At 43.3% G+C, this 281,813-nt stretch overlaps 9 protein-coding genes and 1 long non-coding RNA gene across 67 annotated transcripts in view; 1 reads left to right on the top strand and 9 right to left on the bottom strand.

Moving 5' to 3' along the window:
- klhdc8b (kelch domain containing 8B) overlaps positions 1-29,197 on the bottom strand; it is a 108,046-nt gene extending 78,849 nt beyond the window's left edge. For both annotated transcript variants that reach the window (XR_016483310.1, XM_036988215.2), the window contains exon 1: positions 26,831-29,197. Coding sequence is in view for 1 of the 2 variants with exons in the window: in XM_036988215.2 (XP_036844110.1) it covers positions 26,831-27,221 (391 nt within the window). In the remaining variant the exon portion in view is untranslated. The remainder of the gene's footprint in view (positions 1-26,830) is intronic.
- Positions 29,198-69,178: 39,981 nt separating this feature from the next.
- si:dkey-32e6.3 (uncharacterized) lies at positions 69,179-78,333 on the bottom strand. Its single transcript, XM_021616021.3, has 5 exons — positions 76,605-78,333; positions 75,911-76,305; positions 74,389-74,549; positions 71,977-72,109; positions 69,179-71,843 (listed from the first exon to the last, which is right to left on the bottom strand). The coding sequence occupies exons 1-5, from the start codon at positions 76,918-76,920 to the stop codon at positions 71,646-71,648; spliced, it is 1,203 nt and encodes a 400-aa protein (XP_021471696.1). The 5' UTR covers positions 76,921-78,333; the 3' UTR covers positions 69,179-71,645.
- usp19 (ubiquitin specific peptidase 19) lies at positions 77,477-112,577 on the bottom strand. Of its 50 annotated transcripts, none has more exons than XM_021616015.3 (26): positions 111,941-112,577; positions 107,291-107,591; positions 96,720-96,848; positions 94,761-94,897; positions 94,048-94,572; positions 93,589-93,928; positions 93,205-93,364; positions 93,032-93,103; positions 92,806-92,921; positions 91,813-92,000; positions 91,438-91,633; positions 91,160-91,293; positions 90,823-90,996; positions 90,604-90,714; positions 89,955-90,065; positions 89,605-89,847; positions 89,374-89,492; positions 89,062-89,205; positions 85,623-85,969; positions 85,365-85,475; positions 84,993-85,209; positions 84,640-84,792; positions 83,105-83,271; positions 82,311-82,486; positions 81,000-81,128; positions 77,477-78,999 (listed from the first exon to the last, which is right to left on the bottom strand). In XM_021616015.3, exons 2-26 carry the CDS (start codon positions 107,445-107,447, stop codon positions 78,859-78,861), a joined length of 4,497 nt encoding a protein of 1,498 aa, XP_021471690.3. In that variant the 5' UTR covers positions 107,448-107,591; positions 111,941-112,577; the 3' UTR covers positions 77,477-78,858. The 50 variants fall into 50 exon arrangements, with proteins under 50 accessions (XP_021471690.3, XP_021471686.3, XP_021471691.3 ...); XM_021616011.3 differs by having other exon boundaries at positions 84,993-85,236; positions 85,629-85,969; XM_021616016.3 differs by having other exon boundaries at positions 85,629-85,969.
- A 111-nt stretch (positions 112,578-112,688) lies between these two features.
- lamb2 (laminin, beta 2 (laminin S)) lies at positions 112,689-160,736 on the bottom strand. 3 transcript variants are annotated; one of them, XM_021616006.3, is made up of 35 exons: positions 160,162-160,736; positions 159,842-159,922; positions 136,026-136,195; positions 135,781-135,916; positions 133,280-133,353; positions 132,314-132,502; positions 132,074-132,137; positions 129,076-129,275; positions 128,791-128,911; positions 128,450-128,638; positions 128,020-128,199; positions 127,708-127,820; positions 127,059-127,138; positions 126,826-126,961; positions 126,558-126,716; positions 123,810-123,937; positions 123,516-123,651; positions 122,749-122,941; positions 122,494-122,637; positions 122,004-122,235; positions 121,735-121,904; positions 121,363-121,398; positions 119,151-119,375; positions 118,798-119,015; positions 118,544-118,640; positions 116,550-116,922; positions 116,225-116,409; positions 115,819-116,060; positions 115,484-115,687; positions 115,184-115,328; positions 114,788-114,995; positions 114,100-114,241; positions 113,832-114,008; positions 113,590-113,749; positions 112,689-113,335 (listed from the first exon to the last, which is right to left on the bottom strand). In XM_021616006.3, exons 2-35 carry the CDS (start codon positions 159,870-159,872, stop codon positions 113,199-113,201), a joined length of 5,394 nt encoding a protein of 1,797 aa, XP_021471681.3. In that variant the 5' UTR covers positions 159,873-159,922; positions 160,162-160,736; the 3' UTR covers positions 112,689-113,198. The 3 variants fall into 3 exon arrangements, with proteins under 3 accessions (XP_021471681.3, XP_021471682.3, XP_090040602.1); XM_021616007.3 differs by lacking the exon at positions 121,363-121,398; XM_090184476.1 differs by lacking the exons at positions 112,689-113,335; positions 113,590-113,749; positions 113,832-114,008; ... (8 more) ...; positions 118,798-119,015; positions 119,151-119,375 and adding an exon at positions 120,109-120,570.
- A 983-nt stretch (positions 160,737-161,719) lies between these two features.
- On the bottom strand, positions 161,720-215,223 carry lamb2l (laminin, beta 2-like). 4 transcript variants are annotated; one of them, XM_036988209.2, is made up of 37 exons: positions 215,020-215,204; positions 214,693-214,787; positions 210,732-210,876; positions 200,701-200,772; positions 188,000-188,169; positions 185,131-185,266; positions 184,855-184,928; positions 184,464-184,652; positions 184,280-184,343; positions 183,936-184,138; positions 183,493-183,613; positions 183,145-183,333; positions 182,782-182,961; positions 182,569-182,681; positions 182,343-182,422; positions 181,859-182,015; positions 179,446-179,586; positions 178,724-178,885; positions 176,431-176,552; positions 174,290-174,410; positions 173,824-174,016; positions 172,986-173,129; positions 171,876-172,107; positions 171,187-171,350; positions 170,841-171,065; positions 170,406-170,620; positions 170,217-170,313; positions 169,119-169,491; positions 168,721-168,905; positions 166,947-167,194; positions 165,931-166,146; positions 165,595-165,739; positions 165,287-165,494; positions 164,945-165,086; positions 164,563-164,739; positions 162,974-163,139; positions 161,720-162,630 (listed from the first exon to the last, which is right to left on the bottom strand). In XM_036988209.2, the coding sequence occupies exons 4-37, from the start codon at positions 200,762-200,764 to the stop codon at positions 162,494-162,496; spliced, it is 5,553 nt and encodes a 1,850-aa protein (XP_036844104.1). In that variant the 5' UTR covers positions 200,765-200,772; positions 210,732-210,876; positions 214,693-214,787; positions 215,020-215,204; the 3' UTR covers positions 161,720-162,493. The 4 variants fall into 4 exon arrangements, with proteins under 4 accessions (XP_036844104.1, XP_036844103.1, XP_090040601.1 ...); XM_036988208.2 differs by lacking the exon at positions 210,732-210,876 and having other exon boundaries at positions 215,020-215,223; XM_090184475.1 differs by lacking the exon at positions 215,020-215,204 and having other exon boundaries at positions 214,693-214,981.
- A 1,309-nt stretch (positions 215,224-216,532) lies between these two features.
- LOC149981263 (uncharacterized) lies at positions 216,533-219,892 on the bottom strand. Of its 2 annotated transcripts, XM_090184474.1 has the most exons (6): positions 219,776-219,892; positions 218,958-219,191; positions 218,526-218,645; positions 218,041-218,138; positions 217,385-217,482; positions 216,533-217,203 (listed from the first exon to the last, which is right to left on the bottom strand). In XM_090184474.1, the coding sequence occupies exons 3-6, from the start codon at positions 218,630-218,632 to the stop codon at positions 216,991-216,993; spliced, it is 516 nt and encodes a 171-aa protein (XP_090040600.1). In that variant the 5' UTR covers positions 218,633-218,645; positions 218,958-219,191; positions 219,776-219,892; the 3' UTR covers positions 216,533-216,990. The 2 variants fall into 2 exon arrangements, with proteins under 2 accessions (XP_090040600.1, XP_090040599.1); XM_090184473.1 differs by having other exon boundaries at positions 218,493-218,645; positions 218,958-219,890.
- A 4,174-nt stretch (positions 219,893-224,066) lies between these two features.
- On the bottom strand, positions 224,067-233,827 carry si:rp71-17i16.5 (phosphatidylinositol 4,5-bisphosphate 3-kinase catalytic subunit gamma isoform). Of its 2 annotated transcripts, none has more exons than XM_021616004.3 (11): positions 233,522-233,827; positions 231,313-233,320; positions 230,865-230,930; positions 230,468-230,693; positions 230,173-230,267; positions 227,208-227,354; positions 226,984-227,074; positions 226,766-226,896; positions 226,441-226,552; positions 225,043-225,200; positions 224,067-224,888 (listed from the first exon to the last, which is right to left on the bottom strand). In XM_021616004.3, exons 2-11 carry the CDS (start codon positions 233,305-233,307, stop codon positions 224,631-224,633), a joined length of 3,279 nt encoding a protein of 1,092 aa, XP_021471679.2. In that variant the 5' UTR covers positions 233,308-233,320; positions 233,522-233,827; the 3' UTR covers positions 224,067-224,630. The 2 variants fall into 2 exon arrangements, with proteins under 2 accessions (XP_021471679.2, XP_021471680.2); XM_021616005.3 differs by having other exon boundaries at positions 231,313-233,315; positions 233,522-233,792.
- Positions 233,828-239,879: 6,052 nt separating this feature from the next.
- LOC118966185 (uncharacterized) lies at positions 239,880-241,000 on the bottom strand. The gene is made up of 3 exons (XR_005053451.2): positions 240,749-241,000; positions 240,172-240,247; positions 239,880-240,047 (listed from the first exon to the last, which is right to left on the bottom strand). It is a non-coding gene; the product is annotated as an uncharacterized LOC118966185 (long non-coding RNA).
- Positions 241,001-242,496: 1,496 nt separating this feature from the next.
- On the bottom strand, positions 242,497-244,199 carry LOC110531191 (olfactory receptor 5AN1). Its single transcript, XM_090185629.1, has one exon. It carries the CDS (start codon positions 243,919-243,921, stop codon positions 242,722-242,724), a length of 1,200 nt encoding a protein of 399 aa, XP_090041755.1. The 5' UTR covers positions 243,922-244,199; the 3' UTR covers positions 242,497-242,721.
- Positions 244,200-276,392: 32,193 nt separating this feature from the next.
- On the top strand, positions 276,393-279,478 carry LOC110532266 (troponin C, skeletal muscle). The gene is made up of 6 exons (XM_021616003.3): positions 276,393-276,719; positions 277,465-277,516; positions 277,609-277,752; positions 277,984-278,098; positions 278,209-278,345; positions 278,981-279,478. The coding sequence occupies exons 1-6, from the start codon at positions 276,717-276,719 to the stop codon at positions 279,010-279,012; spliced, it is 483 nt and encodes a 160-aa protein (XP_021471678.1). The 5' UTR covers positions 276,393-276,716; the 3' UTR covers positions 279,013-279,478.
- Positions 279,479-281,813: the final 2,335 nt, after the last annotated feature.

The following is a 281,813-nucleotide window of genomic DNA, read 5'->3' as shown; positions in this document are numbered from 1 at the left end:
GGTTTCAAAAGACAATAAAGCAACACCTCACGACACAACGCCTCTCCCCCATGTGACCTACTTGTTATGTGTATGTACTGACATGTATGTGTAACTGATAGATGTGTGTGCACACACACACACACACACACACACACACACACACACACACACACACGTTCATGTTTTTAAACGTATGTAAATTGTAAAGTCTTTTGTCTGTAATGTATTTTTTGTTGGACCCCAGTGGGACTAGCTCTCACCATTGACGTCAGCTAATGGGGATCCTAATAAATCAAATCAAACAACCTCAGACCACATGTAGGGTATCGTTTGGACGAGCGGTTTGCTGATGTTGTGAACCGAGTGCCCCATGGTGGTGGTGGGGTTATGGTATTGGTAGGCATAAGCTACGGACAATGAACACAATTGTATTTTATCGGATCCTGAGGCCCATTCTCGTGCCATTCATCTGCTGCCATCACCTCATGTTTCAGCATGATCATTTTGATTTTTTTTATTTAATCTTTATTTAACCAGGTAGGCCAGTTGAGAACAAGTTCTCATTTACAACTGCGACCTGGCCAAGATAAAGCAAAGCAGTGCGACAAAAACAACACATAAACAAACGTACAGTCAATAGCACAATAGAAAATAAAAATAGAAAATCTATGTACAGTGTGTACAAATGTAGAAGAGTAGGGAGGTAAGGCAATAAATAGGCCATAGAGGAGAAATAATTACAATAGTGGAGTGATGGATGTGCAGAGGATGATGTGCAAATAGAGATACTGGGGTGCAAAAGAGCAAGAGGGTAAGTAATAATATGGGGATGAGGTCGTTGGGTGGGCTATTTACAGATGGGCTGTGTACAGGTGCAGTGATCGGTAAGCTGCTCTGACAGCTGATGCTTAAAGTTAGAGAGGGAGATATAAGACTCCAGCTTCAGAGATGTTTGCAATTCGTTCCAGTCATTGACAGCAGAGAACTGGAAGGAAAGGCGGCCAAAGGAAATGTTGGCTTTGGGGATGACCAGTGCAATATACCTGCTGGAGCGCATGCTATGGGTGGGTGTTGCTATGGTGACCAGTGAGCTGAGATAAGGCGGGGCTATTGCACAGCACATGTTGCAAGGACCTCTACACAATTTCTGGAAGCTGAAAATGTCCCAGTTCTTCCATGGCCTGCATACTCACCAGACTTTGAACATGTTTGGGATGCTCTGGATTGATGTGTACAACAGCATGTTCCAGTTCCCGCCAATATAAAGCAACTTCTCACAGCCGTTGAAGAGGAGTGGGACAACATACCACAGGCCACAATCAAAAGACGGATCAACTCTATGCGGAGGTGATGTGTCACACTGCATGAGGCAAACGGTGGTCAGACCAGATACTGACTGGTTTTCAGATGAACTTATTTTAAAGTTATCTGTGCCCAGCAGATGCATATATTTTTTTCCAGTCATGTGAAATCCATAGATTAGAAATGAATGATTTTATTTAAATTGACTGAAATTGTTGCATGTTGCGTTTATATTTTTATTCAGTATAGTTTATGAATGCTTCATTTAGTAACTCAATTTAGCAGCATGTCCCAAATGTGCCTTAAATGGTTTGTGTGGTTTGTATTTTACTGTTGGAAAAGCGTTGTTTTCTCTAGACAAACTGTAACATGCTTGAAGTCAATGAGAGGGTCCGCTGAATATCTCTACTCCATGTTAAATCATGTCACAAAATAATCATGGCAAATATGAAAAGTTAACAAGGTAACACTCATAACAATAGCAATTATGCAACACCTTATTCTTCACTTTGCTCATTTGATTGCTGATACTGGATGAAAACGCTCTGCTGTGAAGACAGATTTTAGAAGTCCAGTGGCCTAATGATATGAGCCTAGTGCTTAGATTCCTAGCCTCAATTGATTACTATACACTGCCGTGTATTTCATAATCAAGACATACACTATATTTTATATGCTGTATGCTGTATGCTGTATGCTGTAGCGTTGCTCTTCACTGGAACTAAGGGGCCTAGCCCGAACCATGAAAAACAGCCCCCCACTCATTCCCTCCTTCTTCCATGCCTTCGGTTTATGGTTACACTGCTTCCGCTATAACTTAGGCTCTGAACAGATTGCTTCTGCAGGTGCTCAGGATGGAGGGTAAACTTAAACCTGTTCCCCAATGAAGAGCAAGTCTACCTGTTTCTCCCACCCAGAACAGCAGTACAGCAGGAGGCTGAGTACTGTACTGGCTTAGCTTCAGAGAACATTAAAGGAAGTTTGTAGGCACATTAAAGGGACTGTTTGGTAATAATGATATCCTATTTTAAATTAAGCACATCCTTAGTGTGTTTAGGATCATTAGTGTGTTGTGTTTGTTTATGATGAGAGCTTAGAAGTTGAAGGTAAATATTATGGCCTGTTTGGCTAGAGGTTGTTTGGTTAGATTCTGTCTCATACACTCACACATGCGCATGCAGGCATGCACACACACCATATTAAAGTCTTTGAACTCGCAGAACGTTCCTGGGTGTGTGGTTCCAAATGATCCCCAGTGCATAACGCTATGTACTGCCAGCTAATTAAGGCTATTGTACGTGATGCACATGTGTATTTATATGCCTGTAATTCTGTGTGTCGTCTTTATACTTCAGAATCCAATCTGAGATCAAATAATCCCAAAATATTATCCTGATTTATTTGAAGATGTCTTGCAGATTCTCTTCATAGATGATACACTGCATGCGTCACATTTTCAGAAAGCTGAGAACGGCTGTATTGCTGCTGTCATGTATGTGAATTAGAGATCTTCACTGGTCCAAAAAGTTGTTTATGACCAATAGCCGATGAGCGCCGATACGTTTTATCTATAATTTCTCTTCATGTGACAAGGATTGAAAAGGATTTGCCAGTAGATTGTCGACTTGATTCATGATGATGACTGCAAGCTTGCTAGCTAAGATTTTGAAAGTGTGATGTTGACAGTCCAAGGATGATGATGCAGACTAATTAAAGCTACGGTAGATATTGGTGATTTGATGTAATTTTATCTGTGGCCAATGTACTTGAGCCTATTTGGATGGGCACTTCTAATGTAACTCTATGGCAGCCCCCCAAGGGGCTTGAATTTTTGGGCTCCCCCAGTAGATTTTGCAGTGATATAGTGTCCCCATGAGTGACAGAACATTGAGCCAATCACGGCTCAACTAGAGAACCAACCACTATGATCAGTATTTTCCGCTGGCAGCCCCACCACCACAGAAAGCACTGTCCTTGGCTGAAGCTCCTGCATTTTAGAGCTGCGTTACTTAAGAAAGCAAAAAAAGAGGCCATGTTTGTATGCGGCTTTATTAACTCAATTCATATTTTTGGGGGGGATTGTTTGCAAACTGGTATGTGACATGCAAAACAGGCAAAAAAAACAATATATATATATCTATACTTTTTGTTTAGCTAAACAAGAGGGGCACAAAACAATTGGGGTCCAGATCGGGTCTCGGATATTCAGGTACAGGTGGATCCGTGAAGACCTCTAATGTGAATCCATCTCAGTGACTGTGGATGAATGTGGATCTCTTCTATTGATCCAGATAGGGGTTAATAGGTCCCTGGCCTGTACAGTAGTAGTGTCAGAAAGCTCATGGAAGGGAGTTATTGATGAAGTTGTGACCCTGCCACCCTCCCTGTCTGTCTATGGTCCCTGTGGACATATTCTTTGTATCCCAGATTGTTCTGGCAATTGTCACATATAAACTTTATTGGGAGGAAGTATGCTTTACATGATTTTTACATTTATATCACAAACATATATTTTTTTAAATCATGATGAAAGTGGCCATTTCAAACCCTTTTTAGACCTTCTATCAGTGTTGAAGGGGAGGAGACAGGTTGAAAATCAGATTTTTAAGCCTTAAGACAATTGAGACATGGATTGTGTATGTGTGCCATTGAGAAGGTGAATGGGCAAGACAAAAGATTTCAGTACCTTTGAATGGGGTATGGTAGTAGGTGCCAGGCGCACTGGTTTGTGTCAAGAACTCAAATGCTGCTGGGTTTTTCCACTCTCAACAGTTTCCCCATGTGTATCAAGAATGGCCCACCACCCAAAGGACATTCAGACAACCTGACACAACTGTTGGAAGCATCGGAGTCAATATGGGCCAGCATCCCTGTGGAACACTTTGTAGAGTCCATTCCCTGACGAATTAAGGCTGTTCTGAAGGCAAAAGGTTGTGTGCAACTCAATAGTAGGAGGGTGTTCCTAATATTTGGTATACTCAGTGTATACAGTGCCTTGCGAAAGTATTCGGCCCCCTTGAACTTTGCGACCTTTTGCCACATTTCAGGCTTCAAACATAAAGATATAAAACTGTATTTTTTTGTGAAGAATCACCAACAAAGTGGGACACAATCATGAAGTGGAACGACATTTATTGGATATTTCAAACTTTTTTAACAAATCAAAAACTGAAAAATTGGGCGTGCAAAATTATTCAGCCCCCTTAAGTTAATACTTTGTAGCGCCACCTTTTGCTGTGATTACAGCTGTAAGTCGCTTGGGGTATGTCTCTATCAGTTTTGCACATCGAGAGACTGACATTTTTTCCCATTCCTCCTTGCAAAACAGCTCGAGCTCAGTGAGGTTGGATGGAGAGCATTTGTGAACAGCAGTTTTCAGTTCTTTCCACAGATTCTCGATTGGATTCAGGTCTGGACTTTGACTTGGCCATTCTAACACCTGGATATGTTTATTTTTGAACCATTCCATTGTAGATTTTGCTTTATGTTTTGGATCATTGTCTTGTTGGAAGACAAATCTCCGTCCCAGTCTCAGGTCTTTTGCAGACTCCATCAGGTTGTCTTCCAGAATGGTCCTGTATTTGGCTCCATCCATCTTCCCATCAATTTTAGCCATCTTCCCTGTCCCTGCTGAAGAAAAGCAGGCCCAAACCATGATGCTGCCACCACCATGTTTGACAGTGGGGATGGTGTGTTCAGCTGTGTTGCTTTTACGCCAAACATAACGTTTTGCATTGTTGCCAAAAAGTTACATTTTGGTTTCATCTGACCAGAGCATCTTCTTCCACATGTTTGGTGTGTCTCCCAGGTGGCTTGTGGCAAACTTTAAACAACACTTTTTATGGATATCTTTAAGAAATGTCTTTCTTCTTGCCACTCTTCCATAAAGGCCAGATTTGTGCAATATACGACTGATTGTTGTCCTATGGACAGAGTCTCCCACCTCAGCTGTAGATCTCTGCAGTTCATCCAGAGTGATCATGGGCCTCTTGGCTGCATCTCTGATCAGTCTTCTCCTTGTATGAGCTGAAAGTTTAGAGGGACGGCCAGGTCTTGGTAGATTTGCAGTGGTCTGATACTCCTTCCATTTCAATATTATCGCTTGCACAGTGCTCTTTGGGATGTTTAAAGCTTGGGAAATCTTTTTGTATCCAAATCCGGCTTTAAACTTCTTCACAACAGTATCTCGGACCTGCCAGGTGTGTTCCTTGTTCTTCATGATGCTCTCTGCGCTTTTAACGGACCTCTGAGACTATCACAGTGCAGGTGCATTTATACGGAGACTTGATTACACACAGGTGGATTGTATTTATCATCATTAGTCATTTAGGTCAACATTGGATCATTCAGAGATCCTCACTGAACTTCTGGAGAGAGTTTGCTGCACGGAAAGTAAAGGGGCTGAATAATTTTGCACGCCCAATTTTTCAGTTTTTGATTTGTTAAAAAAGTTTGAAATATCCAATAAATGTCATTCCACTTCATGATTGTGTCCCACTTGTTGTTGATTCTTCACAAAAAAATACAGTTTTATATCTTTATGTTTGAAGCCTGAAATGTGGCAAAAGGTCGCAAAGTTCAAGGGGGCCGAATACTTTCGCAAGGCACTGTATGCCTCCTGTAAGACCCTATGATCTGTGAACAGTACTTGATACATCTTGGTGCCATTATACTCTTTATAGTGTGTTCTAAAATATAGTGTATGTCTTGATTATGAAATACACGGCAGTGTATAGTAATCAATTGAGGCTAGGAATCTAAGCACTAGGCTCATATCATTAGGCCACTGGACTTCTAAAATCTGTCTTCACAGCAGAGCGTTTTCATCCAGTATCAGCAATCAAATGAGCAAAGTGAAGAATAAGGTGTTGCATAATTGCTATTGTTATGAGTGTTACCTTGTTAACTTTTCATATTTGTCATGATTATTTTGTGACATGATTTAACATGGAGTAGAGATATTCAGCGGACCCTCTCATTGACTTCAAGCATGTTACAGTTTGTCTAGAGAAAACAACGCTTTTCCAACAGTAAAATACAAACCACACAAACCATTTAAGGCACATTTGGGACATGCTGCTAAATTGAGTTACTAAATGAAGCATTCATAAACTATACTGAACAAAAATATAAACGCAACATGCAACAATTTCAAAGTTATAGTTCATATAAGGAAATCAGTCAATGTAAATAAATTCATTCGGCCCTTATCTATGGATTTCACATGACTGGAAAAAATATGTGCATCTGCTGGTCACAGATAACTTTAAAAAAAGCTAGGGGCGTGAATCTGAAAACCAGTCAGTATCTGGTCTGACCAACCGTTTGAGTTGATCAGTCTTTTGTTTGTGGCCTGCGGAATGTTGTCTCACTCCTCTTCAACGGCTGTGAGAAGTTGCTTTATATTGGCGGGAACTGGAACATGCTGTTGTACACGTCAATCCAGAGCATCCCAAACATGCTCAATGTCTGGTGAGTATGCAGGCCATGGAAGAACTGGGACATTTTCAGCTTCCAGAAATTTTGTACAGGTCCTTGCGTCATGGGCTGTGCAAAAGCCCCGCCTTATCTCAGCTCACTGGTCACCATAGCAACACCCACCCGTAGCATGCGCTCCAGCAGGTATATTGCACTGGTCATCCCCAAAGCCAACATTTCATTTGGCCACCTTTCCTTCCAGTTCTCTGCTGCCAATGACTGGAACGAATTGCAAAAATCTCTGAAGCTGGAGTCTCATATCTCCCTCTCTAACTTTAAGCATCAGCTGTCAGAGCAGCTTACCGATCACTGCACCTGTACACAGCCTATCTATAAATAGCCCACCCAACTACCCCATATTATTACTTACCCTCTTGCTCTTTTGCACCCCAGTGTGGAAGAACTTGACTGGCCTGCACAGAGCCCTGACCTCAACCCCATCGAAAACCTTTGTGATGAATCGGAACGCAGACTGTGAGCCAGGCCTAATCGCCCAACATCAGTGCCCGACCTCACTAATGCTGTTGTGGCTGAATGGAAGCAAGTCCCCGCAACAATGATACAACATCTAGTGAAAAGCCTTCCCAGAGAGTGGATGCTGTTACAGCAGCAAATGGGGGACCAACTCCATATTAATGCCCATGATTTTGGAATGAGATGTTGGACAAGCAGGTGTCCACATACTTTTGGTCATGTAGAGTAATTCTGTCACAGTGCTTCAGAAACAGAAATGAAAGGGAATATGTTTAGAGAAGAGTCAGGGCTGAGCCAAGGGCAGTGGGGGATCGATGGCGACAGGACACAAAGGGTTCTGTGGGCAGGGCCCTCGGTGTAAAATTGTCTGCTAACTAATGACATGTCACTGTGAGGATCTATGGAGGGAGAAGGAGGGGACGACGAGAAGGGAGAAAGATAGAAATAAGGAGGTAGGGAGAGGGCAGAGAGAAAAGAGGACAACAAAGAGAGAGAGAGAGATAATTGAGAGAACATTGAGAAAGAGAGCAACAGATAGAATGACAGAATAAGAGAGAGATGGGTCAGATGACTCAGGAGTGCTGTCTAATTCACCTCATTAATGAGAATGTTCCCGTCATTCTGCCAATTTGTCTGCCCCTGCTTCAACAGCATAACGACAGCCGTCTCACATTTCCTCTTCCTGCTCACAGCACCACTCCAGACTCTAACAGCCATGGATGCCGCCACTGCTCTCATCTCCTTTCTCCCAGTCTAACAGAGCATCCTCTCACCTCAGAGAAACGAGGCAGACAGAGAAACGAGGCAGACAGAGAAAGAGCAGCCACAGGCAATTTCCTGAGACACACACAGAATAAAAACTACAATACACACCAAACCCAATAGAGCAGATTTCATAAGAGAGCAACAATTCTCCAATTCTCCTAGATAAGCTGAGAGGGCTGTGTGAGAGAGAAAGAGAGAGAGAGAGAGAGAAAGAAAGATCATCCCGACTATCCCAACAAGTGAGCGACACATTCTCTCCTCTCTCTGAAATTAATCAGCTTATAGTTTGGGGTGTCTGGGTGTCATCCTTGACTTCAGGAGGAGAAAAGCAAGGGGTGTTGACAGCTTGTGGGTGGCTCCCATCACTGCCATCCCCCTGCCTCTCTCTGCTGAATTACAGAAAGCAGCTTTCCCTGCCACTCCAGTTGTTTACTTTTCTCATTCCCTCTCCTGACATGGAGATTGCCACCAAGGCACCTTCTGCTCCTGAGGTTTCCGGGGTTGGCTTCCTTCATTTGCAATGCAGATGAGTCTGAGGAGGAGATGAGCACATCTGACACCTATATAGCTAGATCTGAGGCTAACACTAAAGTCTCCTGTGATGCACCACTCAATGTGTGCTCTGGGTGGAGTTTGAATGGGTGGAGAACAGCTATGAAGCTAAAAAGCTCTGATCTAAATGTGAACACTGAAAGATTAGCCCATCAACATCTACAGGTGAAGGGTGTGGGAGTGATTTCATGTATTTTCCACTGCTTTTTAACACTAAAGCCAAGAGATTTTCAGCAAGAGATGAAACTTCATACTTGAGATAAGAGTAGGTAACCCAGACTCAGGATGATAAAGTTAACAGACCAGTCTCCTGCTACCTCTGAGACTCGGTCCCTGATTAAAGCATGTGTGCAGTTTATCAAACAGTTTGGATCAGAGCAGAGGATGTCTACCGCAGCTACTCAGAGTCAGGATCAAAAGAGAGCAGGGAGTTGGAAGGGCTGGGCTCTTTCTGGCTGACTGCCATCAACTTGCTCATGTCCACCAAGGACAAGGTCTCTGAAGTACTGGTCAGTAACGACTAGAGTCTAGACTGGAGTAGTTGGTCAATACTGACTAGTCACTGGAGCACTAATAATCTCTACAGCGCTAGGAGGTGCTAGATTAGATTATTGGTCTAAGGAGGGCCTAGGCAAATTTATTCCATGGAGGACCACATTTGAATATATTTTTGCCACCGCGGGCCATGATCATATTGCAGGATTACACATAATGTGTTGACAGACATACACTACCGTTCAGAAGTTTGGGGTCACTTAGAAATGTCCTTGTTGTTTTAATAAAAGGACATTTTTTGTCAAATTGATCAAATTGATCAGAAATACAGTGTAGACATTGTTAAAGTTGTAAATTACTATTGTAACTGGAAACGGCTGATTGTTAATGGAATATCTACATAGGCATACAGAGGCCCATTGTCAGCAACCATCACTCCTGTGTTCCAATGGTACATTGTGTTAGCTAATCCAAGTTTATCATTTAAAAAGATAATTGATCATGAAAAAATCATTTTGCAATTGTGTTAGCACAGCTGAAAACTGTTGTCCTGATTAAAGAAGCAATAAAACTGGCCAAGTACATTAGACTGTCTACTTTGAGAAACAGACGCCTCACAAGTCCTCAACTGGCAGCTTCATTAAATAGTACCCGCAAAACACCAGTCTCAACGTCAACAGTGAAGAGGTGACTCCGGGATGCTGGCCATCTAGGCAGAGTTCCTCTGTCCTGTGTCTGTGTTCTTTTGCTCATCTAACCAGAAATGTGTGGAGTGGTTGAAAAACGAGTTTTAATGACTCCAACCTATGTGTATGTAAACTTCCGACTTCAACTGTACATAGGTTGACCCAAACAGTACAAACATCTTCTGAGCATGACTCCTAATCTTTGTAAAGTTTTGTTCATCGAGAGATGCATAGAACCTCATCAGTGACATTGTTTTGAATAGTTCTCCAATCACTGCATCAGACTGAAGGTCGATAAGCTCAAGTTGCAGGTCAGTGGGAGCGTTATCCACATTGAAGGTGAAAGGAGAGGAAACCAACAGCATGTCATTTTCCAACACTTTGAAATCCTCAAAATGATGATAAAACTCACAGTTCAAAGCACGCAGCAGCATCATCTGATAAGGAACAGACTAGTAGTGTCGGAAGGTGGGTGAGATTGTTGCCTTTTACTTGGAGGGCCAGGAGGAGTAATTTTCCCTTGAAGGCTTTGACAAGGCTGAACATCTGATGTGCAAAAAGGTACTTCCCTTGTACTTTGGAATTCAGTTCATTCATGAGGGCCATGATGTCCACAGTGAAGGCAAAGTCAGCCAACCATCCTTTATCTTGTAGTTGAGGGAAATCCACATATTTTCCTTTCATTTGCAAAAACTCAGCAATTTTCGACATAAGGTCCCACACCTTTTTAAGCACCTTCCCCAAACTTAGCCATCTCACGTTTGTGTGGTAGGGGAGATCTGCATGACCTGACTCTGTCTCTTCCAACAGTGAGATAAACTACCTGTGGTTTAAAGATTTTGCTCTTATGAGGTTTACCACTTTAGTGACTGTATCCACAACATGGCTCATTTTCAGAACACATTTACAGAGCACCTCCTGTTGAATAATACAATTTTCTGATCTGGGTTCAGCTCTGCTACTTGATCTCGTATCCTTTTCAAAAGGCCAACCGTTTTTTCCTGTCAAGTTTGGGCACCCATCAGTGGTCACACTGAATACCTTTTCAAAACTCAGTCCCAGCTTTGCCACACACTTATTAACCTCCTCCAATAAATATTTCCCTGTGGTTGTGCTCTTCATTGACTGCACTGAAGCAAGCTCATCTGTAATTTCAAAGTCTGGGGTTATGCCTCGTAAGAATATCAACAACTGCGCCATGTCACGTGCATCTCTGCTCTCATCCACGGACAAGGAGAAATAGGCGAAGTCCTTAAATTGTCTTTCAACCGTATTCTCTGCAATGTTCTCAACATCTGTTTCTCTTGACAAGGAAACATTTTCAAACAGCTCTTTCTTTTCGGGGCAAAGTGTTGCTGCAGAGTCAATTAAACATTCTTTAATGAATTCGCCCTCAGCAAATTACTTGCTTTTTTTTTTTTTGCTAAGCAATTTTGTGGAACAGTACATAGCTAGCTCTCGCAATTTCGTTGTTTGCTGAATGCAGTTTTGTGAAAAGTCCTTGCTGATTTTGCAACTGAGAAACTGAGAAACTCTTTCGATGCTCTTGCCCTCTGCCCAGAAGACATATTCCTATATTTCTCTGCATCCTTCATCTGGAAGTGTTGGGACAAGTTGTAGTCTTTCAAGACAGCGAAGCTCTCTTTGCACACTAAGCACAGAGCTTTCCCTGATACCTCAATAAAGAAATATTTCGATGTCCACTCTTGCTGGAACACCCAAAATTCATTTTCTACTTTCCTTACCTTTGAAAAAAAAAATGTTGCTCAAAAAGGGGGAGGCTTGCAAACCGAAGAACACCATCCCAACCGTGAAGCACGGGAGTGGCAGCATCATGTTATGGGGGTGCTATGCTGCAGGAGGGACTGGCGCACTTCACAAAATAGATGGCATCATGAGGAAAGAAAATGATGTGGATATATTGAAGCAACATCTCAAGACATCAGTTAAAGCTTGGTCACAAATGGGTCTTCCAAATGGACAATGACCCCAAGCATACTTCCAAAGTTGTGGCAAAATGGCTTAAGGACAACAATGTCAATGTATTGGAGTGGCCATCACAAAGCCCTGACCTCAATCCTATAGAACATTTGTGGGCAGAACTGAAAAAGTGTGTGCGAGCAAGGAGGCCTACAAACCTGACCTGACCTGTTACACCAGTTCTGCCAGGAGGAATCGGCCAAAATTTACCCAACTTATTGTGGGAAGCTTGTGGAAGGCTACCAGAAACGTTTTACCCAAGTTAAACAATTGAAAGGCAATACTATCAAATACCAATTGAGTGTATGTAAACTTCTGATCCACTGGGAATGTGATGAAAGAAATAAAAGCTGAAATAAATCATTCTCTCTACTCTTATTCTGACATTTCACATTCTTAAAATAAAGTGGTGATCCTAACTGACCTAAGACAGGGAATTTTTACTAGGATTAAATGTCAGGATTTGTGAAAAACTGAGTTTAAATGTATTTGGCTAAGGTGTATGTAAACTTCCGACTTCAACTGTAAATCATTACACAAAGGTGAGTATTCTTTGGGCTTTTAATTTGAATAACAAATACATTTTAGAAAACTTTACTATTGCAAATTCTTTATGTGATCTGAGCATGATGCCGCGGGCCGTATTGAATCAGGTCGCGGGTCTCATACGATCCCCGGGCTGGCCTTTGACCAGGCCTGGTCTAAGGGGTAGAAGAAAAAAAAATCTTATTTGTGTGGAAGCAGCATCACTCTTTTATTGTTCAAATAAAATGTCCCCTCTGGGACAATAAAGTGCCCTAGCTCAATGAATTGGCAGCAACACAAAGAACTTCGGCCATGCCATTACACACTAACTACTCCATTTCAGCGGTGGTCTAAACAAAATAAAGGGAACAAATCAAGTCTGTCTTCACAACAAATGAAGACTTTTACTGTGGAGAGAACATGCTGCTCAGAATTACTTCCCAAAGACAGGAAAATGGTTCAACATATCCATGAGGGACGACACTTTCTTTCTTTCATCTTTCACCACTATTACATTATTCATTTGATGAGCTTCTCTTGGGCAAAACCACTCTCTGTAGATTTCACATAGTCTTGTATTTATTCCATTTACAAAACCTTATCTTCTCAGTGGCCGACTTGTGAGGCAATCTGGCTGCAAGTAACCTTATGTGCTTTAATTAAAAAAATTATACTACATTTTTTTTTACCTTTATTTAACTAGGCAAGTCCGTTAAGAACAAATTCTTATTTACAATGACGGCCTACTGGGGAACCGTGGGGGCAGAACAACATATTTTTACCTTGTCAGCTCAGGGATTCGATCCAGCAACCTTTCAGTTACTGGCCCAACACTCTAACCACGAGGCTACTTGCTGACCCAAGAGTAATAGCCAGCTCGGCACTCCCTCTTGTCAGTTCCAACATATACATTCTAACATACAGGCTGAATATAACTGGCACAGCCAGTAAATGTATACACTTCTGAGATGTCTTCTATGCCTTACTCATATGCCCCCCCACCCCACTAACCTTCCATTAGCAACCGCTTTGCATAGAAACAGACATCGCCATAGTAACTAAAGTAAAAGGAAAAGCTGCCTGTGTTTTGATAAGTGGGTAACTATTAGTGATGGTAGCAAATTATAGTGAGTCAACATGTTTTCAGAACCTTTATGTCCCTGACTGATCAAAACTCGGTTTCTCGTGCTCTCTGCAGCACACATATAGTGAGCAATATGTTTGGGACATTAAATCGCTATCAAATCACAGTATCGAATCGCAATAGATATAGAATAGTGAGAATCACAATACATATCGTATCGACACCTAAGTATTGTAATAATATCGTATTGTGAGGTCACTGGCAATTCCAAGCCCGAGTCACTATGTGATTACAAAGTTAAAAAACAGAAACAAGTTTTTGCTCTATGATATCATATTGTATGGCTCTACATTACTTTGTGACAAAGTCCTTGGAGGATCTGTATAGTCTGTGACATCAGGGAGGACATTAGTTGGAGAAGGTGAAGGACAGATGGCAGGACAGAGGTGACAGAGGGATGGATTCATCTTCGTTTCTCCTTCAGCCTCTCATCACTTAATGGTAGATTTCAGATCGAGTGGTGTGCCAGTGAAGGCATTAGCTGAATTGCTAATGAAACTTTGCCATGTAGGGCCCACCGCAATCCTCCCTCTGCTTCCGAACACCCTTCAGCCAAGTGAAATAAATGAGAGAAACGCAGCTCGGAGGAGTAGAGGGTAGAGGGAGAGAGACACAGAGGGAGAACATGAGAGGGGGTTGAAATGTGTGGGTGAAAATAGATTTTGGAAAGTTATTTTCTGCAGAAGCATGAGGCAGACATAACTAATGAGAAACTACTGTAGCTTTGAAATAACATTTCAAATGTGTTCTGCAATCTTCATGTGCTCAGGAAACAGACACCAACAGGACACTGGACTGCATGCTGGATTGAACTTCCTTTCAGTGTAATTCTGTTGAAATTACAAGCACTATGAACATTTGTGTGTTTTGGGGGGACTTGGTGCTCAGAGAAAGGGATTGAGGAGTGGGGCAGGAGGGTTGGTGACAGGGGCGGGGTGCTGGTCAGAGTGAAACAGATTAAAACAGCAGATGATCTCAATAAGCTGTCTTAATGAGACATTCATCCATATTCATATCCTAGTTGCTAATTCTCAACTCCAGGGGGTATTTGCTTCTTATCATTTTGCGTGTGCGTGTGTGTGTGTGTGTGTGTGTGTGTGTGTGTGTGTGAGCCGCTATGTTGGTTGAAAGGAATACTGGATGGTGATATTGGCTATGCTCTGTGCATCCACATCATAAAGCCCTGTGGCTTTATCTATTCAAGCAGAGAGGAGGAAGAGGAGAGAGAGAACATAGGAAACATCCAACTTTCTTGGACCAGAGCTCCCTCCTGTAGCTGGCCATCAATCTATTATGTAGCTTATAAAGCAGGCATGGATTCTACTTGAAAGCAGTGATCCTCATTCCTACTCCTGGAAAGCTTTAATACTGCATGTTTTGTCCCAGCTCAGCAGTGAAACACCTGATTCAAGTCTTACCTGCTAATATCAGCCTATTAGTAATCATTGCATACAGAATACACTAATAGACAGGAGAATCGGCCTCTGTGAGAAAAGTCGGCCCCTCAGATTTATTTGTGGCTCCCACCCCCATCAATGTTGCCCATGCCTGAACTAGACATTAGGCAGTGGCAGATGAGGACCAACCTGTCTGACTTGACCTTGTTCTGTAACCAGAATATCTAGTGGCATGAAGGTCAAGTATTGACTACATTATCGAACAATAGGTTCATCTTCTGCACTACCGATTGATACACTTGAGTTTACTGTATGTAGGCCTACTTTTAATGAAAGTCGTCTGCCTTGCAAAATGCATTTTGCTTTAATGATTATTACTGTTACTATATGTCCTGTCAGATGAATCACCAGACAGACCCTTTTTGTATCAATAACACAACTACAGTATGCAGATACAGTATATAGAAGTAGGTTCACAGAGAACTAAATCTCTATGCAAATCTATAGAATCTTTCATGACTTGTATGGGTGCTAAAACTGGCATTTCTTGGTAAGCACCCTGTTTTCATAATAGTTTTACTACGGTTGTTGCAACAGTGTCTGATCTCAAGATCTCATAATATGTTAAACAGTTGGCCCTCGAGGACAGGTTTTCCTACGGATACTTCCCATCCCATTTACTTTAGGGGATTTTCAGGCTCAGTAGTCTACAGTTGATTGGTTTACATTACGGATAATTGGTAATTCTATAGCGGGCCTCAACTCACAGGCCTAGAGACTGCATGTTGCACACTAGGCAAATCACATTTCAGGCAACTCATATTAAAATCAGCACAACTCTTCATCCCAACACAACAGTTTTATTCTCAATACTAAGATACCTGCTGCTTCCTATTCTACAGCATATGCTCCCGGCCCCCAGACAAGGCGGTTTCTCTCTGCATTGACGTTTTGGTAAGGCTATCTTCTTACTGTTTTCTTATGGTTTCCTTCAAATGGCGCATTCACAACTCCTATCACTTTTATTCCTTCACGTGATCTAGGTTTTTTCTGATCTGGTCTTTTCACCCCAATCAATCACAACAGCTTCACTCTTAAGCATTCTAAATCGGGTTCCTGGTGTACTATCATAACAGCTCGAACTACCACTCAATCCTTTCTCATGCTTTAGGCTAATATATCTTCACGCTCGACCCTGTTCTGCTCATCATTCTTTTCTCATCTTCAACCCTCATCTGTTTCACTTCTCAAGTAACACAAAGGTGTTTTCTTTCACCTCAACGCCTTCTGCAATATGTCCCTATTGCTTTGTATTACTGCATGCATGACTGGGTTTGAAGCAAAGCAAACGTCCCATTATATCATACAAATCGCATTACAGCGTACATGGTTGGGTTCTACGTAAAAGCATACATAGCATTTTGTCTAAACACATCAGCAAATGTTTGATTCTGGTGCCAGCGTGCCATGCTTTATTTACAAAGTTCATATAATACTTATCCAATTACACTCATGCATATAGTGGTGGCAATCACTCATCATTGCACCTTCTCAAATTGTAACAACGCAAGGGACTCAGCAGATCAACATTGGGCCGGGACTCTTGGCAGGTGCCCATATCTTCCCGCAATTTGCTATGCACTATTGGGGTCAACACTAAGCTAGCATTTGATGTTAATTATATTAGGTACAGTACCAGTCAAAAGTTTGGACACACCTACTCATTCAAGGGTTTTTCTTTATTTTGACTATTTTCAACATTGTAGAATGATAGTGAAGACATCAAAACTATGAAATAACACATGCGGAATCATGTAGTAACCAAAAAAGTGTTTAACAAATCAAAATAGCCACCCTTTGCCTTGATGACAGCTTTGCACACTCTTGGAATTCTCTCAACCAGCTTCATGAGGAATGCTTTTCCAACAGTCTTGAAGGAGTTCCCACATATGCTGAGCACTTGTTGGCTGCTTTTCTTTCACTCTGTGGTCCAACTCATCCCAAACCATCTCAACCGGGTTGATGTCGGGTGATTGTGGAGGCCAGGTCATCTGATACAGCATTCCATCACTCTCCATCTTGCTAAAATAGCCCTTACACAGCCTGTGGTTTGGGTCAATGTTCTGTTGAAAAACAAATTATAGTCCCGCTAAGTGCAACCAGATGGGATGGCGTATCGCTGCAGAGTACTGTGGTCCCCATGCTGGTTTAGTGAGCCTTGAATTTTAAATAAATCACAGACACCAGCAAAGCACCCCCACACCATCACACCTCCATGGTTCACGGTGGGAACCACACATGCGGAGATCATCCGTTCACCTACTCTGCTTCTCACAAAGACACGGTGGTTGGAACCAAAAATATCAAATTTGGACTCATCAGACCAAAGGACAGATTTCCACCAGTCTAACGTCCATTGCTTGTGTTTCTTGGCCCAAGCAAGTCTCTTCTTCTTATTGGTGTCCTTTAGCAGTGGTTTCTTTGCAGAAATTTGACCATGAAGACAGTTGATGTTGAGATGTGTTTGTTACTTGAACTCTGTGGAGCATTTATTTGGTCTGCAATCTGAGGTGCAGTTAACTCTAATGAATGTATCCTGTGCAGCAGAGGTAGCTCTGGGTCTTCCATTCCTGTGGCGGTCATCAGCCAGTTTCATCATAGCACGTGACGGTTTTAGCGACTGCACTTGAAGAACATTTCAAAGTTCTTAAAATTTTCCCCGATTGACTAACATTCATGTCAAACCTCTTAAGGATTGGACCCTTTGTTTCAATTTTCACCTAAAATGACATACCCAAATCTAACTGTCTGTAGCTCATGACCTGAAGCAAGGATATGCATATTCTTGATAGCATTTGAAAGAAAACACTTTGAAGTTTGTGGAAATGTTAAATTAATGTAGGAGAATATAACACATTAGATCTGGTAAAAGATAATACAAAGAAAAAACATGTGTTTTTATTTTTTGTACCATCATCTTTGAAATGCAAGAGAAAGACCATAAAGTATTATTCCAGCCCAGGTGCAATTTAGATTTGGCCACTACATGGCAGCAGTGTATGTGCAAAGTTTTAGACTGATCCAATGAACCATTGCATATCTGTTCAAAATGTTGTATCAAGACTGCCCAAATGTGCCTAATTGGTTTATTAATACATTTTCAAGTTCATAATTGTGCACTCTCCTCAAACAATAGCATGGTATTCTTTCACTGTAATAGCTACTGTAAATTGGACAGTGCAGTTAGATTAAAAATAATGTTAGATTAAAAATAATAGTAAAAATAAAGAAAAATTCTGCAATGAGTAAGTGTGTTCAAACTTTTGACTGGTACTGTATGTTGCATAATGGAATGCGTGGTTGGGTAGATGTACAGTGGGGCAAAAAAGTATTTAGTCAGCCACCAATTGTGCAAGTTCTCCCACTTAAAAAGATGAGAGAGGCCTGTAATTGTCATAATAGGTACACTACAACTATGACAGACAAAATGAGAAATCCAGAAAATCACATTGGAGGATTTTTTATGAATTTATTTGCAAACTATGGTGGAAAATAAGTATTTGGTCACCTACAAACCAGCAAGATTTCTGCTTTGATGCCAGCTGTCCAGCAAAGGGCTATGTGTCATCAGCACTTGGTTCCGAGGAGCATTCCACAGAGACGAGGCCATACCCCAAACTATTTCATAAAATTCCATATTGCATTCTGCCGCTGTTCGTTCAGTTAAGCCTGTACTCGATTGAAGTGTGACTGGAGGGAATAGGTTGTGCAGGATGAAGCTACAATCCTAAAGATGAAACTGCCTATGAGAATGTAATGTTCTATTAGCAAATCAGCATTATCCTATTAGGCTATGATTTCAGTTAATGGTAATACATATCCCTAGAGAAAGGAATAGTGGGTTGTTTAAGTCACTGTGAATATGAAGGTGTGCTGAGAGGTTCAACAAAGTGACGAATAGGGAGGTAATTATACAGTGTGTTCTGGATCTGTCAGCTTGACACTCCTTCCCACCCTGGACAATAGGGTCTCTCTGTCTCCGGCAAAGGCAACCTGTCGGACTCTTGCTGTTTACTCTACAGTACAGAAACACAGCATAGTCATCCCAAAACCCTCTCCTCTCCCGTGGGTGGAGGAAACTTCCTTGTCCGGAAAGTGAAGTGAGCCTGAGAAACTGCTCTACACAGCCTGCTGTCTGCTGCCAGGCTTAAGACACTAAGCTAGCAAACTTTCTCTTTGTGGCGGGTTTATTTAATTGTCTCCCTCCCTGACATCACATCAGCCACAGCAAAGCCCTGGCTTTTCTAATATACTATGAGTGGCTTTACTGTGTGTGAGAGTTTGTCAGGATGGGGCAGCCAGCCGCTAAAGATAAGAGAAAGGGAGAGACTCCATGTTTCATTAAATTTGACCTAATCTATATACAGCACTATCTATTTGCCAAAGTAATGACATTCTACAAGTTTTTAGTCACAGTGGATCAGCTTTCAAACACAGTGCAGTAGCATTCAGAATCTGTGCAACAAACAATTACATCTCATGGGAATGGTGTACTTTGTTTTTTCCCAGAATAGCAGTACAAATAGCTTCAGCAGCATAAATTGAATGTTTTCCTGTGAAGGTACAGTGTACAGACAGACTATCAGACATGGGAGGCTGGTGGGCGGTGGGACAGAGTATAGGCAGGAGGGCTTCACACACAACACACACTACTGGGCACAGGGATAATGAGCTCCGATGTGACTCGTGAAAGAACCTAAACCGACTCCATTACTGCTGCAGGCAGATACGCATTTCTGAAAGCCCGAAAAACACCCCCGTTTGTACACTGCGTTAGTGAGTGTGTGTCTGTGTGTTGCTCTCCTATTCAGCGCAGGTTCCTCTGATCCCCATGGTCAAACAAAAACACTGACGCACACTGGGGTCACACTCGCAAAATAAAATCAAACGGCCATTACACAATAACACTGAGAGAAGGAGACTAATGGCTTGGAGGCCTCAACAGGTTTCATTCAACTGTGTGTGTGTGTGTGTGTGTGTGTGTGTTCCTACATTATCTGGACCCCAAAGTACTAACATTTCACCTGAATATCATGAAAAGGGTAGTCTGGACCTTTATCAGGTCCTGAATTTGTTCAAATGTTTAAGGCATAGATTTAGGGTTTTGGAGTTAATGTTAGGTTTAGGGTTATGTTTAAAGTTAGGTTTAGGGTTTTGGGGGTTAAGTTTAGGTTAAGGTTAGGGTAAGGGTTCAGGAAAATAGGATCTTTAATGGTCAAACATTTTTACACCACAAAAAGTCTTGAAATTTCACAAAAACAAAGTATGTGTTTATGTGTGTGTATATATGACTATGTGCATGCATATTAAGCATGCCTTAAAAGTCCTGCTGTGCTTAAAAACGTAAGTATGAAACAGTGTTTTCAGGCTGAAAGATATAAAGACCATCAAAATGTTAATTCATTACAATCTCTTTTGTATTGTTGAGTGTCCTAGGGGACAGTGCCATAGTGGGTTCATGTCCTGTTGGTTTTGCTTTCTGATTGAGACAGGAGGGTAGCTAATAGCGCTGTAATCTCTGTCTATTTTTTCTTAGAAGAGAAATTCTACCATTTCCTGTCTCACTTCTTTGTGTTTGGATGTTGTTGTTGTTCACATAATAGTGACACTGCAGCTGCAGAACATAGATACAAACAAGTCATGAAAACGTTCGATGTGTTCAGATCAACCCAAAAAAACGGCTATTAGCATATCATACAAAGTGTTTCAGAGACCCTGCTTGCTCTGGAACTATTTTGCATAATACATTATTCTCTAGCAAGACCTGAAGCTTGGTGCGACCAAACGAGGACATAAAAGACTATTTAAGTGAGCCAAGCTCTTGGAAGTAATTGGCAGAGGAAGTTCTGAGACATGGTTGTAATAAAACCTAAGGAGATGACAACACAGTGGAACTGCTTTTTAATCAGGCAAGTAGCAGGTCAGCCAACAGGGAAGGCTTGACAGCCCATCAAAAGACTACAGCCACTATTTGGAATAATCTTAGATATGAAGCACATATTAAGTAGAAAGGGAAATTTACCAGGCTTGTTCCTGCTAAATGTGAAATTAAATGGGGGGCTGTGGTAACGGAGCTGGTTGAACAGGAGGAAAAAACAGGAGGAAAAAACAGGAGAAGACCGATTCAGTTCAGAGGAGGAGAGGAGAAGAAGGCAGGGCCTAACCCCAGCCATGCATGCCATTCACAAAACCGACAGAAACAGCAACAGAAGAGAAGAGGGAATCAAAGGTTGGCACGGTGCTCTCTGGTTTGTGTCACTACAGTTAAAAATGATGCTGTTGTGCTCTCTGGGTTGTGTCACCATGGTTAAAAACGATGCTGTTGTGCTCTCTGGGTTGTGTCACCACAGTTAAAAATGATGCTGTTGTGCTCTCTGGGTTGTGTCACCACGGTTAAAAACAGTGCTGTTGTGCTCTCTGGGTTGTGTCACCACAGTTAAAAATTATGCTGTTGTGCTCTCTGGGTTGTGTCACCACGGTTAAAAACGATGCTGTTGTGCTCTCTGGGTTGCTCTTCGCCCCAACACACACACACTCTCGCTGTCACACATCTAAATACAAACATACACACACACACACACACACTTGTTGCTAAGCAACAGCAATGCTCGCTTGATCAGTTGACTGCACGACCAAGAGTGTGAGTGAAGGAGTGAGAAGGAAAATGGTTAAAGAGAGAAAAACAGAGTTTGATAAGAGGAGTGAGAGATGGGGAAGAGGTGGGTAAGAATACAACTGTCTATTCTGCATGATGTGATGTGCTGAGGGGCTGAGGGGCTAGCCTCAGAGCCAACTGTCACTCAGCTGTCAGAGAGACATCAAGAAGTATCAGTGGAGAAGCTGATAGGTTGGGAAGTTTAGAGCACAAGTCAGAGACCAGAGGGGTACACTACAAAGCAAAATCAATGAGTTAGCCAGCTAATTTTGATAAGCAACCAGAAATAACTACTGATTTTATGGTTAAAATCATAGCTCAACTTAAATATGTAATTCGTTTGTTAAATTAATTAGACCATGCCCATTTCAAGTTTATCTTTCTACAAAATAATATCACAAATATTCTGACGAGTTAGCTCGCTAATCCTGCTTTGTAGTATACCCCTCTGGTTTATCTTACCACACACAGCTTACAGCTGCCAGTCCACACAGCACAGGAAGCCATGACTACCTCACTGACACAGTAGGAGCTCTACTGAGACAGCAAATGAAATAGAGTACTGTTGAAACAGAGCTACTGCTCCGCATAGTTCACCTTTACACTCAATACTTTACAGAATTCAATGATAATCCATTTAGCCATATCCTGTCTCAAAGGTACTTGTTGCCTGATTTGTGAAAACAGCATTAGATGCCATTGAAACGGAAAACTCTACAATTAATTATTTGTACACCGGGATGTTTTAGCTTGCACCTGTAACCAAGACGTTATGTCATGCCAGACAGTCAATTAAACATGCCATGTAATGTCTGTGGATGAAGATAAGGTGTATGTCAAGGCTGATATTGGACATGCTTTGGGACAGAGCAGGAGTCAGGTATGCTCTCTGTCTACTGTCTCAACTGATAACTCATTGGCATCCTCTCACATCACACCCGATGTCAACATCACACTCTAACACACAGAGACTAATTGACATATTCCAGAATGAGGCCATCTCTCAGCCAGCTGTGTGACACCCCTATCAAACACTTGTGATGAATCATTAAAAACAAAACAAACAAGAGGGGGAAGTCAGTCACAAAGGCCTGAAAAGGTAACAGAAGTATATTTCCATAAGCTTTACCAGTGATTATTCACAGAGTTTAAAACCATAATCGCTCCCACTCATAGTACACTGAGAGTGTTTTAACAAAGTTCCACTCTCTCTTGAACCCAGGGATACTTGTGGAACCCAGAGGCCTAAAGTAGAAGCATGTTCACATTCAGACAGCTGTGCATAAACAAACTGAAACCGCCTACAGAAAACACAATGGAAACAACACTTCACCTATGCTGAACAAAGTCACTTGTCTACCTGTGCCGTTTCCTATCTTCAGTATGACTCTATATTATGACCTTGAAAGGTCATAGTGATGCAGCTGTCTGGTAAGTAGTAATGTAAACAGAGAGCAACAGGAAACTGCAGAGGAGCACTTAAAGCTAAACATCCATATATCTTCTCTCTCCAGCAGCTCTTCAAACTGCATAAGCATACAGTACTAGTCAAACGTTTGGACACACCTAGTCATTACACGGTTTTTCTTTATTTGTACTATTTTCTACATTGTAGAATACTAGTGAAGACATCAAAACTATGAAATAACACATATGGGATCATGTAGTAACCAAAAAAGTGTTAAACAAATCAAAATATATTTTGCATTTGAGATTCTTCAAATTAGCCACCCTTTGCCTTGATGACAGCTTTGCACACTCTTGGCATTCTCTCAACCAGCTTCATGAGGTAGTCATGAAGTTGCTGGCAAGTTTAGTAGATGGCTGTACTAGTTGCCATGGTCACCTAACAAACAAGCTTGCTAGCTAGTCAAACCATCAGTCCTCCTAAATATTAGCTTGCTAACTATTCATGAAAATCGATTTCAACAATGGCAATAATGTTTTAACCTTTTCACCTGTGAGCTCTAATGGCGTGAGTCGTTTTATGCAGGTGATGTCAGAATGCACTCACTGTTCCAAAATGTAATCGTTTCGCAACAGGACAGTTAACACGCGCTGTCTGCTACTTATCTATAGGCTATGTTTCAATTTTAAATTATTTTCTAAGAATTTGTATTTTCTAATAACAGTTTGAATTTAGGTGTGTTCCGCCTCCTCATTAATTCACATGGAAATAGACCCTTTCAATCTAGGGTTGCTGACCAAGCCGGCTGGTCGTTCTATCGGTTCCGTTGCCAGAGACAAGACCCAGTCATTCAGTCTTTTTGTTCTGTATCTATGGACGCGACCCAGTCATTAGTTCTAAATGTTCCATTGCCATACTGGCTGGCAATGTTCTTATCCCTTGCTTTCTAGGTAGCCAACTACATCTAACTTACAGTCATGTCAAAAAGTGCAGCCAGAATAACAGCAAAGTAGCTGCACTTGCATTTGTTTAAGCTGTTTTCTAGAGACATTTATTTGTATACATCCATCACAATGAGCTAATGAGGCATGATTTCGCCTGTGATAAATGTGCTCACTCATCAGGACACTGTTGGTCAGAGGATCTAGCCAACAACACAGCTAACACAATCACTTCAAACTGAAGCTGGAAAGGCCGCTAACTAGCTGCACTTCGTTTCCATTGACCTTTTTTCAATTGACATTTCTTTGTATATATCCATACATATGATGCCAGCTGATTCATGATTTCGCTGCCTTTGTCTCGTTCCGACATGTTCATTACTACGAGACAGCTGGAGATTGAATTTGAATATTGAAACAATGTTGCAAATGTCGGAAACAGAAAGCAAGGTATGTACAAATCTCCGCTGTTGAAAACAAAATGTTAGTCTAAAAGAAATGTGAGATAATGTAGTGGAGATCAGGTTTATAAATTACCTGGCTGGGCTGACGAGACAGTGGATTGAGCAGTCAGATGGAACAGAGTATATAGGCATTTTAACATCATAGATTTAGCCGGTGGTAAATGGTGGAATAGACACCATTTACGGTTTTAACTAATCAGCATTCACGATTAGACCCTATAGACCACGATATATCAGCTCTGTAGAATTCATTGGTGATAGTTCATCCTTAAATGTTCTGTTTGAGCTGCTTTTGAAAGCAAAAGTTGAATTGAAAACATTCCTACCAGCAAATTAACACATTTCTAGTGGCAAATGTGCTAAATTATAACCCTGGTATGAAAGGGATAATCAACTCAGGGCTCTATGCGTTTTCTGGAAAATAATGCAACTCAGTGGAAGGTCAGTTCCACTCTGCGTGTCGTGGAACACACCTTCCGGGTCCTTCATTATTTTCCATAGAACGCAGAGCCCCTCATTGATTATCCCTTAGAATGCCCTTCAAGCCAATCAGAAACAAGTATTCAACAACGCCGTGGTATAAAGAATGTTTATGCCTCATATCTGTTCTGACCTTTTCGAAGAAAGTAAAAACATAAGAAATCATGTGTCGTTATTAATGATACCTTCTTATCAAATGTACAAGTTAAAATGACAGTATGCGTATGTGTCTGCTGTCTACCTTTCCTTTTTAAAGATCTATATAGTGTATTTACAGTAACAGTCAACATTTTGGACACACCTACTCATTGCAGGGTTTTTCTTTATTTTTAATATTTTCTACATTGTACAATAATAGTGAAGTCATCAAAACTATGAAATAACACATATGGAATCATGTAGTAACCAAAAAAGTGTTTAGCAAATCAAAATATATTTTGTATTTGAGATTCTTCAAAGTAGCCACCCTTTCCTTGATGACAGCATTGCACACTCTTGGAATTCTCTCAACCAGCTTCATGAGGTAGTCACCTGGAATGCATTTCAATTAACAGGTGTGCCTTAAATTTGTGGAATTTCTTTCCTTCTTAATGCGTTTGAGCCAATCAGCTGTGTTGAGACAAGGTAGGGGTGGTTTACAGAAGATAGCCCTATTTGGTAAAAGACCAGGTCCATATTATGACAAGAACAGCTCAAATAAACGAAGAGAAATGACAGTCCATCATTACTTTAAGACATGAAGGTCAGTCAATGCGGAACATTTCAAAAACGTTGAAGTTTCTTCAGGTGCAGTCACAAAAACCATCAAGCCCTATGATGAAACTGACTGTCATGATGACTGCCACAGGAACGGAAGACCCAGAGTTAACTCTGCTAAAGAGGATAAGTTCATAAGAGTTACCAAGCTCAGAAATTGCCGCCCAAATAAATGCTTCACAGAGTTCAAGTAACAGACACATCTCACCATCAACTATTCAGAGGAGACTGTGCAAATCAGTCCTTCAAGGTTGAATTGCTGCAAAGAAACCACTACTTAAGGACACTAATAAGAAGAAGAGATTTTTGGTTCCAACCACCGAATAGTTGAATGGCTGATCTCCGCGTGTGTGGTTCCCACTGTGAAGCATGGAGGAGGTGGTGTGATGGTGTGGGGGTGCTTTGCTGGTGACACTGTCTGTGATTTATTTAGAATTTAAGGCACACTTAACCAGCATGGCTACCACAGCATTCTGCAGCGATATGCCATCCCATCTGGTTTGCGCATAGTGGAACTATCATTTGTTTTTCAACAGGCCAACGACCTAACACACCTCCAGGCTGTGTAAGGGCTATTTGACCAAGAAGGAGAGTGATGGAGTGCTGTATCAGATGACCTGGCCTCCACAATCACCTGACCTCAACCCAATTGAGATGGTTTGGTATGAGTTGGACCACAGAGTGAAGGAAAAGCAGCCAACAAGTGCTCAGCATATGTGGGAACTCCTTCAAGAACTTCAAGCATTCCAGGTGAAGCTGGTTGAGAGAATGCCAACAGTGTGCAAAGCTGTCATCAAGGCAAAGGGTGGCTATTTTGATTCGTTTAACACTTTTTTGGTTACTACATGATTCCATATGTGTTATTTCATAGTTTTGATGTCTTCACTAGTATTCTACAATGTATAAAATAGTAAAAAATAAAGAAAAACCCTGCAATGAGTAGGTGTGTCCAAACTTTTGACTGGTGCTGTACAAAACTTGAGACAACTCTCAGATGACAGGGAAAGGGGAAATGGTTTACTTAATCAGGATGAGGTATTCTTCTAAACCACAGCTCGAGACAACAACTAAACGCTCCTCAATATGCATAACAGTCTTAAAGGTCTTAGTGACACTAGTTAATTAGAACTAAAGAGAACCTGCTCCTGAGAGAACTTGTCAGGGCGGTGGAAAACCTTTCCCAGTACAATTCACAGTTCAATTATTAAACTGCAGAGTGAGAGGGTTGGAGCTCAACATTATACTATCCTGTTGCAGCAGTAGTACAGTATGAGGTGGACTCTTACCTTTCTCTAATGAGGTGATGCCCATGGAGGGTTGTCCTAGGCTGGCCTTCCTCTCCCACTTGCCCTCGTCAGGGTTGTAGACCTCCACGGAGGACAGGGGGCTCTGCTGGCCATCCATGCCCCCCATTACCATCACCTGACCCCCCAGGGCCACCGCTGATGCCCCCGCACGGGCTGTAGGGAGTGGAGGTAACTGGGTCCATGTCTGGCTCTCTATGTCCAGCACCTCGGCAGTGTCTAGTGGCAGGCCTGTCTCACTGCAGCCCCCGAGCACATAGAGCAGGCCGTCATGGAACACAGGGGTGCAGTAGACCCTGCACGTGGACATGGGGGGGAACACTTCCCAGTACAGGGACTTGACTAGGCTCACTGCCATCTCGAGTATAGGCATCTCTCCTGAGGCTGACGAAGGTGATGGGTCATTACATCCACGGACGGGTGGGGGGACAAACAAAAACACAACAAACAGAGAAGCAAGGGCACTGCGGATCAACCTCCGGTCTTTCTGCTCTGCTACCTGATCCCCTGTCTCAAGTGAGAGAGGGAACGTGACAGAGAAAGAGAGAGGCTACTTCAGCACTTTGCCAAATGCCTCTACCACCCAATGTTGTATTAATGAATTTGTTGATGTTTTAAAGCAGGGTTGCCATCTGCCCTTTTTTCTCATTTTACTCCATTCAAGGGCCTTTATTTTGGTAAAAAAATCACCACAGTTGATTGTTGTGCAGCTGTGCGCTGCTCTCTAGAGAGGAATACACTAAAACAAGGTTTTTTGAAGGCTTCCTATAGCGAACACACGCAGAAGGTGTGCCCGGCTTTATGCACAATCCCTGTGAAGTGTTAGCGTCAAGTGGAAGATGGAGCTGGATCAAACAACGAAGGAGAAAAACCTACAGGGTGTGACCTTCACGGTAATGATAATTCATGATAATCCACTGCAATGACTTGGAAGGAACCTGCATTCACATTCTCAGCCAAAGGCAATTATCCTGGGCTTCAGCTGTTATTTGAATCTGGTGAAGAGGGTAAAAACCAAAACCAAACAAAGGCTTCAAATGAAAACTGCCTCCAAGTATAATAGGAATAAGCTCTTGAGGTCAGACAGAAAGTTTCTAATTAGACCAAAACACTCAATTCCAGAAGGCAGCTGTCAGGGCCCAACTGGGGCTGAGGAGTAACTTTTGTTCCCCTGAGACACAGTGAGGCTCTCACAGAGATTCCTGGCCTGTGGAAAATAAAAGAGCCAGCCCTGTGACCCTGTGGACGATTCAGCCGTGGGCAGCCGGCGCTGTGACATTTACAGCCAAGGCCAATGACAGGGGGTACTGGGGGGTGGGGGGGTGGAGGTCTAGGACAGCACGATCCACACACCAGCAGTACACCAAAGGTCCCTGCTTCCACTGGGGCTCTCAGGGTTCGGGTCGCACCGACTGAATGTCTAATTGGTACACAAGCATTGTTAATTATAAGAACAGAGAGAGCATGTGACAGAAATGGGTGTTGTGGAAAAGGAGAAAAAGAGAATGAATGGGGAGGAGGAGAGAAATTGAGAGAGGGCAAAGTGAAGTAGACAGGTGAAAAAGAAAGATAGAGAGAAAACAGACAGAGATAGACAGATATGGGGAGATGTAGAGCAATCGTTAGAGGCCCGGAGGTGTGACGCTGGCTGAGTGCAGGAAGGGGTTTCTCCACCCAGAGAGAAAAGATGGACAGATATCTATCTTTTACAGTTCAGGAAGGATCAGGTCTTCTTCTGCAGAGCCTCTTATAAGTCCACAGGTGTATCTTCCACTAGCTCTAACACACCACCCACTGGGCACACACTGGTTGAATTAATGTTGCTTCCACGTCATTCCAATGAAATTAGGTTGAACCAACGTGGAAAAGACATTGAATTGACATCTGTGCCCAGTGGGCACACTCCAAGATGGGCCTCTCCTCTTTACCTCTTCTGATAGGGCTTGTTGTTAGGTTACAATGTACCAATGTATCCCTGCAGCAGAGTACTAGATTTGTGTTAGTTCCTGAAAGTGTTCAGTAGAAACACACCAGATGGGCCGAGTCAGCTGAAGGAATGCAGGCTCAAAACTAGAACAGTTCCCACAGGATCGATTCCAAGAGGCCAGAGATGCTAGCAAACGCTTTCCCCCCCCCCTCGTAATCAGAGTAGGTGGATTTGAAATTAAGGATGAAAAGTGTAAAAGGATGCACACTTGTTGGTATTCCAGGGGCAGGAATCTGACTCTCCCGGTAGTCTCCTGAAGCTCTTCCTCAGTGGTAGGTGTAGTCCAGGGGTGATTGGAGGAGAAGCGGGGAGTTGTGTTGTGGCAGAAAAGGTCCTGGAGGAGCTTCCCTAAGCTCTTACTCCTGCAGGAGGGTAAATCAAACAAGACAGAACAAGAGAAAAACAATCAATTAACTTGCAGGTAAACCGTGGAGAGATAAAAAGAGGGAGAGAGATAGAATGAGAGAGAAAGAGAGCACCAGTAATTGAGTGCCTCCTCAGGTGGGACTACCTGTCATGTAATTAAATCAAGCTAAACAAATCCCAACAGAACGAACCACAGTGGAATAAACTCCCTTGACGACAACAGTCAGATGCACTTTTATGATTTCCCCACACAGATTGAAAAAGACATCAAAACACAATAGTAACGGGAAATAGTCTTGACTTTGTTCGTTGGTACATATTTGTTGCAACAATGTTCACGTGCCACTATATTTCCCGGTGGAGTGGGTCCTGGATATCACTGTTGGTTTTTTCACAAACCTTTTGAGCTGCTGTGTGTGACCTACTAGATAGATTGTCTTTGATGTGTCTCAATAGGTGAATTCAAAGCACTTGACTCTGCAGGCTCAGTCAAGGCCACTGATACTGAGATCAGTACCATGACAACAACACTACCATTATGCCTTTTATATCTGCCTGGCTCACTTAACATCTATTTATATGTCAGTTCATTTTACTCTTCAAAAAGAATATGTACTGTATATTATTACCGAAGAAATGTAATGTAAACAGTATCTTTAAAATGGCAGCTATTGCATTAAGAATCCCAGAGACTGTGGCGTGTGGAGTATGTATGGTACATTGGTTTGGATGTGCAAATGCCAAACTTTGAGGGTCTTTAATGTGTAAATTCACCCTTTCAGGACTATACTCCTTTTGTTATCTTCGGAGCCCTTTCCCTCTCTCTTTTCATCCCTTTCTTTCCCTTCCTCCTTGGGCCGGCTGTGAACTCCCCCTCTCTCTTTGAGCAGACAGACAGCAGATAGAGACCCTCTGAAACGGGGAGACAGTGAAAGAGAGACAGTGAAAGAGACAGGGAGAGAGATAGCTAGAGACAGAGGCAGGCTTCAGACCCAGAGAAGTCACACTTCCAACCGCTGAAACCCCATCAGACCCCAGCAGGGCTGCTCAGCTGCATATGATGTCAATGCCACAGTAATAAGCTGCGAGGCGACCCATACGGCGGGCCCATACGACGGGCCCATACGGCGGGCCCATACGACGGGCCCATACGACGGGCCCATACGACAGGCCCAGCATACCCCTGGGCCCCTCCTGAGCATCACATCAAACTCATTCAGTCGCGCATGCAGTTGATATTTTACCACTAGTACGGTTTTGTCAGGAGTACTCGACTCATATTTAGAAGGGAGCTTAGGTATTCACACAAAAGACAATAGTCAATAGCCAGGATTGTGAAACAAATATGCATATTAATCTTGGTTCTGATTAACATTATCAATATGTACATTTGAATTGAGTTAAATGTTGAACTAATGATTAACTAATTGATGTGTATCTGAATTGCAGAGTGACTTGTTAATCAGGGGATCTCTAAGTGAACCAGTATTATGAATCTCTTATTATTACTATTATGAGTCAGAATCTGGTCAACAGTATAAGCCATAATAATGTGCTATTGTTCATGTTGCCTCAGCCCTTGAAACCTCTTGTAGGCTACAGCAGGAGTACAGGTCTTACTAAGTAGCCTCAGGAGGAGGATGTGTTTCACTTCCTGCCATAGCCACAGAAAGTAGGGGTGCTGAGGCAGCTGCAACACCCCCTGAAAAATCAAACAAATATACAGTACCAGTCAAAAGGTTTGGAGACACCTACTCATTCAAGGGTTTTTCTTTATTTTGATTATTTTCTCCATTGTAGAATAAAAGTGAAGACATCAAACCTATGAAATAACACATATGGAATCATGTACTAAGCAAAAAAGTGTTAAACAAATCAAAATATATTTTAGATTTGAGATACTTCAAAGTAGCCACCTTTTGCCTTGATGACAGCTTTGCACACTCTTGGCATTCTCTCAACCAGCTTCACAATGTGGAAAATAGTACAAATAAAGACAAACACACCTCAACATCAACTGTTCAGAGGAGACTGTGTGTATGAGCAATGGACATTAGACTGGTGGAAAGCTGTCCTTTGGTCTGGAGTCCAAATGTGAGATTTTTGGTTCCAGCTGCTGTGTCTTTGTCAGACACACTGTGGGTGAATGGATGATCTCCTCATGTGTAGTTCCCACCGTAAAGCATGGAGGAGGTGGTGTGATGGTGCTTTGCTGGTGACCCAGTCTGTGATTTATTTAGAATTTAAGGCACACTTAACCAGCATGCTACCACAGCATACTGCCGCGATACGGCATCCCATCGGGTTTGGACTTAGTGGGACTATCGTCTGTTTTTCAATAGGATAATGACCCAACTCACCTCCAGGCTGTGTAAGGACTATTTGACCAAGAAGGAGAGTGATGGAGTGCGGCATCAGATGATCTGGCCTCCACGATCACCCGACCTCAACCCAATTGAGATGGTTTGGGATGAGTTGGACCGCAAAGTGAAGGAAAAGCAGCCAACAAGTGCTCAGCATATGTGGGAACTCCTTCAAGACTGTAGGAAAAGCATTCCAGGTGAATCTGGTTGAGAGACTGCCAAGTGTTTAAAGCTGTCATCAAGGAAAAGGGTGGCTACTTATCTCAAATATATGTTGATTTGTTTAACACTTTTTGTTACTACATGATTCCATGTGTGTTATTTCATAGTTTTGATGTCTTCATTATTATTCTACAATTTTAGAAAATAGTAAAAAATAAAATAAAAACTTGAATGAGTAGGTATGTCCAAAGTTTTGTATGTACAGTACCAGTCAAATGGGGCGGCAGATAGCCTAGTGGTTCAAGCATTGGGCCAGTAACCGAAAGGTTGCTGGCTCGAATTCCCGAGCTGAAAAGGTACAAATCTGTCATTCTGCCACCTTAACCCACTGTTCCCCAGGCACCGAAGATGTGGATGTCGATTAAGGCAGCCCCCCGCACCTCTCTGATTGAGAGGGTTTGGGTTAAATACGGAAGACACATTTCAGTTGAAGGCATTCAGTTTTTACAACTAAAAAGTTGTGCACTGGGCCTTTAATCATCCTGTATTAGAGGACCGATATAGCCATCTGCAGCTTGGGAAAACTACTTCCCCCGGCTATGGTTCCTGGGTAGGTTTTGTGAGGGCTTTTCTGTCTTCTCTTCAGAAAATGCACACAGAGACAATTGCATAATTACTACAGCTGGCACCTTTCAAGACTAAAACTCAAAACGGTTAAACATTTTTACAACCACCTCATCATGGTTCTCCTCTGTCCCTCTGTAACAAACACCCCTCTCCCGTCCCTGCTGAGAGTCGTCTTACACAAGCCCCCCCCCCCCTCCTCGTGTCCCAGAGGGACTGAGCACAGCGAGGATCTGAGAGGAAGAAGAGCTTAAAAAAACAGTATCAAGAGAACAAGCCACAGGCAATACCAAGCTCAGAATATATCATATACAGATAAAACCTCAATAGTAATGATAGCCTACATGCAGTAACTTGAAAATTACACACACATTGACAGAGATATGCATGAGGGTTAAGTTCATTATGGAATGGTAGTAGAACACTGAAATGTGTTGCATATTGAAATCATTTGGGGGTAAATTATTTTCCACTGATCAGTGCAAATGAATGCGGAGAGACGGTAAATAGCTTCCTCTTTGAGAATGCATCCCTACAAGCTTGGTAGCACTTCAGTTTCACAGGAGGTCCAAATATTGCAATCAAAGGAAATGTTAATGTTGCCAGCAAAAAAACACTTTATATCAACCCTGAAATGACAAAAAATGTGATGGTATCTCTATAAATAACAAAATGTCTATCTACATTGTCAGAAACCCTTTAACAGTTGGTATTACAGCATGTCCAAGAGCCTTCTGGTTCTCTGGGCTTAGCAACTAACATGCTGATGAGACAATCACAACCACTCTGGTCGATTTGGCTAAATGGAGATGCCCATGGAGGGCTAATGTCTGTCAACTGTCTGGGCAGATCCAGCACATCGTAGAACTAATCAAAGCGTCTTCACAACGATCAGGCTGCCTCTTCCCCAAAGAAAAGAGTGATTAACAAATGGAGGGAACCAGCAGACACACACAAAGAGGATGGAGAATTTCAATTGAGATTAAAGTAGCGTGTGAAAAATAATTTACAGTCTGACAGTACACACACACACATGCATACACACACTAATTTATATTGTGAACGAGAGAAAGAGAGAAAGAGGAATGGAGGAGGGATATATGGAGAGAGACAGAGAGGGAATGAGTACAGGGGGAGGAAGAATGTGAGAGCTAAATACAAAGTGAGAGAATGTGTGAGAGAAAAAGATAGTGAGAGAGAGAGAAAGAAAGAGGAAAAGAGAGTGATATGATGAATGGTGAATTTGCATTTTAATTTGAGATAGAGAGAGGGACAGGGTTGTGACTATAGGAATTACAGCTATGGCCGGAAGTGACTCTTCGTAGAAAGTTAGGAGAGCATTTTAGCTACCTCTAACCTTTTTCCTAACCTGAACCTAATTCTCCTAAACTGCCACAAGAATTATCCTAACCTGCTACGAAAAAGTAACTTCCGGTCGTTACTGTATTCCACCTAATCAGAACCGAGGAAGAGGTGGGAAGAAAGACATAAAAACATTTCTGATCACTGGACTCAGCTGCCACTCTAATGAAACAGCAGGAAAAATGGCCACTGGTACCCCTTAGGTCAACTGTCCAATCAGACGCTCCACTGACCAACACCATGAAGACAGCCCAATCCAGCCTTGGATAATCAGAACTGAAGGCCCTGGTATAACTCGCACCACAGCAGCCACACAACAGACTCATGACCCTCTAGGCTCACATACCGGCTGACAAATACCCATGAGCCAGAATAACACCTACGAGGGTTCACCCACCATCCCCATGATCCTAATCTCATCAGAAGTAAAGTAAAGTTTGCACAGCAATCTACAGTATATCCCAGAATATAACAGTATTTCACTGAAGTCAATCAATCAAATGTATTAATCTATTTTTACACAAGCAGATGTCACAAAGTGCTATACAGAAACCCAGCCTAAAATCCTAAACAGCAAGCAATGCTGTTAGGTGTCAGGAAACAAACTTAGCTGAGAGAGAGATGGTAATTCTAAAAGTGCCCTCCTCTCAGTCCTGTATGTACAGCTGCAAGGGTCCTGATCCAACCCAGGATAACAAGAGGTATTTCCTACTGAGCCACTGAGACAGCCAAGAGATTAATCTCACTAAAAGAGGCTAAGAGAGAAAATGTAACATGTGCCCCAGCAAATATAAACTGTGATAGATACATCAGCAGGTTTGGCCATTTTCAGAGAACGATCCATTTATACAACCATGATATAGACTACAAGCTGTAACGTTAACCCCTCTCCTTCTTCCACCTAATCAGATTTACCTATTGACTTTATATCAAGTCTCATCGATCCCCTATCACTTGCATTGTGCGGTCTTTGTCATATTTGTTGTCATGGCATAGAGTGCAAGACTGATACTTCACTGCTAACTGCATACGTATCAGACAGAGAGACAGGGAGAGAGAGAGGAAATAGGAGCTGTCATGTCTATGATACCACCACAGCTAAATATGTGGCCAACAACAAAACACATTCCCTTCCACTGATCAAAATCTCTCCACAGAGAGCAAGCAGAACAGCACTGGCACTTTCTCTCTCGGCTGCAGCTTTTTGACATGACTGGGTGTCTAGGGACCTCAGATGTATTCCATTCAGATCATCTACTTCTGAACCTTGATATCCTAGAACTCATGTCCTCATTAAATATATACAGGGAGGAAGGGGAGTGAGAAAGGAAGGGAGAGAGGAGAGAGGTGGACAAATAAAAGGAGAGAGATAGAGGGAGGAATGATTTAGAAACAGCTGAAACCAACAGAGAGATACAGTAAGGATGGAATAGGAAAAGCAATGGGAGTCAACAAAATAGATGCATGAATCATCTTCTGTCTCCATAGTGTAGTGGGCTGGGGCTGTTAACCAAACACCACTAACGTTCTACTTTTACTACCCAGGCGAGAACGTACCCCCTCACCCTCTCGCTCACTCACTCTCGGGGCACTTTCTAATGGAACCCTAGGCTCCCAATGGGACTACCAACAAGCTGTCTAAGAGCAGCACAGAAACGCTGTATGCCTCTTGATTAATGAAGTTCCCGGAGTTCCTGAGGGGAGGGGGGATAAAGAGCAAAATAAAGTGATGAAGCAAGCAGTTTTCTAACAACATTAATAATCTCGCTGGGTTGAGCATATGCCCTGACAAACCTCATTTGAGAGGTAAAATATGCTATGGGAGAATTCAGTCCCCTCCTCTTTACAGTGTATCAATTCATTGGATACTGCATAACAATACACCTCACACCATCTGCAGCAGGGCAATTACACATTTCCCCAACAGATTGTACTGATAAACCAACTGAGATGTGTGTGTGTGTGTGTGTGTGTGTGTGAATGTTCATCTAAACCCGAGCAGTGTGTAGTAATTAAAAAGTCATGTTATAGGATTATCTTTTTAGAAACAGGTGTCATTCCTGATCGGGAAGGCAGAAATTACCATCTGCAACAGGCCCCTTTAAACCTTCTTTTAGCGGCTTCAAATAAAATAACATGTATTTGTAAAATACACAGTTTAAATTCAAATCAAAGTTTATTGGTCCTGTACTCAGATTTGCAGATGTTATTGTAGGTACAGCTAAATGCTTATGTTTCTAGCTCCAACAGTGCAGCAATACCTAGCAATACAAACATACAAACATACAAACAAACATAATCCAAAAAAAATTAAAAACTGGAAATTAAGAAACATCAGAATGAGCCATGTCATAGTCTGGAATATAAATATACTGTATATACATATAATGGTGTGTATAGACAGTATGGACAATATATGAATAGAAAAGGTGTGCAAAGCAGTAGTTATTTAGGATGAGCCATGACTAGAATACAGTATATACAGTCGTGGCCAAAAGTTTTGAGAATGACACAAATATTCATTTTCACAAAGTCTGCTGCCTCAGTTTGTATGATGGCAATTTGCATATACTCCAGAATGTTATGAAGAGTGCTCAGATGAATTGCAATTAATTGCAAAGTCCCTCTTTGCCATGCAAATGAACTGAATCCCCAAAAAAACATTTCCACTGCATTTCAGCCACAAAATTACCAGTTGACATCATGTCAGTGATTCTCTAGTTAACACAGGTGTGAGTGTTGACGAGGACAAGGCTGGAGATCACTGTCATGCTGATTGAGTTCGAATAACAGACTGGAAGCTTCAAAAGGAGGGTGGTGTGGAATCATTGTTCTTCCTCTGTTAATCATGGTTACCTGCAAGGAAACACGCACCGTCATCATTGCTTTGCACAAAAAGGGCTTCACAGGCAAGGATATTGCTACCAGTAAGATTGCACCTAAATCAACCATTTAGCGGATCATCAAGAAATTCAAGGAGAGCAGTTCAATTGTTGTGAAGAAGGCTTCAGGGCGCACAAGAAATTCCAGCAAGCGCCAGGACCGTCTCCTAAAGTTGATTCAGCTGCGGAATCGAGGCACCACCAGTACAGAGCTTGCTCAGGAATCGCAGTAGGTAGGTGTGAGTGCATCTGCACGCACAGTGAGGCAAAGACTTTTGGAAGATGGCCTGGTGTCAAGAAGGGCAGCCAAGAAGCCACGACTCTCCAAGAAAACATCAGGGACAGACTGATATTCTGCAAAAGGTACAGGGATTGGACTGCTGTGGACTGGGGTAAAGTCATTTTCTCTGATGAATCCCCTTTCCGATTGTTTGGGGCATCCAGAAAAAAGCTTGTCTGGAGAAGACAAGGTGAGCGCTACCATCAGTCCTGTGTCATGCCAACAGTAAAGCATCCTGAGACCATTCATGTGTGGGGTTGCTTCTCAGCCAAGGGAGTAGGCTCACTCACAATTTTGCCAAAGAACACAGCCTTGAATAAAGAATGGTACCAACACATCCTCCAAGAGCAACGTCTCCCAACCATCCAGGAACAGTTTGGTGATGAACAATGCATTTTCCAGCATGTTGGAGCACCTTGCCATAAGGCAAAAGTAATAACTAAGTGGCTCAGGGAACAAACATCGATATTTTGGGTCCACGGCCAGGAAACTCCTAAGACCTTAATCCCATTGAGAACTTTTGATCAATCCTCAAGAGACGGGTGTGTGTTTATGTGTTGTAGTTTGTGTATTTGCATGTGTTTTATTTCAGGAAATGTCTTCCTGAAATCCCTCAAGCAGCTGATTGGTCGACTCCAGGGCTAATTGGAAAGCTGACCCCGCCCCCTCATCAAGACACAGCTGTCTCCAATTACACATTCATTCTGAAGCTATATAAAAGCCAGTGTTCTGTTCAGGAGAGAGAGATTTTGCTGAGGTCATTGCAGAGCGATTGTTTGTGATAGAGATTTGCTCGAGATATTTTGCTGGGAGGTCATTGCAGAGTGATTGATTGTGATAGAGAGATTTTTGCTAGAGGTTGATTTTGATGGGAGTTCATTGCTGGGAAGTTGGTATGTTTTGTGAGTTTGTTGCTCAGAGCTTATTTGATGTACTTTGTTTCTTAGTTTGTTTGTGAAATTGTTTAATATTCTGTTTCATTTGTTCCCAGGGGGAAAGGGGAAGGCACCTTGGGAGTGTTTAGGCAAGAGGCCCGCGGGCATACATATACCCCGTAGTATATTCACTGTCTAGGCACACTAGGTAAGACCTGGGCGGACCACCCCCTGTATTTTGGTTAGGGCACCAGGTGGTGCTAAATTAGGTAAGTATTGGGTAGGCAGGTAAGATAGGAGAGGGGGCTTTGAGATTTACTTTCTTTGCTTTGGTTCCGTCCAGCCCCTTTTCCCCATATTACCGTGTAAACGGTACCACATTCTGTCTGTTGTCATTCTTACTCGCACCTACAGTCCATACCTTTTTCACTTCACAGAGAGTTTAGTTGTAGCAGGGTGTTGCGTTCCCTCTTCATAGAGGCGTGCGTAACAAGGTGGACAAACAAAAACCCACAATTTCTGACAAACTCCAAGCATTGATTATGCAAGAATGAGCTGCCACCAGTCAGGATGTAGCCCAGAAGTTAATTTACAGCATGTCAGGGCGAATTGCAGAGGTCTTGAAAAAGAAGGGTCAACACTGACTCTTTCCATCAACTTCATGTAATTGTCAATAAAAGCCTTTGACACTTATGAAATGCTTGTAATTATACTTCAGTATTCCATAGTAACATCTGACAAAAATATCTAAAAACACTGAACCAGCAAACTTTGTGGAAATTAATATTTGTAATTCTCAAAACTTTTGGCCATGACTGTACATAGTGGGTAAAACAGTATGTAAACATTATCCAAGTGACCAGTGTGTACAGTGCATTCGGAAAGTATTCAGACCCCTTGACTTTTTTCCACAATTTGTTACGTTACAGCCGTGTTCATATACAAAAACAGGTTTAGAAATGTTAGCAAATGTATAATAAAAATTGAAATATGACATTAACATAAGTATTCAGACACTTTACTCAGTACTTTATTAAAGCACCTTCGGTAGCAATAACAGTATAGAGTCTTCTTGGGTATGATGCTACAAGCTTGGCACACTTTCTCCCATTCTTCTCCGCAGATCCTCTCAAGCTGTGTCAGGTTGGATTGGGAGCGTCGCTGTTTTTTCAAGTCTCCCCAGAGATGTCTGATTGTGTTCAAGTCCAGGCTCTGGCTGTGCCACTCAAGGACATTTAGAGACTTGTGCTGTGTTGTGGAAAATCAGTACTGAGAGAGACTTGGTCTTGGTCATTTCTTCAAACAATCATCTTTATTTAATATCGATTAATTATTGCAATAACGAGACCGTCAGCCCACCAGTCTTGACTGACTGTTAGGCTGAGAGTCTAGCCTTAACAGACGATGCACTGTTTTTATATACCAAGATTGGGAAGGTTAGAAGTGACTGACTAAGCATAAGCCACCTCGGTTATCTACACAGGATGGTATTTTACTTAGTTTCCCAGATGCCAGGAAGATGAGACAATGAGGCATTGTTCTTAACTCTTCCAGGCTCTCTCTATCTCGAGTCACACACACCACATCTTCTCAATAGAATGCTAGCTTTCAGGTTATCACCAACACAAGTCAATTGTCAGCTTCAAGCTATCTCTAGTAGAACCCATGTCCTCAACACCCAGACAAACTGCAGGGTGCTAGAGTGGAGACCATAAAACCCAGAATTAGCAGGACAGAAATGTCTTACTGTTCAAACTTCTTGAGTGTAGGGGGCAGGATTTTCATTTTTGGCAACAACAAAAAAACGTACCCATTTGAAACTGCCTATTTCTCAGGCCCAGAAACTAGAATATGCATATAATATAATGGGATAGATATTTCAGGCGAAAACCTGAGGAAAATCAAACCAGGAAGTGCAGTTTTTCCTGAAAGCTCTCTGTTCCATTGGATACCTTGCCTCCATTTAAAGGGATATCGACCAGATTCCTTTTCCTATGGCTTCCGCAAGGTGTCAACAGTCTTTAGACATAGTTTCAGGCTTTTATTTTGAAAAATGAGTGAGAAAGATAACATCGCATCAGTGGACAGTTGGGTGTTCGCAGAGTTTTGCTTGCGCAACAGAGTGGGGCAGCCATTGTCTCTCCCTCTCCTATTGAAAAAGTGACAGTCCCGGTTGATATATTATCGATTATATATTTTTAAAACAACCTGAGGATTGAGAATAAAAAAACGTTTGACATGTTTCTGTGGACATTACAGATACTATTTGGAATTTTCGTCTGCGATGTCGTGACCGCTCGAGCCTGTGGATTTCTGAACATAACGCGCCAAACAAATGGAGGTATTTTGGATATAAAAATAATCTTTATGGAACAAAAGGAACATTTATTGTGTAACTGGGAGTCTCGTGAGTGCAAACATCTGAAGATCAAAGGTAAGCGATTAAATCTATTGCTTTTCTGACTTTCGTGACCAATCTACTTGGCTGCTAGTGTTTATAATATTTTGTCTACTGAGAGAGATGTTCTTACATAAACGCTTGTTATGCTTTCGCTGAAAAGCTGTACTGAAATCTGACACGCCAGGTGGATTAACAACAAGCTAAGCTGTGTTTTGCTATATTGCACTTGTGATTTCATGAAAATGTAATATTTTTTGTAATTTAATTTGAATTTGGAGCGCTGCAATTCAGCAGGTGTTGATGAAAATGATCCCACTAAAGGGATGGGTGCGTCAAGAATTAAGTAAATAATTGTTAAACAGTCAAGAAATAAAGGTGAATACATCATTTTTCCATCACACCCAAAGCAACTCCTGTTTTGTCTTGGCTGTGTGCTTAGGGTCGTTGTCCTGTTGGAAGGTGAACCTTCGCAACAGACTGAGGTCCTTAGCGCTCTGGAGCAGGTTTTCATAAAGGATCTCTCTGTACTTCGCTTCATTTATCTTTGCCTCTGACTAGTAAGCATGATGCACCATGCTTCACCATAGGGATTGTGCCAGCGTTCCTTCAGATGTGACACTTGGCATTCAGGCCAAAGAATTCAATCTGGGTTTCATCAGACCAGAGAATCTTGTTTCTCATGGTCTGAGAGTCTTTAGGTGCCTTTTGACAAACTCCAAGCGGGCTGTCGTGCCTTTTACTGAGGAGTGGCTTCCAGCTGGCCACTCTACCATAAAGGTCTGATTGGTAGAGTGCTGAAGAGATGGTTGTCCTTCTGGAAGGTTCTCCCATCTCCACAGAAGAACTCTGGAGCTCTGTCAGAGTGACCATCGGGTTCTTGGTCACCTTTTGTTTGAAAAGTTTGTTATTTGAAAGTGTATTGGAAAGCTAGCTAGCTTCTTAGTTTGGATCACACAAAGCAGTTAACAAAAAGAGTCCTACAAGCAGTTGTTTCAACAACAAGAAAATAGCTTCAAGTGTTTGTCCAGTGGATTTTATTTATTAGTGGATTCTACTAATAAAAGCATGGATGACCTGACCAGAGGTACAGGATCTGAAGAACAGTTTGCAGTTCTGTAAGTCATTGAGAAAGGTAAATCGGTTCTGTGTATGAATCCATAATAACAATGACAGATAAATCAGACTAAAGGGACAATCAAGGCAGAACAACATGGTTTTGGACGGAATTGCAGAATCTCCACATGTGACCTGCAGGACAAAGTGAGTCTGAGGACAAGGTGAGGGAAATGATCTCTGAGAAATTGAAGATGGAGCACAGGAAGATTGAGGTGGAGCGTGCCTAAAGGACTGGAAAACCCACCACCAGCCCAGGCCGATAGTGGTCAAGTTCCTGAGGTTCAAGGACAAGGTAGATGTTCTGGAAAGAGCCAAGAACTTGAGAGGAACGCATATCTTCCTCAATGAGTACTATCCTGAAGCTGTGCGCCAGAAGAGGAAAGAACTGATCCCAGCCATGAAAGCTGACAGAGTGCGTGGAGACATTGCTTACATCCGCAATGACAGGCCCAAGCCTATGGGTTCGTAGCTTCAACCCTGCAGCAAACACACACACACACACACACACACACACACACACACACACACACACACACAAATGGATTAATAGACTACTGAATGTATATATTTTTCTCTTGCTTTGTTTGCTCTTTCAGTATTATGTCTATCTCTGATAAGCTACCCAGGAAAGGGTGAAAATAGGCTGAAAAAAGGCTGAAAATAGCCCATAATAAAATATGCAGCCTTAGAAATAAGGTTCATGAAATCAATAACTTGCTAACATCAGGAAACATTCGTATATTAGACATTTCCGAGACTCACTTAGATAATTCATGTGATGATACAGTTGAAGTCGGAAGTTTCCATACACCTTAGCCAAATACATTTAAACTCCGTTTTTTCAAAATTCCTGACATTTAATTCTAGTAAAAATTCCCTGTCTTAGGTCAGTTAGGATTTACCACTTTATTTTAAGAATGTGAAATGTCAGAATAAGAGTAGAGAGAATGATTTCAGCTTTTATTTATTTCAACAAATTCCTACTGGGTCAGAAATGTACATAAACTCAATTGGTATTTGGTAGTATTGCCTTTAAATTATTTAACTCGGGTCAAACGTTTTGGGTAGCCTTCCACAATAAGTTGGGTGCATTTTGGCCCATTCCTCCTGACAGCTGGTGTAACTGAGTCAGGTTTGTAGGCCTCCTTGCTCGCACACGCTTTTTCAGTTCTGCCCACACATTTTCTATAGGATTGAGGTCAGGGCTGTGTGATGGCCACTCCAATACCTTGACATCGTAGTCCTTAAGCCATTTTGCCACAACTTTGGAAGTATGCTTGGGGTCATTGTCCATTTGGAAGACCCATTTGCGACCAAGCTTTAATTTCCTGACTGATGTCTTGAGATGTTGCTTCACAATATCCACATAATTGTCCTTCCTCATGAAGTCATCTATTTTGTGAAGTGCACCAGTCCCTCCTGCAGCGAAGCACCCCCACAACATGATGCTGCCACCCCTGTGCTTCACGGTTGGGATGGTGTTCTTCGGAGCATTCAAGCCTCCCCCTTTTTCCTCCAAACATAACGAGGGTCATTTTGGCCAAACAGTTGTTTTTTTGTGTCATCAGACCAGAGGACATTTCTCCAAAAAATACAATCTTTGTCCCCATATGCAGTTGCAAACCGTAGTCTGGCTTTATTATGGCGGTTTTGGAGCAGTGGCTTCTTCCTTGCTGAGCGGCCTTTCAGGTGATGTCAATATAGGACTCATTTTACTGTGGATATAGATGATTTTGTACCTGTTTCCTCCAGCATCTTCACAAGGTCCTTTTCTGTTGTTTTGGGATTGATTTGCACTTTTTGCACCAAAGTACGTTCATCTCTAGGAGACAGAACAAGTCTCCTTCCTGAGCAGTATGACGGCTGCGTGGTCCCATGGTGTTTATACTTGCACACTATTGTTTGTACAGACAAACGTGGTACCTTCAGGCATTTGGAAATTACTCCCAAGGATCAACCAGACTTGTGGAGGTCAACAATGTTTTTCCTGAGGTCTTGGCAGATTTCTTTGGACTTTCCCATGTCAGGCAAAGAGGCACTGAGTTTGAAGGTAGGCTTTGAAATACATCCACAGGTACACCTCCAATTGACTCAAATTATGTTAATTAGCCTATCAGAAGCTTCTAAAGCCATGACATTATTTTCTGGAATTTTCCAAGCTGTTTTAAGGCACAGTCTATTTAGTTTATGTAAACGTATGACCCGCTGGAATTATGATACAAGTGATTTATACGTGAAATAATCTGTCTGTAAACAATTGTTGTAAAAATTACTTGTGTCATGCACAAAGTATAGGACCTAACTGACTTGCTAAAACTATAGTTTGTTAACAAGAAATTTGTGGATTGGTTGAAAAACAAGTTTTAATATCTCCAACCTAAGTGTATGTAAACTTCCGACTTCAACTGTACATCAGTAGCAATACAAGGATATAACACCTAAAGAAGAGAAAGAAACTCTTATGGGGGAGGTGTTGCCGTATATATTCAGAGCAACATCCCTGTAATGCTTAGAGAAGATATTATGTCAAGTGTTACTGAAGTGTTGTGGTTGCAGGTTCACTTGGCACATCTAAAGCATTTTCTTTTGGGGTGTTGCTATTGGCCACCAAGTGCTAACAGTCAGTATCTAAATAATGTGTGTGAAATGCTTGATAGTGTATGTGATGTAAACAGTGAGGTTGACTTACTTGGGGACCAAAACCATTGGATGGTTTTCATCAAGCTGTCCGCTCGAGAGGAACCTTGCCTGTAATCTGCGCCAATAATCTGAGATGAAGCAGTGCCTGTAATCTGGTTCAGGCTATTAATCAACCTACCAGGGTGTTTATAAACACTACAGGAACAAGATCCACATGTATTGATCACATTTTTATTAATGCTGTAGAACTTTGTTCTCAAGCTGTATCCGTACCCATTGGATGCAGTGATCACAACATTGTGGGTATATCCAGGAAAGCTAAAATTCCAACAGCTGGGCCTAAAATAGTGTATAAGAGATCATACAAAATATTTTGCTGTGACTCTTATGTGGATGTTAAAAATATTTGCTGGTCTGATGTGATTAATGAGGAGCATCCAGATGCTGCACTTGATGAATTTATGAAATGGCTTCTTCCAATTATTTATAAACATGCACCTGTTAAGAAACTGACTGTTAGAACTGTTAAGGCTCCATGGATTGATGAGGAATTGAAAAACTGCATGGTTGAAGGAGAAGGGGCAAAAGGAGTGGCTAATAAGTCTGCTTCACATCTAACTGGCTGATTTACAGCAAATTGAGAAATTATGTGAATAAACTTTATTATGAAGCCATGATCAATATAAAGAATGATGGAAAAATAACCTCCTTTTTAACACTTTAAATTAAATGGGCATAAAGAAACATTGAACTCCATCTTTCATTGAATCAGATGGCTTATTCATCACAAAACCATTTGATGAAAAGCATTGCAAGTTTGAATTTTGTAATGGTAGTGTGGGAGAGGTGGGAAAATGATTGTTATTAATCAATAATGACAAACCTCCTGGCATTGACAACTTAGATTGAAAGCTGCTGAGGATGGTAGCTGACTCTATAGCCATTCCTATCTGTCATATTTTTAATCTGAGCCAGGCCTGTAGAGAAGCCCAAGGATTTCTGCTACCCAAAAGTGATAGTGGCCTTTACTGGTTCTAACAGCAAACCTATAACCTTGCTGCCAGCTCTTAGCAAACTGCGAGAAAAATTGTGTTTGACCAAATACAATGCTATTTCTCTGTAAACAAATTAACAAAAGACTTTCAGCATGCTTATAGAGAAGGGCACTTAACATGTACTGCACTGAAAAAATTTACTGATGATTGGTTGCAAGAAATTGATAATAAGAAGATTGTAGGAGCTGTACTGTTAGATGTCAGTGCATCCTTTGATATTATTGACCATAACCTGTTGTTGAAAAAACGTGGATTCGTATATCGTGGATTTAGAGCTATCTAATAGAACTGAAAGAGTTTCCTTTAATGGAAGCTTCTATAATGTCAAACGTGCAAAGTGTGGTGTACCGCAGGGCAGCTCTCTAGGGCTATTTTCTTTTTTTTTACCAATGACCTGCCACTGGCATTAAACATTTGTCCATGTATGCTGATGATTCAAACATACACACATCAGCAACCACAGCTAATGAAGTCACTGAAACCCTTCAAGAGTTGCTGTCTGTTTTGGAATGGGTGGCCAGTAATAAACTGGTCGTGAACATCTCTAAAACTAAGAGCATTGTATTTGGTACCAATCATTCCTTAAGTGCTGGACCTCAGCTGAATCTGGAAATGAAAGGTGTGGCTGTTGAACAAGTTGAGACTAAATTACTTTGCGTTACATTAGATTGAAAACTGTCATGGTCAAAACATATAGATTCAATGGTTGTAAAGATGGGGAGAGGTCTAGACATAACAAAGAGATGCTCTGCTTTTTTGATACCACACTCCAAAAAGAAAGTTCTGTAGGCTTTAGTTTTGTCTAATCTTGATTATTGTCCAGTCATGTGGTCCAGTGCTGCAAGGTAAGACCCAGTTAAGGTGCAGCTGGGCCAGAACACAGCGGCATGTTTTGCTCTTAATTGTAATCAGAGGGCTGATATAAATACTATGCATGAATGTCTCTCTTGGCTAAGAGTTGAGGAGAAACAATGTTTTAAAAATCCCAATTTACACACAGCTTTGACACACACTTATCCCACCAGACATGCCACCAGGGGTCTTTTCACAGTCCCCAAATCCAGAACAAATTCAAGAAAGTGTACAGTATTATATAAAGCACTTATTGCATGAAACTTCCTTCCATCGCATATTGCTCAAATAAACAGCAAACCTGGTGTCAAAAACCAGATAAAGCAACACCTCGCAGCACAAAGCCTCTCCACTTTTTGACCTAGATAGTTTGTGTGTATGCATTGATATGTTGGCTGTGTGTGCCTGTCCTTGAGAACTACTTTAATGAATATTTTACAGGCAAAGTGGACAAGTTGAGGAATGCTTTGATTCCAACTGATGGCTCTGTGTTATATACCCTTATAAAATAATGTATCATGAAGGAGAGGCAATGCATCTTTGAATTTAATCAAGTAGAAAGGGAAGAGTTAGAAAGGATGCTGTTGTCTCTTTCGGATGGCAAGTCACCTGGTCCAGATAATCTTGATGCCAAATTGCTTAGAGTTACAGCCTATCAAATATCTACCCCAATCTCTCATATTTTTAATAAGTGCTTGATGTATGGGGTGTGCCCAGAAGTCTGGAAAGAGTCAAAGGTTATTTGACTACCTAAGGATAAAAAAAATCTGCATTCACTGGTCCTAATAGTCGTCCTTTAAACTTGCTGCCTGTGTTAAGTAAATTATTGGAAAGAAATGTATCTGTACAAATTAAGGATTATTTCTTATGTAATGGTCTGACAACGGGTTTCCAGCATGCATATAAAGGGCATTCTACGAGTACGGCCTTAGCACAAATGACAGATCCGTGGTTAAAGAGTATGGATGACAGGAAGTTAGTTGGTGCATTGTTGCTAGATTTCAGTGCTGCTTTTGACGTAATTGATCATGAACTGTTACTAGGTAAACTCAAATGTTATGGTTTTAAGTCTGCAGCTCTATCCTGGATGGAAAGCTATTTATCCAGGAGAAGGCAAAAAGTGTTCTTTAATGGTAGCTTTAAAAAAAATGAAGATATACACTGTGGAAGTTGCCTAGGCCCACTTCTCTACACTACCTTCACTAATGATTTACCTTCAGTAATGAACAAAGATGACTCCACAATGTATAGCGCAGCATAAGAATATAATGAGGATGTAACAGATGTAGCAGTGGTGTCTGAGTGGGTTGATTTGAACACATTTCTAAAACTAAATGTTTTGTATTTGGTTCAAGATATACGCTTGCTGATGATCCCCAATTGAATTTGTAGATGAATAGAACACTTTGTTTTACCTTTATTTACCTAGGCAAGTCAGTTAAGAACAAATTCCTAGGAACAGTGGGTTAACTGCCTTGTTCAGGAGCAGAACGACAGATTTTTACCATGTCAGCTCAGGGATTTGATCTAGCAACCTTTTGGTTACTGGCCCAATGCTCTAACCACTAGGCTACCTGCCGCCCCACGCATATAGAGCAAGTGAAAAAAATGAAACTACCAGGCATTGGACACAGCTTTATCATGGTCCGAACACATAGATAATATAGTTATTAAGATGGTTAAGGGAATTGCTGTTACAAGAAAATGTTCAGAGGATGTAACATTCAGCACACTGAATCAGGTGATTCAATCCCTGGTCCTATCACACTTAGAGTACTGTCCAGTTATATGGTCATCTGCAGCAAAGAAAGATATCAAAAAGCTCCAACAGGGCTTCCAGAATATCTCTTCATTGCTCTATCCGCATGAATACTACCCAAATGCATCAGAATCTCTCATGGCGTCACGTTAAAAACAAATTACTATCCAGTCTTCTGATTCTCTTTCGGAATGTTATATTTTAAAAAAAAAAACTATTTCAGTCCAGTTAGTACATACTAGCAACATGCATAACCACCAAACCATACAGGCAAATTCAGGGCAGCTAAGACAACCCAAGTCAAGGACAAATCGGCCTTAAATCTACAGTTTTATATAGAACTATAGCTGAATGGAACTCTTTACCAATCCATATTTCTCATGCAAAAAGTAAATCCACTTTCAAGAAAAACATCTAATGTGATAGACCATATGACCGGACAGCAAATAGAAAGCATCAACTGAATGTTAAATGTGTTTCCTGTCAGGTATTGTATTTTAATTATCTGTACTGTCTACTTGTTGAATGTTTGAAGTCTTGATTGTGGTAGGTTGTAATGTCTTGTTAATTGGTGTTGGACCCCAGGAAGATCAGCTAGCGTTACGGCGTTAGCTAATGGTGATTCTAATGAAAATTACAAATTGTCTATTGATGTTCTGTATTATGTTTCATGTTTTGTGTGGACCCCAGGAAGAGTAGCTGCTGCTTTTACAACAGCTAATGAGGATCCTAATAAAATACCAAATACCAATTCCTCCCTGACCAAGACCCTTCTCCCCCGAATGCTCAGTTTGGCCGGAATGCCAGTCTAGGAAGAGACTTGGTGGTTCGAAACATCTTCCATTTAAGAATGATGGATGACACTTTGTTCTTGGGACCTTCAATGCTGCAGACATTTTTTGGTACCCTTCCCCAGATCTGTGCCTCGACACAGTCCTGTCTCGGAGCTCTACGGACAATTCCTTCGACGTCATGGCTTGGTTTTTGCTCTGACATGCACTGTCAACTGTGGAATTGGTGTGTGCCTTTCCAAATCATGTCCAATCAATTGAATTGACCAAATGTGGACTCCAATCAAGTTGTAGAAACATCTCACGGAAGATCAATAGAAACAGGATGCACCTGAGCTCAATTTTGAGCCTCATAGCAAAGAGTCTGAATACTTATGTAAATAAGGTATTTCTGTTTCGCCAATGCAGCCTTGTCGATGACAGTAGGGGCGTGCTCCCCTGTTTCCTGTAGACCATGATCAGCTCCTTGGTTTTGCTGATGTTAAAGGAGAGGCTGTTTCCCTGGTGCCAGGGATCTGACCTCCCTGTAGGCTGTCTCGTTTTGCATTCAACGATCAGGCCCACCATCGTCTCATCTGCAAACTTAATGACGGTGTCGGAGTCATGTTTGGCCATGCAGTCATGGGTGTACAGGGAGTACTAACCCATTCCTTGGGGATTTCAATCAGGAAATTACAAGATCATCAGGAAATCCCTACAGGGAAAGCCTGGAATGTATCCACAATGGAGGGACATCTAACCATTCCTGTTGCAAACCCTCCAGCTGCTAAAAAGGATATGGTTGGCCACAGATATCCCTTTTAATTGGTTAAGCAATAAATTATGGCTGCATTTACAACCGATACGTCACAGTTTAATGCCACAATCTCAGCTACTATACCCGTTTCCCATGCCATGACTGAGCCTGAACACTATCTGCCCCTGACATCCTTGAAATTGGCATCAAAGCATCAGAGCATGGCTTCTAACAGAACTGTTATTAACGTGATGGGTTTGGGGTTCCGGTGGGTCGCCGAGGGCTGGCAGAGACCAAGGGAGGGCAGGGTGGCAGGGTTAAGTGAGGGATGTGTACAGCCATATACCAGACCTCTCATACAGCCAGGAAGAGGCTTCACTAGAGGAGAGAGTCTGCTGTTCCTCTCTCACACACCACTAGGAATCACTAATTATGGTTCCTGGGTTTGGGCTACTCTCGATAATCAAACCTGTTACTCATGTATTTATCCTAACAAAGAAAAAAGCATTTCCTAAATGGCATATATTATATTATATCTCTATCTGTTGTGAGCAGATTTAGTCACTACATTAATTAAGAGTAAGCAGAAAGTCTCTACTGAAAAACCATTTAGGGAAAAAATGTTTTTACTTAATCAGAAACCAAATTTTTCAACAAACAGGTTTTAAAGTGATTGTGATGCATCTCCATTTAGCAAAGATGTGGTGTACGAAAACGTACATCTCTCTCGCTCTCTCTCAGCGGTACCCACTATTTTTGTTCAAAGTTAGGGAGGAAGGGGACGGAGTTTAGTTTCCTAAAAATCTAATCAAATGACATTTTATTGGTCACATACACGTGTTTAGCTGATGTTATTGCGGGTGTAGCGAAATGCTTGTGTTTCTAGCTCCGACAGTGCAGTAATATCTAAGAAGTAATATCTAACAATGTCAGAACATATACCCAATACACACAAATATAAGTAAAGGAATGGAGTATATAAATATACGGAAGAGCAATGTCAGAGCTGCATAGAGATACAGTAGAATAGTACATACATATGAGATGAGTAATGCAAAATATGTAAACATTATAAAATGACGGGTGTCGACTAGTGTTCCATTTATTAAAGTTGCCAGTGATTTCAAGTCTATGTATATAGGCAGCAGTCTCTAATGTGCTAGTGATGGCTATTTAACAGTCTGATGGCTTTGAGGTAGAAGCTTTTTTGCAGTCTCTCGGTCCCAGCTTTGATGCTGGGACCGAATGGTGTGGTGTGTGCGATGGCTTTGCAGCCTAGCGCGGAGACAACGCTGTCATTACAGCATGGATTCAGGTGTGTTCCTGAGAATGGAGTTAAGGTGGAGGAGGTTCTGCTTGTGGTTGGCGAACAGGTAGGAGCTGAATTTATACATTATGCATCTAGAACGAACAAAACTGTGGTTGTGTTCAAGAAAAGAGTACATTTAGTGGTTAGGCTAATTACTAGTGGAATATTTGTAAGGGACGTGTTGGTGCCAATTTCTCCTCTTTCAACTCCTTCGACAAGAGCGGTAGTTGCCAATCTGCCTCCATTTATTACAGATGTTCAAATCCGGAAAGAGTTGCTGTCGGCAGGTTTTCAGGAGCAGATGCCGTTAAGCATGTTGTTTAGTTCCAGAGGCAAATATTCATGTTTCTGAATAACATTGAGCAACAGTTAAACGTGCATTTTAAAGTGAGACATGGGGAGGGGCTCTACGCGAGGTTTGCTAGCACAGATAGTCTGCAGTGGATTGAGTGTGGGGATTTGGAGCATAAGAGGTTTGTGTGCCCACATAAAGGCCGTAGACAAGGTGAGGGTACAAGCGCCAGTGGGCAATATCGAGGTCAACATGCAGGGGGCCATGAGACGCAGGCAGCAGAGGTTGGGCCTAGTCATGCTATAGATGTTGGTGTAGATGAGGCTGGGTCAGGTCATGCTATCCACAAGTTTCCTGGGGAGGTTACTGGGGAAACGATTATGGGTGGCACTTCCGGCAGAAGTAGCTGTGGTATTTTTGGTTTTAGAAGCTAGCTAACTGGGATAAGCAATAATAAGATATTCACTCGCTGGATGATGAAATGTTACAGAGCTCGGGGACAACGTGGTTGTACATACAAACAGACAAAACTTCATGATTGGCTTAAATTGGAGTGTGTCGACCATAAACTTAAAACTAAATCACAATGTTTCTGTCAGATGGTACAGTTTCCATCACCTCCCAAAAGACGATGAAGCGAAAAGAAATTGGCTCAAAAATGTAAACTTAAAAAAGCCCCCGAAAAATGTGTATGTTTGCTCGTTTCACTTTGTTGATAAGACGCCAACACAGGATAACACATACCCAATGCTCTTTCTGGGTTATGAGAGGCCACCAGAGAAGAGACGCCCCCTTAGCAGGAGAGCTGACAAACATGTCACAAGAATAGGTAGGTCACCTAGTTTTGATCGTGTTTGTCTTCAGTTTTTGTTACTAGAATGTGACTACGGTCAAGGTCCTAAAAGATATCATAACCGCCATTGATAAGAGACATTCCTGTGCAGCCGTATTCATCGACCTGGCCAAGGCTGTCGACTCTGTGAATCACCACATTCTTATCGGCAGATTCAACAGCCATGGTTTCTCAAATGATTGCCTCGCCTGGTTCACCAACTACAGATTCAACAAAGTAAGTAAATATGCTACCGTACGTGACACGAGGACACTTCTTCACGTCATCTTCCCAACCATCACTTATGGAGGGTAAAGGTTGGCTAATATTACCCTTCTTGATCTCTGTCAGGTTGTGTTCCCACATCATTATTAGTTTGGCAAGCTCTTCATGAACGAATGAAGAAACCGTTTACTTCCAGAAATAACACCCATAATTCACGCAAGGCATCATGGGACATGGTAAACTCACGGACAAATGGTGGTGTAGCTGAGTCTGGGTCTAGTCATGCTATAGATGGTGTTCGACAAAATGATAAAACGTGTGGAGATGTTGCAGGAGATATGGTGTGTCGGGGGGGGGGGGGGGGTCTGTATAGCTGGGGAAGATGGTTGGATATACGGTTGTAGAAGTGGTGAGGTTTTGGTTATTGTAATGTGTGGTGGTGTTGGTTATTGTAATGTGTGGAAGTATCATTAAATAAAGACAAAAAGTATCTCTCTCTCAGCATTAGACCATTCCATGGACATGTGTGACAGAAGATTTTGAGTGTCCCAGACTCCATCCTAGTGAATCCAATGATGGATATATAGGCCCAGCTCCATACAAGGGAATACCGTCACTCTTGATAAAAACAACATTTACTACTGGCAATCTTCCATGCATGGAGACTTCCACTGGAGTCTTACATCTAATGTCCATATGAAATAGGTTTGAACAGTCTGAAGACAACATTTAGAACATCTAAAACACCAGAGGGGCTGAATCTTTCTACACCAGTGGAATAAGACTAAAATGTCATCTTTGAGGACACATCGGTTTCTGTCGTTTATCTGACAAGGGTATTTATAAAAACAAGACTAAAGTCTAGACATTAAGGCAGCTGTAGCATTTAAATAATCAACATAACCTAATTATAAAGTTTATCGTCAACATTTCACACACACATATATACACATACATATACAGTACCAGTGAAAAGTTCGGACATACATACTCACTTAAGTTTTTTTTAAATTACTATTTCTACATTGTAGAATATAATAGAGGACATCAAAACTATGAAATAACACATATGGAATCATGTAGTAACCAAAATAATGTTCAACAAATCAACATATATTTAATATTTGAGATTCTTAAAAGTAGCCACCCTTTGCACACTTTTGGCATTCTCTCAACCAGCTTCATGAGGCAGTCACCTGGAATGCATTTCAATTAACAGGTGTGTCTTGTTAAAAGTTAATTTGTGGAATTTCTTTCCTTCCTAATGCCAATCAGTTGTGTTGTGATAAGGTAGGGGAGGTATACAGAACATAGCCCTATTTGGTAAAAGACAAAGTCCATATTATGGCAAGAACCACTAAACCAAGATGGCGTAGCAGTCAGACGTATTTGTCCTTCGTCTTGTCGTCTTGTCGTGTCCCATGTATATATCTTTTAATATATTTTTCTTCGCATATCTTTTTATATTTTTTCTAAACCTCAACTTCAAAAAAACTCTCCTGCAACCCGCCTCACCCAATGTGGTGTGGACCTGTTTTTCCTAAAGTATTTTTATTTACCTTGGAACCGGAATCCCCCAACAGAAGCTAGCCAGCTCACTAGCTACTAGCTAGTAGTCAACTAACCACTGCTAGCGGACATCAGCTAACCTTTAGCTCGTAAAGCTCTCGGCAGTTTGTACAACGCGACTCAAACCAGAGCATTCCCGGACCTATTTTCTCAACATATCCCCGGATTCCTACCACATACTCTGGACCTTCTCTGGATCACCGTAGCTAGCTAGCTGCTATCCGAGTGCCTACTCCTGGCTGACGTCGGTCCCGAAGCAAGCACCAATTAGCCTGGAGCAAGCCCATGCTAGGACCTCTCTCCCGGCTAGCTAAAGAGGCCCATCAGCCACTCCTGGACTACAATACCCGGACCCCTTCTACTGCCGGTACAGGGCATGGGACCCCGCCGATCCGTCACGACTGGACTACGACGTAATCTGCTCGAGGGGGTACTCAACTGGCCCCTACATCGCGACGTCCCACCTCCCACACATGCGGTGACAATGCCTGGTTTAAACGTCTCTAGAGACAATATCTCTCTCATCATTACTCAATGCCTAGGTTTACCTCCAATGTACTCACATCCTACCTTACCTTTGTCTGTACATTATGCCTTGAATCTATTCTATCGCGCCCAGAAACCTGCTCCTTTTACTCTCTGTTCCGAACGCACTAGGCGACTAGCTCCGATAGACTTTAGCCGTACCCTTATCCTACTCCTCCTCTGTTCCTCTGGTGATGTAGAGGTTAATCCAGGCCCTGCAGTGCCTAGCTCCACTCCTACTTCCCAGGTGCTCTCATTTGTTGACTTCTGTAACCGTAAAAACATTGGTTTCATGCATGTTAACATTAGAAGCCTACTTCCTAAGTTTGTTTATTTCACTGCTTTAGCACACTCTGCCAACCCGGATATCCTAGCAGTGTCTGAATCCTGGCTTAGGAAGACCACCAAAAACCCTGAAATTTCCATCCCTAACTATAACATTTATAGGCAAGATAGAACTGCCAACGGGGGCGGTGTTGCAATCTACTGCAGAGATAGCCTGCAGAGTTGTGTCTTGGTATCCAGGTCTGTACACAAACAATTCAAGCTTCTACTTTTAAAAATCCACCTTTCCAGAAACAAGTCTCTCAACGTTGCCGCTTGCTATAGACCATCCTCTGACCCCAGCTGTGCCCCGGACACCATATGTGAATTGATTGCCCCCCATCTATCTTCAGAGCTGCTAGGTGACCTAAACTGGGACATGGTTAACACCCTAGCCATCCTGCAATCTAAGCTTGATGCCCTCAATCTCACACAAATTATCAATGAACCCACCAGGTACAACCCCAAATCCGTAAACATGGGCACCCTCATAGATAACATCCTAACCAACTTCCACTCCAAATACACCACTGTTGTTTTCAACCAAAATCTCAGCGATCACTGCCTCATTGCCAGCATCCATCGTGGGTCTGCGGTCAAATGACCACCCCTCATCACTGTCAAACGCTCCCTAAAAAACGTCCTGTGGCGTTCTGCATTCGCATCGAATAGCCTCCGTGATACGCAACTTTTCAGGGAAGTTAAGAACAAATATACACAGGCAGTTAGGAAAGCTAAGGCTAGCTTTTTAAATCAGAAATTTGCATTCTGTAGCACAAACTCAAAAAAGTTCTGGGACACTGTAAGGTTCATGGAGAATAAGAGCACCTCCTCCCAGCTGCCCACTGCACTGAGGCTAGGAAACACTGTCACCACCAATTAATCCACTATAATTGAGAATGTCAGTTTTTCTATGGCTGGCCATGCTTTCCACCTGGCTACCCCTACACCGATCAACAGCCCTCCACCCCCCACAGCAACTCGCCCAAGCCTCCCCATTTCCCCTTCACCCAAATCCAGATTGCGGATGTTCTGAAAGAGCTGCAAAATCTGGACCCCTACAAATCAGCCGGGCTAGACAATCTGGATCTTATCTTTCTGAAATTATCTGCCGAAATTGTTGCAACCTCTTTTTCGTATTGTCTGAGATTCCCATAGATTGGAAAGCTGCCGTAGTCATCCCCTTCTTCAAAGGGGAGACACTCTAGACCCAAACTGCTACAGACCTATATCTATCCTACCCTGCCTTTCTAAAGTCTTCAAAAAGCCAAGTTAACAAACAGATTACCAACCATTTCGAATCCCACCGTACCTTCTCCCAAGAGCTGGTCATGGGTGCACCTCAGCCACGCTCAAGGTCCTAAACAATATCATAACCTCCATCAATAAGAGACATTACTGTGCAGCCGTATTCATCGACCTGGCCAAGGCTGTTGACTCTGTCAATCACCACATTCTTATCGACAGACTCAACAGCCTTGGTTTCTCAAATGATTGCCTTGCCTGATTGACCAACTACTTCTCTGATAGAGTTCAGTGTGTCAAATCAGAGGACCTGTTGTCCAGACCTCTGGCAGTCTCTATGGGGGTGCCACAGGGTTCAATTCTCGGGCCGACTCTCTTCTCTGTATACATCAATGATATCGCTCTTGCTGCTGGTGATTCTCTGATCCACCTCTACGCAGATGACACCATTCTGTATACTTCTGGCCCTTATTTGGACACTGTGTTAACAACCCTCCAGGCGAGCTTCAATGCCATACAACTCTCCTTCCATGGCCTCCAACTGCTCTTAAATGCAAGTAAAACTAAATGCATGCTCTTCAACCGATTGCTGCCCACACTTGCCTGCCCATCCAGCATCCCTACTCTGGACGGTTCCGACTTAGAATATGTGGACAACTACAAATACCTAGGTGTCTGGTTAGACTATAAACTCTCCTTCCAGACTCACATTAAGCATCTCCAATCCAAAAGTAAATCTAGAATCGGCTTCCTATTTCGCAACAAAGCATCCTTCACTCATGCTGCCAAACATACCCTCGTAAAACTGACCATCCTACCGATCCTCGACTTTGGCGATGTAATTTACAATATAGCCTCCAACACTCTACTCAACAAATTGGATGCAGTCTATCACAGTGCCATCCGTTTTGTCACCCACCCATAGCATGCACTTCAGCAGGAATATCCCACTGGTCACCCCCAAAGCCAATTCTTCCTTTAGCCGCCATTCCTTCCAGTTCTCTGCTGCCAATGACTGAAACTAACTGCAAAAATCCCTGAGATGGAGACTTATCTCCCTCACTAGCTTTAAGCACCAGCTGTCAGAGCAGCTCACAGATCACTGCACCTGTACATAGCCCATCTGTAAATAGCACATCCAAATACCTCATCCCCATACTGTATTTATCTTGCTCCTTTGCACCCCAGTATCTCTAGTTGCACATTAATCTTCTGCACACACTTCTACCATTCCAGTGTTTAATTGCTATATTGTAATTACTTTGCCACCATGGCCTATTTATTGCCTTACCTCCCTTATCTTACCTCATTTACACATGCTGTATATAGACTTTTTCTACTGTATTATTGACTGTATGTTTGTTTATTCCGTGTGTAACTCTGTGTTGTTGTATGTGTCAAACTGCTTTGCTTTATCTTGGCCAGGTCACAGTTGCAAATGATAACTTGTTCTCAACTAGCCTACCTGGTTAAATAAAGGTGAAATAAAATAAAGAAATAAGCAAAGAGAAATTACAATCCAGTATTACTTTAAGATATTAAGGCCAGCCAATATGGAGCATTTCAAGAACTTTGAAGTTTCTTCAAGTGCAGTCGCAAAAACCATCAAGCGCTATGATGAAACTGGCTCTCATGAGGACCGCCACAGGAAAGGAAGACCCAGAGTTACCTTTGCTGCTGAGGATAGGTTCATTGGAGTTAACTGCATCTCCGATTGCAGCCCAAATAAATGCTTCAGAGTTCAAGTAACGGACACATCTCAACAGCGACTATTCAGAAGAGACTGCATGAATCAGGCCTTCATGGTCAAATTGTTGCAAAGGAACCACTACTAAAGGACACCAATAAGAAGAAGAGACTTGCTTGGGCTAAGAAACATGAGCAATGGACATTAGACAGGTGGAAATCTGACCTTTGGTCTGATGAGTCCAAATTTGAGATTTTTGTTTCCAACCGCCCTGTCTTTGTGAGACGCAGAGTATGTGAAAGGATCCTCTCTGCATGTATCGTAACCACCGCCAACAAGTGCTCAGCATATGTGGGAACTCCTTCAAGACTGTTGGAAAATCATTCCAGGAGAAGATGGTTGAGAGAATGCCAAAAGTGTGCAAAGCTGTCATCAAGGAAAAGGGTGACTACTTGGAAGACGATAAAATATAAAATGTAAAATTTAGATTTGCACTTTTTTGGTGAAAAAAAACATGATTCCATGTGTGTTATTTCATAGTGTTGATGTCTTCACTATTATTCTACAATGTAGAAAATAGAACAAATAAAGAAAACCCCTTGAATGAGTAGGAGTGTCCAAACTTGTGACTGGTACTGTATATACAGGCTTTCCAAATACAAATTATACAGCAAAAGGTTCCTTGATTTGGACAATTTCACCATTTGCATTCACTGAATAACATGTATATAGTGTAGGAACTATGAACTTTTTTTTAGAAAGCGTCATGATTGCACTGATTATAAGTACACAACAATGATTCTCCTTTTCTACCACAGAAGCAGTTTGGGACAGAACAGCAGGAACAGGTCCTATTCTGTGGCACACTCAGGCATTGTGCCATCCAGTTCTAGACTGATTGAGGGTGGTATTTAACAGCACAATGGGGACTCAGACACAACAATGCTTCTCTCCTACTATGTAAGACGGGCAGGAAAGCTGCGTGTCAAACTGTAGAAATAATTATGCAAATAAGGACAGTCTGAGCAGGTTATCATTACAGAACAGAACATATGGCAATTATCACAATGCGCTGACACTGTTACAGTAAAAGGTGCAATCTGTAACTGTTGTTGACAAATATTGCAATTGACTGAGTAAAAATAGCAGCGAGTGGCATTGATTGTGCTTACATAATGTAGTAGGAACATTGTCAATAGAAAACAATGGCCGCGTCCGAATACCCATACTAGCGTACTACATACTTAAACTGCATGCTATGTACTCATCATTGCATGCTATTTAGCACGAACCGTTTAGTAAAACGTATGCAGTATGCTACAGCCGCAATGCAGTAGTGACTCCTGACTGGCCGAGTAGGTGGGGCGGGGCTGAGTGCGGGTGGATTTGATCAAATTCAACAGACATGCGTCACATTAACCAGCCTGATAATGGCTCATTTTCAATTTGATTATTATTTTTTACTCTGAATAGAATAGGAATGGAGTTATAGGCCTACTCAGGCTGGTTATAGGCAGACTATCACATTGGACCTAAACCTTAGCCCATAGGGCCCATCTATTATATTTAAAAAGGGCTGAAGATAGAAACCGATCATTTGGTTCCATTTCAACACAATTATTAGTGAAACCAAAGTGCTGTAACATATATAAATGCAATCAAATAGCCTAGTACACACACCAAAACTTTTCAAATGTTCAAATCAAAAGGCTACTGCACAGAAAAAAGTGGACAGTTCGGTGCATCGCAAATTCAGAACTGCTGGACTGGCTGTTTGAGAAGATTTGAATCTGAAGTAAATACCAACATAGTGACTGTAGGTCAAAGCTGTGTGCTGGAAAACCTTGGTAGACATGCAGAAATAGGCATTTTTGTGCTCATGTGAATTTCCTTTTTTTTCCCCAGCTTCAGACCAATACCTATTCTCACTTAAAAAGTTTTTGGGTTCATAATAAACTAAAGCACTCATCATTGGGAACGAGATCATAATCACTGCTAAGGCTTGATCCATAATTTAGATGGTTAAATAGGTAGCGTAGCCTACTAAACTAAAACAATCCATGTATTCAAATCAAAACGCCTGATTAACATGACATCAGTAACACAGCCAGAGTCCCCAGACCCGACACATTCACAAATCAAAAGATGGTTTAGTATTTAGTTTAAAATCTCTGACGAAGGCTAAGAAACACTTTTCAATGAGAAAACACAAGCCCACTTTGGGTTGTGCCACTCATAGGAACTTCAAAAGTAGAGCAGTGCAGGCTGTGCATGAAGGTCAGAGATCATTGGACATTGTTTTTGATCAGATCATTACTGAGCCTGGCTGGGATAAAGATTAAATCACCCACAGCCCTGCTCTGAAACAGAAAATTAAGGATTTCATGTTACAAGTACATCAGCTGAAAGGTCATTTTCCTGTAAAAACCTACCTTTGCAATATTCGTAGACGAGAGAGACTCAAAACTATAAATGGACACGTGTGTGCTGCATAGACTTAAGTCCAGTGGAGTAGACTACTGTATGACAGAGTCATTTACCAATTTGTCAGCATGAAAGAGAGGATGGTGGCATTCCTCTCCAAGTAGGGTGAGTCAACATGTTTTTCTCTTTGCACGCACACACACACTGATTGATTGAACTTAATTGTTTTTGGTGTTTTAACATTTCTATTGTATTAGGCTGGGCATGTAGTTAATGTTTGTGTTGTCATCTTCGCTGTAAGATGATCCATTTCTGTCTGCGTACGATGATATTCATTGTTTTAGCTCGGTTTGTTTCATGTTTGCTTCCATCTTCGCCGCAAGATGGTCATATTTAACTATTTATCTAGCCTGAACTGTTGGCATATATTCCCCACATTTCTTCTAAATTGCACATATTATTTGTATGAGTCAGTGTGAATGTGCTCGTTGAGATGCTGCCTCTGCCAGAGAAGTGCTGTCCAACTGTTGGTGCTGATAGCGGTAGGCCACGCTCTCCAGTAACTCTCCATGGTTCTGAATATATATTTAGAGTGCACTGTTTTTATGCACATCTTGGGGATACCACAGGTTAACATGAGTATTCTGGTGGCTTCTCTATAGTTAGCTTACAACATCTCAAAGTAGAAGGGCATTGCGGTTACATTTCCCATAGGCTATTTTAATCTTGCTGCTTCAGAAACATTTTAGTAATGACATTATTACAACTTGAGCAAACAGGTGGGGAAATGAACTTTCCCAAATAACTAACTTGCATTTGACTGTGCTGTGTAGGTCATGTAACTGTTTGTTACATACAATATTACCTTTGTGGACTTAAATAAGACATATGTTACTCTCCGGTTTTAACTGTGATGAAACACAAAGGTACGAGGTTGATTTATTCCTCCACGGTGTGACGGTTGTCTTTTGGAAATGTTTTTAAACGAGGTAGACTGTGGCTTATCAGCCTTGTATTGGCCATCACAGTGCCCAATACATGCATTTCTAACGGGTTAGAGAGCAAACAACGCAATATCACAACATAGGCTGTAAAAAAAAATCTATATTCTGCTTGGCTTCCCCATTGATTTTACCGACTCACAGCTACTGGAATGGAAAGAGACAAATGTTACAAAACACCCAAAAGTTGAATGACATTCTGAGATTGTCAAGCCAAGCCGTCGATACTGGGTAAACCTACAAGGTAGGGAGGGATGTATGTTCTGTTTGTAGAGATTGTCATAGTCTATTTATTGTGGTGTTGAAAACGCAAACCATGATATACTGCCCTTGGTCAGTATGCTTTGTTTATTGGTTGTGTGGTGCATTGGCACAGAAACCTGTTGGTGGAAAACTTGTTGCATATATTTTATACAATTCTAAATATGGCATCAACATGTAGAACAGCTGACCTCCTTCTAGCTGATCATTGTGTGCAGCCGGCGCTGATCGTAGTGTAATGAAACAGGCAGGGAGAATGAGCTTGTCTGTGCTGGTCGGCGAACCCTCAACCTTCTGGCCTGTAGCCCTGCGTGGCATCGACTGTGCCACAAAAGCATACTGAAGTGGCAATGTCGATATCCACATTTATAAACACAGAGTTACTAGAGTTATTGTTCTATGAGGGGGAGGGTGTGCAATTGATTTTGAAGTACATGGGGAGGGTCATGTGAAAATATTTGTAATGTTGGGGAGGGGGGTGCATTTTATTATGACACCTTGAGTTGTACCAGCCCCCCCCCCGCCCCCCCAGTAAATTTCGATCTGTCCCTAATCAGTGCAGAATCTCAAACAGCATTGATCCCTTTCACCATGTACATTTAATGTAACCTCAACTGCAAACCAGGTCATTTGGTTCTGCTATTAGATCAAGAAGTGATAATACATTAATGTTTTGTATAAATATACCAAATATCTGACATTGTATTCCTATTTGAACTTTGCTCTGCTTTTAAATGGTTTAAAACGCATTGATAGACATTTGACAATTTAACCAAAAATACAACACTGTTTTTCCATTGTAATGTGGATGGGCATTTAGATGGTGGTTGAAAAGACAGCGATAACACGTTGTAAATTCAACTAACTTTTGTCTGTCTTTTTGAGTGGGTGAATAGATGTCTCATTGATCAACGTCTCAACCAAATATTACCCAATTATCAGAGTTGAAATGGCGTGGTGTGCCCAGTGGGCCACGATCCATCAAATCTCTCTAAAGCAGACAACGATGTGTGTATTTCACACCACGATCATTTTTCACAAGGGATGAAAAACACACGCCCAAGTTTTGTATTGTCAAAGTGCCCTAAGAGTGGCGCGGTTGCCAAAAAACGCACACATCGAATGCGTCTGCGCGTGAAATGTGGACAATGCTCATCACCAAATGTATAATGCATTCACGTTGCAGTTATAGCCTACCCTCGCATCAGAAGTCAAGCATAGCCTATTTGCGGCACACATACAATGCAGAGATATATTAGCCATTTAAAACATGCAATTACACTGTGGGCTATAGCAGCTGAGTGTCACCTGAAACCTATTTTCCATTACTAAAGTAACCTAATAAAACACGAACTATAAGAAAAGTAGACAGGAAACAAAAATACAAAAGTTAAAACGCACAATACCGTGTTCGACTGCAAGGATATAAACCCAGTCACTGAGATGGTGAGTCCTCTGGACTCCACACTCGAAGAAGACAGTATGCGCCTGACAGAAATATTGTTCCCGTTTTAGTCTTCAGCAAAGCCGACAGTGAGCAAGTCTTGGGCGCCTTTCCATTGGCTCACTATCGCTCGCTCTGCCCTCCTCCCAACTTCGTGCGCAACAGTATCTGAAAGGCGCTCTCGAGTTAATTAATATAAAACACATTTGTTGGCCCTCTTCAACATTTACTCATTATTTACTTTCTTTATATTATTGTTCTCTCTGCATTGTCGGGAAGAGCCCCTAAGTAAACATTTCACTCACTACACCTGTTGTTTACGAAGCACGTGACAAATAAAATTGGATTTGATCAGTCTGATACTTCAGGTGCAATTTATAGGCTACTCTCACCTAAACGTATTCTTTGGTTGGGAATTCCACATCAATGCGCAAAAGTTCGTGGTTTCCTCATAGTGATTGGTGTTACCTTATAATTTATTTGAAATAGCCAATCAATAACAAAGACCATCGTGCATTGTTCTTTCAATCAATGATTGAATCTGTGAGTACATAACCTGAGCTATAGCGTGGGTCAGCTAACATTGTAGGTTATTGAGTCGCCATGAACATGCACAAACACAATCCATATTGTCATTTCCTTTAGCCTGGGGGTGCATTTTGGAATGTCTACACAACCTTGGAGAGCAACAGTGAGCAATTTCCATTCTTAGAATAATAATAAGCTACAACAAATGTATTCCCTGTGGTGATTCTCTGATGCTCAATAACTTCTACTTCAATCATACATTTTACTAGTTTGAAATCCGTTTTGCACATCTCATTTACAAAGTATACATTCACATGAGATTGATGAAAAGATATATAGCAAAATATCCATAATCTCCACTGCCCTCTTGAGGAAGTTAAAACCATGAGGTGGAGACCGGGGTAGGCTTTATAATGTTTCAGATCAACCCGTGTGTGTCGGAAAGATGGCGGAAGCGGTTGATGAAGTGGACTCAATCTAATGGCGGTGTAATCAAGGAGAATTGGAATAATGTCCAAAAGAAAGGAAAACAGAGCAAAGTAGAGTACAGGGATGAGAATGTCACTTGGAGTGTACAGTCTGTAGATGAGGAGCAGCTGATCGAATTAACAATCTTGAGGAATCCATGAGAGATTTCTAAACTGGTGGAGAAAATGCTGAGTCAAGTGAAGGCTGTGAGGATCAAGAGAGGCGGGCTTGTTTAGATGTTTTGTGCTTCTGAGGATCAGAAGAAATGTGTGTTGCATCTCACCCGATTTGATCAATTTGAAGTGTTGTGTGTGTCTCTTAGGAACAGGGCACCCCTCAAGGGGGTTATATCTGGAGTCTCATGGGAAGTAGATGTTGAAGAGATGAAAACTATTCCTGGTGTGTTTCATGCACATCGGATGAATCGTGTGGTGCATGAAGAAAAAGTCAATCTGTTCTTTAATTTTTTGATATGGAGTCTCTCCCTACTCAAGTGCAGTTAGGATATATTAACTACAGAGTCAGAGCATTTATCCCAAGACCAATGCAGTGGGATCATTGTAAAGCTTTTGGTCATGTTTCAAGTGTTTGCAGAAGGGAGAAGCCGAGATTGTGCAAGTTGATCATGTGTTATAAAAGAGATGAAAATGTGACCTGTTGTGGTGGGAACCATGAAGCCATGTCTAACGTCCGTCCCCCCCCCCCCCCCCCAATGGTGAAAGAGAATGACGTGTCCAAAGTCAGGGCTTTCCAAAGCATATGCAGCAGCTGTTAAAAGGGTTGAAGACGTGAATGTTGCACTTGAAGAGTCCAGGTGGTGGATAGGCTGCAGGGTTTGCCTTTCACCAGCAGGATCCTGACATTTTAAAGGTTAAGAAAGTGGACTTCGTGGCCTTTACAGCTATAGTGATGAATGGCACTGCCAAGGTAGAAAGAAGGTCCAGGAAGATAGAAATCATTGTGGAAGCGGCGGAGCGATTCCTGGGGCACAAGCCAGGCCCTAATGCCTGAGAAGGGAGACAAGGAGATTTAAAAGGAGGAAGAAGTGGGAGTTTTGTATTTGTCAATGTACTATTTTTATTTGGGTGGATTAAGTTATTTTCACTATCACGTATGGATTTTCTTTTTACCTTGTTTTGGTTTCCACCTTTTTGGGTTGTAGTCCGTCGTAAACCCACAGAAGAAGAAGAATGTGTGTGAGATGGAACAGTACTGTGTGGCTTGCGAGCTCTGACCCAACTTTTCTAATTTTGTGATTATTTTGCTGTTTATCTTAACTTTTTTTGCACAAACTGTATCTGCTATTAATTTCTTATGATCAAACAATAACTTTTGAACATCAATTCGGCAGATACTAACCTCAATTAGACTGCCTTGTGTAATTCCAACTCAATTTTCTGTCTACCCAAGAGGAAACACCGGCATTACAGAGGCAGAAGGGGAGTCCTGGTGGGAAAACTAGCCACCTCTTCCCTCCATTCTATTGGCCAATCAGTCACTTGATAATAAGATGAATGACCTCGAATTGCAGATTTGCTATCAACAGGACTCTCGTAACTGAAATATTATTTTATTTTCTGAAACATGGCTTTCGGACAAGATACCCCCATGGCCATCCAACCCCATGTATTCTCCATTCACCGAGCGGACAGGGCATTGCATTCAGGTAAATCGAGAAGAGGAGGGGGTATGCCTCTTCATCAACAGCAAATCGTGCACTGACTAGCGCAGTAGATCTCTCGACCCATTGTTAACCCATCTTGGAATACCCAATGGTTAAACGCCAACCCTTCTACCTCCTGAGAGAGTTTTCAGCTGTTATTGTGACTGCTGTAAATATTCCACCCCAGGACAAGAAAAATAACAAGCTGGCATGTAAACTGTACCAGACTCTAAACAACCAGGAAACCACGCAACCAGGTTAGGGTTTGGCCGGGGTAGGCCGTCATTGTAAATTACAAATTTGTTCTTAACTGACTTGCCTAGTTAAATAAAGGTTAAATGAAAAATAAATACATAAATAAAACCGGAGGTTGCTTTCCTTGCTGCTGGTGATTTGAATTCCGCAGCATTAAGACACCTGAGGCCAAACTTCCATCAATATGTCTCTGCCACTAGGGGCGATAAAGTCCTAGACCACTGTTAATATACCTAGAAGCAAGCATACAAGGACCTCCCTTGTCCCTCCTTCAGCAAATCAGATCATGACTCTATACTCCTGATCCTGTCTACAAGCAGAAGCTTAAAACAGGAAGTACCCATGACGTGCTCCATATAGAGAAATTGTCCTCCATATCAGAGGCTATGCTACAGGACTGCTTTGCTAATGCTGACTGGAATATGTTCCCGGACTCCGCCGATAGCATTGACGAGCTAACCACCTCAGTCACCGGCTTCATTTGAAAATGCATCGCCGACGTTGTCCCCACTGTGAATGTTTGCTGCTTCCCAAGTCAAAAGCCCAGGGCTACCTATGGCTGAGGACACAAACAAGTACAAGAAGTCCCGCTACGACCTCCGCAGAGCCATCAGAAGGACAATATAGGAACAAGATGGAATCCTATTACACATGCTCCACCGCCCGCTGCATGTGGCAAGTGCTACAGTCCATTATGGTTTAAAGGATGACCCAGCCTTGATCTGCCCAACAATGCCTTCCTTACCAGACAAACTCAATGCATTTTATGCATGCTTTGACAAAAACCATCCCCAGCATCTCGCTCTCCAAGGCCGTCGTGAGTAAAGGTTTAAAAATCAGGTCAACAGTCGGAAGGCCGCAGGGCCGGTATTTCAGGGCGTGTTCTCAGTGGGGTAGCCTAGTGGTTAGAGCGTTGGACTAGTAACTGAAAGGTTACAAGATCAAATCCCCAAGCTGGCAAGGTAAAAATCTGTTGTTTTGTCCCTGAACGTGGCAGTTAACCTACTGTTCCTAGGTCGTCATTGAAAATAAGAATTTGTTCTTAACTGACTTGCCTAGTTAAATAAAGATGACAAAAAAGAGCATGCGCAAAACAGCTGGCAGGCATATTCAAAGTTATTTTCAAACTCTACTTGTCCCAGTTTGTAATTCCTGCATGTCTCAAACTGATCACCATCATTCCTGCTCCCAAGGAAAACTGCCACAATGACTACCAACCTGTAGCACACATCTGTAATCATGAAGTGATTTAAAAAGGCTGGTTATGGCACACATCAACACCATCATCCCAGACCAGGGATCATCAACTAGATTTAGCCGCAGGCCAATTTTTTTTGGGGGGCAGAACATAATTACAAAGAATTAGCAAATTGACCGCAAGAGTAGCAAACAGATGTTTGACTAAAACAACATTTCAAACCTTGCTGACGTTATTGTACGATCACCTCTCTATTATGCGTGGGAATACTTGGGCACAGATTTCCAAAATCAAAATCACTTGGAACGGAAGCCCTGGTGTTTTTACAATCTTTTATGTCCAACAATGAAAACTGATTTTTTTTTTTAAATACTTGAAAGAAAAAAAATTGCCCTGGAAACTTGGAGGGACAAATAAAACCACAGCCAGTTGGGGAACCCTACCCAAGACACACTTCAATTTGCACACCGCCCCAACAGATCCATGGACGACACAATCTCAATTGCACTCCACACTGCCCTCACCCACCTGGATAAGAGGAATACCTATGTGAGAATGCTGAAAATCGACTACAGCTCTGCAGTCAACACCATAGTCCCCTTCAAGCTTGTCACCAAGCTTCTGACCCTTGGACTAAAAACTACCCTCTGCAACTTGATTCTGGACTTCCTGACTGGCCGACCCCAGGTGGTGAGGGAAGGCAACATCACTTTTGCCACACTGACCATCAACATGGGGGCCCCACAAGGGTGTGTGCTTAGTCCCCGACTGTACTCCCTGTTCACCCACGACTGCTTGGCCACGCACGACTCCAGCACGATCATCAAGTTTGCTGATGACGCAACAGTGGTAGACCTGATCACCTACGACGGTGAGACAGCCTACAGGGAGGTGGTCAGTGAAATGGCAGTGTGGTGCCAGGACAACAACCTCTCCCTCAACACCAGTAAGACCATGGAGCTGATTGTGGACTACAGGAAACGGGGGTGTGAACATACCCACATGGACCGGGCTACAGTGGAGTGGATCGAGAGCTTCAAGTTCCTCTGTGTCCAAATCACTAAGATTTGGACAGCGCCTCTTCCCCCTCAGGAGGTTGAAAAGACTTGGAATAAGCCCTCAAATCCTCATAAATTCTACAGCTGCACCACAGAGCATGTTAGCTGGCTGCATCACTGCTTGGTATGGCAACTGCACTGCCCTCGATCGCATGGTGCTATAGAGGGTGGTACGGACAGCCCAGTACATCATTTGGGGCTCCCTGCCATCCAGGACCTCTGTATCAGGCGTTGTGAAAGAAAGGCCTGAGAAATTGTTAAAGACTCCAGCCACCCAAACCATAGACTGTTCTCTCTGCTTCCGCATGGCAAGCGGTACTGGAGCAACAAACAAGTCTGACACCAACAGGCTCTTGAACAGCTTCTATCCCCAAGCCAAGTAGCTAACTAAATAGCTAACAAAATGGATACAGACGGTCTGCATTAACCCTTCTATTTTTGCTCTGACTCTATGCACTCACAGATTCCTACACACTCCCACCCACACACAATTTGCTCTCTCACACACACACAACACGCACAAACATTCCTACTGACTCTACACACACTCACATACAATCATAATATATACTGCTGCTACTCTGTTTATCATTTATACTGATGCCTAGTCACCCTACCCCTATACATACAGTAACTACCCCTACCACTCCAGTATCCCTGCACATTGTAAATATGGTATTGGAACTGACCCTGTATATAGCTACTGACCCTGGAACTGACTGTATATAGCTTACTTACTTTCTTGCGTACTTTTTTTTATAATACTACTGATTACTGCATTGTTGGGAAAGAGCTTGCAAGGTTTTTTCACTGTACTTGCACATGACAATAACTTTCAACGTGAACCTAATGACACTCAAATGAAATGCGTCTCTAAATTCTCTTCCACATGGTAGCTTGTGTCAGTTCCAAACATTTTAAATTGCAAAATTTGTACCATTTCAAACCTAGTGCTAAATAAGCCCCTGTGCATTTTTTATTTGGGCCTAAAATAAACAGCATAAAAGGCAAATCTTTCAAAGGGAAAACATGTACTGTAATGTATGTGATAGGCTATCATGCCATTTAGGTTTTATATTTATAAAGTTAATCTGACACAGGCTACAACTCAAATCTAATGATTTCCCTGGAGACCTTTACCTGGGAGTCAGGAGTTAAATGCAACATCGTATTGTGAACAGACCATAAACCACAATGAGCACACTGGACATGCACACTCTACTGTACTCTGAGTGAGGGAGTCTCCCTACTGTACACACTGTTCTGCCCCATTTGGCTTGTAATGAAAGGACATAGCGTTTGCTGCTGCAATCAGGCAACAACAATGTCCATTACATCACATTAGCCAACCCTGTACATATTGTGCTGGAGATCAGAGATGATGATTGGGTAAGCCCAGGCTGAAGAGTCTGCAGAGATAGGACCACAGTATTTCTTTCCAGTAACCAGGCAGTCAACTCCACAATAATGTTCCTTTCAGGTTACAAGTGTCCAGTCACATGTAGTGAGCTAACTATGTATTACAATGCCATTACTAATCTGTCTAAACTATTTTCCAGACTAAAATGCTCTAAGAACTATGTTTCACTGGCCTACACACACTTTGTTACCCAATGTACATTATTCGTGTTCACCATGTAGGCTGTTAATTGATTTTACATGTTCACTTAACTGTATCCAAAAGGCCTGAGGGGAAATCAATAGTGCTTTTAGATGACAGTAATACTCTGATCAATACTTGGTCAGTACACACACACACACACACACACACTTTCTTCCACTCATGAGGTTTATTGAACACCACACAAGCTGATTGTTCAGAATGTTCATCATGAAACACTCAAACATCGTCTTACGTCAGGTGGCGTCACGCATACGCGTTACTCGTCCCCCAACTGACACTCAGTGCAGACGATTAGTCACGCTATCTGACGTAAGACAATGACATACAAAAAGACACTAGGTATATTCAGATTCAAGCATTCAGACTGACTTTGTGAGTGCATGATAAGGTAACAGGTCAGTCGGTCCAACAGACAATCTGGCATCTGAATCGATCTCCCATCAAATGTGACTTTGCCTTAGCAACAATGCCCCATGTCTCTTTTTGTATAATTGCAGTCAAAGGCCTGATTGTGCTTTTAAAAGGCGTCTGCATGCTTCCCAGCCAAAACAGTTTGTGCATATAGAATGACGGCACTGGGGTGTTTTTGTTCGTTTTGGACATCAATTACGTTTTTTTTTCGGCTGTTCGGACACACAAAACAATGTTCTAGAGGCAAGCCAAAGTCAGTAGCTGAAGTCTACGCCTCTTGGTCGGTGATTGGTCAACTATAGGGACTCTAAGTCTTTGTTGTCATTCAACGAGACGACTCGTTTTCATGAAAAAAATTCTCATTGAAAAATACTGCACCAAACAGTTAAATGTAAAATTGCATGACTAAGATCTCCTTGGCAAAAACATAAAAATGAATGAACGATTTTTTTGAGTTATTCTGACCAGTTTGAGGAAGTATATACAACTAGTGTCTCAAAATGGACAAAATACTATTGTTGCTTTTTTCAAGCAAAGGTCTTTTAAGGGAGTATGCGAGCACACTCATTCGGTTCTCCAAGCTGAGTTTGGCTAGGTGCTAGCTGAACTGAAGCATGCTGACGCCTTTATCTTCCACAATTTCCCACATCCTGGTGATTGTGATGTGCTACTTTGAAAAGGTGTCTCAAATTTGCAGTAGTCAAACGCCACACTCCCTTCAAGCTTAAAAATATGCTAATATGAATCATTGATTCAACTTATATACTGAGTAAAAAACATTAAGGACACCTGCTCTTTCCATGAGACTGACCAGGTGAATGCTATGATCCCTTATTGATGTAACTTAGGTTAAAGAAGGATTTTTAAGCCTCGAGACAATTGAGACATGGATTGTGTATGTGTGCCATTCAGAGGGTGGTGAAGTGCCTATGAACGGGGTATGGTATTAGATGCCAGGCGCACCATTTGGGTCAAGAACTGCAACGCTGCTGGGTTTTTCCAAGCTCAACAGTTTCTTGTGAGTATCAAGAATGGTCCACCACCCAAAGGACATCCAGAAAATTTGACAACTGTGGGAAGCATTGGCGTTCACATGGGCCAGCATCCCTGTGGAACACTTTTGACACCTTGTAGAGTCCATGCCCCGAGGGAAGGTGTCCTTAGTGTTTTGTACAGTCGGTGTATAGCGCTTTTCTAGACACCCAAAGAGCTTTACATTGTAACGGGGCCACACACCTCATCCACCACTATGACAAACCTTCAAGAGAAAGCGTGACACACATTCCCTGGATATATACTTTTTATCCACATGAGAGCGCTTCAAAGAAAGTAAAGTCATTTTCAGTGCAAATAAACTCCAAACCACATAAACCCAAATTATATTAGGTCAAACTCATCCATTGTTTTGCCATGATAAATAGTCAAACAGTAATACTAAGTGTGGTTAATATTAAAGTAATTTGTCTGTAGACTAGAGTATGGTTTAAGTTGTAACAGTTAGTCTTACTGCTCAACCACACAGCTCTCTCTCTTTGTAATATTAGAAACATTCAAGTATGACCATTCAAGTCTTTTCTGAACACATTTTGGTATACATAAACAATGCCTTTATATCAATTACCATTTTTTTGTTTAAATATATATTAGAATTTAAAAACAGCAACAAAATAATGCCTTCTACATATGCAATATATTGGTTGCCAGTGTCACACACCCTGAGAATATTGACCTTAGAGGACGAGTTGGAGCAACTGCAGGAGCTCCCCTTTACCTTCCACCTCCAGTCTACAGACCTGAGTTGTCCCAACCCCTTCTCACCCTGGACCTCTAGGCTACAGACCTGAGATGTCCCAACCCCTTCTCACCCTGGACCTCTAGGCTACAGACCTGAGTTGTCCCAACCCCTTCTCACCCTAGACCTCCAGTCTACAGACCTGAGTTGTCCCAACACCTTCTCACCCTGGACCTCTGGGCTACAGACCTGAGTTGTCCCAACACCTTCTCACCCTGGACCTCTGGGCTACAGACCTGAGTTGTCCCAACCCCTTCTCACCCTGGACCTCTGGGCTACAGACCTGAGTTGTCCCAACCCCTTCTCACCCTGGACCTCTGGGCTACAGACCTGAGTTGTCCCAACCCCTTCTCACCCTGGACCTCTAGGCTACAGACCTGAGTTGTCCCAACCCCTTCTCACCCTGGACCTCTAGGCTACAGACAAACCACTGTAGCCTGCCCCCTGCTGAAGGTTCCTGTCATAGTTCTCCTGGCAGATGCTGATGCGCTGGGTGAAGTACTCTGGGTTTGAGATGGCCTTGAGCAGGTCGTTCTGGACCAGACAGAGGTCATACAGCTCTGAGGTGGAGGCTGTGCGGGTCTCTGAGCCGTCTCGGTCTAGAAACACCTTCAGAACCATGGAACAAGAACAGAAACATGATATTTAAGGCAAAAAAATTATCGACAAGGGGAAACTAATCCACATCCATATGAGTATGCATAAACCATCCAAAAGCACATTAACCGAAGCAAAAACACACCTTTGGGTGGACAATGGTGTCTTTGTCATTCTGTCGAATGTTGTCATCGATGAAGATGTGCTGGACATCCTGGTCGAAGGGGTCCACCCACAGAGGTTTCCCTCCCAGGATGGAGTAGGTGTTCCTGGCCCACCTACAGATAGAGAGCCCAGTGTCCTGACTAGAGGTTGACCGATTAATCGGAATGGCCAATTAATTAGGGTCGATTTCAAGTTTTCGTAACAATCGGTAATCTGCATTTTTGAACACCGATCACGGCCGATTACATTGCACTCCACAAGGAGACTGCATGGCAGGCTGACTATGTGTTATGTGAGTGCAGCAAGAAGCTAGCTAGCATTAAACGTATCTTATAAAAACAATCAATCTTAACATAATCACTAGTTAACTACACATGGTTAATGTTGATGATATAACTAGTTTATCTAGCTTGTCCTGCGTTGCATATAATCGATGCGGTGCCTGTTAATTTATCATTGAATCACAGCCTTCTTCGACAAACGGGTGATTTAACAAGCACATTCACGAAAAAAGCACTGTTGTTGCACCAATGTGTACCTAACCATAAACATCAATGCCTTTCTTAAAATCAATACTCAAGTATATATTTTTAAACCTGCATATTTAGTTAATATTGCCTGCTAACATGAATTTCTTTTAACTAGGGAAATTGTCTCTCTTCTCTTGCGTTCTGTGCAATAGAGTCAGGCTATATGCAGCAGTTTGGGCCGCCTGGCTCGTTGCAAACTGTGTGAAGACCAACTTCGCCAAACGGGGGATGATTTAACAAAAGCACATTTGCGCAAAAAGCGCAATCGTTGCACGAATGTACCTAAACATAAACATCAATCCCTTTCTTAAAACCTGCATATTTAGTTAAAAGAAATCCAAGTTAGCAGGCAATATTAAACTAGGGATATTGTGTCACTTCTCTTGCGTTAATTGCAGAGTCAGAGTCAGGGTATATGCAACAGTTTGGGCCGCCTGGCTCGTTGCGAACTAATTTGCCAGAATTGTACGTAATTATGACATAACATTGAAGTTACATCAATAATGGATCATAGCATTCACCTGGTCAGTCTGTTATGGAAAGAGCAGGTGTCCTTAATGTTTTTTACTCAGTATATAAGTCGAATCAATGATTCGTATTAGCATATTTTTAAGCTTGAAGGGAGTGCAATGTAACAGGAATATTCAGACTAATGGATGCCACCCGTTAGATAAAATACGGAACGGTTCCGTATTTCACTGAAAGAATAAACGTTTTGTTTTCAAAATGATAGGTCATTAATATGGTCAAATCCGGAAACTAAGGCTCGTATTTCGGTGTGTTATTATGTTATAATTAAGTCTATGATTTGATATTTGATAGAGCAGTCTGACTGAGCGGTGGTAGGCAGCAGCAGGCTCATAAGCATTCATTCAAACAGCACTCTCGTGCGTTTGCCAGCAGCTCTTCCCTGTGCTTCAAGCATTGAGCTGTTTATGACTTCAAGGCTATCAACTCCCGAGATTAGGCTGGTGTAACCGATGTGAAATGGCTAGCTAGTTAGCGGGGTGCGCGCTAATAGCGTTTCAATCGGTGACGTAACTCGCTCTGAGACCTTGAAGTAGTTGCCGCGGCTTTTGTGGAGCGATGGGTAACGATGCTTCGAGGGTGGCTGTTGTCGATTTGTTCCTGGTTCGAGCCCAGGTAGTGGCGGGGAGAGGGACGGAAGCTATACTGTTACACTGGCAATACTAAAGTGCCTATAAGAACATCCAATAGTCAAAGGTATATGAAAAACAAATGGTATAGAGAGAAATAGTCCTATAATTCCTATAATAACCTCAACCTAAAACTTCTTACCTGGGAATATTGAAGACTCGTGTTAAAAGGAACCACCAGCTTTCATATGTTCTCATGTTCTGAGCAAGGAACTTAAACGTTAGCTGTTTTACATGGCACATTTTGCACTTTTACTTTCTTCTCCAACACTTTGTTTTTGCATTATTTAATTGAACATGTTTCATTATTTATTTGAGGCTAAATTGATTTTATTGATGTATTATATTAAGTTAAAATAAAAGTGTTCATCGTATTGTTGTAATTGTCATTATTACAAATAAATGAATAAATAAATAGTCCGATTAATCGGTATCGGCTATTTTTGGTCCTCCAATAATTGGTATCGGCGTTGAAAAATCCTAATCGGTCGACCTCTAGTCATGACTACATCAACGAGACTGAAACTTTCACTGAGGACAATACAGAAAGAACTTCTCCATTAAAACTCAAACTTGGACTAAATTACTTATTGAAAGATGGATTTATGAGCTTGCCCGAAAACTAGGGCACCTCCAATACTCGAGTGCCTTCATTGGTGTGATTAGGCTAGCCACTAGTCTTTTGGGAAAAAAAAGTCCACCTACCAGTCAAAATGGTCCTGGAAGCCCCCCAGGCACTGGACAGAGCTGAGGTACTGGTACAGGGCTCGCTCCCCGTCACGGGTCGACAGACGCTCCTCTGCCCGGGTCAGGACCGCCCCCTTCTTACTGCAGCGGATCTGGCCTGGCGTCTCATTCACACTCAGCTGGGGAGGGAGCAGAAAGAACACAGCTGGCTTTAGCATCTGTTATCTCTCTCTGACCAGCAGCGTATTAGAGATGTATCAGGTATCAGGTATCTAGCAGAAATGATGGAAATCCTCTAATTCAGCATAGCTATCATTTTAGAATCAGAGGAAACAATTAAGCTTACAGGTCATGCAAGTTCCAAACCTGCTAAATCAAATGATCTTCTTTCACAATCAATCTCTTCACCCTCAATCTCTGTGCCTTACACAAATAGCCCTTGACAGGAGACAGTTTGAATAAGTCATCATCTGGATGCTTCTTTTTTTTATTGCAGCTAACTGTGTGTGCCGTAGCAGCCTTTGAGCCTCCTCCTAGCAGAAATCGATGTGTTCTGCTCCAGTAAACGAACAGGTACAAGATCACACTGAGGGGGCTGAGAAGAGACTGCAGGCACACTCTATACCCAGGGGAGTCGCACCACCCACCCTACATCTTACTGTGAATGACTTTCTGAACAGGGCACTGTTCCAACATCTGGGAACAAGTTTACAGATCAGATTTTTGACCCCTATATCCCACTGCCACAACCTCACAAACACACACACACAAGCCCAGATGCGCACACACACTAACTGTAGTCTTTCAGATGAAACAGACTTGGCCCAAGCTTAAAAATGGGTCTATAATTGTGATTGCGGTTGACCTCTTCAAATCAGGCAGAGGAGGAAGAACATAATTTCTCTCAAAGGACTATGACTCACTCTCAGTAGCACATCCACCTGTAACAGGGTGTCACCCTCTCAATGACAAGCTGCAACAGAGAGCAGCCCACAATGAGTAATGATTGCAAGTACTGGGCTATTGGCAGGTTAGCTAACAGTAGTGATTATGATAAGAGCAATGTGCCCATTTAATATGGTAGCCTGTGAGTAAGAGCTTGGTAAAATGCCAGGACAACAGTCATTATTGCTATTGTCCTAGTGACACCACATCCAGCATCACACCCACAACCCAAAGCACTCATCAAAATGGTCAAAGACTCCAGTCACCCAAGTCACAGATAGACTCTCTGCTACCGCACAGCAAGCGGTACCGGAGCGCCAAGTCTAGGTTCAAAAGGTTCCTTAACAGCTTCTACCCCCAAGCCATAAGAACAATTAATCAAATGGCCACTATTTGCATTGACCCCCCTTTTTGTTTTTTTCACTGATGCTACTTGCTGTTTATTATGCATAGTCACTTTAACCATACCTACATGTACAAATTACCTCAACTACCCTGTACCCCACCACATTGACTCGGTACCGGTATCCCCTGTATATAGCCTCATCATTGTTATTTTATTGTCACTTTTATTTTTTACTTTAATTTGATTTACCTTAAGTGCTGGAAGGTCAGGGAAGAGTGGGTGGGAGCCCTGAGTGAGGGCACGGGACACTGCAGACAGCACGCGGGGAAGGTCAGAGCCAAAAGTGCGGAACAGGATAGCAAAGTCCCTCCCTTCCGTCACCAGGTCTTTCAGTAGCTGGAAGAAGGAGGGCAAGATCCAGTGGTACAGCTGCCCATCCTCCCCCTTCACAGCCAGCTCCTTGTCCCCCTTCAGCTCCTTCGGCCATCGCAGCATCGCCAGGTGCTCATCCAGCACGCCCCGGAACCGCCGACCTGCAGTGGAGCTGGTGAAACCTGCCACCCGGCCAAACTGGGAGTAGTAGCTGACAGCACCCTCACATGGTGGAAGTAGGGAAGGTGAGTCACTCATCCACATCCACTTACCTACAGAGCAGATAAAGAAGCAGGTGTTAAGCAATTGCACACAACAATGACATCACCATGGCAGGTAGGCACAGTAATGACTCCACTTATTGAATTCTCATGTCATTTATAGAAAAAGGATAGAGGTGTGCCACTACATTGTAAGTGGTGCATTTGCTCCTTGAGAAATATGTTGTTTAATTTTCATAGACCACTACTTCAAATAAAAAACTGTCTACATGTAGGAACTAAGTGACCTTTTAGACTGAGGTCGCCTGGCCACTCAGAGGCTTGTTACTTATATTGCAACCTGGTCTTACCTTGTTTACTCATTTGTCCCCATGTCACTGTGGAAATAAAGTAATCCAAAGCTGCAATAGTTCCTTGACTTGTCACAGCATCAGACACCAAGATGGTGTTATTGAGGTCAACGTGAAGGACAAGCTTTTTCTTCTTTACACACAACCCATGAGGGACAGACACTGTTCGGGCTTCTTCAGTGGCACAGCAATCGTTCGCATTTCCTTTGGAGTGTGGAGTCGGGTGCTTATCTGTCGCCGGGTCATGTCCATTACGACTGTCCTCATTGTTTAGAGAAGCTGAGGGATGATCACCTGTCTTATCGCAGTATGCCATTATGTGGCTCCACTCTCGAATTATCGGTTGTGGAAACCTGATTTTCTTTGACTAACGTTGGCTTGCTAACCAAGTTGTCATTGATAATAGCCAGAGGGTTAAGGCAAGTGACTGAAACCAGAACCTCTTCGTCCACAACAGTAGCTGTATTTGTAGCTAACTAGCTACATGGCTATAAGACAGCTATTACACTTGTCAAAACAGGTTCTTTTTGCAAAACATATTTTAAAAGAGCTGTCTAAGTTGGTACAACTAGTCACATATAAATACCACACTCCGGCTTTTCCGTCGACGTCAGAAAATGTTTTTTTACTTCCTTATTCTTTAACGCCGTTTCTTCTTCTCTTACTGTAGTGTGGCGTCTGCAAGTAAATACAGTAAGAAGCGCCATCTAGAGGAGCAGTGCAGGTTGGAGTACCAACAACTTCACAAAACATACACATACTGAGGCTAAAAATAAATATCTGATTTGGTGAAAAATGAAACGTTCCCAAACTATTCTCTGCCAGGAAACTTCATTCACGTTACTACTGAATCAGTGTGTACACAAACAACCTTTTAGCGCTTCTCAAAAAAGGGTTTTATTTATATTAAACCATTTATTATATTCACAGCAGCATTCTCATTAATCCCGACTTTATATATGCAGTCCATTACAAAGGAAGGGAGGAGAGGGGTGTACAAGACAGTCCACTCAAACAGAAATAAAGATATGTAGCAGGAGAGGTAACCGCATTCTATTCTAGTGCTACTGTGTATCAACATGCACATTTCAGTGTATATCAAGCCGGTATCTTGCCAAAAATTGCATCCACAGGATTGGATAATTTACCAAGTAAAAATAAAATAAATCTAAAGGAAAGCAACTAAATCCAGGTGAGTATGAAAGTAGTAAACAGAAAGACAGTAACTTGTTAAAAACTTAAAAAGGTAGACTCTGTGAAATGACGTGGCCATAAGCAGCACCAGAGAGATGAGCGAGATGCAACACTTTAGTATTTATTAGGGACCCCACCATGCAACACTTTGCTCTCACACGGTCACACTGTATCTGCACGGGTTCGCTTCAGGCTGTTCACAGTGTGGTAGCCAAGGCCCCAAAACAGCAGAGAAACTTAGCCTAGTGCGGCCACACTCAGTTTCAGAATTAGACCCACTATGCCATTTACTCTCTGCATCTGTCACACCGCTGAGTCTACCTTAAATTTCTGCACCGTCACACTTTTACATCAATTGCTACAATTTCAACCCAGTTTACAGAATCCAACAGAAATTACAAAACACATCAGACCAGGCAATACCTCAATGAGACGTATCAAATAAAAACAAATGCTTACACACACATCTCCCATCCTCCCACCTCACGGTTTCCCCTCATTCACAACAGGTTGTTGTTCTGGGGGGGAAATTAGTTTGGTGTTGGCGACTTCCCTTTGTGACCTCTGAGCCAAAGCATGATCATGGGATAAATAGGTGTCATTTAAAGTGGCATTTTAGGGGATACCCAAACAAAGGTGCATTCTATCAGCCAACAATGGGCTGCAACCCAGAGGCTCTAGGACAACAGGGGGGTGGAGGCTTTTGTTGTATGTGCAAACATGCCATTTGTATGCGTGTGTGCGCTTAGTATGTGTAAGGAAATACATTGCATGGATATTACTACATATACAGTATGAGTTGGTCTGGATCGGTTGTTGTGTAAATACAGATGAACGTGGAAAATGTGTGAGTCTGTGGGTCTGTCCACCGCATCTGTGGTGACGGGTACATGTGCTGGTCTTTCGGCCACAGAACCAGTTCTTTAATTTCTAGCATTGCACCAGTGAGGGACACCCTAAAGATGCCGAGTTAATTAGTAAGCACTGAAGTGTCTTTTACTGAGGAGAATATTTCCACAACTGGAACTTTACGCCGTGTCGGTGGCGCCTCAGCTATGCCCTAGTCCACCTCCTCCATGTTGCTGTAGGACGGAGTAGCACATTCTCCAGAGTGTGCAAACAGCTCAGAGGTCACTTCTGGGATCAGCGGAGGGGGTCCTTCAGGGTCCAGGTCTGTCCCAAAGAGGGCCTGGCTAGAGGCCTGTAAAATAAACCAGTGTAAATCAATCATGCCTTTTCTGGACCAGCTCCCTGACAGGAAGACCAGACCTGTCTGTAAACAATGCAAAAGCAAAAACACTGGACTGACAGTCTGACCACTCCTTGCAGCAAAAATAAAAGCTGGGAAAACATAATTTCCCTGTTTGAAATAATATCTGAAAGATTCCCGACAGTAACTGATTGAAAAATAATATTAATTAACACAGCATAAGGTTGACAATTTAAGTGCTTGTTTATTGGAGCATCATTGAGATTGAAGTACCTGAACACATTTCTGGGGAAATGCATTTCTTTTTAAATAATAGCAACTATTCCAATGACAGAGCGCTCTTAAAAGGAAAAATCTACCTAAAATCTTTTGGTATTTATTTCATTCGTCCATTGTTGATATAGTCCCAAAATGTTTTGCATGTCAGCGATTACATTTTCAAGATGCATCTTTCAAAATACAGCCAGTATAATTCATTGTAAGAATGAGATGAAATACATACTGCATACCATCACGGTTGCATAAATCAATGTATATGTGCCCGGACACATACTGGGAATTTAAAGCAGATATAGTGACTAGACTCAGCTCTGAAAACACACCTACAAGGGAGAGACATGACAGAATGCACTGTGAAATCCCTAAGACTTGAACATATCACTACAACACTGTTACAGGGCGTAGTCTATATACCAGCAGCACCGATAATCATGAAACGTTGGAGCAACTTATATTGAGAGACGGACAGCCTCTGTCCTAGTGTCATTAAATCCCTGCTAAGCTAGGAACTGTTTAAACTGTACATTAGTGCACTTTAGAGGGTGCTTCTCAAACAGTCATACAGCTCGGACATAGCTAGCTACTTCACCAAAGTGTGATGCAAAGCAGCACATTAAAAAGGTTGCTTCTGCTTTAATGGCTTTCATGAAACAAAGAGAAAACAGTTCCAATACAAGTATGACAGGGATAAGTCAAATTAATGGGCAGAAATAAACAAACCTGCTGAATTAAGAGCTGTTGACTACATAAAATCTAAAATAATCAGCAACGTGACAAACAGGAAAAAGCTAAGGCATTTAATAGCTTAGTGAGTCTATAACACTATTCATTGAGAAGGCAAAAACACAATGTTCACTGTCTTCAGGCTACAGTACAAAGTCATGATTGTTCAAGCAAGCAGATATCGCCAACATACAAATGACCAGGGTGGTGTTAAGGAGGACATTTCTGAGTGCAGTTCTACCCCTTATTATTACAGTAGTACTTCAACGCTATAGCCTTCAAGTCATCTCAGCAGCATTACTTGTGCAAAAGATGGGCCTATCCATTTCTAAATGTGCATTTCATATTTTAGTACAAAAAAAACCTACATGGTGAGAGACTTGGGAGGAACACAAATAAATGGGAGAGTACAGTTGAGACCTGTTTTGGTATGTTGAACTAGAATATAGGGTAGTTTAGAAGGGCCTAAATTATGGACTGCAGTACGCAACAAAAAAAGTCAACTAGGCAAAGCCATGCTGAGCAAAGTAACTATTTTGTTTAATTGAACCTTTATTTAACTAGGCAAGTCAGTTAAGAACAAATTCTAGTAGCAGCTCAGTCGGTTTCTCTTTAACGATGCATAGAATTGATTAAAGGATATCATGTGTATACTTTTGCTTAATTTCAAAGTGTTTAGCAGAATGTTAATTTATAGGCCATCTACAAATACTAAACAATAAAAAAAATATATAAATAATGGCATAGACAATTTAAAGTGCAATAAATTTGACTTAATTTCTCAGTGTATAAGCTTTCATGTGCATCTGTATTGGGGTGTGTATGTAATGGGGTGTGAGACTGGCCACTTAGCCCCAGTTGGCTCAGTAGAGCAGGGGGTAGATCAGGTCCAGGAACAACGCTAGCAGAGCAGCCAAGGTGCCCAGGACCAAATATCGTACGCAGTCATCATCGGAATAATCTGAGATCCTTTGGCGCCGCCGTCGCACCTGCCCCTCCACCCCCTCCTCCTCCCTCCTCCTGGCTGCTCTTCTCCCCAGGCTGGTGCGGAACAGGCCCCGGGGGCCCTCTTCAAGACCCTCTTCTTCCTCCTCCAGTTCCTGCCATATTAGAGAGGCCTGCGATGGCGGAAACCTGTGTCAGCTTCTGGGAAAGGCTTGGTTCTAAAGCACAGTCCCCTCACCACAGCCAGACTTCCAGGGGCAGGGGTCGGCAACAGGTGGTTTCTTTTGGCCACCCAAAGGGGAGGGGGGGAATTCAGCATAATCAATGATTGAAATGATTGTTTGAAAAGAACAATCTCTTTGTGGACTTAGTTGTAGTCAATTTGCTTTGTAAATTATGTTCCGGCCCCCCGACCATCCACTTTGTCAAAAATCGTCCAGCAGCTGAATGGAGTTGCCTACCCCTGCCATAGGGTCAAGGACAAGCCAGACTCTTTCAAGGAATACATTACTGCGGTTCTGACTAATTAACCAAGACGCCCCTCACTCATTCACATGGCATACACAGCATGAGGACAGCTCAGAGCGATGTGAGAGGGGTGCTTTTCTCATAAGAGTTAGCCAATAGATTAATTAAATCACACATATTTAGACAGATTCCAACCCCCCAATATAAACTAATGAGTTCAAGAGAAAATGTACCATACACCCAATCTTTCTCATAGGCATGAACAGACCACTTGCACAAAAGTTTGATTTGATGGTGAATACACACAGCCCCAACTTATTAATTCTGGCAATGAACTTCGTTTTCAGCATTTGGACAGAATACAATACATCTTAAATGCCAATACAGATCGGACCAAAGAGTCAGGAGAAAGCCAATGTCTGTCACTTCAAAATTGTGCATAGGACAATAAGTTGTTAGTGTGAACAGATTTTTCTCCAAGCACCTATTCAACTTAGAAACAGCTGATCTTGTATCAAACACTTTTGATGAACAAACCAATGGCCTTGAGAGCAATGAAATTAGATTAAACCTCTTGCTCTCATCCATAGCTTTAGAAGCAGACACACACATTATCCCCTTGGCATCGGAGATCATTTCTCTAAAAGGACCACAAGCAAGCGATCAAATATCTCCCCATGAAGAGGAATAGATTAACACAGTACTACATTTCTCACTCAAGTGGTGAACATGTAATAAAAAAATGTTGGAAAAAAATGACAATATACCCCAAGAAAGTTTAATTGAATATACTCCTGCTGCACTACACCTTGAAGATGCTTTCCTCCTACCACCATATAATGGATCCTGGGGAGGGGTCTCTGAAAGGTAAAGATGGGCACTCTCACCTGGCTGGCGGTGGCTCCTGCAGCGGTGGGGGACTCGACCCCGAGGGGCCCTAGGAAGCGAGGTGGTCGTTCCACGGGGGAGTTGCGGCGGCGGTAGAACAGCACGTAGGCGTATCGTGTCACCACCTGGTTCTCCTCAACTGTCGTCACTGTGCTGTCATCAAACAGACGCCAGCCTGGGCAAGAGAAAGGACGAGGAGTTTAGTTTAGTTCTCCCCCCCAAGTACATTAGTATGAACAAAACACAAGAAACATATGTTTAAACCAATGTTTGCCATGGACAGAAATACAATATACACCGAGTATACAGTACCAAACATTAGGTACACCTTCCTAGCAGAGTTGCACCCCCCTTTTGCTCTCAGAACAGCCTCAATTCATCAGGGCATGGACTCTAAATGGTGTTCCACAGGGATGCTGGCCCATGTTTACTCCAATACTCCAATTCCCACAGTTGTGTCAAGTTGGCTGGATGTCCTTTGGGTCGTGGACCATTCTTGATACACACGAGAAACTGTTGAGCTTGAAAAAACCCAGCAGCGTTGCAGTTCTTGACACAAACCGGTGCGCCTGGCACCTACCCTGTTCAAAGGCACTTAAATCTTTTCTCTTGCCCCTTCATGTCTCAAGGCTTAAAAATCCTTCTTTAACCTGTCTCCTCCCCTTCATCGACACTGATTTAAGTGGATTTAACAGGTGGTCTGAGTATCCCTCACCTGGTCTGAGTATACACTGAGAATTTGTTGTATCCTCAGTGTATACTAATGTGAAGCCTATTTCAGTCAACCACTCACCGACATCACTGCGCTGGCTGTTCTGGGCACTGGGCAGGCGTGCGTAGGCTGTGTAGTGACCTCCGATCATACCCCCGTAGTGATTAATGACAGCATAGAGGTCATAGATTGGCGGCTGCTGCATGTCATCCTTCTGACCAATACAGAACTTACTGAGGTCCAGGTTCCTGAAAGACAAGAAAACATGCCGTGAAACCTTGTCGTATGAGGGAATTCAACCCAAGTCATCGAGTGGTGTGAAGGGTAGTATAAAGGGTGTGATATATTAAAGGGATAGTTCACCCAAATTACACAATTATATATCGGTTTCTTACCCTGTAATCTATGGACAAGGTATGACAGCAATCCATGCTTTGGTTTAGTTTCCCTGGCACCGTTTCCACGTGCTAAAGTTTTAGCATTTGTGGCACAAATCCCATTCAAGTCATGGGACAGATGAGAGCATTTTTTTATGCATTATCTTCAAATAATCTCTCCACAATCAATGAGACACTTTTGGATGATTTAGACATGAGCAAAAAATGCTAGTAGCAGTCCCACGGCTTGAATGGGATTCGTGCCACAAATGCTAAAACGTTAGCGTGTGGAAACAGTGCCAGAAAACTAAACCAAAGCATGGATTGCTGTAATACCTTGTCCATAGACTGCTTACAGGGAAATTATATAAATATCTTGGAATTTTAATTGATGACGGCCTCTCTTTTAAATTGCATATTCAACAACGTACAAAAAAAATTTAAGCTGAAATTGGGATTTTAATTTAGGAATAAGGCCTATTTTTATTTTGAAGCCAGGAGGCGGCTAGTACCAGCTACATTTATGCCTTTACTAGACTATGGGGATATTTTATATACGAATGCTTCCGCTCAGTGTTTGAGATCAATTGACACTCTTTACCATGGCACTTTGAGATTTATTTTAAACTGCAAGATCCTTACGCACCACCTCACTTCGTATACCAGGGTTGGCTGGCCTTCTCTAGTCACTCGTAGGCTCAGTCACTGGTATACTTTTATTTACAAAGCCATTTTGAATTCACTACCTTATTATTGTCCAGAAATGTGGTGGGTACTCTCTTCGTTCGCTGTACTTTATCCTGCTCACTGTTCCAAATGTCCGAACTGAATTTGGTAAAAGGGCTTTTATGTACTCTGCGCCATCGTATTGGAACACCTTACAAAATACTTTTAAACTGGAAGAACTTGTCCCGATTGGTGTTTTTAAATCACTGATGAAGAATTTTGAGGCTGATTCCCTGACCTGTCAATGTTTTTAATTTGCTGTTTTATACTCTTGTGAATTCAGTGGTTTTTACTAGATTACTTGTAGTTTTTTCATGTTGTCTGTCTGTAATCATTTGTAATGACTTGGTGCTGCCTATCTTGGCCAGGGCGCTCTTGAAAAATAGATTTTAATCTCAATGAGCCCTTCCTGGTTAAATAAAGGTTAAATAAAATAAATAAAAAAGGAAACCAATGAGTAATTTTGTTATTTGGGTGAACTGACACTTTAACGTCTGTGTATGTCATTTTTACCTGACAGGGAAGTCGACCATGTCGTTGATCTTGTCCCTCCAGATGAAGCTGCGGAAGGAGAAGCGCTTGAGCTGGATGATGAGGACGTTGGGCAGACGCCACAGCAGCAGCTGCTTGGAGGCTTCCCTGTGCTGCTGGCACTTTGGACAGTACCTGAGAGAGAGAGAGAGAGAGAGAGAGAGAGAGAGGAGCGGGAGAGTTCCTGTTAGCTTTGTAATCCATCAAAACAATTGCGAAATCAGTAAGAGAACAATGACGATGTTTACTGTGCATCATCGCTTTATGTGACTGTAGGGCCACATTTGAGTATGTGCGCGTGTTAGTGTATGTTGATATGTGTGTGTTGTTCCTACCATGCCTCCTCTGGTGCCAGCACTTCAGGCCTAGTGAAGAGGTTAAGGCACTGCTCCAGGGTGAAGTGTCCAGCCCTGGCCGTCTCACTGACCGACCCAGGGTCCTCCTTAAAGTCCAGCTCCTTGGACCGGACCAGCACATACTCCTTGAGACGCTCGTTGTTCTTCCACACTAGTGCCAGGGTGGATTCGTCAGGGAGGTCCAGAACAGCCTCTTCTGGAGGAGGGACAGACATGACAAACACTGAAAAATACATATTGTAAACGGAATAATGTTGAATAATACACAGCAGATCAATGCATTTCTGCTTTGTCTTACATTAGGAGTAAAGGATGGGTATGGGATAGTGACCTATCAGGCCCTTGTCTTACCCCTTTCCTCCAGTTTCTGCTCCTTGCTGTTGGAGTCGAGGATGGAGATGTAGAACTGAGAAGCGTGGCTGGATGCAGATTCTGATGGTTGCTGGTAGCCTGTCACTGCAGCTAGACACACAAACAGTAGAAAACACAGTCACAAATCACAGAGTGACAGGATCAATGAAAGATATCTATGGTCAGGTGAAAAATCGCATGGAAAAAGTGGAAGTTAAAAACAATATTATCGATAACTCAATGACAGACAATGCTTGCCTTTACCTTCTGGCCTGACAGCCTTCTCACAGGAGGTCTCCTTCTCTCCCTCGGGGTCCTGGGAGCAGGAGGAGGGCTCAGAGAAGCCAGAGTCTATGGTGCGGGTGGAGAGGGCGTCTGGATCTCCGGCTGGGTGTGCTGAAGCCTGGGCTGTTTCTAATGGAGACTCAGGGACCAGAAAGGGGCTCTCCTGATCAGAGTCCCCCACCCCACCGCCCCTAGCTTCATCCCCTGGCCCCACACCATCATGGGTCTCTGCTGGAGGGGTGAGGTCAACACGGCACTGGGTGCCCTCTGGGGACGTTCTGCCAGACTGGAAGGGAGGCTGGAACACGTTCACTGAATACCTACACAGAGAGATGGGGAAAGGGGTGTGAACATAGGAATCAGTGACAGTCCAACAATGACAAAATTAGCATGTTGTATTGACTAGGGATGTGACAAATTTAAAAATGTTAAATGTTTAAACTGCCATTTTTGCATTATCTAACCACCTAGAGTTGACCTCCATGCCCCCGCTGAAATCTAATTAGCATAATAAAAATATGTCTGATTAAGCTAGAGGTATGTTTTTGTATGGGCTCATCTAAAAACGGTACCGCCAATCAACCTGTCTGCAGCATCCGAACAGTTTGGCTACACACTAATAGGACCCCTCTATGGAAATCAGACTGACGAACGCGCGTACATGTCGGTTGTTTTGCTTTAGGACCCCCAAAGTCTCACAAAACTCATCTGTAGGTAGCCCGGTACCACGGATTACAAAGGGAAAACCAGACACGTCGCAGACTCCGACATCTTCCTCCTGGACAAGCTAAACACATTCTTTGCCCGCTTTGATGAAAACACAGTGCCACCGACGCGGCCCGCTCCCGAGGACTGTGGGCTGTCATTCTCCGTGGCCGACTTGACTAAGCCATCGGAGTGTTTAGGGACATATTCAATCTCTTCCTATCCCAGTCTGCTGTCCCCACTTCAAAATGTCCACCACTGTTCCTGTACCCAAGAAAGCAAAGGTAACTCAACTAAATTACTATCGCCCCATAGTACTCACCTCTGTCATCACGAAGTGCTTTGAGAGGCAAGGATCATATCACCTCTACCTTAATCCATAGACCCACTTCAATTTGCATACCGCCCCAATAGATCCAAAGACTACGCAATCGCCATCACACTGCCCAATCCCATCTGGACAAGAATGCTGTTCATGGACTATAGCTTAGCATTCAACACCATACTACCCTCCAAGCTCATCATTAAGCTTGGGGCCCAAGGTCTGAACCCCGCCCTGCACAAATGGGTCCTGGACTTCCTGACAGGGCACCCCTAGGTGGTGAAGGTTGGAAACAACACCTCCACTTCGCTGATCCTCAACACAGGGGCACCCTCCTGTACTCCCTGTTCACCCATTACTGCGTGGCCAAGCACACCTCCAACTCAATCGTCAAGTATGCAGACGACACAACAGTAGCAGGCCTGATTTCCAACAATGACGAGACAGCCTACAGGGAGGTGAGGGCCCTGGGAGTGTAGTGCCAGGAAAATAACCTCTCACTCAACGCCAACAAAACAGCAGAGGGAGTACCCCCCTGTCCACATCGATGGGACCGCAGTGGAAAATGTGGAACGCTTCCGTGGCGTACACATCCCTGACAATCTGAAATGGTCCACTCACACAAACAGTGTGGTAAAGAACGCACAACAGCACCTCTAACCTCTGGAGGCTGAAGAAATTCACCTTAGCCCCTAAGACCCTCACAAACTTTTACAGATGCACCATTGACAGCATCTGTCGGCTGTATCACCACCTGGTTTCTTTTACTTTGAGATGTGTATTGTTAGATACTACTGCCCTGTTGGAGCTTGGAACACAAGCGCTTCGCTATATCTGCAATAAAACCTGCTGAATATGTGTATGTGATCAATAACATTTTATATGGATTTACTAGTTAAAACATTTAATGGAAGTATATATGGAAGTAGTTTGGTGCCAAAACAATTGGTTAAATATGGAGTAGAAAATGAACAATTCCAGACAATTAAAAAATATATATATATTTTTTTATATACACTAGAGTCAAAAGTTTGGACACAACGACTCAAAGGTTTTTCAATATTTTTTCTACATTGTAGAATAATAGTGAAGACATCAAAACAAAGAAATAAAAAATCATGTAGTGACCAAAAAAAGTGTTAGATGTAAATATATTTTATATTTGAGATTCTTCACAGTAGCCACCCTTTGCCTTGATGACAGCTTTGCACACTCTTGGCATTCTCTGAACCAGCATGGCTACCACAGCATTCTGACATCCCATCTGGTTTGCGCTTAGTGAGACTATCATTTGTTTTTCAGCAGGACAATGACCCAATACACATCCAGGCTGTGTAAGGGCTATTTGACCAAGGAGGAGAGTGATGAGTGCTGCATCAGATCACCTGGCCTCCACAATCACCTGACCAAATTGAGATCGTTTGGGATTTTGTCTGTCATATTTGAAGTGTATCTATGATCTATGATGAAAATTACAGGCCTCATCTTTTTAAGTGGGAGAACTTACACAATTGGTGGCTGACTAAATACTTTTTTGCCCCACTGTAGGCAGACTTTACGAGGCTTTAAAAAAATATATAGTGTGTCATTTTGTGTAAATATATGCAAAATATGCATCAGTCATACATACATGAAGGGTTTTTTAAATAATTCCATGAAATGACAATATTTTGATAAAATGATCTGTAAAAGCCTGACCATTGATTGTCTTATCACAAAAGCATTCTGCCTTGAAGCAATGTGTTAAAAACGGATTCCCATAATAAGCAAATTAGCGCATATTTAAGGGAAGTTTGTCTCATTTGCATAAAACTTTGCATAAAACAATAATATATTGTATTTGTGTATACTTTCAACTGGTAAAGATTCAGTCTGATGAGAGTAAAGGAAAAAAAATCCCTATTAGCCTATGGTGCCTGGCCTTAACACTTTTTTGGCTACTACATGATTGCATGTTGATTTATTTCATAGTTTATGTCTTCACTATTATTCTACAATGTATTGCCATACAGAACTTCAATGCTGTCGCTTCACTGTCTAACTCTCTGCCATTCTTCCAACTTAACGATGAAGTGCGGATCGCTTTCTATCCCTGGCAACTATTAACAACGATGGACATGCTTTCTATCCCTGGTAACTCATTTGAAAGATGCATATCTTCTCCTACTAACATACAGCATTGTTGTGTTAGGCATTTCTTACGATGTACATATGATGATAATCGGGACCTGTTAATGGTATTTTGCAATAACTGCACTGTGATTTTATTTTTCTTTCTTTCTTCAAATTAATTTAAATGTCACACCCCCAGTATTGGCATATATATTTGGTTTTATAAAGAGCAGCATTCATATCATCCATCGACTGGGGAGATCCCAGTGGTACCTTGAGTATCCTTCCAGCAGCTGGGACAGACGGGCGTAGGTGAGTCTGGACTCAGGGACGCTGACCAGGAAAGGAAGCCCCACGTTCTCCATGTTGGGGTGACACAGACTCTTGTGGTTGGACCAGTGATTTTTCTGGCAAGCCCTGAAACATGAAGAAAAAAAGTTTGGTTTTTCATGAGTTAGGAATAATTTAGGAGACAAAGGGAAATAGTTGTGAAATAGTTATCCTGTGTCATTGTGTTTTTATTGGTAGAGAAACTCAATTGCCTCGCAACATTAGTGCCAGCTGACATTTAGTGTGTTGACTCACTGATTGCAGTAGCCCACGCGGTAGCAGCGGGTGCAGCGTTTCAGCTTCTCCTCCTCTGAGAGGGGAGGCTTCAGGCAGGCAGCACACTTCGAGATGGGGATACTGGGGACCTGAGGCCTCTGGAGGGGGGACAGACACACAGATGTGACTTAAACACAGATACTAGGTACTTCTGTCATAGTTACGTATGGCTTAAAATAGGAAGGCTAGGGAATTGAAGGTTCCGTTTACCTGCTGGACTCTGAGCACCACCACCCTCTCCTTGGCCAGCTCTTTAGATAGCACCTCAAAGCAGAAGAGCATGTCTGAGGAGGAGACCGTGTCCAGGGAGTGGGAGGGAAGGAAAATCCTGTGGAAGCGACTCTTCACCACCTCTGCCAGTCTCAGGTTCTCTGCCTTGATCCTCACACTCCGAGAGATCGACTCCAAGACCTCGGCTGTGCTCGAGTTCTCTTTACTCACACTCACCAGGAACTGACACACACAAGGTACGAGAATCAGAGTAAAAAGAGAGTAATGAAATAAATCTGTAAAATAAAATAAACTGAAACCATCTGAACAAAACAAACAACTCATCTTACCTTGATGGGTTTCTTATGAGGCTCTTTAGCAAAGTAGAACACGGTGAGGACCTTCTGCTTCTGGGGCAGGGGCACGGGCAGGTAGAGGAAGGGGTCAAAAGTTATGGAAACCTTGAGAGAGGGAAAGGAGAAAGACATCTGACCTTTACAAAACATACAGGTCAGAACAGTAGCACTGTGAATTAGATTACTGAGTTTTAGTGCTCCCTATCGCACCACTGAAGAAATAAGTTAGTTCCACTCTGCCACACAGCCAGCCAGCCATCCACACAGTAAATGCTTCTGATGGGTCCATTTCCTCTATTATTAAATCAGGTTTTCCTGCATCTCAGCCTGATAGCCAGGCCCCCCGAGTCTCTCATTATCTGCATCATATTAAAACTGCCACTATCACGGTGCCTTAGGAGCAGACATGCCTAAAACAACAGTCAGGGTATGTATTCAGGAGTGGACGGTCGCAGCAACAGAGGTACTATAGTATCATCCCTGTGAGTTTGAGTGATGACTAACAAAAAAATATTTGAGTGAAGACTAACAAAAAAAATCCCATCTCCAGCCTCAATACGAAACACACTTCAATACAAACACCTAGATATGTTCAGACAGGTGAGTGTTGCTTGGGAATTGCAATAATTCCTCTGTCTCTTACCTTGGAGCACATAGGGCAGACAAGCTTGGACTTGTACTGGCCCTGGAAGAGGTCCACAATGAACGAATCGTTCCTCATCTTGTGCCTCTGCCACGCCTCCTCCGCCACCACCTATTACGTCACAACCACACCATCATGTCATTTTCCAGGACAATTGAACTCAAGGGAACAGTGACACAGCAGACATCAATGTGGATATGCGAATGGTGCTGCTCGAACCTCTATTTCACCCACCTCGTCCAGCCGTCCGTCTGAGTCCACCGTCTCTGTGTAGGGCTTGTTCTGGATGCGGTTCAGGTCCTCATGGAGACCATCCAGGAGGAAGGCCATGAACTCTTGGGCATCGTGCTGGGCATAGCCTGTGAACTGGCTGGCCTTACTGGCCACGATCGCCTGGGGGATAAAAGATAAAACATCAAGTTGAGAAGACTAAAGGGAGAGGCTGTACTAAACCCGAATACTGCCGGTGTTAATCCATGTAGAAGGCATGATGGTGTGGTGGTTAAAATAACAGGAGGGGGTTAAAGATGGGACTCTCAAAAGAGTGGATTGTCACCTTTAACTTGGAGGGCTGGAAAGCATGGTGGGTACCCTTCCACAGAGCCCGCAGCAGCACAGCGAACCCGATGGCCAGCCGACCACCCGTCCCCAATGGGTTATTACAGTTGATCTCAGTTTCAAACGCCCGGTCTGCACATAGGGGGAAGAGAACACAGTTCATTGTTTAATATCAATCTACAGCAACATATACTATCTCCATATGCACATTACAAGATATATTTCATAAAAGTAAAATGTGATCAACTTAAAGAATGAAGAGTAGGGAAGACTGACCATGAAAGTAGTCCCTGAGTTCACGGGTGTTTGACAGAGACTGGATGACGCTGTTCATGAAGCATGTGTTGCCCAGGTTGACCAGGCCTGTGAAGCCTGGCACACACACCTTCTCCTCCTCCTCCTCCTCAACACTGCGCTCGCTGCCAGCAGGAGGCGCGTGGGTCATGGGCTGGACCATACACGTGGGCTTGGGCTGAGGGGGAGAGGCCGAGAAACAAAGGGATGAAATACCAACCTTCAAGGCTCAAAGGATAGCGTGATAAAGAAAACAAATTCCTTCCCCCTACTCATTTCCAAATCACCACCTCAATCACTTCAAACAGTTTCCCTTTTTGGCCCATTCTCTCACCATCTCGTCCTTGTCCAACTCACCGTGACTGCAGGCTCCTGTTTGATAGGGGCATGGTCTGAGACGGTACGGGCGGACACATTGTCCAGGCCTCCGTCTTCTGCCCGGGGGGGCTCCTCCTTGGCAGGGAGGGTGTGCTGGCTGCTGCCCGGCTGACTAGTCTGAGATGACGGCCCGGAGGGCACAGCAACCTTGGCGCCCCCCACTGCACCTTAAACAGAGGGGGATGGAGCTTGTGGTCAACGACAAACGACTGTCAGGACCAAGAGAAGAACAATTGCATACGGCCGATGAACTGAGTATTCATTCATCGAAGTACAAACATTATATTGTCTGCTTGCTGTGTATAGATAAGACAACTTGTACAAGTACCACCAACTGCATCTAGGCCTACTAGTATTGTAAACTATATCAAAATATACCAGTGCCAGCACAACAACAGATATTAGAAGTTAAGGACATAGAGCAACACTGCAGTGCCTAGGCTAAGACACCCAGAGACCCGTTGGGTTGGGAGAGCAGCAGACGGGACTGAGGCACACATATTGAGTTACTGGATTAGTTTCAGTGCTCAGATTCCTGTCTGGAAGTGCTGTCTTGAGTGTACACACCCACACGCCTGCCTATCACCCTAATGAACACACAGTCAGGCATGGCACACATACCCATATAGACACAAGGTCCACACACAAATCCTGGTATCAACCCTCCCATGTAATTCACATGCTTACAGACATATCAGGATGAGCCTTAATGCTTTACTAGAATATTGGTTCAACTGAAAACGTATCCGTGTGCTTTCCAAAACAGCGATATAAAGTAAGTCAGTGAATACATTTGTGTGGAAGTAATTTTGTAACAACATAAAGTACTGTAAGTCAGTGAATAAATGTGTGTGAAAGTAACGGTGTGTAATGTTTATAAGGGATGCTATATTTCAAACTGTGTGATAGCTAGTGTAATAGATGTGTGTATAGTGGTTGCAGTGTGCAGTAGAAGCCAGGCAGCAGGAAGACCTTGTGTAGCGGGGGCCTCTAGGCCCCCCCAGCGCTGGCTGTGTCTCTTCTTCAGAGTGATGTCTATCCGGGACGGGGTGAAGGAGTACGTAGACTGCTCAGGCTGGATGAGGTTCCTGCAACATTGGATCACCGCTTGTGAAAGTCATGATCTCATTGAGAGCCAAGGGCCCAATTCACATATCAATAGAAACTCCACACACCAAATTCAACTTAAAAGTCTTACCTGAGTTTGACTTGCCACTTAAAAACTGTATTCGCTCCACAGTCCGCATGAAGGCGCAAGAAATTTGCATCGCTGTTAGAAAGGGAAGATAATTCAGTAAACCAGAAATGCCACTAAAATCCCATTAAATTTGCAAAGGCCACAGAGGTGAAAAGTCAGAAGGACCAAGTTACCTGGTCTGGAAGAGTAGGGTGAAGTCCTGTTCTCTGAAGATCACCCTGGCCGTCTCTCTGCAGATGCTCTTCATGTAAACGTTGACCACCATTAGGTCTGTGCCTTTCTCGTACGAGTCGTTCTTCACAAAATTGAGGTTCACCATTGGCTCTGGAACTGCTAAAAGATAACCGCAGGCAGGCTACGTTTCAGATCACTTCGGACCTCAAGCCTCAGTCCAGAATTTATCCTCACTGCAACTGATCTGTCCATTTCACTTACAAACCACAGTTCTATAGTCATCTTCTGCCTAGAGCTATCCTGACGAATGAATGACGTGACAAAAAGCACATTTCAATCATATTTGTGAAATACCAGTTTCCTTTTGACCCCAGTCTACTGACCTTCCAGCTGCTTAATCTCCAGAGGTTCCTCTTTAGACTGGTCCTTCTTCTCCTCCTCTGTACTGCTGGTGAACTCTGCCTGCTTGCTTGGTGTTGCAGTCACAGGCTCCCTTGATCCTGACTGCTGGGTTGGTGTTAGAGTGGCCTGGTCAGCCCCATCCTTGGACTTTCTCACTACAGTAGAGGATTCGGTCCTCTCAGCCTCAGCCTCCCCTTGCCTCTCTGTTCTGTTTGTGGAGTCTAAAGCCTTGTGGCTGCTCACAGCACTGGACACAGTGGCTGACGGTATGCGTTCCTCTCCTGCCCGAGCCTTGAAATCAGACTCTGGGGACTTCTCCAGCTGAAACAAGAATGGGCTTTACAAATCAGATCGAGAGCAGCAGATACTCAAACACATTTGAACCCACACAGTACTCGGTGCCTGGTGAGATGCTACAGTTTAGAGAAACAGGGACTAACCTGAACTTTCATCTCCTGCTGTGTGTGGCAGATGGCTATCTCGGGTGTTGTACACTCATGAACGTTGCCTAGCCTCTCAGCACGATTGTCACCAGCTGTATACGTCTGGGGGTCCCGGCCAGTGGGAGTAGTGGTGTGCGGTTTCCCATTGGCTGTGGACTTGGGGTGTGTATCCCTGGGTGTCTGTGAAGTTGGGTCCTTGGAGGGACAGACGGTGCGCTTGGCACTAGGCTCCTGAAGCAGGTCCCCTTTACTGAGAGGCTTGGTCTCCTCATCTTCTGTAGCCTTCACCCCAGATTCTGGTCTGTCTGCTGCTGGTTTGTTCTTCATGGTGCGTTTGACACCTCGCTCAACTTTGCCACGTCTCTGTTCGCTCTGTGCCGGCGGAGCAGACGGCTGGGTGGACAGTTTGGGCTTATCTGCCATCTCAGGGACAGATTTCTCTGGCTTTACCACAGGTGGTGGTTTCTGCTCTTTGCCGTTCTTGGCTTGCACGTTCACAGGCTCCTTCTCCTTTTTAGTTTGCTACAGGGAGAAGAGACAAAATAGTTTTTTTGTACGCATTTATTTTGAAATTGTGTTGAAACCGTCGCAAGGGATAGGCAATAGGCACATTTAAGGTTGGCAGCTGATGCTTTTCAATGAAAGAACCATAAAGCTAAACGACAGGAAGGAGACAAGAAGGAGGCAGGGAGGGCAGCAGGCAGACTCACCTTAAGGGAGGGCCAGGAGTGAAAGGGGATCTTCTTGTGCATGACCAAAAGCAGGAAGCCGTACTTCTCTTTGTACTGCACTTTGCTGCAGGAGCCCTCAATCTCCTCATGCAGGTGACAGTCCCACTGGCGCCCATCTGAAGAGAGAGCAGTGGGCCATCAGACTTGTGCTAATGCTGCACGTTCACAGTGAAAGACTCAAACACACACACACACACGTAAAAACACTAAAATAATAATTCAAACACCATCTTAGCACACGCAGAAAGGTACACTGCCTTGCACAAGTATTCATCCCCATTCGTGTTTTTCCTATTTTGTTGCATTACAACCTGTAATTTAAACAGATTTTCATTTAGATTTCATGTAATGGACATACACAAAATAGTCCAAATTGGTGAAGTGAAAATGTAAAAAAAATATAACATTTTTAAAAATTAAAAAAAACAATTAAAAAAAAAGTTGTGCGTGCATATGTATTCACCCCTTTGCTATGAAGCCCCTAAATAAGATCTGGTGCAACCAATTACCTTCAGAAGTGACATAATAATTTAAATAAAGTCCACCTGTGTGCAATCTATAGGTCACATGATTTGTCACATGATCTCAGTATATATACACCTGTTCTGAAAGGCCCCAGAGTCTGCAACACCACTAAGAAAGGGCACCACCAAGCAAGTGGACCATGAAGACCAAGGAGCTCTCCAAACTGGTCAGGGACAAAGTTGTGGAGAAGTACAGATCAGGGTTGGGTTATAAAAAAATATCTGAAACTTTGAACATCTCACATCAGCCATTATTTAAAAAATTGAAAGAATATGGCACCACAACACACCTGCCAAGAGAGGGCCGTGCACCAAAACTCACTGACCAGGCAAGGAGGGCATTAATCAGAGAGGCAACAAAGAGCCCAAAGATAACCCTGAAGGAGCTGCAAAGCTCCACAGCGGAGATTGGAGTATCTGTCCATAGGACCACTTTAAGCCGCACACTCCACAGAGCTGGGCTTTACGGAAGAGTGGCCAGACAAAAGCCATTGCTTAAAAATAAGCAAACACGTTTGGTGTTCGCCAAAAGCCATGTGGGAGACTCCCCAAACATATGGAAGAAGGTACTCTGGTCAGATGAGACCAAAATGTATCTTTTTGGCCATCAAGGAAAATGCTTTGTCTGGCACAAACCCAACACCTCTCATCACCCCGAGAACCATATCCCCACAGTGAAGCATGGTGGTGGCAGCGTCATGCTGTGGGGATGTTTTCATCGTCAGGGACTGGGAAACTGGTCAGAATAGAAGGAATGATGGATGACGCTAAATACAGGGAAATTCCTGAGGTAAACCTGTTTCAGTCTTCCACAGATTTGAGACTGGGATGGAGGTTCACCTTCCAGCAGGACAATGACCCAAAGCATACTGCTAAAGCAACACTTGATTGGTTTAAGGGGAAACATTTAAAATGTCTTTGAAGCCCAGACCTCAATCCAATTGAGAATCTGTGCTATGACTTAAAGATGGCTGTACACAAGCGGAACCCATCCAACTTGAAGGAGCTGGAGCAGTTTTGAAGAAGGGGCAAAAATCCCAGTGGCTAGATGTGCCAAGCTCATAGAGACATACCCCAAGAGACTTGTAGCTGTAATTGCTGCAAAATGTGGCTCTACAAAGTATGGACTTTGGGAGGGTGAATAGTTATGCATGCTCAAGTTGTTTGTCTTATTTTGCATCTTCAAAGTGGAAGGCATGTTGTGTGAATCAAATGATGACAAACCCCCCCCCAAAAAAAATAATAATATTTGAATTCCAGGTTGGAAGGGAACAAAATAGGAAAAATGGCAAGGGGGGTGAACACTTTTGCAAGCCACTGTCTTACATGTACAATCGTCACATACACTTAAGCAGAAGACATGTAGGCGGCCTAGTTAGTTTCAGATGTGTGTTTGTATAGCTTGTTATCTCACCTGGGAAGCAGGCCTGACAGTCTGTGTCAGTGAAGGTAGTGGTGACGTCCTCCACACTCTGAACCCCCTCTCCACAGCGCAGCCTCACTGTCACCTCATTCGCATTCTGCTTCCAGTCCACAAACACATCTACACAGCACCGAGCAGACAGAAAAATCTGTCAGAGGAATAATTGCACACTCAGCATATCAGAGAGCACCTTCAAAATAGATTCTGTAAGAAGAACAGCATGTCCTGTGACTGTGCTCGGCAAATAAACAAATCAAAACGCAAGTCAGCCTACAATGGTCTACAACAGATGAACAGACTTTGTTGGAGGACTACATTGATACCTTTACAATTACCACTAGATCAAGATCAAAGTAATTTATTCATCAGAGAAAAGACTCCTAAATATACTGCATCTACACAAGAGACAGATCTACAGAAATGCACACAACACTGAATCAACTTCTTGGGACAATATAGGCCTTAGACAAAGAGGAACCTACTACTAAATAGTAAACTAAGCCTTAAAGATGCTGCCGCCCCCCCGAAATGACAGCTGGTCAAAACACTCAAAATAAGATTTGAATAATCATCTTTCTGGCAACGACAAACCGGAATCAGAAATCACAACAAACATTGGAAATGCCTTGGCTTGTCTACACTGTACCTTTCGTCATAGTGAAGCTAGAGTGCCGTCGGTCATGCATGTGCCATGTATGAGTTCAATTCAGTCCAAGGTGCTCACGTTCACCACTACTACAGACTATGCCTTGTTAATTCTCCCTCTCTATGGCTCTCACACACACACACACACCTCTCTCTCCCTCACGCTCTCTCACACACACAGCTGCTGTAAATAAAAAGGTCACAGGCAACACCAAACCCTCTACAGCTGGGCTCCTAGTCGGGTTGTATTCCATGCGACACCCTCTCCCTAAACTCTGCTACGGTCCACTACGAGATCCCTGTAGCATTGACATTTTTTGTTCTAATTTGAACTGCCAACCCACTTTACCAATTGGCTAGTCTGTGGTGTCATTTGTATTTTCTGTACATTTTTGAATGGCCTGTCACTGATTATCAGGGCCTGTCTACCAGCCACAGTGGTAGCTAGGTTTTTTACCAAGCAAAAAATTATTTTTCAAACTAACTATAAAAAAAATATTTATAGATTTTTTTTAAAGGAGGAGCAGGCTTAGTAACGTTTCTAAAACCAGGAATGTATTACTAATAAGAAGTTATATGGTATATCGCTCAATTTAATATTTTGTGAACCGAGTCTTTTAGCCAAAATATCAGACAAAAAATGTTCAGCCGCCCCTTTAAGGTTACCATGATACCGGGGCCACTCCGGCAGTGTAGGATTATATTTAGAGAGTTTTAGACCCCTCCAGCGACTTTTAACGGTATATGATTCTTGCGACAAATTCAGCTACTTTTCAGCAGACCCGGAGCCAGAACGAATCTACCAATCTGCGTGGCAGTTATGAAGCACTAGCCCCTGCCATTTGAACACACTGATACACTGCGATCCATTCAGTGGTGGCTAAAGAAATTAACATATAACCCAGAGATACGCTTACTGCTGCATTGGCCTATAGGCTATAACTTCTATAATCAACTAAGTAAAATACATAAGCCTGAAAGCCGACTAATAAAAACCGCTAAAAAAATAACCTGAAAAAAAAAAAACAGTCTGCCTCCCTTTCCGTCGGTTCTGACTTAGCTATTGGTAGTGAAGTTCAACATGGTATTAAATCACCACAGGGTCCGGCCCAAAGCGGTGCTAACGAACTTTCAAGATTGTATCAACTAACCTATTCCGGGTCCTCAAAGTTTCTTGCGCCAGTGAGCTCAGGACAGAAAGCTGTTTTATGACATTTCCACTGGATATTGTGATCATCAGATCATGATATTCTTCTATTTACATTTAACATTTTAGTCATTTAGCAGATGCTCTTATCCAGAGCAACTTACATTAATGAAGTCATATGTTTTCATACTTTCTTCATACGTACCCTGTGGGAATCGAACCCACAAACTTGCCGTTGCAAGAGCCATGCTCTACCAACTGAGCAACACACGGCACACCGAAGCTTGGTGATTATCAAGGCCAGAAGTGTTGGCAAGATTTTTCAAATTCTGAGAAATGATTCCATGTGTCATTTCAGTTTTTTATGTCTCCACTAATTATTATACAATGTAGAAAATAGTACAAATAAAGAAAAACCCTTGAATGAGTATGTGTGTCACCAGAGAAAGCATCCGAGCAAGCAGAACAGCGCCCTTCTATACGTAGCCCATGTACCTGATGCGATCACGCCAGAAAGAGCATGACATGCCATACTCTTTTGGTCCGGACAGCATCAAATACATGGTCTACACATACTGAGACAGAGAGGCGCTGTTTAGCTCGCTAGGATGATTTAATTGAGTGATTGGCCTTTGTTGACGAGCGTCTCGGTCAAATAAATAATCAATATTATGTTTGGACTGGCAAGATGGTACGGTAGGGCGGGCCAGGCCCCTTAAGGCGCACCCATAACGCTGGCCCTGCTTTTCAGGCTTTCTTTGGAGAGTTTTAGCAGAGGCTTTCTATGGTTTTGATTGCATTTAGTGACTTTTCCCACTCAAATCTGCTGCAAACGAGAGTGTGAGAAGCTGTCTGTGCAACAGAAGTCACAGCAACGGTGCACACGCAGGCAGAGAAGTACAAGGCGAGGGGGTGTGTGGTGGGAGAGTGGGCAGAAATGATGTTGGAGCAACAAAACCTCATCTAGCGACAAATAAAGGAGCCAATAGCGGATCTCATTGAAAAATAGTTGGTAACACTGCACTTGAGTCATCACATGTGCCTGTGAAAATCTGACTAGTAGATGTCAATGACATCTTCACCAGCAGTGGAAGCAAACTCAAATGCAACCTAACTTGTGATCAAAAAGTAGATATACAAGAACATAAGGATAAAGTCTCACTTGAGTAGTTTTCCAACTTATATGCCTGTGCGCATTGGTTCTAAAAACAAATGGTTTAGCACTTCACTCACAGTGAGCACATCTCCCCAAACAGTCAGTGTTGCTGTGTGAGGTGGGATACAACCATAGGATTCATATTTCTTAGTGCATTTACCAGATATGAAACAAAATGTCAGAAATACTTTGAAAACAGCTACTGCTGCTATAAAATCACAACTCTCACATGTGACCATACTTGACTTTTAAAATGTTATTGAAATGTTATGAAATGCTTGCACTCCAGACCCGTCAACGTGGCTGGTGAATAAGACATTCTTACCCGCCAATGACAAAATCGACCCGTGAGTGGCAGGTGTTCATTTTAGGCCCAGCTTACTATGCACATAGTGCCAGATAGATAGACAGTAATACGTGTGTTACTACAAGAACATGACAGAAATAGGGAATGTGCTTGGTGAGAATCAGTGAATGGCATAGACAGGCTATTCTCAAACGGGGGTACGCGCAATGCCGTACCTTGTCAAATAATTATCACGCAATCACATTAACTGTTACTCTCTCACTCTTGCACAGACGTTTAGAAACGAAACATGACAATTTGAAAAATAAGCCACGGGAGTTTTTTGAGCGAGAATTTAAGACGACTTTCGAGTAGTAAAACAAATCTAATTGTATTGGTCACATACACATGTTTAGCAGATGTTAATGAGTGTAGCTAAATGCTTGTGCTTCTAGTTCTGACTGCGCAGTAAAATCTAACAAGTAATCTAAGAATTTCACAACAACTACCTTATACACACACACATACAAGTGTAAAGGAATGAATAAGAATATGTACATATGTATGTATGTATGTATAAGCGATGGCCGTGCGGCATAGGCAAGATGCAGTAGATGGTAGAGAGTACAGTATATACATATGAGATGAGTAATGTAGGGTATGTATATATTATATAAAGTGGCATTGTTAAAAGTGACTTGTTATACATTTATTACATCCAATTTTGAATTATTAAAGTGTCTAGAGATTTGAGTCAGTATGTCAGCAGCAGCCAATCAATATTAGTGATGGCTGTTTAACAGTCTGATGTTCTTCAGTCTCCCGGTCCCAGCTTTGATGCACCTGTACTGACCTTGCCTTCTGGATGATAGCGGGGTGAACAGGCAGGGACTCGGGTGGTTATTGTCCTTGATTATCTTTTTGGCCTTCCTGTGACATCGGGTGGTGTAGGTGTCCTGGAGGGCAGGTAGTTTGCCCCGGCTGATATGTTGTGCAGACCTCACTACCCTCTGGAGAGCCTTACGGTTGTGGGAGGAGCAGTTGCCGTACCAGGCGATGATACAGCCCGACAGGATGCTCTCGATTGTGCATCTGTAAAAGTGTGTGAGTGTTTTTTGTGACAAGCCAAATTTCTTCAGCCTCCTGAGGTTGAAGAGGTGCTGTTGCGCCTTCACCACACCGTCTGTGTGGGTGGACCATTTCAGTTTGTCTGTGATGTATACGCCGAGGAACTTTCCACCTTCTCCACTACTGTCCCGTAGATGTGGATAGGGTGGTGCTCCCTCAGCTGTTTCCTGAAGTCCACAATCATCTCCTTTGTTTTGTTGACGTTGAGTGTGAGGTTATTTTCATGACACCACACTCCGAGGGCCCTCACCTCCTCCCTGTAAGCCGTCTCATCGTTGTTGATACCAAGCACGCAGTCATGGGTGAACAAGGAGTACAGGAGAGGGCTGAGAACGCACTCTTGTGTGGCCCCAGTGTTGAGGTTGAGCGGGATGGAGATGTTGTTTCCTAGACTCACCACCTGGGGGCGGCCCGTCAGAAAGTCCAGGACCCAGTTGCACGGGGCGGGGTCGAGACTAGAGGTCGTCCGATTAATCGGAAGGCCGATTTCAAGTTTTCATAATCGGAAATCGGTGTTTTTGGACACTGATTTGGCAGATTGTTTATTTTATATCCTTTATTTAACTACGCAAGTGAGTTAACCTCTCTGCGCACGGAACCCGGTAGCGGGATGAAATTTGACAACACACGGTGATCGCTACATAAATAGTCATATTAAACATTCATGAAAATACAAGCGTCTCATGTTTCGAAAGCCTAGAATCTAGCTAATCAGATTTAAAAAAGGATTGACTGCGAAAGAATACGATGCGATTATCCGAGGATAGAGCCCTATAAAAAACAACTATTTCAACCAGCACAGGCGTAACAAAATCAAACTGTTTAAATAAATTAAATAAATTGTTTACCTTTGACGATCTTCCTCTGTTTGCAATCCCAATGCTCATTGTTACACAATGAATGGTCTTTTATTTGATAAAATAATTTTTTATAGCCTAACACGAAGCATTTTGTGAACCGCTTGTGTCGTGAATTCTGTCTCATTCCATTTGACAACAGACTCGAGGTAAATACACACAAAAAACGTGACTTTTCCAGTCATGTTTGGTTTCATTGCAATCAACTGGTTTGTTTGTAACACAACCAAAACTGATGGGTCATTTCGCGGGACGTATTGACTGAAAGAAATCGATTTGAAGACAACAAGTAATGACATCAATGTGCACCAATGATTTGCCCGCTGTTTCGTTGATTGACTGTATTTCAACCCAATGACCACTGATCATCTTGAAATCTAGCTGGGTAAATAGCCAATGAGCTGAGGTAAACGGCAATATGTAATGTTTATGTGTTGGAAGACCAACCCATGTAGTAAACTCCGGCATAAAGAGGGTCATTCGCCATTGAAGTTTCATACCGGAAAGAGCAACACATGTTGCACACAGCATTGTTTTGGTAAAGCGCATATTCAGCTGTTTATATATCAATCAGTAAGGCGACTAAATCAGGGAAAGCTAAATCTAGATATACACACAATTTTAGAAGAAATTGATCGAGGACGATTCATTTAGCGACTCCCAAATGGAGGAATATTTTTTTAACAGAGAGGATATCGTTTTGGACTGGTAAGTTCTTCTCATGCTAATGCCGTTGTTTGAAATTAATAATATAGAATATTATTTGTGAAATGAAATAGCCTATTTGAGGCTGTTGACGGGAGGGCAGGCCCACAACAATGGCCAAAGTGAAATGGAGACAATAGATACAGCTGGTCTGTTGTAATATAATAAAGACAGTAGATCTAGCTGGTCTGTCATAATATAATAGAGACAGTAGATCTAGCTGAAATGTCATAATATAAATGAGACAGTAGATCTAGCAGGTCTATAATAATATATTCAACCTTATGTTCCCTGTACTCTATATATATATATATATATATATATGTTTATTATACCTGTTGATACAGATACATATGTGAAACTATTCTAACTGAACATTTTCTTTCACAGTGACACTGACTCCGAATGGAAGCCCCCAGCTCCTGCCACAAGTGGTGTTCATCTACCCAAATGTATTTCTGCAGGCATGGATGTGCTATGGCACCTGGCATCAGCAGCACAATATTGTTTGGGGGGTGTTAGAAAACTATACACAAAATACCAAAATGGTTATTCCATTCAAAATGCATAACTTCACCAATTTGGCCACTTGGGTACATTTGGGCTACTTGTGTGGGACACCTGGGTGACTTCATGATAAATGTCATGTAGCACACTCATTTTGGAAGTTATCATTCTGAAACTTTGCACAAGTACTGTTGCCCTCTTATGTTTTTCACTGAACTGTCCCCAACTCCTATCTGAATGTTTGTTTTATCTTGTTCATTTTAAAGATGATAATACAATGAAAAAAAACATACGTATTTTTATTGTATTATCTAAACCAGATCTATTGTGTTATATTCTCTTACATTCTATTCACATTGACACAGACTTCAGAGTGTTTTCTTTCAAATGGTACCAAGAATATGCATATCCTTGGTTCTGTGCCTGAGCTACAGGCTGTTAGATTTGGGTATGTCTTCAGGCGGAAATTGAAAAAAGCAGGGGGTAGCTCTAAGATGATTTATCCTCTTGATCCTACTTGAGACGCAGACGTCTCAAGTAGGCACCTGGAAATGCAAATGCGCTACGCTAAATGCTAAATGTACTCGTTAAAACTCAAACGTTCATTAAAATACACATGCAGGGTATTGAATTAAAGCTACACTCGTTGTGAATCTAGCCAACAAGTCAGATGTTTTAAATGCTTTTCGGCGAAAGCATGAGAAGCTATTATCTGATAGCATGCAACACCATAATATACCTGAAGGGGACGTAAACAAAATAATTAGCGTAGCCGGCGCTACACAAAACGCAGAAATAAAATATAAAACATTAATTACCTTTGATGATATTCTTTGTTGGCACTCCTATATGTTCCATAAACATTACAATTGGGTCTTTTTCCCGATTAAATCCGTCCATGTATGCCCAAAATATCCATTTGTATAGCCTGTCTGGTTCAGGAAAAAAGCTCTCTTCCAACACGCAACGTCATTTTTAAAAATTATATAAGTTGCCTATATTCTTTGACAAAACACTTCAACCTACTTTTGTAACCCAACTTTAGGTATTTGTAAACGTTAATAAGCGATCAAATTGATCACTGGGCGATCTGTATTCAATAGCAGCTACTCAAGAAAACAATGTCCATTTTTCTCTCTCCCAAAATCAATTGCTGTAGGCTGGATGGAATGAAGGATCTATTTGTCATGACACACAGGATTTTTGTCAATGAAAATGACGTTTTTGGCTACATCGTGTGGAAGCTGTAGGAATTGCATCCTTGGCCCTATTAATTTTGGTGCCCCTTAAACAATACATGCAAGTGGCGCATGGATATATTTTTCAGTGACCAGTTTTTCTTGCGCTTTTCGATGAAACACACGCTCTGTTATAGTCACAGCCGTGATTTAACCAGTTTTAGAAACTTCAGAGTGTTTTCTATCCACACATACTAATCATATGCATATACTATATTCCTGGCATGAGTAGCAGGACACTGAAATGTTGCGCGATTTTTAACAGAATGTTCGAAAAAGGAGAGGGTAGACTTAACAGGTTAACTCGTCTCTCAAAGCACTTCATGATGACGGAAGTGAGTGCTATGGGGAGATAGTCGTTTAGCTCAGTTACCTTAGCTTTCTTGGGAACATGAACAATGGTGGCCCTCTTGAAGCATGTGGGAACAGCAGACTGGGATAAGGATTGATTGAATATGTCCGTAAACACACCTGCCAGCTGGTCTGCGCATGCTCTTGAGGATGCGGCTAGGGATGCCGTCTGGGCCGGCAGCCTTGCAAGGGTTAACATGTTTAAATGTTTTACTCACGTTACTCATGTTGCGGTGAAGGAGAGCCCTTTGGTTTTGTTTGGGCCGTGTCATTGGCACTGTATTGTCCTCAAAGCGAGCAAAATCGTTTTTTAGTTTGTCTGGGAGCAAAACATAGTGGTCCATGACGGGGCTGGTTTTCTTTTTGTAATCTGTGAGTGACTGTAGACCCTGCCACATACGTCTTGTGTCTGAGCCGTTGAATTGCGATTCTACTTTGTCTCTATACTGACGCTTAGGTTGTTTGATTGCCTTGCGGAGGGAATAGCTACATTGTTTGTATTCAGTCATGTTTCCGGTCGCCTTGCCATGATTAAAAGCAGTAGTTTGCACTTTCAGTTTTACGCGAATGCTGCCATCAATCCACGGTTTCTGGTTGGGTAAGATTTTAATAGTCACCGTGGGTACAACATCACCGATGCACTTGCAAATAAACTCGCTCACCGAATCAGCGTATACATCCGTTGTTGTTGTCGGAGGCTATCCGGAACAAGTCCCATACCACATGATCGAAGCAATCTTGAAGCGTGGAACCAAATTGGTGAGACCAGCGTTGAATAGACCTGAGCACGGGCGTTTCCTGTTTTAGTTTCTGTCTATAAGCTGGGAGCAACAAAATGGAGTAGTGGTCAGATTTGCCGAAAGGGGGGTGAGGGATGGCTTTGTATGCGTCGCGGAAGTTAGAGTAGCAATGATCCAGAATAATGCCAGCCCGGGTAGTGCATTCGATATGCTGATAAAATATAGGGAGCCTTGTTTTCAGATTAGCCTTGTTAAAATCCCCAGCTACAATAAATGCAGCCTCAGGATATGTGGTTTCCAGTTTACATAGAGTCCAATGAAGTTATTTCAGGGCCGACAAGGTGTCTGCTTGGGGGGGGAAAAACACAGCTGTGATTATAATCAAAGACAATGCTCTTGGTAGATAATGCGGTCAGCATTTGAACAAAAAGGACTTGAGTTCCTGTATGTTGTTATGATCACACCACGACTCGTTAATCATAACAGAGATGTTTGTTTCTGTCGGAGCGATGTGTGAAGAAACCGGGTGGCTGTACAGACTCTGATAACGTATCCCGAGTGAACCATGCTTCCGTGAAACAGAGAATGTTGCAATCTCTGATGTGATACAACCTGGAATCGAACCAGGGTCTGTAGTGACGCCTCTAGCACTGAGATGCAGTGTTTAAGACCACTGCGCCACTTGGGAGCCCCAAATGTACTGTGTAAATTGTTCAAAGTAGTAATTGTGCATAGTGTTCTAATGGTTTGTAAAACTTTGAAAACATCTGGGAGTTTTTTGGCATACATTTTCAAGTAAAAAAACTTCAGAGTCTCAGCGTAATACTGTTTCTGTGGAATTGCCTGTAGCTAGATGAGGCAATAGAGGAGGACACTGTGTGGGTAGTTAGAGACTCACACTGGCCGGCCCTCTGAATTGATTGGGCTCATGTTCTGGTTGGAGAGAGCTGACCAGAGAAGCACAGCAGCTCTTGTGACCTTGACAAGGCATGTTTCCCTGTGGCCGGCCTTACACCAGCTAGGATTACAAATCTTCAGCATTAAGAGCAGCAACATAAACGGCCAGTGACCATACATGAGCTCACAACATCAGCACTCACATCTTACTTTCAAACACAATACATAGGCAAAAGCTGTTGTACATTTGTTTCCTCAGCTGTGTGTCTTGTACTAGACATCATTCGTACTCAGTATAATATTTTCACGTTCTTCTTCAAGTGGTTATGTGATAAGTGATAATTCCTGCATTAGCATTTTTACCTCTTAGTAAACAGATGATCTTATAAATATTAAGCATTATATTTTCTACATACATTATATCTGGTTTTAGGCGTTTAAGTTTACACTGAAAACATTTTTTTTGTCCGATTTTGGGAGTGGCAGAAACAATTTAGCTAAATGAATATTGGAGAAACACTGGAAAGTGACACCTTGTAAGACAAAGAAAATACCTCCAAGGCCCATAACACATTATGTTCTGTTCTATATACTACAATAAAAGAGAAGGCTGCAAATGACAAACAACTTACTGGAGGATGCAAAAATATATACATATTTAGCCAAATGTAATGTATCAAAAGTCCTTTAGGAACCACAAACGGGGAACTAAGCAGCACTCCCCATAGATGACACAAAGTAAACCTGAAGTACCCTTCACCACCACTAGTTATCCCCATTGTATAGTCAGGTTTATGCATTGAGGCTCAACACAACAAATAGGCTTGCGCACAGCAAACACTGCACGCATTGCTAATAAAGCAACACCTCCTGCCTTACCACACCCAAAATATCTAATCTCCAACCTTTCTTGTGCTCTGCATTGTCCCCTGCTGCTGCTGCTGCTCGCTTGGCCTCCCTGCTCTCTTGGTTGGCCCTGTCCTTCTGCTTCTTCTTACTGGTGGTGTCATCGGCGCTGCGCTGACCCCCATTCCGCCGGCCTGATTCAGTGCTGCTGGCCATCTTCAGGCACTTAGCGCTCACGGGACGCCCGTCGCCTGCGTCGCTGCTGCTGGGGTCTGGTTCTGAGGTGTGCCGCTTTCTGCCCGGTCCAGCTATCTTGGCGATGTAACAAGTTAGAACTCTCCCAAAACAGAATCAAGGGGCCTGAATAGAGTCAGGAGACCAACACAGTTATCAATGAGTGTTGCAGAGCTACATAAGAGTCATGAATAGAGGTCGACCAACTAAACGGAATGTCAGATTAATTAGGGCAAACTAAGTTTTCATAACAATCGGAAATCTGTATTTTTGGGGCGCGATTTTTTTTATACCTTTATTTAACTAGTCAAGTCAGTTAAGAACACATTCTTATTTTCAATGACAGCCTAGGAACGGTGGGTTACCTGCCTCGTTCAGGGGCAGAACAACAGATTTTCACCTTGTCAGCTCTGGGATTTAATCTTGCAACCTTACCGTTAACTAGTCCAACGCTCTAACCACCTGCCTCTCATCACTCCACGAGGAACCTGCCTGTTAGGCAAATGCAGTAGAAGCCAAGGTAAGTTTCTAGCTAGCATTAAACTTATCTTATAAAAAACAATCAATCATAATCACTAGTTATAACTACACATGGTTGATGAGATACTAGTTTATCGAGCGTGTCTTGCGTTGCATATAATCGATGCAAAACTAATTTAACAAAAGCGCATTTGCGAAAATCGTATCAATCGTTGGACGACTGTACCTAACCATAAACACCAATGCCTTTCTTAAAATCAATACACAGAAGTATATATTTTTGTACCTGCATATTTAGCTAAAATAAATCCAGGTTAGCAGGCAATATTAACCAGGTGAAATTGTTACTTCTCTTGCGTCCATTGCACGCAGAGTCAGTGTATATGCAACAGTTTGGGCAACCTGGCTCATTGCGAACTAATTTGCCAGAATTGTACATAATTATGACATAACATTGAAGGTTGTGCAATGTAACAGGAATATTTAGACTTATGGGTGCCACCCGTTAGATAAAATACCGAACGGTTACGTATTTCACTGAAATAAAATGTTTTTTTCCCCGGAAATGATAGTTTCCGGATTAAACCATATTAATGACCAAAGGCTCGCTCTGAGACTTGGAGTAGTTATTCCCCTTGCTCTGCAAGGGCCGCGGCTTTTGTGGAGCGATGGGTAACGATGTTTCGAGTGTGGCGGTTGTCGATGTGTTCCTGGTTCGAGCCCAGGTAGGGGCGAGGAGAGGGACGGAAGCTATACTGTTACACTGGCAATACTATAGTGCCTATAAGAACATCCAATAGTCAAAGGTATATGAAATACAAATCGTAGAGAGAAATTGTCCTATAATGCCTATAATAACTACAACCTAAAACTTCTTACCTGGGAATATTGAAGACTCCTGTTAAAAAGGAACCACCAGCTTTCATATGTTCTCATGTTCTGAGCAAGTAATTTAAACGTTAGCTGTTTTACATGGCAGATATTGCACTTTTACTTCTCCAACCCTTTGTTTTTGCATTGTTTAAACCAAATTGAACATGTTTCATTATTTATTTGATTTACATTGATGTATTATATTAAGTTAAAATAAGTGTTCATTCAGTATTGTTATAATTGTCATTATTACAAATAAATAAATAAAAAATAAACGTACATTTTTTTTGCCTATTAATAGGTATCAGCCTTTTTTGGCCCTCCAATAATCGGTATCGGTGTTGAAAAATCATAATCGGTCGACCTCTAGTCATGAAGAGTGTCATTTATGCAGTTGGGCCCCAAGTTCAGACCCCGTTTAAAGACATGTTCCAGTACTTTGGCGACTAGTAGGTATTTTTTTACCTCCTGATTTGGGCTGGATGTGTTAACACGTAGTTCATATATGCATAATCTATAAGCAGAATTACAGTCTTACCTCAATTAGCCACAGAATCTGTAGTTTAAAGAGTGTTTTATGGAAGCAGTGAGACGCCGTTTTCCCTACATTTAACCCCACGTGGGCCAGCCCACAAGCAATTGAAGTTTCAGCCTCTTGCCATTTGAGTGACAGCTGCAAGATACACACACAGTAGTGTGAGATATAAAGCAATGACATGGTGCACATATCTGCATATTTGTGATGTAATAGCACAGAGTTTCTAAACCCAGAAGCGCAACATCGTCAATAAGAGAAGTGAAAAATTCTTCATTAGTTGTTCATTTTCTCAAAATCTAAAAGGCACAACCTAGATTCAAGACAATGTCTTAAGTAGTTGGACATGTTAATACTCCAAAAGTGTTAAAGTTACACCTTTTTATTTTCGTCACAAACAACTTTGTATTGAAGGAGTGCCTTTGATTTAACGGCCTGCACATTAAATACAATTTTGTTGGTCAGATACACAGTATAGCGCGAGACGACCATTAGACTCAATGATGCATTTCTGCACATGAGCTTAGGTAACCAATGTCGCCATGACATTGCCTACAAGTGTGATCATGGATTTCTATTGGAGAAGCAATTTCTGCCCATCTTCAATAGTAGGCCATTTTCACAGACCCCCTTTGGCTACTTTCAGAACTACTGGCTAAAAAGTATACAAAAGTACCGGATAATATATTTTAAGTTGAATGCACTAACTGTAGCTAAGTCACTCTGGAGAAGAGCTCCTGCTAAATTACTTAATTTACTGAAGTGTAAAATGAACCCTCACCCCTTTCAGATTAAACTATTTAATTCCAAACATTTCCTTTATATTAATCAGATTGCATTATCTCTGCAAACATTCCTTGCATCCATTATTTTATTTAACTAGGCAAGTCAATTAAGAACAAATTCTTATTTTCAACGACAGCCTACCAAGAGGCAAAACACCTCCTGTGGGGGGGGGACAGAGGCTAGGATTAAAAATGTAAATGTTGGACAAAACACACATCACAACAAGAGGCACCACAAGCGCACAACACTACATAAAGAGAGACCTAAGACAACACCACAACATGGCAGCAGCACAACATGGTACAAACATTGTTAGGCACAGACAAAAGCACAAAGGGCAAAAAGGTAGAGACAACAATACAACTGTCAGTAAAAGTGTCCATAATTGGGTCTTTGAATGTAGAAAGAAATGGTGATAAAACAGTCAATTGTTTGTGTTTCTTGCAGCTTGTTCCAGTCGCTATCTGAAGCGAACTGAAAAGAGGAGCGAAACTGGGATGTGTTCGCTTTGGGGACCTTCACAGAATGTGACTGGCATCACGAGCGCTGTATGTGGAGGATGAGGGTATTAGTAGGTATCTCAGAGGGGAGTGAGGCCAAAGAAGGTTTTTATAAATAAGCATCAACCAGTGGGTCTTGCGCCAGGTATACAGATATGTCCAGTTTACAGAGGAGTGTAGAGTGCAAAGACGAGTCCTATAAGGTGCATTGGTGGAAAATCTGATGTCCCTAATGGTAAAGAACATCTAGTCTCTCAAGCATAGTCACTTTAATAACTCTACCTACATATTACCTCAACTAACCAGTGCCCATTGACTCTTTACCGGTGCCCCCTGTATATAGCCTCGCTATTGTTATTTTACTGCTGCTCTTTAATTATTTGTAACTTTTTTTCTTCTGATTATTATTTTTATTTTTTTACTGCATTTTTGGTTAGGGTGCTTCTAAGTAAGCATTTCACTATATGGCTACACCGGTTGTATTTGGCGCACGTGACATAACATTTGATTTCATCTGTAAATTATGTCTCCGTAATCTAGCATGGGTAAAATTAATCAGGATTAGTTAGTATTATCTAGCTACTAGAAAGTTAACCCGATTGGTGGTGGCTGTCTAAATTTGCTACAAAAAAAACAAACAATGTCACATATCTAGCTAACGTTAAATATCTTGAACGTTTTGCCTTGGCTGTTGCAACCTGGATTGTTAACGTCAGTCAATGTGGCTAGCACATCTCTACCTTTTTGGTACAATGCTGGCTAACTACAATATCTAAAAAGTAACTAGTTATGTTTAACTTTACAAATTGCATTTGGCTATAGCTAGCTCCCTAGTTAACGTTACACCTTGATGTACATTTCTGCCACAGCCTATTTATCCTCAATGTAATGGCGTCATGTTGCTGCGGCAAGTCAGCTAGCTACTGTAGCTACATCACGTTAGCTATCTAGCATACTAAAATAAGTTACTTGGCTGTCAATGATCATTGGCAAATCAAGTTGTTCAATAATCAGATAATTCAACATTAAAATGTGAACATGTGATCTCTCATGTCATTAATGACAGGAATAGCTAAATTGCCAATGTAACGTGAGTCGGCTAACGACGTTACTAGCCAACGTAGCTCGTTAACGTTACTCAACTAACAGTTTAACGTTAGCTAAGCTAACAACAGTTAGCCATCTTTAGTTTGTTGGCCAGCTAACGTTCGTTATGTTGACAAGCTAGACAAACAATGCATATTGACAATATCACCTCATGCCTTGTTATAATAAAATGTAAATTGTGGCGGACTACTTACAAAACGTGTATAATTTGGAGTATGGTCTCCGGGTCTTTGGGCACAATGCCGGTGAGTCCGTAACGTTACTTCTTCAGTCCTCGCTAAGCTTAATGCAACAGCCGCGGGCCTCTGCTCATCCCTGCTTGCAATCGAAACCCCGTACTCCGGTGTTTCTCGAAAATTCTCTTTATCCAGGACCCATTTTTTTATATATATACCGAATATATAAAGCAAATAAATGTGACGTAAATTACAACAAATCTATCAATCGCTTCAACCTACTTTACCGGCCCCCGCGCAATGACTCGCACTTTGTTTAGGAACAAAAACAGTCCAAACCGAAATCCACTCTGAAGACTAGGCACTTCCTGAAGGCAGCACTGTAGCTACCAAACCCTCACCATGTGATCAAGGTTTTCTTGGTTGGTTCTACAGACGGCTATGCAAGCAGGGAATGCGATTACTAACACATTATTCTTCTTCTATCATGGCGGTTCGCAAACAATCGCTTAAATGAATTTCGCCGTAACACAGGATTATTACAGGGATGTTATTATAAGGGGATATTTAATAGGATATGACATTTGTTGACATCTTCTCCTCAGGGGATCAATACCGCTCTCCCCACCATGGCAATGTATGTTGAATATGTGCAGCGATGGTGTTCCGGTCACACAATTTCAGTTTCTCGAATGGAGGGTGGAAAAGTTTTTTCATTGTCTATTTTCAGAACAGTTCTGTCCATTACAAAAAATTATACAAACCATTTAATGTATGTAGGTTTTAATGAGCATATTCATCCATCATTGATCCAGGTGAGATATCAGAAACTATGTCAAAGTGACCTTTCATCCAGTGGGTAGGGTACACAACTTTTATTCCATTTTTTTGTTTATCCAGAACAATGTATTCATACATCATTTTTTGGGCTTCTTTATATTATGAATGTGTCAGGGTTTTGGGGGGTGATCTGAGTTTTGGGCCAAACATGTGCAAAGGTCTGTATTTTGCATGCACACATTAACACATTTTAATTGAAATGTCACGTGGAGGCACTTCTATCCTTCAGTTGAAAGTCACACAGTAATACACAATGTGGCCACACAATGTTATATTAGTTGTGTGAAATCTCACAATCAAAAAGGCACGGTTACACAGTGTAGTCGGACAGGCACCTCCAGGGCGAGGTGCATAGTGTACAGGCTCAGCGGTGTGAAACAGGAGTAGTTTCATATAGTGTCTGTCAGTGTTGGTTTGACCAGCCAGGTCCTGGCTGTTACTGACAGGTGTTGTAGATCTGGATCTGTTTGTTGATGTCGTTGAGGATAGCCTTCATCTTGTCTTCTAGGCCGTCCAGCTGCTGGGCTTTGCCCTCCAACGTTTTCTGGTTCTCTTCATAGTCTTTCTCTAGCTCTGTGGATATAAAGTATTGTCAAGTTTATATTTTAAATGTTTTGTCTTAGAATAACCAGGACTGGCTGACAGACCTACATTTTGGTCTCTGGTCAAAGAACAATCAGACAAATTCAGACAATACAGTGACACTTTTTAACCACAAGAGGGCAATGTTGCCTTCGCTATTCTCCAAGGTTAGAGTGTGAAAATCGAAAGTAATGCTGCTTTAAAACAAAGGCGGCCCAGTTCCCTCCAGGGTCCCTCCTACACACCTGCTAGTCTCTGGAGCTTGTTCTGGGCGTCCTTCAGTAGCTCTTTGGCTTCGTCTCTTAGGCGCTCTGCTTTCTTCTTCGCCTCCTGGACAGTCTTGGCTTTCGTGTCCACCAACTCCTGCACTGTGTGATACTTATCCATCAGCTCGCCATCTAAAATCTGAGAGAAAGAAGACTGCATAATCAGTAACAGACATGGTATTACAGTCACAAATATACACAAATAAACAACACACACACACCTGCTTAGCCTCATTGGCTTTGTCCCGTGCCATAGTGGCTGTCTCCTCAGCTCGAGCTGCTGCCACGCTGTTGTGGGCACGTTTGAGCTTCAGAGCATTAATCTCCCGACCTAGGTTGCCCATGCGGTCCATGGCATCATTCAAGTCATGTTCACTGCTGGAGGTCTCAGACTCAATCTAAAAGCAGGGGAAACATCAGGAATGTATTCTCTTTTGATCCCTTCATCACATCAAACTGCATGCAGATGGTGTCCACACACTTGAGTACCTGTGCTAGTCGAGCTTCCGTTTCCCCAATGTCAGCCCGAGCCCGCTGTATGGCCTTCTCTGCTGTGGCCTGGGCCTTCTTAGCATCCTCAAGTGCCTGTTTTACTGTCTCTGCTGTGGATTTCACCCCCTCTGCCCGATTCCTACATAATGGAAACACATGTCAGAATCAGGAGCGTCTTGCTCTGCTGAAACATTTCCTTTGACATGACACAGCTATAATCTACACAGTGTACAAAACATTAAGAACACCTTCCTAAGATTGAGTTGCACCCCGCCCCTTTTGCCCCCAGAACAGCACAATTTGCCGGGGCATGGACTTTATAAGGTGTCAAAAGCATTTCACAGGGATGTTGGCCCACGTTGGGTGGTGGACCATTCTTGATACACACGTGGAACCGTTGCAGTTGCAGCACTTACTACCGTACCCCGTTCAAAGGCACTTAAATCTTTTGTCTTGCCCATTCACTCTCTGAATGACACACATACACAATCCATGTCTCAAGGTTTAAAAATCCTTCTTGAACCCGTCCCCTTCCATTCATCTGCAATGATTGAAGTGGATTTAACAAGTGACATCAATAAGGGATCATAGCTTTCACCTGGATTCACCTGGTCAGTCTATGTCATGGAAATGTTTTGTACCTTCAGTGTATAACCCTCTACATACAAGGCGCACACACACACACCTGGCCTTCTTGGCCTCCTGCAGCAGCTGCTCTGCTTTGCGCACATCATCCTGTGTCTGTTGCAGAATGGCGTCTACGTTGGAGAGGCTCCGGACCCGGTCCTTGATCTCCTCTGCCAGGTGTCTGATCTGCTGTGGTGAGGCTGGGATGGACAGCTCCAGGACACGGTTGGCAACCGTCTCAATGCTGTCTGGATCCGCACCCTCCTCTGCAAGGAGATGGATAGCCAGATCAGCACAGATATTTTTGATGTTGATTGGGAAGTTAACACTTAGTGATGATGCTGATCATGATGATGATGCCGAGTTTAAGATAAATTGCTTTTATGGTCCCATGTAGACAAGGACCTTACTGCTCCTCGAACATCTGAATTTTCTATCACTTTAGCCAACTCACGCATGAGGAAGTCCCGGATCTGCTTGATGAGGTCCCTCAGGTCATTGTTGGAGCGCTCCACATTGTTCTTGGTGTTGGTGGCCTTGTCCAGAGCTGCCTGGGCTTTACTCTTCGCCTCCTCTGCCTTGGTCTTGGCATCTGCAACCTGAGAAGCCCTCAGAATCAGGGATAACTGTTAACAAGTACCCTTATGCTGTAGGTCATACAGTTGTATGCATTAGTGGCATGCCACAATAGATTTTCCAGGTCTCCATTTCCTGTCAAGACAGTGTTGGTTTAGGTACACTTAGTGTAACTGACCTTGTGGAAGAGCTCTTCTACCTCCCCCATGGCTTTGTTCAGCTCTTTCTCTGCGTGCTTGGACCTCTCCAGGGCGTTATCTGCCATTGCTACGGCACCGTTGCAGTTCAGGCCTCCGCAGTGCCTATTCCCCCCATCGTCACGGCAACCTGCTCCTCCGCAAAGGCTCTCTGCACAGGGGGCATCGCCAGGGGTCCCACAGACCTGATCAAAGGTGGTTGGGGTGGAACATGTATCAGATTACTACATTTGTTTATAACTTTGCCTGAACTCTTCTTCTGATCTTGTGCTGTTTAAGGGGTTTAATCCAATCAGACAGATGATGCATGCTTCACCTTCTCATTGATCTTCTTCATGTCCAGGGTCTGAGCCTTGGCATTGAGGTCCCCCAGGGCTCGCTTGTTGGCAGCGTTCTTACGGTTGAAGTCATCTTGCTTGGCAGAGATGAGGCGTTCTGTCTTGCGGCGTGTGTCTGCTGATTGGCTAACAGTGCTGGGCGTGGTGGTGGTGGACTGGTTGGCTCGCCGCTCTGCATCACGGGACTTGTTATAGGAGCTGTGGATGCTGTCATATGCACCTGGAGGAAAGAGAGTGTCAAATAATAATAACAACACATTTAATACTACATTTAACTAATATTCTTTAAGTATTTCTACAAAAAAAACATTAATAACATCAGTCATTAGGGCATTTTGTATCCCAGAAAACCTATGTTTGAAGGGGGAAATGAAGTCTGCTCACCCAGGAAGTTGGAGTTCTTGAGGATGTCCAGTTGACGGTGGAGCTGATCTGAGGTTAAGTTTAGCTGTTTGGCCTCTCTCTCCAGAGCACTGAGCTCATTACTGGCCTCAACGTTGCTGTTCTGCACACTGGTCAGGTCTCCCTCCAGACGATTCAGTGTGTCTGTGGTCTCACCTATCTGAGACCTGCAGGAGAAAGGGATAGGAAATTACAGTTAAACTCCAAAACTGGAGGAGAGGCATATTTATGGTGAATCTTTAAGTCTATCTATGTATGTGTATTGTTATGTACAGTATAATACAGTGTCTGTGTGTATGTCTTGTACCTGAGGTCTTCAATGAGCTCCATCAGGCTGCTGACTGCCTCTGCGGTGGTGTTGCGGGCGTTGACGATGCCCTGGGCCTGTGCCAGCTTCTTCTCCAGGTCTCTGAAGGCCTTCTCATAGGCTCCAGTCAGGCCCGTGGTCTGGATCTCTTGAGCCCGCTCTGACAGGGTCTTGGTTCGGACAGCCAGGTCCTGCACCACCCGGTCCCAGTCCCCAAAGCACTGATGGCAGGGCTGGCAGTTAGGGAACTGGCCTGAGAAGCCCCTCGCACACTGGTCACAACGCACGCCTGACACCCCCTGCTGACACACACAGTGGCCTGACTTCTGGTCACACTGGGATGTCTCTATGCCCCTGGGGTCACAGTCACAGACTGAGCAAGATAGAGAGAGAGAAAGTGAGGGACTGTTAGTATACAATGCATTTGGAAAGTATTCAGACCCCTTGACTTTTCCACATTTTGTTATGTTACAGCCTAATTCTAAAGTGGATTAAATAAAACATTTTCCTCACCATTCTACACACAATACCCCATAATGAGAAAGCGAAAACAGGTTTTTAGAAAGTTTAGCAAATTTATTAAAAATAATAATAATAATAATACTTATGTAAATAAGATATTCATACTCTTTGCAATGAGACTCAAAATTGAGCTCAGGTGCATCCTGTTTTCATTGGTCATCCTTAAAATTGGAGTCCACCTGTGGTAAATTCAATTGATTGGACATGATTTGGAAAGGCACACACCTATCTATTTAAGGTCCCACAGTTGACAGTGCATGTCAGAGCAAAAGCCAAGCCACGAGGTTGAAGAAATTGTCCGTAGAACTCCGAGACAGGATTGTGTCGAGGCACAGACTTGGGGAAGGGTAACAAAAAATGTCTGCAGCATTGAAGGTCCCCAAGAACACAGTGGCTTCAATCATTCTTAAATGGAAGAAGTTTGGAACCACCAAGACTCTCCCTAGAGCTGGCCGCCCGGCCAAACTGAGCAGTCAGGGGAGAAGGGCTTTGGTCATGGAGGTGACCAAGAACCCGATGGTCACTCTGACAGAGCTCTACAGTTCCTCTGTGGAGATGGGAGAACCTTCCAGAAGGACAACCATCTCTGCAGCACTTCACCAATCACGCCTTTATGGTAGAGTGGCCAGACAGAAGCCACTCCTCAGTAAAAGGCACATGACAGCCCAAGAAGACTTGGGGCTGTAATCGCTGCCAAAGCTGCTTCAACAAAGTACTGAATACTTATGTAAATGTGAAATTTACAGTTTTTATTTTTAATAAATTTGCACAAATTTCTAAAAACCTGATTTTGCTTTGTCCTTATGGAGTATTGTGTGTATAGATTGATGTGGGGGAAAAAAAACAATTGAACACATTTTAGAATAAGGCTGTAACATAACAAATGTGAAAAAAAGTCATGGGGTCTGAATACTTTCCAAATGCACTGTATGTCAACTGCTGATATTTTGATGCCACACTTATAACACGTTCCATGACTCATGAATAACACGTTCCATGACTCATGAATAACACCTTCCATGACTCATGAATAACACCTTCCATGACTCGTGAATAACACCTTCCGTGACTCATGAATAACACCTTCCATGACTCATGAATAACACCTTCCGTGACTCATGAATGACACCTTCCGTGACTCATGAATAACACCTTCCATGACTCATGAATAACACCTTCCATGACTCATGAATAACCCTTCCATGACTCATGAATAACGCCTTCCATGACTCATGAATAACACGTTCCATGACTCATGAATAACACCTTCCATGACTCATGAATAACACCTTCCATGACTCATGAATAACACCTTCCATGACTCATGAATAACACCTTCCATGACTCATGAATAACACCTTCCATGACTCATGAATAACACCTTCCATGACTCATGAATAACACCTTCCATGACTCATGAATAACACCTTCCATGACTCATGAACAACACCTTCCATGACGTTAAAGCTGACCTCTGCACTGGATCCTGGGGTCTCCCCAGTAGTTCTCTTGGCAGTCTGTGCAGGTCTTTCCACCGAATCCATCACGACACTGACACTTTCCAGTGAACTGGGGCACAGGGAGGTCAAACATGAGCATGAGGTCACAGAAGAGGTCTGTCTCATAATTACACTATAATCATTTCGCTACACTCACAATAACATCTGCTAACCATGTGTATGTGACCAATAAAATTTGATTTGATAATGGAACCACACACACACACCTCGTTGCAGGCCGAGTTGACAGCATTGTTGGGGTCACAGCCGCAGGCCTCACAGCCCCGCCCACTAGCCAGGTTCCAGTAGTTGGGCTTACAGTGGTCACATGTCAGGCCGATGGTGTTGGGTAAACACTGGCACTGCCCCGTGGCACGCTGGCAGACACACTCATCCCGCGCTGTACACTGGGTATGCTCTGTGCCCAGGAAGCTACAGGTGCACTCTGGGGAAGCATACAGAAGAAAATAGATTGAACCTTTACTAGGGTGCACAACACATAGTTTCAATGCAACATTCCTAAAATGAATGGTTCTTAGGTTTTCTGGTGTGTGACGAGGATGTGTCAACAGAGACTCACTTCTGCAGTTGCGTCGCGAGGCGTCTCCATAGTAACCGCTCTTGCACACGCCACAGTCCGGTCCCTCTGTGTTGTAGAGACACTTCTTACACTCTCCTGTCCGCCGGTCACACGCATCCAGATCTGACATGTCAATGTTATTACTGCACCTGCACGGCTGGCACCGCCCACCTGGCTGGGAGGGGTTACCGTAGTAACCAGGGGCGCACTCCTCACACCGGGAACCTGTGACCAATAGGAAAAAAGGTTGAGGGAGAAGGTGTGACATTTTTTAAAAGAAAGAGTACTTCAGTGGAATATCTCATGTTGAGATTGAGGTATTTATTGGCTGGGTGATGGATATGAATTACTTCATATTTCCAAGTATTTCCAAACTTTTTTCCAGTGGATTTAAGTGAGACGGTTACAGTGTGACAGCTTCTGCGAACAGAGAGTCATGTGCTGTGTGTGATACCTACCTCAGTGACTATCAGTAAAGTGATTATCAGAATGTTACTCAAACTGTACACATCATGTTATAAACTTAATTCGTTTTGATATTTTATCATTGTGCAATGCTATTATATCTTGGGTTAAAAGGGAGTTGGTTACCCAGGAGATTAACAGTGATTAGTGAGGATCTCTGTGATCACACTGTTGCAAAGTGGATTATGTTCAGTCTTTCGGCAGACATCGTGAACAATTAGCTTTTCTCACAAAGAGCCTGTCAGGATTTGGCCAGGATTGTTCCGGTTTTGGCCACCAGATGCCCCCATTGTGCTTTTTGACCCTTTTGTTTTCCCTTGTTTCCAGTTATTATTTGCACCTGTGCCTCGTTTCCCTTGAATGTATTTAAACCCTCAGTTTTCCTCAGTTCTTTGCTCTGTGTTTGAATGTTAGCACCCAGCCCCAGTGATGCTGTGAACATTTGTTACTCCAGTTGGACTCTCTTGTGGTACTCTGTTTTTGTTCTAGTTGATTTATTTTTGATTATCTTTTGAGGCTTTTTTCTGCTGTACCTACCACCTTGTGGATTTACCTTTTCACTTGGAGGATTACCTTTTTCTCTTGGAATTACTTTTGACGTTGTGGATTTACATTTTTGCCTGAAGAACTTTCCTTTTGACTTAAAACACTGTCTCAAGTACTGCTGTGTCTGCCTCATCTTCTGGGTTCTGCCGACTATTAGTGGCTCAGTTTGCTAAGTGACTGTTTCTCACACCGGAGACCCGAGTTCATAACTGGGTCGTGACAGAGCCCATATCATCTTAAGATGGATTCAGAGGAAGGGAGACATACTTGCCATTTTTGAGTCCAGCTGACGGCTGCAGGGGGCAGAGTACGCTGGTGTGGGAAGGGGCTGACTTTTGGGTCTGACAGACAACTTACAGCTGCTGGTCTTGTGGTCTCTCCAGCATACTCTTCCCCCTGCAGCCATTACCTGGACAAAAAAATGGGAAGTACTGTATTCTAAACCATAGTGGAACAAAACATAGGATTTCCTCATTTAACGGACAAGATTTCCTCAACTGATTGATAAAGGGGCATTGTGATACTATTTTGTTTTTAGGTGATTCATTGTGTCTTTGTTTCTTTGTGTCTTTGCGGAGCCAACTAAATATATTGAATAAAAGGATATGACACAGACGGGGCTGTTGATGGTAAGTAGATTTACAGTAAAGCACATCATATTGAGCTCATTGCAGCAAAGCTGTCTAAAGCAGAGTAGGCAGAATGCTTGTTTGTCTTTCTGTCACAGGCTCACAGTGGATGTGAATGTACAATAGGTTGGCGTAATCTCACAGCTTCAGCTTGTCTACTATGACTGATATACCTGTTACTGTCTTTTGTGTCTGCAACAGAGGCAGAGAATCACAAGGCAAAAGGCAGCGTGGCAGAGATGTTATTAGCTGGTTGACTGTTTGGCTGCTTTAGTGCCTGTGTAAGCCAGCAGGAGTACCAAGCACTGACTGTATGTGCCCAGTATAACATTATAGTTTCTATACACAGGAGACACTGTAGCAGGTGACCCAGACCCAGTGTCGGCCATCCAACTCAAACACAGTTATTTGTGTTATACAATCAGTCAACTTATTCTTGGTCAGTTCTTGGGAGCTCCATATACTCTGAGGCAGGAATGCACTGTGGCACAGCACCATAGGTGGGTGGGGTGCTGAAGCCATGCAGGTGGCAGGGGGGTGGTAAGGAGGGTGGGGTCACCATCACTACTCACGCTTGAAAGAACCCTCGGAGCGCTTAACCATCCCCCCTGTGCCAAGTTGGGTAAGGGAGGAAACAACACACATTATCATTCCACATTTTTCAGGGTAAGATAAACGTTCTACAAGAGAAGTGTCTATTTGTCTCACCAAAAGACCCACCCTGGCGAATAACTTGGAATATCACACCATGGACATTTCCCTGAGTTAAATCACACTAACAGATCCTCTTTCACAGTACATCATCAACCCTAGGAAGCATCTGCTCATTCATGCAGACATGATCAAACTGTTCTTCGTCCACTTGCCTGGCTGACAAAGAGGAGGAAGAACAGTAAGGAGAGGGAGAAGACACCTCAATGGAGAAATGGAGGTGTTGGTTGTACCTGTGTATCCTTGGTTACAGTTGCAGACCACCTGTCTGTTGCGGTTGTCCTGGTAACAGGAGGCAGCGAAGTGGCGTCCGCTGTTTGGGCCATCTGGGCAAGGGCAGGCCCAACATTGGTTACCCATACCTGTGCCCAACACTGGGTTGCCGTAGTAACCGTTGGCACACCTTGAAATACAGCAATAGCAGTATGCTTGTCAATAACATTACATTAGCTACCTTAATACTTATTCAAGATTCCCCACTGTCCCCGTGGTGAAGCCTAACCTGTCACATTTGTCCCCTCCAGTGTTGTCCCTGCAGTTGAGACAGGCTCCGGTCCTCTGGTGGCACTCCTCAGCATGTCCATTACACAGGCATCGCTTACAGTTGGGGAAGCCCCAGTGTCCTGCCTGGCAGCCATCGCACCGCTGGCCGAACGCACCCGGGCGGCACCGGCACTGCCCAGTCAACTGGTCACAGGACCGAGTGACCGCACCTTCCAGATTGCACTCACATGCTAGAGAGAGGGAGGGTGGGAGGAAGGGAGGGAGAGAGAGAGATAGATTTATTGGAAAGTATAAATCAAGAGAGGAGTGGGTCAGTAGGTAATGAGGCAGCAGGGGGCGCCACCAGTACAGCTGTTCACATAAGTGCGATAGACAGACTGTACCGTCCAATGCACCTTTGCAGAATAAACTATTTGTGTACCCTACAGGATAACACCAGGAGTTTTGCCCTTACTCTTTGTGCGGTTGACTGGGGTTACGACACTAACCGTTACATCCTGCAGGTCCAAAGCCGTACGTCCCAGGAGCACACTGGTCACAGCGAAGTCCAATCACGTTTGGCCTACAGCGACACTGACCTCCGTGCGTGTCACACACTGAGCTGACTGAGCCCTGGGGGTCACACAGGCAAGCTGTGAAGAAGAAAGACGTGATGAAAACGTTTTCATTTCATTGTGAAAATAATTACCAGGCATCCTTGATGATAGCAGATCGTGATTATGTGTACCCCTGAAATGACTTACGCAGGGCTCCATGGTTAATGATGGCTGACATGCTGGTGATGAGTTTGGCACAGACGTTGCTGATCTGGGGGCGTGTCACGCTCTTGGCCCCCTCGTGGCAGCGGTAGCGCTCGTAGCTCTGCTTCCTAGCAATGGAGGCGGGGTCACCCCCAATGAACATCTCCAGGGAGGAGTAACGAGGGATCAGGGAGATCTGGAGAGGAAGCAGGGAGGAGTATTAGCTGGATTGCATAATAAGAACGCAATTAGAGAGAGAGGGAGAGAGATAAAGAGAGAGATGTGCAGACAAGCATAATTTATTGAGTACGTTTCTTAAAATGTTATCATTTACTTTGTAATTGTTGCCCTTTTTTAATTGATAGTTACAATCTTGTCTCATCACTGCAACTCCCCAACGGGCTCGGGAGAGGCGAAGGTCAAGTCATGTGTCATTCGAAACATGACCCGCCAAGCCGCGCTGCTTCTTAACACACTGCTCACTTAACCCGGAAGCTAGCTGCACCAATGTGTCAGAGAAAACACTGTTCAACTGACGACCGAAGTCAGCTTGCAGGTGCCCGGGCCGCCACAAGGAGTCACTAGATGAGCCAAGGAAAGCCCCCCCAGCCAAACCTTCACCGAACCCAGACGACAGTGGGCCAATTGTATGTCGCCCTATAGGCTCCCAGTAATGGCCAGCTGTGACACAGCCTGGGATCGAACCCCCGACAGCGCCTTAGACCGCTGCACCACTCAGGAGGCTCAATTTGTTGAGTCTTGATACTCACAGAGTCCACTAAAATGTTGGCAGCGGTTGTACCAAGAATGAGAATACTGTTCCCATCCAGATAGCGACTGAACTCAAAGCGAAGGGTGTAGCTCACTCCTCTCTCCATGCATACAGGTGGAGGCAGCACGACAAACCTGCAGCAAACACACACACCACACAGGAAAATACTAACTTTCGGGAAAAGCAAAATCCACCATGTAGTAACATCCAATTACGCAAGTGTATCACCGTCACCTGAGCCAGACACAAGGGCACTGTATATTCCGTAGTGAGGTGTGTGTGAGTTTCTCACCTGGATCCTGCAGGCAGGGACACAGTGAGCATGTCATCTGCAGGGATGGTGTTTCCACAAGGGCTGCTGGTGGGAATGGGCCCTGGCCGAATGATCGTCACACGGACCTCCCCCCAGTCCCGTGGCATCTAACACAAGACACACACACACCACAATAACAGTCATATACAGTTACACACTGTGCACATCCAGAAAACAGAGGAGTGTGTGTGTGTGCGTGTGTGTGTGTGTGTGTGTGTGTGTGTGTGTGTGTGTGTGTGTGTGTGTGTGTGTGTACACATATGCACAGTTGAAGTCTGAAGTTTACATACACTTAGGTTGGAGTCATTAAAAAAAGTTTTTCAACCACTCCACAAATTTCTTGTTAACAAACTATGGTTTTGGCAAGTTGGTTAGTTCATCTACTTCGTGCATGACACAAGTAATTTTTCCAACGATTGTTTACAGATTATTTCACTGTATCACAATTCCAGTGGGTGAGACGTCTGGTTCATCCTTGGTAGCGATTTCCAAATGCCTGAACGTACCACGTTCAGCTGTACAAACAATAGTACGCAAGCATAAACACCATGGGACGGAACAGCCGTCATACCGCTCAGGAAGGAGACGCGTTCTGTCTCCTAGAGATGAGTGTACTTTGGTGCAAAAAGTGCAAATCAATCCCAGAACAACAGCAAAGGACATTGTGAAGATGTTGGAGGAAACGGGTACAGAAGTATCTATATCCACAGTAAAACAAGTCCTATATCGACATAACGTGAAACGCCGCTCAGCAAGGAAGAAGCCACTGCTCCAAAACCACCATAAAAAAGCCAGACTACGGTTTGCAACTGCACATGGGGACAAAGATCGTACTTTTTGGAGAAATGTCCTCTGGTCTGATGAAACAAAAATAGAACTGTTTGGTCATAATGACCATCGTTATGTTTGCATTTGTTATGTTTGGAGGAAAAAGGGGGAGGCTTGCAAGCCGAAGAACACCATCCCTACTGTGAAGCACGGGGGTGGCAGCACCATGTTGTGGGGGTGGCAGCACCATGTTGTGGGGGTGCTTTGCTGCAGGAGGGACTGGTGCACTTCACAAAATAGATGGCATCATGAGGAAAGAAAATTATTTTGATATATTGAAGCAACATCTCAAGACATCAGTCAGGAAGTTAAAGCTTGGTCGCAAATGCGTCTTCCAAATGGACAATGACCCCAAGCATACTCACAAAGTTGTGGCAAAATGGCTTAAGGACAACAAAGTCAAGGTATTGTAGGAGCCATCACAAAGCCCTGACCTCAATCTTATAAAACATTTGTGGGCAGAACTGAAAAAGCGTGTGCAAGGAGGCCTACAAATCTGACTCAGGTACACAAGCTCTGTCAGGAGGAATGGGACAAAATTCACCCAACTTATTGTGGGAAGCTTGTGGAAGGCTACCAGAAACGTTTGATCCAAGTTAAACAATTTAAAGGCAATGCTACCAAATACTAATTGAGTGTATGTAAACTTCTGACCCACTGGGAATGTGATGAAAGAAATAAAAGCTGAAATAAATCATTATCTCTACTGTTATTCTGACATTTCACATTCTTAAAATAAATTGGTGATCCTAATTGACCTAAGACAGGGAATTTTTACTAGGATTAAATGTCAGGAATTGTGAAAAACTGAGTTTAATTGTATTTGGCTAAGGTGTATGTAAACTTCCGACTTCAACTGTATGTGTGTATGTGTTAGGCTTGGGCGGTATACCATATATTGTCTCCTTGTTTTGTTTTGTTTCACACACCTGTTTTCAATCCCACAATCACCTGTTCATTATTTAACCCTCTGTTCCCCCCCATGGTTTTTGTGAGTGATTGTTTATTTGTATTTTCAGTCTGTCATGGTGTACGTGGATTTGTTACTTTGTATATTTTACCTTTTGAGTAAAGTACGTTTGATTACTAATTTCTGCTGTCCTGCGCCTGACTCTCTACACCAGCTACACCCAGGGCCCATTACATATATACCATATGTTTTTCAATAAAATATTACATTTGCAGCTACTTTTTTTATTTAATATCTGCAGTCAACTTGTGCAATACGGATATAAAGCAGATTGCGTTCTTCATTTCACCTGTCACATTATGTTAAATGATGAAGCTTACCATAGTTCTCCAGAACAGTTGAGCCAGTCCCGTGTTTGTTTGTAAGCAGCACAACGGGAGAAGGTGAGCTGGTGAGTCCACAGCGCTCTCTCGGCGAGTCTCTGTTGTGCAGCGCACATGAGGTGATGAGCAATTCATTACTACATTACATGTTTGCCATCAGTTATCCTATAATGGCTTTCTGACAGAAGTCATTTTTTTCCTACTCGCCTTTTATTCTCCTCCGTTCTTCTCCCATCTGCTCTGTGTACACATGCTGCTCTTCCTTCCGAAAAGCATGCATCACAACTTTTTTCATTTGCAATTTCTCTCGTTCACTTCAGCTTGTAAATGTCCACACTACTACTAGCTATGCTTGTATAACTTTACGAGCTGGATTCGCCTGTCTTTGCAATTAATTTATGTTAGTTTTCGCTATTTCGCTATTCGTTTTGTGCTAATTTTGTTAGCATTCTGGTAATAGAGGCCCAAGGGCTTTTCTTGCGTTTTACCTCCCCCGCGTGTGCTATGCTGGTAACAGCGTAAATCCTGGTATGAGAGAAGGACGGTATGACGATTTGAACATCTGAATACCGCCCAAGCCCAGTATGTGTGTGACTAGGCACTAACCTGTGGCTCATAGCGGATGAGGAGGTCGTACTCCATGGAGTAGGGGATGTTGTTGATGGAGAACTCCAGGCTGCTGCCCTCTGGGACCTTGGCAAACCCAGTGCCAGTCCAGGTGGCAGGGCGCCCAGGCTGGTGCTCCCTCTGTTCCACACTGCAGCCCTGGACACACACAAATACCATCAAGCATTCACACAAAGTCAAACATAGACAGTACAAACAATGCAAATTAGGGTCCACCCCAGTCTTATCTATAACAAGAAGTAGTTACCTGTCCCAATATGGCCAGCTCAGCCTCATAGGTATAGTGGTCCAGAGCCATGAAGTACCACCCAGACTCCACCTGGGTACATTGACGGCCCATCATATGACTACGACAGCGGCACTGGCCATTCTCCATAGAGCAGCTGGGGAAGACGCATAAGAAATCTATGCTGTAAGCATGTAACCCGTCGACAGCACCCCCAACCCAAAACATCTTCCCGCGGCCACTCTGTCACTTACTGGTTATCTGTGGCTCCGCCCACATCACAGTCACAGTCTCTGCAGCCATTCATGTCATGACTCAGTGCCCAGTGTTCTGGCTGTGGGCAGACAGACAGGCAGCTGTTAGCACCAGACAGATGACATTCCTGACGACATCAGCCAGGGTTACTGGACCTTACATCATAGGTAACTACTCAGATACCTCAACCAGGTGTTCCTAGCTCCAAAATGAGATACTGTAGATACATGCTGCCTATAAAAGTACAGGCTGGTAGAGCTTAAGTTATGGGTGCAAAATAGTGGTTGTCTGTTCATGACTTTAAAACAAGCCTTTATGCAGCTTATGAGAGTTTAGGATCCACTTCGTCCGGACTACAGCTGACCATTTTTAGCATGCTGTAACCTACACCAACCGGAGAGGCCTGACATCCCTGGGCTACATTTAGATATGAAGCCCCAAGCAGGGCTTTACATTCCTAGGTATTGTTACTGGCACAGCAAGGAAGTTATGTGAGTGACAGGGGGATGTGAATGACTCAGAAACACCTATGACTCTTCGGGAGGGTGCATGTATGTATGTACGTATGAATGAATGAATGAATGGAAAGAGAGAGAGAGAATCTCTGTGTGTTATGGTTAGGAGAGGGAGGCTCTCCTGGAGCCTTACCAGACACAGGTCACAGCTGCGTCCGGTGACCAGTCGCTTGCAGAAGCAGTCCCCGCTCACAGGGTCACATTTTGGGCTCTCTGACACAGTACCCCTGGGGTCACACTGGCAGGCTGAGGGGGGCAGAGCAGGAATTATAGGGGCATGGGAACACAGAAATGTGGCACATGATTTTATTCAAAGCACTGAGAGAGATTAACAAAAGATTGCTCCAAAATCTCTAACATAACAACCACACAAAATGAGGGTCATTTGGAATACAATCAGTTCAATTTGTTAGAATGATTCATGATTATGCTCCTCTCTACTCACGTTGGCAGCCGCGGGGGTTTGCTGCACTCAGGCCAAAGAAGCCAGACTTGCATTTGTCACAGCGATGCCCTTCCACGTGGTCCTTACAGCGGCACTGCCCAGCGATCATGCCCAGGGATGGCTCGTCATGCCCGTCACAGATGCCCCCATTCAGGGAACCATCAGGATCACAGTCACAGGCTGGTAGAAGGAAGACAACAAACATCCTGTTAAACTTAACAAACATAACCATACAGTAGTACGTACTACCTAGAAAACATGTACACACTCACATCTAATGGACATAAAGTGGTACCAGGGTTTCAAACGTGAAAATAACCTGTACACGTACATACCTATGCCATCACTCATACACAGTATGATATTGTGAGAAATACACACACAGTTCCTGTGCCCCAGTTCTGAGAAGCGGTCGACACCCTCTACTCACCAGTACAGACCCCGGGGTCTCTGATGTCCCTACTGAGGTCCTTGTAGTAAAATGGTTTACACATCTCACAGTTGCGTCCCATGGTGTTGTGGAGACAGTGGTCACAGACGCCACCGCCGGCATTGCCCGTGGCCAAGTAAACCGCCATGTCAAAGTGACAGTGGTTGGAGTGGCCGTTACAGTTGCATTCTAAGAGAGACCAAGGGTACAGAAAACAACATAGTCAAGATTCTCATTCCTTTGATTATGACCTATGACTGGTGTGTTCATAATAATAATCAGTGATGTTAGGAGAGGAGTAAGAGACGTTTCTTGTTATGGTGTGGTACACCACCACTCACTCTTGCAGGCGTTGGTGTTGCGTCCCTCAGCCGGTCTCCAGGGCATGTCACTATGGAAGTCATCACACAGCTCACAATTCAGACCCTTCGTGTTGTGCTTGCAGACACACCTCCCATGGACCTGGGGGACAGGGAGGCTGAATTACACAAATCACAGAGAATTCTAAACAAAACCTCCCATTCTAACTCCCCTCTGCACAGATGCCTCTGCTTTCATACACAGCAATCTATATAGGGCAGTCTTCCTCCATACAACTAAGGGCAGTTCTGTGTCCCCTTACTCACCATGCCCTCCTCATCCTTGATCCCATCGATGGGGGCACACTCGGAGGCGTGGCCATAGCAGAAGCAGTTGCCACGGACGACCAGCTCGTACATGGCATAGTAGTACTTCTCCTTGATCTCCACGCGGGAGTCCAGCAGGTTATCTCCCAGAGTGTGCAGCTTGGTGAAGTTCACACGCAGGTTAGTGATCTTCAGCTGGTCTTCAGGATGCAAGAGGAAGAGAAGAGAGGAAGGGGGGGGCAGAGAGATTAGGAGATATACAACAAGCTATTTGAACATCCAAATGAATACTTCAAAGTCAAAAGGAAAGGTTCCAGATACACCATTAATTATCCCCCAACCCCCACCACAGACATAAGCAGAAACACTCTCCCCCGTAAAAGGAAGAAGTCAAGGCCAGCCGAGCATGACATCGCTGAAAGGGGCATGGAGGGTGTTGTTAGGAGACTTGAGTTGCGTCCCAAATGGTACCCTATTTCCTAAATACTGCACTACTTTTGAACAGAGCCTTATGGGCCCTGGTCAACGGTAGTGCACTAGAAAGAGAATCGGGTGCCATTTGGGACGCACCCTTGATAAACTCTCACAGAGGGGCGGTAGGTTGCTACTGTGCACAGAACATTCCCTGCTGTCAGTCACGTTCCAGCTGTTCACTAGGAAACAATACACAAAATGTATCATTTGACCAAATATTTATGAAGAGGTCATCACTTCATGGAGTCTATGAAGGAAGAAACCACATGGAAGAGTGGAAAGAGTGGCTCATCTTACCCCTACAGACTAGAGAGAGATGCGCTGCAGACAGCATGTGGAATCAATCAGCACTCTCTCTCTCTCCACTTAGTGCTTATCTCTCTCCACACAGTGTTTCAACACAAACAAATGGAGAACAAGTCACACCACTATGCGAAAAAGCGGTGTTTTGGGGGTGGCTACCTTCACTGTACTCCTAAGAAACACTTAGTATTCTTTGTGTTGTTACTTCCATTACCTACCTTCATTTGACTCACATACAGTGCAGGAGTTATTGTTTCATTCGACTAATGTTAGAGAAGAACATGGAAAGAGATTAGTGGAGTTCCTCTGTTATATTCATCTACACTGAAAATGAGAGAGAGGGGAGAGCGGCAGAGCAGCCTCAAATCCGGGCCCTATCAGTACTCCTGGCCTCTGTTATCTGAGCGTATCCTTTCTCACACACAGAAGGGCCCTGTTCTCTAGACCTTGACAGGCAAAACACCACTCCCTTTCTCACAAACCAGTGGGACAATAAGTTCCACTGTTCCACAGGACTTTGGGGAATATCAGGCTGTTGCCAGGGCCACAATATGCCATGTCCAACTCTTATGAGTATCAGTCAAGCCACTGGTAAAGTAATTTCATTGTTATTATTAACATACTAATGTACCTCCTGCTAACAGCTCCCCCAACTTCCCTGACAGGATTACCTCTATCAGGACAGAGCCGTCCGTCTTTAAACTCTCTAGCTGTGGATGAACTCTGCATGGGAAAGTGCTCAAACTAAACCATAGGCATTCTGTAACGGTATACACCCGACATCCAGGCTTCATTTTAACTCCCTCCTCTCAGTCATCCTCCCTCCATGTCGATATTCTGTGGCACACTAGCAGATTAAACTGCCTCCTTTACAGCAGGAACACATCAGGTTTCAGCACTTTAATTACTAAACCCCCTCAAAATGTGTGTCTCTGTCAAACCCGAGCTAAAGCCGATGCAGAGTGAGAGCTCTTTATCTATGCATAGTCACTTTACCTGTAAGGTTCTGCTTTTCTTTTCTTAGTCAACCTTGTGTTCTTTTTCTTTGTGTTCTGGAACGTAGCCCTGTTTCTTTGTGTTCTGGAACGTAGCCCTGTTTCTTTGTGTTCTGGACCGTAGCCTTGTTTCTTTGTGTTCTGGAACGTAGCCCTGTTTCTTTGTGTTCTGGACCGTAGCCCTGTCTTTCATTTTTGTTCATTGATTTCACCTGTGTTCATTTCTCACCTGGTCTCATCAGCTCACCTATTTAGTTCACTTCTTTCTGTTTACATGGTTGTGAATTATTGTTTGTTTTTGACTGCATACCTGTGTTTGACCATTGCCTGCCTGTGGCCACGATTTCTGCTGACGCTTGATAAACATCTGCCGTGCTCTGTGCGTGACTCTACACCTTTTTCTCCCTGAATATTCATTGCATTACCTCTACCTACATGTACATATTACATAAATTACCTCAACTAACCTGTACCCCGGCATATTGACTCTGTACCAGTACCTCCTGTATATAGCCTCCACATTGACTCTGTACCAGTACCTCCTGTATATAGCCTCCACATTGACTCTGTACCAGTACCTCCTGTATATAGCCTCGCTATTGTTATTTTACTGCTGCTCTTTAATTATTTGTTTTTTACTTATCTAAAAAAAAAAAAACTTAACACTTAAAACTGCGTTGTTTGTTACGGGCTTGTAAGTAAGAATTTCACTGTAAGGTCTACTAAACCTGTTGTATTCGGCGCATGTGACAAACATTTTGATTTGAGAGCTCCCATTAGATGTACCTTAAGGGTGCACTAATGAGTGACACAGGTTCCCTTAAACAAGTGCAGGGCAGTAATGAGCATGGCAGTGTGCTAGCTACTCATTCAGAGTGTCTGTCTGGACAACATGGAACATCCAGTTTAAGGGTCAGGGTCAATCCATACCTTGGTTTTATTAAGAACAGAACCTCCCCTGTCACTACTTAGGGAAGGCTGCTCTTACTCCTGGGGAAACAGTGAAGTCATACCAGTCAAAATAGAAGGGGGAGAGAGAGCAGCTGGTTTTCACATCCCGCTAGGCTTCAGAGTGCAGATTGTCATGTGCCATTCTGTTTAGGTGTTGTGCTGTACTGAAATTATACGGTAGGGTGGCAGTCGCTGTATCATGTCAGCGGTGTGAGTTTGGCTTAACATGGGGGGGAAGTGGTTGCTAGTTGTGGTGACTGGTGAGTGTATCTTACTCTGAATGTTGGGGCTGTAGGGGTCCTCAATGTGGATGGCAGGGTCCAGAACTCTGTAGATTGCCTGGAGGAAGAAGAGGGACAGGACAGGTGGTTGAATGCCATTTTAATGTATGTGTACAACTGTAGTAACCTAGTGAGCACAACACATTGAAATTACACATTTTCAATGTCTTTTCAACCAAAAATAAGTATGTGGTCATTGGCTAGGGATAAATCCCTCTTCCCTATCAGACTCACCTCTCCCTCTGTGGACGGCTCGATGTCAGAGTAGCGCGACTCACAGATGACGTTGTCTACTTTGCGTAGGGGTCCCTTAGATACCCCGGGGAAGACCGAGGCACAGTCGTAGGCAAAGTAGCGGTACACCTGCCAGTTACGTCCAAAATCTGCCGATCGCTCAATCACCATGGCTGCTGGGCGAAATGTCTGTGTGCCAGGAGAGGGATGTGATGTGTGTTGTTGCTCATTTGAAGACACAGAACATTTTTATATACTGCATAGATTTGTCACACTGTTTAAGGCAGGGGTCTCCAACAGGTTGATCGTGAGCTACCACATATGAGTAGCTCGCCAAACAATTCTGAAAGTACATGCAATTTTCATGTGTTCCACCACAAACTGTCATAAACAAATCTCACAAGTATCCCGACACCACAAGCTCCAAGCTACTATCTAACTGAACATTGACATTATCCCACCCCTGGTTAGCCACTAATGGCTTAAAAAGACCAACCTAACACTATCTGCCAATTAATTTCCAGCAATATTGCCTCTTTCTGTCTGTGTGGTGCAGGCGTTTGTCCATCACTCCATGTGTAGCCAGTTGATATGATAACCATCTTGTGGGTTGACAGAAATGGGAAAAAAGGGGAATTAGACAAAGTATTCTGATGTGATTTAAGCATTGACATCAACTCAGAACATCCAATTTTGCTGTTTCTCTATGAATAACTGTAATACAAAACAAAACATCATTTGGGAAAATATCAAACATAATTTGGGGAAAAAATAACAGATTTTATAGGGCCCCGTTAGTTGTTTATTAATCATTATTTTACCAGGTATATTGACAGACAATACAGTGCACTACTTTCTCTTGTACACTAAAGACCCAGAGCTCGTGACATGTTTATTAAGTAGCTGTCGTGATAGAAAAAGTTGGAGACCCCTGGTCTAAGGTTTACTAAGTGCTCTATGTCTAACCTTGAAGATCATGATAAGATGAGTAAAATGGAATTCTGCCTCAAGGTCCAGCTGAATGAAGACATCAGGCTTTCCTGAAGACAAAACGAGAGGGAGGGATGGAGGGAGAGAGAGAGAAAGGATGAGAGAGGGCATGTCAAGCTTTATGTTGTTGCTATTACATCTATAATATATGCACTCAATCAACCTGTCAATCTGTCTGTTACAGGAAATGCAAACCCGTGTTTTCACCAGTGATAACTCAACTACCAGCTGTGAGGGATGCCCCTGTCCGTCTCTTGGCTTGAGTAATGGCATCTGAACAGGAAAAAGCATTCTCGTCTTGGCTGGAGATGTGGTCGTCCACATGGGTAATCCCCACACACTTCCTGAGCATGATCCATCCTTAAGAACCACTCGAGTTGGCCCATTATTCACAATGAATTGGTAGAGAAGAAGTCTTAAGTTCCAATAGTAGTGTAGGGGGTTCTGCCTTCTGTCCCCTTCTAGCAGTTGGAACATTTAACTGCTACAGCATATAAATAACATAATAACCACAGTAAATAGTCCCGTCAGAAATGTCTATATGCCACAACGTAGCTCAAAGGGAACACCCTAAACACATGCTCATAAAGCTAAGTGTTTGAGGATCCTTTCCTCATCTCCAAATGTAGTCTGAAGTGAATACAAACAGCAGGAAGACAACAGTAAAAATCGTAACTCTGCACATGAAAAAACGAGAGAGGTAATGACAGAGTACAGCTTCCGGGGTTGGCACCTCAACATTAACATCACTAGCTATCTACCCCTCAGGCAGGCTGTGGTGTGGTGTGGTGTGATGGGAGCCAGGCCTGTGGAAAAGTAACACAATAAAATAAAAAAGACTCTGGAAATAACAGAGAGAGAGTCTCACAAATCTTCTGAAGATTCATGCAATCATAAACTAACCTGACACACACACAGTGTAAATACACACAGGGACACATTGGTGAGTAAGAGGTCAAACTGGATTTCGGCCATTGGGTCTGTGCTGTAGGCTGTGAACCATAACCTGCACTCCTTAATGAAAGGCTAATCAGGAAGGAAACGGAGGCAGGGGAAAGGAGGGGCAGAGGAAAACAGAGGCAGGGTGTGCTAGAGCCAAGGAGTCAAGTTGGAGGAGAGGGAGAGGAAGAATGAGGAGGAGAGAGAAGCAAAGAGAGGGAAAGGGCAAAGGAAGGGAAACAGAGATAGAACTGCAGAGTGGGAGAGGGGTCACAGCAAATAGTTTAACTTGTGTTTCTCCCATCACCGCTGTTGTGAGGCTTGGCTAACGGAGAGCAATTAGTAACTGGTACACTCCACTAACGGAACCAACCCACTCGCACATCCTTCTAGTAGCCTACTTGGTACCACTTCAAACAGAGTAGAAGTGGCACAAGCTGCTCTACAGAACAGTGGATAAGGTACCCACCCAACCTAGCCTTCCACTCCAAGCCCTTAAGGAACTAAGTGAAGGAAGGGGCCTCACACCAGAGGGACACAGGGACAGTGGTCTACACACATGTAGCACAAGCAGCCCACTGTGCTCCATGTCACATACTCTAAAGCCCTGCTAGAAATGCCATGGAGACTGGGAGTAAAAATAGTGACTGTTTCCTGTCCCCCACCTCTCAGTGTTCGACATAGAGTACAGGCAGTGCTATACTGGTCCACAGTAGTCAATCACTCAGAAATAGACCTGAAATGGGGCTTTTGTTTGCAGTGATGTGGGCTCTGTATTAACAATGAAGAAGGAGAATTGCTCAGCTGGTGTCTTGAAATCCATTCTCCAAATCTAATTTTCTATCCCTCCCTCAATGTACACCCTCTCACTCTTTCTCTCACTCTTTCTCTCCGGCTCCCAATCTTCCTCTGACCCCTTCCCTCCCCACCCTCCTTTCCTTTCCTCTCTTCTCTTTCTCATTCCTCCCTTTGTTGACGTGCCAGGGTACAGCCTGCACTGTTATTATCCCCATACAAACAGCTGTGGGCCTGTGGCTGGTCTGGGTCCGGTCCAGGCAGAGTAAAGTAGGCTACTACAGAGAACAGAGGGTGATTTAGTGTGATAGAGGCCATGGACCTCTGGGCTTTGAAGGCCCTTCAGAACAGAGCTACCAGGACTCACTGTAATGACACACTGTGGCTTCCAGGATCGTCGGCCCCATCTCTCTCCCCCATATCTCACCCTCTCACTACTGCTTCCTTTTATGATCCACTCATGATCTCTCCCTCTTCCACTCCCCCCTCTCTTTCTCGGTCTCTGAACAGACCTGTTATTAATAGTAGTAACCAAGATTAGGCCTCTAATAATACAGATGATATGGATTCTGTATGAGTTTATACCACTGACAGCTGCATGTTGGGGGTATGTCATGTAACCGAAGGCAGGGGGCACAAATAGACGACAAATCTGTTTTAACACTGCTTCTCATAAAATCAAAGGTTCACTATTTAAACATGGAAATAATTGCAACCTCTATGAATGCAATCTCAATTCTCACCATTCTCCGACTGCCACCATGACTTCTTGCGGTGTGGTTTGAACGTGGTGATGACGTTCTCAATGCGGTGACTGATGGTGTTGTAGACAGGATCATATGGGCGGCGAGAGTCACACTGGAAACATTTCTTCTCATCCTACAGGGGTCAGAGGTGACACAGGTCAGAGGTCGAACAGAAGCTCAGGACAGAGAGAGGTAGGGGGAGTGAGAGGATGTTGGAGACCCACACACACACACACACACACCTGTAAGTGACTGACGATGCAGTAGGGGTCTTTCTTCCTGGAGCCGCATGTAGATGATGCCTTCAGGCTCTTCTCACGGCCCACCAACAGGTCTCCTGTTGCCGGGTAACAGCTGCCATGGGTACAGCCGTGGGCGTGGTCTGGCTCCCGGGCAGTGGCATATGCCAGGGCTGGAGAAGCGAGGAAGGAGAGGAGGTTAAGGACAGGAAACAACATCACAGCTGGGCGGTGTTATTGCAGTCACTTAGAGTGAAGAAAGAAAGACAATGGTTTCGCTAGACGGATCACTCCTCTGTCTTAGAAAACAAATCACTCTCTCTCTCTCTCTTTCTACGACATTACCACAAACTCTAATCAGTACAGGAAAAGGACATCAAGAGAGGAAGTAAGCCTACGTTTAATCCTGAGACTAAAGCTGAGCCCAACTAAAGCTGCTGCTAGCCCACCTGCAACTCAACAGTCAATGTTTAAATAATAGGAGTAACAATGTTGAAAAAACACTTAAAGAGATTATCTTTTGGGGGAATATGTTAGCAGTGCCTCTCTCTCCTGAAGTCCAAAACGGTTGACCTGACATGGGGCCCTACAGCCGCTAAATCTGGAAGCGAACCCAAAGGTCAACTAGGAGGTCAACGAGGTCAGGTTCTGACAGCACAGCAGGAAAGTATGGGTGTGCGTGTGAGCTTGTGTGTGTCTTTTTGTGTTAGTTTGTGTGGGTGTGTCTGTGCATGCATTTTCGTGTGCGTGTGACTCAATGGATGAACTGTGTGTGGGGTGTTTGAAAATAGCCCAACAGTCGTCAAGCAGTCCAGTCAACATCCTGAAATATATTCCTAGTGAAGCGCCAGTGGGACGGGGAGACACTCAGTCTAAAGAGCAGGGCCAGGGAGGTCTGTCTGTCTGTCTGTCTGTCTGTCTGTCTGTCTGTCTGTCTACAACAGGTGGTTCTTAGGCACTCTATGGATACAAGAAGCAAAAACATGCAACACAAACAGAAATAAATCTGTACACAATGGATCAACATTCTGTATTCTGCTGCATATTACGATTTTAGGACAGCTTTGGATTGTGAGTGTCCTAGGAAAAGTCCTGAGGAGATTTCACAGAGACGATCAACAAAAACATGACACTCTCTAGAGGAAACCTGTGTTTGCCTGGCATACAGACAAGTCTCACACTGGTACCACTGCCAGGCACTGAACACACACACACACACACACACACACACACACACACACACACACACACACACACACACACACACACACACACACACACACACACACTCACAAAAACACACACACACCACAGTGATACACTTGGCATTCAGTCAACACATAATAATGACTGTACCTTCGAAAATGTCTTGGTCATATGTTTCCTATGCCAACAGTGCATTTGTGTACACAGACAATGATGGGAATATGCTAAACACTTTTCTTTGAGTAAGGATATCACCTCAACACGGAGGACATGTTATCTGAATGCTGTAGTAATGTTATCTCAGTTCCCTTTCCTGTTGCCAGGAAACTTCTGTGGTAAATCAAGCTAGGCCTGTGTAATTATGCTGTAACCCCAAAAATCTGCCCTCAACAATTACTTAGCCAATTAACAATAGAAGAACATAGATAAGCAAGGCTTTAAAAAAAAAAAAGCAAAACCAAACTAAATGGCCTGAGACATAACTGCACAGGAAACTTTTCCTTATTTTTCTGAGGGGTATATAGAGAGGAGGGGAGAGAGAGAGAAGAAAGAGTGAAAAGAAAAAGGAAGAGAGAGGGGGGAGAAGGAGAGGGAGAGAGATGGGGGGAGAGAGAGCGAGAGATGGAGAGAAAGCCGATGAGTAAATACAAAGCCTCTGTAGTGACATAGCAACATGATATCTATTTTGGTCGTTGGCACACACTCAAAGGTGTGTGTATAAAGAGAGAGAGGAGATGGAAGGGGGGGAGCAGAGAGGGCTGATGTACAGACTATAATTTCAGGGCCTCTCCTAAACTCTTTTATCTTGTCTCTGTCTTGTCTGTCTGTGTTGGAGAGCTTTCACAGACATCCCATACATCCCATACAACGTGTGAGAAGAGAACCTGTAAGCCTATTTGATGATTAACCACCCTCTTTCTGTCAAGTAAGTCATATGGAAATTGGTTTGAACAAATTAAATTCCCACTTGATGCTTTAATAACGAGCATATTTGGAATGTTCAACCAGAGAGGATGGAAAGGGATGGTTGACTAAGCAGCAGTGTGTCCATCTCATCTCAGCAGCTCTCTCTTACTCTCTGCCATGCTCTCCTCTTACCCATACATGGACAGGCAGTGAGGAATGCAGGCTGATCAGCTGAGAGGGGGGCGTACCTCCGAGCTAATAAAGCCTAGCCTAGCCACAGACAAGGAGAGGTTGTATTAGCCTAGCAACATACCAGGAGAGGTTGTATTAGCCTAGCCACAGACCAGGAGATGTTGTATTAGCCTAGCAACATACCAGGAGAGGTTGTATTAGCCTAGCCACAGACAAGGAGAGGTTGTATTAGCCTAGCAACAGACCAGGATAGGTTGTATTAGCCTAGCCACAGACCAGGAGAGGTTGTATTAGCCTAGCAACAGACCAGGAGAGGTTGTATTAGCCTAGCCACAGACCAGGAGAGGTTGTATTAGCCTAGCCACAGACAAGGAGAGGTTGTATTAGCCTAGCAACAGACCAGGATAGGTTGTATTAGCCTAGCCACAGACCAGGAGAGGTTGTATTAGCCTAGCAACAGACCAGGAGAGGTTGTATTAGCCTAGCAACAGACCAGGAGAGGTTGTATTAGCCTAGCCACAGACCAGGAGAGGTTGTGTTAGCCTAGCCACACACCAGGAGAGGTTGTATTAACCTAGCAACATACCAGGAGAGGTTGTATTAGCCTAGCCACATACCAGGAGATTGCACAAGTGAGCTTAGCCACAAACAATAGATTCTGCTGTACAAGTCAACTGTTGAACGTAATGCTAACAAGAAGAAACATCCTCCCCTTTTGAGCAGAAATAAGGAGATCAAATCCATTAAATGTGCTCTAAACTGACCATCGTTATAAATCTCAGTCAACGTGCTGTTCCATTTTGAGTGATTCTCTCCTCTTCCCTGGGCTATGACTGGAACTCCACTGCACTATGCACTACTAATGTGGTTTATTATGTGTATAATAATAGTTATTTCCATCTCTTCCCAAAACAAGTGTAATGAGTTTGGATTGGACAGCTCCCAGCATCCTCTCTGTTCTGCATTCAGCCTTGCCAAGGCTAATCTCCCTGTAATGGCCTGGACCACTACACAAAGAGAGAGGGATTTTCTCTTACCCCCTCTCTCCCTCACTGCCTCTCTCTCACAATTCTCTTCCTCAATCTCTCGATTCTTCATTCAATCTCCCTCTCCCTTTTTTCTCCCATTGTCTCACTCTCTCATCTTCTCTCTATTTTCTCTGTCTTTCTCTCTCTCTCTGTCTGTCAGTGTGGTATGTACTGTACTATAAGCATCTATGTGAAGCCCCACTGCCTGTCCTGGCACACTCTGGAGATATGGGATTAACACCGCTGTCAGCTTTGTTACACTGCTGTGTCTGTCAGCTTTGTTTACACTCCTGTGTCTGTCAGCTTCGTTCCACTGCTGTGCCTGTCAACGTTGTTACACGGCTGTGCCTGTCAGCTTCGTTCCACTGCTGTGCCTGTCAACGTTGTTCCACTGCTGTGCCTGTCAGCTTTGTTCCACTGCTGTGCCTGTCAGCTTTGTTCCACTGCTGTGCCTGTCAACGTTGTTCCACTGCTGTGCCTGTCAACGTTGTTCCACTGCTGTGCCTGTCAACGTTGTTCCACTGCTGTGCCTGTCAACGTTGTTCCACTGCTGTGCCTGTCAACGTTGTTCCACTGCTGTGCCTGTCAGCTTTGTTCCACTGCTGTGCCTGTCAACGTTGTTCCACTGCTGTGCCTGTCAGCTTCGTTCCACTGCTGTGCCTGTCAACGTTGTTCCACTGCTGTGTCTGTCAGCTTCGTTCCACTGCTGTGCCTGTCAGCTTCGTTCCACTGCTGTGCCTGTCAACGTTGTTACACGGCTGTGCCTGTCAGCTTCGTTCCACTGCTGTGCCTGTCAACGTTGTTCCACTGCTGTGCCTGTCAGCTTTGTTCCACTGCTGTGCCTGTCAACGTTGTTCCACTGCTGTGCCTGTCAGCTTCGTTCCACTGCTGTGCCTGTCAACGTTGTTCCACTGCTGTGCCTGTCAACGTTGTTCCACTGCTGTGCCTGTCAGCTTCGTTCCACTGCTGTGCCTGTCAACGTTGTTCCACTGCTGTGCCTGTCAACGTTGTTCCACTGCTGTGCCTGTCAACGTTGTTCCACTGCTGTGCCTGTCAGCTTTGTTCCACTGCTGTGCCTGTCAACGTTGTTCCACTGCTGTGCCTGTCAGCTTCGTTCCACTGCTGTGCCTGTCAACGTTGTTCCACTGCTGTGCCTGTCAACGTTGTTCCACTCCTGTGTCTGTCAGTTTCGTTCCACTCCTGTGTCTGTCAGCTTCGTTCCACTGCTGTGCCTGTCAACGTTGTTCCACTGCTGTGCCTGTCAACGTTGTTCCACTGCTGTGCCTGTCAACGTTGTTCCACTGCTGTGCCTGTCAACGTTGTTCCACTGCTGTGCCTGTCAGCTTTGTTCCACTGCTGTGCCTGTCAACGTTGTTCCACTGCTGTGCCTGTCAACGTTGTTCCACTGCTGTGCCTGTCAACGTTGTTCCACTGCTGTGCCTGTCAGCTTTGTTCCACTGCTGTGCCTGTCAACGTTGTTCCACTGCTGTGCCTGTCAACGTTGTTCCGCTGCTGTGCCTGTCAACGTTGTTCCACTCCTGTGTCTGTCAGCTTCGTTCCACTGCTGTGCCTGTCAACGTTGTTCCACTGCTGTGCCTGTCAACGTTGTTCCGCTGCTGTGCCTGTCAACGTTGTTCCACTCCTGTGTCTGTCAGCTTCGTTCCACTGCTGTGCCTGTCAACGTTGTTCCACTGCTGTGCCTGTCAACGTTGTTCCACTGCTGTGTCTGTCAGCTTCGTTCCACTGCTGTGCCTGTCAACGTTGTTCCACTGCTGTGCCTGTCAACGTTGTTCCACTGCTGTGTCTGTCAGCTTCGTTCCACTGCTGTGCCTGTCAATGTTGTTACACGGCTGTGCCTGTCCACGTTGTTCCACTGCTGTGCCTGTCAGCTTTGTTACACGGCTGTGCCTGTCAACGTTGTTACACAGCTGTGCCTGTCAACGTTGTTACACGGCTGTGCCTGTCAGTTTTGTTACACAGCTGTGCCTGTCAGCTTTGTTACACAGCTGTGCCTGTCAACTTTGTTACACGGCTGTGCCTGTCAACGTTGTTACACAGCTGTGCCTGTCAACGTTGTTACACGGCTGTGCCTGTCAGCTTTGTTACACGGCTGTGCCTGTCACCGTTGTTACACGGCTGTGCCTGTCAGCTTTGTTACACGGCGGTGCCTGTCAACGTTGTTACACGGCGGTGCCTGTCAGCTTTGTTATACAGCTGTGCCTGTCAGCTTTGTTACACAGCTGTGCCTGTCAGCTTTGTTACACAGCTGTTCCTGTCAACGTTGTTACACAGCTGTGCCTGTCAACGTTGTTACACGGCTGTGCCTGTCAGCTTTGTTACACAGCTGTGCCTGTCAACGTTGTTACACGGCTGTGCCTGTCAGCTTTGTTACACAGCTGTGCCTGTCAGCTTTGTTACACAGCTGTGCCTGTCAACGTTGTTACACAGCTGTGCCTGTCAACGTTGTTACACGGCTGTGCCTGTCAGCTTTGTTACACAGCTGTGCCTGTCAACGTTGTTACACGACTGTCTGCCACCGAGTCACTTTCTTCTGTTTCTTCTACTTTTCCTCAACTTTCAATAAAGATTTTTGACACTTTGTTTTCCTAGGAAGGCTTAACTGGAGGATTGTAAAAAATGAGACCCCCGGTCATTGTCCCCATAGTGAGAGGAACAGGGACTTGACATATCACTGCTTTGTGTTAGGAAAGAGACAGGAGGGATGGCGATGTGACATCAAGACAACACATTCCAATCTGACTGGGTGACAGAGACGAGAAAGAGTCTGCTCTCAGCATCTTCCTAGGAGTAAACACTGGAACCAATCATGAAGACAAACACACTCGCATTCAGTACACAAATACACAGACACTCATAGAAGATTAAAGGGAGATTTTTACCGCCAAAAAAGGAGAGCTTTGGAGATGATGCTACTGTACATCTAGAACACTTGCTTTTAGGATAGTTGATGGTAGCATTTTGAGCTGTTAGAGCACCTTGCATGGGACGTGAGGGAACAGAATCAGAATAGCACTGCAGACAGATAAACGTCCCTGCACCGCATACAGTACCTGACCTGACTGTGAGTGTGTGTTTGAGAACACAGATAAGTATAGAACTGGGCCAGAGCAAACTAGCCTCCACAGGGCAGGAGAAAGTCAACAGACTTTTATTTTTAAACCCTCCTGCTAATTAGTTTACATTTGGTCTATCCTGCTTTCTTTCCCTCCTCTCTCGCTCTCTCTGGTCTCTTCTAATGATCCGTCTACTCCCACATCCAGAGAAGGGTGACTCTCTACTCCTTCTTCTCCTCCCTTCCAGCATGGAATTCTGGATACAACAGGCCTTACAGTGAAATGCTTACTTACAAGCCCTTAACCAACAATGCAGTTTTAAGAAATAACCTAAAAAAAGGCAAGAGATAAGAACAACAAATAATTAAAGAGCAGCAGTAAATAACAATAGCGGGTCTATATACAGGGGGTACCGGTACAGAGTCAATGTGCAGGGGCATTGGTGTCAAGGTAATTGAGGTAATATGTACATGTAGGGAGAGTTATTAAAGTGAATATGCATAGATAATAACAGAGAAGCAACTGCGTAGAATGAGGGGGGCAGTGCAAATAGTCTGGATAGCCACTTGATTAGCTGTTCAGGACTTATGGCTTGAGGGTAGAAGCCTCTTGGACCAAGACTTGGTGCTCCGGAACCGCTTGCCGTGCGGGAGCAGAGAGAACAGTCTATCACTAGGATGGCTGGGCCTTCCTCTGACACTACCTGGTAAAGAGATCCTGGATGGCAGGAAGCTTGGCCACAGTGATGTACTGGGCTGTATGCACTACCCTCTGTAGTGCCTTGCGGTCTGAGGCCGAGCAGTTGCCATACCAGGCGGTGATGCAACCTGTCAGGATACTCTCGATGGTGCAGCTCTAAAACCTTTTTAGGATGAGGACCCATGCCAAATCTTTTCAGTCTCCTGAGGGGGAATAGGTTTTGTCATGCCCTCTTCATGTCTGTCTTGGTGTGCTTGGACCATGTTAGTTTGTTGGTGATGTGGATGCCAAGGAACTTGAAGCTCTCAAACTGCTCCACTACAACCCCCTCAATGAGAATGAGGGCGTGCTTGGTCCTCCTTTTCCTGTAGTCCACAATCATCTCCTTTGTCTTGATCATGTTGAGGGAGAGGTTGATGTCCTGGAACCACACAGTCAGGTCCCTATAGGCTGTGTCATCGTTGTTGGTGATCAGGCCTACCAATGTTGTGTCATCAGCAAACTTAATGATGGTGTTGGAGTCGTGCCTGGCCATGCAGTCAGGGAGTACAGGAGGGAACTGAGCACGCACCTCTGAGGGGCCCCCGTGTTGAGGATCAGCATGGCGGATGTGTTGTTACCTACCCTTACCACCTGGGGGCGGCCCGTCAGGAAGTCCAGGATCCAGTTGCAGAGGGAGGCGTTTAGTCCCAGCGTCTTTAGCTTAGTGATGAGCTTTGAGGGAACTATGGTGTTGAAAGCTGAGCTGTCGTCAATGAATTGCATTCTCACATAGGTGTTCCTTTTGTCCAGGTGTGAAAGGGCAGTGTGGAGTGCAATAGAGATTGCATCATCTGTGGATCTGTTGGTGCGGTATGTAAATTGGAGTGAATCTAGGGTTTCTGGGATAATGGTGTTGATGTGAGCCATGACCAGCCTTTCAAAGCATTTTATGGCTACAGATGTGAGTGCTACAGGTCGGTAGGCATTTAGGCAGGTTACCTTAGTGTTCTTGGGCACAGGGACTATGGTGGTCTGCTTGTAACATGTTGATATTCCGGACTCAGACAGGGAGAGGTCGAAAATGTCAGTGAAGACACTTGCTAGTTGGTCAGCGCATGCTCGGAGTACACGTCCTGGTAATCTGTCTGGCCCTGCGGCCTCGGCTGCGGAGAGCATGATCACACAGTTGTCCAGAACAGCTGATGATCTCATGCATGTTTCAGTGTTACTTGCCTCGAAGCGAGCATATAAGTTATTTAGCTCGTCTGGTAAGCTCGTGTCACTGGGCAGCTCTTGGCTGTGCTTCCCTTTGTACTGTAGTCTGCAATAGTTTGCAAGCCCTGCCACATCCGACGTGCGTCGGAGCCGGTGTATAACGATTCGATCTTAGTCCTATATTGACTCTTTGCCTGTTTGATGGTTCATCGGAGGGCATAGCGGGATTTCTTATAAGCTTCTGGGTTAGAGTCCCGCTCCTTGAAAGCGACAGCTCTACCCTTTAGCTCAAAGCAAATGTTGCCTGTAATCCTTGGCTTCTGGTTGGGGTATGTACGTACGGTCACTGTGGGGATGACGTCCTCGATGCACTTATTGATAAAGCCAGTGACTGATGTGGTGTACTCCTCAATGCTATCTGAAAAATTCCGGAACATATTCCAGCCTGTGCTAGTAAAACAGTCCTGTAGTTTAGCATCTGCTTCACATGACCACATTAATATTTAATTTAATGTGTTATTTAAGTTTCCCTGCATTAAAATCCCTGGCCACTAGGAGCACCGTCTCTGGATGAGCATTTTCCTGTTTGCTTATGGCGGTATACAGTTCATTGAGCGTGGTTTTAGTGCCAGCATCAGTCTGTGGTGGTATGTAGACAGTTTAAAAAAGTACAGATGAAGACTCTCAGTAGATAGGGTGGTCTACAGCTTATCATGAGATACTCTACCTCAGGTGAGCAAAACCTTGAGACTTCCTTAGATATCGTGCACCAGCTGTTGCTTACATATATGCATATGCCTCCGCCCTGTGTTTTACCAGAGGCTGCTGTTCTATACTGCCGATAGTGTATAACCCGCCAGCTGTATGTTCTTAATGTCATCGTTCAGCCACGACTCGGTGAAACATAAGATATTACAGTTTTTAATGTCCCGTTGGTAGGATATATGTGCTTTCAGTTCGTCCCTTTTATTTCCCAGCGATTGAAGGTTAGCTGTCAGGACAGAAGGCAAAGGCAGATTAGCCAAACGTCGCCTGATCCTAACAAGGCACCCTGATCTTTTTCCACAAAATCTCAGTTTCCTTCTCCAGCAAATGACGGGGATCTGGGCCTGGTCAGGTGTCTGTAGTATATCCCTCCCATCCGACTCAATGAAGAAAAACTTTTTGTCCAATTTGAGATGAGTGATCGCAGTTCTGATGTCCAGAAGCTCTTTCGGTCATCAGAGATGGTAGCAGCAACAACATTATGTACAAAATAAGTTACAAACAATGCAGAAAAACAAACAAAATAGCATAGTTGGTTAAAACCTGTTGGGGCTAGGGGGCAGTATTTTCACTTTTGGATGAAAGGCGTGCCCAGAGTAAACTGCCTCCTACTCTTTCCCAGATGGGAATATATGCATATTATTATTACTGGTGGATAGAAAACACTCTGAAGTTTCTAAAACTGTTTGAATTATGTCTGTGAGTATAACAGAACTCATATGGCAGACAAAAACCTGAGAAGAAATCCAAACAGGAAGTGAGACCTCGATTTTGGAAACAGTGCCATTTGAAGTCCAGCTTAGATATGGATGAGAATGCACTTCCTAGGGCTTCCACAAGATGTCACCGTCTTTAGATTCTGGTTGTATGATTCTACTATAAAGGAGGGGCTCATAATAGCTCTTTGAGTGGGTGGTCTGGCAGAAAGCCTCGGTCTCATTGCGCACGGTCACGAGAAAGTGTTCTTCCGTTCCAATGCGTTTCTTCAGACAATGAAATTCTTCGGTTGTCTGATTAATGTTTAAAACATCCTAAATATGGATTGCATACATCATTTGACTTGTTTCTACAACCTGTAACGGAACTTTTTGAGTTTTTGTCTGGAGGAATTGCTTGTGCTTTTTGAGGATTGAATGCTGGGCTGAACAAGCTAACAACAAGTGGCTAAATGATGGGCTTTATGGAACAAATCAGTCATTTATTGTCGAACTGGGATTCTTGGAACTTTCTTCTGATGAAGATATTCAAAGGTAAGTGAATATTTATAGTGTTATTGTAGCTTCTGTTGACACCAAAAATGGCGGCTATTTCTTTGGGTTCTGAGTGCCGTTCTCAGATTTTTCTTTTTCCGTAAAGTTTTTTTGAAATCTGACACAGCGGTTGCATAGAGGATACGTTTATCTTTAATTCTGTGAATAACACTTGCATCTTTTATCAATGTTTATTGTGAGTATTTCTGCAAAATCACCAGATGTTTTGGAATCAAAACATTACTGCATGTAACGCGCCAATGTAAACTGAGATGTTTTATATATATGCATATATATGCATATTATCGAACACAACACACAATACATGTATAACATGATGTCCTATGAGTGTCATCTGATGGAGATAATCAAAGGTTAGTGATTCATTTTATCTATATTTCTGCTTTGTGACTCTATCATTGGCTGTGAAAAATGTCTGTGTGTTTTTGAATTTGGTGGTGATCTAACATAAATATATGTTGTGTTTTCGCTGTAAAACATTCCCGCGCCACCTTTTCAGCTGAATGGGAGGGGGTGTTCCCTTTAGGGGACTCCTTGCCATAACAAGTTTAAGAGTCGATAAGACGGCAGCCATCAACACCAGCGCCATCATCTCACTGCAGATCGTGATTCCCCAGGGGAGGGGAGAGGTGTCACAGGCAGGCAGGCAGATTGGCTGAGCGGGGATGGAAAGCAGAACTCCCGAGTGGCCCACGTTGCCACGGTGCTGCGCTGAAAGAGCCTGCCTCTTTACTTACCCAGCCGTAAGAATAACTACGCCTGCCACTGAGAAGCATCTGCTCCTACTGGGTGTAAAACACTGGTACTTCCACCTCGGGAAAAAGCCGAGGACCATCAGACAGGTGAGCATGAGAGACCAATGCTGGATACACAGCAGTTGCCCATGGTCTGGCTGCCCCGGTTCCGTTACCAGAACCTGACATAACATAAAGCCCAAGCCCCATGTCTCTGACACCAGTCCCCAGAGTCCTATGACTGCCCCAGACCCATGCCATCCCCTATGGTACTCCCAGGTCCCAGACCAACTCCCAGGCACCAGCCCCTGGCCATGTTGCTGAGTCTAACTCTAAGGCGAAGTCCGACATATGTGCAGCAGATGTTGGGTGCAGCCAGCCAGTCAAGTGGCTGTGGGTTTGATTTACATACTGATTACTGCGCTTGGTTTGCCTCCTCACCAGCTGGAGTGACGAACGGAGATTCAGTCAACTTCTCCATTCGCAGATGTGAACATGAGCTAATTACACTCACATAAATGTGTTTCTACTTAGAAAGTACATAGGGGATTTGTCATTTTGTTATACTCCAGTCTCCTGATACATTTTATCAGGGAGACAATCAAAGACTTTTGTGTAAATCTGTCTGGTATTTAAATCGATTTCCTGTACAATCTTTGAATAACTATGTGTGTGTGTGTGTGTGTGTGTGTGTGTGTGTGTGTGTGTGTGTGTGTGTGTGTGTGTGTGTGTGTGTGTGTGTGTACTGTACATCTGAGCCTGAACATAACTCTGTTCATATGTGTAACGGTAGGAAGCCATTTCTCTTTCCCCTTCGGTTGAACCAAGATGAACAGCTGGCCCTTCCTATGCCTTGGAATGCGGCAGGTAGCCTAGTGGTTAGAGCGTTGGACTAGTAACCGAAAGGTTTCAAGATTGAATCCCCGAGCTGACAAGGTAAAAATCTGTGGTTCTGCCTCTGAACAACTGTTCATAGGCCAAAATTGAAAAAAAAGAATTTGTTCCTAACTAACTTGCCTAGTTAAATAAAGATTAAATTAAAAAAACAGAGGAATGACCTGGGTAAGGCAGGTGTCTGACATCCAGAACGCCAGACCATTCCTGCCATTTCTGTCCAGGTAATCCCAGAAACAGTGAGATGAGAAATGGAGCAGAGAAGACCTGAGAGATCTCACTTCCAGACGACTGGAACATACAGTGCCTTCGGAAAGTATTCAGACCCCTTGACTTTTTCCACGTTTTGTTATGTTACAGCCTTATTCTAAAATGGACAAACAAATATATACACTACCGTTCAAAAGTTTGGGGTCACTTAGAAATGTCCTTGTTTTTTTTAAATAAATGCCATTTTTTTTGTCCATTAAAATAACTTCAAATTGATCAGAAATACAGTCTAGACATTAAAGTTGTTTACGACTATTGTAGCTGGAAATGGCAGATTGTTAATGGAATATCTACATAGGTCGTACAGAGGCCCATTATCAGCAACCATCACTCCTGTGTTCCAAAGGCACGTTATGCTAGCTAATCCAAGTTTATCATTTTAAAAGGCTAATTGATCATTAGAAAACCATTTTGCAATTATGTTAGCACAGATGAAAACTTAAATAAATTGAAGAAGCAATAAAATTGGCCTTCTTTAGACTGGTTGAGTGTCTGGTACATAAGCATTTGTGGGTTCGATTACAGGCTCAAAATGGCCAGAAACAAAGAACTTTCTTCTGAAAGTCATCAGTCTATTCCTGTTCTGAGAAATTAACGCTATTCCATGCGAGAAATTGCAAAGAAACTGAAGATCTCGTACAACGCTGTGTACTACTCCCTTCACAGAACAGCGCAAACTGGCTCTGACCAGAATAGAAAGAGGAGTGGGAGGTCCCGGTGCACAACTGAGCAAGAGGACAAGCACATTAGAGTGATTAGTTTGAGAAACAGACGCCTCACAAGTCCTCAACTGGCAGCTTCTTTAAAAAGTATCCGCAAAACACCAGTCTCAATGTCAACAGTGTCATGATGTGCCCTGGGGGGAGGATCATAGCCCCCCCCCCCCCCCCCTCTCTTTCTCTACAGTTTATGACAGTTGTATATACTCTGCTTCTGGGTCTGTAGTATTGAGATTGGAATGTGTGACTGTGGGACACAGATAAATCTACACACAATACCCCATAGAGACAAAGCGAAAACAGATTTTTAGAAAGTACTTAGATCCTTTACTATGAGACTAGAAATTGAGCTCAGGTGCATCCTGTTTCCATTGATCATCCTTGAGATGTTTCTCCAACTTGATTGGAGTCCACCTGTGGTAAATTCAATTGATTGGACATGATTTGGAAAGGCACACACCTGTCTATATAAGGTACCACAATTGACAGTGCATGTCAGATCAAAAACCAAGCCATGAGGTCAAAGGAATTGTCCGTAGAGCTCCGAGGCAGGACTGTGTCGAAGCACAGATCTGTGAAGGGTACAAAAAGCTTTGAAGGTCCCCAAGAACACAATGGCCTCCATCATTCTTAAATTAAAGAAGTTTGGAACCACCAAGACTCTTCCTAGAGCTGGACGCCCAGCCAAACTGAGCAATCGGGGGAGAAGGACCTTGGTCAGGGAGGTGACCAAGAACTCCATGGTCACGCTGACGGAGCAGTTCCTCTGTGGAGATGGGAGAAACTTCCAAACATCTCTGCAGCACTCCACCAATCAGGCCTTTATGGCAGAGTGGCCAGACGGAAGCCACTCCTCAGTAAAAGGCACACGACAGCCCACTTGGAGTTTACCAAAAGGCACCTAAAGAATCTCAGACAATGAGAAACAAGATTATCTGGTTTGATGAAACCAAGATTGAAGCCACGCGTCACTTTGGAGGAAACCTGGCAACATCTCTATGGTGAAGCATGGTGGTGGCAGCATCATGTTGTGGGGATGTTTTTCAGTGGCAGGGACTGGGAGACTAGTCAGGATCAAGGCAAAGATGAAAGGAGCAAAGTGCAGAGAGATCCTTGATGGAAACCTGCTCCAGAGCACTCAGGACCTCAGACTGAAGGTTCACCTTCCAACATGGCAACGACCCTTAGTACACAGCCAAGAAAACACAGGAGTGGCTTCGGAACAAGTCTCTGAATGTCTTTGAGTGGCCCAGCCAGAGCCTGTACTTGAACTCGATCGAGCATCTCTGGATAGACCTGAAAATATCTGTGCAGCAATGCTCCCCATCCAACCTGACATAGAGAGGGTCTGCAGAGAAGAATGGGAGAAACTCCCCAAATACAGGTGTGCCAAGCTTGTAGCGTCATACCCAAGAAGACTCAAGGCTGTAATCGCTGCCAAAGGTGCTTCAACAAAGTACTGAATAAAGGGTCTGAATACATACGTAAATGTGATATCTCAGTTTTTCATTTTGTATAAATTAGCAAACATTTCTAAAAATCTGTAACCAAACAAAAGGTGGAAAAGGTCAAGGGGTCTGAATACTTTCAGAAGGCACTGCACCTTTAGCCAATAGGGGAAGACATTCACCTTCTGGTCCCCTGTTCACAATTTCACATAATCAAAATCCACATGTAATGCCAAAGTAAGCAAGCCAACTCAGCACTCCCTACGGGGGTATCTTGAAATCAGTCAATTACAGGTGAGCACTGACCTGTCTTTTTATAACCACACATAAAGCTCATCTGGGTTTAAAGGTGAGTGGTTTTACGAGGCAACCGTCTGTCCCCATGATTATAACTGGGGCAGTGGAGACTGGAGACTGTGCAGGGAGAGGGAGGGGCATTGTTAGAGGGACATTGGTTGACTGACCATCCTCCTCAGGCACCATGCAATGAACTTCATGGCCTCTCTTAAAGTGGCAATCAGCAGAATATATATAATGTGTGTGTGTGTGTATATATATACATATATATATATATATATATATATATATATATATATATATATATATACAGTGCCTTGCGAAAGTATTTGGCCCCCTTGAACTTTGCGACCTTTTGCCACATTTCAGGCTTCAAACATAAAGATATAAAACTGTATTTTTTTGTGAAGAATCAACAACAAGTGGGACACAATCATGAAGTGGAACGACATTTATTGGATATTTCAAACTTTTTTAACAAATCAAAAACTGAAAAATTGGGCGTGCAAAATTATTCAGCCCCCTTAAGTTAATACTTTGTAGCGCCACCTTTTGCTGTGATTACAGCTGTAAGTCGCTTGGGGTATGTCTCTATCAGTTTTGCACATCGAGAGACTGAAAAGTTTTCCCATTCCTCCTTGCAAAACAGCTCGAGCTAGGTGAGGTTGGATGGAGAGCATTTGTGAACAGCAGTTTTCAGTTCTTTCCACAGATTCTCGATTGGATTCAGGTCTGGACTTTGACTTGGCCATTCTAACACCTGGATATGTTTATTTTTGAACCATTCCATTGTAGATTTTGCTTTATGTTTTGGATCATTGTCTTGTAGGAAGACAAATCTCCGTCCCAGTCTCAGGTCTTTTGCAGACTCCATCAGGTTTTCTTCCAGAATGGTCCTGTATTTGGCTCCATCTATCTTCCCATCAATTTTAACCATCTTCCCTGTCCCTGCTGAAGAAAAGCAGGCCCAAACCATGATGCTGCCACCACCATGTTTGACAGTGGGGATGGTGTGTTCAGGGTGATGAGCTGTGTTGCTTTTACGCCAAACATAACGTTTTGCATTGTTGCCAAAAAGTTCAATTTTGGTTTCATCTGACCAGAGCACCTTCTTCTACATGTTTGGTGTGTCTCCCAGGTGGCTTGTGGCAAACTTTAAATGACACTTTTTATGGATATCTTTAAGAAATGGCTTTCTTCTTGCCACTCTTCCATAAAGGCCAGATTTGTGCAATATACGACTGATTGTTGTCCTATGGACAGAGTCTCCCACCTCAGCTGTAGATCTCTGCAGTTCATCCAGAGTGATCATGGGCCTCTTGGCTGCATCTCCGATCAGTCTTCTCCTTGTATGAGCTGAAAGTTTAGAGGGACGGCCAGGTCTTGGTAGATTTGCAATGGTCTGATACTCCTTCCATTTCAATATTATCGCTTGCACAGTGCTCCTTGGGATGTTTAAAGCTTGGGAAATCTTTTTGTATCCAAATCCGGCTTTAAACTTCTTCACAACAGTATCTCGGACCTGCCTGGTGTGTTCCTTGTTCTTCATGATGCTCTCTGCGCTTTTAACGGACCTCTGAGACTATCACAGTGCAGGTGCATTTATACGGAGACTTGATTACACACAGGTGGATTGTATTTATCATCATTAGTCATTTAGGTCAACATTGGATCATTCAGAGATCCTCACTGAACTTCTGGAGAGAGTTTGCTGCACTGAAAGTAAAGGGGCTGAATAATTTTGCACGCCCAATTTTTCTGTTTTTGATTTGTTAAAAAAGTTTGAAATATCCAATAAATGTCGTTCCACTTCATGATTGTGTCCCACTTGTTGTTGATTCTTCACAAAAAAATACAGTTTTATATCTTTATGTTTGAAGCCTGAAATGTGGCAAAAGGTCGCAAAGTTCAAGGGGGCCGAATACTTTCGCAAGGCACTGTATATAAAGGGAACACTAAAATAACACATCCTAGATCTGAATGAATTAAATATTCCTATTAAATACTTTTTTCTTTACATAGTTGAATGTGCTGACAACAAAATCACACAAAAATGATCAATGGAAATCAAATTTATCAACCCATGGAGGTCTGGATTTGGAGTCACACACAAAATTAAAGTGGAAAACCACACTACAGACTGATCCAACTTTGATGTAATGTCCTTAAAACAAGTCAAAATGAGGCTCAGTAGTGTGTGTGGCCTCCACGTGCCTGTGTGGCCTCCACGTGCCTGTATGACCTCCCTACAACGCCTGGGCATGCTCCTGATTAGGTGGCGGATGGTCTCCTGAGGGATCTCCTCCCAGACCTGGACTAAAGCATCCGCCAACTCCTGGACAGTCTGTGGTGCAACGTGGCGTTGGTGGATGGAGCGTGACATGATGTCCCAGATTCAGGTCTGGGGAACGGGTGGGCCAGTCCATAGCATCAATGCCTTCCTCTCGCAGGAACTGCTGACACACTCCAGCCACATGATGTCTAGCATTGTCTTGCATTAGGAGGAACCCAGGGCCAACCGCACCAGCATATGGTCTCACAAGGGGTCTGAGGATCTCATCTCGGTACCAAATGGCAGTCAGGCTACCTCTGGCAAGCACATGGAGGGCTGTGCGGCCCCCCAAAGAAATGCCACCCCACACCATGACTGACCCAACGCCAAACCGGTCATGCTGGAGGATGTTGCAGGCAGCAGAACGTTCTCCACGGCGTCTCCAGACTCTGTCACGTCTGTCACATTTGCTCAGTGTGAACCTGCTTTCATCTGTGAAGAGCACAGGGCGCCAGTGGCGAATTTGCCAATCTTGGTGTTCTCTGGCAAATGCCAAACGTCCTGCACGGTGTTGGGCTGTAAGCACAACCCCCACCTGTGGACGTCGGACCCTCATACCACCCTCATGGAGTCTGTTTCTGACCGTTTGAGCAGACACATGCACATTTGTGGCCTGCTGGAGGTCATTTTGCAGGGCTCTGGCAGTGCTCCTCCTGCTCCTCCTTGCACAAAGGCGGAGGTAGCAGTCCTGCTGCTGGGTTGTTGCCCTCCTACGGCCTCCTCCACGTCTCCTGATGTACTGGCCTGTCTCCTGGTAGCGCCTCCATGCTCTGGACACTACGCTGACAGCAAACCTTCTTGCCACAGCTCGCATTGATGTGCCATCCTGGATGAGCTGCACTACCTGAGCCACTTGTGTGGGTTGTAGACTCCGTCTCATGCTACCACTAGAGTGAAAGCACCGCCAGCATTCAAAAGTGACCAAAACATCAGCCAGGAAGCATAGGAACTGAGAAGTGGTCTGTGGTTACCACCTGCAGAACCACTCCTTTATTGGGGGTGTCTTGCTAATTGCCTATAATTTCCACCTGTTGTCTATTCCTTTTGCACAACAGCATGTGAAATTTATTGTCAATCAGTGTTGCTTCCTAAGTGGACAGTTTGATTTCACAGAAGTGTGATTGACTTGGAGTTACATTGTGTTGTTTAAGTTTTCCCTTTATTTTTTTGAGCAGTGTGTATATATATATATATATATATATATATATATATATATATATATATACACACACAGTTGAAGTCGGACGTTTACATACACTTAGGTTGGAGTCATTAAAACTTGTTTTTCAACCAATCCACAAATGTGTTGTTAACTATAGTTTTGGCAAGTCGCACAAGTGATTTTCCAACAATTGTTTACAGACAGATTATTTCACTTATAATTCACTGTATCACAATTCCAGTAGGTCTATTTCAGCCCCACCCATTGCTGACAGGTGTATAAAATCGAGCACACAGCCATGCAATCTCCATGGACAAACATTGTCAGTAGAATGACCTTACTAAAGAGCTCAGTGACTTACAACATGGCACCGTCATAGGATGCCACCTTTCCAACAAGTCAGTTCATCAAATGTCTGCCCTGCTAGAGCTGCCCCGGTCAACTGTAAGTGGTGTTGAACTGGAAACGTCTAGGAGCAACAACAGCTTAGCCGTGAAGTGGTAGGCTACACAAACTCAGAAAATGGAACTGCCGGGTTCTGAAGTGCATATGGCATAAAAAATTGTCTGTCCTCGGTTGCAAACACTACCGAGTTCCAAACTGCACCTGGAAGCAACGTCAGCACAAGAACTGTTCGTCGGGAGCTTTATAAAATGGGTTTCCATGGCCAAGTAGCAGCACACAAATCTAAGATCACCATGCACAATGCCAAGCGTCGGTTGGAGTGGTGTAAAGCTCGCTGCCTTTGGACTCTGGAGCAGTGGAAACGAGTTCTCTGGAGTGATGAATCACGCTTCACCATCTGGCAGTCAGACAGATGAATCTGGGTTTGGCGGATGGCTGGAGAACGCCACCTGCCCCAATGCATAGTGCCAACTGTAAAGTTTGGTTCGGGCTAGGCCCCTTAGTTCCAGTGAAGGGAAAACTTAATGCTACTGCACACAATGACATTCCATGCGATTCTGTGTTTCCAACTTTGTGGCAACAGTTTGGGGAAGGCCCTTTCCTGTTTCAGCATGACAATGCCCCGTGCACAAAGCAAAGTCCATACAGAAATGATTTGTCAAGATCGGTGTGGAAGAACTTAACTGGCCTGCAAAGGGCACTTACCTCAACCCCATCGGACACCTTTGGATGATTTGGAACGCCGACTGCGAGCCAGGCCAAAATGGCCCAACATCAGTGCCCGACCTCATTAATGCTCTTGTGGCTGAATGGAAGCAAGTCCCTGCAGCAATGTTACAACTTCTAGTGGAAAGCCTTCCCAGAAGAGTGGAGGCTGTTATTGAAGCAAAGAGGGGACCAACTCCATATTAATGCCAATGATTTGGTAATAAGATGTTCAACGAGCAGGTGTACACATACTTTTGGTCATGTGTGTGTGTATATATAAATAATGATTTTAGTAATAAAAAAAAAAAATATATATATTTTATTTATTAATATTACGAGTTTTTTTTCCCCTTCTGCATTGTTGGGAAGGACTGGTAAGTAAGCATTTCACGGCATTTCACCTGTTAACGAAGCAGGTGACAATTAAAATTAGAATGTTTATTTTAAACAAAAACAAAGTGTCCTCACCACCCATTTCTGTAAAAAGCTGAGGGACGGGGCTGCAGAAATACAACCGCTCAAATGTATAGTCAGAGCTATGGATGCAAGGATTGAGCACCCACGATATCAACACTATAGTTTTAACCATGTTCTGAGGCTATATTGTGTTTTTTTATATGTACTTTGTTTACAAATATTGGAGTAAAACAACCTTATATTTTGGGTTCTGACAGGTTACAACAGTAGAACTAAACTCATGAGGCATTTATAGGTTATATTCTTCAAGAATCAATGAGTACATATCTTATATTTCTAAGTTCAAAAATGGATATACCAACTGCAGATTGCTTTAAATACAGGTGCGTAAGTAACTGCCTGTGAGTGTTTTTTAACAAGACGCACGACAGAACCTGTCATTATGCAAAGAGCTTGGCTGTAGATATATACAGCAGTGAGATGAAGAGGCAGAAGCTGGACAGGCCTGGAGGGGCCACACAGTCCAGGCTTTCTCTTACCCTCCCCAGGGGCCTTGTCTGTTCTGTTTCTTAGAGTAAGATCAGAAGAGAAAGCAGCCCATCAGAGTACGTAGAGGAAGTGCTTCTTTCCTAGAAAAAATGATATTTGCAGAGTAGAGAAACAGCTAATGGGAACACTGTGGGCACTGTGGTTAAAGCTTGAGAAACACACATGATCTTATCAGGTTTCACATGCAAGCCCACAGCAAGACGGGGCTATGGCCAGCGGAGAGAGTAAGGGCAAGGTAGAACATATAGAAATACTAACCTTCAAACATACACCCACTGTTTCAAGTGACAACTGGTAGGAAGCAATCCTAACTTTTACGTGTCGCATTGTGTTTACACTCTTAACTTCAAGTGCACTCATGTTGTACATCTACAAGTCTCTGCTAGGTAAAGCCCCGCCTTATCTCAGCTCACTGGTCACCATAGCAGCACCCACTCGTAGCACGCGCCCCAGCAGGTATATCTCACTGGTCACCCCCAAAGCCAATTCCTCCTTTGGCCGCCTCTCCTTTCAGTTCTCTGCTGCCCATGACTGAAACGAATTGCAAAAATCTCTGAAGCTGGAGACTCACATCTCCCTCACTAGCTTTAAGCACCAGCTGTCAGAGCAGTTTACAGATCACTGCACCTGTACTTAGCCTATCTGTAAACAGCCCATCTACCTACCTCATCCCCATACTGGTATTTATTTATTTATTTTGCTCCTTTGCACCCCAGTATCTCTACCTGCACATTCATCTTCTGCACATCTACCATTCCAGTGTTTAATTGCTACATTGTAATTACTTCGCCACCATGGCCTATTTATTTCCTTAACTTACCTCATTTGCACTTTCTGTATATAGACTTTTTGTTTTCTTTTGTTCTACTGTGTTATTGACTGTATGTTTTGTTTACTCCATGTGTAACTCTGTGTTGTTGTATGTGTCGAATTGCTACGCTTTATCTTGGCCAGGTCGCAGTTGTAAATGAGAACTTGGCCCACCTGGTTAAATAAAGGTGAAAAAAAAAAAGAATTATAATAATAATAAAAAGTACACAACCAGTCATTATCGATGATATACAAGCCCCAAAACACAGTGCACAATAGGCACTGTGGTAATCTAAGATGATAGCCATGACAGATCAGGGGGAAAGCTATGAGCTCTTACTGATGTCACTTGTTAAATCCACTTCAATCATTGTAGATGAAGGGAAGGAGACCGGTTAAAGAAGGATTTTTAAGCCTTGAAACAATTGAGACATGGATTGTGTATGTGTGCCATTCAGAGCGTGAATGGGCAAGACAAAATATTTAAGTGCAACGCTACTGGGTTTTTCCACGCTCAACAGTTTCCCATGTGTATCAAGAATGGTCCACCACCCAAAGGACATTCAGCCAACTTGACACAACTGTGGGAAGCATTTGAGTCAGCATGGGCCAGCATCCCTGTGGAACGCTTTTGACACCTTGTAGAGTCCATGCCCTGATGAATTGAAGCTGTTCTGAGGGAAAAGGGGATGCAACTCAATATTAGGAAGGTGTTCCTAATGTTTGGTACACTCAGTGTATATGAACTACACTGGGGTCAGATTAAACATGTGGATACCAACAATGCCAGTCTCCTCCTCCTCCTCCTTTCACAAAGAAAAGTCATGCCCACAGGAGGGAAACCTAACCACCCCTCTCTCTCTCTCTCTCTCCTTCCCTCTCCCTCTTCCTCTCGCTCTCTCTCATTCCCTCTCTCTCTTCCTCTCTCTCTCCCTCTGGTTGCGGCAGTTGGCTTTTACTGGCCCATTGTTCTGGAATCCACCAAGTTCCGGAGTCTCTGCTCACAGAGGGGCTCAGGATCACACAGCTCCCGGCCCTGGGCGCCAGACCGTGCCTGTCGCTCACCTGCCCGCCTGCCCTCACTCACACTCACACACACACCCACACACGTCTATGGAGAGCAGCGATAGCACACACAAAAAAACACACACCAGTGCTCCAGGAGACTATGAGAATGCTGTGTAAGACAGGATTTAGTTCTATAGTTTAAGCAAAGCTTCTGTCCTTTTTCATGTGAGCCTAATCACTCATCACCAGCGTACAGCCTTTCAGAGGAAGATTTATTTAAAAAAAAAACAGTTTGTTCAGCCTTTTTGGAACCTTATTTTTCTTCTCTCCTTTCTCTCGACAGTAACGAACGTCCCTGTTCAGGGTCTTTCTTAACACTGCTGCTGATAGCTTTTGACAACTCACTAAAATAGGGGCTCACATGTAAAATCACCTGCTAGTCTTTTCACAATGTTTGGGTGGAGACTACAGTGATACAAATGACCCAATGATTATAACCACCATTTCACCACCTGTCATTCACTGGCTGTCAATCAGCAGTGGTCCCACCCACCCATAAGACCTCCAGTTAAATTTAGAGGGTGAGACAGGAGCCTCAGCTGCCAGCAATGACCAATAGAAAATAGATCCCCCCCCCCCCCCCTTTAAAATCTCCAGCCCTCATCATATAGCATCTTCAGAGGAGGAGAAGAAAAGAGGAGACAAGTGAAAGGGAGAGGAGGAGCAGGAGAAGAGCTGAGCCTTGTTGTCTGTGATCAGCCTGGCCCTTTTACCCACTCATGTAGAGCAATTAACCTATGCTGGCCCATGACCTGAGGGGATGGAAATGAACCCTGACCTCCAGGAGGTCACTCTGTATCTCTATAATGACAGGCTGCTGGTTAGACAACACTCATAGAATCCTCTAACAAAGACCTGTCCTCAGCTGAAGGTTTAAATAAGCTTCAACATGTTAGGAAGAGCAACAACAAACTGCATAACCCCTATGGCAAACATGAATCAGCTGATATATGGGCCTATAGATTAAAAACTGTACACAGCCAAATCAATCAGGTACCATTATGATGTGATCTAAATGCGAGGGAATCTATTTTTCTGAGAACTTTGTTGTGACCTAGTTACCTCCAATCCCACCCAATCACCCCTTATAAACACACACACACACACACAGACACACACACACACACACACAGTGATGCTGTCCTAGGGGGGGGGGTATGGATTGTCTCTATTTGCGGATTCAGCTGGGCTCTTTTAAGAGGACCATAAACAGAGTTGATGGTTAGCCTCCCCACAGCGCAGAGTGCCTCCCAGGGACCTCCAACACCACCCAGGAAGGTCCGGAGGGGAATTTAACACCAAGAACAGTTGCTTGGTTGTGAACAGTGAAGAATCCTCCAGAGAAGAGAGGAAGTCCCCCAAAATAAGCAGGCTATCTTGTCCCAGAGCTGGAGACAGTAAACAACCCTCTGCCTCTCTCTTTGTCCCAACCATCAGCCATGTCCAGCATCTGTCCATTTGTTTAAATCATGAATGCTTGAGGTACACACATTTTGCTGTGATTGTAACATATGGAGTCTGCATCACAAGTTCACAACACATCTATTCAACAAAGACACAACCACAGAGCAGTTCTCAACGTATGCCCTTTTCATTGCATGATTAAGCTGTTGATTGTCATACGAATATGTTCATTGCCTTCAAAACACTGTGCACAAGGCTACTTACCACATATGAACATTACCAGTGACGCGTGCATGGTTTTATGTTCATGGGTCAGTCCCCTTTGACTTGTTCAGTAGATTCAGCCTGAAAATGTTACGTAGAAATAGCCTGGTATGAATAATGTCACACGTTAACTCAATCAATACAAAAGACAGAGCTGTTTTGATTCTGCACTTATTTATTAAAAAGAAAAAACTTTTAAAAAACTGAAAAGGCATTAGAATATAAAGTTTGCTGGTTGGAAAGTAGGTTTAATAGCATAGTTAAACTATAATAAACAACGTCAGAGATACAACAAATTAATTAATGAAAAAGACACTTACACTTTAATATTAGTAGGTTTGATCCCCCTGTCTTTTAAATCAACACGAATCCATACGATTCCCCCTGTTTCATTTGAGCGGAGTTGGCAGTATAATCAGAAGCCTGACCACCACTCTCCAAAGTATTTGATATCTGACGACCACTCTCCGAAATTCTGTCCCGAGTCTCGTTATATGGAAACTCCGCTGCGGAGTTTCGTTTCGTAGGAATGGACCCTAGAGCGCTTCTGACTGCTTATTGTAGTGTAATAACATCAAAGCAAAATCCACTATTAAAAGGTTTTAACATTAACTATTAAACGGTTTTAACATTAATTATGACTACGATGCTGCATAAACGTGTGACTTTGATCAAATCAAAAGTGGGCTGAAGATTCAGATAATAATTTCGCCATGATTGATACACATATAATGACAGTAGACTCAGATGGTTCTGGCTGCCGAGTCTGGACCTTGAAGAAGTTAGTGAAGTTAATTCAAGTAGTGTGTAAAGTCCACCACCGGTTTTCAGAAGACCCTAGTGTCAGAGAGAATAGATGTGCGCCTTGGAAACAGGAATGCGCGCTCTGGGGAGAACGGATTAGGTTCCCTTTGATTGCTTCAGTGAACAATCCATGCGGCGCACATAACCACCTACTACACTTACCATCCCACTCTTCGCAGGCTTTAAAAAAAAGCAGATGTTTCCAGTTTTTAGGGATACAGTATTTTCAACCTAACTTGTTTCCCCTGAAAAAACGGAAGTGGGGATTCCACTCAGGTGTCTTGTTAGGTCTACTACGTTAGGTTAACCATCACCAGACCATGCTCCTTCCCAACAACAGGTGGTTGGAAAAAATCCTGTTAATTTGGTTGTAATTCCTACAAGCATTTTAATGAATTTGAACATGTTTTCAGACAGAAAACAACATTGCATCTTATGATTAGATATGTTATAGATCTCTATTAGGCTATTCGATTTTCATAATGGTTAGACAACATACAGTGTGTGTAACAATGTTAGCACATCCTGAAACATGCCTCTGGATATATCGTCAACGTGTGATATTACATACGCTCTCTGTGGACAGTCAAGCTTTTTATTTGACCCCCTAAACCTGGGCCACTATGTAGCGCGTGTCTCTCTCGCTCTCTCTCAGGACTGGGGGAGGGAGAGAATTTTCACTCAATGAGCACAATTAATGCACACTGAACGTTAAGACACACACACACACACACAGTTGAGGTAGGTAGAAGCCTCAATGCATTCTCACAACGTAGCAAGGGAGAAGCAAACTACAAAAAGCCCCAACCAACATATGAGGTTAACTAACACAAAGAATGAAACCAACAAAGGCTGGCCGAAAGGCTTCTGGCCTCATCTCAACAACAAGAAATCCTCCTCTTACAAAGATCCTGATTGCCCACACCTGAGTAAAGCTTTCTGGCTGAGCACATCATCTAAAGCAGTTGCTGCTGCCCCCTGGGGGTGAGGGGTAATACTCATTACACATTAGTATGTTGTCCATCAATGTGCCTAAACTACATATCATAACATGCCCAACAAAAAACTTCAACATTATATCAAATGTATATTTATTTTTCATAGACGTCTTGTTTCAATTATACATCAACGGGGCTGAAATTTGTGTAGAACATGTTTTGTTTGTGTGAGCGACCGTGCGTGTGTTTGTTTTTGTGTGTAATGTATATGTGTGGCTGACGAAAAAGTATTTTCTGAATCAAAATGTAACATCTGTCACTCCGAGGTATCACATATGACTTTTACGATATGTCTGTCATATTGTACATATACTTACTGTAGTCAGAATAATGAAAAATTATTCCTGAAAGGGCATTTAATTGGTCAAAAGAAACATATTCCTCGGTAAAACATTCTCTCTGATCTCTTATCTTCAACTAATTCAAAAATCAATCTACCTTGGAACACGAAACATGTTTCATTGGTCCATATCCAGTTGTCGTGTTCCAGACATAGCGACACAACAAACTTGTGCAGATGGCATCATGTCAAAACCATGAAATGAATGATTGGGAGTTACTGACAGAAGCAGATGACCTATGTAGTGCAGACAGTTCTACTGACAGTTTTACTAGCATATTCACAACATCAGAAGGAGCTCCCTGCTATGTTCCAACAGACTACAGCTGTACAGTACACATGACCCAGTGTTCCTCCCATCACTAACATTTACCTTATTTCTTATTTTTTTGTGATAATATTTTTTATTAAATTCCTTTCAAATTTGACAGACAGAGAATGGGAATGAAGCACCAGTGGTACATTTTCATGAATACAGTTTTTCTCTCCTACATCGTTCAATCCACATGATCAGTTACAGTTGTTGTATGTCTGCACCTGCTTTCGTATGGCCTCCCGTGCTTCCGTGGCGTTCCTCTCCAGCTCTCCTAACTCGCTCTGCTGGTCCAGCATTTTCTGCTCATTATTACGGAACTTCTTCTCAAGCTCTGAAACAACAGAACAACAGAGAACAGATTATAGGAAGACAACAATAGAGTGACATTCTTTGAAAAGCTTAGCTGCTTCTCAAATGGCACACTAGTCCCTATATAATGCCCTACTTTTGAACAGTGCCCTATGGGCCCTAGTCAAAAATAGTGCACGATGTAGAGAACATCCAGTTTCGACCACATCTGCATACAAAACCAAAGACACTATGTTGATATTGTTTAGCCATGGACTACTCTTAACCCTGATTACTCTTCATGGATTCATACTGCTCTATCTACACCTGTTGAGTATGTATTCTGTATCATACGCTTGAGAGGGCAGTACAGTAACGTTACATACTCCGTAGCGTTTCTATGCCCTTGTTGGCCTTAGTGAGCAGGTCTTCAGCCTCCTTCTTGATCTCCTTGGCCCTCTGATTGACGTTCCCCAGGCCCCCCGAGGCCCCGCCCAGAGAGTCCACCTTCATCTGCAGTTCCTTGTACAGATCTTCCGTTTCATTCAGCCTCTGGAGCACAACCAGACACATAGAGCAACAAGTCAACGTGCGGGACCACATGGATATCTATTGTCAAAATGAATAGATTGCCACGGCTGAATTTCTGTAGTTCAATGCTTCCCATGGCTCCCCCTTCTGGCTATTGGGATAAAATTCATAGTGTGGTTTATAAATGTATATGGCAAGGTAAAATAACAAATGAACACACTTACAAATAGAGAAAGACGCAGGAAGACTATCCGTACCAAACTTTAAATTGTATTACAAGGCACTAGCATTTTGTCTCTTCCTAAATCGATTTAGACATGATTCTTCTGTCCCCTGAGTATGGAGAGAAATATGGTGTTTCCTATTGCTCTGGAAGAGGTGATCAACACTGACACTGTATATCCCTTAACCAATGTAAACCACGCTTTGGTCCTATTATTTCTCACAATTTATTTTTGGTGCAAATTGAAAAACAAAGTAACTGGGAATCAAAATGGCATGCCCATACTACAATATTTCACAATAATGCCTTGCGATCTGGAGGGCACCCTTTTACATCCTCCCAACGTTCCGAATGTGGAATCCTTACCCTTGCTGACATCATGGAGAGTAATGGTTGAGAACATTCCAAGATTTGAAAGACACATACACATTACCAGGCAAATCCTTTTTTCTATATTTACAACGTAGGTGAGCTATGCTGGTTTATGGAGTCCCTTGGGGAAACCAACTACCAAACCCTCCAATGATGGGATTTATAAATACATGATCTGGGCTCCCGAAAGGACTGATCTATATAATATATAAACTACTTTTGGAAGCTCATATTCTAAGCTAGCCCTTAAAGAAGTATGGTCCAGGTACAAACTCATACAAACGAACAACAACTAACAGACACACAAACAATGACAGACCTGCATGCTCAACACCTCATCCCTAGTGTCTGCATTATTATTTGTCACTTGGCTTGAAATGGTATCAATGTGTTTTTCTCTGTCGCCCATGCTATTTCGTATATATTCTTTCCAGATGAGTGATCCGAAGATAATCGTCCAGCCCATTGGGTATCTCACTACACCCCCATATAACATGTCTTGAAATATGCAGACAGACGGATTACAAGTTTACATTGTAATACTTCTGACAGAAAACGGTCTAGCTCCGCCCACAACTTCCGGACTTCATAGCATTAAACAAAAGCATGGATTATTGAGTCTTAATTAGTTTTACACTTAGGGATTTCTTTGTATGTATTTCTTTGATTATTTTGGTACCTGTAACCCCCCCCCCCCCCTTTAAAAATAAAGACTAAATCAAATAAAAGGTTGGTCACAAAAAAGCATGGAGGACCACAACCAGGATACACTCATCCAAATACACACTTATGCCAGCACGCAGGCAAGTACACAGTCACGGATGCACACACACACACACACACACACACCTGCTCCAGTCCCGATGCTGCATCAGTGGCATTTTCGGCCTGGTTCTTGGCATCTTTGGCCATCTCCCTGTTCTGATCGGTCTTAGTTTTTAGTGCCTCTACCCCCATCGACAGGTTGGCCAGTCGCATCATAGCATCCATCTGCTTGACCTCCAGATCCAGAAGATTCTCCTCCACCTGCACGGGGACACAACATGATAGATAACAGATTGAAAAACACACACACACACACACACACACACACACACACACACACACACACACACACACACACACACACAGAGACACACACACACACACACACACACACACACACACACACACACACACACACACACACACACACACACACACACACACTGTGGTGTGGACAGTAGTGTACCATTGCGGTGGTGTTCCTGGTGCTGTTCAGGTTGTTCAGGGCATGGTCCAGGGCTTTGGTTGCTTTCTGAATAGCCTTTTCAGACGCATCCAACGCCTGCTTAGTCGTGTTGGCTGTGTCCTTCACTCCTTCTGCTCGTGTCCTTCAAACACACACAGGACATGTGTGAGACCGAGAGCTCTGCTGTTCTACGAAAACACTCTCTGTGCATGTCCAGTGTTCCATGTTCTATCACATAGGCTAATAACAGAGTAACTACTGCTGAACAGACAAAGATCAACATCACTGATGTCGGAGTCTATACGTCTAAGTCTAATAGGCCTCGCTTTGCCTCTGTCTTACTTGGCATCCTTAGCTCGTTTGAGCAGCTCCTTGGCCTGGTGGAGTTGCTGGGAGGTGTGGTTGAAGACCCCTTCTACATCTGTCAGGTTGTTAATGTTGTCTTTAATCTGCTGGACCATGCTGTCCAGAGTGGTTCTGTTGACAGGAAGAGATATGGCCAGCACCTGCTGAGCCACCTTCTCTATACTCTCTGGGTCCGCACCCTCCTCTGTACACAACACACAGTGGAGAAGGACCATGATCAATTTCATATCATAAGACGTGTCCACAGAGAGAAGTTATCTGAAAGGTTACTGGCATTAACAAACCAGTCAGGAAATCTTTGATCTTCTGAATGAATTCCTTTAGTTTTTTATTGGAGTTTTCAAATAAGTCCTTCTTCTTCTGGGCTTTGTCCAGGGTGTCCATGGCTTGATTCTTCACATCCTGGGTCAGCATAGCAATGTCCTGGAGCTGGAAACATAGAACTGGGGATTACGGTATATGCAACACATATACAAAACATGCTAGGCTTACAAGAGCGCTGACAAACACATAATACATCCCCTTTTAGAGAAGTTAAACGGCAGATTTTGCTCAGCGATTCAGCTTACAGTACATGCATGCAGAGGTATAGTACAAGTGAGATATTTAGGCAGACAGACCTTCTTAGCCATACCCTGGAGATCCTCACTGGCAGCAGTCAGGTTGTCTGTGACATCATTGGCATGTTTCAGTCCCTTTAGGGAGGCGCTAACAGTCCCGTCACACCCGTCCCCTCCACACACCCGCCGGCCGTCATTGTCACGACAACCAGCACCCCCACATGGGCTGTCGTGACATGTGCCATTGGAGCTGGCATTGGCATGGCCACCACATACCTGGGGAAAGAAAACCAACACAGGTGGGGTCAGAGTCAGACACAGAGAGCTACAGGGTACATATCTAGGGCAGGGATAGTGTAACAGTTGTCACTAGTGAAATCATGACAGGTCTGACAGTTAGCTCTACGTGACAGGGATGACCGTCCTGCTAAGAAAGGCGACTAGCTTCCCTTTAGGATATAGACCCCACTACATTGTCCCCTACAGGCCCCTACACTCTTAGAAAAAAGGGTTATTTGTTTGTCCCTATAGGATAACAAGAACCTTAGAACCTTTTTGTGTTGAAAGAGTTCCACGTAGAACTTTGTATAAATGAAAGAGTTCCACGTAGAACTTTGTGTTAGTGAAAGAGTTCCACGTAGAACTTTGTCTTAGTGAAAGAATTCCACGTAGAACTTTGTATAAGTGAAAGAGTTCCACGTAGAACTTTGTGTTAGTGAAAGAGTTCCAAGTAGAACTTTGTGTTAGTGTAAGAGTTCCACATAGAACTTTGTATTAGTGAAAGAGTTCCACATAGAACTTTGTATTAGTGAAAGAGTTCCAAGTAGAACTTTGTGTTAGTGTAAGAGTTCCACATAGAACTTTGTATTAGTGAAAGAGTTCCACATAGAACTTTGTATTAGTGAAAAAGTTCCACGTAGAACTTTGTATTAGTGAAAGAGTTCCACGTAGAACTTTGGATTAGTGAAAGTGTTCCACTTTCAACCCCCCAAAAATATTTTGAGAGGGTTCCCCTTTCGGGGTCAATTTTTGAACCCTTATGGCTATAGGTAGCACCTTCTTTTCTAAGAGTGTACCTTGTGGCTCAGGTGGTGGACTTTCTTGTCTACGTCCTGGGCTTTGTTCTGCAGCTCTGACAATGATTTCTTCTGGGCCGCCACCGTGCGCAGGAACTTATCCTGCCTCTTGTTCAGGAGGTCCTCGGTGTGTGCGCGTGTTGCTTTAGACTCCTCCACAGGGCTGAAAGGACCAGACACTGAGGCGTTGCACTTCTGTTGAGCCTTCTGGGACTCACTGTAGTACTTCTTCACATTGTCAAACTGATCTGGGACGGGACAAGAACAAGGCGAAAGACATGAATGAAAGAGACTAACTGAAGAGTAAATAAATGTGTATGTGTGCCAGTGTGGGTACCTTTGTATGTGCACTACATCTTAATGTGTGTGTTTAATTATACTAGAAGTCCCCATAAGAATAGTAAACATACAAAAAGTGGACCAATCCCCTATTGTTAGTCCCCACGATAGGGCTGGGTGATATGGCAAAAATCTCTTATCCCAATATAGGTAATTTCCTATCCCGATAATGATAGATATCACAATATAGCACATTTTCTGTAAATTCAATGAATAAATAGTTTATTTAAAATGACCACATGTAAAGGTGTATTTCCTATTACATTTTGAATTATACTGAAGAAATAAAATGTAACTTACTCATATTTCTCCTTTTATGTAGAACCTTTGTGCACATTTTCAATTAAGCAGGTAACAAAATATAAAATATTAATAAAATATATAAATAATAAATAAAATAAATAAAATCTAAAAAAGTAAATAGTAAACACTTCAACTATAGTTGCAAACAAAATAAATATAGGCCTAGAATATATATATATATATATATACAGTTGAACTCGGAAGTTTACATACACTTAGGTTGGAGTCATTAAAACTCGTTTTTCAACCACTCTACAAATTTCTTAACAAACTATAGTTTTGGCAAGTCGGTAAGGACATCTACTTTGCACGCCCAATTTTTCAGTTTTTGATTTGTTAAAAAAGTTTGAAATATCCAATAAATGTCGTTCCACTTCATGATTGTGTCCCACTTGTTGTTGATTCTTCACACAAAAATACAGTTTTATATCTTTATGTTTGAAGCCTGAAATGTGGCAAAAGGTCGCAAAGTTCAAGGGGGCCGAATACTTTCGCAAGGCACTGTATATATTTTTGGGGGCTTTCCTGTTTTGCATGTTATTTTGGCATTAATATGTTTCACATATCAATTTGCATTTGGTACCTTGGGTCAAGTGTTAGCACCAACTCATGAAACCCCCATTTCTCGGCCATGTAAATTGGGGCCATGTTTTTGCAGATGTAAGTTGTAACAGCAGCTGTTATCTCCTTCCATCTTCGTGATTCTTTGCCATATAGTGTGCCGCGGGCAAAAGCCTCTTGCAACGTCTGAGTCGGGGGTTTGTTTTGAGCACTCAACTGTACTTTTTTGGGTCTCATCTGTACTGTTTCACATGATTCTTGCGTAGGTGGTGAAAGAGGTTAGTGGTGTTTGAGCCTGTTGTCGCGACCGGCCTGGAGCATATTTAGCTGTGGACAGTTTTCTGGTCCGTGTCAGACTTTTCATACCCAAACCACGTCAATTCGACCGTTTTAGGGTTAGGAGCTAGGGTTAGTTTTAGGGTTAGGAGCTAGGGTTAGTTTTAGGGTTAGGAGCTAGGGTTAGTTTTAGGGTTAGGAGCTAGGGTTAGTTTTAGGGTTAGGAGCTAGGGTTAGTTTTAGGGTTAGGGTTAGGTGACTGGGGAAGAAGAGCGGGTCAAGAGGAAGGCATTACCTTGGAAACCAGAGCTGAGGTTGTTCTCCTGTTTTTGGCGGTGGTGCATCAGAGTGGTGTTGAGGTCCCTGAGTTCTCTCTCCATCTGGGTCAGGTTCCGCCTTAGTACCTCGTCCTGCACCGCTGTCCCATTCAGCTCCCGGGCCACACCCATCAAACGTCCGTCAGTCAGAGCTATCTCTGCTCTGGAATGCCACATAGTCGTGTTGGACATCTGACTTCTCATATGACTCAGTCCATAGTCAGTGGGCATTGTCATTTTCACACAGAATCCTGTTTTATGTATGTACTTTCTGTCAGTATGTCATCAGTGGATTGAACTGCTCTATACTGCAAGAGGTCAAAGAGCACTTCCAGTCTAGTGCCACCTACAGTACAGTACAGTATGACGCTGTTACCTGAGGTCATCAATGGACTGGCCAATCAGCTGGTGTAGTCTGTCCCAGTCTCCGTCTCGGATCAGGTCCTGTACCTGGGCCAGTTTGTTCTCCAGCTCGAGGATGCGTTTGTCGCCCACGCCGGGCGTCTCTCCGCTCTCCAGGATCCTCTGGATGTCGTAAAGGATGTGGTCCAGGTCCCGGCGGATCATACACACTGCGTCGTCCCACAGCTCAAAGCAGGGGTGGCACCGGACACACTTAGGGAATACCCCGGTGAACCCGCGGGCACACTCGTCACACCGCCGCCCCACCGCCCCTTCCCTACACTCACACACCCCTGTCACACGGTCACACTGGGCCATCTCCGAGCCCAGAGGGTGACAGTTACACTCTGAGGGAAGAGGGAGAGGGAGTAGAGAGATGGAGAGGGAGTAGAGAGATGGAGAGAGATAGAGTAAGAAGATGGAGAGGGAGTAGAGAGATGGAGAGGGAGTAGAGAGATGGAGAGGGAGTAGAGAGATGGAGAGAGATGGAGAGGGGGAGAGAAATGGAGAGGGAGAGAGATGGAGAGAGAGATGGAGAGGGAGAGAGATGGAGAGGGGGAGAGAGATGGAGGGGGAGAGAGATGGAGAGAGATGGAGAGTGGGAGAGAGATGGAGAGGGAGAGAGAGATGGAGAGGGGAGAGAGATGGAGAGGGGGAGAGAGATGGAGAGGGAGAGAGAGATGGAGAGGGGAGAGAGATGGAGAGGGGGAGAGAGATGGAGAGGGGGAGAGAGATGGAGAGGGGGAGAGAGATGGAGAGGGGGAGAGATATGGAGAGGGAGTGAGATGGAGAGGGGAGAGAGATGGAGAGGGGAGAGAGATGGAGAGGGGGAGAGAGATGGAGAGGGGGAGAGAGATGGAGAGGGGGAGAGATATGGAGAGGGAGTGAGATGGAGAGGGGAGAGAGATGGAGAGGGGAGAGAGATGGAGAGGGGGAGAGAGATGGAGAGAGATGGAGAGGGGAGAGAGATACACATGAATATATACATAGTGAATATGAAGATGGCAGTAATGCTGAATATAGAATTAAAGACAGACTCTGAAAAGCTTATTGAACTGTGTCATGTGATCACCTTCACACTGCACACGTGGGTCTCCCCAATGGAACTGCTCACACTCAGTGCACTGCCTTCCCCCAAAGCCTTGCTGACAGTGACACTGTCCACTAAACTACAGGCAGACAGAGAGAGGGATACCACTGATAAAGTCAAGTACATGAAACAAAAGTATGTAAAACTGCCTTTCCCAACTATAGGGCCTACCATGTTGCAATGTGATCCCATAGCGTGCAGAGGGTGGCAGCCACAGCGCTCACACCCTCTGTCTGTACCATAGTTCCAGTAGTCGGGGGCACACTGGTCACAGTTGTGGCCGACCACGTTGTCCCGACACGGGCATGCTCCTGTCTGTCTGTCACAGTGGCAATGACCGTCAGTGCAGTAGGACTGCTGTGTACCTGCTGTTACACATGTGCAACCTGCAGATGGAATAAGACACAAATGTCAGATGCAATACAACACTCACAGAGCAGAGAAGGTCGTACTCTATACTGTAGCGCATGTGCCCTGCAGACACGTATCATCACCAATGACAATGGTTTGTTTCCAGTGAGCATGACCAGTCCCTTACACAGATAAGAAAACACAGAGACAGAACTCAAAGGAGGTTCAACCATCTATTGTCATGGAGTAACTCACGCCTGCAGTCCTGGGCCAGGGCGTTGCCATAGTAACCAGGTTTACAGTCGGAGCAGGAGGCGCCGTCCGTGTTGTACAGGCACCTCAGGCATTGTCCTGTCCTGGGGTCACATGACTCTGGGTCCTGGGTGTCGATGTTGCCACTGCACTGGCACGGGAGGCACTGCCCGCCTGGGTGCTCAATGTTGCCATAGTAACCAGGGGCACAGCGTTCACAGCGAGGGCCTAGGGTAGGGAAGGGGTTAGGTTAGAATTTAGGGGTTAGGTTTAGGTAAATAAGTGAAATGCCGATAAACCAAGCTGGGATGCATTTTTTCATGAGCTAAACTGTATCATTGGGACTCACCTGTATAGCCCTGTTTACAGTTGCAGAGGATCTGATTGGATGAGATGTCCGTGTGACAGGAGTCTCCATTGGAGTGTCCACTTCCTGGGATCCCAGGACAGGGACATGGTCGACAGTGATCTCCAGACCCCAGCACTGGGTTCCCAAAGAAACCATTCACACACCTGAGCAGGGAGGGACAGAACATGTGCATTTGAGTATTGAGCATTACCCATCATCACAATATTATCTATTGGACTATTACTGATCAAACAACTATCTGATCCAACCACACTACCAATCACTACCCTGTCTATCTCACTCCCACTGCCCACCTTTCACAGTACTGTCCATCAGTGTAGTCTCTGCATGTCTGGCACTACCCTGTCTATCTCACTCCCACTGCCCACCTTTCACAGTACTGTCCATCAGTGTAGTCTCTGCATGTCTGGCACTACCCTGTCTATCTCTCTCCCACTGCCCACCTTTCACAGTACTGTCCATCAGTGTAGTCTCTGCAGGTCTGGCCCTACCCTGTCTATCTCTCTCCCTCTGCCCACCTTTCACAGTACTGTCCATCAGTGTAGTCTCTGCATGTCTGGCACTACCCTGTCTATCTCTCTCCCTCTGCCCACCTTTCACAGTACTGTCCATCAGTGTAGTCTCTGCATGTCTGGCACTACCCTGTCTATCTCTCTCCCTCTGCCCACCTTTCACAGTACTGTCCATCAGTGTAGTCTCTGCAGGTCTGGCACTCCCCTGTCTGCGGGTTGCAGTCATCAGTGTGACCGTTACACTGGCATGGCCTGCAGCTGGGGAAGCCCCACTGGCCAGGCTGGCAGTCTGAACACTGGCGCCCACTGGCCCCCTGTCTGCACGGGCACTGCCCCGTCACCGGGTCACACTGGTGCCCCAGAGAGCCCTGGGAATGGCAGTCACAGGCTGTGAAGGGAGGGGGAGAAAGAGAGGGAGAGGAGGGAGAAAAAGAGGGAGAGGGAGAAAGAGAGAAGGGGAAATAGTATTTTGGATGATGTGTGAGGTTATCCAGTGTTTGACACACACAAGATGTAGCACCTGCCATATATAGTATATAAACTGAGTGTACCAAACATGTACTTTCCATGACATAGACTGACCAGCTGAATTCAGGTGAAAGATATGATCCCTTATGTCACTTGTTAAATCCACTTCAATCAGTGTAGATGAAGAGGAGCCTCTTAAAGAAGAAGTTACAGATCTGTGAGAGCCAGAAATCTTGCTTGTTTGTAGGTGACCAAATACTTATTTTCCACCATAATTTGCAAATTAGAAGAAGCATTTCAAGGTCCTGGAGTGGCCTAGCCAGTCTCCAGATCTCAACCCCAAAGAAAATCTTTGGAGGGAGTTGAAAGTCCGTGTTGCCCAACAACAGCCCCAAAACATCACTGCTCTAGAGGAGATCTGCACGGAGGAATGGGCCAAAATACCAGCAACAGTGTGTGAAAACCTTGTGAAGACTTACAGAAAACGTTTGACCTCTGTCATTGCCAACAAAGGGTATATAACAAAGTATTGAGATAAACTTTTGTTATTGACCAAATACTTATTTTCCACCATAATTTGCAAATAAATTCATTAAAAAGCCTACAATGTGATCAAACAATTTTTCTCATTTTGTCTGTCATAGTTGAAGTGTACCTATGATGAAAATTACAGGCCTCTCTCATATTTTTAAGTAGGAGAACTTGCACAATTGGTGGCTGACTAAATACTTTTTTGCCCCACTGTATATATTAAACAAAGATATGATTCATGACTGAAAGATGCCAGTGCTCACTCACCAGTACAGCCATATGGTCCAAAGCCATAGGTGCCAGGTGCACATTGGTCACACCGTTGTCCAATCACGTTGGGTTTACAGCGACACTGACCTCCGACCCTGTCACACTCAGCACTGAGAGACCCCTGGGGGTCGCACTGACATTCTGTAAGGAACATGAGAGGAGAAGAAAAGTGTTTAGTCAAACAAGCCATGGGTGATGGCATACGGAGACCATATCAAATGGTGTTACAACAGAGTTACATTCAGTGTTGCCAATTTAGCAACTTGGTCGCTATGTTTAGTAAGTTTTTACGCCCCTCCAGCTACTTTTATTGGTAAAAGAGGCTAGTGACAAATGCACTACTTTTCAGGCTTCTTTTGAGGAGTTTTGCCACCGAAAATGCCTATGGTTTTGATAGAATTTAGTGACTTTGAGTGGGAGAAGCTGCAACAGAAGTCACAGCAATGGTGCACACACAGGCAGAGAAGCACAAGGGGAGGGGGTGCGTGGCGGGAGAGGGGGGCGAAAACGCTACGTCGGGGACCGCAGCAAATTGATGCTGTGACGTCGTCGCAAAACGCAATCTAGCGACTTCTAGCGACAAATCAAGGAGCCAACAGCGATTCTTACTGAAAAATTGTTGGCAACCCTGGTTACATTGTGTTACTGATCACAGTGCAGCTTGTAGTAGTAGATTGGTAAGTAAAGTGATTCAATAGTTGGACCGGAGAAGTATTTGATACCCAGTATTCGATAAGAAGGCATTAATGGAGGCGTTGCCTAATGTTCCCTTTCCTTTGATATTTGACCCCTGACCCCCCGGTTCAGTGTGCGGCTGTGCTGAGTGTCCACTCACGCAGAGCTCCGTCATGCAGGATGGCAGAGATGCTGCAGATGAGCTTGGTGCACATCTCTGCCAGCATGGGCATGGGCATGGCCATGAAGGAGTCCAGACACATGTAGCGCACCATCTCATCACGGCGCTCCTCCGCCGCAGGGTCGTTACCCTGGAAACCAAGCAGCTCCGTGTACTTGGGGATCAGCACCAGCTGGGGAGGAATGGAGGGATGAAAGGTAGTAAAGAAGGTGAGTGAGAGGTGAAAGGAGGTGAAATGTAAAGTGAATTTGGAACCTATTGCGGTCTTACGCTTAATGTAAGTGCACTTTTGTATTCAGACCACTAGGTTGCGGTATCTGGTCAACAGTCATTATCACATCACTGCTGATTGTTCCCTCACACACATAAAACGGTCATTTTGCTTCCTGTTTTACATGAGCTCCATCTAATGCGGGGCTGTCACGCCAGAGTCTGACTGACTCACTGAATCAACAAGGATGAAAGCGGTCAGGTGTCTCTGGGACACTCCGTGGCGCTGGAATCTGATGGCCACGACATAACGGTTACTGGGCTCAAAGCAGAAAGGCCTGGGCATCTGGACATACCTGTTGGGTCACACAAAGAGATTCTCTTAGCTGACACTCTGATATGACATTGTTCTCGTGTGAGTTGTGACACAGCCGTATGGCCCTTTAAAGATGAAAAGAAATACAGCCAGAAATAAAGAAGTGAAAGAAATCAAAGCTAGCCTTGTCACCAGATGACGCACAGACCTTGGCAGCAGCTAATGGAGATCCATAATACAAAAACACATTCACGCCCACAAACACTATACAAACACAAATACTCACCCACAGACACTATACAAACACACATACTCACCCACAGACACTATACAAACACACATACTCAAGCACAGACACTGTACAAACACACATACTCACCCACAAACACTATACAAACACACATACTCACCCACAAACACACATACTCACCCACAAACACTATACAAACACACATACTCACCCACAGACACTATACAAACACACATACTCACCCACAGACACTATACAAACACACATACTCACCCACAGACACTATACAAACAAATATACAGTAGGGACAGTGACAGGATGAAACAGGGAGGTCTGGGACCCCTTGATTGAAAGAGACAGATGAACAGTCTCTGTCAGAGGGCCTTTCTCCTCCTGCTCTTCAACACTGGTAAACAGACGACAGAAGGAGACACAGACGGGGTAACAAAAAACCTATCCATTGTGTGTTTTTTAGATGTGCTGCATTCCACAGAAACTAATTGCACACAAATAATTGAGAACGGGTCTTTGAGTTCATAAAGAGGAGGAGTTTATACCCCACCACCCCTTTAATCGCTCTACTCTCAACAAAGACTGTGTGATCCAGTCTACCAGTCACTGTATGCCTAGTGCCCTCCTTGTTTGCCCTCTCTGCCCTCGCATCCTGTCTGACTTCTGACTCGCTGTCTGTGTTTTGGGTCACTTCGCTAATTGGTTCTGCCTGAGGCGCCAATCATAGAGCAGAACAGCAGGGGGAGCCACGGTCCAGTGAGCCAGTAAGATCCGGGCGAGGGAACGAACTCTTCGTTACACTGAAGTTAATTCTAAGGGAAGTTTCTCAACATGTATAGGTTGGTTGACCAGAGAATAGCCGGGGTAGAGACCATACTAGGCAGGTAAAAACAGAGAGGTAGACCGTCAGAGAGTCTTTATTAGATGGGGTGGAGAAGGAGAGGAAGAATTGGACTGGCCTGTCTCCATGGTGATGGTTGACAGAGTGTGAGAGAATGAGTGTGGACAAAGAGCATGCTGCAGGACAGGCGAGTCCATATACAGAGGAATGTGGTGGCAGGACTATTTCCCAAAGCAAAGTTCAGAGGAACGGAACACAACAAGGTCTATATCTTTATTGCTGATAGCAGTGTACTGTATATTACCTGTAATCAAGTACATGTTCTCCTATTCACTGTCATTGTGAACAGCCATACACACAGGGAACATTTTCTCTGCACAAATCATTCATGCGTTATCTTCTGGCAAGCTTTTATCTTAACCATCTGCAATCTCAAGGATGCGCTCAGCTAAATACATGTAAAAGGAACTCAGTGAACCGACAGCGACTTGCTCTCACCTAGACTGGGCGTTTTCACGGTTACTCAATCTCAATACACTATCAATTTACTTTAACAGAAGAATGTGCTCGCACGCCCATGTGTTTGGCCAGAACGAAGTTACAGGAGACAGTATATTGGCTCCTCTGTATCCTAACAGTGAAATATCCAAAATACCCCTTCAGGAATGTTGTGAAATCCTTAGTTACCAGATGATCAGCTGGATAGTAACCATTGCTAGAGGTTTAGATAATATAATAGGAGTCACTGTTAGATTTATACCTGGGTAATAAGCAAAAGACCACACGCACACTGACATACAGGTTGGCACACGTTAATGACACATATATGGGAAACATACACAACAATTAAAACCTCTACTAAAACTCTCTCTCTCTCTCACCCTAAAACTCTCTCTCTCTCTCATGCACATGCACGCACACACACGTACACACACATGCTGTTGGTATCAGTAGTACCTCCTGTTGTGCGGCAGGGTGACAGTGTAGAGCTGTTCAGTGGGAAGCAGGTTGCCACAGCGGGAGCTGGTGGGCAGCAGCAGGGAGGTAACACTCACTATGGCCTCCCAGTCCTCAGTAGACTACACACACACATAACAGACAGTGTTTTAAAGGTAGGAAGCATCATTTGTTTTACACTGTTCCATTGTTACACTGTTGCAATGTTCCTGCACTGACACCCTTGTCTTTTCTTACCAGCACCGGCTTTGATGGTGTCTGCTTTATTGAGGAACGGTTTGACTTACTTTGACTGTGATACGTGGTTGTCCCACCTAGCTATCTTAAGATGAATGCACTAAGTTGCTCTGGAGAAGAGCCTCTGCTAAATGACTCAAATGTAAATGTCAAATGTAATCACAATGATCAATACCGACTACCCCCTGTGGGGTAATAAAATGAGGGAGACGACATTCAGACATTTTATTTCAGATAGTGTAATCTTGTCATACTGTAATATTGTACGTTGGGCTTGAATTAAGGTGCCATTCTGAAAGTATACAGACCCCTTCACTTTTTCCACATTTTGTTTCGTTACAGCCTTATTCTAAAACGGATTAAAAAAATATATATAAATGCATCTATCTATACACAATAACCCATAATGACAAAGCAAAAACAGGTTTATCACATTTATATAAGTATTGACCCTTTACTCAGTACTTTGTTGAAACACCTTTGGCAGCTATTACAGCCTCGAGACTTCTTGGGTATGACGCTACAAGCTTGGCACACCTGTATTTGGAAAATTTCGCCCATTCTTCTCTGCAGATCCTCTCAAGCTCTGTCAGGTTGGATGTTTCTGTGTTTCTGTCAAGCTCTGTCAGGTTGGATGTCAGCCGCTGCACGGCTGGTTTTAGGTTTCTCCAGAGATGTTCGATCGGGTTGCTTAGGGTCGTTGTCCTGTTGGAATGTGAACCTTCGCCCCATTCTGAAGTCCTGAGCGCCCTGGAGCAGGTTTTCATCAAGGCTCTGTTCATCTTTCCCTCGATCCAGTCCCTGCCACTGAAAACATCCCCACAGCATGATGCTGCCACCACCATGCTTCACCGTAAGGATGGTGCTGTGTTTCCTCCAGACATAATGCTGCCACCACCATGCTTCACCGTAAGGATGGTGCCGGGTTTTCTCCAGACATTATGCTGCCACCACCATGCTTCACCGTAAGGATGTTGTCGAGTTTCCTCCAGACATGATGCTGCCACCACCATGCTTCACCGTAAGGATGTTGTCGGGTTTCCTCCAGACATGATGCTGCCACCACCATGCTTCACCGTAAGGATGTTGTCGGGTTTCCTCCAGACGTCATGCTTGGCATTCAGGCCGCCAAAGAGTTCAATCATGGTTTCATCAGACCAGAGAATCTTGTTTCTCATGGTCTGAGAGTCCTTTAGGTGCCTTTTGGCAAACTCCAAGCGGGCTGTCATGTGCCTTTTACTGAGAGGTGGCTTCGGTCTGGCCACCATTAAGGCCTGATTGGTGGAGTGCTGCAGCGATGGTTGTCCTTCTGTAAGGTTCTCCCATCTCCACAGAGGAACTCTAGAGCTCTGTCAGACTGACCATTGGGTTCTTGGTCACATCCCTGGCCAAGTCCCTTCTCCCCTGATTGCTCAGTTTGGCCGGGTAACCAGCTCTAGGAAGAGTCTTGGTGGTTCCAAACTTCTTCCATTATTCTTCCAAGAATAATGGAGGCCACTGTCTTCTTGGGGACCTTCAATGCTGCAGAAATATTTTTGTACCCTTCCCCAGATCTGTGCCTCGACACAATCCTGTCTCGGGGCTCTACGGGCAATTCCTTCGACCACATGGCTTGGTTTTTGCTCTGACATTTACTGTCAACTGTGGGACCTTATATAGACAGGTGTGTGCCTTTCCAAATCATGTCCAATCAATTGATTTTACCACAGGTAGACTCCAATCAAGTTGTAGAAACATCTCAAGGATGATCAATGGAAACAGGATGCACCTGAGCTCAATTTCGAGTCTCATAGCAAAGGGTCTGAATACTTATGTAAGTAAGTTATTTCTGTGTTTTATTTGTAATACATTTGCAAGCATTTCTAAAAGCCTTTTTTAACTTTTTCATTATGGGGTACTGTGTGTAGATTGATGAGGAAAACAATTAATTTAATCATTTTCAAAATATGTCTGTAACGTAACAAAATGTGAAAAAATTCAAGGGGTCTGAATCATTTCTGAATACACCGTATATGGTTAATTGTGGGGAAGACATGGAGGAACTCTGAGAGTGTACCTCTGGCTCATAGCGGATCATGATGTCATACTCCATGGCATGGGGGATGTTGTCTATTGTGAAGACCAGTCCAGCGCCATCCTTGACCCGGGCAAAACCAAGCCCAGTCCAGGTGACCATGTGACCCTGAGATCTCTCCCTGTGAACACTCCTTACATCAGGCTGGAACACACACATAGAAGATGACCCGTGAACAAACCCGATTAACTGGACCCTCACAGTCAACAGGTGTACATTCCTGCCTGCATACTGAACTATGCCAACAAGAGGAGTCAAATGAACAGCATCTAAAACAGCCCTGTTTCGTCATCCTTGACAGGTAATCTAGTCTGTGGTGGAGGAGAGAGACTATCCAGGGAGCAGGTTAAACAAACACATACCTGTATGGACCGTATGGTTGGACTCAGATTCCTGCTGTCAAGCCCTGGTTGCCTGCGCCCACAGCCCCATAACCACCTGACTGGTCTATGGAATATGTCTTTGTGGAGACATTCTCCACTATCTCTACCATGCGCGGGCCACTTTCACTGAGATATATCAGCAGAGCTCTTTAAAGTGCATTGAAAAACCTAAACATCCCAATCGCTCTGTATGTGATAATGTAATCATTCAACCGATATGAAAGCGCTTTGACGTGGTTCAAGGCAAAGGGAAATCAGAGGGAACCATTGAGGTCAGTAGTAGTATTTATTTATATGAAGGGAACAGACAGTGAGTGTTACCGTTTGCTGCAGCTGGCGGATGCGTCTCAGTGCTGCCCTCTGCTGCTGGGTGGTGGCGATGCGTCTGTGGCGTCTGTGTCTCCTCAGCTGGTTGTTGAGGTGCTCCACACAGTCAACCTCAGCCTGGGGCCTGGCCTTGCCCTGGGGAGAGGAAAGGTGGAGGAGAGGATTAGTTCAACTGATTTACTGACTACCGACTTTATAGACTTATCATACATGCCTTGCTAGGAGCAGAATAGCTGTACCATGGCTAGGCTGAAACGAGTGACCATGAGGATATTAAATGGAAACTTTTACATTCATTCCAACAGAGAGAGAGAGAGAGAGAGAGAGAGAAAGACAGAAAGAAAGACAGAAAGAAAGAAAGAAAGAAAGAAAGAAAGAAAGAAAGAAAGAAAGAAAGAAAGAAAGAAAGAAAGAAAGAAAGAAAGAAAGAGAGAGAGAGAGAGAGGGTGCATGTATGTGGGAGAGAGAGAAAGAGGCAGAGAGCTGTGGCTTTGTGTGTGTGTATGTGTGTGGCAGGCAGCACTAACTCTCTGTGACAGGCTGGCATCTCCTCTACCGTCTGATCTTTTTCCGGGTCACTTCAGCTCTGGGCTAGTGTCATAGCTCTGAGTGTCTGTCTATGAGCTACTGTGCTCCGCTCTGTCTGCAGGCCCACTGCACACTACTACTGTAGCTAACAGACAAAACATACGCCAGCCAACACTCGCTGATCTGACCTCTGATATACACAACATACTGCCACCCTCATCTAATGCAAGGTCGCCCTCAAAAGAGTACAGTTTGAATGACGCTACGAAATCTGAGAAAACCTGATCAATCAATCAAATGTATTTTATAAAGCCCTTTTTACATCAGCAGTTGTCACGAAGTGCTTTACAGAAACCCGGCCTAAACAGCAAGCGATGCTGAAGCACAAGCACAATGGCTAGGAAAAACTGCCTGATCTAGGAAGAAACCTAGAGAGGAACCAGGCTTAGAGCGGATGCTAAGCATGAACGGATGACATGTCAGTAAAAAGAGACACCAGGAAATTAAAACATATAATCAGTATCATGTTAGCTAGAGAGAGAGGGGATGTGGTGCAAGAGAGAATCATGTTTATTATCACATGACCACCCCTGACCCCTGATCCCTGACACCACATTATAATAAATCAAGTTTTCAAAAGTGACAACACACTAACCCCTGAGTCCAGCTACTGCATGACCCACAATCCCCTGGTCCTGCACTCTATTGTACTCTAAAAACAGATTCCTACATAGTATATCTCATTCTTTCACATTCCTTATTTAAATTTATCTTTTGTTGGGGATGTTGAGGCTTGTCCTGGGGGAAGTGAGGAGACGACAGGAGGTATGATATGAGATAATATAACAGAGGCCTGCTGCCTGCAGCCGTTGTCTGTCTGTCTGTCTGTCTGTCTGTCTGTCTGATGTGTTCTGTTCTGTTCCAGCAACTGTCTGGGTGAGTAGGGAGGGGGCCTGTACACGCAGCAGGTAATCTGATTGAGCAATCTTACTCTCACATGGGTTGGAGTACAGAGAGGAGTGCAAACCCCTTTACCTGTGGGAGCCAGACTATCAGTACCTTCCATAGTCCACAAACACACGCACGCACGCACGCACGCACGCACGCACGCACGCACGCACGCACACACACACACACACACACACACACACACACACACACACACACACACACACACACACACACACACACACACACACACACACACACACACACACACACACACACACACACACACACACACACACACACACACACACACTCCTGAGCCGTGGGTCTGCCCACACAGAGACACATTCTCCTGGTCTGATACCCATCTCTCTGGCTCTGCCTGTACCTGCCAGGCACAGCTAAACGCAGTCAAACATCACAACAGGACCCAGATACAGATACAGACATCAGATAGTGTTCCACACAGAGACTTAGCAGAACCGACACAGACATACAGTTTCTAATCCACTACGAACGACCTTGAATATGAAATAATACAGTGAAATCTCCTTATGTTAACAACTTGTGACCAAGACCAAACATGGAAAAGTTGAGTCTGAAAACCACATCGCACTGATATAGAATCACAAGGCCGGAGAGTATATCAGTGAAAGGTGCTTACACACACTATTTAAAGCTCAAGAGAAAGTACCAAATCCACAGAAAGACCTTTCACTTCCTAACAGTCCTACAAATAAAGACTTAACATATTCCAAGGCAAGGACATAATATTCAAAGTTTGGACATTTAGCAGTGAAGCAGGCGAGAGCTGTGAACAGCAAACACTGGTATGCTTTTAAGAACTAAATTCACACTAGACTATACTCAATTTACATCTATCAATAGTGCCCTATTGTACAGTTGTTCTGTTTGCACTGTGTGTGCTCACCGGGAGGTTGTGGTCACTAGGGGAGTGGCCAACGGCGTCCTCTGCCTCGTATTTGTAGTAGTCCAGCGGGGCACAGAAGTACCCAGGCTGCACGTCAGAACACTGACGACCAATCAGGTGCCTCCTACAGTCACACTGGCCATTTTCAACCATACACCTGTGTACAGACAGACATACAGTACACACAGACATCATAGCCTGGTTCATTCACAACTCACCAGTCAAGAAACAGTAAGAAAGATAGGCACGTCCGATTATTCCATTTAACACCTAATAATGAAGACTTGTACCACACTAAGTGCTAAGTCCCGTTCAGTGTTATTAATCACACACACACACACACACACACACACACACACACACACACACACACACACACACACACACACACACACACACACACACACACACACAGTGAGCGAGAGAGAGAGAGAGAGAGAGAGAGAGAGAGAGATAAGCAATTCTCCTGAAACGTCAGACGTACCTGTTGCTGTAGGCTCCACCAAAGTCACAGTCACAGGCTCGGCAGCCTGCTAGGTCATTACCGAGACCCCAGTACTCCGGCTAAAGGAGAGGACACACACAACATGGCGACCGCATCCTCAGAACCGAAACGCAATCCTTACAAGATGGTAGACGAGGCATCAGAATAGGCACGGCGTGTGAGATGGTAGACGATGGGTCTATAAAGAGCACAGGGCCAGTCTTACCAGACACTGGTTGCAGTAGCGGCCTGTGACGTATCTCTTACAGGAGCAGTCCCCACTGATCTGGTCACATGGTGCTCCCAGCATTATGGTCCCACGAGGGTCACAGTTACACGCTGAGAGAAACAAACAGTAGACACATATATGGTTTACACTGTCTGTGGCAACACACACACACACAGAGATGCATACACAGGTTAAGGTATACACACTCACGTTGGCAGCCATGTGGATCGTTGTGGGCCAGGCCGTAGTAACCCTCCTTGCAGTAGTCACAGCGGGTGGCCTTAACGTTGAGCTTACAGCGGCACTGCCCGGCGATCATGCCCATGTCCAGGTCTGTGTGGCTGTCACACACACCTCCCTCCATGGAGCCCACAGGATCACAGTCACACGCTGCGGAGAGGGAGAGTGTGAATAGGACGATATAGAGAGACAGAGAAACAGTCACACAATGAGAGTGGTGTGCAGAGAGACCACGATGGGTCAAAAGTGAGTCGCCCATCTACACTGTATTACCATAAACACATGGTATGTGGTATACATTAAATTGAAGTATTCTACTCCAGGTTTGCTCACCAGTACAAGCGGCGGGGTCTCTGATGTCCCTGCTGGGGTCCTTGTAGTAAAATGGTTTACACATCTCACAGTTGCGTCCCATGGTGTTGTGGAGACAGTGGTCACAGACGCCACCGCCGGCATTGCCCGTGGCCAAGTAAACCGCCATGTCAAAGTGACAGTGGTTGGAGTGGCCGTTACAGTTACATTCTAAGTAAAGAAGCCAAAAAACATCACAAACATCAGAAATGGTGCAGCATGTTGTTTCTGCGGCTGTGTGTATCCTGTAGTGTTACTTCTACGTCTACTGTAGGGTTGGACAACATTGACAGATTCCTCCCACTCCAAGTGAGTAAAGTTTAGTCTCACCTCTGCATGTGTGAGGGTCGTTGGCCTCGGCTGGGCTCCAGGCCAGGTCGTTGTGGAAGTCTCTGCAGCGTTCACAGTTTAACCCCTCAGTGTTGTGTTTACACACACATCGCCCATGGATCTGACCAATCACAAAAAGAAAACATGACAGCTGCCATTGTCTCTTGGACATTTACCACAGTCATCGGCATATGCAATGACCAAGAGTTCCCACACAGAGACAACATATGACATTTTCATTTTGTCATTTAGCAGACGCTCTTATCCAGACAGATTTACAGGAGCAATTAGGGTTAAGTACCTGGCTCAGGGGCACATCGGCAGATTTACCAGCGACATTTGAGTTACTGGCCCAAAGCTATTAACCGCTAGGCTAGCTGACACAAACCGAGGTGTAAAAAGAGTTGGAGACTGGATATTTTCTATGCCTCGGTCCTACCCACCATGCCACTGTCCCTGGCATCAACCCCTGGCACGGGGGCACACTCTGAGGCGTGTCCGTAGCAGAAGCAGCTGCCCCTCACCACCAGCTCATACAGGGAGTAGTAGTACTTCTGCAGAACGTCAGAGCGCCGGTCCAGCAGGTTATCTCCCAGGGTGTGCAGCTTGGTGAAGTTGATCCGCAGGTTGGTGATCCGCAACAGCTCTGCCGAAAAAAGGGATGTTCACACAAATTTTTCATTATGTCAATTAATGGAGTCCAAATAAATGGATCGTTTTTAGGTTACTTCCAGTAGTCCTCAGATTGTCCTCTTAATTGATCTAATTTCCCAAGTATTTGCCTCACCTTGAATCTCCAGACTGTATGGGTCTTTCACATGTATGGCAGGGTCGAGGACTTTATAAATGACCTGCAAGAGAAAAGAGAGTAAACGAGAGTCATCTCACAGCTCAGATAATCAGCAAATGCACATTTCTTAATCTACAGAAGGAAACTCCATCGTTGTCCCTAACTCGCTTCATGGCCTCACCTCTCCTTCCGTGGAGGGCTCGATGTCAGAGTATCTCTCCTCACAGATCACATCATTGATGTAGTGGAGGGCGTGGCCGGGCACACGTGGGAACGTCTTGGTGCAGTTGTAGGCAAAATAGCGGTACGGTCTCCAGGAGCGACCAAAATCAGCCGAACGCTCGATCAGCATGGCTGCCGGGCGGAATGTCTTGGGAGAAAGAGGTGGAACAGTCGGAACAGAATTCAGGAACGGCTGGGACTTATTCAGAATGATTTATGTGACAGTTATTACAAGTCTGTTATATTGGTAGTAATATGTTTGGAGATAGTTTGGATTCCTGTCTCTTGGATATTACTCATCAAATTCCTGAGCTGGCATCAGACAGCAGCACACACACACATACTCTCACCTTAAACTTCATGATGAGGTGAGTGAAGTGGAATTCTGCCTCCAGATTAAGTCTGATACTGACACCCTCCTCTCCTGTAGGGAATAAATCACACAAAACATAATGAGAGATTATTACAGCTGAGACACACACACAGACACACAGACACACACACACTCTCTCTCTCTCTCTCTCTCTCTCTCTCTCTCTCTCTCTCTCTCTCTCTCTCATACACACACACACACACACACACACACACACACACACACACACACACACACACACACACACACACACCGTTGACGGACTGCCACCATGTGAGGTCTTCGTTGCTGTCCTTGAGTTGGATGACGTTCTCCACGCGGTGACTGTTTTTGTGGTAGTACGGGTCATAAGGCCGCTGAGAGTTACACGCAAAACACTTGTCCAATTCCTACAGGGAGACATAATCAGAAGGTGTAACAGTATGTTTACACCAGATGACCCCAATTGGGATTTGTTTACTTGTGTGTGATACAGTAACACTGACTTAAATAGACATGTTCCTTAAATTACGACATTCGGTTGACGTGTGTATCTAGGAGTTTGACACCACCAACAGGAAAACCCTGGTTGCCTATGGAAACTCGAAATGTAGGTCGGCCACCCATTTGCAAGTCACAATGGCAGCTAACGGGACCGGAGCCAGGCAGTGATAACATGGTCCCCTGGATCATAGTCTTAATTACTGTGGAGCGGATTGGGTGGATAGTGACCAGGCAGAGAGGACGTGAGGGGGGCATAGAAAACAGCCAGAGCCGGGTCTCTTAACTAGGTTGTTGTTAAGGGAGATTACGCCTCTAACAACACTTATGTGAAAGGATTGCGGGGAGAAATCAATAGGAAAGCATAAAGTGTGTATAAGTAGGTGGGTTCCCCAACACATGCGCATGACTGTCCCACCAGCTTTAAACCCTAAATCTCCTTTTCACACCCTCATTTAGGACCTCGTCTTATAAAAGTATTCCTCTCTTCAAGCTAAGGCTACCATCTTACACTGATCCTCCATCGCCAAACCTCTCTGCCTCTCCTCACATCTTAGACGTATTGACCTCCCATTAGTCAAGCTCGGCGGACACTCAAATTATAACTAGCACTCATCAGCACTCATCTAAGACGTTGATTTGACTGATCTTCATTGACACAGGAAGATGGTGGTTTATGAGTGTCTCAGCCTACTGGCTCTTTCCTCCTCCCCCATGCTCCCCCATCCTCGATCCAGTTGAAGCTGGGCAAGCGTTAAAGCTTTAGTTCCAGTCCATAAGGTGGGTCGTGGGGCCAGACGGGAGCCCCTCTGATGGAGAGTAACAACAAACAGCCCATAGGAAGATTACTGCAGATCAGTCCCCAGGCTTGGACTTGGCCCAGACACTACACTGACATCATCAGATTACTGTAGGACCAGCCACTACACTGACCTCATCAGATTACTGTAGGACCAGCCACTACACTGACATCATCAGATTACTGTAGGACCAGCCACTACACTGACATCATCAGATTACTGTAGGACCAGCCACTACACTGACCTCATCAGTTTACTGTAGGACCAGCCACTCCACTGACATCATCAGATTACTGTAGGACCAGCCACTCCACTGACATCATCAGATTACTGTAGGACCAGCCACTACACTGACATCATCAGATTACTGTAGGACCAGCCACTACACCGGCATCATCAGATTACTGTAGGACCAGCCACTACACTGACATCATCAGATTACTGTAGGACCAGCCACTACACTGACATCATCAGATTACTGTAGGACCAGCCACTACACTGACATCATCAGATTACTGTAGGACCAGCCACTCCACTGACATCATCAGATTACTGTAGGACCAGCCACTCCACTGACATCATCAGATTACTGTAGGACCAGCCACTCCACCGGCATCATCAGATTACTGTAGAACCAGCCACTACACCGACATCATCAGATTACTGTAGGACCAGCCACTACACCGGCATCATCAGATTACTGTAGGACCAGCCACTACACTGACATCATCAGATTACTGTAGGACCAGCCACTCCACCGGCATCATCAGATTACTGTAGGACCAGCCACTCCACCGGCATCATCAGATTACTGTAGGACCAGCCACTACACTGACATCATCAGATTACTGTAGGACCAGCCACTACACTGACATCATCAGATTACTGTAGGACCAGCCACTACACCGACATCATCAGATTACTGTAGGACCAGCCACTACACTGACATCATCAGATTACTGTAGGACCAGCCACTACACCGACATCATCAGATTACTGTAGGACCAGCCACTCCACTGACATCATCAGATTACTGTAGGACCAGCCACTACACCAACATCATCAGATTACTGTAGGACCAGCCACTACACTGACATCATCAGATTACTGTAGGACCAGCCACTACACCGACATCATCAGATTACTGTAGGAAGATACAGGAAGTGACCAGTAGCTGCATTTGTTACAAAATGAATTGAACAGGCAAACATTTTTTTTAATCATACTTTCTGTGCACATATCACTACAGTTGTTATAAAAAGAAAACCAGGACAAAATGAGTACAACAACTGAAAAATAAGAAAAAACGCAGTGGAATGTTTAGAACTGATTGAGACAGGGGTATTTGGTGTGGGCCGGTGAAGTAGCAGTTGAGTGATTTGACTGACAGATGATAGTTCCCACCTGGAGCTACAGTATGAGGGGCTGTCACTATGTCCCGCCCTGCGCTAAGAGCCATTCCACAGTCACCACCTGTCAATCATGTAACCCTATAACACTCCACAATGTGTTGCCGTATCTGCTGCCCACAATGAGGTAGAACACACACATGCAGACTTCAAGTCAACATGTGTCAAGGATGGAGGGATGTAGGGAGGGGTGGGAGGAGGGAGGGAGGCAGGATGCCCTGTACACCTGGGACATTGAGACATTGGGAGGCTTGGCAGTCAAGGGGGACACACTTAGAGATGGAAACAGACAAGCCCCTCACCCCACTGGATATCCTGACTTCTACTGAGAGACATGACCAATTGTGGGGTGGGGTAAGACAGATAATGGGGTCTTATTTCCAACACAGGTTTAGGTTCAAGTCCAGGTGTGTGTGCGTGTGTGTGTTCTCACCTGCAGGTGGCTGACTATGCAGTAGTGTTCAGGCCCATGAAGACCACAAGTGGAGGTGGCGCTGAGATTAATGGCTCGGCCAATCAACAGGTTGCCTGTTGCCGGGTAACAGCTGCCCTCCATGCAGCCATGCGGGCTGGAGGGGAGCTGCTGTCCCACAACACTCAGAGCTGAGGGGGGATTGAGGACAAGGGAAGAGGAAGGAAAATAACACAAAACACCTCCAGATTAGTTCCTATATCATTTATAAAGCATATGGATTGAAGAGTTCAATATTATGGAGATCGGAGACATAAAGAAATGACATATACACAGTTATACTCAGGTATCATGTTATATTTGCGGTCTGTAAAGAGAACTTAAGGGTAATGACTTCATGCTTCGTGACTGGAGACAATGGGCTTGTCTTTCCACAGGAGTGATATCTGTATCACTAAGAGCATAGTGTTTACAGTGTTCAGTCAGCAGGCAGGACCAGAGGATGAGCTCACTCTGCATACAGCCACTCCTGTACGCTACGCTAGGTGCGTTACAGTCCCACCCTGCCTGGGAAATCACAGGAAAACATCTCTGTTTTCCATCATAGACAATTCTACAGTGGTTACTGGGTTACTACTAGCGTTGGGGAGTAACAAAATACATGTAACAGGATGACATATTTTCTATGTAAACGCAGTAACTGTTTTCCGTTGCAGATCTGTAGTAATTGTCATGACAGACAGGGCAGATAGAGTCCGTGTCAAATTAACTAATGTAAATTGTAAAGGTTGTGCGCTACTGGTACGAAGTCAGGTGCAGGAGAGCAGTGAGTTGTGATCAGGCGCACTTTTATTTGGCAACAGCACAAAAGACAGACACAACTGCGTCCAAAATCCTCCAGCCACAGGTAAAAGTCAATAAGTGCGACAACACTCACAAATATACAAATTTTTGACAAATACATACAACGGGTCGAAATACGATACCCGGGGAAAAAAACAGTCTGGCGCATCACACTAAACACATAACAAAACAATTTCACACAAAGACATGGGGGGAAACAGAGGAATAAATGCATGCAGTGTGACTAGGGAATGTAAACCAGGTGTGCAGGGAACAAGACAAAACAAATGGAACAATGAGAAAATGGAGCGGCGATGTCTAGAAAGCCGGTGACGTCGACCGCCGAACGCCGCCTGAACAAGGAGAGGAGCCGACTTCGGCGGAGGTCGTGACAGTAAATAATGGTATCACATCAGGTTACATAGGGGTCGTTCCATTTCCATCCCTTTTTGAGCACCCCTTTTGTTTTGAACAAAACTTTATACATATTTGCCCACGGTAGAAATGGTCAGAAAGTCACTTTTTGGACCTGAATACCAAAACATTTAGGAGATATAGATGCTCAAAGTTGACCTTTTTCTACATACCCCACCCTTAGCCTGCCTGACACGACTCACATGGTGAGCGAGGAAGACCTGACGCACTGGTCTGGACAGGAGGCCATTGTAAATGCAGTATTCGGTCAGAGTTGTGCTTATTTCTGGCTGAGCTTTGATCAGTTCTCTGAGATGTAAAATGTTTTCCTGGGGGGTTGAGACCTCACGGTTTTTGGATTTCAAAATCAAACAGTTGTATTGGAAGGGGGTGGCACTTAGGCGAGTGCGGCTGCCCATGTGGGTGTTTGAGTGAGATAGACACAAAGGAGAACCAATCAGTAAAAAAGCACAGCCCCCTTCATTATCCATGCATCATGCTAACAACGTCAAAACAGCCTTTCCGGACTCTGAGGTCAGGAGACCTACCATGAGAAATCCAATGTCTTCATCCCTGGAAAAGTCTGATACCATTTAAAGCTTACAAACTATTTAACATTTTCTTGAAACAAATGTTATTTTTAATACAAATAATATCATTGTTTTACCTTTAACATCAATCATGTAAAAACGCATAAACTACCATATTCTTCATTTTCGCAAATGTTGTAGCTTAGACTATGCTACAGTTGTTAGTGTTTTTCCCACCATCGGTTGAGACACAGCATGCTCTTGAATACAGGATGGAAGTCCACACATGTTGACTTGAATGGGAATATCAGTTGTTTTAAATTATAATTTCAATCTTCCATAGGAAATCTAATGAAATCGTAGAAGAGATTCCTATTTAAGTTGACGGTTGGGGGACCGTATTCAAGAGCATGCATGTGTCTCAACCATTTATCTTTTCCAGTGATGAAGACATGGATGCTTTATGGTAGGGTGGGGTATGCAAAATGGGTCAACTTTGAGCACCTCTATCCTAAATGTTTTGGCAGTCAGGTCCAGAAAGTAACGTTCTGACCACTTCTACCATCAGCAAATATGTCTGGAAAGTTGTGTTCAAATCAAAAGGGGTGTGGTCAAAAAGGGATTGAAATCTAATGGACAAGGGTCAAATTGCTTTACTGCCCTTAAGCCAGGAGTCTGAGGTGAACATTGAAGAGAGGTAAATAAATCACTGATTCCCCTAAGCTGTCTCTAGGACACTGGTTGGACTCTCTCACATACTACTGCTAGTGCTGCTTCGGGCTCCTCACAGCTGAATGGTGACAATAAATGTTGTTGTTGTCGTTATTGCGACCTCATCTTTAACGCACTGCCATAACCTGTGAACTATGAACTGCACAGCTCCTTCTGCACCTGGAGGAGACCCTTGTGTTCAAGGTAGCTGCTGTTCAGAAGGGGCCAGGGCCACTGCAGAATTACCCTATTATTACACCCTGTTGTCCCTCTCACCCACATAAATGTTGTCTACACGTCACGGACTGTGAAAACCCACTCTCATCATGGTTGAGAGCAACAAGAGAGGAAGTGAGAGTGATTGGGTGAGGGGAATTTAAAAAAAGGCCAAGAGAGAAAGAGTGAAGAGGTAGGAAGGGGGTGACAGAGAAAAGAAAGGGGGGGATGGATGACTTTCTACAGAGCGGGAGAAATAGAGAGGTAGCTAGAGATGTGTAAAGAGATACAGAGATTGCTGGGGCCCCTTTCAACATCAGAGGCCCAGGTGACATCAAACACACAGCATGTTGGGACACGACGGAGGTGGAAGGTGTGATGTGGAATTAAAACATCCTGTGTTACCCATGAGAAATGAAGTATATCATATTTCCCATAGGCACCCAGTCATTAGGGCTTGATAAGGAGAACCAAGTAAACATAGGGCTGAGTCTGAAATGTCTAAGTGGAAATTACAAGCTTCAGAAACCTTCTCCTGCAACAGGGTGATCAAATGAAGATCCTTTACCTGTGCCATGAGTTGGTCCCTGTTGAAGTCAAATATTTAACTGAAGCAGATTCCCTGAATTCCAGTAAAGGAGAAGTAAAGCATTCACACAAGGCAATATGCCACTGGGCCTTGATTAACCTGAGACATTCAGCTACTCGCACACATGTACAGGTACAGTAAAGCTGCACTTAAATCAAAGTGTGACCTTTGGAATGTTGATATCTGCACATATCCGACTCTCCCTGGGCAAACAGAAAAGTCTGTTTAGGAGTGCTGTACATTAGCCCACAGAGAATACCTGAAGCTCACCAGAGATGTAGGACAAAGATAGCGGGGGGTGGGAGTGACTGTGACGCCCAGGACCCCTCCCTGGCTGTGACAAGATATCTCTGACCGTGATGCAGAGTCTAATGGTTCTCTAAGCTGCAATGTGGGCATGTCGCATGACTGGACATTTGAAGGGGCAATCTTCTGTATCTCAGTGTGTTGAATTGTCCACCTCACTTTGATGACAGTATGTGGTGTTGGAGTTATATCTTCCCTTATGACTTTTCTATTTTCTCACCGATGTTGAAATATATAGTGCACCTAGTCTGGGTTTTGGCTGATAATTACAAGACACCACTGCAAACGGGTGCTCTGTTTGCAGACAACACACAAATATCATTTTTCTAAATAGCTCTGACTTCTTAGACTTGACAGTGATGTCAAGCCCCCTCCTCTCTGGTGGGTGATACAATATCTGTAATATATCCTTTACCTTGTGTTCTCCTGCACCGACTAGCAAAGAGAACGTGTGTGCATGTATGTATGTGTGTGTGTGTGTGTGTGTGCATGTGTTGTGTAAGAGTGTACTTGGGGAGGGCCCTGGTAAAGCCACCCCAGGGTCTGCTTTCACCTACTCTGTTATTGCATTCATCTGTCTTTTCCCCCCCAAAAAATGACAGCAATAACAAAAACATACACTTCAAAGACCATTTGAAATCCGACCTAAGCACCCATTGTTTAATACACAGCAGACCAGTGTAGACACTGTTGTCCCTTCTGCTCAACGCCTCTTCATGTTTTATTCTTAAAACTCAAGGTACAGCCGCTCACGAAAATCACTGAGGAAATAGACACATATAAAGTAAAACTACCATTTACATCACGGGGTCTCAAGTAGCACCTCTTTAGCTCATTCCCGACGACATGTGTGAGAACGTTACTGTTAGATCGGGTCCTAATGCTAACGTATTGGAGCGTGCAGAGAAAAACACAGGGCTTTCGTAGGTTTCAAAACTGCTGTTGACAACAGCTGGTTTCTCAGTCTGATTAGAGCGTTGGTCAAGCACGTGTCTGTACACCGCCCGCCACGTAGCTACACACACACGCATGCCGAAGAAGGAAGGCGTAGGCAGACACACACTTGCCCAACATCCCATATCCCTTCTGTCCCGGGCGCTACAGTAAAAATGCAGGGAGACTGCGAGAGGGGAAACGTGTATTTATTAAGAAAAACATTCCAGGTGTCAGACACAGACTGTTCCAAACACTCCGCCCCATCCCACAATGCCCCTGTGCAGAGGTAGAACATGTGTGTTGGAGTGTGGAGGGCCCGTCCAACATGCTCTGTGGTGCTTATCTCTATACGGGCTGGGACAGGGGACCAGGGAGGGCAGAGGAACCAGGCTTAGGCAGTCAGGCTGACAGCATATGGATCCTCCACGCTACTGGGCTTCAGTAGTATAGCTGTCTTTCCTCTGGGAGTCCAGGCTTAATCCACACACTACCTCTCAGCCACTGGAATGGAGCACTGAGCTGAGCAGTGAATCCATTGTCTGTCAGAGCTGCTATGGCCAGGACCTATCAACCTCTGTTTCCTCTACTGGATCTAACACTGTTAACTGTGCTCAGAGATCATTACTCCATAGGCTATTCATCAGTTGGTCCACTGCTCTCATAACTGTCATTGTTGCCCCATATCCAATAACAGCAGCTCCTACAAGCTGTCTCTGAATCCTCACTCCCAATTTTTAATTTTTAATTGTATTTAACTAGACAAATCAGTTAAGAACAAATTCTTATTTTACAATGACGGCCTACCCCAAACCATTCCCCTAACCCGGACGACGCTGGGCCAATTGTGCGCCACCTTATGGGACTCTCGATCACCGCCGGTTGTGATACAGCCCAGGATCGAACTAGGGTCTGTAGGGATGCCTCCAGCACTGAGATGCAGTGCCTCAGACCGCTGCGCCACTCAGGAGCCCAAGTGTACTGGTCAAGCATACAGTATCAGAGCTCCAGTGATCTGTTGGATTTGAATCCAGTCCCTTCAGGTCCCTCTCTTCTCTGTCACCATATTCCAGTCAGTGGAATGGCCTCCCAGCACTAAAGCCCAGTGTGTCACTCACGATACTGTCATCATTAGACAATCCCATGAATGATGGATTGTGAGTCAGATAACTATAGGGCTCCGTGCTGTGATTGGAAGATTTGTACACATTCTCACTGATGGTTAATTTAACATTGAACAGGACCAGTGGGGGCTGCTGAGGGGAGAATGGCTCATAATAATGCCTGGAATAGATTAAATGGAATGGTATCCAAAACATGGCTTTCATGTTTTTGATACCATTCTATCCATTAAACTCCATTCCAGCCATTATTATGAGCCGTCCTCCCCTCAGCAACCTCCACTGAACAGGACACAGTCTAGAAAAAATCCTGTTCTGTATTGATTGTACAGTAGGGCAGAACATAGCAAAGCACCAACTGATACAGATTGAAGGTAAGAGGTAACACTTTCACACACTTCCAATACATGTTTCCCAGTTACAGTCATTAACAGAGAATATGACCCAGATTCCTGACTGCAGGGGAGTGAGGAGAAAAGGGCACATATCCCAGAATACCTAGCAGTCTGAACTTTGTGCCAGTGCCACCCAGGGAAGGAGGGAGAGGGAGGGTTTAAGAAAATCACAAGACCCGGTAATCTGTCTTTAACTGGATTAGAGCTGAGTTCCTGGGAAAAAAAGATGACGCCCAGGTGGAAGAGAAGAGGAGTGTTGAACGGCTGTCTGGCTCCTGGGCTGGGAGGACAGAGAGACAGTAGTCACCGGAACACACTTCATACCTCACTGGCTGCATATACTGTATGTGTGTGTGGACCGGGCTCCTCTGTCAAAACACACCTCAGTCACCAATGAACCCTGAAGAGGCCCATTCTGACAACCATACAGAGACAAGAGCTGCTGCTAGTAATCATTTGCCAGACATTCCAGAAATGCCCCAAATTCTGTTGGATTTAAATAACAGAATCTTAACCTATGAGATTACTGAATATTGTACCTTTATTTAACTAGGCAAGTCAGTTAAGAACAAATTCTTATTTTCAATGACAACCTAGGAACAGTGCGTTAACTGCCTGTTCAGGGGCAGAACGGCAGATTTGTACCTTGTCAGCTCAGGGGTTTGAACTTCCAACCTTCCGGTTACTAGTCCAACGCTCTAACCACTAGGCCTAGGTTGTGTTACATGACCAGAGAAGTTGAAAAATAATCATTCAGAGCATCAAAGCTTTCAGTGCTCACTGTCCTGGCATCTTAAGTTATGGTGGTGAAACCCTGTCATACAGAGGGAACCCCTGAATTCTGTCATTCTCAGGTTCCATCCATTCAACCCTGGTTGTCAAGATATTTTACAGAGAACTCCAATACCTTTTGTGTGTTGTATAGCAATTACCTCATACATTACGTAAACAACGGGTGGAGCTGCAAGTGCAAAGCTATACAGAACCATTACTGCATCAGATCTCGCCTGAACAGCTGTCTGAGGAGTGGCTCCCCTTTTGTAGTAAGAGACTGGTGAAAGTCAGCAGAACAATGGCAGCAACACAGTAAAGCAGAGCTACATAAAACTCAACCTGCGCTGTGCTGCGCTGCTCTGGAGGAAACACCATACCCACCTGCGGTTTAGCGCCCTGCGCTACAATAAAATAGTTCCAGTACATCACGTCAGACATTCTTTGAATCTTTTAGTACCTGTGTTTCTAAAATGTGTCAAGACATCACATTACATGAATGGCTGTCTATAGTCCATCTCTCTGTAATAAACTTTTGTCTCCTTAATAACATATGAATATGTAAACAACTCATGAAACATCAACTCATTTTCTGTCGACTAAACATTCCCTTGTTTCTTCAATGTTAACTAATCTAACCTAAGGTGATAGACTGTCAGTCACCTTCATAGCTGCAGCGGGATTATTCTGCCACATTATGCAGGCTATGTGTTAATTACTGCACATACTCTCCATATCTGTCCGGTGGTTTGACCAATCTGCCACGAGAAGTCATTGGCACTGGAGTCTGTGGTGCTGTGACAGGAGGGGTGTCAGCATCTGAAACAAGTAAGTGCAACTCTGTGTCACACTCTGGGTGTTCCTCTCCACCTTTTGGAGAAGTCTCTGGAGCAGGGAGTACAGGAGGGGACTAAGCACACATCCTGGAGGGGCCCCCGTGTTAAGGCTCAGCGTGGCGGAAGTGTTATTTCCTACCCTCACCGGCTGGGGCCGTCCCGTCAGGAAGGTCCTAGCAAGATTTATTCTATGTGTCCATGTCTGTGTCCCATTTCTTGGAAGCGGTAACTCTAGCCTCCAAGACAGCTTCTACCCCCAAGCCATACAACTTTTAAATAGCCATAAGGCTGCTAAATAGTTCATTAATGGTTACCTGAACTATCTGCACTGACTCTATGCACACTCACAAGACTATATATACACACCATATACACAGTCACACACACACGAGACTGACACTCTCACACAAAACCCACACTCACATAACACACACACGCATACCAACAACACAAACACACATACACACACACTTTAACACTCATCATATGCTGCTGCTCTTTATTTTACTCTTATTATTATCTACCCTGATGCCTAGTCACTTTACTCTGCCTGCATGTACATATCTACCTCAAATTCCTCATTCACCTACCTGCACATTGATCTGGTACTGGTATTACCTGTTTATAGCTCAATTTTTGTGTTTTTTACTCCTCTTGTGTTACTATTTTTGTTTATTTTGTATATATATATTAATCTGCATCGTTGGGAAGGGCTTATTAGCAAGCATTTCACAGTTAAAGCTGCAATACGTAACTTTTTGGGAGACCCAACCAAATTCACATAGAAATGAGAGTTATAGATCTGTCATTCTCATTGAAAACAAGTCTACGTTAGATCTGTTCTACTTGTGCTATTTCTATGCTTCCCGGTCTTAAGTTAGTTTTTTTTAACGTATTTTAGTTTCAGTTTTGTACACCAACTTCAAACAGCTGAAAATACAATTATTTTTGGTTATGGAAAAAATATTTCACAGCGGTTTGATTATAATGATTATCTACACAATACTAGCTTGTTTTGTCACATAAACTGAAATTAGGCAAACGATTCGAATTTTAGCAACCAGGAAATATCTTTAAGTCGCCACCCTTTGTATTTGGTGCATGTGACAAATCAAATTTGATTTATTGATTTGGGGAAAGTGGTGCATCAGTCTGTATGTACAACTGCTGCAGGGCACAGAGACTGGGCTTTCTCTGCTTTCTCACACTGCTGGTAATGAAGTTGTGCTCTAATAGCCCTCCCTTTCTCTATCACCCCTTTCTTTCGAATATGGACACTAATGAGCTTTTCTTACTCTCACACCCTTGCTGTGCTCTCTCTTTTCTCTATGTAGTATACAACCACCAATTACTGACCTCTGTCTTCCTTCTCCTCCTCTTCTCCCTGTTATACCCTCCTCGCCTAGTCTCTCTTACTTCCACTTCCTTATAGCCTTGATTTTTGGCTGCATAAATATGGGATATGTTAAATAATATGTTAAATAATCTAACTTTAATTTCAGTGTGCTGTGCAATAGGATTCTCCAGGCCCCAGGGCTAAACTGTCTGATCTAATTCTTATCCAACCCACCCCTGGAGAGAGGCAACAAAAAAGCAGTGGTTCTGTTTGAGAAATAGAAGCTTGCCAGCTCACCTTGGCAAGCTTCTATTTCTCAAACAGAACCACTGGTTGGAAGGAAGGGAAAGTAGGAGAGACTAGGCAAGGAGGGTATAACAGGCGAGGAATTTACCACATTAGTCTCCGGCTTCATTAATAAGTGCATCGACGACGTAGTCCCCACAGTGACCGTACGTACATATCCTAACCAGAAGCCATGGATTAAAGGCAAAATCCACATTGAGCTAAAGGCTAGAGTGAAGCTTTCAAGGAGCGAGACACAAATCTGGAAGCTTATAAGAAATTCCGCAACGCCCTCTGAAGAACCATCATTTTTCAAGTAGACCACTTGAGTTCCTGTACCCAAGAACACCAAGGTAACCTTTCTAAGTGACTATCGCCCCGTAACACTAACATCTGTATCCCTGAAATGCATTGAAAGGCTGGTCATGGCTCACATCAACACCATCATCCCAGACACCCTGGACCCACTCCAATTTGCATACCGTCCCAACAGATCCACATATGATGCAATCACTATTGCACTCCACAATGCTCTTTCCCACCTGGACAAAAGGAACACCTAAGTGAGAATGCTGTTCATTGACTACAGCTCAGTGTTCAAAACCATAGTGCCCTACAAGCTCATCACTAAACTAAGTATCTGGGATTAATCACCTCCCTCTGCAATTGGGTACTGGACTTTCTGTTGGGCCGCCCCCAGGTGGTGAGGGTATGCAACAACACATTCACCACGCTGACACTCAACACAGGTGCTCTTCAGGGGGTGCGTGCTTAGCCCCTTCCTGTACTCCCTGTTCACCCACAACTGTGTGATCGCACACGACTCCAACACCATCATTAAGTTTTCTGACAAAACGACAGTGAAAGGCCTGATCACCGACAACAATGAGACAGCCTACAGGGAATCGATGGGGCTGTAGTGGGCACGATCGAGAGCTTCAAGTTCCTCGGTGTCCACATCACTAAGGACCTTTCATGGTTCAAACACACCAACACAGTTGTGAAGAGGGCACAACCATGCCTCTTCCCCCTCAGGAGGCTGAAAAAATTTGCCATGGGCCCTCAGATCCTGAAAAACTTATACAGCTGCACCATCGAGAGCATCTTGAATGGTTGCATCACCGCTTGGTATGGCAACTGACTGGCATCCGACCACAAGGCGCTACAGAGGGTAGTGCGTACGGCCAATTACATCACTGAGGCCGAGCTCCCTGTCATCCAGGACCTTCATAACAGGCAGTGTCAAAGGAAGGCCCTAAAAATTGTCAAAGACTCTAGCCACCCAAGTCGGTCTGTTCCCTGTGCTACCGCACGGTAATTGGTACCAGAGAGCCAAGTCTGGGACAAAAAGGCTTCTGAACAGCTTCTACCCCAAAGCCATAACACTGCTGAACAGTTAATTAAACGGCTACCCAGAATTTCTGCTTTTCTCCCCCACCTACATGTACATAGTACTTCAATCAATCACCTAATCAAACCTACATGTACATATTACCTCAATTAATCACCCAACTACCTCGTAACCCAGTACACTGACTTGGTACCAGTACTCCTTGTATATAGCCTGTATATAGCCTTGTTATTGTTATTTTATTGTGTTACTATTTTCTGTTTATCTATTTGTAAATCTTCTACTTTTTAACTGCATTTTTGGGAAAGGGCTCGTAAGTAAGCATTTCACGTTAAAGTCTATACTTGTTGTATTCGGCGCATGTGACAAATAAAAGTGTCTTTGATTTGATTTGAAAGAACCACAAACACAGGGTTCTGAGCAAAGTAAGTTCAGACATTACACTGCAAAAATATACTGGGCTAAAAACAACCCAACCTTAACATGTGATAACCTGGGATGACATTTACTCTCCCGGGAAGCCAAAAAGGACTATCTTAATGGCTTACACAAGTGTACTAAGCCACGCCTCCATAACCCAGCATCAAAAACCCAGCATCAATATCCCAGCAGTTTTGTAAAGAAAACAACCCATAAGCGACCCAATGCCTGCAACCCAGCAACACAGAATTTCTTTGAGTGTAGTGTGACTGGAGGAGTGGAGACAACAGTGAGTTGTTGTGGCCTGTGGGACTCTTATGTATAGTACAAGGTCATCAAGGCCTGTTTCCAAAACCAGATGCCTCAAACTATTGTTGTCCTCCAGTGTGGGAGTCTACGGCATAATATGCCCATAGCTGATTCAGGTAAGTAAGCGTTGGAAAATGAGTATTTTCAATGGTCAATAAACTCATGAAATACAACATTCATCCTGGTGTTCAGGGTAAGCAGCTGATTCTGAGTGACAAACATCAACAATACATATTTCAACACTGAGAGTATTTGTGTACTCAGAGCGCTGTGGTTCTGGATGAGGGTGATGAGAGGACTGTAGTCAAGTAGCCCCTCTCTCTGGTGGACAGTTTCCCCTGTCTTTTGTGTGTACCTTTCGTCGGTGAGTAGAAAGCAGAGCCGCTCACACACAATACTGTTAATTGAACGTCTTCAGAGAGGGCGCAGCCATGTGTGTCAACAGTTAATGACAGAGGAGGGAAAACACGAGTGTGGATAATAAAAGAGTCAGGAGAGAGAAAGGGGAGCCATGTCTGTCTGTTGACAGGACCAATAATAACACAATGTCTGAGGGGCTGTTTAGAATCAAGGTCTATAGAGTTAATACACAGACATACAGGTGTAGAATCTTAATTTGATCACCCTGTTGCAGGGGAACTTTCCTGCAATGGAAAAACATTTTTATTTTGTTTATTTTGTAATGTTTTTTTTTTTTTTTTTTGGGGGGGGGGGACATTTAAATGTGTAGTGTATTTTAGGTTGAACTTTTTAATGCAGTGGGCTAAATCAGGGTCACACTGAGTGTGTCTTGGTAGTCTTAAACAAATCTACTTTGAAACAAAAGTATTCACCTCACACACATGGTTATGTGTATAAGACACCTGTACCCCATCAGATATAGATAGAGTTGAAATGTATTACATTTTGAGTTTGCATCTCAATATTACACTTCATATAGATCACATAAGACTGAAATAACAAAACCGTTTGACAAAGAAAAAAGATTATGTTTAATAATTATTTAATTATGAAAAATATTAATAAGATTCCTCCCATGAAGCCACTGGGTCATTTGACTGCAGGAAAGGGCAACAAAGGCTTCTGAAGTTGTTAATTTCCACTTTGAAATAACGACAAACGTACCAACCCTTACATAAATGTCCATAATGTCCATAATCCACATAATAATTGACATTTCCCGTTGCTGCAGGATTATTTTCCTGCTGTAGCAAACTGGCTCAAACTAAGATCCTACATCTATATTGTCTGCGATGTGTTGCTCATCTGCCACCAAGATAGATAATACATCACCTTAGAGACCTACTGTAATACAGTGTTTACAGAGAGCAGGATCAAACTGAAACTTCCACTCACCTAAAATAAATATGCCCAGATATGCAGCCATGGCGGATGTCAGTCGAATTTGACAGAAGGCCATCCGGAAGGCTGAAACACAGAGTAGGAGAGAGTATGTGTGAATAAGACAAAATAGACCTGGTCTTTTTGGTCTTCAATGTCATAATATCATAATTTTGCATCATAATACACAATGATCATCTATTGAAACGCTGGAGGGCCCAACAATTTATACCAATAAATCCATTAGGAAATGTGTGTATGTGCTGCTGACCCTAACACACTGGACCTCAGGGGGTCAGGGGTGCCTCTGTGACCGTGTCATGACACTGTGGAGAGAAAGGAGTTGTGTGTGCACAGTCTCCACAAACACAGCTCTAAGGACTGAATGTGACCGAGCATGTTCCCTACAGATCTGCGCGTGGGAACACAGATTACAGATGTCCAACTATTCTAATCTGACTTGGCTCAAACAAATTAAAGTTGTTGTCAAATAGTACTACATCCTACCAAGTGACAATAGTACAATTTCTAATACTTTTTTCAATATGCGTTAACATGGCAAATATTTTTTAAACATAATCCCACCAGCAATCCTTCAAACAAACCTTCAATACAGAACACTGTACATTTGCATCTGTAACAGATTAACATGTACTAGTAGTAAGGCCGAGGGATGCCGGTACCACACAGTGATGTCATATCCATTGTACAGGGATAGCTAACTCCCCGTGCTGCTGTTCTCATATGGCCAATGACCAAACCTGCATGACTCCTCTATAATGCAGAATAACAAGAGGAAAATGTTACAATCCCAATAAAATAAAAAACTCTGCAGTGTTACAATCCCAATAAACTCAGCAAGCTGAGTATTGACAAGTAGAGCGGGGAAAAGTCAAAGAAAACAACAAGCGGCTATTGCACTGCGGAGTTCCCTATCACTGCTTGGTTCCCTACCTACTGCAGCCTGGGGACAGAGGGGCTGGGGGCTGGCTGGCTGGTGGGTCTCTCTGTGGGTATAAACCCTTGAGAGGATCAGGGCCCCTCACTGCAGCCACTCCACTCTGCTGAAGAGTGTCCAACACTGGGACAGGACAGCTCTGCATCATAATGCCACTACCACAGTTTCCCACCAACATAAAACAACCACAGGGAGAACAGTTAAAAGCAAATTAAGTGATTTTAACACAGCAGACAGTTTTCCACAGAAACAAGACAACATGCCACAGAAACCTGCCAGTTTACCACAGAAACAAGACAACATGCCACAGAAACCTGACAGTTTACCACAGAAACAAGACAACATGCCACAGAAACCTGACAGTTTACCACAGAAACAAGACAACATGCCACAGAAACCTGACAGTTTACCACAGAAACAAGACAACATGCCACAGAAACCGGACAGTTTACCACAGAAACAAGACAACATGCCACAGAAACCTGACAGTTTACCACAGAAACAAGACAACATGCCACAGAAACCTGACAGTTTACCACAGAAACAAGACAACATGCCACAGAAACCTGACAGTTTACCACAGAAACAAGACAACATGCCACAGAAACCTGACAGTTTACCACAGAAACAAGACAACATGCCACAGAAACCTGACAGTTTACCACAGAAACAAGACAACATGCCACAGAAACCGGACAGTTTACCACAGAAACAAGACAACATGCCACAGAAACCTGACAGTTTACCACAGAAACAAGACAACATGCCACAGAAACCTGACAGTTTACCACAGAAACAGGACAACATGCCACAGAAACCTGACAGTTTACCACAGAAACAAGACAACATGCCACAGAAACCGGACAGTTTACCACAGAAACAAGACAACATGCCACAGAAACCTGACAGTTTACCAGACACACTTATCTACCGCAGAATGCCAATTCAGTATCTCACAAAGTTACATCTACCATAAAGTACAACAAATTCACCATAATGAAAATATAATAACATAAATCTCTGATATTATGTGTTTACAAAAATGGAGTGCCTGTATGCAAAAAAGACTCAAATATACTTTTTAAAAAAAAGTGCAACACACTAGCAGACCTGACAAAGTTCTCAAACCTTACTTCTGGGAATTACCAGGGACCTCACGAAACCATATTATCACGATACAGAGGTGCCGATACGATATGTATTGCGATTCGATACTGCGATTTTATTGAAATTTGATGTTCCAAGCATATTGCTCACTATATGCCTGCTGCAGAGAGACAAGAGAGACCATGAGAAAGTGTGTTTTGATTGATCGGTCCTGGAAATAAAAGAGCAAAAAATATTGTCTCACTATTTAAAAAAAGATGGAGAGCAAGCTATAGGATGAAAAATACAGCAGGTACAGCCGCGTAGCGCTACCTAGCAAAAACAAATTGGAGTCAAAGTATCAATATAATATCATCCAAAATAATATTGCGATATGTAACTGTGTCGATTTATTCCCCCATCACTATCAAACCTGTTCAGACAAACAATCCGACACAACATCTGTTAGGTCCAACTTCTGAAAAGTGTCTATACAGAGTAATAGCATAAATAAGATCTAAGTACTCACACAGCCACGCAAGTAAACTCAGTCCTCTCTGTGGTGAGAAGCTTTCTGCAGGCTGGTTCACTTTTAGTGTGCGTGTGTGTGTGTGTGTGTGTCTGTGCGCGCAGTGTGGACAGCGATTCTTATTCAAATTCAGCTGTCACTCTGAGAGCCACTGTGTGAAAGGGGAAATGGTCTCTAGGCAGGCGGAATGCACTGCCCCACTTTTTTGTGTGTGTGTGTGGGGTGGGGGGGGGGGGGGGTGGGGGGGGTTGAGTTGGGATGGAGGGGAGGAAGGAGGGAAGGAGAGAGGGAGGGGTTGGGGCGCTGTGTTGGCTGTCCCTGGGCCGTCGGTGCAGGGACACCCCCTCCCATCCAAACTGACCACCAGAGAGACGACACAGGACCTCGGGTCCAGGGAAAAATAACCTGCTGAGTTTGTGGCATAAGTACTTCCTGTTGCAGACAGGGTTGTCCCTGTGCACTACACGACATAGGAATTACAGCTTAACTAACTAAGAAGTTGAAATGAGGAGAGAAAATAAAAACATGCTCTATATTTTCATTGGATGAAATAAGAAGATACCCCACAACCTTGAAGGTTGAACTGTGTTACTTTAGCACAATGTGGCACAACAACTTTAAGTTGATACAGTAAGTCTCGATCAATAGGACATACAGTAGTTGACTAAACTCTGACAAAGTCAGAGAAACTGTGGTTTCAATATAATGAAATCCTAGTTCCAGGTGGGAGGGACTCTCATATACCATGCCTAACCCTTTAACTGTCTCTTCTTCATAAACATGTTGGACATTAAATTACTATTACTAACAACTCAAATAAGAACTTCCAATATTTTTGTTAAACTTTATGTTTATTTGGGGACTAACAGAGCTCTACCAGGCTGTTGAGAAGTCAAAAGAGGGTCATACCAGCAATGCCATATTAGAATGGCAATTTGCATTATATTTTTGTTCTTCTCAATAATACTACAAAAATGACTTTAGGTCTGCTTCAGTGGCTTTTTTAGGTAGGTAAGCATCATTAAATGAGTAATTATGATAATTGTGCACATCCAAACATGAATATTCAATTACATTGAAATTAATATGTTTAGAGTATAGAGTGCAATGTCTATCAAAATGGTTTTCTTACATTTCAAATTATCCAGATTCTTCCACCATCTTTCCCACATATTCCGACTGCATTTTTAGATACTAAATTACAAAGTGCCGTCTTTAATTACTGTTATAGGCGTTCTTCTATAGGCAAACTTAAAGGCCCTTCTGAATATTGATTAAATGACTCCATGGGTCAATTTATGTCACCTAATATAGTGTGGTTTCAACAATTCAATCCTATTTTTCACCAAAATTATTTTTTATAGAAAATATACATACCATATTAGTTCACCATACTTGTCACTGACATATCAACCCCCCGGATGAGCACATTTAAAATATATATTTCTTTTAGCCTTTTTACATTTTAAATATTTATTTTCATATTTCTACTCTTCAAGGTCTCTACTAACAGGAAATGTGCAATATTTATCCATCACCAACTGAATTCCTGCCGTTTATCCAATATCTTTGGTGACTGATTTGGAGTTTTCTTACAGACCTCTGAGTGGGCAAAGTCAGAGTGCCACAACTCTGAACTGCAGCAAACCAAAACGATGGATACAAATTATGTTAATTGCTGCAGGAGGGCTGGGGGAGTTGACCAATCAATTTAAGGTGAAGATTTTTTTTCATATCTACTTCTAACTCCATTGCCAAACATGCTCTACCAGCCGGTTGAGGGCTAAAGCAGTGGTCACCAACCTTTTCTGAGTCAAGATCACTTTCTGAGTCCAAATGCAAGCTGAGATCAACCGCTCAGATTTGGTATTTTATATGAGTTAAAAAACATAAGTCTGTGCAAAATTACCCTTTTAAAAACAGTTCTGTGGCAATGAGGTTTGTGCAGTAGGCTAGGCTATAGGCCCAATACATTATCACCGCATATTAGCTTTACTTGAATTGCTCTGCCAATCCATTGTTGTTCGGACCATTAAAAAAATATACAGTGCCTTGCGAAAGTATTCGGCCCCCTTGAACTTTGCGACCTTTTGCCACATTTCAGGCTTCAAACATAAAAATATAAAACTGTATTTTTTTGTGAAGAATCAACAACAAGTGGGACACAATCATGAAGTGGAACGACATTTATTGGATATTTCAAACTTTTTTAACAAATCAAAAACTGAAAAATTGGGCGTGCAAAATTATTCAGCCCCCTTAAGTTAATACTTTGTAGCGCCACCTTTTGCTGCGATTACAGCTGTAAGTCGCTTGGGGTATGTCTCCATCAGTTTTGCACATTGAGAGACTGAAATGTTTTCCCATTCCTTCTTGCAAAACAGCTCGAGCTCAGTGAGGTTGGATGGAGAGCATTTGTGAACAGCAGTTTTCAGTTCTTTCCACAGATTCTCGATTGGATTCAGGTCTGGACTTTGACTTGGCCATTCTAACACCTGGATATGTTTATTTTTGAACCATTCCATTGTAGATTTTGCTTTATGTTTTGGATCATTGTCTTGTTGGAAGACAAATCTCCGTCCCAGTCTCAAGTCTTTTGCAGACTCCATCAGGTCTTCTTCCAGAATGGTCCTGTATTTGGCTCCATCCATCTTCCCATCAATTTTAACCATCTTCCCTGTCCCTGCTGAAGAAAAGCAGGCCCAAACCATGATGCTGCCACCACCATGTTTGACAGTGGGGATGGTGTGTTGCTTTTACGCCAAACATAACGTCTTGCATTGTTGCCAAAAAGTTCAATTTTGGTTTCATCTGACCAGAGCACCTTCTTCCACATATTTGGTGTGTCTCCCAGGTGGCTTGTGGCAAACTTTAAACAACACTTTTTATGGATATCTTTAAGAAATGGCTTTCTTCTTGCCACTCTTCCATAAAGGCCAGATTTGTGCAATATACAACTGATTGTTGTCCTATGGACAGAGTCTCCCACCTCAGCTGTAGATCTCTGCAGTTCATCCAGAGTGATCATGGGTCTGGGTAGATTTGCAAGACCACTGCAAATCTACCAAGACCTGGCCGTTCCTCTAAACTTTCAGCTCATACAAGGAGAAGACTGATCAGAGATGCAGCCAAAAGGCCCATGATCACTCTGGATGAACTGCAGAGATCTACAGCTGAGGTGGGAGACTGATGGAGTCTGCAAAAGACCTGAGACTGGGACGGAGATTTGTCTTCCAACAAGACAATGATCCAAAACATAAAGCAAAATCTACAATGGAATGGTTCAAAAATAAACATATCCAGGTGTTAGAATGGCCAAGTCAAAGTCCAGACCTGAATCCAATCGAGAATCTGTGGAAAGAACTGAAAACTGCTGTTCACAAATGCTCTCCATCCAACCTCACTGAGCTCGAGCTGTTTTGCAAGGAGGAATGGGAAAAAATGTCAGTCTCTCGATGTGCAAAACTGATAGAGACATACCCCAAGCGACTTACAGCTGTAATCGCAGCAAAAGGTGGCGCTACAAAGTATTAACTTAAGGGGGCTGAATAATTTTGCACGCCCAATTTTTCAGTTTTTGATTTGTTAAAAAAGTTTGAAATATCCGATAAATGTCGTTCCACTTCATGATTGTGTCCCACTTGTTGTTGATTCTTCACAAAAAAATACAGTTTTATATCTTTATGTTTGAAGCCTGAAATGTGGCAAAAGGTCGCAAAGTTCAAGGGGGCCGAATACTTTCGCAAGGCACTGTATAAACATTTTGAGGTAGACGATATGATCACACCGGTAATAGATCAGTTGTTGTATTACTTGTGAGGCACAGCTGAGTGAGCATACATTTAAAAAAAAAATGCTTTTTATTTGTATTTTACTGAGCTGATGGATGCCTGCGCATCTGATGGTCAGTCTCAGCGGAGGGTTAGAGCAGCAGACTGAGGGTCCGCCTCTCAACGTCCTCTGCTGACGCTGAGCAAAAAGGGACACTGTCTTCCAGCTGATGGCGAAACTGTAGTCGCACCGCACAAATCCATGTTGTTACTCCTATGAACAGAGAAGGTGAAATATTCCTCTGCTAATAATAACGGAGCAAGCCTATCGATACACTTTCCTACTCATTCATTACAGCTGAAGTGCTGGTTGCAGCACGAGTGGAAGTAGGGAAGAACAAACATGTTCATGACTTATAAAAGTGTTGAATAAAAAGTGCGGACAGCGCTGAGTAAGCACTTAAACATGAACTCACTGAGAACAACAGCAGCACATGGCTGTATTCATTGACAGTTGATCTCAAGTCATGGTTTTAAAAGTTTTGAAATCTCACAGTATCAACTTTGCTGCGATCAACTTTGATCGCGATCAACCTGTTGGTGACCACTGGGTTAAAGGGTTAAACCTTTGTATGAGATGGCAGTAAGGTTGTGTGTCAACCAGCCAAACCACAGAAACCACACAACGGAACAAAGCCGCCCTCACATTCACTGCTCTGTGGTTACATGACCTTTGACCCTCGCTATGAAAGGGCACTGAGATGGAGTCCAATGCGGGGCAACCGCAGCAGATTCAGAACCTGAGGAAAAGTGATTTTATAAGCATGTCGCTATGGTCTGATCTTGATCTTGCATGTGTTTTTTTTGTGCCAAAAAGTGGATGTGTGTGTGTGTTGACATTGAGAACATAATGGTAACCCGATCGAGTCCCAATCAAGACAGAGATGTCTATAGCTCACCTGTTTACAGACTAGTGGGGAGAGGATAACATAGCCAACTACATCCTCTCTGTGAATCAAAATGCCAATTCAATGGCTCCACAGAGGACCTCTCCACTTTGAATAAAAGAGCAATACATTACCTCATTCATCCTTCCGTCAAAATAGGTATTGAAAGACATCCATCCTAAGGGTGGTGGTGGTACGGTAAAGCACAGCGAACACACAGGTCAAAACCCCCTCAACACTATATTCTTTCTGCTAGCCTTTTATCCTGAACTTCCAAGAACATGTCCAGGCCTCTGGCCTAGACTACAGTAGAGTGAAAAACACGGAGGGTCTTAAAGTAACTGTCCAATTTTTCCAGATTTCTATGAAATATTGTCTATAATTAACTGCAATATGAGTGAAATAGTTTTCCTTCCAATTTTTTGTATTTTTTATGAAGTATGTTAAAAGGCAGCTCTTCTGTGTTAGCATGGTGTGGGCGTACCCCAACAACAGAATCCTGTGAGTCATTAAAAATATTCATGCGAGTAGACTGATTGGCCAGCTCGTCCTCCTCAGTTTTTAAGTGTTTTTTTTCTCAAATGTATGCTTTGAACAAAAATATGAGTCAACAGCATTATTTGGGTATGTTAACAGAATATGAACTTTAAAAAGTGACATTTTCACTGGACAGTTACTTTAAAACAAATCCAGATAATACTGTCATACTTCAGTTCAGTTCAGTATACTCAGTGCACGCGCACACACACACTGACACACACACATATTTTAATAGGAGGGAGACATGCGGTTGGAACAGTGCTCACCGCTATGCCTCCCCAGTAAAAGTCAGATGAAAGATAAAGTAACCTGGGGACACTAGACAAAATAATCCCTGGCTTTCATATCCTAGAACACAATAATGATAAGCCTTGCCGTGTGTGTGTGTGTGTGTGTGTGTGTGTGTGTGTGTGTGTGTGTGTGTGTGTGTGTGTGTGTGTGTGTGTGTGTGTGTGTGTGTGTGTGTGTGTGTGTGTGTGTGTGTGTGTGTGTGTGTGTGTGTGTCATGTAGACGGAATACCAGCTGTGTTTTCATGGACAAATAGTGCTTCAGAACAGTACTGAATGAAATGTACACATCATAATGAACTCGTTTCGATTGCAGCGGTGCATAGGCAACCATTCAATAACACATTTCTTTAAAGTTGCACTAAGCAGAAATCGCTCAGCCATTTCCTGGTTGCTAAAACCATAATAGTTATGTGACAAAATAAGCTAGAATCATTGTACCATCTAAACCGCTGTTAAATATATTTTCCATAAGCAAAAATATTGCATTTTCAGCTGTTTGAAGCTGTTGTACAAAACCAAAAGTAAAAAATGCAAAAACTAAACTTAAGAACAAGCGTAGAAATAGCGCACATAGAACAGATCTACTGCTTCAAATACTTGCTTTCAAGTAGAATGACAGACCTATAACTCACATTTCAGTGTGAATTTGGTCAGGTCGCCCAAAAAGTTACATTTTGCCACTTTAACTGTCCTGAGTCAATGTTCACTGCGACATAATTCAAAGAAAGGTTAACACCTAAAATAACTAATTATGTCAGTCGGACTTATTTCTTATTAACTGACCATCTCGATAAATGTGAAAGATGATCCATTCTGTATACGGCCATCAGATCAAAAGTAAAAGGACAGGCAGAGGCAAAAGGAGTGACAGCAGGCCAAGTACGACAGAGCTTGGCAACATCAGGTTGCTGCTCACTCACTTTAGGTCATGATGGAAGAGTCTCTCTCTTTATAAAGGCACGTGACTCAGCGTGGCAACCTTCACAGACAACATGGTCCAAATTCAACGCTGAAACAACGTCAATGAAACATTAACAGTAAAGGAGTAAAATGGTAAGTGATTTGGATCAGTGTTTAGTCTCTGGATGACCCTCACGACATTTAAACCCCTTTCCAGAGCTGACCTGAGACCTGCTATCTATCACTAACCCAAATATACTGCTGTGAGTCCTTGAACAAACTAGTAGCCTACAGATTGTATGTCATTGTTAACCTGTTTGTACTTAATGCACTTTGACTCTTTGTACTGTAAGTAAAACTATGACCAATAACCTGTCTAGATTTTCCCTGATCAAATAGACCTCTCCATACAGTACGGCTGGGAAGGAGACAGACCACCCAAAAGAGACATCCCCAACAGAAGGAATCAGTATAGCTATGTAATGATTAAAACCCCACTTCAAATACTTTATAATCCCCTGAGAACTTCAAACATACACTACTGGAAACACAGGAGCCTCTTCCCTGACAAACTACATGACATAATCATATACCGTCTGCATGGCAACTTCTGTTGTGTCTTCAACAGGGTTACGATTAGAGCTGCGATTGATATATGACGATTTTCCTTCCAGAAATAAAATAAAATCTCCAGGTTTAAATCCAGGATCATCTGAAATTGTCACGCTCTGACCATAGAGAGCCTTTGTTTCTCTATGGTATAGTAGGTCAGGGCGTGACTGGGGGGGTATTCTAGTTTATATTTTCTATGTGGGGTTCTAGTTTAGTCTTTCTATGTTGGTGATTTGTATGACTCCCAATTAAAATCATTGTTGATAATCGTTGTCTCTAACTGGGGATCATATTTAAGTAGCATTTTTCCCACCTGTGTTTGTGGGATATTGTTTATGTGTAGTTGCATGTTAGCACTCCATTGTCGTCACATTTTGTTTATTCTTTATTGATTTGTTGTGTGGTTCACTTACTTTAAATAAAAAAGATGTGGAACCCAGATCACGCTGCACGTTGGTCCGAGTATGCTTCCAACGATCGTGACAGAAATATCTTTGTCTGCCGATCTCCGCAGTAGCCAAATGGTCCCAAGTCTTCAATGATGCAGACAGAGTGTATCTGTATGACAGACATACAACAACTTGTTTGTGTCCTTCCATTCCCCTTAACGGTAATGATCTGTATCAGATCCAGCGTCTCAATGCAAGCTAACTAAGCCGCTGCAGGTAAAGACAAAACCACCACTACCACATACAGAATAAGTAATACAATATACAGGTAACTGCCAAAATAAAGGAAACACCAACATAAAGTGTCTTAAAAGGGTGTTGGTTCACCACAAGGCAGAACAGCTTCAATGCACCTTGGCATAGATTCTACAAGTGTCTGAGACTCTATTGGAGAGCAGCGACACCGTTCTTCCACGAGAAATTCCATAATTTGGTGTATTGTTGATAGTGGTGGAAAACACTGTCTCAGGCACCACTCCAGAATCTCCCATAAGTGTTCAATTGGGTTGAGATCTGGTTACTGAGACGGCCATGGCATATGGTTTACATTGTTTTCATGCTCATCAAGCCATTCAGTGACCACTCGTGTCCTGCGGATGGGGGTATTGTCATCCTATGGGGGCATAGCCATTGTCCGGCCTTCGAGATCTCCACTTGGTCATTTTGTAAATTTTTATTAGATTATGTAACATGTGCCCATCTCATTGATATGAAAGGATTAAAGGTACACAAGTTGTTTATGAAATAGGTCACTGGAATTATTTATACGGCAACCGCGCGTCCTGTGTGTAATGGTCACATGGGCACGTGTTCCAACAGTTTCCAACATGTTTTTTTTAAATATTTTTTTTACTGTTGCCTAGGTTTTACCTTGAACCCATTTGTACGTACATCATCCTTTATGACCACATGTACCTCTGGGATTAATTCAAAAGTGAATTGATTAGTTTCCACACCCAATGGTCATGTGAGGTGAAATGTGTGCATTCTGGGACGTGAGCACTCATTCTGTTCGACCTGACGAAGATCCGTTTTGGATCGAAACGTGGTCAGTAAAGCAGTGAATTGGGAGCTTTAAACAGTATGCGGCCCTTCCTGATCTTTACAGGCGGCATAGCCACGGTAGACAAAATAATGGCCTGCCCAGCATTTTCATACATGACCCTAAGCATGATGGGATGTTAATTGCTTAATTAACTCAGGAACCACACCTGTGTGGAAGCACTTGCTTTCAATATACTTTGTATCCCTCATTTACTCAAGTGTTTCCGATAGTTTTGCCGTTACCTGTACATTCTCCTATCTCTTTGTAATAATTTGTTGAGCTATGGCTCATTACAATGATAAATATTCAAGACATTTTCAAAGATGTGCTCTGTGTCTGGGCTGAAGTTGAGGGCACTTTGGGGACATGTAGCTTAAAGACTACTGCCTCTGACTTTCTGTCAAATGGATTATAACCGAAGTTGGTGAATTCTAAGTGTATGCACAACGCCATGATGCATATCAGTTGTTCAGTCACCAAGAGAGAAGATAGTGAGACTTCATTTCCAGAACATCAGGGTGAGCATATGTGTATTATTCTATTCATTTGTCTTTATTCAGAGTTACCAGGAGAAGACAACGGCTTGGACAGCTTACATGGGAGACAGGCAGTGTATTTTGACAGCTCCTTCACAAAGGGGTGTGGCCGCAAGTTTGAATGGTTTCCTGTTATTAGTGAGATATATTTCAGACGCAATCAGCCATTTCCCTGGAGATTAGAATCAGCTCAGATCATCAGAGGATGTGCATGTGCGTGCGTCTGTGCGAGCATGTGTGTGGGTGCGAGTGTGACTTTACTGATAATTAAATGGATTTCCTAAAGATCCCTTTATCAAAGAGTTAAGATGACATCTTCTGTGAAGACAGACTAGGCCTCAACTGTGAGTCATGTATTATTCCATCAGACAGCTTTAATCACATGGTTTTGCCAAGGGTACATTACATTATTTGACAGACAGGGGCTTATCTTCAATTATCTCTTTACATTGTAGCTGAACAGCTGTCTGGAGTCACACTGTAAGCCGAATCAAAGCCAGATGTAATTGAGAGACTAATCACTAATACAAGTCCCAAGTCCCATGTCAGGAGGAAACAAGGGGGTGATTTCAGTCAAGGAACATGATTAAGTTTGAATCACAACCCCAGAGAGAATCTCAAATATCAAAGACATATTGATACAGTGTTTTTGGGCTTTGGAAGGGGCCCCTCTCCAGACACTAGCTCCTCAGAGCAGAACAGGGCAACGGCTGAGGCAGCAGGTGCTGACGGGCTGGGATGAGAGATGAGGCTGACGCCCTCCCAGGGCTGCTTGGGGCCAAGACTTGCAGATCTCTTGAACCCCTTAGGTTAGTGACACACACAGCAGTGGAGCTAAATAACAACCAGGAGCTGATTAAACTTATACTAACTAAGCCCACAGACAGAGGCCATGGAAACCTTTCAGATGCTTAAACAGTTGCCTGGCTACCCAAACTCCTTGCTCCAACCAAACGCTACGCCACACCCATGGACGTTAGTGGCTTCTCTGCAACGAGTCTGTATCTGAGTACCTATCTGAAGATTTCCAGACGGGAAATTAATTTTAGACCGTATGATTGGTCCCAGAAACCGGGTTGAACCAGAGCCAGAACACACGTGGGTAAAGCAGCGTTTGAAAATTTGTCATTGGCTTTGATATTCTGATTGGTTAGAGATGATCCAATCGCTGATGACTTTGTTTTGTACAACACACCTCCTTTTGACATCACCACAAATGACTTCAATGATGGCTGTCTCGGACTGAAGTCTATAGCGAACGGTAGAGCTGCGGAACAATTCAGTTGGAGTCGTGAGGCAATCCAAACAGTGCCATTGATTGGGAACATTTGCAAATAAGTGCCAGCAGGGTCCACAAATCTAAGAGTGATGGTCAATTTTGTCCAACTCATGTTACAGTTAACAGACAAAAAAAAGTAAGAAGAATGTATAAGGGCTATTTTCCAGCTAAAGCCTCATGTCATAGAATAGTCCTACATATACATGGGGGATTCCCTAATCAATCTAAAAATCTTTACTGTGACTGAAAGTGATTGAACAGGAGGTCCCCCTTTCAATGTTCATTTGAGTAGCTTCCTAATCCCAGTGGAATGTGTGAAATGGTGTCCGTAATCTGCTCGCCCTGACCCTGTGGCCAGTGGAGTGGCAGAGGGCCATGCACAGCACAGAGCAGAGCTGCTCTGGTGTCAAGCAGTAATAAAACAGGACCAAGGTATGGTGTGAACCGAACAGCAAATATAAGGAAGAAGTTAGAAATGGGTATAGAGAAAGACCAAACTCCTGGAAAATTGTATACTTCAGTGAATGTTCATGAATGTCATTATTTGCATAACTACTGTAATTTTCCTTCCATTTTTATCTCAACTTGCCTTGTTCCCTGTACTAAAATCTCAGTCAGCAGACCAGGGGTTAGGACTGGGAGCTGGAGTGTTGGCCTATGATCTTCCTCCCTACCATATCTTTCGGTGACAATATTTGACCACAGATGATGAGATACCTCTGCAGCTCCTGATTGTCAATATCTGATTATCCATAGCAAGCTGAATCACTTTATGTGTTATGCTCTAAATTACAGGCTACCTAATATCCATCTGCATGAAAACTAGATGCAAACTATGGAAGTTATTACATTGATTATAATGAGTAGGATACAGTACCTCCCATAAATCAATAGCCTATTCTGTAAACTTCCTCAGGGTTCTACAAACACAGGTTCAGGATAAAAGGTCGCATAACAGCAGTTATTTATTACCGTCAACGACCGATAAGTGTTTGAGAAATAAAGAGGGCAGTGAGGTTTAATTCTACAGCTAAAACGAAAGGTAAAAATGTGCAGTAGTCTCACCTGCTCACCACTTTCTCTGATCCACTGTCTCTGCTTCCTAGCCCGCCTCGACCACCTGTATGAGTCCTGTGTACAGTTTGGTCTGCAGTCCAGTACTGCACAGAAAGGAGGAGGAGTAGAAACCAGCGTTTATCAAAGTGAATATATATATATATATGTAGGCCTACCCTACTGTACAAACAAGGTAGGTTTCTGTTAGGTATGGGCGCCACCCTGACGCTATACTGACTGGGCTACAGTACTACACCGTTCAACCCCCGACATCGACGTCTTTCAGTCAGGTATCAGGTAGGTTAAAGGCTGACGTTAAGACGACAGAAATGTTACCTTATCGTGCAGGACATCAAAGTTAAACTTGGACGAAGAAGAACAAAGGCTCGGTTTGTTTGATACACATTGCAATGCCCTAAACCTAGTTCATTATAATTTCCCGTAATAGTCACTTGCTCCTTTTCCCACCTGCCTCTCTCTGTCTGTAATCTTTCTACAAATATTAATTTCCCGCTCCTCCCCAATAACTCTGACCAGGACAGGTATCTGCCCAGTCGTTACAAATGTAGAATCAGAAATGGAAATAAGAGGGGGGGGTTGAACATGTTTCATTTCTTCATTTCCCGTGATAATTCTTAATAGTTAGGTTATGGGTCATTTCCTTTGTCAGAAATAATTTTGTATTTGCTTTTTTAGTGCCTCCATGTAAGCCTGTTGTAGGTACTGCAGCTGGGTATTTTGTTATGAGGAATATAAACATCTTTATAGAATGATGATGACAAAAGCCATCAACAAGCTCATTATCTGGTGCCAGCCAAATCTGACTGGGAGATAAACCTCAGAAAACAGACTTCTGCAGAGCACAGGAACAAGAGAGCAGTCTGTTGTTCAAGGGGCAGATGGGGGTGATATTGTGTGGGGATGGGTAGTGTGGTAAATCTGTTATGTAGTTTGCTGTTCATTACTGTATTGATTTATTGTATTAGGTTTGGAGTTGTCCCCATCACAGACAAATACAACTTAGGATCCATAACCAAGTCCTGCCCCAGCATACCTCACATTCCCTCCCACTTAAGAATTCCCTCATCATAACACCAACACGGTAGAGAGAGCTGTTAGAGCTAGCTGGACCAGGGATTGTTATAAATATACCTCCTCCTCCATTCCCCTCCACCCTAGGTGTAAAAATATGTTAATGTGACAGGTGAGGGCAAAGAATGGATTTATTGGTTTGGTTTGTGAGGGTCTATTAATTCATTGTTTTTTGAGGGTCAAATTGCTATTTTGGAGTAACGTGCATAACTCAGCTCCGTACATACAGTAGTCCGTAGGACTGCAAAATGTATTATATTTTGTATTATGTAGTGTATTTTTAGGATTTATGGGCACAGGGCTATATAGGTCTGAATTCCACACTTCCGTGAAGTCAGTGGCAGTATTGGCACAGTTAATAAATGATGGACGGACACCATCACACGCGCCCCTCTCCCACCACCCATCTTCCTTCCTGCTTCAGGGATGTCAAATTGTGGGGTTTGGGGCTGTAATTTCACAGAGCTGTACTCTTCCAGGTGATTGATGCATGGCAATGGTTAGGGAAAATTGACCACTGTAAAATCTAAAGTACCTTCTTGCTTTCATACTCATCGTGTTTGGCTGCAATCAGACGTTTATGTTTAGTGTGTTTATCATTTGGGCCTGCATACCACCAATCAGGAGCCTGGTATGGAGGCTCGTTGCCCTGAGAACCGGAGCAGTGAGTAGTAGGATTCAATGATGTGTCTATAACAGATGATTTGATTGATTGATAATACTTATTATTATTTTGGACATTGAATGATTCAATCAATTACACTTGCCACTTGTCACTTTTAATTACAAACTCACAAAATTATACACAGTTTCACAAATAAAATAATGACTATTTGTTGAAAACTATGAGTGGAAATTATAGAAATGCAATTTTTAAAGTACAGCTTGTCATATTAAAGTGAAAACTACCAGCATAAATTCAACTAAACATTCATCCTCTTAATCTGGGACTGCCCTCTTGTGGAAGATTTGTCCCAGCATTACACACAAATTCAAATTTCACTGACACAAATGGATTTTTGTTACAATACGAATAACACAGCATAAGCACATTTAATAGCACAAATATAAAAAGATACATGATACTCTGACCCAAGATTGGTCTCTACATCTGATTTAAATGATTTTCAATTCGCAAGGCTTTTGGAAGTACTTATAGTAGTTATATTACCAATAGTAATAGCTAATGCTTATTTAATAATGCTAGGTTTCCCTTCACCTGTTTATTTGTGAGATAGGTAGGTAACTATGTGGTCCCTCAAGCTCCTCCAGGTCATCTAGGAGCAGAGCTGGATGGTTGAGGGAGAGAACATGGGCAGAGTAAGCCTGGTGGAGCTGGGCCAGGTTGAACATATACCTGACCCCTGCCAGGTGCTGTAGGTGACCTCGCTCTCTCTGTACATCCTGGTTCACAGAGGCTTTCACCAACTGTGGACAAAGGGACAGGAAAGTGAAGTCATAGCTGTCTATGAGAAATATCAACCTCAAACATATTTTGTTCTGCATTTTTATCCCTGACTTTTGCTGACAATGTGACCCTGACCAGGAACCGCTCAGGGGCATTACTCATTAGTACTTATTAGCCAGTGTAATGAATAATTAGCCTGACCTGAAGAGACTCAGATTCCTCCTCCTCCTCAAGGTCTCTGAGTCGTCTGGTGGAGTGTTCTCTCAAGGTGTCCCACAGGGCCTCAGCACTCACCTCATCTGACACACAATCAATCAATCAAATGTATTTTAGAAAGCCCTTTTTATAGCTCTTTTTACATCAGAGCTTTAACGATCCCCAGCCTAAAACCCTAAAGTCCAAGCAATGCAGAGACAGAAGCACAGCGGCTAGCAAAAACTCCCTAGAAGCCAGGAACCTAGGAAGAAACCTAGAGAGGAACCAGGCTCTGAGGGTTGGTTCTTCTGGCTACACAACACAATAAATACATAACACAGAGGCACACTGGTCACATGAAAAGCTACATACAACACACTGCAAGACACTAGATGGCAATTAATACATTAGCAGTGGGAATTAGTCTGTTGAAACACTAGGCTGGATAATGGGACTTTTCAGAAAGGTGAAATGGTGGACCTCACAGTGCATGCTTAGCTGGGCTGTACCACTTCCTCCCGCTCCAGTTAGAACACACTTGAATGCCTTCTGGAAATGTTCCAACCAGTTGCACCACCAAAAAAGGGGACATTTGCACACATCATTTGCATACAACATTGTCACCTAAAAGGGAAGATGTACTTTTGTATTATAACAGTTACCTCCCATGTTCTTCATCAGTAGTGTGTACCAGGTGGGTGAGGAAGTGTGGACAGGAGATGGGTTGAGGAAGTACTCAGCTGTCTCCTTCCCGAACAGCCTACCGAGAGACAGCAGCTGATCAAACAAACACACACACAGTACATACACACACACACCATGCCCTCAGTATATCAACCCATACTTGCATCACACAAACAAACACTTCCGTCCAATTATATTGCCCACATTATATAAAAGAGCAGTGTTGTGGGGATTGTATGATACCCACAGAGATTAATTAATGCATTCTGAAAAAATACCCTGAGAAGACATACAATTCACACCCATAAACACTAATTCACTAATAATTATCTGTAAGTAAACAGATATAATTGGTACATTTAACATCCACACAGTATGCATATGGTTCCAATATACTGTATGTGCAGCATACAGATCTACACTCACTTACTTTAACCCAAAGAAACACACGAACATCCAGTACCTGTGCAGGTAGAGGCAGTAGTCCTGTTCAGTTCCAGCCCCAGTGTTTGGTTCAGATAGGCTGTGACTGCTCCCCAGAACATCTGTCTCAATACCCTCTGTGCTCATATCGACAGGGAAGCTGAACAGGCACAGGGATGGAGTCCTCAGTCAACACCATATTATTTGGTTGAAGGTATTAGTTATTTTCTGTCATTTCCAACTCATCTGTCTTCTATAATCTATACCCAGCGTAACAGCAACAAAGATAAACATCAAAGTCATCACACATCAGAGATCGTGCACTCCCTCATCTCTCCCGTCTACAGGAAGAATTACACAATCAAATCCCTAGCTGTTCTGTCCTCATTTAAGACTGTGCTCATTATCACATGAAATAGAGAGGTGACAGGACCTCACCAATTCAAACAGATAGCTAATATGTAAAACCTACCTCTGTATTAGGTGATGAAAGCTGCTGTGCGGGGCCGTGTGTGTGTGTGCGCAGTTTCCTGCTGGGCTGTTTTCAACTAAACAGAGAAACGCCTCTGTTTCACATCAGTGGTCAGTGTAGAGACACTGCATCTCTCAGCAGCTCCACAGGGCCCTGTTACTCTAGGGGCAGCGGGGTGTTGTTACGCCCACAGAGAGGTGATGGTTGCCAGGCTGCGGGGAGCACCTAATTCCCCTTGTTGGAAGAGAATACAAAAGCTCTCCTGACTCTCAATCACTCTCTCACTGTCTCACATCCTGTCAGATGGAGAGACCTCCATCTGACAGGATGTGTGTGTGTGTGTGTGTGTGTGTGTGTGTGTGTGTGTGTGTGTGTGTGTGTGTGTGTGTGTGTGTGTGTCTGTTCCAGTCTAATTATTAACCAAGACTGCGCGCCCAAACTCGCCCTGTTAATCCCAAACCAATCACTAGTCAAAAGGTAACAGAATAGATACATTAGTGAGAGACGACAAGAGAGGGGGTGAGAAAGTCATCTTACATTACGGGCTGAGTAAGACAGAAAGCCTGATTGGAAGAAAAACACGACAAGCAGTGAATACCATAATTAAATAAATTCAGAAACAGAAAGAAAGTAAGAAACCACTAGTCAGATTTGTCACACAAGTAGCATACAGACTATCACATGCAAACACTCTGCTTTGATCCACTCCATTTTCCCCATGCCAAAATTGTTGTGGCATTAAATGTAACCGTTTCAACTAAATGTTAGACCAGTAATGACATATCTCTGCCCCTCTATAAATAAATTAAAACATCTACCTAGCCCTAGGCAGTGTTGCCATAAAATGAGATTCTGGAGATAGCTGGAACAGTTTGATGGCTGAGGTCTCCCTTTCTCTCTGTGTTGACTAAGAGGTGCCATGCCCCTTCAACATAACTGATTTAAAATGGTGCTAGAAAGCCCCAGTCCACTCTGAACACCAGAGGAAATCAGTCATGCTGGAAAACGGCAAAGGTCGCAGATCCCAGGCAGCATCTGTCACATCCCTGGAAAGTGGAAACAGAAGGCCAAATAAAGGCCAGCAATAGTCTAAACAAAAATGTGACTATATAGTCGGTAAAGAAACGTATGCCCATATAATAGTGTCTTACAATGAACTGTGTAGATGTTTGATGATCATGATGTTTGTATTACCAATAGAGAGGATTTAGGCAAATGAGGATACCTAGTTAGTCGTACAACTAAACGCATTCAACTGAAATGTGTCTTCCGCATTTAACCCAAACCCTTTGAATCAGAGAGGTGCTGGCAGATGCATTTCTCTCAATGTTATGTCCTATAATTAACGATACTTTCCTCATTAATATTAAGTCATTTTGGCTTGGCTAATCTATCAGTGGCATTTCCCTCCAAAATATAGGCTGATTGTGGGGCCTTCCGTACCCCTGCAGTAGCCCCCCGTCATGGGGGGGTCAGAGGACGCTGCACCATGTCATAACAGGTTAGCCACGGGCTGCTGCAGCTCAAAGCAGGGACCCTGCAAGAGAACACGACCGTGAAGAGGAACACACACACCATCACATACAGTATATATTCATTATCTTTCCCTCTGGTAATGACATGTAGAAACCAAGGGTATCCATGTAGGTGAACAAGGAGGATTCATTCCGGAAGGATGCAAACAATGAGAGATCTGAGGCTGGAGAAAATCTAAAGAAATCTATGGGGCTCATTATTCTCACATAAAATATAATTATGTCTTGATCAATCACTCAACTAGTTCATTCTGATTTCATTCTCAATCTTCACCTGTGCTCATATTAATGGGTATTCACAGGCAGTGTCTCGCCCCCTAATAACATGCCCCACCACTGCCCCACCCTGCGGAGCGTTCTCATCTCCACGTGGTGACAAAGACAGGTTGTGATGGGGGAGGGCAGGAGATCTAGGGCAGTGGTCTCAAATTATAACGCCCTGGCTATCAGCATGTCTAGCATAGCATAGTGCACAGTATATCATTAGGACAAACCCATTTAAAGTGACCATCAAGACTTGATTATTACTGTTATTTAGCCAGTAGCTATCACATATTTAACAAAATGATGCAAAAGTAGGCTACATTTTTCATAATAATTGCACATAGATTGAAGGCTGCTAGGACAAAACAACTGAGAAAATTCTGACAACCTAGTAATTACACACCATAGATATTTCAGTCAAAACAGATCTCTCCTCTTATGCTGTCAGAAATAATGGCACGAGCAGGGCCTGTAATGGTTATTTAGTCTTTTTAATCCTTCATACAGGGTATATTGGTCTACATCCTGTTCTGTGCTATTTAATCATTGAAAAGAAAAAATGTTACTTCGGTTACTCTAGGTCCATTAAAAAAAACTATTTGATTTGCACCCAAATGCTGTTGTTATACATTAGAAAAGTGAGTAATTGGACCGTGACGCTCGTCATTCTATCCTTGTTTCATATATCTATAGATGGAACATCATTTGTGAAACAGGGAGGGAGATCAATTTCAATTTGGCCTCCGTAACTTGTCCATCACACCTGTCCATCTCTCACAAGGAGCAGTGACCACCATGTGAGACCTTAGAGGACCTTCACTAAACACACCCCAGCCTTGGTTACTCTGATTAGTTTCATATATCTATAGTTATAATCATACCTTTAAGGTTCATCTCTCACAATAACCACCATGTGAGAATCCTCTAGAGGCCATGACTATAATCAAACAAACAAACCCTTGTAAGGAAGACAGTGGAGGAGTATTGATTCAAGGAAAGCAATCAACTCTAAAACAACAACACCCAGCTTCAGTTTCTCTCAGACAGCCACCTCCTGCCCAGTACAGAGTCCAACACCCTGCACAAAGCCGCAGCATGCCATGGCAACACACACTGTGCCACCCCTGTGACTCACACCCATTTCTTGCTGGCACACCGCTGGTATTGTTCTGAGAAAAGCCCCTGAATGGTGACCTAAAACTGAACTATCTAATGAACGGCACCTCTGTTTTAATATCCAGCTCACTGTAACTCTGTCAACGTGCTATGGCGAGAGGATATAGTCCTTGCCCATACTGTTACTCTTCTACATGGATGGACACCCATAGACTTCAATTACTAAATACAACCCCATTTTCATATTTCGCTAGAACTGGACATCCTAGAAGAGAGACATGTACTTACCCCTTGATGCAGTAGGCAGAGTGGTGGCGGTGGTGTCTGAGCTTTGTCTGGTGGCGTGGGCAGGGGGCACCCAGTGCTCCAGAACAGGGCCAATGCCAGGTCAAACCACTAAGCAGCTCTGACACAGTGACACAGAAACACTACACTAAAGGGAGAGGGAGGAGGGGGGGGGGGAGAGTTAACGAGAGGGACAATATAGAAAAGGACAGTAGAGAACATAGAAGAGATGAGGAAAACTAAAAACTAGTATTTGTGGGAAATTGTTTCAAAGGAGACAGATAGATGGATGAAAAAGGCGATGAAGGAGCGAGCTAAGCGACCAGGATCGTTAAAAGAGAGCATCAAATAGAGGGAGGAGAGTGAGTAGAGGAGGCAGGTCCATGCTGCCCCCCTTCACCTCACCACTGTACCCCTAAGTGCCCTAGTCCTACTATCACATGCAGGCTCTCTGTGAGGCTCCACCCACACAGCTTTAATTAACTCTCAAAATGAGGGTTTCTGAGAAACAATCCCTGTCTGCATCATGATGCCATGCTGCCATATTGCCTGTCACTACAGTAGGCCTACACATACAAGTGACGGACAAACATGTACACAAATAGATTAGACCCCCTCACACACACTACATTGTATATCTGTACTAATATACATGCATAACCTCACTATCTCTCACTTCCTTTAGTCACTTTCTTTACTAACACTCACCGTCAATGGTACATAATATATTGTGTCATTCCGGAGTCACTTTTATTGTAAATAAGAATAGAATATGTTTCTAAACACTTCTACATTCATGTGGATTCTACACTGAATAAAAATATAAATGCAACATGTAAAGTGTTGGTCCCATGTTCCATGAGCTGAAATAAAAGATCCCAGAAATGTTCCATATGCACAAGAAGCTTATTTCTCTTAAATTTAGTGCACACATTTGTTTACATCCCTGTTAGTAAACATCTCTCCTTTGCCAAGATTATCCATCCACCTGACAGGTGTGGCATATCAACAAGCAGATTAAACAGCATGATCATTACACAGGTGCACCTTGTGCTGAGGACAATAAAAGGCCACTCTAAAACATGCCGTTTTTTCACACAACACAATGCCACAGATGTCTCAAGTTTTGAGGGAGAGTGTAATTGGCATGCTCACTGCAGGAATGTCCACCAGAGCCCATTGCCAGATAATTGAATGTTCATTTCTCTATCATAAGCTGACTCCATTGTTGTTCTAGAGAATTTGGCAGTACGTCCAACCGGCATCACAACCGTAGACCACGTGTAACCACGCCAGCCCAGGACCTCCACATTTGGCTTCTTCACCTGCGGGATTGTCTGAGGGAGCTGTGGTCCTGAGGAGTATTTCTGTCTATAATAAAGCCCTTTTGTGGTGAAAACTAATTCTGATTGGCTATGACTGGCTGCCAAGTGAGTGGGTCTATGCCCTCCCAGCTCCACCCATGGCTGCACCCCTGTCTAGTCATGTGAAATCCATAGATTAGGGCCTAATTAGTTTATTTCAATTGACTTATTTCCTTAAAAGAACTGTAACTGAGTAAAATCTTTGAAATTGTTGAATTTTTATATTTTTGTTCAGTATACCATGATTACGGAGTCTTGAATTAATTGTGAATAATGATGAGAGAGAAAGTTATTTGTGTGAGACAGACACACAAATATCAAGCCCCCAAGACATGCTAACCTCTCACCATTACAATAACAGGGGAGGTAGGCATTTTGGGGGGCTATGTTATTTGCGTGTCTATGACTTTCTCCCTTATCATTATTCACGATTCATTCAGGATTATCTGTAATCATGGTAGCATCCACATGAATGTAGAAGTGTTCAGAAACATATTCTATTCTTATTTACAATAGAACTGACTCCAAAATGACACAATACATGATTTACCATTCATTTCTATTGGGCATAAAATAATCAGAAACACAACCAAAACAAACAGCAAATGCACCCAACAACTTTTTAGAGTCACATGCTTGATGTAATCATTGTGTGCTGGGAATACGGGACCCAATACTAAACTTTAGACTACTTTAATACACATAAGTACATTTTTTCCAATAATTTGGTCCCCTAAAATGGGCGTACCATGTACAAAAAGTTCTGTAATTTCTAAATAGTTCCCCCGATATATTAAAGCTGACAGTCTGCACTTTAACCTCATAGTCATTGTATCATTTCAAATCAGATATCATTAAGGACATACATTGTCCGCATGCTATCATACCAATTTATTCGAATCAACACAATTTATTCTAGTCAGCTGGAGCATATCGCACAGGTGGAGAACAGCAACCCTCCCTCATGCAGGATTTGAATTTGGCCTGACACTTGAGTACTACATCCTGTCAATGCCAGTTTGTTGTGTAACACCTGATTCTGTTGGGTTTAAAAACAAATGACAAAATCACATGAATCTCAGGCATAAATGGGCTTCTGGAAGTTGGTTCTACTTAATGCCAGCCAACATGTGGATCCACCAGTTGGCTTGAACTGTCCAGCCCAGTTCCTCGCACTTTGCTATCTGCTGGTGGAAGTGGTCCCGTGCGTTGTCCTCCCCCTTGTCGTCCTGCAGTGCGTCCCGGAGGTAGCGCATGTCCTCTGCAGCACTGAGCTCAGGGATCCCCGTCAAGAGCATGAGGGAGAAGAGGGTCACCAGCAGGCGAGAGTGGGAGCGCAGGGACAGGTAGGCCTGGGTACATGTGTCCTGCAAGTGGGGAGAGAATAACCACTCGTTTGACACAACCACACAAACATACACAAACTCAGAAGACAAGGTTAGACAAAATAATAAATAACTTCAGCAGTTATTTAGTCTTCACATTTAAAAGAAAGTGAGGAGCTTCAGATAGGCCGCTTACCCTGAACTTCTGGAAGTAGAGACTGGGTTGACCTTTGATCCTGCCCATGACATAGAGGAAGTCAGGAGTGAGGACAAAGGGGACCCTCTCCCTGCTAACCCCCAGGAACCGTTTGGTGTTCCCCAGGATGTGGCCAAAGTCAATGTGAAACAGATTCCCTTTGGAGCAGAAAAACATGCTTTACATTTATAACACTCCACTCACCATATCAAGAGGACAGGGAATCAATCAACAAAATGTATTCTATAAAGCGCTTTTTACATCAGTCGTTTGTCACAAAGTGCTTTACAGATACCCAGCCTAAAACCACAAACAGCAAGCAATGCAGATTCAGAAGGGACAGGATATGAAAAAGGACAGGATATGAAAAAGGACAGGCTGTTTCATTGAGACTGATGACCTTGCCTTGATTTTTTTTTTTACATTGCAGGTACTGCATGTAAAACGTTTTATATAAAAAACAGTTGCCACTGGCAACTAAATGTACATGCTTCAGTCTGCTTAGAATACATACAAATGCTCATCTTTATTTTGGTCTTTGAATACTGAGCACAAAATAGATTTTGTCAAACAAAAAAACAGATAATGCAGAAAAGGTGAACCTGACATGAGTGAAAAGGTCACCAAAGACGTATATCTAGTGCTGTGTTACTCAACCATGTTCCCTTAAGGCCCACTGTGAATGTTTGAGCAGCTTGGCAAAATGAACTGCTGTTAGTACATCTAATTGGTGCACTAATTAGTCACACAACACACAAATGGTTAATGACAAATCAACAACAAATGTACATATTTTGAACCATTATAATTATTTATATTGGTACATTTTTCACATTTATGTTAAGGATTCTTGTTAATGGAAGTTATTTGCCAAAATGAAAACATGCATAGTGCAATTCATTGGATTCAATTAGGTTGTCAGTACCGGACTAGGCTCTAGGGCTGCTAAAACGAAATAAAAACACTGGAGAATATTGAACCAATGGATGCGTCTATTTTTTCCCAATCCATATGTGTGATGGGTCGGTCTGCACTCAGGCTACAATGGAAGGTTACTGTTGCGTGGGAGAATGAATATGTTTAGGCTTCTATGCCTTCATCAGTGCTCTACAAGCACTGGAACGGACTGATGAAGCCATATAAGCCGAAATATGTGCTGTTTTCTGTTTAGAATGTTTTTGTGCTTTGCACTAGCACCTTTTGCTATTCTTTCGAGCGTGGATCAAATTAGGTTTATTTTTTAATCTCCGCCTCCTTTGTATTCCTTTTCATGGTTTGAGTGCGAGTACCTAGAATGCATTCATCACATATTGGGGGGACAAAATAACACTCTTTTATGCAGTGTCTTCCATTCTTCTTTTCTGTTAGTGAAATGTAAAACACTATTCTCATTCTTACCTTGGTCTGTAATCATGATGTTGTCATTGTGGCGGTCCCCTATCCCCATCACATACGTGGCCACGCAGTATCCAGCACAAGAGTTAACAAACCTCTCCATAGCCTGATAGTGCTGAGATTAGGTGGGAGAAGGTCAGGGATTTGTAAAAGCATGAGCATAAAATGTCACAATGTCACTGGGCAAAAGCGAAATGACTTCTGCACAGCCTCTCATAAACTACTGTATCATGTCTAAGATTGAAAAGGGATTCGTGGAGATAGGAGGTATAGCTATTGATCCATATTGAAATTAGGGAAGAAATTGTGATATGTATGTGTTATTTACAATCTCTTGGAGTGGACACTTCCCCCTGAGCCACTCAAACAGGGCATCGTTCTTGAAGGCTCCTGTTGTGCCTCCTTGGATCCTCTGCAGGGCAGCAATGGTGACGGCATCTCTCACAATCTCTATCATGCCTGAAAACAGATAAGTAAGTGGTTATCAATGATTGTGACACAGTGCATTTTCAATTAGAGACTGAATATTGAACTATTGTTAATTACCTATATTGTATCCTGTAGAGATGCAACCATAGGGCACAAGATTCAGATCCAGTGATTTCTCCTGCCATATAGAATCCATCACCACCAGTGTCTGGAAACATCATACAAATTGATCAATCAAATATAATCAAACATTACCTAACAATTAAATAAAAATACGTTTTAAGTTATATAATCACTTTTTAAATGCCGTATTTTCCACCGATCATTGAGTCTTTACTCACCTGAATCACCAGCATGTCCTGTCGGAGGTCATCCCCCTGTTTGAAGATGATGCCTACAGGGGGACCAGAGGGGCATGGAGAGTCCATGGAGGAAAACTCAAGCCACAGAGGCTTCTTCTTGGAGGCCATAACCTTGCACCTGTCCAGCTAGAGTTGTGGGGATTGGAGGATTGGGAATGGGATTGGCCAGAGGGAAGTGACTGTTAACATATCATAATATGAAATGACAACCAACAACACTATTTATTAAAGGTCATGAACAGTCAAAATCATGTTTTTCATGAACCAACATCGGAGAAGGCCAACACCGGAGAAGGCCAACATCGGAGAAGGCCAACATCGGAGAAGGCCAACACCAGAGAAGGCCAACACCAGAGAAGGCCAACACCGGAGAAGGCCAACATCGGAGAAGGCCAACATCGGAGAAGGCCAACATCGGAGAAGGCCAACACCGGAGAAGGCCAACATCGGAGAAGGCCAACATCGGAGAAGGCCAACATCGGAGAAGGCCAATACCGGAGAAGGCCAACACCAGAGAAGGCCAACACCGGAGAAGGCCAACATCGGAGAAGGCCAACATCGGAGAAGGCCAACACCAGAGAAGGCCAACACCAGAGAAGGCCAACACCGGAGAAGGCCAACATCGGAGAAGGCCAACACCGGAGAAGGCCAACATCGGAGAAGGCCAACATCGGAGGTGTGTTTGCAGAGGGGCGTGGTTTACATAGCTAGTTAGCTACTCTACTGGTGCCAAAATTTGACTGTAGGGTGTCAGCAAATATAATTAAATTGTTACACTTCATCTATGGCAAAGATACTAATGTTTTCCTTTTGATTTGTGTCTAGTGTTTGCTAGTTACTGGCTAGCTAGGTCTTTAGCCAGCATGGAACAAAATAGGAGGGAAGGATCGTTCAAAATTTAACGCAGTTGTCATGTCAACATATCCATCACTGCATCACAAGAGACATGTCAAATTGGAGATACAGTGCCTTGCGAAAGTATTCGGCCCCCTGGAACTTTGCGACCTTTTGCCACATTTCAGGCTTCAAACATAAAGATATAAAACTGTATTTTTTTGTGAAGAATCAACAACAAGTGGGACACAATCATGAAGTGGAACGACATTTATTGGATATTTCAAACTTTTTTAACAAATCAAAAACTGAAAAATTGGGCGTGCAAAATTATTCAGCCCCCTTAAGTTAATACTTTGTAGCGCCACCTTTTGCTGTGATTACAGCTGTAAGTCGCTTGGGGTATGTCTCTATCAGTTTTGCACATCGAGAGACTGACATTTTTTCCCATTCCTCCTTGCAAAACAGCTCGAGCTCAGTGAGGTTGGATGGAGAGCATTTGTGAACAGCAGTTTTCAGTTCTTTCCACAGATTCTCGATTGGATTCAGGTCTGGACTTTGACTTGGCCATTCTAACACCTGGATTTGTTTATTTTTGAACCATTCCATTGTAGATTTTGCTTTATGTTTTGGATCATTGTCTTGTTGGAAGACAAATCTCCATCCCAGTCTCAGGTCTTTTGCAGACTCCATCAGGTTGTCTTCCAGAATGGTCCTGTATTTGGCTCCATCCATCTTCCCATCAATTTTAACCATCTTCCCTGTCCCTGCTGAAGAAAAGCAGGCCCAAACCATGATGCTGCCACCACCATGTTTGACAGTGGGGATGGTGTGTTCAGCTGTGTTGCTTTTACGCCAAACATAACATTTTGCATTGTTGCCAAAAAGTTCAATTTTCGTTTCATCTGACATAAGCACCTTCTTCCACATGTTTGGTGTGTCTCCCAGGTGGCTTGTGGCAAACTTTAAAAGACACTTTTTATGGATATCTTTAAGAAATGGCTTTCTTCTTGCCACTCTTCCATAAAGGCCAGATTTGTGCAATATACGACTGATTGTTGTCCTATGGACAGAGTCTCCCACCTCAGCTGTAGATCTCTGCAGTTCATCCAGAGTGATCATGGGCCTCTTGGCTGCATCTCTGATCAGTCTTCTCCTTGTATGAGCTGAAAGTTTAGAGGGACGGTCTTGGTAGATTTGCAGTGGTCTGATACTCCTTCCATTTCAATATTATCGCTTGCACAGTGCTCCTTGGGATGTTTAAAGCTTGGGAAATATTTTTGTATCCAAATCCGGCTTTAAACTTCTTCACAACAGTATCTCGGACCTGCCTGGTGTGTTCCCTGTTCTTCATGATGCTCTCTGCGCTTTTAACGGACCTCTGAGACTATCACAGTGCAGGTGCATTTATACGGAGACTTGATTACACACAGGTGGATTGTATTTATCATCATTAGTCATTTAGGTCAACATTGGATCATTCAGAGATCCTCACTGAACTTCTGGAGAGAGTTTGCTGCACTGAAAGTAAAGGGGCTGAATAATTTTGCACGCCCAATTTTTCAGTTTTTGATTTGTTAAAAAAGTTTGAAATATCCAATAAATGTCGTTCCACTTCATGATTGTGTCCCACTTGTTGTTGATTCTTCACAAAAAAATACAGTTTTATATCTTTATGTTTGAAGCCTGAAATCTGGCAAAAGGTCGCAAAGTTCAAGGGGGCCGAATACTTTCGCAAGGCACTGTATACATTTTTTTACACAATTGATGCAATTTCAATGTTGTTTGAGTTTATTTGTTAATAACCAAATTTGAATGACATAATTTTACTGCAACATTACTCACTACACTATATCCAAGTTTCTTGACATAGGCGTTTCAAAGAGCTGTCAGTCAATGCGAGCTCATGAATATAAGCTCCACACCCACTCAACCTGTTTCAAACTTCCTGGTACATCAAGTTCAATTTCACCTGAGAACTCATTGAAGTTAGAGTGTAAAATACATGGGGGGTTAGAATCACAGTAAGTTGTTTTTGTGACCCTGACAGCAACAACACATTCTGGCTAAAATGTCCCTTCCTGCCATACAGAAACTGAATTAACCTTACCAGGATTCTGCCTGCTCTGATGCGTGGGTCAAAGGGCACTTGGAAGTCTGATGGGAGATTACATGTCCTCAGGAGCTCCTGAAGCTTCTGGGCAGCTGGGGAACAAACAATCTGTTACCAGCTTTATATGATTCGATCAAATTTGATTTTATAACACTCCAAAGGCAAGTGTATGAACATTCCAATGTTCACAGCAATATATTTATTCCACTCTGACCCAATGGAATTTGTTCTATTTATATTCTATGACATGTTCTATGTTCTACATCCCAGTGGAGCCAGGCCAGAACCCCACCTGTGGATGGGAGGTCCGTCTTGTCAGGGTAGAGTCTCTTGACCACACTGGCCACCTCATGTAGTGCCTCCACAGCCTGCACCTGGTTGATGAAACTGCTCAGCATGGCCTGGCCACAGCCCAGCAGGTAGGCCTCTAGCACCACAGCCATACGCTGACGGAAGAACGGGCAGCCCTCCACCTCACTGCGCAGGTACCAGAAGAAGAAGTGGCCAATCCTCTTGCTCTGTACGCCAGAGGAAAGTTAATTGAAGTATATCTTACTATAGATAATGTATGTTATTTATGCATTACAAGCATAGCAGGGTACAGGTTCACTCCCGTGACCCCAATAAATCACAGTCAATAAATTCCTTGGAAACTAAAACATAGAAGTTCACACACACATGTCACATACTCTGAGAGCCCTTTGGATGAGGAATCTAGCCAGGAAGCTGTCATGGTAAGGCTCCACTTTGAGAGTCTATGAAAAGAGAGAAATAATAACACAATACTGTAAACAAACATCCCAGTGTGCACAGTGAAAACTATGTCAATGTTTGCTGAGCAACATGAATGAGTGACTTCTTGGTAACAATTGTTACTCCTTTGTATTCTACCAAACAAAATGTTATGCTACGTGCACCAAATACAATGGATGTAGACTTAACAGAGAAATGTTTGCTTACAATACAATTGTCCAGTTCTAAGAAATGCCAGGTAATAACCAGGCTGTAAAATAACATGTTATCCATAGATATCCGATAATTAAAGACTTATTTCAAATCGCTTTTTTTTCAATGTACAGAAGGACAAATCAATCATTTGATTCCATCTATTACATATTTGTCCCCTATTCAACGTACCTGCACCAGCTGCAGCAGATATTTCAGCATCTCATCATTAGACAAGCTCTCCAGTCTCTGGACAGCCAGCTTCCTGACCCTCTCATCAGCAAAGTCCACACTGAGCAGCTCCAGGGCCACGGAGACATCCAGGTCTGGGGGTTCCCAGTGACTCAGCAGCCAGTGGACATCCTGCACAGAGCTGGGTCTTAGCCAGTCTACGCTGCGCAGGAACTGGGGGAGGTTAGAGGCATACTGGACACTCTCCTCCCTGAACCTTCTCAGACGGGCCCTGTCTGTGGTCACTGGGGACGAGGAGGATCTGGCAAACGTGTCGCTCGCGATGGGAGACAGGCTTTTATCAGATAAGCTGGAGTTGGGTGAGGATGAGGGGAAAGACTGACCAAGAGGGGAGCAGGATCCAGGGGAGGTTGTGCTGTGAGGGAGAACCACAGGGAAACTGTAGCGGTCCAGGAGGAAGGTGATAGCCATGGATTCTGCCACGTCTGGGTTGGTGGCAGAGGAAAGCTTATCCGCCTTATAGGTAAAAGCCTCTTCCTCCAGCTCGGGATAGGCCCACATGTGAAGGGTGTGTGGCCCTTGGCTGAGGACGGACCTGTGGTCTATCAGAAGGAGATTCACAAAGTACAGCAGCTTTCCCTTCCCTCTCTGGTAGTCTGGAGCTTTAAGACCAGAGGCTGGGGATTTGAATTCCTTTGTTGCGGCGCTATCATGGGTGCAAGCATTGATGGTCAGGCCCAGCTTAGCTCCACGGGGAAGATCCCTGAGGAGGATATCAAACTCCAACCACTCGTTCCACAGAACTTCATCAGCAAAGGCCTTGGGTGTGGAACAAACAGAGGTTACCACCTTGCTCCCGTAGAGGATAGAGGCCTCCACGTGGATGAACTGAGGAGGCTTGCCAGGGGGTTGGGGTATGTCGAAGCCCAGGAGCTTCACTCTGAACTTGCGGTTGCAGTCCCAGAGTGAAATCATGAGGATGTCGTCCACATCCTTTCCCTCCAGGGCCAGCTCCTCATGGGAGCTGGAAAGCCCAGTGAAGCTGTCCACAAGGGGCCAGTCTTCAGCCCTCACAGTGTCCTCATCAAGCTGCGCCATGGGGACCACAGACAGATGAAGCGCCTGCATGGACTTCAGACACTGCCGTACCCACAGGGAGTCAGAGAAAGGGAAGTCTCCAGAGAGGAACTCCTCCCTGCCACAGACCTTGAGAACCATGTCACCAGACTCACATTCCAGAGCATGGTCTACCATGATTTCTCGGAAGACCTTTATGAGACCTTCAGGTGTTATATTAAAATCCACCTTTACACTGAAGCACACGTCATTGTGATGCATGGTGACTGATATCTTTCGGCTGAGCTGTTCCTCCTGGACTTTTGGGAAGGGGGCTGAGGTGGTCCATGGCTCTGTTGCATAGGCCCTGGCATCCCGCCTTCTTAGCTCTTCCTGGCGTGGAGAAGCCAGCTTCCTGCGTGTGAAGCTGAGCTCGCCGAGCCTATTTGCTGCTACTGTATCCAGGTCATGGCCAATCAGGTTGACCAGGGTACGGTGGTGGCTCTGCCTCTCCTCTGTGTCATCTGGCTGAGGCGACACCACTATGCAAGCTACCTGCCGTCCCCGGGAGTCACGTGACCATGGTACATCCAGAGTCCGGAGAACCTGGCAGTCGTCAAAGATCTCATACCAGTCCTCTCCCTTGGGGTAAAGCAGTATGAACTTTTCAGGGTCCAACAGGCTTAATGGATCGGGATGGCAGTTCAGCTCTTGAGTTTGCATGCAGATACGAAGACGTAGCTGATGTACACTGCATTGTGCTGGTAGCCTCGCCACTACCAGGACTTTCTCTTGCCTCTCCCCAGCCTGGAGGCCCTTACCTGGGCGTAACTCACAGATGAACTCCAGGCTGTTCTCAGAGCAGCTGGCTCCAGACGTATCTGTTGCAAAATCTGCATATTCCCTGATGCCTTGACCAGAGTTTGATTCAGTCGCCATTCAATCTCCTAGACTAACAAGAAAAACAATGATCTAGAATTAAAAGCTTTTCTCGTTTTGATACTGTGCATAGACTGCACGCTCACAGACACACAATGGCCTACACATAATTCCCACCTTTCAATGAGACAGTTAATCTGAAATTGTAGATTAGAATGACATCTTACTTGATGATAGAAAGCTTTACTTTCAGATGAACTATAAAAAATCTCACCTGAACAGATTTGTCCTTCCTAGTTCCTTTACCACAGCAACAATGAATGACTGACTCCGTGTGTACGTAGTTAAATAAAACATTCCCCTTCTGTAATTCTTGGATACTTCCTCATTCCTTTTTGAGTTGCTACCCATAAGTCAAGTCAAAGAGAAATAAATCCTTGTAATGGCCTGATAAGGAGTTCCTCTATTGTGGTGTGATAAGAGTTTACTGTAAACTGATAGGTAACCTAACAGAGGAAGCATTACCAGTAAGGTCCCTGTGGATTGAAACATGCACGCATGAAAGTACAGAGACGATAACAAAGCATTTGTACATTTGTGCAAACCTGTTTAGCTTGTTGTTACTCATAGCTCAAATGCTTTCCATCCTGGCATGCAAAAGATTTTTTAGTTAGTGTATTTTCATACTTGGTCCCTTTCAGCCAATTTGTGTGAACTCGGCGCAGTTCTCTTAATTTTTTGTGCAGTGTGACCACTCCAAAGGAACTCTGACTACTCAAAAGAGCCCCCGAAGCGAACCGAAGTGAGACCACCAGTTCGGTTCCGAGTTCAGTTCGCTTGAATTCCTCGGTTCGGTTCCCTTTTTTAGGGCAATGTGAACACAAAGCTCATCAGATTCACTTGTCATTGTTCCCGTACCCAGAGTGTGAATTACGGGAGAGTTAGGTTCCTGAATTTAGACATGAGCTCCTCTAAAGGCAACAAAAGTCAAACTTTGTGGAGGTCTCTTTGAGTTGCACCCCACCCATTCTTCTGCCCTCAGAACAGCCTCAATACATCAGGGCATGGACTCTACCAGGTGTCTAAAGCATTCCACAGGGATGCTGGCCTATGTTGACTCCAATGCAGTTTGGGTGGTGGACCACTCTTGATACACACGGGAAACTGTTGAGAGTGAGAAACCCAGCAGCATTGCAGTTCTTGACACAAACCGGTGCGCCTGGCACCTACTACCATACCACTGCCCATTCTCACTCTGAATGGCACACATACACAATCCATGTCTCAATTGTCTCAAGGCTTAAAAATCCTTCTTTAATCTGTCTCCTCCCCTTCATCTACAATGATAGAAGTGGATTTAGCAAGTGACATCAATAAGAGATAATAGCTTTCACCTGGTTAGACTATGTAATGGAAAGAGCAGGTGTTCTTAATGTTTTGTATACTCAATGTAATTTGTACTCTGCCTGCACTACACTAGACTACTGCAACACCTTTCCCCTTGCCATAACCCCTCACATTGGTGCCATAAAAGAGAGAACATGATGATGTGCTCTTTTTGGCTGTTGATTAGTGATTGTCAAGGATGAACAGATATTCCAAAATCTATGCGGAGCTTTAGTTCAAGATTACTTGTTTGCAATATGTGATCAATAGGCTACGAGAGCTTCATACGCTGTTTATTGATTGTGGGGTTTGAATAGTGTGAGAAGACAACAGCATATTTGGTGAGAATCACAACAAAGGGTGCAACGTCAACTCTTGCTCTTAAAGGGGCAGTAGCCTACATTGGGAGTACAATTTTCAATAACAGCATTATGTAATATGCAGTTATGATTCTTCTATTTGTTCTGAGATTGATTATTTTAAAGAGGACTACAGTATATGTGAAAACACCCTCTGTGAGCAGCGACCACACTATCACCTGATCGTACAAGGAAATGAATGAAAAGGAAAACAGCCACAGTGAGAATGCCTTACAAATGGTTACATTGTAGCTAACAATTGCAGCTGTCAATGTACATTTAGATTTCTAATGTATTCATCTTATCTTTTTTACATGTTGTCATAGTGCTCCTGACGTAATCACTTCAACTTCTAACATATCCTGATAATAGTGGTTGAGAATCCACTATTAACTTACTTTATGGCTTCAGGAGATTAATTAGAGTACCATGGTAACAACACAATACAGCCCCTGGCTTATACACTGTATAGGCAGATGAGGCAGATCTGAAATGACCTGGGGTCTGTTCTTGTCTTGGCTCTCATTTCTCACATTGTTCTCAGATGACTATAGCATTAAATCAAGGTAAGTCTTAAGTTCATCGTCAAATGTTAGCCGAGTCTTGTTTGGCCAGCTTTATGTGAGCCAGTTTGAGACTACAGAGGCTGGCTCACAAGGCTAATGCAATGATACTGGCTAAACGGGTAATAAAACTCTTAAAGATCGGAAACTTAAAAAAAAAAAATTACGCCTAAAATGACATACCCAAATCTAACTGCCTGTAGCTCAGGACCTGAAGCAAGGATATGCATATTTTTGATACCATTTGAAATGAAACACTTTGAAGTTTGTGGAAATCTGAAATTATGTAGGAAAATATAACACATTAGATCTGGTAAAAGATAAAACAAACAAAAAAACTGCCGTTTTCTGTTTTAATTTCTTCCATCATCTTTGAAATGCAAGAGAAAGGACATACAATAAGATGGGCAGAAAGGTTAAATTCTTGATAATCTAACTGCACTGCCCAATTTACACTAGCTATTACAGTGAAAGAATATGCTATTGTTAGAGGAGAGTGCACAATTTTGAACATGAAAAGTTATTCATAAACAAATTAGGAACATTTGGGCAGTCTTGATACAACATTTTGAACAGAAATACAATAGTTCATTGGATCAGTCTAAAACTTTTCACATACATTTTAAATTGCACCTGGGCTGGAATAATACATTATGGCCTTTCTCTTGCATTTCAAAGATGAGGGTACAAAAAGATACAAAAGAACGGTTGGTTGTTTCTTTGTATCATCTTTTAGCAGATCTATTGTGTTATATTCTACAACATTCCTTTTACATTTACATAAACTTCAAAGTGTTTCCTTTCAAATGGTGCCAATAATATGCAGAACCTTGCTTCAGAGCCTGAGCTACAGGAAGTTAGATTTGGGTATGACATTTTAGGCGAAAATTGGAAAAAAAGGGGCGAATCCCATTAAGTAAAAAAATAAATCTCAAAAAGATAGGTGTCAAAATTATTGGCACCCCTAAAGATTATTATAAATAAAAACAAGTTAATTAAATCTGCATTAACATTCTACTTTTTAAAATTAATCCCAATTTAAGGAACTGTATTGTGGGGTATAAAAATGAGGTAAAACACATGTAAAAATCCCTTTTACATGTGGCAAAGAACTTACAAACTAAAAGAGACAAATGGGTGTTGACCTTCATAAATCAAGCAATGGGTACAAAAAAAATACTAAAAAAACAAATATACCACTTACCACTATTAAGGGAAGAATTACTGGAACAGTGGTAACCTTGCCTGGTATTGGATGCATGAGGGTTCGGGAGGCAAAGAAAAATCTAAGGGCCAAAGTTGGAGAATTATAGAACTTGGTCTCATCTTCGGGTCACTAAGTCTCCAAATCTACAGTTAGACACCACCTCCATGCCAATAAGCTCTTTGGAAGTGTTGCCAGAAAAAAATAACTTTATTGAGAGAAACTAAGAAATGGAAAGGCCTAGAGTTAGCTACACGGCATTGGTGCTTGAATTGGAACCACTACTATGGTCAGATGACATGAAAATAGAGCTTTTGGCCCTAAGCACACATCAAAATTCACAAAGAAATGGTTCATTGACCACAAAATCAACATCAACAGTTTCCGGACCTGAACCCCATTGGAAACCTGTGGTTTGAATTGAAGGGGACAGTCCATATCAGCAGACAAAGGATATCAAGGACCTGGAAAGGTTCTGAAAGGAGGAATGGTCTAAGTATTCCAATGTATTCTTCAATCTCATGAAACATTTTAGAAAAAGTCTCAGTGCCATTAATCTCGCAAGGTGAGGGTGCCAGAGTATTGTAAACAGTTGTGTAAGTATAAAATAATAGAATTAAAATATATATAATTTGGAGCATGCAATATAGCTCAGTATTTGTATTATTTATTTTATTACGTTTTTTTTGCTCATCTTTATCAGTTGCCAATCATTTTGCACCTAACTGCAGTTAATTTACAACACTACATTATAGAAATCTACTAAGAAGATCCTGTTGATAGACATTTTAATTATACTTGTGCTTTATTGTTGTTATTCGTATAACATCATTGTCGGTGTCGGTATCTTTATGTTAAGGTTAGGTTTCGGGGAAGGGTTAGCTAACATGCTAATTAGCTAAAATAATAAAGTTGTCCATAATGAGTGTCCATAATGAGAGTCAAACATGCAACCTTTGGGTTGATAGACGTTTGCATTATATGCCCACCCATTTACCCAGGTGGCTAGACATTTGTTATATGCCCACCCATCCACCCAGCACGACTTTCGTTTTTTTGCCATAAGTAATCTTCTGGCTTATGTAACCATACCAAACGTAATTTATGTTTACTGTGGATGTATGTTTACTGTGTTATATCTAGTCTATGAGACTAGGCTGAACACACAAACGACACACACACACACACACTCAGATTTTGATGCCAGCAGGGTCTTCCCACCAATTTAGAGCCTTTTGAGAAGTATAACTTGGTAAAACATGGCTCACTCCCACCATATTTTTTCCCTTCAGCCCTGACATTCAAACTGCACTTCTCTAGACCCGAGGTTATCACATCCATCCAGTTGATCCAGCTGGAATGACTGTTTTAGCATTTGGGCATAGTTGTTGGTGGAGCAGTGTCCATGTTTATGCGATAACGGGCATGTAACACTAGGGGGTCCAAGAGAGTTTCAATGGCTCTGCAGAAGAAGAGAGGACATTTGTAAAATAGCAGCAGGTCAAATTATTCCTAAATTCTACCAAGCAACAGGGTAGTGATTGCAATGAGAACCACTACAACCCATTTGTAAATAGACAATGATCAATTATCATGCAATATCCACTGACACTCTCATCTGCATGAAAATAATAAAATAAAATTCAAAAATTTAACAAGGCAAGTCAGTTAAGAACACATTCTTATTTACAATGACAGCCGAGGAACAGTGGGTTAACTGCCTGTTCAGGGGAAGAACGACAGATCTTCACCTTTTCAGCTTGGGTATTTGATCTAGCAACCTTTCAGTTTTTAGCCCAACGCTCTAACCACGAGCATACCTGCGGCCCCACAATATATCTTGCAAATTAGGGTTCAAATCAGGGTTCTGGCCACCCGCGGGACAAATCCGGCCCACCAGCAATATTAGTTGGCCCCCCAAATTAATTATTTTCTTCATACAAAAAAAAACATTTAAAAAAATATCGGAACCGAGATGCAAAAACTCCCAAATGCGATTTCCCAATAAGGAAGTTACACAACCTAAATAATGCAAAAGTTAGATTTTAACTTAACCCTTATGCTTCGCTGAAAACAATTTTACATCCATTGTGGTATGGGTCAGATTGACTCGCACAGTTTAAACACACTCAAGACAGTAAAAGAGGAAGTAAACACATCCAAAACTTTATTTAGAAAGAAATACAAGAACATTTGATTTCAAAAACTCTATATTTAAGAACTATTTGTTAAACATATTTCCTTTCTCACAAACAAGCATTTTCTGTTTGGAGCTCTTTGAGTGTTTGTGTCAGAGATCTGCTGCTCTCGCACAGAGAAGGAGAAGCTTGGGAATGCTCCTTTTCACACTAACATAATTATAAAAGTGCAACCAGAACCAGTCAAAACAAAGTACGTCAGACACTTGTTAATTTTGTACCTGTGCAAATATCGATACACATGAAAGCCTCCGGTTCAAAATGACCCACCACATATTTGTATACAAAAACTACACACACACTCCACAACACATCAGTGTCCACATTTTGAAGTTAGGTTCATGACCCTGAATGAGGAAAAGTAATTTAATGGAGAAAAAGACGCTAACTAGTAATTTAGACAAGTCAAAGGTGGAAATGCATCAAATTGAACCGCAACATAAGGGTTAATTCACAAGGAGAGAGAATGCAGGACACTATTAAAGCATATTGTGGTGCTGTAACGTACACCTGCAACCGCAGAGCAATCCATAGGAGGTGAACAGAGCCTGGTGCTGAAAATATAGCTAACTTGCTATGCAAGTGTTGCACAGCAACAGATGGAGAAATCCTACATCAGTCGAGTAATTCATTTCAACAATAATCTTGACTTTACAAATAACAAGAGGGCTTAATTGGAGTCTTTCTTCCGAACCTAGACCTTTATAAAAATAACTTAACAGGCTGAGGTATGAGGCGTAACAGCACCTTTTTACAATACATTTTTTTAAATTACGTGTGATTTTTTTTATTAGGCTTATTTACAATTGCAACTGGCCAAAAACACAGCATCCTACATAAAACAATCAATTAAAGAAAAAAGCAAATGTCTGTATCAAGGCACAAGAGGAGACCCAGATGCACACACAGGAGGCAGATGGTAGGAGTCTTAGAATGTTTATTTATCCAAAGGGGTAGGCAACAGAAAAGTCAAGGACAGGAAAAAGGTCAAAACCAGATCAGAATCCAATAGGTACCGAAGGGCAGGCAGGATGATCAGGCAGGCAGGAAAGTAGTGCAGAGTCAGGTGGGGGTCAGAACCAGGAGAACTCTAAACCGAGAATAGCACAGGAGTACGCGAAAAACACACTGTTAACTTGACTAACATACAAGACGAACTGACACAGAGAGACAGGGAACACCAGGTTAAATACACTGGGGAAAATAAGTGACACCTGGAGGGGGTGGAGACAATCACAGGAACAGGTGAAACAGATCAGGGCGTGACAACTGTATCGGGATAGCTTGTTCCTGTAACGACAGAACAAACAGAAAATAATGTCACTTTGATGCCTAAATATCTGTGGATAAGCATTCATAATGTTAGTATTTACTAATTACAGTCATATAGGCACTAAGTTAGTTACATTTCCCCTTGGACACGATCTTGTGGATGTCGCGTGAGATGGATGTGATTTTGATACATAGGCAGTCCTCGATTGATTTATGAGAAAGCAAGTTCCTGTCGTTAATCTATACTGCGTTCAAATAGGAAAATTAGGACTCGCAGGCGTAAATCGATCCAAACATTGTTAGCAAATCAAATGCACGTCTCTTTGTGCTGTATTCCTCTGAGTATACCACCCAAAACGCTAACAAAGACACTGCACTCCTGAGTACACCCCTGAGATGGCTCGATGTCTGGAATTCAATTAGTTCATTTTGAATTGCGGCCTCATTCAGCGAGGGTATCGTTTTCTTAGCACGGGAGGATAATTATCCACCTGGGCAGACTTTGAAAGCATCACGTACAAACGCAATGATATCCTTGGGCATGCTGTAGTCATCAAATCTGGTGGAGAAGTTGTCTGGTCCCTCTGCCTGGCGTTCTTCATTGTGCTTAAGTGCAATAGCCTAACAAATAAAAATCAAACAACTCAAGCTTCCTAGTAAAGGTCTCACGCTTTTCCCTCTTCCTTATAACTGCAGATTTAACCCGTTTAAGTGACAGAATTGGTCAGCCATAAAAGCCATGTGTGTAGCTTGCAGTTAACGCTTCTGTCTGGAGCGGGAGGCCACTTTTAAAGTTCCATGTTTAGATTCATAATGACGTCTGATATTTAATTATTCGCAAACGGCGTCATTTTCATTGTAAATAAGACAGTGGCTTGGCATTGGGAAAATACGGTAAGATGAACACATATCTCTGTACATCCTTCCCTGAAACTTCGATTTTCATTGTCCACCTTTCTTTTGATACTTTTTGAGAACACATTTTCCCCTGCTATCAATCTAATTGTTCTGAACGAATGTTGACGTTAAAAATAATGGTGTAACATACAGTAGCCTACGTATACCTGTTTTCCCCACCAATCAATGCACAGAGAAATAGACAAAGATAATAATTGAATAGAGACATGGAGCTTTTATGACCGTATTCAGATCGAAATTATTATATTATTGTCACTGAGTTTATTTATATGTACTAATCCGATGTGTTTAACATTTTGTTTCATTTGTAGTGTAGGCCTATTCATTGTGCTAATTACTAATTATGTTCTGGCCCGACGACTATTAGCTCAGAAACAATTTGGACCGAGGCCAAACCTAGTTGATGAACACTGCAGTAGATTATTATGTTTGAAAATGTGGCAGGACAATCAGTTGATGAATAAACCCTGACAACAATCATTTATACTACAGATTGTGTATTAATCAGAAGTGCATAAAACAATATGGGTTCATTATGTGGTCTTTCAATGAAACTGAAATAGAATATAAATATATAAAATCTATTCCCAATTATGCCAACAGATTAGTTTTAAAACATGTTTAATGTTATTCAAAGTATAAACGTAAATTGGATGTTGAATTTGAATAATTCAGATGTGATCATCTGAAAATCACCTGACCTTGTGTAATTTGAGCAAAAATAACTATAAACAGCAAGTGAGTATGTATCAAGGCTGATGGAACATGCTATGACAGTTTCTATCCATTTCTATCCAGGAAATCCCACAAAGAGAAATCAATAAATGAAATACCTGGACAAGAAGGCAGCTGCTCCTGTAATAAAATGAAAACAATCATACTCTCAGAACATTAAATAAAATATACAACAAAACGGTCATCTAGGACTTTAAACATGTACCCACATCACTGTTATTGTCTCATCCTCACTGCTCCTAATAATGGCTGGAACGAAGCACATGGAATGGCACCAAAAACATGGAAACCATGTGTTTGATGTATTTGATACATTTGCACTTATTCTGCTCCAGCCATTACCACAAGCCCGTCCTCCCCAATGAAGGTGCCACCAACCTCCTGTGAAGTCAGTATTTGTGTTTAGTGAGTCTGCCAGATCAAGGGCAGTAGGGATGACAACGCATTGTATTGATAGGTGCATCAATTGGACCATATTTCTGTCCTGCCTGAGCAATCGAAAGGTAATTTTTGGGTGTCAGCGAAATGTATGGGAGTAAAAGGTACATATTTTATTTAGGAATGTAGTGGAATAAAAGTAGTCAGAAATAGTAAAGTACAGATACAACAAGTGATTTGACTTAAGTTTGATTTAGTTACCTTACCACACTATTGAGAGCCACTCATGATGAGATATTGAAAGAGCATACAGCAAAAGAATGAGAACCTTGTCAATGAAAATAAATTATTAAAATACAATATCAAGTGCCTCAGTTTACACTACACAAACAATATACCAATAACAGTCGGTATAATATTATAAAACTGGTCATTTTGGTCCCTACTGCACTCTGTCCTTACTATGTATCCTTGATAACCATTGTACATTTCCTTCCCAGGTTTTTATCTCTCCTCCCAACTTCAATGCTCCTCATCGTACCTCTCCTCAGTTGCCATATCTGGGAGACACAAGTCCTGTCCATGTCTAGCTCAGGGCGTTCACCCTTCCACCAGAAGAGTCTGGGCAACGCCTGACGCACCTCCCAGTTGCGGAGGCCATAGATGAGGGGGTTGATGCAGGGAGGCACCAGGATGAGAGCCAGGAGGGAAATGTGCAGGGTGCCGGCCGACAGCGAGGTCCCAGCCCCAGAGAGAGTCGTCAGGGGAGCCATCATGGCCCCTGTGCCCTCCAGCTCCCACAGAGCATCTGAGGTGATCTTGAGGAACATAGGGAGCAGCTGCAAGAACAACATCCCACAGTAGAAAAGCACAGTGTTGCGCGCCCGCGTGTTCACCGTGTTGAAGGGCACCACAGCGTTGCGGGCGTCCTGGTACATCCGCACATAGGCAAAGAAGTAGCTGAGGAGGCAGAGCAGGGTGATGATGAAGCCCACCAGCTTGCGGGTGATAGCCGCTGCCCTGGGGAAACCCATGTGGCGTTCCACTGTGTCAGGCTCACATATGAGTCCAGAGGTTGCTGTGCCATATCCCCCCTCCCCCAGGTGTAGTAGGGTGATGTTAATGCAGCCAACGCTGATGGACAAGACCCAGGTGAGGCTGATAGTGAGGCGAAGGCGCAGTGGGGTGAGGATGGACAGGTAGTGGATGGCATGGCACACATACAGGTATCGCTCAATGGCCATGCAGGTGATGGTGATGAGTGTGCAGAAGATACAGGTGCTGCCTGTGAAATACTGGATGAGGCACCAGGTGTCGAAGTTCATTGTCCTTCTCTGCCATAAGCAGTGAGTCACAAACGGGCCCAAATTGATGGTTTGCACAATGTCACTCAGAATCAGGTTCTTCAACAGGGCATAGCGTGGCTCCCAAGACAGGTCCTCTGAGCGTCCAAGTCCCAACAAAGTGAATCCGTTAAGAGCCAAAGAGAGGATGGTGAGCATCAAGAACACACAAATCAGCACATTTACTTCAGTATCAAATGGCATCATGGACAAAAAGAGGCATCCACCGAGGTCGAAGATGTGATTGCCATCCGTCCTGTTCTCGAAAGGTTGCGCAATGCATGGACCGGTACGGTTGAACACCTGACTGGAATTCATGATTTAGGAACTCATGTGCCATGGCCTAGCTGAGCGCATTGTTTTATTCTCTCTCTCTCTATCTGTATCGATCACCCGCTTGCGCGCTGGAGAAGGATGCTAAGGCTGTGCGTTACACAAAATCCACCTGTAGAATCAGTGGTCGCAGACTTTCATGTTATCTGTTGCTAATTTAGCTACAGTCCCTTGTAGGCTACATGTTTAAATGTATATTTTATTTAGTGTATTTTTATTACTCATTAGGTTTCTTTTTGTCTTATTTATTTATTGCACTATTAGGCTATAAGCTACAGTTACACCTTCTACTCAAATTGTAAAGACATATCGATGGCTCCATAATCAATTGATCTTTGTGGGTTTGATAATACATTATAACAACAGCATCATCATCACCATCCTTGTAATTATCATTGTCATTATCTACTAGCCTTCTATATACAAATGGATTTGCTTGATTTTACAATGGCTTAAGTAATTGTATTGAATATATTCTCGTTTGGTTCTAAATAGTGCATTTTCTATCTTAAAAAAGCTGTATCTCATCTGTGGCAGCTGTGTGCATATAATTACTTACTTATTACTATGTAATTCGAAATGATGCGTCAGAGTTTGTGTGTAACTCGTTTTCAAAACAATTTATTTGATAATGAAAATCATTATCAAAGGTTTATCTTATTTGTAGGCCTAGTTCAAATCTATACTCTCAGCAATCCTACACATCAATTGGGTCAATGCACCAAAAGAGTGCATTTTGGGTAGTCTAACTTGCTAACAAAACACAAATTGTGTTGACCATATCAGGGTTGATGATTTAATCTTAAATAACCATAAATTCCCTTGCAAGTTTAAATTTCTAGCCTATGTATGGGTAACACAGTTGACTTGTTATGCTCGATTCACACTTTTCCACCACAAAACGCCCAAAAAGAGTAGAACCAGCTCACCTGCTTTTACTCTATGATTTGACTATTAGATATTTCTTCTGAATAAAAAATGTAAAAGGAGTAGTAATATTAAAACAAGTGTTCAGTTCACATAATAAGTTTGACCTTAAAATGAGGGATAAATGTAAATGAATCACCAATCACATATTTTTTTTATTTTTTATTTAACCTTTATTTAACCAGGTAGGCAAGTTGAGAACAAGTTCTCATTTACAACTGCGACGTGGCCAAGATAAAGCAAAGCAGTTCGACACATACAACAACACAGAGTTACACATGGAGTAAACAAACATACAGTCAATAATACAGTAGAAAAACAAGTCTATATACAGTGTGTGTAAATGAAGTAGGGTAAGGGAGGTAAGGCAAAAAATAGGCCATGGTGGCGAAGTAAATACAATATAGCAACTAAACACTGGAATGGTAGATGTGCAGTAGATGAATGTGCAAAGTAGAAATACTGGGGTGCAAAGGAGCATGATAAATAAATAAATACAGTAGGGGATGAGTTAGTTGTTTGGGCTATTTACAGATGGGTTATGTACAGGTGAAGTGATCTGTGAGCTGCTCTGACAGCTGGTGCTTAAAGCTAGTGAGGGAGATAAGTGTCTCCAGTTTCAGTGATTTTTGTAGTTCGTTCCAGTCATTGCCAGCAGAGAACTGGAAGGAGAGGCGGCCAAAGGAGGAATTGGCTTTGGGGGTGACCAGTGAGATATACCTGCTGGAGCGCGTGCTACGGGTGGGTGCTGCTATGGTGACCAGCGAGCTGAGATAAGGCAGGGCTTTACCTAGCCAAGACTTAGAGATGACCTGGAGCCAGTGGGTCTGGGAACGAGTATGAAGCGAGGGCCAGCCAACAAGAGCGTACAGGTCGCAGTGGTGGGTAGTATATGGGGCTTTGGTGACAAAACGGATGGCACTGTGATCCAATTTGTTGAGTAGAGTGTTGGAGGCTATTTTGTAAATGACATCGCCGAAATCGAGGATCGGTAGGATGGTCAGTTTTACAAGGGTATGTTTGGCAGCATGAGTGAAGGATGCTTTGTTGCGAAATAGGAAGCCAATTCTAGATTTAATTTTGGATTAGAGATGTTAGATGTGAGTCTGGAAGGAGAGTTTACAGTCTAACCAGACACCTAGGTATTTGTAGTTGTCCACATATTCTAAGTCAGAACCGTCCAGAGTAGTGATGCTGGACGGGCGGGCAGGTGCAGGCAGCAATTGGTTGAAGAACATGCATTTAGTTTTACTTGTATTTAAGAGCAGATGGAGGCCATGGAAGGAGAGTTGTATGGCACTGAAGCTCGTCTGGAGGGTAGTTAACACAGTGTCCAAAGAGTAATAAACTAGCAAAGTTGTGGGGCTTGCTATAGCTCTGTAAAAATATTTTTGTGGTAGTGGAAGAAGGTTAAAAAGTTGCACTTTAAATAAATGATTAGAATAGTGAAACTATTTCAATTGCTTATCCCTTGTAATTGTGGTCCGTAGTTGTTTGGTTCAGTTTTTGTGTTGTAAATAGTTTTGTGGTTGTGGTCAGTAGTTGTGTGCACACCAATTAGTATAACATGTTACAAATCTTATGGTATTAATTTGTGGATGTCCATCATACATTTCATGTGATGTTACAAATTAGAATTCATATGAAATTTTTATGAATTTTCAAAAGTTAGGTTATGAATTTGCTAAACGTATTTTATGTTACGAATTCCAATCTAATGTTAGCAAGTTAAGGTTATTAGTTAGGTTAAATGGTTAAGGTTAGGGAAGGGTTAGCTAAGTAGCTGCAAAGTAGCTCAAAAGCAGTAAGTAGTTGATAAGTTGCTAATTATCTAAAATGCTAAAGTCCGTGATGAGATTTGAACACACGCTCGACATCCGCATAACACGGCTACACATCCACCCTGACCAACCACCCCCTTTCGTTTTTGCCTTAAGTAACCTTCTGTCTTATGTAACCATACCAGACGTAACATATCATACTAATTTCAGTGTCTCAGATATACATTTTACTATGTTATGTCGAGTCTACGAGAGCAGGCTGCCTACCCAGGCCCAATTGCTTCTGCCAAATTTAAGAGCCCGGCCCTGCCTGAAACCCAAAATCAGAAATAACTTCCTCCACTAATAAATCCATTAGCTGCTCCTCTCTGTCTCGATTTCTCCCTGCATGCAAGCAGTCCACTCTGCATACACTCTGCTCATGGTGGCTCACAGTGTGTAGGTTTCCATAACAACAGCTTCACTTGGGATGCTCTGCTCAATGATGAGATGTGAGAGCTGTTGGCTACTTCTCATCCCTCTAAATTCCGGCAAAACTCAAGGAACATTATTATTTAAAAAAAAAAAATCTCTCATGCTTTATATTTTTGACGAGGTTGAAGCACTTCTGACACCATGTTGTGATCTTAGTCAGATATGAGTGTGCTGTGCAGAAGAGCACAAGTAAATGACTAACAAAATGTTAGTGATCAATTTAGTGATACTCGAGTCCTACCTGTACCCTAGCCCGATGTATAATGTTGGGGCCCGTCGGGCTCGGGTCGGGTAGCAGAGCTCTACTAGTGAGCATTAGAAATCTTAGCGCTAGCTGTTTGGTCCAAAACAGATTCACAGATCATGGGAATTTGTCAAGCAATGAAGATGTTCTCTCCCTCCAAGTTAAGTGTTGCTAGGCAACAGTAGCCTTGGCAACACTGCTAAAGCCATTGTGAAAAACATGCTAGCAAACGACAAAGTTTTTGTTTTAAACTAAATAAATACTGCACTATGACCTAGATTCATGATAGAGTTTTTTAAATTTTTTATTTCACCTTTATTTAACCAGGTAGGCTAGTTGAGAACAAGTTCTCATTTGCAACTGCAACCTGGCCAAGATAAAGCACAGCAGTGTGAACAGACAACACAGAGTTACACATGGAGTAAACAATTAACAAGTCAATAACACAGTAGAAAAAAAGGAGAGTCTATATACATTGTGTGCAAAAGGCATGAGGAGGTAGGCGAATAATTACAATTTTGCAGATTAACACTGGAGTGATAAATGATCAGATGGTCATGTACAGGTAGAGATATTGGTGTACAAAAGAGCAGAAAAGTAAATAAATATAAACAGTATGGGGAAGAGGTAGGTAAAATTGGGTGGGCTATTTACCGATAGACTATGTACAGCTGCAGCGATCGGTTAGCTGCTCAGATAGCAGATGTTTGAAGTTGGTGAGGGAGGTAAAAGTCTCCAACTTCAGCGATTTTTGCAATTCGTTCCAGTCACAAACAAAGTGACTGGAAGGAAAGTCAACTTCAAAATGTGATGTAGTTTTATTGGAATCTGCAGCTGTTGTTGGTAAGTAATGCAGTTGATGGGTTACTAAAACAGCTCGTTCTATTGATTGGTCGAAGCTATTCCTAGAAGTGGAAGATTTGTGTCTGACTGTTTGGGGGGAGTGGTCAAAACGGCAGTTGTTTGCCAAAAGTTACAGGAAATGTTGTTGATGCAGTTATTAAAACAGCTGTAACTTATTATCAGAATAATATATTTTTGTTAAAACGCCAGATGAGTAGCAGAGAAGTTAACAAAGACTGTCTAAGTTGTTGCAAAGCAGTCAAAGTAGCTGATTTGTGTCAAAAGTTGCATTATTGCATTTACAGTGAATGGAATATTGGAAGTAATTCATTAGAATGTTGAGGAAATGCCATTAAAGTGAACAAAGATTGACAAAAAGAATGGCAAACAAAAAACAAGTAACTCAGTCCTGACCAGTCTACAAGTTTTAACTTTTGAACTGCGTTTCTATCTTAAACGGTGTAGGAGTTGAGTGCTAAAGAATAACTACATAATAGTTATTATTATGTCGATGATTTAAGTTGGGGCTTTTGCTTCGCAAGCCCCACAATAAGAATCTTCACACATGACTGTGAAAGCTACAAAATAACAAGGACTTTACATTTATGTATATTTAGGTGGTTAACGCTAGAAAATCCAGGCCTTGAGGGACCACCCTTTGAGCCAACGAGGAGTAATTTTGACTCAAACATTGTAACAGTCTAATAAATACATTTCATATATGCTATTGGGAAAAATAAACCTTTGGTTGTATTTATGAAGGTCTTGGGTAACATCAGAATACAAAAATATATATTATTTCAAAGAACACTAGCATTTCCATTATTTTATGTTACTGTAGGCTATCTGTTGCCATGTGCTTCATGGAAAAAGTCATATTTTGAAATAGAGCTCATATCTTCAATTTTGAGAATTATTTGGCAATGGTAAGGGTTTTCTAAACCTCATAATCTGCTCTTTCTGATACTACAGTTGAAGTCGGAAGTTTACATACACCTTAGCCAAATACATTTAAACTCAGTTTTCCACAATTCCTGACATTTAATCCTAGTAAAAATTCCCTGTCTTAGGTCAGTTAGGATCACCACCTTACTTTAAGAATGTGAAATGTCAGAATAATAGTGGAGAGAATGATTTATTTCATCTTTTATTTCTTTCATCACAATCCCAGTGGGTCAGAAGTTTACATACACTCAATTAGTATTTGGTAGCATTGCCTTTAAATTGTTTAACTTGGGTCAAGAGTTTCTGGTAGCCTTCCACAAGCTTCCCACAATAAGTTGGGTGAATTTTGGCCCATTCCTCCTGACAGAGCTGGTGTAACTGAGTCAGGTTTGTTGGCTTCCTTGCTCGCACACGCTTTTTCAGTTCTGCCCACAAATTTTCTTTGACTTTGTTGTCCTTAAGCCATTTTGCCACAACTTTGGAAGTATGCTTGGGGTTATTGTCCATTTGGAAGAGTCATTTGCGACCAAGTTTAAACTTCCTGACTGATGTCTTGAGATGTTGCTTCAATATATCCACATAATTTTCCATTCTCATGAAGCCATCTATCTTGTGAAGTGCACCAGTCACTCCTGCAGCAAAGCGCCCTCACAACATGATGCTGCCACCCATGTGTTTCACGGTTGGAATGGTGTTCTTCGGCTAGCAGGCCTCCCCCTTTTTCCTCCAAACATAACGATGGTCATTATGACCAAACAGTTCTATTTTTGTTTCATCAGACCAGAGGACATTTCTCCAAAAAGTACGATCTTTGTCCCCATGTGCAGTTGCAAACCGTAGTCTGGCTTTTTTATGGTGGTTTTGGAGCAGTGGCTTCTTCCTTGCTGAGCGGCCTTTCAGGTTATGTTTTACTCTCGATATAGATACTTTTGCACCTGTTTCCTCCAGCATCTTCAAGGGTCCTTTGCTGTTGCTCTGGGATTGATTTGCACTTTTTGCAGCAAAGTACATTCATCACTAGGTGACAGAACGCGTCTCCTTCCTGAGCGGTATGACAGCTGGTCCCACAGTGTTTATTATCGCGTACTATTGTTTGTACAGATACCTTCAGGCATTTGGAAATTGCTCCCGAGGATGAACCAGACTTGTGGAGGTCTACAATTTTTTTCTGCGGTCTATGTACACTTCTGACCCACTGGTATTGTGAAACAGTGAATTAATTATAAGTGAAATAATCTGTCTGTAAACAATTGTTGGAAAAATTACTTGTGTCATGCACAAAGTGGATGTCCTAACCGACTTTCCAAAACTATAGTTTGTTAACAAGAAATTTGTGGAGTGGTTGAAAAATTATTTTTAATGACTCCAACCTAAGTGTATGTAAACTTCCTACTTCAACTGTATATAGAAACCAAAACGTCTTTCCTGCATGTGACTGCGATTTGAAAATGTCACTTTTTGGCGCTCTGGAAAAAAATGACGTCCTCTTAACACTGCTTATAACCCAATTCTGTTTGTGATATCAACATTCTTACAACATACACAAAAGTTTGTGGACACCCGTGACTTTCAACATGGCATCATCATAGGATACCACCAGTTCGTCAAATTTCTGCCCTGCTAGAGCTGCCCCGGTCAACTGTAAGTGCTGTTATTGTGAAGTGGAGACATCTAGGAGCAACAACCGCTCCGCTGCGAAGTGGTAGGTCACACAAGCTCACAGAACGGGACCGTCGAATGCTGAAGCATGTAGCGTGTACAAAATCGTCTGTCCTCAGTCGCAACACTCACTACCGAGTTCCAAACTGCCTCTGGAAGCAACGTCAGCACAATAACTGTTCGTCGGGAGCTTCATGAAATGGGTTTCCATGGTGGAGCAGCTGCATACAAGTCTAAGATCGCCATGCGCAATGCCAAGCGTCAGCTGGACTGGTGTAAAGCTCTCCCCCATTGGACTATGGAGCTGTGGAAACAAGTTCTCTGGAGTGATGAATCATGCTTCACAATCTGGCAGTCCGACGGACGAATCTGGGTCTGGCGGACGCCAGGAGGACACTACCTGCCCCAATGCATAGTGCCAACTGTAAAGTTTGGTGGAGGAGGAATAATGGTCTGGGGCTGTTTTTCATTGTTTGGGCTCGGCCCCTTAGTTCCAGTGAAGGGAAATCTTAACACTACAGCATAAAATGACATTGTAGACAATTCTGTGCTTCCAACTTTGTGGTAACAATTTGGGGAAGGCCCTTTCCTGTTTCTTGTTTCAGCATGACAATTCCCCCCGTGCACAAAGCGAGGTCCATACAGAAACGGTTTGTTGAGATCGGAGTGGAAGAACTTGACTGGCCTGCACAGAGCCCTGACCGCAACCCAATCGAACACCTTTGGGATGAATTGGAACACAACAGAAAAACAGAAAAGCCCATAGATGTAGCTAGCTATATGCTCTATTGGGTAAATAAATTAAACAAGCTCCAGTAGGCTAATCTTTTTGAGTGTGAACTGTATTACTGTACTATATTCTATTATACTGTATGATATGGACTGGAATTATGCACAACTTTCAAACCATGATAAATCAGGGAGAAAACATGCAATTCTGGTGCAGCACATGTGGCATACAAAGTTACAGGTATAGGCTTGTGAATTTAATTGGAATTTTGAAATACAAAAGCCCTATTTGTATAATCAGTAATAGGCTGATGCATAAAGTATTTACCGTTCATAATATTTCCCCTAATGTTATTAGCCTACCTCCTCTTTCTCTCTATTGTTGCTTCATTCCTTCCTCGCTTTCAACAGTTAAATGAAATAATTTTCTTAGTCATTATCTTCATCATTCTAATGACATCCTTGAATAATATAGGACTAGAATTAGATGTAAAAGGCTTTCACTTCACTACACAAAGATTGAATGGTTATGGATCTGAATAAATAACTGCTATAGCCTACCGCCATCGCGCGTTCGCTCTTCTTTCAAACACCCCATGAGTTCGATTGGCTGTTGTATATAACATTCAGTAAACAAGAGCTTGCTTCCCCTCTTCGAATAGTCTATTGGTATCAGCAATTCAAAAAAATAATGTTCAGCAAGCTGTTCTAGTCTAGCTTTTCCTGCACGGGACTCCAAGAGCATGGGACTCCAAGAGCATGGGACTCCAAGAGCATGGGACTCCAAGAGCATGGGACTCCAAGAGCATGGGACTCCAAGTAATGTTTTTTTGACCTCTATGGGATCGGTGTACCCCCCGCGGGACAGTTAAGCTAACATAGCCTAATGTGATTAGCATGAGGTTGTAAGTAACAAAAATAATCCCAGGACATAGACATATCTGATATGGGCAGAAAGCTTAAATTCTTGTTAATCTAACTGCACTGTCCAATTTACAGTAGCTATTACAGTGAAATAATACCATGCTGTTGTTTGAGGAGAGTGCACAATTATGAACTTGAAAATGTATTAATAAACCAATTAGGCACATTTGGGCAGTCTTCATACAACATTTTGAACAGATATGCAATGGTTCATTGGATCATTCTAAAGCTTTGCACATACACTGCTGCCATCTAGTGGCCAAAATCTAAATTGCACCTGGGCTGGAATAATACATTATGGTCTTCCTCTGGCATTTCAAAAATGATTGTACAAAAAAAATAAAAAAATGTTTTCTTTGTGTTATCTTTTACAAGATCTAATGTGTAATTGTCTCCTATATAATTAGACTATGCTGCAGCAAATGTAGGCCTACCTGTCACAATGCTGAGATGGGCAGTCTGTCCCCACCCTCATCCATCATGCAGAGGCCGTAGAGAAGGCAGATTTAGACATTGCATATAGTTTAATAATTTAATTTCATGACATGCTGTTCATATAAATAATTTATTATAATTTACCGGTTTCTCGCAGTAATTTATCCCGGGAAAAGGGAGTGGTAAATCTCGGTAACCGGGTTCCCGCCATTCAACCCTCATTTACACAGCGTTTCCAACTGGACATTAAAACCAGCGTTCATTTACGGACAGTGTTGAATATAGGCAAAATGAGAATAGGCTAAATTGAAATGTCCCTTGCCTCAAATATCCTGTTTTGCCATTTTAGTATTGTGCACAAGTTGCTAGGCAGAAATGTTAGGCATAAATGCAAAAGATCTTGCCTATGTTTGAGCAGTCTTTCCCAACTCCAGTCCTGGAGTACCCCTTGGCAGCACACCTTTTTGTTGTAGCCCCTGGCTAATTTGTATAAATAAAATGTCATATGAACATATTCAAACCCCCAGTTTTTGGGAAACATAGAAAAGGGGTGGCCAACCCTCTTGGAGAGCTCCCTCTAGGCAGCATATTCTACAGTCCTACAGTATTTTAAAGGGATAGTTCACCCCAAATAATTACATATTCACATGTTTGTTTCTTATGGACAAGGAGAGACTGCAATCTATCCTATGGTTAGCCACTGCCACCAACCGTTGATATTAGCATTTTCTAACCAAAAACCAATGTAATTCCATGTCCCCCAGTTAGCAAACTCTAAATGTCACGCCCCAATAATCTCAAAGTATCTTCAAATCAAGTCATGACATTTTTAAGTGGGGGTTCAACTGTAAAATGATCCTGAATACACCCGACCTGTGATTTCTAAACATGTTTATTCCAAATGAACCACCGGATTCTTCCTTCCACTTGATGGAGAGGCATTTACAGCTTATTGTTTCATTATGGACAATGTGGGCGTCATGACAGCAAAGAAACCCAGCTGTCTCCATGACAACAATAAGGTTAGCTGCTTATTTAATTAACACACTTAATCAAAGTAGGCACAGAAAATATATACTGTACTTCACACAATATAATAATGGATTTGATACAGTATATTGCCTCTTCTAGTCCTACTCTTTGTCCTCCTGCTTATAAATACAACATTGACTCCTGTGGGAGGCAACTAACTGTCAGTCCACAAAGCTGTCTCCTAGGACTGGGAAGTGTGAAAGGGACAGAGGGGAGGAATACACATGCCTCCCCTAGCCTTATTTAGTTTGGAACGTCATGTGGTAGGTCTCGAGCTTCCAGCTGCTTTACTTGGAAATGTCCAAGAATAGAGTGAGAAAAAGAGGAGGATGGGGAGGGGTTTAGAGAAGGGGAGAGAGAGTGAAGATGAGGCAGGGTGAAGGCATCGGGATCAGCTGGTTCCGTCTGTCAAGGATAGATAAGACACTTGGACTAGCAGAGGTGATATCAGTGGTCCCAGGAATGGAGGCAGCAGAGGAAGGAGAGAGGAAGGAGAGAGAGAGGAGAGAGGGAGGATAGAGGAGGGGATGTGTTAACTGAGCCCTCTCCTTGGTATGAGGGAAGGAGGAGAAAGATAGACTCCGACTGCTATTTACGAGGTAGGTTGGATGATTAGAAGCCAAACAGACAGGTGTGTTGTTACAATATGGGTAGCTCAAAATCCGTGATGATAGGTCACTGAATCTGCACCTGGTACACAAAGACCTTGTTTTCCTAACCATGTCACACAGTAGTATACTGCATACTTGTGAACCACATTGCACAAGGGAAACGTAGATAAAGACTTCATATGTGGACTTCATCATTTGACATTCACTTTCACGCACCGATTAAGATCATTGCCCCAACAGTAGCCCTTTCCTGCAGTCAGATGACCCAGTGGCCTCATGGGTGGAATGTTATTAATATTTTTCATAATTTCCTAATTAATAAACTTTTTTTTTTTTTTTTTCATGGAGAAAATCTGGTATTTCTGGTGTGTCTATGTCAAGCAGCTTTGTAATATTTTATTGGGATGTGAATTCAAAATGTATACATTTCAACTCTATATCTAACATGTACAGGTGTCCTGTTTTTTTAAGGCCATAACCATGTGTGTGAGTTGTATACTTTCTGTGTCACAGTAGATTTTTTTTTAAGGCTACCAAGAAACACTGTGCGACCCTGATTTTGCACACTGCAGTAAAAAGTTAAGGACAGCCTTTGTGCCTTAAAAAGTTAAGGCACAAAGGCTGTGTTTACAGAGCCACCCTAAGAACCCAATTCTGATGAATCATTTTTTTCTGTCCACACTTAGTTTTGAATGTGACCCATATCAAATTTGATGCACACTGATGCAGTCTCTGAAGTAGGACACAGATGCAATACTAATTTCCTGTCATTGTTCCTTTAAATCTGGGGGTAGTTGTCTTGGTACTGGCAGAACATGTGGAAAAAGCAACAAAAAAAAGCCACAAAAAAAATCCATCTGGACTGAGGTCGCATATGGAGCTTCAGAATTGTTTCAGGTTTCAGATCCACATATGGATGTGGTATAAATCTGAACTGAAAAGATCAGATTCCATGAGGTTGTTTATTTTTTACACATTAGTGAAATGATAAGATAGGTATCAAATATGCCAAATAATTAGCAAAAGATCTGAACTGGGTTGCCTGTGTTAACGCAGCCAAAGTATTGTTGGACAAATTGTCTGTGACAAATTGACTAGTGATGATTCCTATTGTAATTTTGAGGCTGTTTAAATATCTAAATGTATTCAGCTAGGGACTCTGTTGTTGCTGTGTCTGTACAAAACCCTCTGACTAAAGCAATGAAGGAGATTAAATAGAGTGGTTTCATTTACTGTAATATGCAATGAGTGTAAAAAACATGAGGAACACCTGCTCTTTCCATGACATAGACTGACTAGGTGAATCCAGGTGAAAGCTATGATTCCTTATTAAGGTCACTTGTTAAATCCACTTCAATCAGTGTCGATGAAGGGAAGGAGACAGGTTAAAGACAGATGTTTAAGCCTTGATACATGGAGTGTGTATGTGTGTCATCCTGAGTGAATGGGCAAGACAAAATATTTAAGTGCCTTTGAACAGGGTATGGTAGTAAGTGACAGGCGCACCGGTTTGTGTGTGTCAAGAACTGTCACACTGCTGGGTTCTTCACACACAACAGTTTCCCGTGTGTATCAAGAATAGTCCACCACCCAAAGGGCATTCGGCCAACTTGACACAACTGTGGGAAGCATTGGAGTCAACATGGGCCAGCATCCCTGTGGAACGCTTTCGACACCTTGTAGTCCAAGCCCCGGCGATTTGAGTGGTTGCAACTCAATATTAGGAAGGTGTTCCTAATGTTTTGTACACTCAGTGTGTGTCTCTGTGGTCAAATCATGTCATGTCACTCTAAGGATATTATACCTATTTACGGCATGTGCAAACTGACTTCTCTTTGTAATATACAGTCATATACAGGTACCTGCCAAAATAAAGTGTCTTAAAAGGGCACTGGGCCACCAGAACATAGATTCTATAAGTGTCTGGAACTTTATTGGAGGGATACCTTTGGTGTTTTATTGATGGTGGTGGAAAACAAAGTCTCAGGCACCGCTACAGAATCTCCGATAAGTGTTAAAATGGGTTGAGATCTGGTGACTGAGACACACACACCCTTTAAACCCATAATGCTCCTTTGAGACCTCTCTTTCAAAGTCACTGAGATCTCTTCCAGCCATGGTAGACAAAATAATGGGAAACTGGTCAACCTAAGCATGATGGGATATTAATTGCTTAATTAACTCAGGAACCACACCTGTGTGGAAGCACCTGCTTTCTGTTTTATATATATATATATATATATATATATATATATATATATATATATATATATATATATATATATATATATATATTTAAATTTCATTTTACCCTTTTTTCTCCCCAATTTCGTGGTTTCCAATTGTTAGTAGTTACTATCTTGTCTCATCGCTACAACTCCCGTACGGGCTCGGGAGAGACAAAGGTCGAAAGCCATGCATCCTCCGAAACACAACCCAACCAAGCCGCACTGCTTCTTAACAGAGCTTCCAACCCAGACGCCAGCCGCACCAATGCGTCGGAGGAAACACCGTGCACCTGGCGATCTGGTTAGTGTGCACTGCGCCCGGCCCATCACAGGAGTCGCTAGTGCGCGATGAGACAAGGATATCCCTACCGGCCAAACCCTCTCTAACCCGGACGACGCTAGGCCATTTGTGCGTCGCCCCATGGACCTCCCGGTTTGGCAGCTACCTGTACGGTACATTCGGAAAGTATTCAGACCCCTTGACTTTATCCACATTTTGCTATGTTTTTAAATTTAAAAAAATCCTCATCAATCTACACACAATACCCCACAATGACAATTCAAAAACAGGTTTTTAGAAATTTTAGCACATGTATTACAACCTTACTTACATAAGTATTCAAACCCTTTGATATGAGACTTGAAATTGAGCTCAGGTGCCTCCTGTTTCCATTGATCATCCTTGAGATGTTTCTACAACTTGATTGGAGTCCACCTGTGGTAAATTCAATTGATTGGACATGATTTGGAAAGGCACACACCTGTCTATATAAAGGTCCCACAGTTGAAAGTGCAGGTCAGAGCAAAAACCAAGCTATGAGGTCGAAGGAATTGTCCGTAGAGCTCCGAGACAGGATTGTGTCAAGGCACAGATTTGGGGAAGGGTACCTGAAAATGTCTGCAGCATTGAAGGTCCCCAAGAACACAGTGACCTCCATCATTCTTAAATGGAAGAAGTTTGGAACCACCAAGACTCTTCCTAGACTGGCCACCCAGCTAAACTGAGCAATTGGGGGAGAAGGGCCTTGGTCAGGGAGATGACCAAGAACCCGATGATCACTGACAGAGCTCCAGAGTTCATCTGTGGAGATGGGAGAACCTTCCAGAAGGTCAACCATCTCAGCAGCACTCCACCAACCAGGCTTTTATGGTAGAGTGGCCAGACGGAAGCCACATTCATCAGATTCTCTGGTCTGATGTAACCAAGATTTAACTATTTGATCTGAATGCTAAGTGTCACATCTGGAGGACACCTGGTGAAGTATGGTGGTGGCAGCATCATTCTGTGGGATGTTTTTCAGCGACAGGAACTGGGAGACTAGTCGGAATTTGAGGTAAAGACGAAAGGAGCAAAGTACAGAGAGATCCTTGATGAAAACCTGCTTCAGAGCGCTCATGACCTCAGACTGGGGTGAAGGTTCACCTTCCAACAGGACAATGACCCTAAGCACACAGCCAAGACAACGCAGGAGTGGCTTTGGGACAAATTTCTGAATGTCTTTGGGTGGCCCAGCCAGAGCCTGGACTTGAACCCGATTGAACATCTCTGGAGAGACCTGAAAATAGCTGTGCAATGATGCTCCCCATCCAACCTGACAGAGCTTGAGAGGATCTGCAGAGAATGGGAGAAACTCCCCAAATACAGGTGTGCCAAGCGTGTAACGTCATACCCAAGAAGATTCCAGGCTGTAATCGCTGCCAAAGGTGCTTCAACAAAGTACTGAGTAAAGGGTCTGAATACTTATGTAAATTTGATATTTGAGTTTTATTTTAATACAATTTATAAAAATATTTTTTTGCTTTGTCATTGTGGGGTATTGTGTGTAGATTGAGAGGGGTAAAAACAATGTAACCCACTTTAGAATAAGGCTGTAACGTAACAAAATTAGGAAAAAGTCAAGGGGTCTGAATACTTTCCCGAATGCACTGTATATTTCAGCGTTTCCCAAAGGGTTGCACGTTTTGGTTTTTGCCCTAGCACTACACAGCTGATTGAAATAATGAACTCATATTCAAGTTTGTTGCTAGGGCAACAACCAAAATGTGCACCCCTGGGGTAGCCAGAACCACATTTTTTTTACGCCAAACCCACCACTGGTGGGCCAGAGCTTTATTTTCATGTAATCTGACCATAGCTCTGCCTGGAGTTTGATAAACGGCATTGGCACTTGGATTGGAACTGGTGCTATGGTCAGATTACATGAAAAATGTTGCTCTTTGGCCAAGCACACTAGTGGTGGGTTTGGCATTGAAAAACAGAAACATATACAGAAAAGTATCTCATACCTACAGTATAATATGGTGGTGGATCTTTGATGTTATGGGGATATTTGACTTGGTCCACTGGTCCTGGGGTCCTTGCCCTCAATGGCTTCATGAACTTTACCAAGTACCAGGTAATTTTTGCCAAAAACCTGGTTGCCTCTGCTAGGAGGCTGACACTTGGCCGCCCTTGGGTCTTCCAAGTACTAATCAAAATCAACAAATAAATGGTTCATTGACCACAAAATCAACATTTTACAATGGCCATATCAGTCCCGGACTTGAACTCCATTGAAAACCTGTGGTTTGAATTGAAGAGGGAAGTCCATAAGCACAGACGAAGGATGTCAAGGATCTGGATATATTCTGTATGGAGGAATGGTCTAAGATCCCTCCCAAAGTGTTCTCCAATCTCATTAAACATTTTAGAAAAAGGCTCAGTGCCATTATCCTCACAAGGGAAGGGTGCTAGAGTATAGAAAACAGGGGTGCCAATAATTCTACTTGTTAAACAAAATCTCTTGCTCTGACCAATATTATTAGTATAAACTAATATAATTTCCCCCTAAAAAATGTGCAATTAATATAGCTCAGTATTTGTATTATTTATTTTATATTTTATGTAATATGCTCATATTTATCAAGGCTGCCAATACCTATCGATCTGACTGTAAATAGGACTCGATCACGTTTTAGGGAAGACCCAGATGCAGACAGTGTCGAAGTAACCAAAGTTTATTACTAGAACAGGGGCAGGCATAACTGTCATGTACTGTCATGTTGTCTTGTCTCTGTCCTTTCCCTTCACCCTGTCTCCCTCTGCTGGTCGTGTTAGGTTACCTTTTCTCCCCCGCTTTCCCCCAGCTGTCCCTTGTCTCCTCTAACTACCCATTCACCCCGTTCCCCACCTGTTCCCTTTTTCCCTCTGATTAGGTCCCTATATCTCTCTCTGTTTCTGCTCCTGTCCTTGTCGGATTCTTGTTTGTTTGTGTCATTCATGCCTGAACCAGACTGCCGTCATGTTTGCTGTAACCTTGTCCTGTCCTGTCGGAATCTGCCGGTCCATCTGAGCCTACCTATGTTTGGTAATTAAAGAAGCTCTGTTTAAGTTGATTCGCTTTTGGGTCCTCATTCACGCACCGTAACAGAAGAATCCGACCAAGAATGGACCCAGCGACTTCGGATCCTCTCCACTCAGCCGTCGAGATCCAGGGAGCGATGCTAGGCAGACACAAGCAGGAATTGTCTGCTGCTCGACATGCCGTTGAGACCCTGGCCACCCAAGTCTCCAACCTCACAGAACAGGTTCACCATCTCCGCCTCGATCCACCGGCCACTTCCAGGGCTTTCGAATCTCCGGAGCCCAGAATCAATAACCCGCCGTGTTACTCTGGGGAGCCCACTGAATGCCGCTCGTTCCTCACCCAGTGTGATATTGTGTTTTCTCTCCAGCCCAACACTTACTCCAGGAGCACTGCTCGTGTCGCCTACGTCATATCTCTCCTTATTGGACGGGCTCGTGAGTGGGGCACGGCAATCTGGGAGGCAAGGGCTGAGTGTACTAACCAGTATCAAGACTTTAAGGAGGAGATGATACGGGTTTTTGATCGATCTGTTTTTGGGGAGGAGGCTTCCAGGGCCCTGTCTTCCCTATGTCAAGGCAATCGATCCATAACAGACTACTCTATTGAGTTTCGCACTCTTGCTGTCTCCAGTGGCTGGAACGAGCCGGCCTTGCTCGCTCGTCTTCTGGAGGGTTTCCGCGCAGAGGTAAAGGATGAGATTCTCTCCCGGGAGGTTCCTTCCAGCGTGGATTCCTTGATTGAACTCGCTATTCGCATTGAGCGACGGGTTGATCTTCGTCACCGAGCTCGTGGAAAGGAGCTCGCGCTCTCCGTCGCCTCCCTCTCCGCATCACTACCATCTTCCTCTGCCGGCTCGGGTGCTGAGCCCATGCAGCTGGGAGGTATCCGCATCTCGACTAAGGAGAGGGAACGGAGAATCACCAACCGCCTCTGTCTCTATTGCGGTGCCGCTGGTCATTTTGTCACTTCATGTCCAGTAAAAGGCCAGAGCTCGTCAGTAAGCGGAGGGCTACTGGTGAGCGCTACTACTCCTGTCTCTCCTTCAAGATCCTGCACTACCTTGTCGGTCCATCTACGCTGGACCGGTTCGTCAGCTTCCTGCAGTGCCTTAATAGACTCTGGGGCGGAGGGCTGTTTTATGGACGAGACCTGGGCTCGGGAACATGACATTCCTCTCAGACAGTTAAAGGAGCCCACGGCCTTGTTCGCCCTGGATGGTAGTCCTCTCCCCAGGATTCAGCGTGAGACGCTACCTTTAACCCTCACTGTTTCTGGTAATCATAGTGAAACCATTTCTTTTTAAATTTTTCGTTCACCTTTTACACCTGTTGTTTTGGGCCATCCCTGGCTAGTTTGTCATAATCCTTCCATTAATTGGTCTAGTAATTCTATCCTCTCCTGGAACGTCTCTTGTCATGTGAAATGTTTAATGTCTGCTATCCCTCCTGTTTCCTCTGTCTCTTCTTCACAGGAGGAGCCTGGTGATTTGACAGGGGTGCCGGAGGAATATCACGATCTGCGCACGGTGTTCAGTCGGTCCAGGGCCACCTCTCTTCCTCCACACCGGTCGTATGATTGTAGTATTGATCTCCTTCCGGGAACCACCCCCCCCCGGGGTAGACTATACTCTCTGTCGGCTCCCGAACGTAAGGCTCTCGAGGATTATTTGTCTGTAGCTCTTGACGCCGGTACCATAGTCCCCTCCTCCTCTCCCGCCGGAGCGGGGTTTTTTTTTGTCAAGAAGAAGGACGGGTCTCTGCGCCCCTGCATAGATTATCGAGGGCTGAATGACATAACAGTGAAGAATCGTTATCCGCTTCCTCTTATGTCTTCAGCCTTCGAGATCCTGCAGGGAGCCAGGTTTTTCACTAAGTTGGACCTTCGTAACGCTTACCATCTCGTGCGCATCAGGGAGGGGGACGAGTGGAAGACGGCGTTTAACACTCCGTTAGGGCACTTTGAATACCGGGTTCTTCCTTTCGGCCTCGCTAACGCTCCAGCTGTCTTTCAGGCATTAGTCAATGATGTCCTGAGAGACATGCTGAACATCTTTGTTTTCGTTTACCTTGACGATATCCTGATTTTTTCACCGTCACTCCAGATTCATGTTCAGCACGTTCGACGTGTCCTCCAGCGCCTTTTAGAGAATTGTCTTTTTGTGAAGGCTGAGAAGTGCACTTTTCATGCCTCCTCCGTCACATTTCTCGGTTCTGTTATTTCCGCTGAAGGCATTAAGATGGACCCCGCTAAGGTCCAAGCTGTCATTGATTGGCCCGTCCCTAAGTCACGCGTCGAGCTGCAGCGCTTTCTCGGCTTCGCGAACTTCTATCGTCGTTTCATCCGTAATTTCGGTCAGGTGGCAGCTCCTCTCACAGCCCTTACTTCTGTCAAGACGTGCTTTAAGTGGTCCGTTTCCGCCCAGGGAGCTTTTGATCTCCTCAAGAATCGTTTTACATCCGCTCCTATCCTTGTTACACCTGACGTCTCTAGACAGTTCGTTGTCGAGGTTGACGCGTCAGAGGTGGGAGTGGGAGCCATCCTTTCTCAGCGCTCCCTCTCTGACGACAAGGTCCACCCATGCGCGTATTTTTCTCATCGCCTGTCGCCGTCGGAACGTAACTATGATGTGGGTAACCGCGAACTGCTCGCCATCCGGTTAGCCCTAGGCGAATGGCGACAGTGGTTGGAGGGGGCGACCGTTCCTTTTGTCGTTTGGACTGACCATAGGAACCTTGAGTACATCCGTTCTGCCAAACGACTTAATGCGCGTCAGGCGCGTTGGGCGCTGTTTTTCGCTCGTTTCGAGTTCGTGATTTCTTATCGTCCGGGCTCTAAGAACACCAAGCCTGATGCTTTGTCTCGTCTCTTCAGTTCTTCAGTAGCCTCCACTGACCCCGAGGGGATTCTCCCTGAGGGGCGTGTTGTCGGGTTGACTGTCTGGGGAATTGAGAGGCAGGTAAAGCAAGCACTCACTCAAACTCCGTCGCCGCGCGCTTGTCCTAGGAACCTTCTTTTCGTTCCCGTTCCTACTCGTCTGGCCGTTCTTCAGTGGGCTCACTCTGCCAAGTTAGCCGGCCACCCTGGCGTTCGGGGTACGCTTGCTTCCATTCGCCAGCGTTTCTGGTGGCCCACCCGGGAGCATGACACGCGTCGTTTCGTGGCTGCTTGTTCGGTCTGCGCGCAGACTAAGTCCGGTAACTCTCCTCCTGCCGGCCGTCTCAGGCCGCTTCCTATTCCCTCTCGACCGTGGTCTCACATCGCCTTAGATTTTGTCACCGGACTGCCTTCGTCAGCGGGGAAGACTGTTATTCTTACGGTTGTCGATAGGTTCTCTAAGGCGGCTCATTTCATTCCCCTTGCTAAGCTTCCTTCTGCTAAAGAGACGGCACAAATCATCATCGAGAATGTTTTCAGAATTCATGGCCTTCCGTCAGACGTCGTTTCGGACAGAGGTCCGCAATTCACGTCTCAATTTTGGAGGGAGTTTTGCCGTTTGATTGGGGCTTCCGTCAGTCTCTCTTCCGGCTTTCACCCCCAGTCTAACGGTCAAGCAGAACGGGCCAATCAGACTATTGGTCGCATCTTACGCAGTCTTTCTTTTCGCAACCCTGCGTCTTGGTCAGAACAGCTCCCCTGGGCAGAATACGCCCACATCTCGCTTCCTTCGTCTGCGACCGGGCTATCTCCTTTTCAGAGTAGCCTCGGGTACCAGCCTCCGTTGTTCTCATCTCAGTTCGCCGAGTCCAGCGTCCCCTCCGCTCAGGCTTTTGTCCAACGTTGCGAGCGCACCTGGAAGAGGGTCAGGTCTGCACTTTGCCGTTATAGGGCGCAGACTGTGAGAGCTGCTAATAAGCGTAGAACGAAGAGCCCTAGATATTGTCGCGGTCAGAGAGTTTGGCTCTCCACTCAGAACCTTCCCCTTAAGACGGCTTCTCGCAAGTTGACCCCGCGGTTCATTGGTCCATTCCGTATCTCTCAGGTCATTAATCCCGTCGCAGTGCGACTTCTTCTTCCGCGATATCTTCGTCGCGTCCACCCGGTCTTCCATGTCTCCTGTGTTAAGCCCGTTCTTCGCGCCCCCGCTCGTCTTCCCCCCCCCCCCCCCATCCTTGTCGAGGGCGCACCTATCTACAGGGTCCGTAAGATCTTGGACATGCGTCCTCGGGGCCGTGGTCATCAGTACCTAGTTGACTGGGAGGGGTACGGTCCTGAGGAGAGGAGTTGGGTTCCCTCTCGGGACGTGCTGGACCGTGCGCTGATTGATGATTTCCTCCGTTGCCGCCAGGTTTCCTCCTCGAGTGCGCCAGGAGGCGCTCGGTGAGTGGGGGGGTACTGTCATGTACTGTCATGTTGTCTTGTCTCTGTCCTTTCCCTTCACCCTGTCTCCCTCTGCTGGTCGTGTTAGGTTACCTTTTCTCCCCCGCTTTCCCCCAGCTGTCCCTTGTCTCCTCTAACTACCCATTCACCCCGTTCCCCACCTGTTCCCTTTTTCCCTCTGATTAGGTCCCTATATCTCTCTCTGTTTCTGCTCCTGTCCTTGTCGGATTCTTGTTTGTTTGTGTCATTCATGCCTGAACCAGACTGCCGTCATGTTTGCTGTAACCTTGTCCTGTCCTGTCGGAATCTGCCGGTCCATCTGAGCCTACCTATGTTTGGTAATTAAAGAAGCTCTGTTTAAGTTGATTCGCTTTTGGGTCCTCATTCACGCACCGTAACATAACGACAGGTCAGGGGCTGGCAGAGGTCAGTAATCCAGATCAGAGTCAAAAGGTACAGAACGGCAGGCAGTCTCAGGGTAGGCAGAGGTTAATAATCCAGGGCGGTGTGACAAGGTACAGAACGGCAGGCAGGGTCAGGGCAGGCAGAATAGTTAAAACCGGGAACACTAGAAAACAGGAACTGTAGAAAAAGACAGGAGTAAAGGGAAAACAGCTGGTAGGCTTGACGGACAAAACAAACTGGCAACAGACAAACAGAGCACACAGGTATAAATACACTGGGGATAATGGGGATAATGGGCAACACCTGGAGGGGGGTGGAGACAAGCACAAAGACAGGGGAAACAGATCAGGGTGTGACGCTCTCAGATTTAAGTTTGGGCTAAAGTCCTTATTTTAAATTATTAGATTTGGTCTGGAATTTGATTGTTGCAGTTTGTGCTCTCTCTGTGTTGCGCTTTCATTTGCACTGCAGAATGTTTCAGTGTAGGATGAGTAGTATCATATCCTCACCATCAAAAGGTTTTCCTTTAGTTATCTATTTATCTGATCATTAACTTAATAACTACATAAAACCTGATTTGTTTTTGAATGAATGATAATTTGGTAGTGGTTCCTAAGTCCTGGTCTTTGTCACTGTACGGCTGTGTTTACACAGGCAGCCCAATTCTGATCTGCTGTCCAGTTATTGGCAAAAGAGCTGATCTGAATGGTAAAAAGTTTTTTTTTTAATCAGAATTGGGCTACCTGAGTAAAGGCAGCCTAAGTTACATGTAATCAATGACATATCGACTTGATAGGTGGATCTGATTTGTTTTTCACTTCACACTGTGAATTAGTGTTTCTCTTTGACAGTATGGTCGGTTCACTGTAATCATCTAAAGATACAGTGATAGATGCCTGTTAGTATGTGTGTGTTTGTATCTTTGTGCACTGGAGTCCATGTGAGTTATTTGTAATAAATACATCACATAAGCAGAGGGTGGTACGCTCAGCCGAACGCACCATTACAGCCTGCCCTCCAGATTTTAGCATGTAAATCTTGGTGGGGCAAAAAAAATAAAAAAGTGGGATGCATGCCAGCAAAGCCACTACACAACACAACACTAATACATTAATTGCACTATAACGGTGACAAACAGTGCCCACAAACTGTTAGGGCCTACATAAAGCTGTCCAAACAGCGGTACAAACATCTTACCACTGCTACACCTGGGTATCAGCGGAGCCTTGTCTGGCAGCGAAACAGTTAATTCAGGCTCATTTACTGCATTTAAAAAAAACATAGCTGGTATGGCTGACTTGCTTAAACAAATGTGGTTTCTAATGTCAATTGAGATGTACAAAATTGGCATAAGGAGACGACAAGTGGATAAGAGGCAACCCAGAATTTCGATTAAGACATTAATGAGCGAGCTAGAACGGACGTAGTCAATATAACTCTATGTTCAGCACTTTTGAAATGTAAAGCTACAGAATTCAGAACATGGGCCATTACAGTTTTCTCCTTGTACACCAAGTCAGAACCGTAGGATAAATAAAGGGTGCATATAAGCAGACAATGAAAGATCTTACAATATTCGATGATTACATTTCTCAAAAACAGGTTATAGGCTACATGTGTACCACCAAGTCAGAACAGTTGGCTAAATTAAGATAAATAAATATACCAAATTATTAGGGTGAGGCACATGGGCTATTAACATCTTACTACACAACATACAATTAGTATTACTTTCTTAGCTACAGCATACATATCTCCCTGGCATTTTACATAATTTTTGCAGCAGCATACATTACATTTTTGGACTCACCGTGGTGTGCTGTGCTCACTTGAACAGGAAGGTGGCACAGCATTTTGTCATCAAAGTCTGTCATTCTCTGGTGTTATGGTGCTTTCAAAACAACTGGGAACTCTGAAAAAAAAAACAAGGTCGCATCATGATGACATCATTGATCTTCAGGTCATGGCTCTAGAAAGAGGCCGGATTTACAATTCCGAGTTGGATTACCGTTCAAAATGTATTTTCCCAACCGGAGCTCGTTTATTCCCAACTTCCCAATTGTCTTCAACTCACTCACTGAAGTCAAGTTCTCAAGTCCGAGTTAACAGTTGTTTTGAGCGCAGCACAAATCATGCTTCATTGACAGCCCCAAGAATAAATTTTTTTTATAATAATAAATCAATTCTGCTAAGAATGTGGTCTCAAAACAGGTGGGCTCTGCCTCACCTGCCCTGAATGACGAGTTGCCACTGCCTCCAAGACACCTACAACACCTGGTGTCACAGGAAGGCCAAGAAGACCTCTGCCACCCGAGTCACGGCCTGTTTACCTCGCTCAGACGCGGGTAGTACGGGAGCATGGCTCAAATGAACAGACTGGTCAATAGCTTCTACCCCCAGACCATCAGGCTGCGGAAAAGCCACCACTAGTCATTACATTTATCATTGTCACAGTTTTGTATTATTGTTTCATTCACACCTGCACTGTTGGAGATCGGAGCTTAAGTGTTTCACTGTACACCTGTGACCCTGTGCAAATGACTAAATAACAAATGAATTTCATCTAAGTATGTGTCAATGTGCTTTAAGGCATCTCAATGTGCAAGTGGATTTGTTTGTGGAAACTTTAGTAATGTATTTTGTATGAGTACCTTAGCTTATGACTGAATTTAGGACTGTACATTTAGCACTGTGTGTGCGTGTGTGGGGAGGGGTGGTTGTTGACTTTGATCACTTGGTTAACAGACAGAGCTGGTAGCCCACATGCATGTAAGGGAGATGGTACAAATCCCTCCCGCATCATGCCCAGCCCATTCCACATAGAACACTATCCTAATGTGTGTGTGTGTGTGTGTGTGTGTGTGTGTGTGTGTGTGTGTGTGTGCGTGCGTGTTAGATCTACTGTTAAGATTCTCAGTTGAACCCTTGCCATAATAAAATGTCATTGAGACTTCTACTCTTGTCCTTTAGTTAAACATGGGGGATAGGAGGGAACTTAAGGAGGAAAGGGATAGGCGGTATGACTGAGGTGGAGGTTGTGAGGGATTGAAGTAAGCAGCAAGTGCTTCATGCTCAATCCGGATCATATTCAGACAAAGAGTAGCTAGATGAGGGGGTACTTATTGCGTACTCATAAAGCTGTGTATCAACCATGTATCAGAAAGCCACTCTTCCCTGCAATTCCATTAACCTGTCTGTTGTCTGTTGCAGTGGAGCCAGCCAACATACTGTAGGGAGAGTCCGTAGAGGGTGAAACAAAGAGGGAAAGAAGATCATTATATTTTAATGAGCAGATGTCTTGTTTCACTCATTCTGATTTTTCACAGATGTGATCGAATTATTTTCTGATATTTTTTCATTGTGGGAAATGGAGTGGAATTGTCGACTGAAGCTGGACTAATGGATACCTGGTTTGGATTTTGATGTTTAAGGCTCATATTATGTTGTTGTGGCCCACACACAAACACTTGTCTTTTTTCAAATCCCTTTTTTGGATTGGCTTTTATGAGAGTGATATTAGGTTGCATTTACCATATACCAAACATCATGCAGTATTATATGTACTGTACGCATTTCAATTCACGTTGTCGTTGTGTTCGATGTTGGTTAGGTTTTTCAAAGCCACCATGGTCACCAAATGTTACTGAGACAGTGGTGCTGGCTAGACAGAAGATGGTGACAAAGTGATTGAAAGTGACAAAGTGAGTAATTGATAGGTGGAATGCCTGCATATTTATATCCGTGTCACGGGGTAACTAGTCATGACATTGGGAGGATCTTTACCATAGCGGCCAGAGGGGGTCAGTACAAGGAGTTGTTGAATCAGTATTGGGGCAGAGTGGTGGGACATGGCTGTGATTGACTATCAACTCCCCCTGGAGGTGTTTTAAATCTCTGTCATATTGTTCCTGTTGAACCAATGGTTCAATGAGCAAAGACAAAAAGAAATAGACCCATCTTCCTTCATGACTTGCTGGAAATAATCTATATTTTTATAAATCACATGTAAAGACATTAAATAACGTTGTTTGATTTTGATTATCTATCATGGACCGTTTCAATGCTGTGCATCCTGTTTATGGATAATTGGTTCTAGACTGAAATGCTAAATGAAAATAAGGTGCTAAAAATTGAACATTTGAGAATCAGGGGACGAGACACGGCTTCCCTTGTAACCCACCACACAGAGTTAGGGTTCAAGATCAACCAGAAAGAAAGCTGTTTGGTACCCACACAGAGAATAGAATACCTAGGTGTCAATCTGGGTTCTCTCTCTTATCGGGCTACACTATCAGACCACCGCATCACATCGTTCCTGACAGTGCCTCCCTGTTCCACATGGGACACTCGGTCACGCTTAGAACGCGTCTCTTGAGTGCTGGGGTTGTGGCATCCACCATCTCCACCACTGGGACTACTGAGACTTCCAGCGTTGGGTATCTGACCAATGTCTGTGTACATGTCACCTCAATCAAAAGATAATGGTAACCTCATAATGTCCCTTGGTTCTCTGTCACTGGAAGAGCCCCTCGATATTTGTTTCATGCACGCCCCTAGGGTTAGTATCAAGGTGGTGACGGCAGACACCACTCACAGGGTGGGGGCGCAGTTTACGAAGGAAGAGCAGTAAACGGATAGTGTTTCTTTCCTTGAAAAACGTTCTACCCTGCCTTCGAATTGTCACATCCTGGTCCGGACAAACAATACGACCGTGGTGGCATACATCGACCGCCAGTGTGAAGCAGAGTACACCTACTCTCACTACGCGTGGCTCATGTCCCAGGAGTACTGAATGAAGGAGCGGATTGGAGACTCGGATTGAAGTGGTGAACCAGATCTGGGAGAGATAAAAACATCATACCCCTTATGTTTTCCACATTTTGTTGTGTTACAAAGTGGGATTAAAACCGATTTAATTGTCATTTTTTGCCAACGATCTACACAAAATACACCAATGTCAAATTTGGCTTGTCACCTAAAACCCTCAAAAACTTTTACAGATGCACAATTGAGAGCATCCTGTCGAGCTGTATCACCGCCTGGTAGGCAACTACACCGCCCACAACCGCAGGGCTCTCCAGAGGGTGGTGCGGTCTGCACAATGCATCACCGGGGGCAAAGTACCTGCCCTCCAGGTCACCTACAGCACCCGATGTCACAGGAAGGCCAACAAAAATAATCAAGGACAACAACCACCCGAGCCACTGCCTGTTCACCCCGCTATCATCCAGAAGGAGAGGTTAGTACATGTGCATCAAAACTGGGACCAAGATAGATATCACTGCCCTATATACATAGACTTTAAATCACTGGCCACTTTAATAAATGGAACACTAGTCACTTTAATAATGTTTACATATCTTGCATTACTCATCATTGTCACAACAGATTTCCTCCTCTTCGTCTGAAGAGGAGGATTAGTTTGGACCGGACCAAGATGCGGCGTGGTAAGTGTTCATGATGTTTAATTTTAAAGACAAACTGAACACTAAAATACAAAACCAATAAACGTAACGTGAATAACCAAAACCAAAAACAGTACCGTGTGGTGAACAAACACAGACATGAAAACAATCACCCACAAAATACCCAAAGAACATGGCTGCCTAAATATGGTTCCCAATCAGAGACAATGATAAACACTTGCCTCTAATTGAGAACCAATCTAGGCAACCATAGACTTACATAAACACCTAGACTAGAAAACACCCCATAAACATACAAAACCCCTAGACCAGACAAAACACATAAATCCCCCATGTCACACCCCGACCTAACCAAAATAATAAAGAAAACAAAGATAACTAAGGCCAGGGCGTGACAATCATCTCATATGTATATACTGTATTCTATACATGCTCATCCATTTATATATTCTTTACTTAGATTTGTGTGTTTTATGTATTTGTTGTGAAATTGTTAGATATTACTTGTTAGATATTGCTGCACTGTCTTAACTAGAAACAGAAGCATTTCGCTACACTTGCAATAACATCTGCTAAACACGTGTATGTGACAAATTTGATTTGGAAAGCAGACTGAACCTGGTTTTTCTTTTGGACTTTGCTCTATTCCTTTCCCTTTTATCCTAAACAAACTCCCTAGTCCTTGCCATTGAAAAGCATAGCCATAACATGATGCAGCCAAAATATGAAGAGTTGTACTCAGCGATGTGCTTCGTTGGATTTGCCCCAAACATCATGCTTTATATTCAGGACAAAAACTTCATTTCTTTGACACATTTGTGCCTTATTGCAAACAGGATACATGTTTTGGAATATTTTTATTCTGTACAAGACTCCTTCTTTTCACTCTTTCATTTAGGTTATTATTGTGGAGTAACTACAATGCTGAAACATACTCAGTTTTCTCCTATCACAGCCATTAAATTCTGTAAGTATTTTAAAGTCACCATTGGCCTGTAAATTCTGTAAGTGTTTTAAAGCCACCATCCCTGAGCCGTTTCCTTCCAATCAGTCACCTGAGTAGGAAGGACGCCTGTATCTTCGTAGTGACTGAGCGTATTGATACACCATCTAAAGTGTAATTAATAACTTCCCCATGCTCAAAGGAATATTCAGTTGGTGCCCTTCTTTGTTATTGAATCTGTGCTTGAAATTCACTGCTCGCCAGATAATGAATTGCATGTGTGGGGTACAAAAATGGGGTAGCAATTAAAAAATCATGTTAAACAGTTAGTCCTTGCAACTTATTAGATGACTTGTTAAAGGTGCAACATGAAGAAATCACTCCACCATTTCCTGGTTGCTTAAATTAGAATTATTTCAGTTTATGTGACAAAATAAGTAATGTGTAGACAATCATTTTACCATCTAAACCACTGTGAAATATATTTTCAATTACCAAAAATATTGTATTTTCAGCTGGTGTACAAAAACAAAAGTAAAAGACGCAAAAACAAAAATTAAGAATGGGAAGCATAGAAATAGAGCACATAGAACATGTTTCACATTTCTATGTGAATTTGGTTGGTCAGCCAAAAAGTTAAATATTGCAGCTTTAAGATAATGTTTTGTCCTGAAGTGATTTAGGCTTGCCATAACAAAGGGGGTGAATACTTATCAAGCCATTATTCCATGTTGACATTATGAGGTTTTTAGTGTAGATCAGTGGCACAAAGTCTAAATGTAATCCATTTTAAATGCAGGCTGGAACACAACAAAATGTGGAAAAAGTCAAGTCGTCTGAATACTTTCTGAAGGCACTGTACATCTCATTCATATTCTCAAAGAACTGGGGTTACGAAAGTAACCTTAAGTTTCTCACCCTGGTTCAACAACTAGGAATACCAAAAGGTATCTAGTGGATGGCCTGTCAAACGACCTGCCTCATTATGAACCTTTAATGACAATTAGCTTAATTTCCCTTTTAGTTCAGGAAAAATACAGCAGCTGTGTGTTACATTTTTCTAATTTCTCTAAATTGAAATGGCGATGGTGAGGAGTTTAATGACATAATGGCCACCACTGGAAAGCCAGTCAATGACGAGGAATGTACCAAGCTAATGAAAAACGCCGACCTTAACAAAGACAACAGGAATGATTTGGATGGTAAGACACACACGTACTCATACACAGGCTCAATTTTCTCCAATGGAAATAACATTCACATGAATGTATGTGCTTATGAAACAGAAACTGGTAGATGACTAATGGTCAATAATAACATAAACTTTGACTAGTGATTGGTTTGGAATTAACGGGCAAATTTGGGCACGTAGTCTGTGGGTAAATAATTGGACTGGAAACACATACTGACACACACACACACACACACACACAGACTATTGTTGACATATTATGTTGAAGATTTAATCATGTTATAGCACAAACAAGCAGGCACAAACAAGCAGGTGCACTATGGTAATGTCTGTAGGCAAGTTTATTTGTATGAATTATTATTAATGAACACAAGTCATGACTAAACTCAACTCCCACTGTTCTGGGTTTCTCTACTACTAATATTCAAAAGAGAATACAGTGTTGAAGTCTGGGATCACATAAGTACCACATCGAGACATAACATATCCAATCATAAACATGAAAAGGCTTATAAGACATTCATCCTCTGGTGACTGGACACATACAGGGTTATGGGGGAGTTACTATATATCATTGGGTTGTGGTTCCCAAGTGGTGCAGCGGTCGAAGGCACTGCATCTCAGTGCAAGAGGTGTAATTACAGTCCCTGGTTCAAATCCAGGCTGTATTACATCCAGCTGTGATTGGGAGTCCCATGGGATGGTGCACAATTGGCCCAGTGTCGTATGCTGGCATTGTAAATAAGAATGTGTTCTTAACTGACTTGCCTAGTTAAATAAAAGTTCAATTAAAACAATATATTTAAAAAAATGTATGATACAGTGGGTGCTTTGCTATTGCTGGGAAAAGGATAAGGGATTGGCTTAAGTGGGAGAGGATCAAATTAACAATTTTTTCTGTGTTCCAGAATTGCTGAAAATTAACAAGACCAACATTCCTTTGTGACCCTTTCCATTTGCCACTTCTGCTTGAAGAAAATAACAACTATGTTTCTAAATAAAAAATGAAATACACACCCTCTTGAGTCTTGTCAATTACAAACAGCAAAGAGTACCCAAAAACACTACAGGAGAGTGAAAAGGGCGTTTGATAAAAGACAATACATGGAGGTTCTTCACCCTATCCTAGACTCTGACCTTTTCAGTCATGTTGACTCTGTGGCTATACATATCTGTCCAACCCTTATAAGACGAAGGCTCTTCCCCTCCCTGCCACCGAACACTTCCCACCCAGCTGCCCCCTTACACCTGCTCCCTCAAGAAATGCTACACCCCTCCCACTGTGTATCTCCCCTTGCCCTTCTTGCGTGACAACCCTTTGCAGAGTGCTTTCAAAATAAACCTACTTTCATCTTTAATGTATGTTTCCAACGCCTTGTCATGTTGTTAGAGTAGACTGGATCATTGTCTACAATTTATTTGTTGATCTGTGTGTCTGTCTTCAGAAACTATCTGTCACGTTCAGTTTTGGTTTTACCTTGAAAATGTGCCTAAACAGGCCCTTTGCCAAACATAATGTGCCATCAAACATAATGTGCCATCACATCACTCTAATGACTGCCTCGGCTGGTTCACTAACTACTTCTCAGATAGAGTTCAGTGTGTTAAATCGGAGAGCCTTTTGTCCGGGCCTCTGGCAGTCTCTATGGGGGTGCCACAGGGTTCAATTCTCGGGCCGACTCTTTTCTCTGTCTATATCAATGATGTTGCTCTATACGCAGACGAAACCATTCTGTATACATCTTTCCCTTCTTTGGACACTGTGTTAATGAACCTACAAACAAGCTTCAATGCCAAACAACACTCATTCCGTGGCCTCCAACTACTCTTAAACGCTAGTAAAACTAAATGCATGCTCTTCAACAGATCGCTGCCCGCACCCGCCCGCCCGTCCAGCATCACTCCTCTGGACGGTTCTGACTTAGAATATGTGGACAACAATAAATACCTAGGTGTCTGGCTAGACTGTAAACTCTACTTCCAGACTCATATTAAGCATCTCCAATCCAAAATTAAATCTAGAATCGGCTTCCTATTTCGCAACAAAGCCTTCTTCACTCATGCTGCCAAACATACCCTTGTAAAACTGACTATCCTGCTGATCCTTGACTTCGGCGACATCATTTACAAATTAGCCTCCAACACTCTACTCAGAAAATTGCATGCAGTCTATCACAGTGCCATCCATTTTGTCACCAAAGCCCCATATACTACCCACCATTGCGACTTGTTCGCTCTTGTTGGCTGGTCCTCGATACATATTCGTCGCCAAACCCACTGGCTCCAGGTCATCTATTATTCTTTGCTCGGTAAAGCTCCGCCTTATCTCAGCTCACTGGTCACCATAGCAACACCCACCGATAGCACGCGCTCAGCAGGTATATTTCACTGGTCATCCCCAAAGCCAACACCTCTTTGGCCGCCTTTCCTTCCAGTTCTCTGCTGTCAGTGACTGGAACGAATTGCAAAAATCACTAACTTCAAGCATCGGCTGTCAGAACAGCTTACCGATCGCTGCAGCTGTACACAGCCCATCTGTAAATAGCCCATCCAACCAACTACCTACCACATCCCCATATATTTTTTTTTTCTACTCTTTTGCACACAAGTATTTCTATTTGCACATCCTCATCTGCACATCTATCACTCCAGTGTTAATTGCTAAATTGTAATTATTTTGCCACTATGGCCTATTTATTGCCTTACCTCCCTACTTCATTTGCACACACTGTATACAGATTTATTTTTGTGTTATTGACTGTATGTTTATTTATCCCATGTGTAACTCTGTGTTGTTGTTTTGCTTTATCATGGCCAGGTCGCAGTTTTAAGAGAACTTGTTCTCAACTGGCCTACCTGGTTAAATAAAATAAAATATTCCACTTTGTGAAAGAGAAATAGGTGTACAATATCAGGTAAAGGAGCATGCAAAGTCAAAAAAAGAAAGGAGGACTAAAATAAAGACAGTAGGCACAGAAAACTTTCAAAGGCCTCTAACTGCGTATATAATGCAACATGCGATAGCAATGATCTTCTCATCACTTGATGGATGTCATCCATGATAATCAAAAAAAGAGCTCTCAGCACTGAACAGCAACAAGAATGCTCTGACACCGCTCTGTCTCCATGAAGAGGTCCCGAGGATGCAAATACCAGATCAGTACAGTAAGATGCCCTCCCCTAGGGCTCTGACAACGCTGCCAGATGCAACAGCTTATCTTGAAGGCGTCTGGAATAAAAACCTAGAGTTTTTAAATGTGTAGCTAGTAGCACCTAACCAAATCCTTCTAGTGGAAGATATCCTCCGCTCACTGAGTATATAGCCCTTAACCCCCCCACCACTAACAACATGACATCCCCTTCTACCTCGAGTAACTGCTCATCATAATATTCCCATATCCCACCCCTCCTCCTCCCTATCCAACCCCAGGAAACGCAGGAAACTTCCACCATACAAGGAGAGTCATGTCTTGAGTGGATGGCCTGTTAATTGGATATGATACTGTGATTAAAGGCGGGCTCCCCGTACAACCAAACATCATCTGCTATTCAGGGCACAGCCAGCTTCCAGCTCTGCAAGCACTTTTCCACAGGGTTAGGGTTTCACACCCAGAATGAAACGCCATCCCACAGCCACAATCCACTCTGGGCCCAACCTTCTTTATCAGCAATACAGAGGCCTACCTTTAGTTTACAGTATGAAAACTGTCAATCCCCATATTTGCTTGAACTCACAAGTGCATGCTTGAAGACCAACTACACGTTGTTTTAGAAATGACGTTTCAGAATGGACTATTTTCAGATATTGCTTAAAAGGGCTGGCTTTGTTCCCTTCTGGAAATGTGCAAAAGAAGACGTAATGTTGTTACTTTGAGAGTGGGACCAGAGAGACCAGAATTTGTTTAGGTTGATGAGCAAAAACATTGTCTGACAGGGAATACCAAGACCTACTGTTACATGCAGGTACCTTAAACCTGCTGCACTTACAATCACAAGACAAATGTTGCCTTTCAATAGTGACATGTACCTGAAAACTTTCTTATAGCTACGTTTACCCCGTCAATTAAATGTTTGCAGCTTCAAGGCCATCACTGTCCACTCCAGATTTCGATTGGCTTTTGGGGGCCTCAGAACCCTGCAAGTTCAAGATTCTAAATCTGTAGTCCTGTGATCACCCGGGGGTGTGTCTTAAGTGACCCGTTTAAAGTGTGTCTGAACTCTCATTTGAGGTTTAATCTTTCTGTAGGGGTGCACACGGATTGACCACTCTTTTGGGATTTATTTCTGTGGGTATTTGGGGGAAAGCTCATTCGCAACCATGGTAAGACCAATCATTTGAACACACAATTACATGAATAAAAGCATAGTAAACAGCGGGTTTGTATAGGGTTACATTTACAAGTTACATTTGGATGGGCAATTAAGATGATTAATTAGCCTAATTTGGAAATCATTTTTTGGACCATCATTTTGACACTGTATTGTCTCTTGCAGTCATGTTTACTATTTCATAAAGTGTAAGGTATAAAACGATCAAAACAGCAGTCATTTCCTTAGACCATGATTATCAGGATCTCATCTTGATGAATACAAATCACCAACTTGTTTAATTAACCAAATAATATTGAGTGTTTATAGCAGTATTTCTGGAGCATGACTTTATGGAAGTTATGCATGTTCCGCAGGCTAGATAGGCTATGGGTTTAAGGGTGCTTGTTGAGTAGAGTATCAGACTGTCACACAACCTAAAAGGTCCGAGAGCAAGGCTGTCCGGGTGCGGATTGTGTTAAGGCGACAAATTCCTTCGGGAATGTATATCCGTATGGCCATATACAGGGGGGTAATGTGTTGAGCCTTAAATAGCATGGCACATTTGTCAGTATGCCTATAGGCTAAGGCTAACCCTTTTGTGGGGATACCTTTGTGAATGTCAATACGACAAAAATACACTCATCTGATAACATCACTGTTGCCCCACCCAAAAAATATAGATATAATTGACCATTTGAGAAATTGTCACTAATACTATGTATGACCTGACAAATGTGGCGCTGTTTTTCCTCTAGACTGATGCACAACAGGAGGCCCGCTCATTCTTGAGCGAGGAGATGCTTAACGGTGAGTAGGTCCATCGCAAAACCATGTTAATTAATAACTGTCAGGTCTAATGAATACAATAATTAGTGTTCCGATACGTATCATCATTCCAGAATTCAAGGCTGCCTTCGACATGTTCGACACCGACGGTGGCGGCGATATCAGTACCAAGGAGTTGGGTCAGGTCATGAGGATGTTGGGCCAGAACCCGACAAGAGAGGAGTTGGATGAAATCATTGAGGAGGTCGATGAGGATGGTGAGCAACGGCTGAGTCTAAAATATACTATATATTAACCTACATTAATGTATGTAAGCTATATAGTTTAAATTGCACGTGTGAAGTTTGGCGCGTAATTAGGCTACTTTTGGGTAACTTATGCCCATGTTATGCTCAGGTGACCTGAGCATGATACATACCTCTTCATATTGTTGTACTTACTTGTTATGTTCGAGCTTGATGCATAATCTATCGGACCTTTCACCTTAGGTAGCGGCACCATCGACTTCGAGGAGTTCTTGGTCATGATGGTGAGGCTCTTAAAGGAGGACCAGGCCGGAAAGTCTGAGGAAGAGTTGGCGGAATGTTTCCGTGTGTTCGACAAGTATGTCACCTGTTTTAGCGGTTACGTTTTACAGTTTACCTTGTGTATAATTACAGTCAGTGTTCATATGTCGACAGGTTGTTAAACTCCAATGTGTGTTGCTTACGCAGGAATGCCGACGGCTACATCGACAGAGAAGAGTTCGCCATCATCATCCGCAGCACAGGCGAGCAAATCTCAGAGGAGGAGATTGATGAGCTGCTGAAGGATGGAGACAAGAACGCTGATGGCATGCTGGACTTTGATGGTATGACAAAGCCACGATGCCTTTGATAATAATAATGGTGATGCTGATTGGACAATTAGCCAACATATTGACCAGCATTTTCATTTTTATTTATTTACTTTATTTCACCTTTATTTAACCAGGTAGGCTAGTTGAGAACAAGTTCGCATTTACAACTGCGACCTGGCCAAGATAAAGCAAAGCAGTTCGACACATACAACAACACAGAGTTACACATGGAATAAACAAAACATACAGTCAATAACACAATCGAAAAAAAGTATATATACAGTGTGTGCAAATGAGGTAAGATAAGGGATGTAAGGCAATAAAATAGGCCATAGTGGCCAGGTAATTACGATATAGCAATTAAACACTGGAGTGATAGATGTTCAGAAGATGAATGTGCAAGTAGAGATACTGGGGTGCAAAGGAGCAAAATAAATAAATAAATACAGTATGGGGATGAGGTAGTTGGACAGGCTATTTACAGGTGGGCTATGTACAGATGCAATGATCTGTGAGCTGCTCTGACATCTGGTGCTTGAAGTTAGATAATGTGTTAGATAATGAATGTTAGGCCTGTTATTGACCATGAATTACATCACCGTGATTTAAATTATAATTTTCACAATGGATTTGTCACTCTTTTTCAGAATTCCTCAAGATGATGGAAAATGTGCAGTAAAAGAGAGACTCAAGGACATTCCTCCTCCCTTTGACCCCCTGCTGACCTATCCTGATCCTCTTTTGACCCACTGCAATTCTCCCTCACTCTTCGCCCCTTACTGGTCCATTGCCTATGTTCGTCCACCTCGATTAAACTAAAGCTCTTCAACAGACAGGCACCTGGTGGGGTAACCAGGGCTTTTGAGCCCTTCTTGCGTGTGATTATGATGCCCCATTGACGCCAAGCTGCTGCTGTTCCCCCAAATCTAGAGGGAAAAGCCAGGATGTGAAATTCACTGCAACATCACATAATGGGTCAGTGGATCGCTTACCACCTTAACACCCTCAAGCTGGGAGTTCAGTCTAGATGTAGTCTAGATGGGCAGCTTGTGATAGCTGCTTAGACCAAGGCCAACTGTTGCCACTTCACTGTAATAACAAACTATTGTTTGAACCAAGATAATAAAGGAATAAACACATGCTTACCTGTAGTTGGTCTGACATAATTATGGTCTGTACGCTATTTTCTTGAATAAATGTTTTTTTTTAATTATATATATATTTTTTTCAATTTTTCTTTGACCCACACAGCCATAAGGCATAACATATTAGACAGCAGTAAAGCTAGATCAGGCATATTTACTTATGGCAAAACACAAATTAAAAAACAAATATTATGAAATGATATGCCACCCGGAACCTCCTGCCAAATTTAAATTCTTCATCATTATACAAACTGAACTTCAGGTAATCATATTAATCCCTATGAAAATAGATTACTGATACAGTGGGTTAAGGAACAAAGGACAAACATCAACATTTTCTCTACGTCAAATTCATCATTTCCAGCACAATCCCAACATCGGCACGTGAAAATGACTAGTTTCAATGTAAAGATAAAGATACAGTAAGTTTCCAATGACATCATCGGCCAATTAGTAGGCAATGCCTACTCAAAATTGGTTAAAAGCACACCGATAATGTCATTGTAAACGCTTATACTGCCTTCAGAAAGTATTCACATCCCTTGACTTTTTCCACGTGTTGTTGTGTTGCAACCTGCATTTAAAATGGACTAAATGTAGATTTTTTTTGTCACTGCCTACACACAGTACCCTATAATGTCAACGTGGAATTATGTTTTTAGAAATGTTTACAAATGAATTAAAAACGAAAAGCTTGAGTCAATAAGTATTCAAACCCTTTGTTAAGGCAAGCCTAAATAAGTTCAGGAGAAAAATGTGCTTAACAAGTCACATAAGTTGCATGGACTCAACTCTGTGTGTAATAATAGTGTTTAACATGATTTTTGAATGACTACATTTCTGTACCTCACACACACAATTATCTGTTTAGTAGTACATTTCAAACACATATTCAACCAAAGGACACCTACAGTTGAAGTCGGAAGTTTACATACACTTAGGTTGGAGTTATTAAAACTCATTTTTCAACCACTTCACAAATTTATTGTTAACAAACTATAGTTCTGGCAAGTCGGTTAGGACATCTGCTTTGTGCATGACACAAGTCATTTTTCCAACAATTGTTTACAGACAGATTATTTCACTTATAATTCACTGTATCACAATTCCAGTGGGTCAGAAGTTTACATACACTAAGTGTATGGAAAATTACAGAAAATGATGTCATGGCTTTAGAAGATTCTGATAGGCTAATTGACATCATTTGAGTCAATTGGAGGTGTACCTGTGGATGTATTTCAAGGCCGACCTTCAAACTCTGCCTCTTTGCTTGACATCATGGGAAAATCAAAAGAAATCAGCCAAGACCTCAGAAAAAAATTGTAAACCTCCACAAGTCTGGTTGATACTTACCTCTATGTATGCTATTCCATAGGTAAACAATAGTACGCAAGTATAAACACCATGGGACCACGCAGCCGTCATACCGCTCAGGAAGGCATTCTGTCTCCTAGAGATGAACGTACTTTGGTGCGAAAAGTGCAAATCAATCCCAGAATAACAGCAAAGGACCTTGTGAAGATGCTGGAGGAAACAGGTACAAAATCATCTATATCCACAGTAAAATGAGTCCTATATCGACACTGCTCCAAAACCCGCCATAAAAAAGCCAGACTATGGTTTGCAACTGCACATGGGGACAAAGATCCTACTTTTTGTAGAAAGGTCCTCTGGTCTGATGAAACAAAAATAGAACTGTTTGGCCATAATGACCATCGTTATGTTTGGAGGAAAAAGGGGAGGCTTGTTAGCCGAAGAACACCATCCCAACCGTGAAGCACGGGGGTGGCAGCATCATGTTGTGTGGGTGCTTTGCTGCAGGAGGGACTGGTGCATTTCACAAAATAGATGGCATCATGAGAACGGAAAATTATGTGGATATATTGAAGCAACATCTCAAGACATCAGTCAGGAAGTTAAAGCTTGGTTGCAAATAGGTCTTCCAAATGGACAATGACCCCAAGAATACTTCCAAAGTTGAAGCAAAATGGCTTAAGGACAACAAAGTCAAGGTATTGGAGTGGCCATCACAAAGCCCTGACCTCAACCCTATAGAAAATATGTGAGCTGAACTGAAAAAGTGTGAGCGAGCAAGGAGGCCATCAAACATGACTCAGTTACACCAGCTCTGTCAGGAGGAATGGGCCAAAATTCACCCAATTTATTGTGGGAAGCTTGTGGAAGGCTACCCAAAACGTTTGAGCCAAGTTAAACAATTTAAAGGCAATGCTACCAAATACTAATTGAGTGTATGTAAACTTCTGACCCACTGGGAATGTGATGAAAGAAATGAAAGCTGAAATAAATCACTCTACTATTATTCTGACATTTCACG

Source organism: Oncorhynchus mykiss, chromosome 9 (genome assembly GCF_057628025.1).
Source record: "Oncorhynchus mykiss isolate SJ-2025 chromosome 9, ASM5762802v1, whole genome shotgun sequence".
Taxonomy (NCBI): domain Eukaryota; kingdom Metazoa; phylum Chordata; class Actinopteri; order Salmoniformes; family Salmonidae; genus Oncorhynchus; species Oncorhynchus mykiss.
Note: the sequence above shows the minus strand (reverse complement) of the source record. Positions and strands in the feature narration are given on the sequence as shown.

Excerpts from the sequence above, each read along its gene's own strand:
- si:dkey-32e6.3 (XM_021616021.3), bottom strand. The coding sequence starts at position 76,920 with ATGGCATACTGCGATAAGACAGGTGATCATCCCTCAGCTTCTCTAAAC. Across the intron at positions 74,550-75,910 it reads CTGACCTTCCAGCACTTAAG|CTGAGTGTGAATGAGACGCC; the intron begins GTAAATCAAATT and ends CTCCCTCCCCAG. Across the intron at positions 71,844-71,976 it reads ACACCATTGTCCACCCAAAG|GTGTTTCTAGACCGAGACGG; the intron begins GTGTGTTTTTGC and ends ATGGTTCTGAAG.
- usp19 (XM_021616011.3), bottom strand. The coding sequence starts at position 107,447 with ATGGCCAGCAGCACTGAATCAGGCCGGCGGAATGGGGGTCAGCGCAGC. Across the intron at positions 96,849-107,290 it reads CAATGCAGAGCACAAGAAAG|ATGTGTTTGTGGACTGGAAG; the intron begins GTTGGAGATTAG and ends GGTGCTGTGTAG. Across the intron at positions 91,294-91,437 it reads ACTCAGGGACTACTTTCATG|ACCGGGCGTTTGAAACTGAG; the intron begins GTCAGTCTTCCC and ends CCCTATGTGCAG.
- lamb2 (XM_021616006.3), bottom strand. The coding sequence starts at position 159,872 with ATGCACGCGTCACTGGTAATGTTCATATGTG. Across the intron at positions 122,236-122,493 it reads TGGACCTGCAGGATGTAACG|CATGTGAGTGCAATCTGGAA; the intron begins GTTAGTGTCGTA and ends CCCTCTCTCTAG. Across the intron at positions 118,641-118,797 it reads TCAACTCGGCCTGCAACGAG|TTCACTGGAAAGTGTCAGTG; the intron begins GTGTGTGTGTGT and ends CCTGTGCCCCAG.
- lamb2l (XM_036988208.2), bottom strand. The coding sequence starts at position 200,764 with ATGGCCTTCTGTCAAATTCGACTGACATCCGCCATGGCTGCATATCTG. Across the intron at positions 188,170-200,700 it reads TCTGGGCATATTTATTTTAG|CTCTGAGTGTTGTGGGACAG; the intron begins GTGAGTGGAAGT and ends ATCCCCCCTCAG. Across the intron at positions 184,139-184,279 it reads ATACAGTCTGGAGATTCAAG|AGCTGTTGCGGATCACCAAC; the intron begins GTGAGGCAAATA and ends TTTTTTCGGCAG.
- LOC149981263 (XM_090184473.1), bottom strand. The coding sequence starts at position 218,632 with ATGAGCACAGAGGGTATTGAGACAGATGTTCTGGGGAGCAGTCACAGC. Across the intron at positions 217,483-218,040 it reads ACTGATGAAGAACATGGGAG|ATGAGGTGAGTGCTGAGGCC; the intron begins GTAACTGTTATA and ends ATTGTGTGTCAG. Across the intron at positions 217,204-217,384 it reads AGGAATCTGAGTCTCTTCAG|TTGGTGAAAGCCTCTGTGAA; the intron begins GTCAGGCTAATT and ends CTTTGTCCACAG.
- si:rp71-17i16.5 (XM_021616004.3), bottom strand. The coding sequence starts at position 233,307 with ATGGCGACTGAATCAAACTCTGGTCAAGGCATCAGGGAATATGCAGAT. Across the intron at positions 230,931-231,312 it reads ATCTGCTGCAGCTGGTGCAG|ACTCTCAAAGTGGAGCCTTA; the intron begins GTACGTTGAATA and ends CTCTTTTCATAG. Across the intron at positions 227,075-227,207 it reads AGGACATGCTGGTGATTCAG|ACACTGGTGGTGATGGATTC; the intron begins GTGAGTAAAGAC and ends TGATGTTTCCAG.
- LOC110531191 (XM_090185629.1), bottom strand. The coding sequence starts at position 243,921 with ATGAATTCCAGTCAGGTGTTCAACCGTACCGGTCCATGCATTGCGCAA.
- LOC110532266 (XM_021616003.3), top strand. Across the intron at positions 277,517-277,608 it reads GAGCGAGGAGATGCTTAACG|AATTCAAGGCTGCCTTCGAC; the intron begins GTGAGTAGGTCC and ends TCATCATTCCAG. Across the intron at positions 277,753-277,983 it reads TGAGGAGGTCGATGAGGATG|GTAGCGGCACCATCGACTTC; the intron begins GTGAGCAACGGC and ends CTTTCACCTTAG.